The sequence below is a fragment of the Gorilla gorilla genome, chromosome 16, assembly GCF_029281585.2.
Source record: "Gorilla gorilla gorilla isolate KB3781 chromosome 16, NHGRI_mGorGor1-v2.1_pri, whole genome shotgun sequence".
In the NCBI taxonomy this organism is placed as follows: domain Eukaryota; kingdom Metazoa; phylum Chordata; class Mammalia; order Primates; family Hominidae; genus Gorilla; species Gorilla gorilla.
Window position 1 is genome coordinate 84,027,547 of NC_073240.2, and position 243,793 is coordinate 84,271,339.

The 243,793-nt window shown below is 45.2% G+C and overlaps 4 protein-coding genes, 2 long non-coding RNA genes and 1 pseudogene across 28 annotated transcripts; 2 read left to right on the plus strand and 5 right to left on the minus strand.

Moving 5' to 3' along the window:
- The first annotated feature begins 29,969 nt into the window (after window positions 1–29,969).
- LOC129526914 (trichohyalin-like) lies at window positions 29,970–40,542 on the plus strand. Its single transcript, XM_063698779.1, is given in 10 exon segments — window positions 29,970–30,138; window positions 31,803–31,922; window positions 32,545–32,615; window positions 32,783–32,861; window positions 33,526–33,613; window positions 34,000–38,594; window positions 38,861–38,921; window positions 39,959–40,013; window positions 40,015–40,059; window positions 40,270–40,542. Coding segments are annotated over 10 exon segments (5,331 nt in total). The 5' UTR covers window positions 29,970–30,054; the 3' UTR covers window positions 40,403–40,542.
- Window positions 40,543–50,235: 9,693 nt separating this feature from the next.
- On the minus strand, window positions 50,236–54,289 carry RPS17 (ribosomal protein S17). Of its 2 annotated transcripts, XM_031002217.3 has the most exons (5): window positions 53,910–54,108; window positions 53,467–53,618; window positions 52,369–52,474; window positions 51,795–51,860; window positions 50,236–50,362 (listed from the first exon to the last, which is right to left on the minus strand). In XM_031002217.3, the coding sequence occupies exons 1-5, from the start codon at window positions 53,910–53,912 to the stop codon at window positions 50,282–50,284; spliced, it is 408 nt and encodes a 135-aa protein (XP_030858077.1). In that variant the 5' UTR covers window positions 53,913–54,108; the 3' UTR covers window positions 50,236–50,281. The 2 variants fall into 2 exon arrangements, with proteins under 2 accessions (XP_030858077.1, XP_063554848.1); XM_063698778.1 differs by having other exon boundaries at window positions 50,236–53,618; window positions 53,910–54,289.
- Window positions 54,290–56,702: 2,413 nt separating this feature from the next.
- On the minus strand, window positions 56,703–160,569 carry CPEB1 (cytoplasmic polyadenylation element binding protein 1). Of its 19 annotated transcripts, none has more exons than XM_055362824.2 (14): window positions 159,635–160,187; window positions 154,117–154,174; window positions 153,147–153,355; window positions 139,652–139,826; window positions 84,868–85,059; window positions 71,261–71,487; window positions 69,371–69,623; window positions 67,379–67,492; window positions 66,973–67,062; window positions 65,986–66,122; window positions 62,967–63,165; window positions 60,651–60,745; window positions 59,949–60,029; window positions 56,703–58,206 (listed from the first exon to the last, which is right to left on the minus strand). In XM_055362824.2, exons 3-14 carry the CDS (start codon window positions 153,159–153,161, stop codon window positions 58,096–58,098), a joined length of 1,689 nt encoding a protein of 562 aa, XP_055218799.1. In that variant the 5' UTR covers window positions 153,162–153,355; window positions 154,117–154,174; window positions 159,635–160,187; the 3' UTR covers window positions 56,703–58,095. The 19 variants fall into 19 exon arrangements, with proteins under 19 accessions (XP_055218799.1, XP_055218803.1, XP_055218800.1 ...); XM_055362828.2 differs by having other exon boundaries at window positions 84,868–85,056; window positions 159,635–160,153; XM_055362825.2 differs by having other exon boundaries at window positions 84,868–85,056; window positions 159,935–160,088.
- Window positions 160,521–163,467, plus strand: LOC129526921 (uncharacterized). The gene is made up of 3 exons (XR_008671728.2): window positions 160,521–161,297; window positions 162,251–162,421; window positions 162,509–163,467. It is a non-coding gene; the product is annotated as an uncharacterized lncRNA (long non-coding RNA).
- Window positions 163,468–171,787: 8,320 nt separating this feature from the next.
- AP3B2 (adaptor related protein complex 3 subunit beta 2) lies at window positions 171,788–222,687 on the minus strand. Of its 4 annotated transcripts, XM_004056669.5 has the most exons (26): window positions 222,192–222,557; window positions 201,954–202,029; window positions 201,734–201,808; window positions 201,312–201,407; window positions 193,990–194,150; window positions 193,682–193,748; window positions 193,407–193,589; window positions 193,042–193,325; window positions 192,739–192,793; window positions 192,293–192,364; window positions 190,679–190,741; window positions 190,245–190,377; window positions 189,848–189,957; window positions 189,035–189,211; window positions 179,262–179,448; window positions 177,955–178,073; window positions 177,339–177,447; window positions 176,871–176,994; window positions 176,303–176,477; window positions 176,062–176,122; window positions 175,628–175,734; window positions 175,195–175,423; window positions 174,669–174,753; window positions 174,326–174,423; window positions 172,346–172,484; window positions 171,788–172,217 (listed from the first exon to the last, which is right to left on the minus strand). In XM_004056669.5, exons 1-26 carry the CDS (start codon window positions 222,302–222,304, stop codon window positions 172,067–172,069), a joined length of 3,249 nt encoding a protein of 1,082 aa, XP_004056717.1. In that variant the 5' UTR covers window positions 222,305–222,557; the 3' UTR covers window positions 171,788–172,066. The 4 variants fall into 4 exon arrangements, with proteins under 4 accessions (XP_004056717.1, XP_004056719.1, XP_055218775.1 ...); XM_004056671.5 differs by lacking the exon at window positions 201,312–201,407 and having other exon boundaries at window positions 222,192–222,563; XM_055362800.2 differs by lacking the exons at window positions 171,788–172,217; window positions 172,346–172,484 and adding an exon at window positions 172,491–174,147 and having other exon boundaries at window positions 222,192–222,682.
- On the minus strand, window positions 202,612–205,761 carry LOC129526915 (serine/arginine-rich splicing factor 9-like; annotated as a pseudogene).
- Window positions 222,688–223,033: 346 nt separating the features above from the next.
- Window positions 223,034–226,249, minus strand: LOC134757278 (uncharacterized). The gene is made up of 3 exons (XR_010131062.1): window positions 225,546–226,249; window positions 223,788–224,911; window positions 223,034–223,167 (listed from the first exon to the last, which is right to left on the minus strand). It is a non-coding gene; the product is annotated as an uncharacterized lncRNA (long non-coding RNA).
- Between the last annotated feature and the right edge of the window lie 17,544 nt (window positions 226,250–243,793).

Consider the following 243,793-nt stretch of genomic DNA (forward strand, 5'->3'; position numbering starts at 1 on the left):
GTAGAGCTGCTATGGTAGCCTGGGAACATGAACACTCTCCTGGCCAAAACATTCATGCAGCAGATCAAAAATTCCCCAACCAAGACCTCTGGTGGGACAATAATAACACAGCCCACTGAAGAGGATATGCAAGAACTTAGGCAAATGATAATAAAAGGGATTCGGGAGTCAGTACTCCGAACCCAAAATCTTACTCGAGCATTCGACATACAACAAAGGAAAGATGAAGGGCCTATCGAACTTTTAGACAGGTTGAAAGAACAAATGAGAACATATGCTGGCCTAGATTTAGAAGATCCTCTTAGGCAGTGAATGTTAAAGCTTCATTTTGTTACTAACAGCCAGATATCACAAGGAAATTACAAAAGATAGGAAATTGGAAGGACCATCTCATGAACGAGCTTCTTAGAGAAGCTCAGAAAGTGTGTGTAAGGAGGGATGAGGACAAGCAAAAAGAAAAAATGAAAATTATGTTATCCACCTTCCAACAGGGGGCCCCAAAGGATAAAACACACCAGTATTACTCTCTGTTACCCAGAGACCCACACACTCCCAAACGAAGCCTCACGAGAGCCAAAACCTATAAAGATCCTAGGCCCCCACTTCCTAAGCCATATAAAGAACATAAGGAGGCAAAGCCGAGAAACTCAAAAATAGAGAGAAGACACAGAATCAATGCTCCAATTGTGAGAAAGTAGGCCACTTCAAGAGGTATTGTCCTGAATTAAAATCAGAAAGAGAAGTCGTCCCACTTACGACCTTTGAGGAGGAATAGGGGGGTTAGGGGCTCTGTCTCTTTTACCTTGAATCCCACCAAGAGCCCTTGATAAATTTAGAAGTGGAACCCAAATCTGAGCTTATGACCTTTTTAGTAGTCTCAGGAGCAGCCTGCTCCTCTGTTTGTTACCTTCCCCCACAATATAACCTGGTCCTCAGAGGAGCTTGTAGTCTCAGGGGTAAAAGGAGAGGGAATCAAACTAAAAATTTTAGAAGAAACAGAAATTAGATGTAAAAACTGCTCAGCTAATGTTGAATTTTTGTTAATTTCAGAGGCAGGAACTAATCTATTAGGAAGAAACTTAATGTTAAAATTAGGTATAGGTTTACGTATTGGCTCAGAAGGATTCTACACTTCATTAAACCTGCTCACCACTGCAGAAGAAACATACATTCATCCTGATGTTTGAGCAAGGGAAGGAAATTGGGGAAAACTCAAAATTCCCCCTATACATATAAAGTTAAAAACCCCTGGAGAAATAGTAAGAAGAAAGCAATATCCTATTCCTTTAGAAGGCAGAATAGGCCTGAAACCTGTAATTGAAAGCCTCATCAAGGATGGGCTCCTTGAACCCTCTATGTCCCCTTATAACACCCCAATACTGCCTGTGAAGAAACCAGATAGGTCATGTCGACTAGCATAAGACCTCTGGGCCATCAACCAGACAGTCTAGACTACCCATCCCGTTGTCCCTAATCCTTAAACCATTCTCAGTAAAATTCCATATGAACATCAATGGTTTACAGTAATAGGTTTAAAAGATGCCTTTTGAGCATGCTCCTTGGATGAGGACAGTTGAGACATTTTTGCTTTCGAATGGGAAGATCCCCATTCTGGATGACAGCAACAGTATCGATAGACAGTTCTACCCCAAGGCTTCACAGATTCCCATAATCTCTTTGGTCAAATTCTAGAACAAGTGTTAGAACAAGTTTATACCCCAAAATGTATATGTCTGCTCCAGTACGTAGATTACTTATTAATATCCGGTTAGGCTATAGAAAAGGTATCTGCTTTCTCCATCCATATCCTTAACCATTTGTAAGGAGAGGGGCTATGGGTTTCAAAGAGAAAGCTTCAATTCATAGAGCCTGAAGTTAAATACCTAGGACACTTAATAAGTAACGGCAAACGAAGGATAGGGCCTGAGAGGGTTGAAGGGATTGTATCCATACCTTTGCCTAAGACTAAACAAGAACTCAGAAAATTCCTAGGGATAGCCGGATATTGCCGCTTATGGATTGACTCATATGCCCTTGTCATAAAGCCTCTCTACCTAAAAATCACCCAAGAAAAGCCTGACCCTCTCCTCTGGACTTCTGAAGAACTCCACCAGGTTGAGGAGCTAAAACATCTGCTTATAACTGCCTCTGTTTTAGCTTTGCCTTCCCTAGAAAAGCCATTTCACCTTTCTGTTAACATAAATAAGGGGGTAGCTTTAGGGGTCCTTACCCAAGAACACGGAGGTCACCAGCAACCCATGGATCTCCTATCAAAAGTTTTAGATCCAGTAACCTGTGGATGGCCTGAATGTTTCAATCCATTGCAGCTACCGCCTTGTTAACTAAAGAAAGCAGAAAACTAACCTTTGGGGGAAGTTAGTTGTAAGCATGCCCCATCAGGTTAGAGCCATCTTAAATTAAAAGGCAGGAAGGTGGCTTACTGACTTGAGAATTTTAAAGTATGAAGCTATCCTGTTAGAAAGAGATGATTTAACACTAACCACTGATAATTCACTTAACCCAGAGGTTTCCTGACTGGAGATCCAAATCTAAAGAGACCTGAGCATGAGTGTTTAGATTTAATGATCATACAAAAGTTAGGCCTGATTTAAGAGAGACCCCTTACAAAACGGGGCAGGACTTATTTATAGATGGCTCTTCCCAAGTAATTGAAGGAAAAAGGCGTAATAGGTACTCAGTAGTAGATGGGGAGGCACTTGAAGAAGTAGAGTCAGGAAGACTGCCGAATAATTGGTCTGCCCAAACATGTGAATGAATTGTTTGCATTAAATCAAGCCTTAAAGCACTTGCAAAACCAAGAACGGACTATTTATACTGATTCCAAGTACGCCTTTGGGGTAGCTCACACCTTTGGAAAAATTTGGACTGAACGAGATCTTATTAATAGCAAAGGCAAAGACCTGGGCCACAAAGAATTAATCACCCAAGTATTAGATAACCTGCAGCTGCCAGAATAGCTATTGTCCATGTTCCAGGACATCAGAAAGGTCTTTCTTTTCAAAGCGGAAGGAATAACCTAGCAGATCAAATAGCCAAACACACTGCCGTTTCCTCTGAAAATGCCTGTTTTTCACTTAGCCCCTTGCCTTCCTCCCTCGACTGCAGTCCCCATCTTTTCTCCCGCTGAAAAGGAAAAATTAATAAAAATAGGAGCCAAAGAAAATTCAGAAGGGAAATGGGTGTCACCAGACCAAAGAGAAATGTTATCCAAACCCCTCATGAGGGAAATTCTCTCTCATCTGCATCAAGGGACTCATTAGGGACCTCAAGCTAAGTGTGATGCAGTCCTCGGGGTCTACAGATGTATAGGAATTTATATTTTGGCAAGACAAGTTACAGATAGTTGCCTAGTATGTAAGAAGACTAATAAGCAGATCCTCAGAAAACCACCTGTTGGAGGGAGAAATCCAGGATTAAGGCTGTTCCAAAGTGTCCAAATTGATTACACCAAAATGCTCCCAATTGGTCACTTAAAATATTTATTAGTGATAGATCACCTTACTCATTGGGTAGAAGCTATTCCCTTTTCAAGTGCAACTGCTAGTAATGTACTCAAGGCATTAGTTGAAAATATTCTACCCAGGTTTGGATTAATAGAAAATGCTGATTCAGACAATAGGACTCATTTCACTGCACATGTTCTTAAGAAACTAGCCCAAGTACTAGATATAACATGGGACTACCATAACCCCTGGCACCCACCTTCATCAGGAAGAGTAGAAAGAATGAATCAGACTCTGAAAAACCACCTAACCAAATTAGTCCTAGAGACTCGGTTGCCATGGACTAAATGCCTCCCCATGGCCTTGTGAAGATTCCGAACTGCCCCTAGGAAAGATGTCGGCTTACCTCCTTATGAAATGCTCTATGAGTTGCCTTATCTACACTCCACTGCTGACATTCCTCGTTCGAAACAAAAGATCTGTTTCTCAAGAACTATATACTTGGTCTATCCTCCACTTTCTCTTTCCTTAGGACTAAAGGCCTCTTGGCACATACACCACCCCTTGAATTTCCAGTTCACCACCACCAGCCCGGACAGTGACCACATTCTCATCAAAGGTCAGAAAGAAAGGAAGCTCAAGCCCACCTGGGAGGGACATTATCTAGTGTTTCTAATGACTGAGACAGCCGTCCACACCACTGAAAAAGAATGGACTCACCATACCTGAGTCAAAAGAGCACCACCCACTCCAGAATCATGGACAGCTATTTCAGGGCCAATTCCAACCAAGTTAAAGCTAAAACGGGTTTGATCCTCTTATGCTAGATTTCTTTTCCCCTTCTATTGCTAGTCCTCTCGTTATTAATGTAACTAGGTCGAGCTCACCCCAAACTATTACCTTTGATGCTTGCCTTGTTATATATATCCTGTGGAGATCTCCAAAGTCAAAAGCAACTCTTAGCCTCAGAGAAGTATCTCCGTCCCTTTCAGACAAAAGCCTCCCCCATTACGACTCTTGTTCCTTAAGAAATGTAGGGAAACAGGCCTGCCACAGCTGGAATGATATTATGTGGACAACTGAACATCAGGGCTTTGTCAACAGGCAGTTGTAAGTCTCTAAAACCATGTTTGCTTTGTTAAAGGAAACATCCCCCGCCCCCCGACTGCCAGTATAACCAATGTAATCCAGTGCAAATTTCTATTCTTATCCCCACTTCTGCCAACCCTAAACCTACTTTAAGTCGCTTTTACGGCATAGGAGCCAAAATAGCAGGGACACATCTTATAGAATCCTTTGAAATGCATTTCATTACTTTCTCACCTCCTCCACCTCCTTCTACACTCTCTCTCAATGAAACCGCTGTTCTTCCTTCAACCAAGGATAAAATCAAGGTAAGCCATTGTAGAAGTTAAAAATTTGAAACAAACCATAGCAACTGAGACAGGGTACCAAGATGCAAATGCTTGGTTAGAATGGATTAAATATTCTGTCCGCACTCTAAACAAAAGCAACTGTTACACTTGTGCGCACAGTAGGCCAGAGGCCCAGGTTGTCCCCTTTCCACTCGGATGGTCTTCCAGCCAACTGGGCATGAGCTGTATGGTAGCTCTTCTCCAAGACCCCACAGCCTGGGGTAATGAATCTTGCCAAGCTCTCTCTCTGCTATTCCCTAAAGTCCAACACCCTGCAGGTCAGCCCCTGAGGGCCATCCAGCCTCCATCTATTGACACCAATTTTTACCTCGGGTCTCTCACAACAAGGGGAAAACTTGGCATTTCATGAAGACCTAAAGGGATGCGGTGAACTTAAACTCTCCCAAGAGCTTACCAGTCAGTCTGCCCTTGTTCATCCTCGAGCATATGTATGGTGGTATTGTGGTGGACCCTTACTGGACACTCTGCCAAGTAACTGGAGTGGTACTTGTGCTCTAGTCCAACTGGCCATCCCTTTCACCCTAGCATTCCATTAACATAATAGAAGAGAAAATCAGAAGAGAAGAAGTGACCTTCATGGGTCCTTTGACTCCCACGTTTATATAGATGCTACTGGAGTTCCACGAGGGGTACCAGATAAATTTAAGGCCCGAAATCAAACAGCTTCAGGATTTGAATCTGTGCTGTTTTGGTGGTCAACTGTAAATAAAAATGTAGATTGGATAAACTACATTTATTACAACCAACAAAGGTTTGTTAACTACACAAGACATGCCATTAAGGGAACAGCCGACCAATTAGGTCCCATTAACTAAATAGTCTGGGAAAACAGGATAGCCCTAGATACGATGCTAGCAGAAAAAGGTGGTGTCTGTGTCATGATTGGAGTCCAATGATGTACTTTTATTCCTAATAACACAGCCCCTGACGGAACAGTAACAAAAGCTTTGCAGGACCTAACCTCCTTATCCAATGAGTTAGCAAGCAATTCTGGAATAAATGATCCCTTTACAAGTTTAATGGAGAAATGGTCTGGAAAATGGAAAGGCTTAATGTCCTCAATATTTACTTCTCTTGCAATCGTTATAGGTGTGCTTATTCTTGTTGGATGCTGTATCATACCATACATTGGTGGACTACTGCAAAGACTCATAGACACAGAACTTACCAAAACCTCTCTTAGCTCTCCTCCACCCTATTCAGATAAGCTTTTCCTTCTAGAAAACCAAGCAGAACAGCAAAGCAAAGACATGCTAAAAAAGTTTGAAGAGGAAGAATTACAAAAATTAAGAGGGGGGAACTGTTAGGTACAGTAAGTTCCTCTTCAAAGGTTTAACTTGTTCAACTTCCTTGTTCTTTGTTCCTAAGAACAATTTCCCTGTACCTTCTCGACCCTACTTACCAGCTTAGTTACCTGCTTAGTAACCTGCCTTGTAAACAACTCCTCCTACCAGTCCCAATCTGTAACTCACATTCCCCCTCCCCTTCTTATTAGAGAAAATATTCACAATATCCAGCTGAGTCAGCTAAGATTGTGCAGTCCTACCCCAGCCCATGTTGGAATGACACAGAGGTAGGGAGTGCATTAGGGATAAGAACCCCTGCTCCACCCCATTTGGTGTGCTCTTGCAATCATGACTAATGCAAGCAGCATACTTGCAGAAGCAAATTGTCTTGCTGAGAAAACTTTTTTGCCTGAGTGCCGCTTCTTCCTCACAGCACCAATCATTTGTTTCTAACAATCTCGCTAAAAGCAGCCTAGAAAGCAGCCACTTATGCAGAAAGAGTAATAATTTATGCTCTACAAGTCATATAAAAAATGAAGTTTCATTTGTTTACCGGCTAATTTACTTCCTGGGAGACATTTTTCATTCTAAAACAGTGATTCCCTACCAAGAGTTCATAGATGCCAAGAAGTCCACAAAAGGAGTAATGGAATTGCCAAATTATGTTAAATACTTCAAAAGGACTCAAAGCCATATACTAGTTCCCAATAGGCCTGCATAAGTTATTAGAACAAGCTGCTTTGCATTTTGGGGTGATCAGAACCAGTAACTAGATGGCAATCAGGTCTGTTACTGAAGATGGAAAAACTACACTTAAGTTTGTATAACAATCTTTCATAACATGGCTTCACAGAAAAGAAGTATAAAAAGGATTCCTTGGTTGAAAAAGAGTGCTCTTTTCCCTTCATTATTTAAGATTAGGACAAATTTATAAAACAGGAAAAAAACAGCACAAATCCCTTGGCAAACAGAGTAAAACATCTACTCTGTTTTGCTTTTTTTCACTTCTTACACTCTCTTTCATAGGAAGTCAATTTACAGACTTCCATCAAGCCCTTAGAGACCTTTTTGTACTATCCATGACAAGCTCTTGATGTTATCTCTGCACTTTTGACAAATTCTTAGCAGTTAACTTACAAGGCAGTTAAGATTTTTGTTCAAGCACAATATAGCTAGAATAGGCTCACACATTCAATAAAACAAATATTTACCAAGCATTTATTGAGTGGAAGATAAAAAGCACAAAGCATAATTATAAAATATTTTCCCCTGCCACCATAAAAAAATTAAACAGGCTTACAGAATACAGCGTAAGAAAACATGACCAAAGCAAAAATAGTAAGGACTAAAGAAGGGAGGAAGGGGAAATATCAACATGGACTGAATATGACCCAGAAGAGCCTTGATGGATGGTCAGACATGTGAAGGCAAATCGGTTAGGGTTAAGGGGTGGAGGTCAGGGCACATTCTATAGGGAAACGGCAGCTGATACAGAAGCCTGAAAGGAAAAGCGGGCAGAGCACGTGGACAGGACTCTTCAGGAACGAGCACGCACGTGCGTGAAAAACAACTTAGTGAGGTACCGTTCACCCAAACATTAGAGAAACCGCGTATAAATGCTTCTTGGTAAGCATGAAGAAGGCAGGGCTCGGCCTGTAGAAGAACTCAATAAACATTTGAACTGTCTAAAGAGGAAAAGTTAATGAATAGGCCAAACTCACTCCTTTCTTTGTTTTAAGAGCTACAACTTTAGAGAATAACAAATCACAAACCCAGTAGACAGGTCCTGGCATTTGAAATCCAACCCCATTTTTCCCTTAATCTTTCCCCTCTGAGCAAATGGTATCGACATGAACAAGCCATGTTGATTTGATCAAGACACTCATCCATGGTTAAAAGAGTCTTTACCTTCAAGAGATACAAACAGAAATATTTACAGATGAAGTGATCTGTCTGGAATCTGCTTCAAAATAATCCAAAGTGGAGTATAAATGAAATAAGATTAGCCAAAAGTTTATCATTGTTGAGGGTGGCTACAGTACATAGTTCAACTTTTGTTGAGGCCAGGCATGGTGGCTCACACCTGTAATCCCAACACTTTGTGAAGTGGAGGCAGAAGGATCACTTAGCCCAGGAGTTCGAGACCAGCCTGGGAAACACAGGGAGACACCGTCTCTCCAAAAAAAAAAAAAAAATTAGCCACCATGATGGTGAGTGCTACTTGTGAGGCTGAGGTAGAAGGATCACTTGAGCCTGGGAGGTCAAAGCTGCACTAAGCTGTGATTGTGCCACTGCACTTCAGCCTGGACAAAAGAGTGAGACTCTGTCTCAAAACAAAAAACAACAACAACAAAAAAGACAGATGTAACATATTATAACTGTCAGACCATTTGTTGCAACCTGGGCTGCAATCTTTTTCTTTAAACCCAAAAGAACTTCTGACCAGGTAAATGTAGTCTTTTTTTCTTTTTTAATGACAAATCTACTTTATAAAGTACCTTCCCTTATCAGTGAGAAAGAAAAGGAAAATATAAAAGAGCTGAGTCAAATCTGGAGTCAATAAAGGTTTGTAGTTCTTCAAACAAGAACCCTTGCTCTGAATTCTAAAAGTAAATAACAGACATGCTGAAAAAATATTTCATTTTATGAAAGGTTCTGCACCAAAGCCTTCTACAAAAACAGTATACAAAACCTACTAAACATCCTGTTCCATCTTCCACTTTGAAATCACTGCTTGGTCTAAATTCAGTTTCATTAATAAAAATGAACACAATAAAACAGTACTCTACGCCCCCATTCCACCCCAACAATTATCTTCAAAGGATGTCCAGATTTCTGTACGCTATTTGCCAATCCTACCTACATATTAAAAAAACAAATCTCAGCTTTAGAGGAAAATCACTGGTTAATTAAAATGTCATTTAGGGTTGTATTTGTTTTCTATGAAGGGATAATAATGGGATATTTTATTTTCATTTATTACTAAAGCAACACCTTTCATTATTAGAAATGTATTTCCATTTCAAGCTACGTTTCAAAGCAAATTATATTCTTCATCGAGTCACTTTCATAGGTATTTTGAATGCAATATTTTATTATAAAGCCTTGGCTGGCCTCCAGTGTTAATTAGCACAAAAAGATGGGTTTATTTTCAAAAGACAGGACATTCTTTTCAGCCTTCAAAATGTTTTCATCAAAAATTACTATGTACCATAAAAATAACACGCTCACTGTAAACATTTAAGCGATTCAAAGATAAAGTAGAAAGTCAAAGTCTCCACCTACCTGCCCTCTAAGATGTTAATACTTATGCTTAACATATTTTATTTTTTAAAAGGAGGGGAAATCACATCATAACTACTTTAAAAGGCCTTTACAACTTCTTTGTAATTACACACACACACACACACACACACACACACAGAGTGGGGAAGGAGAGGGAGGGGGTGGGGGAAGGAGGGAGGGACAGACAGACACATACACTTCAATGTAAGGCTTATTATAAAACGTACAAAAAAGGTGAGAAAACAGAGATGGGTGGGAGACGGGCCTGCAATTTCAATATCTGAAGTCAAAACAACTTATTAGGAGATAATTTAGAATGCTTCTTGTCAACCCTATTTGGGGAAAATATTGATTTGATAAAAGGTTACGGACTAAAATCAAAAAGTAGCTGCCTTTTGAAGGTCAATTAATCCTTTGGTTTTAGGAAAAACTAAAATGTTACAAAACACACACAGTGAAACATACAGAGAACTCAAACTGACCTAACTACATTTATCCTCTCCTTCCCAATTATCCTTTATCACTAATTTCCCCAAACTACTACTCTATTAGTTTCCTATTGCTGTTAACAACAAATGATCACAAACTCAGTGGCTTAAGACAACACAAATTTATTATCATGTTATCATTTCTGGAAGTCAAAAGTCCAAAATGACTTTCACTTGTTTAAAAATCAAGGTGCCAGCAGGGCTGTGTTCCTTCTAGAGTCTCTATGTGGAGAAAGTGTTCTTTTGCTATGTCCAGCTTCTAGAGCTGCATTCTGTGGCTCATGGGCTCCTTCCTCCATGTTCTAAGCCAGCAGTGTAGCATCTTCAATCACCTGACAAAATCCAACACGTTTTCATCATAAAAATGGTCAAAGTAGGAATAGAAGGGAACGTCCTCATCTAACAAAAGGTACCTGTGAAAAACCCACACCTAACAACCTCATACTTAATGGTGAAAGCTTGGATGCTTTCTCTTTAAGATCAGTAGCAAGACAAGGATGTTTGCGCTCACCACTTCTATTCAATGTTGTACCAGAGATGCTTCTCAGGGCGATTAGGCAAGAAAAAGAAATAAAAGGCATCCAGATTGGAAAGGAAGAAAACGATCTCCAACTACTTCATCCTGTACATAGAAAATCCTAAGGCATCCACTTAAGAGCTGTTGCCAAACAAACAAGCCAGATTATAGTCTATAATTGACCTCTGAAACAAGGCTACAGTTTCAGAGACCGGTATGCAAAAATCAATAGTATTTCTACATATAATCAATGAACAATCAAAAACTGAACCATTAAGATAACAAAATTAACAATCGCATCAAAATGAATAAAATCATAAGCAACAAATTTCAAGAAAGTACCAAGTTTATACAATGAACACTACAAAACACTGTTGAAAGAAATCAAAGACAACCTAAATGAAAGGAATCAAATTCAGCATCCAGAAAAAATTCCTCACATTTATGATCAATTTCAACAACGATGCCCAAGACAATTCAATTGGGGAAAGAATAGTCTTTTCAACAAATGCTTCTGGAACATCTAGAGATCCACATGCAAAAGAAAAAAGTTGGACTCTTCCCTTACAAAACACACAAAAATGAACTCTCACATTACATACCTAAATGTAAGAGCTAAACCTATAAAATTTCTAGAAGAAAACATAGGAGTAAATCTCTGTGACTCTGGGTTAGGCAAAGAATTGTTCTTAGATATGATGCCAAAAAAAAATCAACAACAGAACATTATCAAAACTGAAAATTTTGCTTGAAAGGATAGCATCAAGGAAGTGAAATGACAACCCGCAGAATGAGAGATAACTTTTGCAAATCATGTATCTGATAAGGGACCCGTAGTCAGAATATACAAAGAACCCTTACAATTCAATAAGACAACCCAATTTAAAAACAGGCAAAGGATGTGAATAGGCATTCCTCCAAAGATAAGGAAAAACGGCCAATAAGTACACAAAAAGATGCTCAAAATCATTAGCCATTTGGGAAATGCAATCAAAACCACAATGAGGTATCACTTCACGCCCATTAGGGTGGCTATAGATCAGAAAGTCAGATAACATGTGTTGGCAAGCACATGGAAACACTGAAGTCCTTATACACTGCTGGTAGGAATGTAAAATGGTGTAGCCACTGTGGAAAACAGTTTTCCAATTTCTCAAAATGTTAAACACAGTTATCATACACCCAAGCAATTCTACTCTTAGGTATATACCCAAGAGAAATGAAAACATATGTCTTCACCAGAACTTGCTGTTCACAGCAGCATTATGCATAATAGACCAAAAGTGGAAACAACTCAACTGCCCATCAACTGGTGAATGGATAAGTAAAATGTGATGTATCCAGTCACTGGACTGTCATTCATTAATAAAAAGAACAAGGTACTGATCCATGTTCTAACATGAGTGAATCTTGAAAACACTATGCTAAATTAAAGAAGCCAGTCACAAAAGGCCGTGTAGTGCATGATTTTATATATACATGAACTTTTATATATATATATAATTATATATATAAATTTATATATAAATATATAAAATTATATCATATATGATTTTTTATTTATATCATATATCAAATATGATATATCATATATATTTGCAAAAATTATATATCATATATCATATGATATATGAGATATATATGATATATATGATATATGATATCATATGATATATATGATGATATATGATATCATATGATATATATGATGACATATGATATCATATGATATATATGATGATATATGATATATATATGATATCATATGATATCTATACCACATACATCATATATACATCATATATATCATATATATATATGAACTTTCCAGAATAGGTATATCAATAAAGACAGGAAGTATACAAGTGGTTGCCACAGGCTGAGAGGAGCAGGGAATGGTGAGTGACTGCTAATGGATATGGCACTTTTTTTGGGGGGTGATGAAAATGTTCTGGTCAGACAATGGCAATTACAAAACTGTATACACACGAAAAACCAAAGAATCACACACTTTAAAAGGGAGAATTTAGCTCGGCATGGTGGCATGCGCCTGTACTCCCAGTTACTCGGGAGGCTGAAGCAGGACTGCTTAGAGCCCAGGACTTCAAGGCTGCAGCGAGCTATGATCGCTCCACTGCACTCCAACAAGGATGACAGTGTGAGACCCGTTTTCTAAATAATAATAATAATAATAATAATAAATAACCCAAGGTACTCAGTTCACATGCAAAACCACTGGTAAACATAAATTATCTCCAAGTAATCTAGAAAGAAAATGAGCACATAAGACGTCTTCTAAAAACACACATATATTTCTTTACATGTTACATTTAACGTAAAAATCAGCTATGCAGAAGTTACATGAACATTTTATGTTGGAAAGGTAAATGACTATTATTAATACAGAACGGTTAAGTACATTTATGTTTTTATGTACAAATGCATAAAAGGAAAAGCATCCTTAAAATAAACACCATCAATGGCTCCTCGGTGGTCACAAAACAAAATCCTCACACCTTTGTCTTCCTTCACAATTGAGCTTTATCCACCTTTTCAGGCTTATCTCCCATTATTACCTGACACAAACTTGGGTGGGCCAGAGTTTCCACTGACCATCCCCCGACTATTCATCCAACACTATGTTCACTGCCTCCCATTCCTGACCATTTGCCTTTTGTCTTCAACTAATTCTGGGGACGTTTTGTCCAAATAAATGATCCATATTCTTGAAGGCTGGAATCAAGTCCTATTACAAATACATGTTCTCACCCTCTCCAGAGCATAGCAACCCAGCATCTACTGGCCTCTCACAGCTCTAACCATCCACAACCCTAAGCTGGCTTCTCATCAAACGGGTACTTTTCACCACCCAAATTCAATTAATTCACTCTTACAATAATAAAGAATAGTCGCCCACAGCCTACCTTTTCCAGCCTTGATTCAATCATTTATCAATTTTATCTTCAAAGTCCCTCACTTCAGGGAGACGATATATCAGCTTTCACCCAGAGTCCTAAATAAAGAAAACAGCACTCTTGCCAATGACATAGTGCCACCTAGTGGCAATATAAGGTAAATCACAGTGGCAGTAGGAGGATCTCCACACTACTTTTACAGGAATGCACTGCAGGTAAAAAATAAGAAGCTACAGTACTGTTTGGCAGGACAATTTGTTTCATACGTGCATACTATCGCCCTGACTAAATTAACTCTCAAGTCTTACAGGTATTATTTGTTTTCAGTTCCACGCACAGATTAGACATGTAGTACTTACCAAATCAAACTCAATTTCTGAAGTGTCTTACACCAATATATTCATGCACATATGGTTAAAATTTTCCTTGAGGATCTATCATGTGAGAGTGTGGCTTATTATAACAAGTAAACAGAACAAATAAATACAAAATGAAAAGAAATCGCATGATTTACTCGCATATAAGGGAGCTTGTTGTGGATTAAGTTTCATGACCCAGGACACTGAAACAGAAATGGAATAAATGAGAATAAAATTAAAAGTTGTCATCAAAAATATATAAGCCACCTAAAGTCCTAGGTGTCAAGCATAGCTCTATGAGTACAATCCCGTGCCTGAGATTACCATATGCCCAGCTGTATGCTATACACTAAGAGATTTAGGAAGGAAGCGGGGTCAGGGATTGACCCCAGACTCAATCTTTTCAAGTGGGGAAGAAAGATCTTCCGATTGAAAAATAAAGACAAAAAAGGCTTCACTGTCACAGAAGTTTCAACAACCAACAGGATATTTAAAACAGTTATCAAAGCAAAACCATTGTATGTTCACTTACATTTTTACATAGTCCCTCAAACTCACAAAATGCTGTTTACTCAGGGACTTCTTCCAGTCTTACTAGGGAACCTGGAAAGTGAGGGGAGGATTGCAAGGGACCACTAGAACTCTCTTCCTCAATTCCCCTTCTCTGAGAAGGGAGGCTACAGCTTGCCTCTCTAACCACTAAAAGGCATGACCCTCCTCAAAGTTAATAGCTGGATTCCCTGATAGATATTTTCACTAAATGAATTCTCATAAAACTCTCATTAAGATTTAGAGAAGGCTTCCAGGGTTGAATTCCTGAACATTAAGAACAGCATGTTTTTTAAAAGTTTAACTTGGTGATTGGACCAGGACTTCATCTAGGCTATGAATGCTCAGAATGGTAGGTCCTTTACCAAACAGCTTGAGTTTGTGTATAAAGTGATCTCATCCTCTTAAGAGTCAGAGAAACAGAACCAAGCGACTTCACTATAATTTGATCTGAGGAAGTTTCTTACTCACAATAGGTAAATGAAGGCACATACTAACCAGCAATATAAACAACAATATCAAGTGTCATTCACACATGCAAAAAACAGACAAAATCCCAAACTCTGTGTTCTAACAAATCGCAAAAACCTCACTAACAATAAATGGAAATGACCAAATGTTTGGACTGAAAAGCAATGCCTTGGTAGCCTAGCCATGCCTAACTCAAATAACAGAACCATCTCGACGTTAAAATCCTCACAGATCAAGCTGTGTATGTCTCGGGTCAAGACTTCGCCAAAAAGCAGTGAGCACACACTTAAGAGGGAAAAAATCTACCTCAGCCTCCTAAATGCAATCATCTCTACACGAGTTGCAGGCCCCAAGCTTCAACGTGTTCTGCTGGACAGCGCAGTAGAAAGCTGACAAGCAGGTGGCCTTCCCACCCTGACTGAACCACCTCCATGCCCATGTCCATTCATTTTCTTGTCCACCCCATGTGCTATAACAGACCTCCTGGCTCAGGGCACTCTTTCCTTCCTGACTGCCTTCACTTAATGACTTTGTACTTTTAGGTGCAAAAATTATCTGCAGAAATCCACACTGAAAACCAAGCTTGAGAAAGGCAGCAATAACCAACATTTTTACAAGAAGAACAAGGTCAATTTCAAGCCCATCAGATTCAAATAGCAAGCATGGATGAAAATGAAAGATTGAAAGGCTTGAGTGCCTTCTTAATGTATTAAATATCCATTTAATTTACAATTAAGCTCACTGTGCTCACTGGCCTTTTAATCAGCTTTCCAGGTCCTGCTCAGACTTGCCTAGGACATGGGAATGAAAGAACCTATAAATTTATGGACCAATCTACCTTAACTAACTTGTCAAGTGTTCCTGCATCAAGCAGAAGAAACATCAGTGAAACTGATACAGGAATTAACCCCTTGTTAATCCATAAAACTTAAAGGAGCGGGATCCAATCTTCTGGCTTCCCTGGGCCACGCTGGAAGAAGAATTGTCTTGCGCCACACATAAAATACACTAACACTAATAATAGCTGCTAAGCTTTAAAAAAATTGCAAAAAAAGAAAATCTCATAATTTTTTGTTTGTTGTGAGGTGGAGCCTCACTCTGTCACCCAGGCTGGAGTGCAGTGGCACCATCTTGGCTCACTGCAACCTCTGCCTCCTGGGTTCAAGCGATTCTCCTGCCTCAGCCTCCCGAGTAGCTGGGATGATAGGCGTGTGCCACCATGCCCAGCTAATTTTCGTATTTTTAGTAGAGACGGGGTTTCACCATGTTGGCCAGGCTGGTCTCAAACTCCTGACCTCAGGTGATCCACCCACCTCGGCCTCCCAAAGTGCTGGGATTACAGGTGTGAGCCACCGTGCCTGGCCAATGTTTTAAGAACGTTTACGAATTTGTATTGGGCCACATTCAAAGCCTTCACAGGCTGCATGCAGCCTGCAGGCCGCGGTTGGACAAGCTTGGATTAGAGAAATCTACAGAGACAAACTAGTGACTTAGTAGCCCTCTGATCTCTCATGATTTGCAAGAAACTTAGGATGACTATGTGTAAAGACCACAAACATCAATTTAACTGAATGGTTCCCGCCACACTGGAATGAGGAAGCTGAGCAAACTCAGAGGACTCTAAGAAAGGGCTGATGTCATCTGAACTGTTCGGAATTATAAACTCCTCTAAACATGTTTCAAAGCCAGAACTCGTAAGAGTTGTTCTGATACACGGATTAAAAGAGGGATGACAAAGTGTCTGTCCCCCACACTGGTCAAAGGGACAGGTCATTGTTATGCTGGCAATGCAGGCTGCTGAAAAGAATGTATCTGTCAAAAGTAATCAAAGTAATGACCCCAGAAGGCTCCAGAAACAGACTGGTAAATTCAGGTTGCTTTCAGACTTCCACAATGCTGGCACACAAGGGGAAAGACAAAACTAACATTGACAGAGCATTATATTTGATATTACATTTAATCCCCATTAAAAAGATACTATTTCCCGTTTCACTAGTGAAAAAGTTGATCTTTCAAAGGTTAAATTATTTAACACCAAGGTCAAAGGGTAAGTTGGAGAGACCAGATTCAAACCCAGTCTGACATTAAAACATGTGTTTTCCCCCCACATCGTCTCCTGCTAATAACCTCAAATCTAAAAACTGACTTGCCCTACACCTTGAGCCCCATCCTACAAACTCTCCCTGACGTTATTAATTCAGCTGTCACTGTGCACCTACAACGTGCCAGACACCATACTCAAGACTCTGTAGGCACAGAAGGAACAGATAAAAATCCCTACCTTCATAGATATTATTCTAGGGGTAACACAGGTAAATAAAACATTAAAATAGTTTTCACATAGTAGCAAATTCCATATAGCAAAATAAAACAGAAGAAGGAATAGCAAATGAGGGAGGTGCCCTCTTAAACATGGTGCTGAGGGAAGGCCTCCCTGAGAAAGATATCATTTACCCCAAAAATAAAAAAAGCAAGTAATAGAAAAAACAGGTAAAAGGTGTTCTAGACACTTAAACCTGCCACACTGAGAACTCAGGGTTCTGATGCAAAACCTCGCTGCATATAATGCATTAACTTATTCTTATACATTTAAACAAACAAACTCTACTTAAGAACTGTGTTCTAAAGGAAGGAGCATATTACAGGAAGGCAGTTTTTGGTCAGAGTAAACACACTTAAAAACTAAACCTATTGAAAGACCAAGACCAACTGAAAGTCTTTGCTTTGTCAGATTTTTGACCAAAAGGAAAATTAAAGAAACACACCATGCCCATCCAATGATTTCACCAAGGAATTTTAAGAGAGAAAATCCTACTTCTTCCTCACCCAGTAGCCAGTGAAATGACTGAGCAAATTCACAAGTTCACTGGGGCTGCTTTCATGTAACACAGGGACAACACATGACAGACACAGTGGAACCCTACAGGTTGCCTAGTATTTGAAAGACTGTGAAGAGGAGGAGATGTCAAAATTCAAAGTCTTAAATGATGTGGTTTTAAGTATGTTCAGCAATTTCACCACTCAGTAGTAAAGCCAGCTACAGTTGAAAGGAATCAGAAATTTGAGGGGTGTGAAATAAGCAGAAGCACAGAAGTTAAGGATTTGTATTCTTCCCACATTTTCCACTTTATTTTATACTGCTGAGAAAAAACAAATTTAATAGTTTTCTGCTGTATAAGAGAGACACATTCACTTTATGTCACAGTAAGAGTCACTCAATTTTAATACAACTATCTCAATGTATAAATTAACATTCTCCCCCCTTGCCCACACACAGTAAGTCTCTTATGATGTTGCTGATTAGAGAAGCAAAAGTTGCCGCTACAATTCTCTTCCTGCATTTTAATATAAACAATAATCAGTCTTTTCTTCATAGAGTGCAGTGTGGACACCATCATCAGAACGTACCAGCACTGGGTGTGCAAAGTTTACAAAGATTAGCAAGAGCAAAAGTGTTGAGATTTTTGAAATTCATGCTGCTGCAAAGAAGTATGTAAAAACTCACTCACTATAGAGGACCACACAGAAACTCAGGCATGAAGTTATATGGCTGTGTGATTGGTTTGGGAGAAGGAACGGAAAGCACTTCCACCAACCTATATGCCTGAGCAAATTAATGCAAAACCTCAGAAGCTACAAAAAAGTTTATCTACCTAAATTAAAATTGGTGTCCACAGCAGTAGCCAGCAAAATGCCTGCGAAGCGCAAAGTGCTAAATATTTTAGGGTCTGTAGGTCATATGGTCTCTGTTAAACAATATGTAAATGAATGGGTGTGGCCGTGTTCCAATAAAACTTCATTTATAAAAAGAGGCAGCATGGTACATCCAGTCAGCAAGCTATAATGTACCAACCCCCGGTCTAACACTAACCAAATACCTCTTAATAAGCCAAAGAAACTGTGTCCTCTTAGGCCGGAAGTGGTGGCTCACACCTATAATCCTAGCATTTTGGGAGGCCGAGGCGGGGAGATCACCTGAGGTCAGGAGTTTGAGACCATCCTGGCCAACATGGTGAAACCCTATTTCTACCAAAAATACAAAAATTAGCCAGGCGTGGTGGCGGGCGCCTGTAATGCCAACTACTGGGGAGGCTGAAGCACGAGAATCGCTTGAACCCAGGAGGCAGAGGTTGCAGCGAGCCTAGATCACGCCATTGCACTCCAGCCTGGGCAACAAGAGAGAAACTCCGTCTCAAAAACAAAAAGGAAATAAAAGTATACAAAGTGAAAACAAAGAAATTAAACTGCCCTTATTTGCCAGTGACATTACTGTCTATGCACAAAATTCCAAAAATCTACAAAAAAGCTTCTAGTACTAAAAATGAGTTTAGCAAGGTTGTAGAATCCAAGGTCAGCATATAACATAAAATCATCTTCCTATATACTAGCAATCACCAACTGGAAATTGAGAAGTATCATTCACAACAGTACCACAAACATGAAATAAATGTGTAAGATTACAAAATACAAGCAAGATCCAACTGCTAAAAACTACAAAACACTGACGAAAAATCTAAGAAGGTCTAAACAAATAGATATACCATGTTCATGGCTCATTATTAAAATGTCAGTTGCCTCCTAACTGATTTCCAGTTTCAATGCAATGTCAATCAAAAACCCCAGCAGGCTGGGCATGGTGGCTCTCACGCCTGTAAGCCCTACACTTTGGGAGACCATGGTGGGAGGATTGCTTCATCCCGGGAGTTTGAGACCAGGCTGGGCAACATAGAGAGACCCTGTCTCTACAAAAATAAAAAAATTAGCCAGGCATGGCGGTGCATGCATGTGATCCCAGCTACTTGGGAGGCTGAGGTGGGATAATCGCTTGGTTCAAGGCTGCAGTGAGCAGTGATCCTGCCACTGCGTTTCAGCCTGGGCAACTGAGTGGGACCCTTTTTTTTTTTTTTTTTTTGAGACAAGGTCTCGCTCTGTCGACCAGGCTGGAGTGAAGTGGTGCAATCTCGGCTCACTGCAACCTCCATCTCCTGGGTTCAAGTGATTCTCCTGCCTCAGCCTCCCAAGTAGCTGGGATTACAGGTGCCCGCCACCATGCCCAGCTAATTTTTCTGTTTTTAGTAGAAACGGGGTTTCACCATGTTGGCCAGGCTGGTCTTGAACTCCTGAACTCAAGTGATCCACCCGCCTCGGCCTCCCAAAGTGCTGGGATTACAGGCATGAGCCACCGCACCAGGCCATGAAACACTTTCTTCCACCCACAGCTTTCTCTTCTCTCCCCATTTACAGCAGTAAGACAGCCTAACCTGGGAAAGCGAGAGAGAGGGAAGCTACTTCCAAATGGATGCCTGTCCCCATCAGTAATAACCAAGTCTATTCAAGTGCTAGATGTTAACTTTAAAAGAAGGAAACATCAAAAGTCCAAGTTTTGGCCGGGTGCAGTGGCTCATGCCTGTAATCCCAGCACTTTAGGAGGCTGAGGTGGGTGGATCACGAGGTCAGGAGTTCAAGACCAGCCTGGTCAATATGGTGAAACCCCGTCTCTACTAAAAATACAAAAATTAGTCAGGCATGGTGGCGTATGCCTGTAGTCCCAGCTACTCGGGAGAGGCAGAAGATTCGCTTCAACTGGGGAAGCAGAGGTTGCAGTGAGCCAAGATCGTGCTACTGCACTCCAGCCTGGGTGACAGAGCGAGACTCCGTCTCAAAAAAAAAAAAAAAGTCCAAGTGTCTTCGCCTAGCTTTGTCAGGAATGTTTTTACCCTCAGTCTGTAAGTGTGACCAAATATATTTTTTAAAGGTTTACCCTCAATCTGTTAAGTTCAAAGGTTTACTATAATCTCTTCATAAGAAAACTATTGGAAAGATGGAATAAAATACACAGAAATGTCCTTAACAGGTAAATATTTATTTTTCTTTCTTATTATTATACTTTAAGTTCTGGGGTATATGTGCAGAACGTGCAGGTTTGTTGCATAGGTACACACGTGCCATGGTGGTTTGCTGCACCCATCAGCTCGTCATCTACACTAGGTATTTCTCCTAATGCTATCCCTCCCCTAGCCCCCCAACCCCCAACAGGCCCCAGTGTGTGATGTTCCCCCTCCCTGTGTCCGTGTGTTCTCACTGTTCAACTCCCACTACAGGTAAATATTTCTAGAATGTATCTACTCCATCAGGTAGTGTTAAGTATTCTAAACTGTGCTAGTATAGCTGCTTTAAATCACTGCTTTCTTCTGCAAATGGTGGCACCTTTAAAGTGTTATCTTGAAGGGGAAGTGAGTGATTTGCTCATGTCTCTACTGAACTAACACTGTTAACACCCAGTCCAGTTCTACCTTAAACAAGTCTGAGAAATACAGACATAATCCATACTTGTTATTTGTCAAGACTAAGGTAAAATAAGGAAAGTTGGAACTAACTCATATCCTCTTATGACTGAGGTACTGAAAACAATCCATCTCTCACCATTTCCTAAACAGCATAGTCACAAAGAGCTCTACCCTACCAAGTACTCTGCAAGTCCCACTCTCAAAGGAAGACTCACAGGTGACTGAGAAGATAAATTTGCTATTGTTTCCATTATCCTTCAGTTCATCTGACACCTCTGAAGAAATGCATTTGGATAAGACTCACAAGTCTCAGGGCCCCTTCTTTATGAAAGAAATAGCTAAGCCTCCATACTCAGAAGCATCAGACTTTTCAGAATGCTTAAGTCATGTAAAAAGGTATCAAAATTATTATCATTACAGCTACCAGGAAATAGCCACCTACTCCATGTTAGATACTGCAGTTAAGTATCTCACACAGTTTCACTGATTCCTAACAACACTGCAAAGCATGTTACTAACCCTTAAGGAGTAGGAAGCTGAAGCTCTGAGAGGCTATGCAACTACTCAATGGAAATGTGGGGATCTGAACTCTACCTAGCTCCAAAGGGCGTACTTTTTTCTAAAATTTCTAATTTTTTTCCAATTTCACAATGGAGGCAGAGTTTTCACTACAATTTTAATAATTTCACCAGCTGGGTGGGGTGGATCACGCCTGTAATTCCAATACTGTGGGAGGCTGAGGTGGGAGGACGGCTTGGGTCCCGGGGAGACAATTGGGCAACAGTGAAGATTCCGACTCTAAAAAAATAATAATTTCACCAAAAGGGGGGACAGATTTCTAAATCGGAATCTCTTGTTAAAATCCTTAGGGCACCAGTTAAGCCCCACTTCTTTTCAAAAAATAACCGACAGACTAAAAAAAAGGTTAGAAATCCTTTTAAAGTAAATTTCATCAGAGATCTGCAAGTGAACTGTCATTTTGGACAAGTCCCCAGAGTTGGCGGCCCTCTCCTGTGTACACCAGCTACCACTAGGCAGTAAAAGTACTTTACCCAATTCAAACACATACCGTGCCTGCACTATGTTAAGACCACTGGCAAAAAGGGTACAAAGTTAAATAAGGTCTATCACAGCCCTCAAGGAGTTAAAGGACTAGAGGAGGAGTCCATTTATAGTATAGTATGTGTGCAGTTACCATTTAGTCAAGGCAAAAGAAGTGTGAGAAATCCTACAACAATAGTACCTACAGTATAACATGCCATCACCGCCCACAGAAGGAAAGCAACTGGTGCCCTCGTCACGTTATGTTGTTAGTACTTGCTTACATGATGTCCCTCCCTGACAATCCCTTCCAACCTCTGTCAACCTCCTTCCCCACAATCACACACACACACAAAACCACACTGCCAGGAAGGGAAGCCATTGAGTGAGTATTGTGAATCCTACAAGTGGCTCTGTAGTTTAAAAGGGCAATGCCTGTGCCTGAAGAAAATTTGTCTTTAGCTTCATCAGGTGAAGAAAATTGGTTTTATAACACAAGGCCCACCAAACCAGAAAAGCCCAGGAACGCTTCTCCACAGGACTCACTTAGCACGAGAAATCACTCAGAGCAAACTGACGCACACAGTATTTGTCAAATTTTTCTTTTTCATTTAGCAGAAGGTAAGGTAAAGGACTACAACTGAAGTTAATAAATGACACTCTAGCCATTTTGATCATTTGTCACTATAAATGATAGACATTTAAGCTAGTTCCATCTGGGGAAGTGAAACAGAATCATGTTCATATAATAAGCCAGACGAACCAAATTCAGTGGAATACGTGCACCCAAAACTGGACCAGACTTGTACTTAATGCAGCCTGCAAATCCCCAAGAGTCCACGACAGAATACAAGAACAGTAACACTGGTTTATCTCAGCTCATCTTAGCTCCCTCACAAACTTGCCAATAATGACCTTTCAAGAACTGCACCGTTTGTCCTCATCTGGGCAATCCCGTGGCTTAGAAAAACTGAATAAAGTGCTTCTTCGAAAAATAAAACAATGCGGGGATGGGGGAGTAGTAACAAAAAAAAAAGGCACACTGGTTTTTACTGTACTGAAGCAATAAACTCTCCAACTAACTTCATTAATGAGTATCAGCAAAGAATGAACACCAAAATACCGCTCAATCCAACTTTCATCGTGAATTCTTGAATTCACAGTAGGATCATTAAATGTGACGGTATCACTCTCCTATAAAAACTATTTCCAAAACAAAACAAACCTATCTACCCCCTTTCTTGATTTAAAAAAAAAAAAAAAAAAAAAAGAAGGAAAATTTGAGGGTTTTTGCTTTTTTCAACTTCACATACCGGTTTGCCTTTGCAAAAAAAAAAAAAAAAATTGTTTAGTCTCAAAGTATAGCTGCAAGGTGGACCGGCTGCACGGGTCCCAGAGGGCCGCTCGCCTCCGACGGTCGCAGTTTCAGCCGGGCCGCGCCCGCGAGAAACAGCAGAGAGGCCCCAGCAGGCGGGCGCCGCCGGACAGGTTTACCGTCCGCGTCGGCCCCGGGGAGCCGCTCCCTCGCGCCCGCAGCACTTGTTCGCGGCGCGGACTCCACACCGCGGCCGCCCGCCCCAGGGGAGGAGTGAGTCCGCCCCAGCGGCGCCAACCCGGGGACCCGGGGCAAGGGTTCGGGGCCATCCGCGGCCGGGCGCGCCCCCCATCCGGAGAGCGGCGACGGCCCCCAAGTTGGGCTGCGGAGTGGGAGGCGCGCCGAGCCCCAAGCAGACAATGCGGGAGAAGGGTGATGCGCAGGGAGGAGGGGTCCGCAAAGCTGAGGTCCCCGCGCCGCCCGGCTACCCATCCGTTCCGCCCGCCCCTGAAGCCCCGCGCAGCCCCCGACCCTCCTCTGGGGCCCGCCCCACCGAGCGGCCGCAGGGGACGGGCCGCGCTCCGCACCCCGACCCCTCCTCAAATCACAAAACTTCCCCCAACTCCGCCAACTAAGTTGCGCTCTCACCGTGCGGCTCCCGGGGCTCCCCCGCGGGCCGAGCCGAGACAGCTCCTCACCTTCGCCGCGGAGAAAGACAATAGGCTGCCTCTCCCCCGGCGGCGGCAGCAGCGGCTGCGGCTAAAGCGGCGGCAACCGAGGCGAGCAATGGGCACGGCGGTCTCGGCCGAGCCGAGGGGATTCACCGCTGCTGCTCCGGCTCCGCGACAGCTCTGCACGTAGCCCCAGCCACCCCGCGCACCGGCTACAAGCTGCCCGGGGGTGGCCGGGGCACGCAAGAGGGCAGCAACGTCTGCGAGTCCTCCCGTGAGTACACGCGGAGCAAGGGCTGCGAGCTGGGATTGCACGGCAGAGCTGCCCATCCCGCTCCACGAGACCAATAGTAAGGCACCTGGGCGGGGCGCTCAGGTTGCTAAGGGAGGCTGAGGTTGACCGCCGGGGCTGCTCTGTGCTAAAGTGATCACAGCACGGTGGCTGGCAGAGACTGCTCTGGGAAATGCCCACTCACGGTCTCCTCTCCGCCCTGTTTCTAGAAACTGCCCTTTCTCTGTGTGCTCGTGGTTACCTGAGCTGCAGCACTTAACCACACATCGTGAAATGATTTACTCCTCTATTTCCCCCACTTCAACTCAGGAAGTGGGGTTTAGTCTTCTGTGTCCACAGCCTAGGACAGTCTAAGGTATTAGGTATTAAATATAGGTATTAAACAAGTGTTGGATGGATGCACGGCGCTATGGCGGAATCACGATTGTGACAGTGCATTCCGTGAACTTTTGGCTACTCGATCACCACAGTCATTCCGTGTTCAAGCTGCAAAGGACCTCAGAAATCATCGGATTGCTTTGAGAAACAAAATGTGGTCCGTGTACCAACGGCGGCCGAGGAGAATATATTAGTTGGTACACGGAGAAACTTCTTTTTTCGAATAGTTAAGTGTTTTAGTGCTCATTAGGAGGGAAATGCCTATCACGTCAAATCATTGTTTCATTAATGTTTCTTCTTAGGTCAAATAAAAAGTGGCAAAAAACAAGTGTATTTCAAGAAAAGTGTTAAGTAAAACTTGAAACACTTTATATGCAATTCAAGAATGTAAAATACTAGTTGACAGTGATTGAAGTAAGAACAGTTGGTTAGGTAAGAGGAGAAGATTACTGGCTGGGAAGGAGGAGGAGGGAACCCTCTGTGGTGCTGATTCTGTATTTTGACCTGGGTGATGGATAACAAAAGTATGTACATCAGTAAAAAATACATCCAGTGCACTTTAGATTAGTGCACTTTACACATTTTATACATGTATTTTTAATGTCAATTTTTTACAAATCTGGTATGGGATATACCCCCACAACCCCCCCCCCAAAAAAAAAGCAAAGATGCAAATGACTGCCATTTGGGAAACACTGATCCAGGCAGGCTCACTAGCAGTGACCAAACACCTGAGAAAGGGTATTGTGAATACCTGATGTATGTGCCAGGAATTTCCGTGGTTGAATAGCTCCAAATCTCAGAAATGCTCCTAACCTAGTGTTGAGCTCTGGTGCATAGATATATTTTCTTTTCTTTCTTTCTTTTTTTTTTTTTTTTTTTTTTTTTTGAGGCAGAGTTTCACTCTTGTTGCCCAGGCTGGAGTGCAATGGCACGATATCAGCTCACTGCAACCTCCGCCTCCCAGGTTCAAGCGATTCTCCTGCCTCAGCTGCCCGAGTAGCTGGAATTACAGGCACATGCCACCAATTCCAGCTAATTTTTTGTATTTTTAGTAGAGACGGGGTTTCACCATGTTGGCCAGGCTGGTCTCGAACTCCTGACTTCAGGTGATCCACCCACCTCGGCCTCCCAAAGTGCTGGGATTACAGGCTTACAGGTGTGAGCCTCAGCACCCAACCCAGAATGGCTTAAAAAAAAAAAAAAAAAAGGCCAAGCATGCCCAGTTCTTCATGTGAAATTATTTCTGTATCACCTCATCATGCTGCTCACCCTCTTCCACTGTTCTCTAATCTGTTCTTGTTGATATTTAAAAGCTGGCACAAGGCCGGGCGCAGTGGCTCACACCTGTAATCCCAGCACTTTGGGAGGCTGAGGAGGGTAGATCACTAGAGCCCAGGAGTTCGAGACCAGCCTGGGCTACAGGTGAAACCCCATCTGTACTAAAAGATACAAAAATTAGCCCAACGTGGTAGCCCAAATCCCAGCTACTTGGGAGACCGATGTAGAAGGATCGCTTGAGCCCGGGAGGAGAGGTTGCATGAGCCAAATCAGCAGGGCAGCTGCAGAGTGGGGTGCAAGGTCCTCAACCCAGAGGTTCCCTAGGCCCCACTTGCCCCAGCTCATGAGAGCCTGGTTCTGAGCTCTGCCAGGACTGGGGCTCAGCACTGCCCATGAAAACAGGCGTGGCAGGGAAGAAAATCATAACCAAATATTTGTAGTCACCTCTCTCCTCCCTTCTGGAAAGGGAGGTTCCCAGGTTTGTGGGCTCTTTGCCTCCTGGACATTATTGTGTAGTGAAGGGAGAAAGGTTGAGATGCAGAGTTGGAGAAACTAAGAGAGGCCGAACTGGTCCATTTGAGGAAAGATGACTGATCCCAGAAGGGGAGGAGGGGACACCCTGGGGAAGCAGGGGGCTTCCCAGGTGGTCCAAGAAGGGGAGGGCAGGATATAGAAAGTCAGAGCATGGTTTTGAGTTTTGGAGACAACAAGAGAAAAGAGGGAGGGATTTGGACAACTATGGAGAGGACTGGGCTGTGGAGAGAAATGTTTGAGATTTGGAAGATGGTGTGTCATGCAATGTATTGTGAAAACCCCTTCTTCATATCCCTAAAAGACCACCGCTGATGGTGATTCATGGTACAATTGATGATTGTATCATGATATAATTCAGTGCTTTTGCAGAGGGATTGGTGCCTTTTTAAAATAATAATGATGCTTTGGCTTGGCTCCATCTGAATTAGTAGAGACAGACATCTTGAGCAGGTTTTATCAGAGTTCCATGAGCTAAATATTGGGTTTCCTATTTTGTGGCTTGCTTTAAACCACTTTGTAGGCCCTTCCGCACTGAAAGCCACTACAGAAATCACCTCTTTGGTCTGCAGCTCCATGTCCCCAAGCTCTGGGCTTTCCTGAATGAGTGGCCTCATTCAGAAGATAATACAGCATCCCTCATCCGAAAATCCAAAATCTGAAATGCTTCAAAATCCAAAACTGTTTGAGTGCCGACATGATGTTCGAAGGCCAGATTCAAAGGAAATGCTCATTGGAGCATTTTGGATTTCAGATTTTCGAATTCCAAAATCTGAAAAAAATCCAAAATCTGAAATACTTCTGTAATTTAACCTGTAATAGACATTGGGTCCTGACCTTCCAGCTGAGGCAGCAAGCAGTCAACAGAGGCTCACCATGCATCCCTCCTGCTCCTCACCCTCCCACTGGCTTGTGCCTCACCCCCCAGCCTCCCTTGCACCTGCTGGGAAGGGGACAGGATGCTCCTGCCCTGCCTTCTTGGATCTCAGGCTACTGTGATAATTGCAGGATTCCAGCCAGGGAAAATGCTACAGGTAGAAGTACTTGGTTCTCTCCATAGAGAAGTTTCCAGCAATGGCACAGCAGCCCCGGGAAGTGTGCTGCCACACCCAGCTAATTTTAAAAACTTTCTGTAGAGGTGTGAATTCACTATGCTGCCAAGGCTGGTCTTGAATTCCTGGCTTCAAGTAATCCTCCCACCTTTGCTTGCCAAAGTGCTGGGATTACGGCACGAACTAGAGCTCCCAGCCGAGAGTTTAGTTTTGTTTGCTAGTGGTGTTCTTGGTATCTTTTCATATTTGAGGCTTTGGTGCTAGTGCTGAAGTATTACACTCACCATCCGAGGTTTGCAGGACTTTTGTTTCAGTATTGAACAGATGGAACTGTTTAGTTCTTCATCTTTGCAGGTATACCAAATGTGCCTACCAGGAGTCTGCTTTATAGCCATTGAAAAGCAAGAAGTAATATAGTAAAATTTTGCCTGGCTAGAGGCTTTGGAAGACAAGTATTTTGGCTTAATTCTATTAACTTGGAAGGATGAAGGTGAAAAAAAATTCAAAACTTTAATTTCCTGTTTATTGCCATTTGAAAATATAGCCAATGATTCCACTTCTCCAGTAAGTTTGGACATTCTGATCTACTTGGTGTTTTATTATAGAACTCCTAGTGTGCCTGAGTCTTACACTGTGAAGATCCTTCTCTAAAACTTCACATGTAAGAGAATATAAATGATATTGGATAAGATCAGGCTGGATGAGAACTGATACCTGTAAATGTGCGATTTAGACGAAATCTCTGATTGTTTTCTTATTTAACTCATAAAAATAAAACACATTGGCTGGAAGGTGGGAGCAGGAAGGAGATTTATGTCTTTTAATTGCATGTCATTGTTTCATATAGAGACAGAACATATAGTATCCCTGGTTTTGGACCTACAGAAGGAAACACATTTTTCTACCTGCTGTATGCCAGAGGTTCTTGAACACCTGGAGGGATTACTGCAGCACAGATTGCTGAGCCCTACTCCAGAGTTTCTGATTCATCAGGTCCAGGGTGGGGCCTGAGAATGTGTATTTATAAGAAGTTCCCAGGTGCTGCTGGAGCTGCTAGTCCAGAGACTACATTTTTGAGAACTGCTCTCATATACTAACTGTAAATTGCAGAGCTCTAGAAAAAAAGCTTAGTTTGGTGTGGGATAAGAAGCACACAGGTTATGGAGAAAATCGTGAAAGATTCAACCCTTGATCCCAGCCTAGTGTGGATTTCAGGTAACAAGCAATACACAGTGACATAACAAATTCTTGGTTTTCATGACTGCAAGTGATAGCCAAGTATCAAGTGAGAAATTCAGTTTCATTTGCAAGGCTTAGAGAGGCCAGGTGATTCTAGAAAAATGGGCCTTGTATTTCTCTTAAACCAGTAAAGAGCTTTAAGTGGTTATTAAATTGAAAGCTTTGTGTTCTTACTTATTTTGTATTTTATTTTATTTCTTTTGAGATGGTGTCTTGCCCTGTCGCCCAGGCTGGAGTGCAGTGGCGTGAGCTTGGCTCACTGCAACCTCCATCTCCTGGGTTCAAGTGATTCTCCTGCCTCAGCCTCCCAAACAGCTGGGATTACAGGCACCCGCAACCACGCCTGGCTAGTTTTTGTATTTTTAGTAGAGACAGGGTTTCTTCATGTTGGCCAGGCTGGCCTCGAACTCCTGACCTCAGGCAATCCACCCACCTCGGCCTCCCAAAGTGATGGCATTACAGGCGTGAGCCACCACACCCGGCCCAAAAGCTTTGTGTTTTTAAAGATATTAGACATGTTTCTTGTTTTTAAAAGAAATCTTAACAATAATGTAGGAGAATAAGACAAACATTTTTCCAAAAAAGAGAAATTGTTGTGATTATTTTGTCTTATTGGAATGCTGGATACTATAGTCGGCTTCATTAATCACCAAGCATGCTATGGATTTTCCATTTTTATAGGATCTATATCTCAGTTAAGGTAATACTGGTAATTCTTGTACTCCATTTGAAGATGAAAAATATAGGCCAAAATCACAGACTTTGCACAGAAGCTGCATAATGAAGACAGCTCTGGAGGAACACATAGATACACACACACAGACACACATATATATAAAGTATATACACATATATTTTTTAAAGTTTATTTTTTACAGTTTTAAAAGTTTTAAAGCAAAACCCAGCCCTTCCCCTCTCCCAGAGTGGGCGGCCCCTCCCCTTTCTCTGAGTGGGCGGGGACAGCGGTTGCATGGGCAGCTTTCCTTATGATGCCACAGAGGGACTCTGGACATGCTGCTGCCTGGCCACGCCTCCTTTCCCTTTCATCTTTCTCACTGACCAATGGGCTTGGAGCATTAAGGCCACGCCCCTATTCTGCGTTCCACTGGTGCCCTGGTTACGCCACCTGTGGCTCAGTTGCACAGCCGCCTGGTAGGTGACTGGAGGCACTGAGCAGTGCTCACTGGTATTTCGCTGATGTGGCCCCAACCCCGCCTCCCTCCCCACCCCGCGATGTCAGAAAAAACACAACAGGGGAAATTGGCCGCAGCCAAGAAAAAGGTAAAACACACCAGGTCATGGCCCCCAACCCAGCCACAGATCCCCTCCGATGACAAGACCGGTGCCAGAGTCCATACCACTCCTGAGGCATACCAGATGGGGCCCCCCAACCCCAGCCCCTCTGGGCTCCCCCAACCAAAGCCTAGTCAGTCAGCCCCACCCCTTCAGCAAGCAGCCCAGTCCCTGCCCTTGCCAATCACCCCAGGGTGACTTTGGGCAGGTGACTCCTGGGGCTCCCTGCTCCATAATCAGCCCTCACCTCCTGCCACCCCAAGCCCAACCTCCCTGGGCTCTTTGGGCTTGCGTCTCCCAGGACCTGGGTCCCCCAGCCCCAGGCCCTGCCCTCACCAGTCATCCCTGGGTGGCTTTGGGCTGGTGACTCCCGGGGCTCCCTACTGCAGACTCTGCCCTCCCCTCCTGCTGCCCCAAGCTCGACCTCCCTAGGCTTCTTGGGCTGGCGTCTCTGAGGACCTGGGTCGAAACCGTGTGTTTCCCTCCCCCATCGTGGAGCAGCGACTCGGGCATCGCGCTGATGTGGTCCCCTCCCCTGGGAGGAGTGGCATGCAATGATGTCACAGTGCCCCTAGGAACTGTCATTACTGCTGCAAGACCGGCCTTTGATCTTACAACCCAGTCCCCTAAGTTTTCTCACCCCATTTCTGGTTCCTCTGGTTGCAGCACAAATTTCCAGCTGGAAGGGGAGTGGAGACTATGGGACCTAGGAGCAAGAGGTTTCAGGCTGCCTTACTCCCTTAACATAGACATTGACAGTGGGAAAAGCCTACACTTCCCCTGTGAGCTCAAAATGTTCACAGTATCTCTGGGTGGCAATGGGAGAATGGGTTTGGTTTGGTTTTTTCCCAGGCTTCTACTTTCCAGAGAGACTTTAACATTTTTTTCTGAGTTCTCCATGGTTCTGGGACCAGACTGCCCTTCAGTCAGTGGCCTCTGAAGTGAGATTTGCTCATCTTCTGTGGAATAGATCTTGGGAAACTGAACTTGACAGCTTGAATCTTCCTCATATCGTCTCAACCTGGGGTACTTTGAGTGCCACAGGATAAATGTGGGACATCTTTCTGAAGCATCATTTTCCCTTGATTCTCTTGAGAAAATGCATTAATGTACTTAGGGATGACAGACACAGAGGTTTCCAAGCGTATACCAGACTTCGCTCTGAAATGAGGCTTGGGTTGTCCTCTTTCTGATAAATTCCCAGATTTAATAGAAAAGCTGCCTTCTGCCATGAGGACACATTGATATGAAAGTGTGAGAGGTACTGGTGCGCTTCTTCACACTAGCAGACCTGTGAGGATGTATGACTCTAAGCCACACGGCCTACAGTTCCTGCCTGCTTAATGTTTACTTTTCTACCTCTGCCCTTGGTTTTGGTCCCTGGCAGCTGCTGATTCATGGCAAAACCCCAGAGCTTGGAGTCAGAGGACTGAGTTTAAGTTCCAGTATTGCCTTTTCTGATCTTTCTTTTTTTTTTTCTATCCATGATATCAATCCCTCTCAGTCACTAAGTGATTGTGACAACACCTTGTACAGTTGTTGGTGGCATTACATCAGATGGTATATAAGAGTATTTTGTCAAAACTGTAAAGGAGGATGTGGCTGTAGGGGCTGATCATTCTCATGAGTGTTACTGCTCTTCTTTCCCACAGTTAAAAGCATATTGGCAGAGGAAGAGCCCTGGCATTCCAGCAGGAGCTAACAGGAAAAAGAAAATCAATGGCAGTAGCCCTGACACAGCCACTTCTGGTGGTTACCACTCACCTGGGGATGTGAGTCTCGGCGGGCCAGGGTCCTGGGGACAGGGGGCCCAAGGGGCAGTAGAGGGTAATTGTTAAGATTGTAGATGGACTGTTGGGTACTGGTTAAGAATTCTGGATTTGAATCCTGCCTCTCCATCTGCTAAGGATTGATTTGGGATTGATTAGCATATGATTTAGGGCAAATTGCTTGAGGTCTTTGGGCCTCTCTTTTCACATCTGTATAATAGAGGTGGTATTTTTTGACTTCCATTTGTGAAGTTTAAATGAGATTCGTTATTGTTGCTTTTATGTGAATCCTTAGTACATGGCCTGCTGCAAACACCCAGGACACCGAGGAAATGGTCGTTGCTGTTTGATTTTCCTCATCCCCAGTCTCAAGGGGAAGCCAGGCCAATGAGAAGAGCCACTTGCCATCAGGCTGTCCCTTTAGGAGTCACTGAAAGGGCCCCAGGGTGGGATGGTGGGGAGATAAGAACCACGAGAGAAGTTGGCACAAAGGAGTTATGGGAAAAAGGGTCCAAGATAGGCAGAAAAGAAGCTTTTGCCAGTTGATGGGGGAAGAAAGGAAGTCAGAGGGCTTAGACAGTGAGGGGGGACAGAACATCTCCATGTGCACTCTCATCTCCTGCAGTCAGCAACAGGTATCTACGGGGAGGGCCGTGCATCCTCTGCTACCCTGGAGGATCTCGGCCCAGGGCCGAGGTGCAGTGACCCTGCAGGCCAGCCCTCCAACCTCCTCCCGCAGCAGGGGCTTGTTGCCCCTCTGCCAGCTGAGGCAGCCCACACACCCCCACCAGCCCTAATGATTATTCTCTCTACCCCTCCCCACAATCTTCCTCCAACTCCTTCTCTCTGCATGCACCTCAGAGCCAGTACCAAGAACTAGCAGTGGCCCCGGATTCAAGCTCCGCAATAATCAGTCAACTCAGTGAAAACGTCAATTCACTGGTAAGAGTCCAGTGGGGTCCCCTGATTACAGCTGGTCAATCCTGGACTCCAGTTTCCTCTTGGGGCCCTGAAGAAAGGGGCTAGGGGCCCCTGATGCCAAGGGCGAATGGGGAGCTGGGCACCCAGGTCTCACCTGGAGGGACCCCAGAGCACAGAACATGCAGCATGGCTCTTCTGCACTGCCCTCTTTGCTGACTCTCTCTTCTCCAGACACCCCTGCTCTAGTCCTTGCCACACATGCCCTGGGGTTGTCACCTCTCCGGGAAGCACTAGCCTGACTGGTTGTCAGGGGTCCATATTTCTGCCCTGCCTCAGTCCCTAATTTGCTTTTTGAGTCTGGACAAGCCATCTCTCCTCTTTATGCTCGTGTTTCTGGAGGAGGTAGAGAGTATCAAAGGTCTCAGTTAGCTCTGAAAGTCAGAGATTTAAAGGCCCCTAGAATGGAAACCTCAGGGCCAAGGGCTCCTGTCTGTCCTTTGCTGTTTTATATCTCTGCTATGAAGAACTGTACCTGGCCTGTACATGCTCAGTAAATGTTTGTTGAATGAATGCACGTTTCTAAATCACAAACTGGCAGAAGGGGGGTGGGCCTTTCTCAAACTCTGTCTCTAGAGGTTCATCAGCCCCTCCCTCCAGGGCCCTTTTCCCCCTTTGCTTTGGGCAGGTTCGCACATCTAAGGAGGAGAAGAAGCATGAGATACATCGGGTACAGAAGCTTGGGAGGAGCTTGTTCAAATTCAAAAACCAGACGGGTAAGATGGGGCTGGCATGACCTGGCAGCAGGACTGGCATTAGAGGGCTGTGGGGGTGACTTAGAATGCCCCAGGGAGGTGGGTGGATGGAAGGGCTTTGAGGCAGAGGGAAAGACGTCTGTGCCAGGGGAGGACAAGTCTTGTCATCTCCATGAGCCTCAGTGTCCCCATCAGTAAAGAGGGAGGAGTGCCCATTGTCAGCCACCCACAGTGCTCTCTATCTGAAAGTGACTTGGAAGATTGGCTGCCATCCGGGTGTGAGGAGTCATTAGCAGTGAGGCCAAGTTTGGGAAGCCTGAGAGGAGGAGCTGTGCACCAAAGGGAGGAATTTTTTTTTTTTTTTTTTTGAGAATCCAGAGGCCCTTATTCTCTGCTTCCTTTCTCAGCTGAACCCCTGGCCCCAGAGCCCCCAGCAGGGCCATCTAAGGTGGAGCAGCTACAAGATGAGACCAACCACCTAAGGAAGGAGCTAGAGAGTGTGGGAAGACAGCTCCAGGCTGAGGTGGAAAACAATCAGATGTTGAGTCTCCTGAACAGGAGACAGGAGGAGAGGCTATGTGAACAGGAGGAGAGGCTACATGAACAGGAGGAGACGCTACGTGAACAGGAGGAGACGCTACGTGAACAGGAGGAGACGCTACGTGAACAGGAGGAGAGGCTACGTGAACAGGAGGAGAGGCTACGTGAACAGGAGGAGAGGCTACGTGAACAGGAGGAGACGCTACGTGAACAGGAGGAGACGCTACGTGAACAGGAGGAGACGCTACGTGAACAGGAGGAGAGGCTATTTGAACAGGAGGAGAGGCTATGTGAACAGGAGGAGAGGCTGTGTGAACAGGAGGACAGGCTATGTGAACAGGAGGAGAGGCTACGTCAACAGGAGGAGAGGCCGTGTGAACAGGAGGAGAGGCCACGTGAACAGGAGGAGAGGCTACGTGAACAGGAGGAGAGGCTACGTGAACAGGAGGAGACGCTACGTGAACAGGAGAGGCTACGTGAACAGGAGGAGACGCTACGTGAACAGGAGGAGAGGCTACGTGAACAGGAGGAGACGCTACGTGAACAGGAGGAGAGGCTACGTGAACAGGAGGAGAGGCTACGTGAACAGGAGGAGAGGCTATTTGAACAGGAGGAGAGGCTATTTGAACAGGAGGAGAGGCTACGTGAACAGGAGGAGAGGCCACGTGAACAGGAGGAGAGGCCACGTGAACAGGAGGAGAGGCCACGTGAACAGGAGGAGAGGCTACGTGAACAGGAGGAGACGCTACGTGAACAGGAGGAGAGGCCACGTGAACAGGAGGAGAGGCTACGTGAACAGGAGGAGACGCTACGTGAACAGGAGGAGAGGCTACGTGAACAGGAGGAGACGCTACGTGAACAGGAGGAGAGGCTACGTGAACAGGAGGAGAGGCTACGTCAACAGGAGGAGACGCTACGTGAACAGGAGGAGAGGCTATTTGAACAGGAGGAGAGGCTACGTGAACAGGAGGAGAGGCCACGTGAACAGGAGGAGAGGCTACGTGAACAGGAGGAGACGCTACGTGAACAGGAGGAGACGCTACGTGAACAGGAGGAGACGCTACGTGAACAGGAGGAGACGCTACGTGAACAGGAGGAGAGGCTACGTGAACAGGAGGAGACGCTACGTGAACAGGAGGAGAGGCTACGTGAACAGGAGGAGAGGCTACGTGAACAGGAGGAGAGGCTACGTGAACAGGAGGAGACGCTACGTGAACAGGAGGAGAGGCTACGTGAACAGGAGGAGACGCTACGTGAACAGGAGGAGACGCTACGTGAACAGGAGGAGAGGCTACGTGAACAGGAGGAGACGCTACGTGAACAGGAGGAGACGCTACGTGAACAGGAGGAGAGGCTACGTGAACAGGAGGAGAGGCTACGTGAACAGGAGGAGAGGCTATTTGAACAGGAGGAGAGGCTATTTGAACAGGAGGAGAGGCCACGTGAACAGGAGGAGAGGCCACGTGAACAGGAGGAGAGGCCACGTGAACAGGAGGAGAGGCTACGTGAACAGGAGGAGACGCTACGTGAACAGGAGGAGAGGCCACGTGAACAGGAGGAGAGGCTACGTGAACAGGAGGAGAGGCTACGTGAACAGGAGGAGAGGCTACGTGAACAGGAGGAGACGCTACGTGAACAGGAGGAGACGCTACGTGAACAGGAGGAGAGGCTACGTGAACAGGAGGAGAGGCTACGTCAACAGGAGGAGACGCTACGTGAACAGGAGGAGAGGCTACTTGAACAGGAGGAGAGGCTACGTGAACAGGAGGAGAGGCCACGTGAACAGGAGGAGAGGCTACGTGAACAGGAGGAGACGCTACGTGAACAGGAGGAGACGCTACGTGAACAGGAGGAGACGCTACGTGAACAGGAGGAGAGGCTATTTGAACAGGAGGAGAGGCTATGTGAACAGGAGGAGAGGCTGTGTGAACAGGAGGACAGGCTGTGTGAACAGGAGGAGAGGCTACGTCAACAGGAGGAGAGGCCGTGTGAACAGGAGGAGAGGCCACGTGAACAGGAGGAGAGGCTACGTGAACAGGAGGAGAGGCTACGTGAACAGGAGGAGACGCTACGTGAACAGGAGAGGCTACGTGAACAGGAGGAGACGCTACGTGAACAGGAGGAGAGGCTACGTGAACAGGAGGAGACGCTACGTGAACAGGAGGAGAGGCTACGTGAACAGGAGGAGAGGCTACGTGAACAGGAGGAGAGGCTATTTGAACAGGAGGAGAGGCTATTTGAACAGGAGGAGAGGCTACGTGAACAGGAGGAGAGGCCACGTGAACAGGAGGAGAGGCCACGTGAACAGGAGGAGAGGCTACGTGAACAGGAGGAGACGCTACGTGAACAGGAGGAGAGGCCACGTGAACAGGAGGAGAGGCTACGTGAACAGGAGGAGACGCTACGTGAACAGGAGGAGAGGCTACGTGAACAGGAGGAGACGCTACGTGAACAGGAGGAGAGGCTACGTGAACAGGAGGAGACGCTACGTGAACAGGAGGAGACGCTACGTGAACAGGAGGAGAGGCTACGTGAACAGGAGGAGACGCTACGTGAACAGGAGGAGACGCTACGTGAACAGGAGGAGACGCTACGTGAACAGGAGGAGAGGCTATTTGAACAGGAGGAGAGGCTATGTGAACAGGAGGAGAGGCTGTGTGAACAGGAGGACAGGCTGTGTGAACAGGAGGAGAGGCTACATCAACAGGAGGAGAGGCCGCGTGAACAGGAGGAGAGGCCACGTGAACAGGAGGAGAGGCTACGTGAACAGGAGGAGAGGCTACGTGAACAGGAGGAGACGCTACGTGAACAGGAGAGGCTACGTGAACAGGAGGAGACGCTACGTGAACAGGAGGAGAGGCTACGTGAACAGGAGGAGACGCTACGTGAACAGGAGGAGAGGCTACGTGAACAGGAGGAGAGGCTACGTGAACAGGAGGAGAGGCTATTTGAACAGGAGGAGAGGCTATTTGAACAGGAGGAGAGGCTACGTGAACAGGAGGAGAGGCCACGTGAACAGGAGGAGAGGCCACGTGAACAGGAGGAGAGGCTACGTGAACAGGAGGAGACGCTACGTGAACAGGAGGAGAGGCCACGTGAACAGGAGGAGAGGCTACGTGAACAGGAGGAGACGCTACGTGAACAGGAGGAGAGGCTACGTGAACAGGAGGAGACGCTACGTGAACAGGAGGAGAGGCTACGTGAACAGGAGGAGAGGCTACGTCAACAGGAGGAGACGCTACGTGAACAGGAGGAGAGGCTACTTGAACAGGAGGAGAGGCCACGTGAACAGGAGGAGAGGCCACGTGAACAGGAGGAGAGGCCACGTGAACAGGAGGAGACGCTACGTGAACAGGAGGAGACGCTACGTGAACAGGAGGAGACGCTACGTGAACAGGAGGAGAGGCTACGTGAACAGGAGGAGACGCTACGTGAACAGGAGGAGAGGCTACGTGAACAGGAGGAGAGGCTACGTGAACAGGAGGAGACGCTACGTGAACAGGAGGAGACGCTACGTGAACAGGAGGAGAGGCTATTTGAACAGGAGGAGAGGCTACGTGAACAGGAGGAGACGCTACGTGAACAGGAGGAGAGGCCACGTGAACAGGAGGAGAGGCTACGTGAACAGGAGGAGACGCTATGTGAACAGGAGGAGAGGCTACGTGAACAGGAGGAGAGGCTGTGTGAACAGGAGGAGAGGCCGTGTGAACAGGAGGAGAGGCCACGTGAACAGGAGGAGACGCTACGTGAACAGGAGGAGACGCTACGTGAACAGGAGGAGACGCTACGTGAACAGGAGGAGAGGCTATTTGAACAGGAGGAGAGGCTACGTGAACAGGAGGAGAGGCTACGTGAACAGGAGGAGAGGCTACGTGAACAGGAGGAGAGGCTACGTGAACAGGAGGAGAGGCTGTGTGAACAGGAGGAGAGGCCACGTGAACAGGAGGAGACGCTACGTGAACAGGAGGAGACGCTACGTGAACAGGAGGAGACGCTACGTGAACAGGAGGAGAGGCTATTTGAACAGGAGGAGAGGCTACGTGAACAGGAGGAGAGGCTATTTGAACAGGAGGAGAGGCTACGTGAACAGGAGGAGAGGCTACGTGAACAGGAGGAGAGGCCACGTGAACAGGAGGAGAGGCCACGTGAACAGGAGGAGAGGCTGTGTGAAGAGGAGAAGCTGCCAGGGCAGGAGAGGCTGCTGGAAGAGGTGGAGAAGCTGTTAGAACAGGAGAGGCGGCAGGAGGAGCAGGAGAGGCGGCAGGAGGAGCAGGAGAGGCTGCTGGACGAGGTGGAGGAGCTGCTGGAACAGGAGAGGCTTCGGCAACAGGATGAGAGGCTGTGGCAGCAGGAGACTCTGCGGGAGCTGGAGAGGCTGCGGGAGCTGGAGAGGATGCTGGAGCCGGGGTGGGAAGCCCTCTACGAGCAGCGGGCCGAGCCACGCAGCGGCTTCGAGGAGCTGGTGCGTTGCCCCACCTGGGGAGGCTGCCCTCTTCCCTAGCCCTCAAGACCTTTGTTTCCCCACCTGTAAAATGGGGCATTGTAGCCTTCACATGAAATGGTACTTCTAAAGGCATCTGTGAGCCAGAGCCCTGCTCTGATGGCTGTGGGAGAGAGGGGATATTTTTCTAACCTGCCTCCACCCTTCCCGGTGCCATGGGAGGCAGACACTAAGTTCTGGGGTCTCCAGTTTTAGTGGGTGGCCACTGATTGCTTCTCTCTGTCCAGAACAACGAGAACAAGAGCACACTGCAGGTGGAGCAGAAAGCAAAGGAGCTGAAGAAATCAGGTGAGCTGAAAGAGACTGTAACCTCCGACCCATCCAAGAAGATCTGGGAGGCGGGCACCAGCCTCTGGGGAGGGGAGGTGCCAGGCCACGGGCAGCTGCAGCCTGGGGACAGGTGACCCCAGCACCCTCCAGGGCAGTCCTATGACTGTTTCTTGCTTCCTGCCCTCTGACTTTTAGAGGTGTGTAGCCCTGGGGTCCTCCCAGGTCTGGACATCATCATCCCAGCTAGAGGCATGGAGCCCCCCAATCACAGAGGAACAGACAGTGGTATAAGAGGCTCCTTATGTCAGGTGTGGTGGCTCGTGCCTGCAATCCCAGCACTTTGGGAGTCTGAGGCAGGACAATCACTTGAGGTCAGGAGTTTGAGACCAACATGGCCAACATGGTGAAAGCTCATCTCTACTAAAATTAAAAATAATAATAATAATTAGCTGGGCCTGGTGGTGCATGCCTGTAATCCCAGCTACTCAGGAGGCTGAGACATGAGAATCACTTGAGCCCGGGAGGTGAAGGTTGCAGTGAGCTGAGATTGCACCACTGCACTGCAGCCTGGGACACAGAGTGACACTCTCTCAAAACAAAACAAAACAGAAAAACAAAAAAGACTCCTTAGATTCAAACTGGATTCCGGCCTTGGTTCCACTGGTCATAATTCAACTACTTTGCATCTCTAAGTCTCTGTTTCTTTAACTTCAAAAGGAAGTTAGCCTTTTCCTTGCAGAGGTGCTGAGGATTAAATGAGATAATACGTGGAAACATTAGGCATGTAGCACACTTAGCAGATGGTGGTTGGCTCCGCCTGCTTTTCCACCAGTCTGTGGCCTGCAGTTTAAATGCTGGGAAAAAGGACGTGAGATTTGATGCTAGGGAAGGAGGCATGGGGTTCTAGGCAAGGGAGGCAGTCTCTTAGGCCTGGAGCAAGGGGCCAGGGGCCTGGGCAGGCCACAGAGCCCCACAGTGCCCTCGCTACCCTATTAATGGGCCAGGAATCTGGAAGCCAGCCACCACATGTCCTCATGCCCAGGGTCTTCCGGCAGGTGGAGCTGAAGAGCCAAGAGGCTCCGAGTCTGCAGCAGCAGCCAGACCAGTACCTGAGCCCCAGTCCCACAGGAGCTTGGGTGTGCGGACAAGCAGGGTGGTGAGTAGAGCCCTCAGGCGGGGTGGGCAGGCAGGACCAGGGGAGGCTCGCACTGTGCTCAGATTCCCACCCCCCTCTCTCTCTCTGAAGATCTTAGTGAGCTGAGCCTCACTGATAGCATGGGGGCTGCACCGGGAGAGGACAGGGAGGGTTCTCCCCCATGACAACCCCACTGCACAGCAGATCCAGCAGCTGCTTCCTCTAATGCAGGACTCCCCAGGAGCACCCAGGCTTGGGTGGAGAAGCTGTTGGTACAGGAGAGGCAGCAGGAGGAGCAGGAGAGGCTGCATGCCATTCTTTTCAGGCTGCCGAGAACAGGGAGATAAACATCACCATCATCTAAGAGCTGCTCAAGAAATTTAAAAAAACAAACAAAACGTTTAAGGGGTTAATATCCTACACAATTCATTTACTTCATTTGAATGTTAGAGCCACTTATGTTTGTGTTTCTAATTTATAGTTTAAATTTATTTGTGTTTCTAATTTATAGTTTAAATTTATTTGTGTTTCTAATTTATAGTTTAAATGTATTTGTAAAAAGTTAAATGAGAGTGGGTCTTTCTCTCATGTTCACTCTGGCATCTTTTAGCATTTTTTTAATTTGATAATTATAGGACGTTAGCATGCATATCGAGTTTGCCCTTATGTGGTGGGAGTTCAAACACACAAAAACCCACTATACGCACACAACTGTTCTTGCTGGTTTGGGATAGGCTGCCATGCTTTTTTAATGTTAGTACAGCATGTATATTCATTATGGAATTCAGATAAAATTTCCTTATGTTCTGCTGTTATGTTTGATTGAATCCTAATCACAGTGAGCTCTTCATTAGCTCAATGTGTGGTTTGCCCTCAAGTGCGCGGTCTATTACTTTGTAATATGCCACTGTGAGTACTGACATTTACAGTTGTTTAAAGGTGGAGCACTAGAAACAGCCTTTCCCCCTTTTTCTGTGTATTGGGGATGGGAGTAATAACATTTTGGGGAGCTTTTTAAATCTCCCAGAAGAGGAAAGTGGCCTGCTCTGGCAGGTGTGTGCAGGATAGAATATGTTTCATTTGTTCCGGTGCCAAGAATGAGCACTGTACTATGGTAGTTCCCTTAGGATTTGCATGTGCTCTGGGCTCATGAAGATATTGCATCATGAGCTGTGGCAGTTGTCCTCTTTTTTGATGACCTAAAAGGGGATTATTTCTGAGGAATGAAAGGCTCCCATCATGACTGTGGATGTGGAAAACCTTTTCTAGCTGAGAGCATTTATATCTACAATACATTTTAAAGTCAGAGTTCGTGTTCCCTGTTTTAATCACATGACTACATGTCCCAGTACACAAAAGGGCACTGGTTGGCATTCTCCTTAATGTATTTAGTAAAGATCAGAAGAAATCCTTTAAGAGTTTAAATGTCCCTGGAACAGGCATATACAGGCTCTAGTCAAGAATGAATTCGAGTGAAGGAAAGCTGTGTGACACCTGGCATTCCTCTATGTTCATGGAGCTTATTTGAGGCTAGAAGATGGATTTTACCGTCTAGACCTCTCTGGCTAATACCTAGTCTTCAACCATCTGACAGAGGAATTCTTTTTCTTGAATGGAAAAGACTTTAAAAATAATAACAAACATTATTATAAACAAATATATGTGAGAGTACTTAGTTGAAACAAAAAGGAATTTTAGTAGACAGTATTATACTACATTTGAAAATCAAGGAGCAGTTTATGCAACTTAAAATGTTTACAAACTGCAGCGCAATCTACTGTTTGTGACTGTCAAAGTGTCATGAGGAAAGTGTCTATACAATCACAGAGTTATATTTCCTCACAAAGTTCTTTACGTAGAGTGAAATATGTTTTTATACCTCTCAGTTTCAGTTAGAGGCATATTTTGTGTAATATTTATGGCTTAAAATGGACTAAAGGTCCTGTTCTTGCCTTTTCTGAACTTGCCGCTTTTGCATTCTTTGAGTTCAGTTTAAAGACAGTTACTTTAAGTCCATTTTAAACCCTCAGGCTAGAAATCAAACCACTGTTAATTAGCCACATTATTTGGTCTAACAGTTTTTCTTTATCATTCTGAAACTGAGTTTATCTAATACATTGATAAATTATTTCCAAGGTATTTTTAGAGTTCAAATCACTTCACTTTTACCCTGACACATATAAATGACTAGGAATGACCTTCAGATAGCGTTTAGCAACTGTAACCAATCTGACAATAATGTGTTCATCAGGCACCTGTGGATTAAATCACATACTGGCATATTTAAGCTGAATGTCAGTCTGAAAAATAAATGTACTATATTAACTCAAATACCACTCTCTGTGTAGGTATTTTGTCATATGTTTAAGAAAAAGCTAAAGAGAATGGAAATCCTGTGACAATAACTCAAGTCTTTCTTCAAAGTGCGTGCAGTCTCTTGCAGTACCTCATTCAGCCAAGTATTTGTTCTCTTCCTCATTCAGTATAAGGCAGCTTTCAATTTGCTTAGAAGGCAACATTAGAAGGTTAGAGTTCATCAGAAACAGAATTTTAAAATATGAGTTCAACTGAATAAATTTGAATTTCTGTAGGAAGTAAAGAATCAAAATACCTATCTAAAGACTGCAATATATAATAATTATTTTTAAAGTATTTGATTAAACCGGATAGGTTTTCTCGAAATGAAAAAAATCAGTTCTAAAACCAAAGATGATTTTTTGAAAATGTGAAAATGTAAATCAGCTCTATCCATAATATAATTTCTCTAAAACTTTATCTGTCATTTTAAAATAATATAACTATTTAAAAATGTAACTGCTATCTTAATGTTTTGAAATAAGTTAAAACATTTTAAATATGAAAACTGCAGTTTAAAAGAAAGAAACCAGGGGAAGGAAAAGTAGAGAAAGAAATGCCAATTCCAGTCCAAAGCTTTATTTGCCAAGTTTTCTTAGAATGACTTTTACCTATTTATGAATGCTTACAAACAGAATGTATAATGGAAATACTGACTTTTGCCTAAAGTGGCATTGTTGACTGCTGTGATGTTACTGTAATGTAATAAATTATTAAATTGTTGCAAAGTGCTGTTTTTGCCTTAAAATTTCGTGTGTCTTGAAAACTATAGTATTAAATACTATAGCATACAAATAATGGGCACGCTTGGCATGAGATCATCTGTTTTTATTGTTACAAAATTGTAACTGTAAGCGTGTTTATTAAAAGAACAAACAAAGTTATGGGATGAAAGAGTTATGGGATAAAAAATGTGGAAAAGTGTGTCAAAAAAAGTAGAAGAAATTGTATGAAAAGTTATTTAAAAAGTTATGGAAAAGAAGTTATGGGATTAAAAAAAGTCACAGGATATAAATAAAAATAAATAAAAGCAGGCCCCTTTCAGCATAAGCCTGGAGAAGGGGGTCTGGAGTCTCCGCCCCCACCATGTCCCTACCACCCCTTCCCAGTCACCTCTTTACCATTAGGGTAGCAAGACAAGACCCCTGTCTAATGGGGGGAGACAGACCCTTTGCCACCTTGACCAGGGCTAAGTCCTTAAATTTCTGGATGTTGATGCTTGCTATTTAAGAGCCAGAGGCTGGTGGAGTTGGTTTGTTTGGAGTAGGCCTGATGGCCTCTCTACTCTTGCCAAAGCAACTTTTCCCTCAGGGGGGCTCCCATCTTCTTATTCAGAGAGGCAGCTGAGGCAGGACAGTGGGGCTAACAGTAGACCAGGCAAGGGCATGGGCTGCTGGGGTGACCCCCCCTTCCCCAGTGTATATATTGTATCTGCGTAACATTTTGTATATTCTGGGGGGTGGGGCTGCCCTGTATCGTACCTAGTGGAGGTTGGAGCTGGCATATGGGGAGGAGGATCTAATAATTATTTGCATCTGGGAAACGTATTTATTGCTAGCATAGGACAGAGGAAGGAGGCGGGGATGGGGTCGTGGCTCCCTTGGTGATGCGACTCGTGTTTATTTTGCTTTTCATTTTGGAATAAATGGATTTAGCCATACTGCTCAGCCTGGTGTGTTCCCGTTTCCTTCACTGGGTCCTGGAGTTTGTCCCACTGAATGAGGAGCCCCAGAGTGTCTGAGCATGTCTAGCTGGGCTGTTGGGGACCTTCCAGGCCTGTTACCTGTATGCTGCCTGGTGACACCTGGTGGATTTCATGGGGACTGCCATGGCACCTATGGAGCACAGTACGGCCCTGACAGCCAACAGGCTCAGAAGCCTGATCTAGCAGTGGCCGGGAAGACAGATACCAGCACCCAAGGGCACTGACTTCCATCCACCCCAGGCGTCTTCCCTTCTGTCCCCTTGCCTCCCTCTCCTGTCTGCACTGGGTGGCCTGTTCTGTCTGTCCCTCCAGAATGCCGGCTGCCCCTCAGTCTCCCTCCAGGCTGAGATCATGACCCTGACCCCTAGTGGCCGGAGCTGGCTTCACAGGATAAAAGTCAGCTAAGCTCCAGGGACTTTCCAGGAAAAGTGTCCCTTGGAAAGGATGTGGTCTTTTCACTTGCTCCCAACAGCACCCTAAACATGGCTTGGCCTTTCCCCTCCCCTGAGCTCCACAGAGAACACAGCCAGCAGAAGACACATTCTCCGTCAGCCGGAAATGGGTTTGGTTCTCAGCCGAGGGACAGCAGGACTGGTAGAGACTGTCAGGCCACATGGCTGCCTGCACAGCACCCCCATGCTTGGTGGAGGGTGGGAGGGATGGCGGGGGCTGGCTGTCCACAGGCCGGGCATGACAGGGAGTCTCACTGGACGTGGCACACTTTGGAGGGGTGATGTCAGGGGACAGCTTTCTCTTGTTGGACCACAAGACTCCAAAAGGACAACACAGGGACTTATTCCTAGTGCTAGAGGCGAGGCGGTCGGCCATGTGTAACTGCATATATATATATATATATAGCTATTTATAGAACAGGGCAGGGGCATACCACAGAGGGGGCACAAGTTTTCAGCAACGGTCACACCTGGATGTGTCAGCTCACCACTACAACAGACTAAGTCACAGATAAGGCGTCTGGCTTTGGGGCTGGAGAGCCACTGTCAAGTCACAGTACACCCGCTCAGGCAGGCTTGGAAAAGGAGGTCTCCAAGAAGAGGAGGGATCTGTTTAGAGGTCAAAGTGGAGCCTGGGGCTCTCAGGACGGGATGGACTTGCCTGACCCGATCAGCTGGCAAGTGGAGAGAAAGCCAAGAGAAAACAGGAGAGAGAAAAGCGAGCGGATTGCTGGTGAAACAAGCAGAGCATGGGAGTGACACAGCAGCTGTGGGAGGGCTGGGGAGGGGAGGGCACAGGTGCGGGTGTGTAGTAAGGTTCCTGGAAAAGGGGCTGGAAGGGAAAGGGGAGGAGGATGGAGGGAGAAGCTGGAGCTTCACAGGTAGTGCCTGGGGGCTGCAGCGGCCCTCCACACCCCACACACGCCTATCCCATGGCATCCAGGCAGTGTACCCACAGTTCAGACCAATGCTCAGCCCCCTCAGGCTTCCCTTTTCTCTGGTCACCCTGTCTTCCAACCCACTGGCCCAGGGCTACCCCTCGCCTTGGGGAGCCCCAAGCAACAGCCACCAGGCCTGATAGGGAAGGAACACTGCTTGAACCAGGATGATGAAGCTAAAAGGGATGGATGGTTGGAGTGAGCACTGGAGGCCCCTTTGGGCCATCAGAAAGCCCAGAACCCTCTGAGAGGACCCTGGGGGAGGCAGGGAGGGCAGGCAGCCAGATGCCACTGGCCATAGACTTATAAGTCTAAGAGGGGAGCCTCAGCTTGCTGGGGGACTGCAGGTCACATAGGTGAGGCTGGGCCCTTCCTGCAGGGAAAAGCAGAAGAGGGAGAGTCTGTGGCAGGAGAGGCGGGCAGGCTCACTGGACAGAGCTCAGCCGGGCCAGCAGGCACTGTGGTCCCCTTGGTTGAATAGCATAGGTGACCTCTAGGAGCAACAGGCCAAGGTGCATGAGCTCACTGGCTGGCAGTAGTGCTTCAGCGGGGGCCAGGGACCCTGCCTTCGGTCACACACTAGCAGCTGTGATGGTACCTGGGAGGGAGGGAAGGGGTCTGTGTGTCCCTGCCTGGCCTATGAAGTGTGTTGTGGGATGACCGCGTGTATAGGACTCTTAGGCTTTTATCCTAGATCACCACTGGATTGCTGACAGATAGAGGAGGTGGGACCCTGACTATCACCCCTAATCTGCAGTGGATTTGGCTCTCGGCACTCCCAGGCTGGGAGCTGGATACCTGCCCTGGCAGCATGACTCAGACTGCACGACAGGTACGGCGTGCCCAGGATGATGTTCCCAGGCCTCTGGCTGCCTCAGAATCCAGCCCAACACACAACCCCCTCCAAGCTCCCAGCCCCCACACCATAAACCACAAGCTCTCTGCCCTCTCTGATGGCTCCAGAGAGCACCCACATCTGCCAGCTTGGGCATGGAGCCCGTTCCAAGACTCCCCAGGCTCAGTCATGGAGGCTGGGGGACTTTGGGACCGTGGGGGCCGGCCCTGGTACCTGCGTCCAGCCAGGATGCTCTGCACCTGCAGCCAGGAGTCATCCACGGGCCTCCATGGGCATGCTGATGGTGATCATGTTGATGTCGCTGATGCTGCTGAGCACCTCTGTCAGCATGTGGTGCATGCACAGCATCTCATCGCCCCGCTGTACCTGCTCTGCAGACTCCTCCATCAGCGTGTTCTGGTCCCCATGCGAGTACAGGTTGGATAGCAGCTCCGAGAAGATGAATTCCTTGGTCTGAGAGTGGGCAAAGAGGGAAGGAGGGTGTAACCTGATGCCTGTGCTGCCCTGGCTGCCCTGCCGGGCCCTGCTAGGACTGTGCGCTGGGCTTGGAGCCCCGAGTATGGCTTTTCAGGCGCAGCTTCTACACCACTTAAGACTCGAAGATCTGCCTCCCCACCGCCTTTTCTCACTCAGATGGGGACACTGAGGTCCAGAGGAAAAGTCACCTGTCCAAGGTTACAGATCTGGAAGGGGACCCAGGACCTATCATGCCACCAGGACACCTGTCTACTCGGTTTTTAAAAATTTTTTGGAGATAGGATCTCACTCTGTCGCCAGGCTGGAGTACAGTGGGTGAGATCACTGCTTATTGCAGCCTCAACCTCCTGAGCTCAAAGTGATCCTCCAACACCAGCCTGTTGAGTAGCTAGGACTACAGGCATGTGCCACCACCAAGCCCAGCATTTTTAAAATTTTTATGTACAGACCAGGTCTCACTATGTTGCCCAGGCTGGTCTCAAGCGATCCTCCTGCCTTGGCCTCCCAAAGTGCTGGGATTACAGGGATGGGCCACTGTGCCCAGTCCCATGTTATATTTCTATGGGACAGCTCTGGTCTTGACCATGCCTCCCTCCCTGGACCTGGTCCCATAGGGCTGGTCTGCATCTCTCCCAGGCCAGCATGGCCACCTCCATCCCCAGTGCCACAGTCGCCCCCTGCCCTCATGGGGCAGTGCATGAACATTGTTGATCATGAGGTGCATGATGGTCCTGGGCAGGAGACCAACCAGGAGGTCCCACACTGTCTTGTTGACAATGGCCATATAGGAGTCTACCAGGTTCTGGGTGGTCTCCTTTAAGATCTATTTGCTTAGAATAGTGTTTACTAGAGGTGAGGAAGGGGGAGGAGGTAGCCAAAGGTTGGCTAACAGATTAACAAATATAAGAGTACATGGCTGAATGTGGTGGCTCACACACTAGTGTAACCCTAGCTCTCTGGGGGCTGAGGGGGGAGGATCACTTGAGGCCAGGAGTACATGGCCAGCCTGGGTAACACAGGAGGTATTATGTCTACAAAAAATTTAAAAATTAGCTAGGCACAGTGGTCCATACCTGTGGTCCTGGCTACTAAAGCCCAAATTGAAAGACAAAATAAATCAACCATGACTTTTCACATTTTGTGAATGTGACCAAAATGTGACCAAGGACTGACTGAATTACATAGTATTACATCAGTTACATTTCCTGATTTTGATCATTGTATTGTGGTTATATAAAATAATGTTCTTGTTCTGGAAGTAACACTGAAATATTTGGGAGTAAATGGGCACATCTCCAACTTAACTTCAAGTGGAGCAGAAAAAAAGTTGTGTGTGTCCATGGAATACTATGCAGCCATAAAAAAGGATGAGTTCATGTCCTTTGTAGGGACATGGATGAAGCTAGAAACCATCATTCTGAGCAAACTATCACAAGGACAGAAAAACAAACACCGCATGTTCTCACTCATAGGTGGGAACTGAACAATGAGAACACTTGGGACACAGGATGGGGAACATCGCACACCGGGGCCTGTCATGGGGTTGGGGGAGGGATAGCATTAGGAGATAGACCTAATATAAATGATAAGTTAATGGGTGGAGCACACCAACATGGCACATGTATACATATGTAACAAACCTGCACGTTGTGCACATGTACCCTAGAACTTAAAGTATAACAATAATTAAAAAAATAAATCGTTAAAATAAAGAAAAAAAGAATGTAATAGACTTTCTTGAATATAAAAAGTTGTGTGTGTGTGTGTGTGTATATACATATGGATGGCCTGGTGCAGTGGCTCACACCTATAATCCCAGCACTTTGGGAGGCTGATGCAGGTGGATCACCTGAGGTCGGGAGTTCAAGACCAGCCTGACCAACATGGAGAAACCCTGTCTCTACTAATACTACTAAATTAGCCAGGCGTGGTGGTGCATGCCTGTAATCCCAGCTACTTGGGAGGCTGAGACAGGAGAATCACCTGAACCTGGAAGGTGGAGGTTGCAGTGAGCCAAGATCGTGCCATTGCACTCCAGCCTGGGCCACAAGAGCGAAACTCTGTCTCAAAAAAGAAAAAAAAAAATTAGCTTTGTGTGGCGGTGAGCGTCTGTAATCCCAGCTACTCGGGAGGCTGAGGCAGGACAATCACTTGAACTTGGGAGATGGAGGTTGCAGTGAGCCAAGATTGTGCCACTGCACTCCAGCCTGGGTGACAGAGTGAGACTTCATCTCCCCCCCAAAAAAAGATAAAGCCATTGAGGAAAAATGTGAACTGGTAAACCTGGGTGTTCTTTGTACTATTCTTGCAACTTCTCTTTAAGTTTGAAATTATACAAAAATTGTTACAAAACACATTAAAAATGTCTGCTGTATTTATCTGCTTGACAGAAATAGATATGCAAGAATCACTTTAAGGCTAGAGCTTTCCCACTTGCTGGCTGCTTTTTTTTTGGAGACAGGGTCTCACTTCGTCGCCTAGATTGCAGTGCAGTGGCATGATCTCAGCTCATCGCAACCTCCACCTCCAAGGCTTAGGCAGCCCTCCGACCGCCTAAGCATGTAGCTGCACTACACATGCACATCACCATGCCCAGCTTATTTTCTACCTTTTTAGTAGAGAGGAGGTCTTGGTATTGCCCAGGCTGGTCTCCAACTCTCAGGCTCAAGCAATCCCTCCCACCTCAGTCTCCTGAAGTACTGAGATTACAGGTGTGAGCCGCCATGCCTGCCTGTTCTCTTGGACATGCATCCGGCTAAGCTTGGCTCTGCAACAGCTCCTTGTCCCACTGGAGAAACAGAGCCCACAGCTTTCCTCATACGCAAGGGCATGAACCAACCAAGTGCAGCCCAGCTCCTGTGAGACACACACACACGTGGTTAACTAACAGCGACAGAGAGCCTAAAGCTCAGAGTCCAGGGTAGTCTACCCAGGTTGCAGCTGGTGAGCTCTGCCTCCGGTTAGGCTGAAGCATCCCAGTATCAATCCTCCCATACACATTTATTCACATTTGTTGAGATCTCCTATATTTTAGGCACTGGGTCAACATTGGACACAAAGACACCATTCATCCTAACTCCCACTGAAAGAAAAGTCAACCTCTGATACACAATAATCCTGTTGCTACCTTCTGAACGTGGGCAAGTTGGCCCAAATTGTATGTACCCAGCAGAGGCTGAAGACCCAGGGAAGCAGGGTGGAGCTGCCAAAGCAGCTTTCCAGGCTCATACTGCAGACCACTCTCAACACGTTCAGGCTTGCCCTTGCTTCTTCACTAAACTCTGGTGAACCCACTCCCCATAAACCAGATGCAGCAGCACCTGAATCCCAGACAAGTGCCAGCTGATCTGTTGCCTCGAGAGCTCCTGCCTTTCCTCTACCCACACACAACTGCAAAGATGACACAGGCAAGGCTGTTGTCCCAGATTTATTGAAAATAATACAGCACTACAGAAAAAATTCAAACAGGTCCCCGAGGCGTTTTGAAATTCATCCCAACTGTAGGCTGAGTGACCTGAAGGTTGGACAGACTGCCGAAGTCCTGGAACGAGAAAATGGATTCAGTGAGCAGTTACTGGTGAGATATGTGGGTGGACCCCAGAAGAAAACACAGGCCCCTAGAGCCACAGCACTCTCAAGGGGGTCCAGAGGCGACCTGAAGGACCCTTTAAGAGCCAACAGGGTTCTCAATGCCTCCCACTTTTCCAGAGTGATCTTCCTTCAACACACACCTGACCATGCGGTATCCCCATTTACAACTCTATGACTTTTACCCAATGTACCAAGCCATTTGTATCTGTTTTCACAACCCCTTCCTATCAATCACTCTAAAACACCATTTCTCAATCTTGGCAATGTAGACATCCTGGGCTGGACATTCTTTGTTATAGGTAGCTGTACTGTGTATTGCAGAAAGTTTAGCAACATCCTTGGCCTCTACCCATTAGAAGTTAGCAGGTATCCCCTGGCTATGAGAACGAAAAATGTGTCTGGACATTGCCAAATGTCTTCTAAAGCAAAACTCTGTCCCTTTGAGAATACACAGTGCCACTTGCTTTCCAGGACCAGCCCTGGGTAAGAGCTATTACTAATCTAATCAACATTTGCGAAGGGCCCAAGTACACAAGGCATCAAGCAGAAGGGAGGGAGGCAAGAGCAGACCCTGCCCTCAAACAAGTTCAGGCTGGTAGGCAGGGCAAGAAGCCAAGGGCCCAACTTATACCTGGAACTTCATGTCCTATTTGGTCCTCAGAAACCCATTTTAGTTTCAACAAAAAAGCTGCATTCAGCGCAGTGGTTATTTCAGGAAGAAAAGACCCACAGCGGGGCTGTAGCTGTACTGGTGATGTTTTTCTGAAGCTGGGAAAGTACATGTGAGTTCATTTTGCTACTACCTTTTTGAGTGTCTTAAACATTTAATGACCATAAAAATAGGAAAAATGAAGTTGTGCAAAATCACCAACCGCCCAATGGATTTTGAAGCCCATGCTTTCACCCAACTATGCAAAAGGACTAAGATAAGCCACAGAAAAAACATCAAAGTGCAATGAAGATACTCGTGAACTACCTAAGTAGTGCCTTGTATGTACCTGGAAATGGACCAAAGCTCATTTCTGAGTGGTTAGCATGGAGACACCAAAGGAATGCCTTCACAGAAGAAAAGCAGGCAGATTCAGCCAGGGCTGACACAAAGGGGGCAACGTAAGCCAGCTATAAAACCAAGAACAGAAGCAGCCAAGAGAGAAAAGGTGTCCTGGAAGCCACTAGATTTCGGAATCATGATCTTGTGGCGAACAAACTCAGTGCACACAACTTCCGCTACACCCCTTATGAAAGCAGTCCAGTTTAGTGGCTAGAAGTTTAGATGGGATTCCCAACTCTGCCACTTACTAGCTGGGTGACCTTGGATAATAAGACCTACTGATGGTTTTTGACCAGGAAGATACCACTTTAGGAATCCAGCAAACACTTACCAAAAGCTTCAGCATTTCCTTAGTGTCAGGATCTACTTCAATTATCTCCTGATCCAAGGCTGAGACCTACAAGGAAACGAGGTAGGGTCAAAATACCAATCAATGAGATTATCACTCACCTCTCCTCCTCCTCTCCCCAGGTTCTTAAATATGGGGAAGAGGAGCTGCACAAGGATAGCATTCCTCTCACAAGGCAAGCAGTCTCTTACAGTATTACAGACCCCGATGACCTGTTCTTCTGGTCTTACCTTCCCATGCCCTCATTCAGTATTCAGAACACTTGAAGTCTGTGTTTACACCAAAGAATACTATATTAGGGGCAAACAATCAAGCCACGACAGCAGTCATCAAATCAACATTAAGGGCTCTCATGAAATATGGAATAGACTTAACTGGTTCCAGAAGAGCAGAATGGAGGCTAAGAAACTGGTAGGGGGCCTATGGGCACCCACAGCTGGTTATGGAATGTATGGATAAAAGGTCTCAGATTCAGCTGAGGTCCCTTTGGAAGCCAAGAACCCATAGCCTTATCATTTGAGGATTAGCCAGAAGCCCAAATATCCAGAAAGTTTACCTCAGGAACATAATTGTCTCTCCTTTCTCTCTCCTCCTCCTGCAGCTTGATGGAGATACCTCTTACTGGGCCTCTCTGAATTCGCTTCATCAGATGCGTGACATAGCTACAAAGCACACACAGCCAAAGAGAACAGTGAGAAGACGAATCAACTCCCATCTGGTACTGAGCACATGTGGATATATAAATACCCGCTTTAGTTCTTTTCCACAGTGAGAAGGAAGAGGACTCACTATCCTGGGACCTCCTACACATAGAACCTCCACTGGCCTGAGCATTCCTTCCCTTTGGTTTCTCACTCTCTATTCAAACTCTCCTTCATGATGATCAAGCGCCCCACCCCCCACTCGCCCCGCCCCGCCCCGCAGTTTCACGACCCTTCACAGCCTTCATTTTCTTCCAATTTCAAATTCACATAATTTGGCAATTAATACGTTGACTTTGGCACTATTCTTCCAGGCCATACGCCTATAAATCTCTCGAACAGTAACTGCAACTGTGAAGTAAGCATTAGAAGTTGACATCCAGCCGGGCGAGGTGGCTCACGCCTGTAATCCCAGTAATTTGGGAGGCCGAGGCGGGCGGATCGCTTGAGGTCAGGTGTTCGAGACCAGCGTGGCCAACATTGTGAAACCCTGTGTCTACTAAAAATACAAAAATTAGCCGGGTGTGGTAGCACGTGCCTCTAATCCCAGCTACTGGGAAGGCTGAGGCATGACAATCGCTTGAACCCGGGAGACGGAGGTTGCGGTGAGCCGAGATGGCGCCACTGCACTCTAGCCTGGGCGCCAGGGCAAGATTCCGTCTCAAAAAAAAGAAAAAAAAGAAAGAAAAAAGTTGACAACTAAAAGCAACGTAGCTTCAAAGCAAGAGGTCTGACGGTGGCTACCTTCGACCCAGGGTCACCGCGGCCAGTCATGACACAGGCCTAAGTTCACAACAGAAATCCTGCACGCGCAGAGCTCTAGCCCTTCTCCGGGACACCAGGGAGTCTCAGGCTAACGAAACCACCAAGGCACCGTCTCTTCCCGAGTCGGAGGGCGGCAGAGCACACAAACAGACCGCGGAGCCCCGGAGGCCGAGGAAGGCCCGACTCACCCTGCTATCTTGTTGCGGAGCTTTTTGCTGGGGATAATGGCGATCTCCTCGCACACGCGCTTGTTCGTGTGGAAGTCGTTGCCCAGGCGCGTGTAGTACTTTTCTATGATGACCCGGGCCGCCTTCTTCACGGTTTTGGTGCGAACGCGGCCCTGCGGGTGGAGAGGACAGGATCACTCACGAGCCAGCGCAACCTTCTGGGAAGAGTGCGGCGCCGAGCCCCGGCCGGTGTGGTTGGGGACCGCCGGCTGCGCTGAGCCGGAGGGCCCGGCTAAACAGTGCCGGGCGCCGGGCTTAATGCGGAAGCCGCCGGCCTGTTGCGCTCCAGCCTGACAGGGCTCTGCGCCTTCCCGGCCCAGGGCCTCTCTGTGGGCTGAGGACCGCGGGAAGCTGCAGATGGGGGACGATTGTGGAGGATGGCGGCCTGGAGCCAAAACACCTACCATGTTGGCGGGTCCTTGGTAAAAGAGGAAACAGGAAGCACAGGCGAAGCCTGTTAAAGCTTAGGCCAGAAAGCCGCTTCCGCCCGGCCACGGTCGCTCTGAGCCTACTCGGGAGCCACACAGCGCCCCCTGGCGGAGTGGAGCGGGGGCGGCGGCGGCGCGCCCCTCCGGTGGGCAGGGTGTCTGTCCCGCCCCCGACGGCTCCTCCCTTTCCGCTCCCCGCTCCCCTTGGTTGACTTGGGCTCGCTTCTCTCCCCCATCTGATTTTTAATGGGACCGCCCGTGCGATGGGCTCTAGCGTAGCGTCCATCTCTTCCACACACGCCAGGGAGAGGAGAAGCATCCGGTCCTCGGGAGGACCGAGAAAGGAAGGCGATCCAGGGCCGTGGAACAATGAGGAAGTGGGGGATGGCGGCCGCCCAGGTCCCCCACTCAGTCCGCGGGCCGGAGACTTGTCAGGTAGAGACAGGGTGCGACTGGGCGAGACGTATCTCATTTCTTCCGGGCCTTTGCTCAAATGTCGCCTTATCAGAGGGCTTTCCCTTCAAACTTAGGTAAAATAACTCCCTCACTATCCCTGCTTATATTTCCTAGCACTTGCCGTGTGATTCGGCTTATTTTTCTCAACTAGGGGTGAGCTCCATGACAGTAATGGTCATTTTGTTTAGCTAATTCCCAGTGCTTGAACAGCGCCTAGCACGTAACAACCTCTAACATTGACGTGAAGGGCCCAGCTCACCAGCAGAGCTCCCAACACCTCAGGCACCTTCTCCCATCCACTATCTTCAGGCTGTTCCTACCACACCCATCCTCAAACCAGGGCCTTCCGAAGCCACCAGCGCAGACTGCCCCGATGGGCCGCAGCCTAGGTAGGGCCCTGCCCCCTTCTTCCAACTCTGCTCCCTGGGCTGACAGCAGTCCTAGGCTCCCACCTGACAGGGGAAGGCTGAGCTGGCCAGGCTGGATGAGTTAAGCCCAGGGCTGTGCCTCATTCCTCAAACGCACCTTGGGTACTCCAGTCGGACTCTCAACTGATTGGGGATGGAAACCTGAAGGACAGGAAACCCTGGCAGCAAAAGTAGCAATGGGACAAAAGAAAAGGCCAGAATCTCAGAACTGCAGGAGCAAACTTCCAGTCAAGCTGCTGTCAGGCCCGAAGTGAAAGATCAGGTTTTGTTTTTGTTTTTGAGACGGAGTCTTGCTGTCGCCCAGGCTGGAGTGCAGTGGCGCGATCTCGGCTCACTGCAACCTCTGCCTCCCAAGTTCAAGCGATTCTCCTGCCTCAGCCTCCCAAGTAGCTGGGATTACAGGCGTGCGCCACCACGCCCGGCTAATTTTTGTATTTTTTTTTTTTAGTAGAGATGGGGTTTTGCCATTTTGGCCAGGCTGGTCTCCAACTTCTGACCTCAGGTGATCCACCCGCCTTGTCCTCCCAAAGTGCTGGGATTACAGGAGTGAGCCATTGCACCCAGCCAGCCTTTTTTTTTTTTTTGAGATAGAGTCTTGCTCAGTTGCCCAGGCTTCAGTGAAGTGACAATGGTAACAGCTCACTGCAGCCTCAATTTCCTGGGCTCACATGATCCTGCTGCCTCAGTCTCCCTAGTAGCTGGAACCACAGGCACACACCACCATGCCTAATTTTTTTTTTTTTTTTTTGTAGAAATGGGGTCTCCTATGTTGCTCAGGCTGGTCTCAAACCCCTGGGGCTCAAGCAATCCTCTTGCCTCAGCCTCCCACAGTGCTGACTGTAAGCGTGAGCCACTGTGCCCAGTCTGGCCTCTCCTTTTTTTATTTTATTTATTTATTTATTTATTTATTTAGAGACAGTCTCACTCTGTTGCCCAGGCTGGAGTGCAGTGGCATGGTCTTGGCTCACCGCAACCTCCACCTCCCGGGTTCAAGAGATTCTCCTGCCTGAGCCTCTTGGGTAGCTGGGATTAGAGGTGCCTGCAACCACCACCTGGCTAATTTTTTGTATTTTCAGTAGAGAAGGGGTTTCACTATGTTGGCCAGGCTGGTCTCAAAATCCTGACCTCGTGATCCACCCACCTTGGCCTCCCAATGTGCTGGGATTACAGGTGTGAGCCACCGCGCCCGGCCAGGCCTCTCCTTTCGTGAGGAGACTCCCCCACCTTGCCCAATAGTTCTTGCACCTCTCTCAGAAGAGACAGCTTCAGTATGCAGGGTTCCCTCCACCTCAGACTAAATTGGAGGTTCCCAAAGAATCGGTCCAACAGCTGGGCCTAGGCCAACTCGACTGAAAAAAAAAAAAAAATCAGCAGACCTTGCCACAAATCCTGTGAGCTCTGAGAAAGTTCTGTTGATAGGGCTCTCTGAACAGCAAAAACCCAATCACTCCCTCTCAGAAAGGAACTGCATCATCATAGGTGGGTCCAAGAGGATGAGCAGCCTCCGAAGAAGTAATAGGCCAAGACTTCCAGGAGAAGCTGAGAACAAGTGGCTTCTGCTGGCACGTGAGCAGCTGTGCCTCCAGCATTCTCTAAGCTGGGCCTGGAGGCTGTGAGGACCCCCGAGAAGCTAAGATATGAGGACTTTTTATATTTGGGCTAGAAGCACCCATCCACTGGAGAAGCATCTCCAAAGTATATTTGACGATGGAAGGGACCAAGAAGTACTCACAGGGCAGGTCTCCCACATGGTCCCACCATTATCCTGGGCCAGGATCCCATCACAGAAATCCAAGGAAACAAGCTGTGGCTGTGCCATTACCCCCTTACTCCCTCCCATTAGCCCCTTGCTCCCAGACCTCAAACACAGAGACAAAACCAGAACTCTGCTGCAACGTGTTTATTATGTGCCAAAAAAACTACACCACAGCTTACTCCACACATCTGTAGGAGAGTGCAGTCTTGCCTGCATATACTACAATGAGGTAGAGACTTCACACACAGCTTCACAAAACCCACAGAGTAGCTGGGATATGCAACAATGCAACGTCAGCTCAGCAGGAGGGAGGGGTTATGACACTGGTTCTTTGGCACACAGCTTCCCTAGGAGGGGCAAGTAGTTTTTGTGGGTTTTTTGTTTCTTTTTTAAAAAAAAAAAAAAAAAAAAAGGAAAGAAAAAAAAAGTCAAGTTTTCAAATTCCAGTGGCATTTCAGTCAACTGCAACTGTTATCTCATACATTCCTCAAATTAAAGATATAAGGGAAGGGTACTTGCCCCCTCTAAGAGAAAGGGCTCCTGTGAGCCTTCATCTGCCCCCACCGAAAAGCAGCCCTTTTTAGCTCAGTTACAAAAGAAAAAAGTCCTGTGACTTTGTGATTAAAAACTTCTATCAACCCCACCCCCCCCACATAAGTGCAACTTAAGGAGGTGCAATAAACCATTTAAAACTATATACAGCAGCCGCTCAAACACCGTTTATCCGGTCCAGTTTCAAATAAAACAAAAATATTTTTTTTTCTTGGTTGCAAATGCCTTGATTTGCAACTGTGAGAAACAGTGACCAGCAGTCCCCCAGACACAAATTTGCTATAATGTTAAAAGCTGCCAGGAAAGAAAAAATATCTTGTTCCAAACGACTTAAAAACTGTTTTAAGGAGTGTAAAAAGGAACCGGTAAAAATCCTCGAGCGTAAAATATGAAATATGATTTTGGTTTAAATGAAGAGCAAAGTCTCCTTATTGTTTACAGTAAAAAACACCAGCTGAACACTCAGTTTATGCCGTTCAGGTGGGGGTTAAATAAATGGAAAGGCACTGTATGGCAACTGCAAGAATGAAACCAATGAGACCTGCGCATCATCACCATCAGTATTGCAAGGAATGTAAAAAAGCGCTTTTAATAAATAAACCTAGGTGTAGGCATCCGTGTCAATACCTCAATACCTTCTGGACACGTAGTTCTTTTTTTTTTTTTTTTTTTTTCCCGCTTTTCATCTGCAAAATGAGGAACTAAAATCTGGGAAAACTACAGAGTCGCTTGGAGGGTAAGCCAAAGGGTCCTTGCCCTTGGTATACCCCCTGAAAACAAAACCTGACAAAACTCAATGTGCATTAATTAGTGCAGAAACAAAGACAGATTCAGCAAGTGCAAAGGTGACTACAATTTTCCCTTGTCCTCGGGAAGCCAGCTCCCTGGTCGCCAGTGGCAGGGTGGTGCAGGCTGCTTGCCTGACCTGCCAGCTTCGGGCGCCACAGGCCACTGGGCAAGGCCAGCTCCTCTAGCTGGAATCTCGGTTCTTCTGGTTCCGCATCAGGGGGCTGTGGTGGCGCAGGCCCTCCATGCTGTGCCGCCAGTGCCAGCAGCTCCGGCAGAAATATTTGAAGCAGACCTGGGTTGGGGGAACAAAAAGGAGGATGCCATGCCTGTGTCAGCACCAGACACAGGAGCTGTTGCACGAGCTGCTTGTTCTGTTTGGAGAAGGGGTGGGAGACTCCCGATGGCCTCTGTGGGTTAGAAGAGATGGTCCCCTAGGAATGCTCTCACCCCAACACAGAAGCCTGATTAACTATGGCAAACCCACCATCCTTGTTACAGGTCCCCTTACTTAAACATGTTGGGCTCGTAGTGTGTGCAGAGACCATGCTAGTTTCTCTTATCCCCTCTAACCATGACAGCTGCTCTCCTATTCCCCTGCCCTTCTCACCTCCTACAGAGTAGTTGTATCACATGGCTGCTAACGTGGAGAATGTATAAAGATACTGACTAAAAATTCTAATGCTAGGCAACATCCTGCTTTCTTCCCATTAAGTGAAGAGAGGTGACTGGGTTTCTCAGTCTAGTCCCATCTCTTGGTTGCTGTGTAACGTCAAGCAAACCACTAATCTCTGAGCAATTATCTGACTATGGAGATTATCTGTGAAAGATCCAGATCCATAAAAGCCTGGTAGATGAGGCTGATCAGAGAGATACTTGGTCTCAGGTTTTAGCTAACAATTCAAACTTAACTTCAAACTCTCACTTGAGAGCCTCAGTTTAACCATATTCAGAGACTCCAAATCTGATCAATGGCATCACTGCAACAAATTTTTAAATAAAATTTAAAAAGCACCCACTAAGCATGGATGGACTGCTGCTGGTGTCCTAAGAGGTCCCAAACTTCCCCTAACACCTGTCAAAGGATGATACTGACTAGCAGCACTGACACCACTTGGATACTTGTTGGACACATGGAATCTCAGGGTCCGCCCCAAACCCACTGAATCAGAATCTAAGATCCTCAGGTGATGTGTCTGTAATTAAGGTTTGAGAAGCACTGCCAAACACATCGAGATCCACATTCCATCACCCAGGAACATTCAATAGAAAGCCACCTCGTTGCTTTCTGCCTGTCGCTGACACCTGTGGGTACAGCCCAGGTGCAAATATCAAAGTCGTCCAGAAGTTCAGATGTAAAGGAGGATGAGGCCCTTGAGTACAGAAAAATCAGCTTAAAAGGCCTCAGGGTTAGGCAGCTGAGCCTGGCTCCCACGTGCTGCTGACCACACCCAGCCAGGCATCTATCATCTACAAAACCACCTCTCAGCAATAGTGGCATACTGCATAGCAATATCCCAGGCAAGAAAAAGACCAAAGTATAAAGACTCAATTCAACATATTTTCTTAAGAGTTCTGGATCAAGCTATCTAAAGTATGTCTGTCCCTGGTCTGACCTTCAGCAAACATTACTGCTGCCTCCTCTATGCTCTCAGACACCACAGGGTACCTCAGAACTCCAACATTCAATGTCATGAACTTGGCATAACAATTTTTTTTTTTTTTTGACACGGAGTCTCGCTCTGTCCCAGGCTGAAGTGCAGTGGCGTGATCTCGACTCACTGCAACCTCCGCTTCCTGGGTTCAAGCTATTCGCCTGCCTCAGCCTCCCAAGTAGCTGGGATTACAGGCGCCTGCCACCACGCCAGGCTAATTGTTGTATTTTTAATAGAGACGGGGTTTCACCATGTTGGCCAGGCTGGTCCTCCTGATCCGCCCACCTTGGCATCCCAAAGTGCTGGGATTACAGGTGTGAACCACCGCGCCCAGCGAACAATTTCTAATAGAGGGCAGGGACTTCATGGACATCGGACCCACCTGATCTCGACAGAAGAAAGGACCAGGCTGAGAACTGCAGATATGACACAGAGAATCTTCTAGGTAGGGGTCAATCTGAACCTGCACAAAGGCAAAATAAGAAGATGAAGTGGCTCTTCCTACCAGGAGGCTCGATAGGCTATAGAAGAAGGGCACATTATTGGCCACACACAGGAATGCGGGATATTGGAATGCAGGATATTTGCCTGTTTTAAAGGAGGCTTGGAGAGAATTATGGGCCTGAAGTACAGAAAGGAGTTCTAGAGGACAGACTCATACACCATGCACAGTCAGGCTGGATGCCTCTGGGATTCAGGCAACCACACACCTTAATGCCTGGTCTTCTCGGCAAACCGTACCTCAGCCCTCTATCAATTAGCAACATAGGCAAGTGTTCGGAGGATTCCCAAAAGGTTGGAAAATAGGAAGTCAGGCTACTTAGCAATGCCAAAGAAATACCACAGTGAGGGAAGGCACCCTACACACTGAAGAGGCTCAACAGTCCCAGTTCCCTTCCTCCTGGGCGTACAAAGACCAAGCCCACTCCCAAACCCTAACCTCAATGTTAATTCTCAGGAATTTGGCTCACTTCCCTAAACACACCCAGCACAAACAGCTTCAGGTCTCAGGCCTGCCCTGGGTAGTAACTGCCCAAACCCCTCTCATATACCCCAGAGTAAGGGCATAAACCAGCCAACTCACCTTCTTTGTGAACTTGGTGGTTTTGATCTCCACAAAAGCAGCGCTGACTGCTTTCAGGTAACTCCGTTGGTTATTGAAAGTCACACGACCAGAACCTAGGACAACAGACACAAGCTTCCCTTCTAACCAAATTCTCCCAAATGCTACCTTTTTTTTTTTTTTTTTTTTTTTTTGTGAGACGGAGTCTCGCTCTTTCGCCCAGGCTGGTGTGCAGTGGTGCAATCTCTGCTCACTGCAAGCTCTGCCTCCCGGTTTCACGCCATTCTCCTGCCTCAGCCTCCCGAGTAGCTGGGACTACAGGCATCTGCCACCACACTCAGCTAACTTTTTGTATTTTTAGTAGAGATCGGGTTTCACCATTAGCCAGCATGGTCTTGATCTCCTGACCTCGTGACCCGCCCGCCTCAGCCTCCCAAAGTGCTGGGATTACAGGCGTGAGCCACCGAGCCTGCCCTAATGCTACTCTTTTAAAATGCAGGAAACCCTTTACGATACTAGTGCTGTCCGACAGAAATATAATGTGAGCTACTATGTAACTTTATTTTTTGAGACAGGGTCTCCCTCTGTCACTCAGGCTGGAGTGTAACGGCGTGATCTCAGCTCACTGCAACCTCTGCATCCCAGGCTCAAACAATCTCCTGCCTCAGCCTCCCAAGTAGCTGGGACTACAAGCATGAGCCACCATGCCTGGCTAATTTTTGTATTTTTTTGTAGAGACGGGGTTTCACCATATTGTCCAGGCTGGTCTTGAACTCCTGGACTCAAACGATCTGCCCCACCTCGGCCTCCCAAAGTGCCAGGATTATAGGTATAAGCCATCACGGTCAGCCCTTATGTAACTTTAAATTTTCTAGTAGTCACACTGAAATTTTAAAACAGTGGTGACATTAATTTTAATAATATATTTTATTGGCCGGGCACGGTGGCTCACACCTGTAAACCCAGCGCTTTGGGAGGCCAAGGTGGGCGGATCATGAGGTCAAGAGATGGAGACCATCCTGGCTAACATGGTGAAACCCCGTCTCTACTAAAAATACAAAAATTAGCTGAGCGTGGTGGCGCACACCTGTAGTCCCAGCTACTCAGGAGGCTGAGGCAGGAGAATCACTTGAACCCAGGAGGCAGAGGTTGCAGTGAGCTGAGATAGCACCACTGCACTCCAGCACAGCAACAGAGTGAGACTCCATCTCAAAAAAAAATTTTATTTAACCCTATATGTTAATAATATTATTTCCAAATGTGACAACAGCTGTGTTTCCAAAACTCAGTGGGGCCACATTTAGCTGGTGGCTACCATATTCGTACCATATTTGACAGTGGAGATCATGTTAGCGTGAACCATTCAGGAATGGGGGAAGAATTTGCAGATCAAGATGGGAAGGGAAGAGAAGGGACTCCTTCAGTGCAGGTAGAGCATAGGTTAAGGTTAAAGGATTCAGAGTGGAAGCCAAGATGCAGATAGAACACTTGTCTGAAGGGTAAGCCCAGCAGTTGAACTGAACCTCTCCTAGCCCTTAGGCACTCTGGAGACCTATTAAGAGAGCTGGAAGAAGCCCCATCCTGCCAAGTTCCTTCTCCGCTCCTGCGGCTTCTGAAGTCCCTGTTCTCAATCTGCTGCACAGTATTGGTGAGTACATGGTGCTCCTTCCTGACCAGATTCAGTGTGGGTGTGAAGACTAAGCATTTGGGGAGGTGGGTTAGCCACATCTTAATCACAGAGGTCAGGCTCTGCTCCACCTCCATACCTCATCATTGACATTTTGCCAGGACTGGCAAATTGACCTCCTTTCTCAGAAGAGCTGATCAAAACCTAGTGGTTAGGCCCACAGACTTCTGAGTTAGGAAAGCACAGGCCACACACTCTGTTGCCTGACTCACTCAGAAAGTCCTCCTCCAGCCTGACCTGGTCTCTGACCTTAGACAATGCCAGAGCTTTTCAAGAACTTTTAATAAAAAACTCCAGGCAAGTTCAGAGAATTGCAGCCTTTTCATGAAATAGTACCTGTTGTCTGTTCCAACTGGTTTCGCTGTGAACTCTGAGCTTCCAACAAAGTTCCTACCTCACTCTCACTTCTTATCACCTCCTGTAGTCTCCAATTGCTTTTTCTCCCACTGCGTGGGAGATGGTGGGTAGAGGGCTAGATACAGAAGGGCCAGTACTCGTGACTTGTCTAGAAAAAGATATTATGGTGCTGGTATATGCTGATCTGCAGACCTGGGTCAGGCCTCTCTCCTCACTCCCATGGGGAAGTATCACAATCTTGGTCTACTCCCAGGGGCCAACCAAGCTTTCGCACACAGAAGTGGGACACTTACCAATGGGATACTTGTGCTTATCTGTGTCAATCCCGGCATACACCACTCCACCAAATAGGTCGTTCAAGATGGCTGCCAGGGCCTCAGCATTTAGCATTCCATGCAGAGCACCGACAAACACCGTCCTGCTGGGGTCAAGCCTCTGAGATGGGCTCCGGACAAAGTTACTGTCGGCTAATACCCAGGGGATCACCTGCACCTGAAAACCACCCAAAGGTGTATCAGCCCTGGCAGAGAGCCACAGAGAGAGAGGTGCTTGCATGGCAAGGTACGTGCTCTGGAGATACTGAAGCTGAGCTAAGGCCCTTACAGGGGTGAAAAGGTGCTGTTGCCCAATCTCAGGCACGCAGGCGTCCAATAAACCACCCTGACTCCACCCCAATTGGAGCTGAATTTTACTGAGTCCATGTGTCCAGAATGGTAGAAGTGGACACAGTACTCACTCATGCTGGAGAGTAAGCAAAAAAGTACCACATGGCCAAACCCAGGAGCCCAGCATTCTATTTCAACCTCCAACTGTGTAGTTCCAACAAAGGGCTGTGGACACTGATGAAAAGAGCATAATCTGAAGTCCTCAAGAAAGGAAGGACTCACAGAGAAATTAAATGCTAGGATCCTGAAGGACAGAGGGGTGGGAGTGCTTACGATATTTGTATGAGATGGTTACTGGCCCAACCTAGCCTTCAGAGGGTTTGTGCCAGAGCAGTGGAAATGACTGGCGAGAGGTTGGGTAGAAAGTCACATACAAGATCCCTGGAGTCTTAAAGGGCTGGGGCTGACCATGCCCTTTGCCTCTGAATCTCCTGAACCTGGAACAAAACCTTGTAGAGCAGGTGGAGGAGTCCAGAATGAAGTGAAGATCTAAAAATATGTCTTGAAGCAGGAAGAGATCTGAGGCAGAAACTAGCAAGGAGGCAAAAACAGTAGTTTCAAAGGACAGGTGATTAAGACTTGGATAAGGCTGGTGGCAACGAGCAGAGAACAGGCCAAGACCAAAGAGATTCTTCAACAGAAGAGTCTGCAGTACTCAGACAGCATAAGCAGGATGGGCAAGCAAGGAAGAATCAGGCCTGGTAGGTGCTGGGCCTACACGGTCTTGGGATGAGAGGACCTGGCAGAAGTTACAAGAGGGGAGCCAATTTCACTGGAAGATGAAAAAGCCAATTTTGCCCACAAAAGAGTTTGGGATTACAGGACATCCCAAAGAAGGATCCCACAGGAAGGTGAGGCTCAGGTAGGACATGAGGCTAGAAAGGTGAATCTGGGTCTAAAGGTGAGAGAAGCCACAAAGTGAGTCATTTATCTGAACTAGAAAAGAAGAAGGGAGTCAAAGATTGGCTATATTGGCTATATTGGTGCTGGCGGGGAGAGGAACACAAAGGAAAAAGAAAAGTAGAGAGGAAGGAGAACTGCATCAGCCTATAGCCAGTGAATCAAAGAAAGATTAAATCCCTGTAAGGTGATGAGGAGGGAATGGGAGACAGGATGGTGTCTACAGGGGCACTGAGGAAGGGGAAGGGCTCTGTGATATGCATATGGCCATCTCTGGTTGTGAAAGCAGGAGGGGAGGAAAAAGGAGCATGTTAATTAAGTCCTAGAACATACTAAGGTGGGAAGACTACACAAGCTCCAGAGAGTAAAGAAGCAGAGAAGGTAGGGAAGCTGTGGGTCACTGTGGGCAGCCAGAGGATGAGCCTGCCCTCTCACTAACGCAGAACAAGAACCAGCTTTGTTACATGGATTTATTTTAAATCTAACGTGACCATCCCAATAAAATAGGCATTTCTCCTCTTACCCTATAGATTTTTTTAGAGAAGCTTTAAGGTTCACAGTAAATCTGAGCAGAAAGTACAGGGATTCTCCAAATACTCTCTGCCCCCACACTTGTGTGACTTCCCCACTATCAGGATCCCGCATGAGAGTGGAACATTTTTTTATACTGACCCATCATCACCACCCAAAGTCCATGGTTTGCATCAGAGTTCACTCCTGGTGTTTGTTTTACCTTCTATGGGTTTGGACCAAAGTATAATGACATGTATCCATCATATACAGAATAGTTTCACTGCCCTAAAAATCCTCTGTGCTATGTCTCTTCATCCCTTCCTGCTAAACCCCTGGCAACCACTGATCTTTTTTTACTAAAATAGGCATTTTAGTTTCCCATCTTATAGAAGAGAAGAGGAAACAAAGTTTCAGAGATATTAAATATCTAGTCCAATGTCACAAAAGTTGTGTGCTCTCAAATCCGATTTTACCACCGCACTGATTCCTGAGCTCAAAACTTGCTTTGACAAGTGGTTCTCAAACACTACCCACTAGAACCACCTGGGGATCTTTATTCAGTTGGAGATTCCTAAATTCCACCCAGAGTGATTCAGTAAGTCTGGGATAAGGCCCAAGAATGTGCAATGAGATCCCCAGGTGAGATAAACTCGTTAGAGACCCATGCTGCCAAGGATACATAAGGCTGATATTAGAAAAAGCATAGGAAGAGAGAATCTTATGGGGAAAACCCACAAAACTAAATAAAGCCCTGAATAAGAATGAAGAAGTGACCCACAGGTGGGTGTGGGTTAAAGAGGAATTCACCCCCACAGACTGGGAGGTCACAAGGCACAGGAAGGGCAGGACCAGGGAAAAACAGCTGTAGGTTTATCAGTTAAGTCCAAGTAGAGAAGTTTGCTGTTCTCAATTTCATTTCTAAGACAAGAGGTTTGAAACCAAAGTGTTGGCTACAAGAAAGAAGAGCAGAATAAAGACGGGCAGACAGTTTGATTACCATGGGCAGGCATGCGCATGTGTGCATGCACACACCCCATTAAGTCCCAAAGGTTGCTTTTTTTTTTTTTTAATGTAATTGAGAGGATACTGCTATTTTATTGTGGGACAAGATAAGCCTTCTTGCCTCAGCAGGAATACTCCTTGCCTGCAGCCTGCCTATCCACCTACCACAAGAAAATCCAGTGCCTCAATATTCCAAGAACCTCGATCCAGAAAGGACATCACGCTAACTCACCTCCTTGCAGCGCATCCTTCGGCTGGACATCTTGAAATAATATTCACTCAGGCCATCTGGGCTCAGCGGGTCATGAGAGCAAGCCTGAAGCAAGGATCGGACAGACTTCTCTAGTTCGAAGACCAGATACACATACCCTATTCCCAATGAGAGGAAAAATCGCATTAATATCCCTTAGGTGGCCACTCCTCAGCCTTGGCTTTGCAGCAGGGCGTTTCTTCCAAGAAAGAAGGTCTTGTGTATAAGATACATTTTTGTTTTACTCCTGAAAAGTCTTGTTGAGTGGAAGCATTTGCTATGCAGATGCCCTGGGTTGTGGGCCTCCCTCCCACCCTGGTGAAGGAAAGGACTGGCAAGCTGAGACAGAGGATCCCACCATTACCACAGCTCTCTATGCAAGAACACAGAGCATGTTCAGGTCAGCAGAGCCAGGCTTTCCTGGGGGCAGGAAGGATGGCAGGTATTGCTTTAAACGCCTACTTAAACCATTAGTTCAGTTCAATGAAGATGGGGCAGGGTGAAAATAGCACCTGCTCCTTTCTACAGGGAAGGGATCTCATTTCAGACCAGTGAGGAATCAGATGCTTGGTCCTCATTCCTGCCAACTCCAAAGGGACTTCAGAATTAGGTCAGGCAACAACGTAACTGGGCAGGACAGGCAGGCAAGGGAAAGCTTTTCAAACACCTTATTTTGAGAGGAAAGGTGCTGCTTGGGTTCAGGTTTAGAGAGAAGTGTACAAGGAAGGGGTTTCAGAGGCAACTCCCACTGCTGTGTAAGTCTGGACAGATGGAACATTAGCTCAGAAGAAACAGAGGGACATGTTAGGTTGAAGAGAAAGTGCTGACAGATGGCAGGTCTGTGCTCTGGAGTGCCCACCATGTTACCAACATGCAGCTGTGACATCCCAGCACCCCTAGGTGCAGTTATGTACTAGGGAAGGGAAAAAAAAGCTCCTACCATGTCTTTATTACCTTTAGGCATATTACCTTTGGGAGGACACCGGGGATGCTTGCCATCCTTACCAGGCCACTCCACACTCAAAGAGCCAAAAACACGGAAGGTGTTAACTAATCCAGCTGCAAAGAGACAGAAAAGAATGGCAGAAGCTGAGGAACCATCTTTCCCAGTAAAGACACAAACACAGAATCACCAGCATTCTCCTCCCTGGCTCATCCCCACTGACAACTCAGAAATGAATGCTAATCTCCGGTGTAAGCTCCTGACATAGGAGCACTATGGGGGTCTATGAAATGCACCTCTCCCCTCAGACACTCATGTAATACCCTGAGCTCAGGCAGGGCATTCAGCCCCTGGCCTCAATTCCAAGTTTCATGCTCCTGAAAGACATGCCCCACCCTTCAACTCTTAAAGCAGGTCTTAGAGACAGCTCACCTTCTGTAATATCCCAAGGAACACCTCCTAGAAACACCTTGCAAGAGTAGATGGGGTTCTTATAGTTCCGGGGAGGAAGCTGGCCACTCCAGGTACAGGTGGCTTCATTCACAGCTTTGGTAGATGGCAAAGAGATAAACAGGGGAGGTTAGAGAATCAACAAAGCCACACTCTTCCCTGGGGTGAACTTGTCCAGTAAGAACCTGACTGGCCACAATCCTTGCCCAGATGCCTGAGAGAATATCCATGATTATTCTGAAAAGCAAGAAATCTATGTCTCACCAATCCACTCAGTCAAGTATGATAATCCTACTTTGCTAATTCTGTCCCCACTAAAATTGAAAGGAATACCAAACCAGATGTGTAGGGTAAAAATTTATACCCCATGTTATTTTCAAACATTCAACTAATATGCTAACCACAAAGCAGTTTTATCCTGTTATTGCCTACAGTACTAATTCATAATTACTTGAAAATAAACAGAGCAATACAACATCTTGCAGGCTTACTGGTACAAATGGGCCTTCTCCCCAATGTTCAAATGAGAAACATTCTATTCTGTTTCCTTGTCTTGGCTCTGAACTCATGAATCACAGAAGTTAGGACACTGCCAATAAAAACCAGCACTGGCAACCCAGTAAGACAAGAATGTCACAACTGTTCCAAGCCAGACTCATCTTTATAGCACCCAAATAGACAATGGGCCTTCCTTGATGCCAACATGGTAACGTAATGAATCAGTCTTCAATCCTGTCCCCACTGTTTGTACCTTTCCAAATCAGAGACTGACCTTAGTGAGGACTAGCTAGTTCTTGCCCATTTATTTTACCCTCCTCTTTCAGCAAAGAGGCAGACAGCCAATGAAAGGAACTATCATTTTCATTCAGGACAAAGATGTGGAAGGATATTTCCTAAAAGGAATAGGCCCAACGTGTTGCTACAGCAAGAAACTGGGCAATGTCAGCAATCTTTTACGACAAAAACAGAATATAATGGTCTCATCCAAAAGCATGGTAATGTCATTTCACAGGAAAACAATGGCACCAGAAAAAGTACAAAGATGGGTTGCCAAAATCATTAGGTGAACAGGGCACAGCACTATCAGAGGAGAATGAGATCCAGCCCAACTCTGTGAGCAAACGGACACACTGAAGCCTATGGAAACAAATGGAATGCAGAAACTAACACTAACTTAGTCATCAAATTCAGGACCTCTGAAGAGCCAGTGGTTAATGAATATCTCCCTGAAGCAGTACTAGACAAAGATGAAAAACATATTTAATACATATTTAGGATAATTTATTTTTTAAACCTTTTAAAATATATAGAGATGGGGTCTTGCTATGTTTCCCAGGCTGGGCAACTCCTCGTCTCAAGCCATCCTGCTGTCTCTGCTTAAGTGCTGAGCCACCCAGGCCAGCCTAAGATTAAATTTAAATGTCAGAACCTTAAGGATTCCTAAGATACCAGGACATCTGGTGACATTCCTTACCTTAGAGGTTGACAAATGGACCCCTCCTTCCCAAGTGCATCCCTGAGTATACCGATCAGAAAGCCTCAGGGAAGAAAGCTCCAGCATGAGTTGTGTCTGATGGTCTTTGAATTAGAATGTGGGGAGGGTAGACAAAATTCTGGACATCCCTTCCAGAGTTTCTCTTGAGGACATCCACCCGTGGAAAAAGTAAAAGCAAGAGCAGCACACAGCCAGTCTCCACGGAACGGCACAAGTGAGAGACGGAGCCAGCTCCTTGTGCTGTGGCACATGCATGTGCCAGATAACCTGCCTCTTTCCTCTCCACTCAGCCTCAAGAAGTTCCTGAGTTTGTTCCCATTAGTATTTACTCCATAGAAAGATAATTCTTTGCAGATCTGGAGACTTCACCATGCAACCAAGTCTCCTCTAGACAGTTCACAAGTGTGTGAACTAAGGTCACTTCCTCTCTGCTCCCAAAATGAGGCCTCAGGCCTCACACATGCTCAAGGCACACTCACCTGCAGCTTGTCGGTGCAGCCTGGCCTCTCTCTCTATGCTGAAGGGGTCTTTGGGAGCTTCGAGGAGGTCCCAGGATGGCCATACGGAAGCTCCTGGCCATCTCTTTGAAGCACTGGTTGGGGAGGGAGTGACTGCAGCAAGAGCAGCTTGCTCTTGGTCCATCCGAGACCCTACCCCCATCTTTAAAGGGTCTCTGGGACCACCCGCTGTCAGAGACAGGAAGGGCAGAGGTGGAGAAATGCGAAGGCTTGACTAGGGGAGGAAAAAGGAAGACAGGGTTTTAAAGGATAGTTTTGTTATAAAGTAATAATCACATTATAGAAATTATTAAAAACATCCAATAGACATTTAGCATTTGATATATATTCTTTTAGACTTTCTTCCTGAGCAATTTTGATTAGTTCTAGTTATACTATAATTTAAACAAATGCTCCTTCTCTCCTCATTCAACTTTTCCATATTGCCAGTCTTTATAACCATTTAAAATGCATTTATCATATTCTATTTAGGGAACAAGGTACATCCCACTGACCCATACTCTTCCTGTTATATATATACTTTCCGAGTTTTCAGAACCATAAATAAAAATTAAGATGTAGCTTCTTCATATTTTGTGTTTTCTTTGGTCAGATTCCTAGAAAGCCGAATGCCAAAAATGCTATCTATGAGAGCTCTGCATTGTATCATAAATGTATCAGAACACCATAAGCTGTGTCAAACCTTTAAATTCTAATTTACGTGTGTGAAATGATACATTATCAAAATAACTCGCTGACAGAATATTTTAAAATCCCCAAATATTAATCAGTCATGAGATAAATTTCCAAGACTGAGTCCAATCTAAGTAATATAGACAGAACTACCAGCACTGTATCTGACCCCATTTTACAGAAGAGGTAACTGCAGCCCAGAGAAGCAAAGAGACCCGCATGTGACTGCCCTTTTAGAAATGCAGCCTTAACAGATAAAACCAATGGTCAGTGAGAACACCATCGCCAACTTCCATATTCTAGGACAGGCTGACAGGCGATCACAACCAAAGTTGCCAGTCCTGGGTATGGGGAAGAGAAGAAGGTGGTAAAATAAGTAATTCTATTCACTGCACATTCAGCTCGGGAGATTTGGCAACAAAAATGCTTATAAGGCATCTGAAACTGTATTCCTATTTTGGGGTAATTTCTCACTGCCAATCCCACCTGTATTTACTTCTACTATCCCCTATCTATATTATCTGTACTACTCTATCTATAATATCCCCTACCTATTCTAATTCATTTGCCAACTCCACTTAGCATGAAGACCACAAGCATAATACATGGCTGTACATAAGGAACGTGAAATGCAAAAATTAACTGAGGCAATGTTTCATAGATTCATCATGGCATGAATTGAAAGCTGACATGGGTCAGTGGAAAAAATACAGGAGCTACAGTCAGATCTGAATTAAAATCCTATCTCTGCTAATTACTACTTAAAAATTTTTTACGTTATTACTTAATTGTGAGATATCATACATCAAAGTACATAAATGACACCATTTAAGGGCTAAAGAAAGCACCCCATGTAGGTAAAGAAACAGAACACTGCCAGGGCCCTCACATTTACTTTTGAAATTAAGTGTTTTCCAGTACTCTTGGAGTAGCTAGTAAAATGAGAGTCCTGAGCTCAGGTCCTGCAATGTATTGCTCAATGGGTCTTCAAAGCATCCTCTATCCTGTTAAGGATGAGAACTCTACAAATGTCCACAATGATCTCCGCTCCTCCCCTCATCCCATCTCCCAGCCTGCATTCCAGGGGACAGGCATCCCACAGATATTGTACCCTCCTTCCCCTTGGACACACACAGGCAACTCCACCCACAACTCCCCTTTCCCAAATGAGTTACATACAATCAAATCTGAGAGATGATCTGATCCAGAGCTGAAGCCACTGGTGTCTGAGTCAGAGGGGCTGCTAGATCGAGAGTCCAGGATGGGCCGGGTGTCCAGGCGTGATCCTCTAACTGAGGGTGCTGGAAACTTGTCCACCAAGTCAGACCCAAGGGGATCCAGAGGCAGGAAGCTCAAGGGGGGTTTTCCTAGGACATTTCCCAGTGGGTTATGGAGCATGCTCAGTACTAGGAGGACAAAAAAGGAAACCTCATGACCTCTTAGTTTTCTTTGCAGCCAACAGCCTCTTTCTTCTCCTACAGCCACCCAACAAGTGATACCAAAGGCAAGACAACTAAAAGCATGCCAGCAAAACACAATATAATGAACAGATATATATCCAGCTCTGAGACCTGGCCACAAGGGCCCTGTTAGAGGAAGTTACAAGCTGACTGAAGACCAGAGTTCCTGCTGTTACAATAGCAGCAAAACTGCTGGGTTCTGCTAACCAGGCTTAAAAGGTCAATGCCAGCACTTGGGAAACTGTCACTGGGGACCCTGGTCACAGCTGCTATTAATGTCTGGATACACCTACAGCACAGTTAGAAATCCCAAACCATACTTCATCTTTACTGCCTGACGATTTGTTTATTAGAAGAATTCCCACCTTTCTAATGCTATAATATAGAATTTCAGGCCACACCCCAGAAATCTGGTATAGCATAAGCATACCACCTCATGTGAGAGGTTCACTTATGCAAACTTCTAGCATATACAGATTCTCTTCAATGTACCCCTGAACTTGAAATGTTTAGGATGGAAGCAGAATGACATGGTTAAGCCCATTCTTTGACTTAAACTTGGGATGAAACCCTGTGTCTGACACCTCTTGTATATGTCTGTGAGCTCTGGGAAGCTCACTTAGCTTCTCTGACCCTCTGTTTTCTCACTGGCATTTAGGGTGGAGTATCAACTATTTCATAACATTGTTAGGACAGCTCAATAATTAGATACCAGATGGAAAGAGCTCAGCACAGTAGCACCCAGCACACAATAAATATTTAAATATGAAACAAAAAAAGAGCAACGTTTTCCACACTTGGCCTTGGGGAACCTAAGCAAAGCACACCCTCTATCTATGAGAATAAGGAATAAGAGGGCTTTGCCATGGAGCTATGGGTGTGCTAAATCTAGGAAAGAAGCCTTAATTTGAAGTTTTTTTTTTTTTCATCTGAAGAATGAGAACATTCACCTCAAAATGGCTGAGGTAAAACCAAAATAATGTGTAAGTGCTGAATAACTGGCTGTGATTGGCCCCACTTCAGCCCTGACTAGCAATGAAATGAAACACAGGTCACCCAGAGCTGGTTTCCTCCCAGGCCTCTAAGTCAGTTTGAATGCTTGTCTGGAGCTGGAGTCCCAAGAAGCAGGAATAAACCTCTCAAGACTGAAATCAAAATCAATGCATGCTTTCAGGGTACCAGACACACATGCCATTGATGGAACATACACACAAGATCCCAAACATCTGTTAATATGGGACCAGACCAGCCCACGCTCCTTTAGGTATATGACCTCCCCTTTTGGATAAGACATGGTAGGTGTATCCTTAACATTTAACACAGGGGAAACTGTAGATATATCTATTTATCTAGTTATTATTTTGTAGTAAAAATAGCTTTAATTTTTAAAGAGACTGTCATAATACTGTTTTCCAAGTAGATGGAACTATATACCATTTTACATTCCCACCGGCAGTGATGAGAGTTTCAGTCCCTCTACAACCTGGCCAACACCTGGTTTGGTCAATCTTTTTATATCTAGCCAGTCTAATATGTATGTATGTTGTGGGATGTGGGTGGGGTGGAGCCACAGCACATCCAGCAAGGAGTTAGTTTAGCATTTTGTTTTTCAAGGAAACATTCCTAACTTTGAAATTGCCTTTTGAAGCAGTTTTCAAAGCTCTAACATTTAACTGTATGCTAAAACTAAGTGTCTCAAAATGCTTGGATTGATAACCATCAGAAATAATCCCTGACAAACTTCTCAAATAATCCTTTGGTCGGGTGTGGTGGCTCATGCCTGTAATCCCATCACTTTGGGAGGTTGAGACAGGTAGATCACCTGAGGTCAGGAGTTTGAAACCAGCCTGCCTAACATGGCGAAACCCCGTCTCTACTGAAAATACAAAAATTTGCCAGGCGTGAAAGTGCACGCCTGTAATCCCAGCTACTCGAGAAGCTGAGACACAAGAATTGCTTGAACCCAGGAGGCAGAGGTTGCAGTGAGCCGAGATTGCACCACTACACTCCAGCCTGGGCGATAGAGCAAGACTCTGAAAAAAAAAAAAGTTCCTTGAGAAACTCCTACCTGATAGAAATCCAAAATCAAAGCCTGTAGAGTCCATGCCCTGAGAAGGCAGAATATGTGAAGATTTTATTCAAGGTTCCACCCTAATGCTACAAAGCCTGGCAAAGAGGCACTGTGAAACATCAACAGATCACATGCATTGGTCTTAAAAGTGGTACCAATGCCCTGGAGGGCCTCATCCTTTTCCACATTTCACAAAAACAAGTTAGGGTGATGAACAGTGAGGTAACAATTCAAATCACAAAGAACCCTGACAACTAGGTTAAATAGTTTTTATCTTATTGTCATTTGTTTTTTTTTTTTTGAGACAGGGCCTAGTTCTGTTGCCCAGGCTGGAGTGCAGTGGCTCACTTCAACCTCAATCTTCCTGGGCTCAAGCGATCTTCCCACCTCAGCCTCTAGAACAGCTGGGACTACAGGCATGTGATATCTACCACATCTGGCTGATTTAAAAAAAATTTTTAGTAGAGGTAGCATCTATGTTGCCCAGGCTGGTCTCGAACTCCTGAGCTCAAGCAATCCTCTTACCTCAGCCTCACAAAGTCCTAGGATTACAGGCATGAGCCACTGCACCCAGCTTGATTTTATCTTAAGGGTAACTGACAGACACGGAAAAGGGGATCTGCAGAGCTGTTGTGTGGATAGCAAAGAAGGCTGACCAGGGAAACTAAGGAAAAGTACCAGTAGGAACCAGTGTCCAGCAAAGAGGAAAACTAAGTTGGACTTAAAGGATTTTCTCCAGCAGAGCTCAGATACCTGGATGGACACTGGAGCCATACTGAGCTATGATTTTGTTCCCCCAAGGGGGTATGAAGGAATAAATGTGACAACAGAATTGATGATAACAGCAACAAAGGAAACGAAGAATGGGTCGTGGGTTATAGGCTAAAGACAGAACAAAGTCAACAGATTAGGAGCAAATAAATGGAAAACCAGTGATTTCAATAGGCTGATAGCTATAAGAGGAATGAGGGTGGCAGACAATATAAACACGAAGAGGTGGGACACTGAAGATTAAGAGCTCTGAGGATGGCAAGGTCCAGATTATGGTAGAGGTGGCTGACTTAGAATGTGAGTTTGAAATATTAGATAAGTCATTCATGTGGACACTAAAAAGACCGATGGTGATAACTGGGCCTGGAGTTAAACAATGAGATTTTCAGAGACCTGGGACAATGAGTAGGCTCTACCTGGCATAGCAGCATCTTAAAGGAAAAGTCTTCAGCTAAAGCAGAAGATGGGGGGAGCATTCACCAGTAAAAAGAAGAAAGCCAGTTTGTTAACCCTGGAAAAGGGGAGTTTCAAGTGGCACAGCAGAGAGCTCTGAGAGTTGTAAAGGGAGAAACAGCATAAAGCATAACGCCAGAAAAAATACTCAAGACGGGACGCTGCCCCAAAGGCTTGTGTCTGAAAACACCAAAGATGGCAAGTATGGGCTCTGGTAACTGTCCTCACCCAAGGTTTTTTTTAAAAGGTATTTTGGAAAGAGTCAAAAAAGTAACATGGTAAGCACTACAGACCCCTTTCCTCATTCACATCATTTGTATTCACTATTGTGTTGGTACACCTGTTTCACCAGCCACAAACCCATCTACCTCCGCTAACTTGAAAGTTCTCTACTGTGCCTACAAAGGTATCTTGAGGCTTTGTCAAATTCCTGTACAAAGCTAGGAATTATCTCTGTAGTGATCCTCTAATCTGGCAATAAACCTGTCTAAGTAGAAAATGGCATGAAAACCCACGTTGGTCACGAACGAACTCTACTTCGTTAAATGCTCACAGTTCATGGTCATTCATCTGTTCCGCAATCTGGACCAGGTTCAGTTAAGCTTCTAACAACTTAATGAACGTCTAGCACATGCCAAACACTGTGTTAGAAGCACTTTAGGTAAACAGTCTTCACCAAATCCTAAGAAGTGGCTGTTACTACTGCATCTTAACAAATGGAAACCAAGACTTGGGGCAGTCAGTTTGTAAAAGTAACAGCTAATGAGTGACAGAGACTGGATTCTTTCCCACTCCAAGTACCATTCACTAGCTACTTTTTTTTTTTTTTTTAATCTTTAGGACTTCACATCTGTCTGTCTTCACATTCCTCAGCACTTTTCCTTTGTCTGAATCCTGTAAGACCATCAACTACAGACTACTGATCTTCCCTACCAGAAGTCCCTGCTTTAGGACCTAGAGTATTTGGGTCTTAAATCTATCTAGGGCCTTGCCACTACAGGAACTCATTAAAAATGCATTTTGGGTCCCACCCCAGACCTGAATCAGAATCTGCATTTTTAAAAGATACCCAGGAGATGTGTATACACATTAAGTTTTAGAAGCACTGATCCATACAAATCCGAGGCTTGCTACTTCAAATTCCTAATCAATTGCCTTATCATACCCAAACATCTTTCATATATAATTATTTCCTCTGACTTAAAGACTGGAGGTTATGGCCAAGTGCAGTGGTTCACGCCTGTAATACCAGCACCTTGGGGGACTGAGGCAGGAGGACTGCTTGAGACCAGGAGTTGAAGACCACCCTGGACAACATAGCAAGTCCTGTCTCTAAAAAAAATAAATCAGCCAGGCATTATGGCATGCACTGATAGTCCCAGTTACTCAGGAGGCTGAGGCAGGAGGATCACTTGAGCCTAGGAGGTTGAGGCTGCAGTGGGCCATGATCGTGCCACTGCACTCCAGACTGCGCAACAGGGCAAAATCCTGTCTCAAAAAAAAGAAGACTGGAGGTTATAATTTAAATACAGTTCTCACACTAAAATGGTAAATACTTAAGAGAAAAAAAAGGCATCAGATAAAGAAATCAACATGGCTATATAGGACATTTACTTAACAGTTCCTTCTCTCTGAAAACACTGGGTGGGAGTGGAGGACAACACAGAGAGGCAAGACAGACACAGTAACCATGAACAAATAAGAATATAAAAAAAGAATGGTAAGGATTATCATAGTTTCAGGAAAAGTGATGCCTAGAACAAGCTGATCACTGTGAAAAACATTCAAGACAACCCAAGGGACTTTGTAAGCTCATACTGAGCAAAACCAAAAGGAGCAAGGGCCTACTTAGAGCAGAAAGAGAAAAATGTTATTAAGGATTTAAGGACATTACTGGGTCACTTGACAAAACTGGAATATGAATGACAGTTTAATCAAAGTAGTGTTATCAACTTTAAATTGACTAAAGTTAACTGTTTTGTTACATATGAATGTATGTAAGATCATCTCTATTCTTTTTTTTTTTTTTTTTTTTTTTTTTTTTTTTTTTTGAGCAAGGGTCTCCCTCTGTAACCCAGGCTAGAGCGCAGGTGCACAATTACAGCTCACTGCAGTCTCAACCTCCCACCTCAGCCTCCAAAGTAGCTAGCGGCATGCCACCATGTCTGACTAATTTTTTTTTTTTTTTTTTTTTTGTAGAGGCAGGATCTCACTATGTTGCCCAGGCTGGTCTCGAACTCCTGGAGTCAAGCAATCCTCCTGCCTCAGCCTCCCAAAGTACTCAGATCACAGGTGTGAGCCTCCGTGCCTGGGCCAATTATCTCTCCTCTCAATGATTCAGAAAACAATTATGTATTGATACATGGAGAGAGAATGTGCAAATGATAAAGCAAATGGGGTAAAATGAACACGAACAATAGGAGGTTCTGGATAAAAAGGATTACAAATATTCTTTGTATAATTTTATTTGTATAACTTCTATAAATTTGAAATTATTTCCTTTTTTTTTTTAATGACAGGAAGGCAAACAAGTCAATTCCCATTTGGCTTTCTTTGCCTCTTTCAAGGTAACTTATCTAATCAGCAGAGGGAAATCAAGCACAAGTAATAGGAACTAGGATCCCAGAGGATAAGATAGTAATTGAGTGCTTTTGGAGTCTCTATTAGAAGAAATAATCTTCTTTTAAACATGCTTTTTAAAGTCTCAAAAAAATCTGCATAGGTATTTGCAGGCCCACATGTGTAAAAAGTTGCGCCTTCTCAACTAAGCATACCAAGACCCATCTTTACCACCCTACTCCAATAGCAATTAGCTCAACATCTGGCAAAAAGCAGGTGAACAATGACTGCTGAATTCTACTGAAAGACAGAGAGTACGTATTCCATAGAGCCAGTACGCTGAGGCCCTACCCTTTTCTATCAAGGATATTCAATTTAAGGACACAATGGTTTTTTTTGTTTTTTTGTTTTGTTTTTTTTTGAGATGGAGTCTCGCTCTGTTGCCCAGGCTGGAGTGCGGTGGCATGATCTCAGCTCACTGCAAGCTCTGCCTCCCGAGTTCATGCCATTCTCCTGCCTCAGCCTCCCGAGTAGCTGGGACTACAGGCACCTGCCACCACACCCGGCTAATTTTGTGTGTGTGTGTGTTTTTAGCAGAGACGGGGTTTCACCGTGTTAGCCAGGATGGTCTCAATCTCCTGACCTTGTGATCCGCCCACCTCAGCCTCCCAAAGGGCTGGAATTACAGGCGTGAGCCACTGCGCCCGGCCTAAGGACACAGTGTTGACTTAGAGTGTAATACAGATTTAGGGGAATAAACCTTAACTCAACCCTACCCAGCCCATCACCAAAACAGAGGTTTAAAAACCAGTGACTCACCGCATCACATCTGCGACAATACTTCTTCCCTGAGTCTCAATTTCTTCAAAGAGAAAAAGGTTGAAGAAAGCTCCTCTGCTTGAGGAGGGGCAGAGTGGAAATCACTCTGTCCTAATCAACCCTCTCCAGACTCTACTGGGATCTTCAGGGCCACTGCAATACACTCCTACATTCAAGTACAGGAGCAAGAAAGAGTGTCTCACTGAATTATATACCAACCACATAGAAAAACGGGAAAGGACTTGGATTGATGGCTCAGAAAGGGGCAATGCCATCCTAGAGAATAGGATCAGGGTGCCCCAGAATTAACACGTAGGATGTCAGCATCTCCATGCATCAGTTTCCTGCAAATATTAAATCAGAAGGGATATACTGTAAATTTGACTAGAAGATACCAAGAAGACAAGAGGCCTAGAACTTGCCAGCTGGTTTGATATTTCCTTCAACCCACAGAACAAGTGAATTTTGTGGAAACTGCCACCCATGGTCAGATGCCCTAGAGTGACCTAATTGTACCTCTATAGGGTCTGGCCAGGCAGTTCTCTGAGTGTCTACAGATCAAAGGAAGGAAAGCAGCAAAGACAATGGAAAGAAAGCAGCAAAGCAGCAAAGACAAAGGGAAGTGGGGGGACCTCATTTCAAGAAAGAAAACCTGTCTTGCTCCCAGCTCATGAGACCATACCTGCCCTATGTAAGGTTGCTGAGTACGCAGCACCGATTTCCACCAGCTGGGAATTAGAAGGAAAGGAGCAAAATAGCTAGCGTTAGACTGTTCCCATTTATATTCAAAGCCACGAGCATACCTAACTGGAAAGGCATTCTCTTTAAGCCACACAAACTAAAATCCAGTGGAAATGACAGGTCCCTTATAATGCAGGCCAGTGTCTCATCTCAAAGTCCACTCCCCATCATGGGGCACACAACTTCATAATTCCAAATGTCAAGTATTAACCTAGATGGATTAGAGGAGGGGGAGGGGTGGTGAGAAGTCCTAGAGTCAATCTCCAATAATGGCCAAGGCCTTGACCTCTTTGCTCTGTTCTTTCCTGGCCTCCAGAACACAAGGGATCATGGAAAGTCTGAGGTTTACCAAGTGCCTCCAGCTCTGGTGTCCAAGTGTCCAGCAAATTCCTATCTTCTAAAAATGGGTAAGACATTGTGCTCTTCCTAGAACAGACGTATCCATCCCCATTCACATGCTGGCAGGAAATCAGCTACAGACATCTCTCAGGGAAGTCATGGGGAGAAGAGGACCTGGCAGAGGGTTCCAGTTCATTAATGCTACCTCAGAGGGTATAAGAGACCAAATCAGCAGTAATATTTTTAGACTGATTGTTAATTTTCTCTACTTTCACCCTTCTATGCCAGCTCCTGTTGGTTTTACAGCTGAGTCACTGTTCAAATTTTCGGAAGCCTTCCCCAAGAGTACAAAGGCACCTGGAGTGTGATGGCAGCATTAGCAATGGCAACAAGAGCCTGGCACTGAATGCCTGCATTATAAGACCATCTAAGCTTGAGCTTAGCTGAAGGACAGACTAGCCCCAAGACATGATGGTCAGATATTTGTTATCTAATGGGAATAGTCTAATGGGGAAAAAAATCTAATGGGGAAAATCCAGACCAGGAGCCATTACTTCTAGCCTGTGATATAAGGCCGTATACCTGGAACCCTTCTTCCCTATCACCATCCTTGGTTCTAGGTTGCTTACTCAGGATCTCTCTGAAGGAATAGGAAGGGGGGAGAGTAGCATTCATTCCATGTATGAAAACAGACCACTCTGCCTGTGACCCCAAATCTGCAACTCTATACCATATCTCTACTGTGGCAGTAATCAGAGTGTGGACTTCCCCCCGACTGTGGATCCCACAAGTTCAAGTTAGTGACACACACAGCCCTTCTCTCCAGTATAACTCCCAGTCTTGATCATCAGGCAAGTTCCATTACCTGTAGAAAAGACATATTCATGTCCCTTGTAAGGTCAGCACACATCCTGCCCGTGTCACTAACCACCTCAACTTCTTTCTCACCTAGGAGGCCTCCCTGGCCACACTGCTTCCCAGGTTCTCCCTCCTCTCTGCACTGAAAGCTTTCCCAAATAGACTACTTGACTCCACAATACAGCTCATGCTCCACTGTATGATGAAAACTTTGTATAAGTACATCACCGTCCCCTAGAAGCTACAGGGCCCAAGATACTGATCTTTGAAGAATCTGTCCATCCAGCTAAATCAACACAAGCAGGAGGCAGAAGAATGGGAGAGACCTTGTCTGAACTCTGCAGTTAAAAAACACCCAGGATAAACACAGTGGCTCAGCACTCATCATTCATTCAAAAAATATGTATTAGACAGCCATTAGCCAAGCACTGTTGTACTGCTGGGAATACAGTAGTGGAGAACTGGGAGTTGAGGAAGATTTACAAGAGACCTTGGTTGGGCCGAGGAAGTCCATGTTCCACATAAGAGAGACCTAATCCCGTTCTGAATGTCGCCTCAGAATGATTGTTTGGAAGAAGCTTCAGATGAAAATTGCTTAAGACTCCCCACTCATCTTAGGCTGATCTAGCCTGCAGATCAATGGGGAGCCTGCAAGTGACACAGCACAGGGAACATTCCATTCACTGATTAGCAGTTAGGGTAGAAAACCAGAGTGTGGGCCAGGCACGGTGGCTCACATCTGTAATCCCAGCATTTTGGGAGTCCGAGGCGGGTGGATCACAAGGTCAGGAGTTCAAGACCCGCCTGGCCAAGATGGTGAAACCCCATCTCTACTTAAAAAAAAAAAAAAATTAGCTCGGCGTGGTGGTGGGCACCTCTAATCCCAGCTACTCAGGAGGCTGAGGCAGAGGATTGTTTGAACCCGGCAGGCAGAGGTTGCAGTGAGCCAAGATCGCACCACTGTACTCCAGCTTGGTCGACAGAGTGAGACTCCATCTCAAAAAAAAAAAAGAAAAAAAAGAAAAGAAAACCAGAGTGTGAACAGGTTAGTCCTCAAGAGACTTCTAAAGGGGAGTGGGAAAAAACAGACATGCCCTCTGGCATCCTTAGACTGCACATCTGGTCTGCCCACTGGGCTTCTGTACAAGGCATCATTAAGAGAGTCCTTGTTTCCAGGTCCCCCACAGTAGTCTCAGTCACCTCACTCTTCTGCTGCATAATGCTGCACACAAAAGAGTCGCAAGGGGGAAGGCAGGAAGACAAATCCAGCGGGTGGTACAGCTGATAAGCTGAGACTCAGGGATCAAGATGGGGCTGGAACTGTCTACCATATGCCCTCACCTTCAGAGATCTCATCAAGGGAGCACATCACCTCTAGCTGAATAGCCCCTAGAGTAGTATATGGTTACTTTTTCTCACCCAATATGTTAGAGTTCTGCTAACAGGACCACAGGTGTAACAGGAAGCATATGAGTTTTGTAACCAGAGACCTGGGTTAGAATTCTGAGTCTTCCAGTAGTTGTGTCACTTTGGGCACTTTGTAACCTCCATGAGCCTATTTCCTCATCTGCACAAGCATTAAAATCATGTGATGTACTTAGCACAAAAAGCAGTCGATAAATGGTGGTTATTAGTCACTCCATGCCCCATTCCAGGATACTGAGGACAGTTTCCACAGCCCTTCTGTTCCATTACGGATCTTAAGACATTGCAAGCAGGACAAGGGTAGCCCTGGAAATGAGAAAGGGTAGCACTGGGGTATGAGAAAAACGCACTTATAACACTCATCTTGCCCCAAAAGTCTTCCTCCCCATCAAGGGGTGGTGCCTCAGGGTAGGCACCGTCTAGAAGAGAAGTACCCCACAAAGTGTTACATCCAAGCCCATGCAGGCCTTGCAGGTACAATTCTCAAAAACAGACTCTATCCCAGGGTCTTCTTGCAGGACTCTGAGGCCAAGGAAATCTAGATAGCAGAAATACTCTGGCCCCTGGAGAATGGTATCCATGTACCAGCCTCAGGCTAAGAATCCAATGAAAGGTTGTTACAATGAAGAAAATCCTTAGGGGAAAAAATGAAAGCCCCTATCACAGCAGATGCAGCACTCGGTATACCTCCTCATTTGTTTTCCTTTGATAGCCACGGAGATTCTTAAAGGTAACAATTTTATCTTAATCAATGTTCTACTTCCAGTGCTGCACACAACGAATGCTCGATGTTTGCCAGATGAATTTAGCCAACAGCCCTACTATCTCCAACCTTGCTCATTACTTAAGAGTGGTAGAAGATGGTCAGATGTGATGCCATAGCTGCCTTGGGCAATATATCACCAAGCAGAGCTCAAGGAATAAGCTTGCATCTTGGTCTCTACACAGAGACAACAGTGTAACAGGGTATCTGCAAGGATAACTCCGAAAATGCCCAGAGCTGTTGAAAGCCTCCTCCCTCACTGAAGCAACTGAGCTAGCTGGTTTTCAGACAGAAAGGCAGTGTAGGCACTGGAATGTGGGCTGCATGTTCCCGCATTGCTGGTGAGGGTGCACGATCTGGCACTGCAGCTGGCTGGTGGGAGGGCTGCATCCTACTCCAGGAGGTAGTACCCTCATGTGGGCTTTCCAAGAAGGCCCAGAGCCCAGGGAAAGAAGAGCAATGGCTGTCACCACAGCTCCAAAACCAAAGGCAACATGACGATTAGGGATGGGTGTGTCCTCAACCCTCAGAAAGGAAAACATACCCACACTAACCTGCCTACACAGCCAGATCATACTGCTGGGGCAACTCTGGTTCTGGTCCTTATGAATTCTGAGGCTCAGGCTGCAGTCCCTCCCTGGTCCACAAAATCATGTAATATTTATCACTAAAGTGCTTGGGATGGAAAGTGGAAAAGAAAAACCATTTCTATTTCAGAGACAAACAGCTACAAGCACAGGCCTTTCAGGTGGTGGAGAAGCTGTGGATATTATGACTAGATCCAAGCTACTTTTAATAGCTGAATTTCATAGTAACTTTCAGACCAAGCTCTCCAAGCCCCCAGTGGGGCACACCTGCATTTCTATGGGCCCAATGTTATAATGTATTTCAGAAAGAGCATTGTAGCTTAGAGAATGAGAGCCAAAGAAGGGCTATACTTCAACCTGATGCCAGTGAAAGACAGTGCCTTGGTCAAACACTGATCGCCCACAGACAGGTGCCCATCTCCTGTGTGAGTTCTTCTATCTTTTGCTCAGATACGGTGGAAGTGAGGACAGGGGAGGCTGGCTTCATAGGCCCCCAAGGTTGGCTTCAAGAACACATAAAACAAAGTACCGTGGTCTCCAGGCATAGAATACCAAACAGTGACACCATACTTCCTTGCCCAGGGGAACAGGGTAGTTGCTGACCTTTCTGGAAAAACCTGAGTCAGCAGAAGGCCAGTACTTCAAGAAACCCTATCTTAACCCAGAGATAGTTACTTAAGGTAAAGCTCTCCCCATCCACATCCACATAAAACAATTTCAATACCCCTCTCCTAAATGGGGTTTTACCAAAACAACTGGGCATTAAAATGCCTAACAGACACAACGGGCCCAGGCTCTGCAAAGCATTCTAAAAAAAGACCTGCGCCAAACAGGGTGGAGGCCACAGAAATCAACAAGACAGTACCTAGCTGCCATGGCTGCCAGTTCCTGGACCAGGGAGGGAAGGGAAGGACAGCAGGCTTGGTGTTTCCCACTGTCAGTACCAACAGCGAATGGCTGTACCACCCCCTCCCCCCCGGCCCACTGCCCCTTACCACCTTTTCATTTTCCTAGAGTATCTGCTGCCAATACCTCTTTATTATAATTTACATAAAGCAAAATATGTAGCTTGTAAGTATACCCATAGTGTTTAAGTTCACATTTCTTCCTGAATACTCCAAGACTTGTATTTGGGCAACCCTCCTCCTTGTACCACAAGAGGGAAATAAACAGGTAACAGAAAGTATAAGCAGAAGCAATTTAAGGGGGGGCTGCCAAGAAGTCCCTTTAGTTTGTCCCCACTGAACCCTACCAAGAAGACAAGGGATCCTAAAGAGGAGTGGCTCTTCTTTTATCCAGCTGGTCACTCTCAACACAAAGGGAAAAAAAAAAAAAAGATTCTATAGCTGGGAGTTACCCCACCCCACTCACCCTGCCTACCCCTTTCCAGGATCAATGCTCTGAACCCTATGTTAAGTCAATTCCAAATATCTCAGTGCATTATCCAGCCTCATCTGAGGTTAAAATCCTTCCCTTGCCATGATTCAGAGACCACTAACTCTTCATATAACTCCCTGGTTTTTAAAACCACTGAGTAATTCTGGTCATCCAGTAATCAACCCCTTAACTCCCCTCCCCCACCTAAAAGTGTTTTGCTTCATCATCTCCAAGACAGGCCTGGGCACCAGGGGGTTAGCTGGATCTTTTCTGCACAAGGCCACCACCTTGGGGACCCTCCTCAGGGCCACTCCAGGTGCAGACTAACAACTCCAGGGAATTTATCAGGGTAAGTGGAAGAGCCATGCCTGCCTTTACACGGAGCCATCTGTCCTGCCACACTCACAGCTTGCATTTCCATCTCTTGCAAAACAGCTCCATGTTGTATGTGTGTATGGTGGGCAGTGATGCAAAGGGGAACAGAACAACTGTTGCTGTGGATATCTTCGTTCACCACCCCCATGCATCCCCTTACCCCAGCCAACTCATTCTCTGGCACTCACCCGAGTGTGTGCTGCTCTGGGCTGAGGAATCTGAGTCCTGGGTGCTCCAGGGTCGGTCCCAGCCTGTCAGACTGAGGGACTGCAGGCCAAGGCACAAGTCATTTGCATCTGGGAGGCCACGGGAAGATTCCTGCGCAGAGGTTGGGAAAAGCATCCTGCTTGTAACTGTTTCTTCAGAGTCCTGGAAGTCTGCTTTGGACAGGAGCACAGCAGAAACCTCAGAGTTAAGGGCTGTTTTCCCCAATATTATCAACAGTAAATATTATTAATAATAGTTTCCCCAGGCTCACAGGCCAGACATCCAAGCTGGCTGGATGCTGCAGCCACTGCCTCTGCACTTTTGGGGGCGCTGGGGCAAGAGCAATTGCCATACAGGCCCCCTCCCCTCACACACACACCCCTATCCCGTCTGCATTACAGACTGGGCCAGCATGTGATCAGGCTGCTGATGCTTCCCGCTGCCAGTGACATCAGCCGGCTGAGCCGTGCAATAGAGAGCGGCATCATCCCTCACAGAACGGGGGAGGAGCAGGAGGGGACGACAGGGAGGAGACTTGCCTCCCAGGGAAAGACAGCACAACAGCTACTTGGAATAGTCCCGGTGCAGTGCCGGTAAGTCTGGGTTGCAAGGCAGCGCCCTCCGGTCTCCAGCAATGGTGGCCAAGCAGCCCTCACGCACGACTGAAGTCCTCTCCGCCGACAGCAGAGCCAAAGCAGCCGAATGCCTGCTCATGTGGCTCTGCCCTCCTGCCCCTCCCTTTCCCTCCCCCTGCTCTCCACCCCCAAACCCAAAAACACTCTAGTCCTGGACTCTCTCCAGCTGCTGGCTCAAGCCCTGGCTTTGCAGCCCAATGCAAAGCTTCACAGTCCTGCTAGCAAAAATCTGTGCTCCAAGTGGCCCCTGAGCAGCACCCTGACACAGCAGTGTTTACCACTGAGGAACAAGATAACCTTCAGAAAACTACTGTACACTTGGACCCTGGGGAACAACACCTGGTGTTCCAGGCTTGTCTACAGCAGCTTATCACAGAGAAAGGGGGTAAGCTTTGGCAGAGTGGGGGAGAGTCACTGGGCTGTTCCAGGTACACCTCAAAGGACATGGCCCACAACCCACATGCCAGTGTGAGACCTGCCCTGACTAGGATAATCCCTGTGCCCAGGTTCCCTCATCCCAACAAGATGGGTATTAGTCATGAACAGATATAGCGGCTCAGCTCCTCCCCTCCCTCCTGCAACTGTAGGCACAGGCTGAGGAAACACTCTCAAAGCAGCATCTGACAAACCAAGAGAAACAGTCTCTGAAGTATCATTATGCCCTATTAGAAACACCAAACTCTGAAACTTAATCACCTAGCTCTGTCAATATTGCTTCTCTTGCCCTTCCAGGAGCCCTGAGCATGATACAGGGCAGCCGTGAGGGCCACTGATGCCTCTAACACCCAGGCCCTCTCTCAGAGGTGCTGCACGAGACCAATGCTTTATTTCTGTGGCCACTCACAGCTCCAGCAACAAAGACTAAGAAAATTCAGCTTCCGGAGCTTCCGCCATTTCCTCTTTGCCATCTCCTCCCACAGCGGTCTTTTTCCAACATGAGCCCAGGGTCACTGGGCTTCTTCCTCATAAAGGAGAGTAGGGCAACAGGCCCAGACTCACCAGGCAGGCTGCTCAAACCTGGACTCAGCTGGTAGCACTCCACCTGCTTGTTCTCCCCTGTTGCAAGGAGAAGCAAGCAGATACGGGAAGCATGCCCACCTGGGACCTCCCATGGCAGGGTCGAGAGAATAATGCTGCCACAGAAATAGCTGTTCAGAACTTCCTGCAGTACGCCCTGTGTCCACAGGCACTCAGGCATAGCCTAGAAGGGAAAATTATCAGTCTCCTTCCTTTGGAGATTTTTTTTTTAAAGCTTTGCTGCTGTGTCATCCATCCACGTTATTCATGCTGGCTGTAGATATTCTGCTTGCTCCCTATCTGTGTTTGTCAAAGCCTTGTTCATCATGGCAAAGGCCTAGCAAAAATCACCCATACTGGTGCTGCCCCTACCCCTGACTACTCCCCTCCTGCTTCTCTATGTTCACCCTTCCCTCAAGCTAAGGATATACTTTAGACTTCACCCATACATATTAGTTACCAAAACACAATGCTTCCTTCAAAAACATCCATATTTAAGTATCTATTCCCCCCTAAGTCAAATATCTATATAATCCCCTCATACCCCAATCTGAGGGCATCTATGTCTAGAAGCAGCCATTCTCTACCCATTAAAATCAGGGTGACTGTGCATATGATTACCCCCATCCCTCACGAGGAGAGAATCAACTATGCTCTTGCTACTCAAAATACAGTGTGGCAGACCAGCAATATGAGCATCACCAGGAGCTTGTTATAAATACTGAGTCTCAGGCCCCACCCAAGACCGACAGAATTGAGATCTGCATATTAACAAGATCCCCAGTTAATATATATGTATGCAAAAAAAGTTTGAGCAGTCGGGTGTGGTGGCTCATGCCTATAATCCCAGAACTTTGGGAAGATTGCTTGAGCCCAGGAGTTCAAGGCAGCAGTGAGAGCCATGACTGCACCACTGTACTCCAGCCTGGGCGACAAAGTAGTTCCCATCTCAAAAGTTTGAACAGTACTGATGTGTACAACTAACACAATCTTCCCACCCCAAGCTGAAAGACCGCAGGCCTGAGCAACAGGTCTGTTAAACCCATTTAAGACCAAATGGCTACATGCATCCAGGAGCTTGGAGTTCTACACACAGTATAACTCTACCCTCACCGATACAACCCCCACCACAGACCTCACCTTCCTCCTTTATCCAGACATTCCTCAATCTGTTGTTTCTTCCAGATAAAGATTTTCACTACCATTGTAGGATTTCTTCACTAGCTCCAACTCAATGCAGGCCATACCTGTTAAAACCATTAGTGTGGCAGGCTGGAAAAATCAACAGCTTTAGATGACTGACAGACCTTGCTCTGCTCACCAGGTCTGCCACTGTGTCTTTCTGAGCATCTTTTCTTCTTTAAAGATGCAACAGTAGCCATCTTTTAGGTGTTTTTTGAGGATTAAAGAAAATATTTGAGGCCAGGTGCAGTGTCTCAAGTCTGTAATCCCAGCACTTTGGGAGGCCGAGGCAGGCAGATCACTTGAGATCAGGAGTTCAAGACCAGTCTGGCCAACGTGGTGAAAACCTGTCTCTACTAAAAATACAAAAAACATTAGCCAGGCACAGTGGCACACGCCTGCAGTCCCAGCTACTTAGGAGGCTGACGCAGGAGAATTGCTTGAGCCCGGGAAGGGGAGAGGTTGCAGTGAGCCGAGATCGTGCCACTGCACTCCAGCCTGGGCAACAGAGCTAGACTCGGTCTCAAAAAAAAAAAAAAAAAAATCATAAACCATGTTCACGTACTGGAAGACTCAAAAACTCAACAGTGCTAAAAAGTGATACCCACAAAATTAATATACAGATGTTCCTCAACTACAGTGGGGTTATGGTCTGATAAACCCATTGTAAGTTGAAAATATTATAAATGGAAAATGCATTTAAATACATCTAATTTGCTGCACATTATAGCTTAGCCTAGCATACCTTAACTGTGCTCAGAAAACTGACACTAGCCTACAGTAGGGCAAAATAATTTAACACAAAACTTGTTTTATAATAAAGTGATGAACACCTCATGTAATTTATTGAATACTGTAATGAAAATAAAAACAGAAAGGTCGTATGGATACTCAAAGTACAATTTCAACTGAATGCATATCATTTTCACACCATCATCATGTCAAAAACCTAAGTTGAACCATCCTAAGTCTGGGGCCATCTGCACATCTGTGTAATCCCAATATACCAGACTTAAAGCAATTCATTGGGGAAAAACTTTTTAACAAATGGCGCTGGAACACCATATGGGGAGGAGGGAATAAACTCTGACCTATATACAAACATTAATTTAGTAGATATCAGAGACGTAAAAGTGAAAGCTAAGTATAAACTACAAAGCCTCTCTAAGAACCTATCTTTGTAACTTGGTAGGGAAGAGGGAGTGCATAGAAGCAAGGGTTTCTTTATGTAGAGTACAGAAAGCAATGATCATGGAGAAAGTTGATAAGCTGACCTTATCACAACGAAAAACTTCTGCTCATCAAGATACCACTAAGAAAATAATTACGCAAGCCACAATATGTGAGAAAATACCCACAACCATACCTGACAAATCAGTAAAAGAAATCTTAACTGAAAAGTAACAAAATCTCAATTGTTAAAAGGCACAAAATCTGAAAAGCACTTCACAAGGATTATATAAATGGCCAATAAGAACTTCAAAAAGTGCTCAACATCATTAGTCAAAGAAATCCAAGTTAAAACCACAGTGAGACACTACTGCACACCTACTACATGGCTAAAATTTAAAACACTGTACCACATCTTGCCAACATTTGATGTTGTCAATCAAAGCTTCATTACCGTAAATGGTACATCCACCTTGTACTTATGAAAATGCTTATATATTTTCTTCCTTTTCAATGGGAGAAAAGGTACATCCACTTTGAAAAATGGTCTGCCCATTTCTTACACAACTAACACATATTATCTTATGACCCAGAAATTCTACTCCTAGGAATTCAACTAAGAGGAGTAAAAGTGTATGTCTAATACAACACCTGTGCAAGAATAGTCATAGCAGCTTTATTCATAATCACCCAAACATGGATTCAGTCCATGTGAGAATCAACAGAACAAAATGTAGTACATGCATATACCATACTATTATTCAGCAATAAAAAGGAATAATACAGGCAACAATAAGATAATTATGGTGAGTGGAAAAAGCCGTACATAAGTTACATATGTATATAATTCCACTTATTTGAATTTTTAGAGCAGACAAAACTAATAAATGGTGAAAAAAATCAGGTGGTTGCCTCTGGCAGGAAGTAGGCGGGTAGATTAGGAAGGGGTACAAGGAAAGTAGCTGAGGTGATACTAACAGTGTGTATATTTTGATGAGAGTAAGGATACATCAGTCACAATGGATCTAATGACACATTTAGAATTTGTGCTCTTCACTGCATATAAATTTTACCTCAAAAAAGTTATAAACAAATATAGTATTGAATACTAGTTAATGATATGCATGGTGAAGGATTTTGGGGTAAACTGTAGCAATGTCTACAATTTAAAGATATGTGATAAGGCAAATATGACAAGATGTTCACTGTTCAATCTAGGTGGTATTACAGGTGTTCACTTTGTAATTCTTTTAGCTTTTATGTATGCTTGAAAATGTTACTAAAATGTTGAGAAAAAAATAAAGTCAGACTTTTTCTGAAAAAATGAAAGTCTGACTGAACTAATTGATTTGACAATAAGAACTGACTCCAGGCTGGGTGTGGTGGCTCATACGTGTAGTCCCAGCACTTTGTGAGGCCAATGCAGGTGGATAGTTTGAGCCAATGAGTTTGAGACCAGCCTGGGCAACATGGCAAAACCCCATCTGTAATAAAAATACAAATAATCAGCCGGGCATGGTGGGTGCACACCTGTAGTCACAACTACTTGGGTGGCTGAGGTGGAAGGATCGCTTGAGCCTAGGAGGCGGAGGATGCAGTGAGCTGAGATCATGCCACTGCACTCCAGCCTGGGTGACAGAGTGAGACCCTGTCTCCAAAAACAGAACTGACTCCATTAAATGAGGTATTATAGTAGAAATTTTTTTCTGTAAATAAAGTTAAATCTATAGGCCCACGGCTTTGACAAAACATACTTAAAGCAAATGGTAAGATTAAATCATTTTTAAATAGCATGTTGGCAAAGGTGTGTTTTGTTTTGTTTTTGCAGCTGAGGCTATAGGCACACCACTATGTCCAACTATTTTTATTGTTTTGTAGAGACAGAGTCTCACTATGTTGGCCAGTCTGGTCTCGAACTCCTGGGCTCAAGGGATCCTCCCACCTCAGGCTCTCAAAGTGCTGGGATTACATGTGTGAGCCGCTGTGCCTGACTGCAAAGGTGTATTTTTAAACTAACTTAAAAAAAATTTTTTTAATTTCCTACAAATGTTGCACAAAAACTATTTTAAGTTTTCTCAATTTTTTAAGTATACTGAGTTAAGGTGTGTCTAAGTGAAGGACAGACATAGTAGTAATCTCAAATCTGTTTTTATTTTTTAAGATGGATTTTTAGAAACAGAATCTTGCTCCGTCAGGCGGGAATGCAGTGGCATAAACACAATTCACTGCAGACTAGACTTCCAGGTTTAAGAGATTTTCCTACCTCAGCCTCCCAAGTAGCTGGGACTACAGGTGCATGCCACCATACCTAGCTAATTTTTTGGGGGGGTATATTTTTGTAAAGACAGGGTCTTGCTATGTTGCTCAGGCTGTTCTCAGACTCTTGAGCTCAAGTGATCTGCCTGCCCCAGCCTCACAAAGTGCTGGGATTACAGGTGTGAGCCACTGCATTCAGCCTCATCTGAAAAATATAGCATTGATAAAGCTACATTGGGCCAGGCACGGTGGCTCACGCCTGTAATCCCAGCACTTTGGGAGGCCGAGGCAGGTGGATCACGAGGTCAGGAGATCGAGACCATCCTGGCTAACACGGTGAAACCCCGTCTCTACTAAAAATACAAAAAATTAGCCGGGCATGGTGGCAGGCGCCTGTAGTCCCAGCTAATCGGGAGGCTGAGGCAGAAGAATGGCGTGAACCCAGGAGGCGGAGCTTGCAGTGAGCCGAGATCGCGCCACTGCACTCCAGCCTGGGCAACAGAGCGAGACCCCGTCTCAAAAAAAAATAAAAAATAAAAAAGCTACATTGATAAAGCATTATTGGTATAGTCAGGAAACTGAGTAATTCCATGTCTGGTACGACTAGGTAAAACGTCTTTTCACAACTTAGCTGGTTTTCAGTTCTTTCTTTTCAACAAATATGAAGGAGGAATGAACGCAACTATCAGCCAGTAGATGACTAAAAATAATAATACATGACTAATTTTTTGCACAGAACTAAATCAAAGAATTGTATGAACTAGTTCATTCCCCATCTACTTATTTTATGTGAACAAGTTTACTCAGGGCACAAACCTATGGAAACAAAAGGTATATATACAGTGTTGAAAATCCCAAGTTGGTGGGCACAGTGGTTCATACCTGTAATCCCAGCACTTTGGGAAGCCGAGGCAGGTGGATCACTGGAGTTCAGGAGCTCGAGACCAGACATGGTGAAACCCCATCTCAACTAAAAAATACAAAAATTAGCCGGGTGTGGTGGCGTGCACCTGTAGTCCCAGCTACTCGGGAGGCTGAGGCAGGAGAATCACTTGAACCCAAGAGGCGGAGGTTGCAGTGAGCAAAGATCATGCCACTGCACTCCAGCCTGGGCAACAGAGCAAGACTCTGTCTCAAAAAAACAAACAAACAAAAAAAACCCCAAGTCATTCCAGCAATCAGTCAGTCATACAAAATTACATTTTTTGTTTTGTTTTGTTTTTTGAGACAGAGTCTCACTCTGTCGTCCTGAGTGCAATGGCAAAATCTTGGCTTACTACAACCTCCACGTCCTAGGCTCAGAAAATTCTCCTGCTTCAGCCTCCCGAGTAGCTGGGATTATACACATGCACCACCACGCCCAGCTAATTTTTGAACTTTAGTAGAGACAGGGTTTCACCATGTTGGCCAGGCTGGTCTTGAACTCCTGACCTCATGTGATCTACCCACCTCGGCCTCCCTAAGTGCTAGGATCACAGGCATGAACCACCGTGCCCAGCCTTAAAATTACATGAGATTTTAAAAGACCTCAATTTATGTCATTAAAAACTATTTCCAGGCTAGGTGTGGTGGCTCACATCTGTAATCCCAACACTTTAGGGGGCTAAAGCAGGAAGATCACTTGAGCCCAGGAGTTCAAGACTGCCTGGGCAACACAGGGAGACCCCGTTTCTACAAAAAGTAAGACAAATAGCTGGACATGGTGGCATGCGTCTGTGGTCCCAGCTACTGAGGAGGTTGAGGCTACGATGAACCATGATTGCGCCACTGCACTCTGGCTTAGGCGACAGGTACCTTGTCTCAAACAAAAAACAAAACAAGCATTTCCAATAAACAATTATTAAGAATAAAACTTTATGAAGATTTATAACATTTAGATTGTCTTAATTGCCTTACCAATCGTCATTATCACCTTTGAGACACAGGAAATAATTTAAAATTTCAGTTTATGTACTTTTGTTGTTACAGAGAAGGATGACATGTGATCAACAAAAGACTCTCAAGCACAAAATATTACATTAAGATAAAACTCAGCAGGAGAAGTGGATTACAAATACTAGGAGAAAAGAAATAATGGGCCAGGCGCGGTGGCTCACGCCTGTAATCCCAGCACATTGGGAGGCCAAGGCGGGCGGATAATGAGGTCAAGAGATCGAGACCATCCTGGCCAACACGGTGAAACCCCTTCTCTACTAAAAATACTAAAAATTAGCTGGGCATGGTGGCACGTGCCTGTAGTCCCAGTTGCTCGAGAGGCTGAGGCAGAAGAATCGCTTGAAACTGGGAGGCGGAGGTTGCAGTGAGCTGAGATCACGCCACTGCACTCTAGCCTGGAGACAGAGCAAGACTCTGTCTTAAAAAAAAAAAAAAAAAGAAGAAGAAGAAAAAAGAAATAATGAAAAGTTTCCCCCTGTTAAAGAACTGGTTTAAATATTTTAAAATAGGTAATAGGTCTCAAATCTCTCTACTATTGTAAATCTACAGTTTCACTTATAATAAAAATGTAGATACCAAGTTAAATATGCAAGGGGTACCCTGTACTAAAAATTTTATTGTGGTAAAATATACATGAAATTTACCACTCTAACCATTTTTGAGCATACAATTCAGAGGCATTAGTACATTCATATTTTTGTGCAAGCATCACTACTCTTCACCTCTAGAGCTTTTTTTACCCTAAGCTAAAATTTTGTACCATTAGACACTAATTCCCCACTACCCTCTCCTCCTAGCCCCTGGTTACCATTATTTTACTTTGTCTCTATGAATTTGACTATTGTAGGGACCTCGTAAGTGGAATTATACAATATTTTTCCTTTGTATCAGGCTTATTTTACTTAGCATAACGTCTTCAAGGTTCCTCCATGTTGCAGTACATCCCCAATTTCTTTTTTTTTTTTTTTGAGACAGGGTCTCCTTCTGTCACCCAGGTTGGGATGCAATGACGCAATAATGGCTCACTACAGCCTCAGCCTCCCAGAATCAAGCAATCCTCCCACCTCAGCCTCTAAAGTAGATGGGACCACAGGTGCATGTCACCAGCCTGGCTAAATTTTTAGAGATGGAAGTCTCCCCATGTTGCCCAGGCTGTTGCTGAACTTCTGGACTCAAGCGATCCACCCACCTAGGCCTCCCAAAGTGCTGGAATTACAGGCACGAGCCAATGCCTGGCATGCATGCATTCATTCATTCATTCACTGATAGGATTTTGCTATGTTGCCCAGGCTGGCCCCAAACTCCTGGGCTCAAATGATCCTTCCTTGCCTCACCCTCTCGAGTAGCTGGGACTACAGGTGTGCACTACTGTGCCAGGTTTCCTTTTTAAAGCTCCTAATTTTGCATCGTACACAACATTTTGTTCATCCATCCAATTCATCCACTGATGGACACCTGGGTTGTTTCCTGTTTCTACCTTTTGACTATTGTAAATAGTACTGTTATGAACACTAGCATACAAATATGTGTTCAAGTCCTCGCTTTCAATTCTTTTGTGTGTATACCTAGAAGGAGAATTGCTGGATCATATGGTAATTCTATGTTTAATTTTTTTTGGAAGCACCACACTTTTCCCCAGCAGCAGTACCATTTTACATTCCCACCAGCAATGCACAAATGTTCTAATTTCTCCATATCCTTGCCAACAATTTACATTTTGTTTTAATAATGGCCATCCTAACAAGTGTAAACTGGTATCTCACTGTGGTGTACATTTTTTTTAAAAATTAGGTTGTACCCAAATGTTTGAAGATTGCTGTTGCCTAATTCATGAATCCCCAATGTTTTTAAAAATCTCCCCGACACCAGGTTTTTGTTGAATTGCTTTTGTTGAATTGCCATCCAAGTGGTCCTAAAGACAATGGCATCTTCTTGCAGCATTCTACCTCACTGGTTACAGTGATGGTCCCATAGGTAAGTATCTGACTCAAGCTGGGCAAGAATTACCCATCCCCATGACTACAGAGACCAGTCCAGGTATGGGCATGACTTAAGCCAAACTAGCTGGGTATCTTTCCTTGAGATTTTTCTAACTGTATATAATGGAAAAAGAACTATTTCCTGATTGTCCATGATGCCAAAGGATGTGAGCATATACCCTTTCTCCTAACTGGCAAATCTGCAAAAGGAGATAATGAAACTCACACTGGGAAATGAGAAGAGGAAAGACAGAAATAGGCAAAATTGGAGGCCACAGATTCAGTATCCCTAGCTTTCCAGTGATTCCTTCCTATTCTATGAGCTTTGTATCAACAGCGTTCCAACATACCCCACATTTTACTAAAGTAAGTTCTAATTTGGTGTTTGATTTTTTACAAATGAGAGTGTTCTGCGTAATTCAGGCCCTTTAGCAAGGATAGACCAAACAAGTAACTACTGCATGCAAGATAAAAATCTCTGGGACAAAAGCCCTTAATATCCTGGCACCAGCTAAGAAAGTCAGCCACAAAAGAAAGCAGGAAAGAAGCTTAAAGACCACCTTGTCAAATTCCTCGCCACCCCGTCTTTTTTTACTAGAAAGCACACAAGGCTCAGAGACGGCCATAAGCGACAAAGCTACTAAAAGGCAGAAGTAAGATCCAAATCTCGATTTGTTGGTCTCAAATACAGGGACTAACTGATCCCCTGACCTCTCTCCCACAATGGGACACTTTCTAGACCCAGGTCTACAATCATACATAATAACCCTACTCAGACCTGTTTTATCATTAAGTTAGCAAAGGATCCCTTTTCTGCACTCAGGTCCCCATACTGTGTACTAAACCTATCCCATCATACTAGGAGTTCTTTTTTTTTTTTTTTTTTTTTGAGACACAGTCTCACTCTGTTGCCCCGGCTGGAGTGAGTGGCGCGATCTGGATTCACCGCAAGCTCTGCCTCCCGGGTTCACGCCATTCTCCTGCCTCAGCCTCCCTGAGTAGCTCGGACAACAGACACTGGCCACCAAGACAGCTAATTTTTTGTATTTTTAGTAGAGATGGGGTTTCATCGTGTTAGCCAGGATGGTCTCGATCTCCTGACCTTGTGATCTGCCCGCCTCGGCCTCCCAAAGTTCTGTAGGAGTTTAATTCTTAACACTAACTCCCTCACCCTCCCCACTACTCTCTCCACAATCTGCTACTTATTCAGCAGAAAGTCAATTTCACATTCGGGTGTTTCTAAGATTTCGCTGCCATGTGCATATATTATTTTCAAAGGCGATAATTTTACTTCTTACCCATGGAGAGCAAAAAAGACGACTGCTGACTCAAGGCTAGCAACATCCAATCTATTGCTTATGGTATGGGGGAGTTCTGAAGCACACCATCCTGAAGACTCTGGTTCAGAGTCCTTGAATACAACATGCCATCTAGGTTGTAGGTAACAACTAGTTTTAGTAAAACTAGTATAACCAAAACACAATGAAACATTACTTTACCTGACACTACACTGTTCAAATTGGGGTCTGCAGAAGTTCCTTAAACAGTACATCAAATTGGAGACCCTTTACAGTGCCAACCACGATTGCATCTACAGAATATAAAAGCCAGTTATTTAAAACAGGAAGGCAGGGTATTTCCATATAGAGGGTAAATTGGTACAACATTCTGGAGAGCAACCTGACAAAAACATTGAAAGCTTCAAAAGATATTTATTCTTTGATAAGGAAATACTACTTTTAGAAATTTATCCTATGTCCAAATAATCACAGATGCAGGCAAAAGCTTTAACTTCAGGTACTTCTTATAAGTGTATAAAATAGGCACCTATTTAAACAAACTCCAAAATATGAAAACTGAATGCCAGAGGTTAACCTTTTTTGTATCATGAACCATTTGGCAGTCTGCTAAAACCAATAAACCTTCTAAGAAAAATGTTTCAAAACATATAAAATAGTAATAATACTGAAATAGTAAATAAATGTCAAGATATGTACAATGCCTGTAAAGGAATCAATATGAATTGTCTGATCATCCTATTGATACCAAATTATTAGGTCCTGCTAATATTGTGACTTGTTGCCTAAACTTACAGTTAAAAAAAATGCGGCTGGGCTTGGTGGCTCACACCTGTAATCCCAGCACTTTGGGAGGTCGAGGCAGGCGGATCACAAGGTCAGGAGATAGAGACCATCCTGGCTAACAATGTGAAACCCAGTCTCTATTAAAAATACAAAAAATTAGCCAGGCATGGTGGTGGGCGCCTGCAGTCCCAGCTACTCAGGAAGCTGAGGCAGGAGAATGGCGTGAACCCGGCAGGCAGAGCTTGCAAGTGAGTGGAGATCGCACCACTGCACTCCAGCCTGGGTGACACAGCGAGACTCCGTCTCAAAAAAAAAAAAAAAGCTACGTTTCAGTTAAACATCACTGAACATGAAGATACAAGTGTTTACCTGTCTAAATTATTGGACCCCCTGAATTCTATCCATGTACCCAGGTTAAGAATCCCATAATACAGGCTGGGTGCGGTGGCTCACACCTGTAATCCCAGCACTTTGGGAGGCAAAGGTAGGTGGATCACTTGAGGTCAGGAGTTCAAGACCAGCCTGGCCAACATGGTGAAACCCCATCTCTACTAAAAATACAAAAATTAGCCAGGCGTGGTGGTGGGCGCCTGTAATCTCAGCTACTCTAGAGGCTGAGGCAGGAGAATCGCTTGAACCTGGGAGAAGGAGGTTACAGTGAGCCAAGATCACGCCACTGCACTCCAGCCTGGGCAAGAAAGAGCGAGACTCCATCAAAAAAAAAAAAAAAAAATCCCATAATGCATCTATCTACACAGTAAAATGCTATGTAGCCTTGAAAGGAGATATAAAAAATTAACATAGAAAGATAAAAGAGGCAAATAGTGTGTTCAAAATATTTAATATACACGTTTGAAAAAAAAACTGGAGAGATACACCAAAATGTTAACAATAGTTATTTCTCAGTAGTAAGATGACATAATTTTTTTTCCTAATTTGTTTTCTTTTTTTTTTTTTTTTTTTTACAGTGAACACATTGTAACAAGAAAAAAAAATGCAAGCTATTAAACTGGGTAAGGTGACAACATCCCCTAAATAAACTTGAGTAGTTTTTGCAGATAAAAGCCCATATTAGATTTCAAATTTGACATCAGGAGTTCAATGACAAAATGATATTAGGGTCATAAATTTAAATAAGCCACAAAACATTAAAAATAAGAGGGACTTTGGAGGGCATTTAGTGGAAGCCCTTTATTTCACAGTAGAAAGACCCTCCCCCCAGTACTAATTCCAGAAGCCTTAAGTGCTGATCTCTGCATAGTTCCCTCTACCCCCATAAATGTACTCATTTATTCTCCAGACAAAATGATGCAACATATCTACGTTTGGAAACTAGACCACATTCTCCAAAGTGGAAGTAATCCAGACTGTGATCCAGACACAACCAACAGTTAAGCTTTCAGCGGCAAAGTCTGGACATTCCAGCAGATGGGGGTGGTACCATGCAGAATAAGACTTTCAAAATTTAAATGAAACATCACATTCTCTACTTTTCAAGGGAGAAAAAGAGCAGAAAACTTATTTTTGAAGTCCAGGAAGAACTAGGCAACTTACAACTATCACCACATTCCTCAAAACAACCCCATGGAGAAGACAGGCATTACATCCCTTTTACAAGCATTAAAGCCATGGCACAAAACAGGTGAAGCAATTTGACCAAGCTAAGCACTCATCTCATTCAAAACCCAAGCCCTTCCCCCACCATGCCCTTTATACAATTATATTGTAAAATTCCATTGTTTTTTAAAATAGCATGCAAGTAATAAGTAAAAGATGATCACTTTCACATCTCTGCAGCGTTCCTTGTCCTCAATCCTACTCTTCTCTGAATGAACAGTTTGAGATATTCCTTTTGTACCATTTCCTATGCATTTGTGAACACTGTTACCAACACTGGTACTATTCAACTTTAAGTTCTGCCAATATGACAGGTTAAAAAATACACTACTTAATAAATGAGAATCTTGAGTGTCAGGCACTAGCTAGGCAACCAGGATATAAGTGAAGAAAAAAAAAAAAGTTACAGCTCTTGTCTTTTTGGGTTTACTATTGTAGTGGTAGAGAAAAACCTGATAATGGTATAAGTGATAAAGTATAATTGTGAGCGAGGTGCTAGGAAGGAAACAGACATCAGGATACAAAAGTATGTAAGGTGGTTTCTGGCCTAATGGGGGAACAGTAGTTAGAATTTCTTTGGGTAAGTATGCCTTTCAGATATTTGTTAACCTCATTTGGAATGTTAATCTAATTTGATTGGAAAGTTGAAGCATTTTTTTCAGATACAAAAAAAAAAGCCACTAGCTATCAATTTTCAGTTTATATCCTTTGCCCTCTTTAAGAATGAGTTCTTATACTGTGGTTCTTCCTTTACATCCATAAGCCAGTACTTATTGTCCTCTAGAAAGAGAAATACCCTAAAAGAAAGAATACTCTAAAAATAATTTTGTTATACTTTTCTAAGCACTATGTTTAAAGTGCTTTAAACTCTAGACTATTTACAGAGGCCTCTAGTTTTAAATGTTATTTTCCTTTAAAAAAATTACATAAAATAAATTTGATCTCTCCTTCTCTGCGTTTTTGGTCAGAACCAAAAGTTACCTAAGCTACATTTCTGTCCAGGTCAGCCAGACTGCTGGTAAAAACTAACTTCAATCAATCTGCATGAAAATGAGTAGACCACCTACAGTTAGTTTGTATTTCTGTGTTCATCAGGAAAGAATCTAAAGAAGTTGTAGGTTCAGGCTGGTTTCACAGCTATTCTAAATTTAGATTCACACATACGGTGCACATACACTCCCCTCTATACTCAGCGACATGGAATTGCACAGGTGTGAATTCAAGACGATTACTATTCCTAGCCTTTGTTAACATTTTAAAGAGTTAAAAGTTGCTAGTAAGGATGTCTGCTGCCCTAAGCCTGACTTATAGCATCTTCCCCAAGGGATTTTATTCATTAGGAACTAGATGACAATGAATTAACACACTACATATCTTTAACTTTGCAACAGGGAAAGAATTGCAATTGTCTTTAAGGCAGTTTCAATAGTTGCCACCCCCTAGTTGTAAAAAAGATTATCAGGAAATTCAACATAGGAAAAGATTTAAAAGACTAACAGAAAAAATAACTGTTCTACTTATAAAGAAAATGGGAATTAAAGTGAGAATTCTGCTTACCAAAACTGAAAAATTACAGTTACAATATTCAATGGTGATGAGCCATTTAGGTAATTTTTTCTTCTCTATGTATATGGTGAGACAGGACTCTCCAACTGCTGAGAGAATCACAGAAGGACAGTATCTCCATCGAGAATTTAACCATCAAGAATTTTTAAAATATCAAAACTCTTTAACTTGGTAACTGTATTATAACAATCTCTCTAAATACTCATAAATGCTAAGAAAGATTTACCTACAAAGATGCCTGTCACAATGCAATCAATTGCGAAAACTGAAAATAACCATTCTGTCAAAATGGACTACGAACTTAGCCATTAAAATACATACCTCAGCATATGACAAAGGAGAACACTTAAGTGGTTGGGGAAAGAGAATAAGTTGTATACAAGACTACAGCTGCATGAAGATATTCAGAAATACGGAGAGAACTCAAAGTCATCAAAAACAACTTAAGTAGACTACAGGTAGTAGCACGTATAAATCTTTACTGAAATTTTCAAATTGTTTATAGCAAATGTAAACTACTCAGAAAAAAATTCAGATAATTTTAAGAAATTAAAATCTGGGTATGGCTCTCTGACAGAGAAATTCACAATATATATTTAAAATAGTATATTTAAAGAAAGATGAGCTGTCTTAAGAAAATAATTCAGTAAAAAACCTTTCTGGGATGCTATCTGGTCATATGTTTTAAGAGTATGTTTATACCTAAGTACAAACATTGAGAAGTAGTTCAGTACTTCTAAGATTCTACTATGAGGATAACGGCCAAATTTTGTTTTGTTTTGTTTTTGTTTTGAGACAGGCTCTGGCTCTGTCACACAGGCTGGAATGCAGTGGTGTGATCTCATCTCACTGCAACCTCTGCCTCCCAGGCTCAAGCGATCCTCCCACCTCAGCCCCTGGAGCAGCCAGGACTACAGGCACATGCCACCACATCCAACTAGTTTGTTTTTTGTATTTTTTTTTTGTATTTTTTTTTTTTGTAGAAACAGGGTTTCGTCATATTGCCCAGGCTGGTCTCGAACTCCTGGGCTCAAGAGATCCACCCTTGGCCTCCCAAAGTGTGGGATTACAGGTGTGAGTCACCGCATCCAGCCCAAAGGTTTTCTTAATGTGGAAGTTCATCCCCACATTAAGAGTTAATAAAATAATAGCATGTACAACTTCAAATAAGGAGGATATGAAGAATTATCTCCACCTAATTCCCTACCCCAGAGATAGCTTTCAAAGATTCTTTTATGTATACAAGCATGTATACACATAACTTTTAAAAAATATATGCACAAATGGTCAAATATACCATTTCACATCTTTTTTTCAAGTATTTTAAGAGTTCTTTCCATATCTGTATAAAGAAATCAACTTCATTATTTTATGGCAGCATGGCAGTCCATTCCATGAACATGATGTATCTAACCATTTCTCTACTGATGAGCATTCAGGCTGCTTCTAGTAGTTTTTATTTCTTCTACAAATAAGGCAATGAACATCCCTCAACATTGATCTTGACTTACTTGGGCAAGCATACTTGTTAAATGCATACACCTTACAATCCAGTACATTTAAAATTGATAGCTGTTGGTCAAAATTGCCCCAAGAACCACACCCATTTAAATTCCCAACGATATGAGAACTATTTCTTTGTACCCTTACCAAATTTTACTTTTTATGAACCTGACAGGTAAACAATAGAACCCATTGTTTAAATCAATGATGGGATTCTGAGCTGAAGGACAAGGAGTCTACCATATGTTCTTAAGATTGAGTATCTTTCATGTTAATTGTCCCCTTTTCCCCATCATGTTCCCCATCTTAGAAAATAGATCCACATTAGTGTGCAAGACAAAATTTGACTCCTCTCTCTCCCATTCCCCGCAATCAAGTCTTGTTGAACCTAACCTTGAAATTTACACAAAATCTGTCCACTTATTTTGTCTCTATTATTACCATACTAGTCCAAGCCAACACACTTCTCACCTGAACTACTGCAATAGCCTCCTATGTTATCTGTGCTTTACCATTCAACACTTCCCACCCCCTGGAAAGCCTGTACCTCTTAAACATCCCAAGTTCAGGCCCACACCAAGGCCCTGCTGTTTGTTCTGCTTAATACTCCTGCTCTGGCCTTAAACCAGTTTCTCTACATGGCTGACTACTTGTTATTCAGTCTTCAGCTTAAATGCTACTTTCTGAGAGAGAGACCTCAATTGTATGTGGGGCGGCAATTTAATCACTAACCCCTGCCCCCATCCTAATCATTCCTTATCACATCCCATTGCTTAGTCTTCATATTGCTGAGTATAATCTGAAATTGTGGCCAGGCATGGTAGCTCCCGCCTGTAATCCCAGCACTTTGGGAGGCAGAGGCGGGTGGATCACTTGAAGTCAGGAGTTTAGGACCAGCCCGGCCAACATGGTGAAACCCTGCCTCTACCAAAAATACAAAAATTAACCAGACATAGTGGCACATGCCCATAGTCCCAGCTACTCGGGAGGCTGAGGCAGGAGAGGTTGCAGTGAGCCGAGATTGCACCACTGTACTCCAGCCTGGGCAATAGAGCAAGACTCCAACTCCAAAAAAAAAAAAAAATTGTATTACAGTCGGCACTCCCTACCTGTGGGTTCCACATCTTTGGATTCAACCAACCGCAGATCAAAAGTATTTTTTAAAATGTGTCCATATTAAACATGTACAGATTTGTCAGTATTCCTGAAACAATACAGTATAACTATTTACACTGCATTAGGTATAAGTAATCTAGAGATAGTTTAAAGTATATATAAAGGAAGACATGCATGGGTTAGATGCAAATACTGTACAATTTTACATCAGGGACTTCGGCATTTGTGGATTTGGGTTATGCACAGGAGATCCTGGATTCCCTAAAGATAACTAGGGACAACTTTTGTTTCTACTCCACCATATTTCTTCATAGCTTTTCTACAGGAGAGCAGACACAGTATCTGCACTTTTCACATCTGTATTCACAACATCTAGAAGAGTTTATTAGTGTTGACTAAAAGAAGTGCAGAATAGTCTTTTCCTATGTGTCCCCTCATCACTCTGACAAAAAAAAAAAAAGTTGTTAGTCTCATTAATTCCTAAGAAAACTCTGTAATTCAAGAAAGTTAACTTTCTGTTACCCATTACACATATTTTTTCCTCCTTGGTCACATATTTAAATTATATAATTCAATGGTTTTTAATACATCCAGAATTCTGCAGTTGTTACAATTTTAGAGCATTCCATCATCCCCAAAAGAAACCTGTACCCTTTCAGACAAGATCAGGCACACTCAGGGTGGTATGGCCATAGACAGAAACCTGTATCCTTTTAGCAGTCACTCTCTGGGGATTTTTTTTAAGTTCAGCGATACATGTGCAGGTTTGTTATATGAGTAAACTCGTGAATTTGTTGTACAGATTATTTTATCACCCAGGTGTCAAGTCCAGTACCCAATGCTTGTTTTTTCTGATCCTCCCTTCTCCCACCCAACATCCTCAAATGGGCACCCAACACCCTCAAATGGGCACCAGTGTCTATTGTTCCCTTCTTTGTGTCCATATGTCCTTATCATTTAGCTCCCAGTTGTGAGAACATGTGGTATTTGATTTTGTGATCCTGTGTTAGTTTGCTAAGGATTATGGCCTCCAGCTCCACCCATGTTCCTGCAAAGGACATGATCTCCTTCTTCACGGCTGTGTGTAGTACTCTATGGTGTATACATACCACATTTTCTTTATCCAGCCTATCAATGACAGGCATTTAGGTTGATTCCATGTTTTTGCTATTGTGAATAGCACTGCAATGAACATATGTGTGCATGTGTTTTTATGGTAAAACGATTTATATTCCTTTTGGTACATACTCAGTAATGGGATTGCTGGGTTGAATGGAAGTTGTGTTTTTAGCTCTTTGAAGAATCACTACACTATTTTCCACGACGGCTGAACTAATTTACATTCCCACCAACAGTGTGTAAGCGTTCCCTTTTCCCTCCCGCCACAACCTTACCAGCATCTATTATTTAACTTTTTAATTGTAGCCGTCCTGACTGGTGTGAGGTAGTATCTTACTGTGGTTTTGATTTTCATTTGCTTTTTGTTTTGTTGTGTTGTGACACGAAGTCTTGCTCTGTCACCCAGGCTGGAGTGCAGTGGCACAATCTCGGCTCACCGCAACCTCTGCCTCCCAGGTTCAAATGATTCTCATGCCTCAGCCTCCCAAGTAGCTGAAATTACTACAGGCGCCTGCCACCATGCCCAGCTAATTTTTGTAATTTTTAGTAGAGACAGGGCTTCACTATGTTTGGCCAGGCTGGTCTCAAACTCCTGACCTCAGGTGATCCGCCCACCTCGGCCTCCCAAAGTGCTGGGATTATAGGCATGAGTCACTGTGCCCAGCTTGATTTTCTCTCTCCAGTGATCAGTTATAAAGCTTTTTTCATATGCTTGTTGTCCACATGTATGTCTTCTTTTGAAAAGTGTCTATTCATGTCCTTTTCAGGACACTATCATTTCCCTCTAACCTCTCCCACCCCTAAGCAACCATGAATCTATTTTCTGTCTCTACAGATTTACCTATTCTGGATATTGCACATAAATTAGATCATACAATATTTAAAATTTTTTTCACTTAGCATGTTTTTAAGATTCATCATTGTTTTAGCTTGTATCAGAACTTTTTTCTTTTTTTTTTTTAAAGACAGGGTCTTAATCTGTCACCCAGGCTGGAGTGCAAGTGGCACTATCTTGGCTCACTGCAACCTCCACTTCCCAGGTTCAAGCCATCCTCCCACCTCACCCTTCTAATTAGCTGAAGCTACAGGCGTGTGCCACCACATCCGGCTAATTTGTGTATTTTTTGTAGAGATAGGGTTTTGCCATATTTCCCAGGCTGGTCTCAAACTCTGGCTCAATTGATCCGCCCGCCTCAGCCTCCCAAAGTGCTTGGATTACAGGCAGGAGCCACCACGCCCAGCCAGAACTTCAGTTATTTTTATTGCCAAATAACATTTTATTGAATGGATATATATATGGGTATACCCTGGAGACACTGCAGGTTCAGTTCCAGACCACCTCAAAGTGAATACTGCAATACAGTCACAACCTTTTTGGTTTCCCAGTGCATATGGAAGTTGTTTTTAGGCTCACGCCTGTATTCCTAGCACTTTGGGAGGCCGAGATGGGCGGATCACTTGAGCTCATGAGTTTGAGACCACCCTAGGCTACATGGTGAAACCCCATCTCTACCAAAAATACAGGGAATGGTACGGCATGCCTGTAATCCCAGCTACCTAGGAGCCTGAGGTGGAAGGATGGCTTGAGCCTGGGAGGCAGAGGTTGCAGTGAGCCAAGATTACACTACTGCACTCCAGCCTGGATGACAGAGTCAGATACTGTCTCAAAAAAAAAAAGTTAATTTTTGTATTATAGTCTATTAAATGTGTAATAGCATTGATGTCTTTCTAAGAAGTACATATCATAATTTTAAAACACTTCATTGCTAAAGAATCCTAACAATTGGGCCGGGCGCGGTGGTTCACGCCCACCGAGCACTTTCGAAGGCCGAGGTGGGCAGATTACAAGGTCAGGAGATCGAGACCATCCTGGCTAACACGGTGAAACCCTGTCTCTACTAAAAATACAAAAAAATTAGCCGGGCATGGTGGCACATGCCTGTGGTCCCAACTACTCGGGAGGCTGAGGCAGGAGAATCACCTGAACCTGGGAGGCGGAGGTTGCAGTGAGCCAAGATTGCGCTGCTACACTCCAACCTGGACAACAGAGCGATACTCCATCTCAAAAAAAGAAAAAAGAATCTTAACAATTATCAGACACTTCAGTGAGTCATAATCTTACTGCTGGTGGAGGGGTCTTGCCTCAATGTGCATGGCTGCTGACATAAGGGTGGTGGTTGCTGAAGGCTGGGTTAACTGTGGCAATTTCTTAAAATAAGACAACCATGATGTTTGCCGCATAGTTCGATTCTTCCTTTCATGAAAGATTTCTCTGTATCATGTGATGCTGTTTGACAGCATTTTACCTACCATAGGAGAACTTTCAAAATTGGAGTCAATCCTCTCAAACTCTGCCTCTGCTTTATCAACTAACTTTATGTGGACATTCTAAATCCTTTGTTGTCTTCAACAAAAATGTTCACAGCATCTGCACCAGGAGTAGATTCTATCAATAAACCATTCATCTGTAAGAAGCAATTCATCCCAAGTTTTATCATGAGATTGCAGCAAATTCAGTCACATCTTCAGGCTCCACTTTTAATTCTACTTCTCTTGCTATTTCCACCACCTATGTAGTTACTTCCTCCACTGAAGCAGTGAACCCCTCAAAGTCATCTATGAAGTTTGGAATCAACTTCTTCCAAATTCCTATTCATGTTAATATTTTTACCTCCTCCCATGAATCACAAATGTTCTTAACAGTATCTAGAATAATGAATCCTTTCCAGAAGGTTTTCCCAGATCCATCAAAGGAATAACTATCAATGGCAGCTCTAGCCTTATGAAATGTATTTCTTAAATAATAAGACTTGAAAGTAAAAATTACTCCTTGATCCATAGGCTGCAAAACTGATCTTGTATCAGCAGGCATGAAATCATTAATCTCCTTGTACATCTCCATCAAAGCTCGAGTGACCAAGTGCATTGTTAATGAGCAGTAATATTATGAAAGGAGTCCCTTTTTGTCTGTGCAGTAAAAGTCTCAACAGTGGCCTTTAAACATTCAGTTAGCCATAGTGCAAACAGATGTGCTGTCATGACTTTATTGTTCCATTTATAGAGCACAGGCAGAGTAGATTTAGCATGTTTCTTAAGGGCCCTAGAATCTTCAGAATGGTCAGTAAGCACTGGCCTCAACTTTAAAGTCACCAGTTTCATTAGCCTGTAACAAGAGAATCAGCCTGTTCTTCAAAGCTTTGAAGCCAGAAACTGACTTTTCCTCTCTAGCTAGGAAAGTCCTAGATGGCATCTTCTTCCAAGAGAAGGCTGTTTTCATCTACATTGAGAATCCGTTGTTGAGTGTAGCCATCTTACCAATGATCTTAGCTAGATCTTCTGGGTAACTTGCTGCAGCTTCTCCATCAGCACTTGCTGCTTCATCTTGCACATTTATGTTACGGAGACAGCTTCTTCCCTTAAACCTCACGAACCAAAAAAAAAAAAAAAAAAAAAAGAAAAGAAAAGAAAAACCTCATGAACCAACCTCTGCTAGCTTCCAAATTTTCTTGTGCAGCTTCCTCACCTCTCTCAGCCTTCTCAGAAGAGTGTTAGGGCCTTCCTCTGGATTAAGTTTTGGCTTAAGGGAATGTTGTGGCTGATCTGATCTTCTATCTAGACTACTCAAACTTTCCCATATCAGCAAAAAGCCTGTCTTGCTTTCTTATCATTCATGTGCTTACCTGAGTAGCCCTTCTAGTTTACTGCTGGAACTTGTGCTTTGCATTCACAACTTGACTATTTGGAACAAGAGGCCTAACTTTCGGCCTACCACAGCTTTCGACATGCCTTCCTCATAAGCTTCATCATTTCTAGTTTTTGATGTAAACTGAGAGACATGTGACTCTTCCCTTCACTTGAACACTTAGAGGCCACTGTAGGGTTATTAATTTTCCTAATTTCAATTTTGTTGTGTGTCAGGAAATAGGGAGGCCCAAGAAAAGTGGGAGAGAGACAGGAGAACGGCCGACTGGTGGAGCAGTCACAGCATACGCAAAGTTTATCAATTAAGTTCACCATCTTACATGGGAATGGTTTGTGGCATGCCAAAACAATTACAATAGCAGCAAAGCAATAGTAAAAAAAGTTGGAAATATTGGAAGAATTACCAGAATGTGGCACAGAAACATGAAGTAAGCACATACTTTTTGAAAAATGGCACCAACAGACTTGTTCAACACAGGATTACCACAAACCTTCAATTTGTATAAAACGCTGTATCTGTGAGGGGTGATAAAATAAAGCACAATAATATGAGGTATGCCTGTGCTACATTCTGTTCATCCATTCATCACCAGTTAATAGACATTTGGACTGTTTCCACATTTGGGATATTATGAACGACACTGTTACAAATGCCCACCTGTAAGTTTTTGTATGAACATACGTTTTCATTTCTCTTAAGGAGTGATTTTCTGGGTCACATGGTGATTAACCTTGAGTAACCGCCAAATTGTTTTCCAAAACAGCTGCAACATTTCACATTAGCAATGTATAAGAGTTTCACTTTTTCTACATCCTGATCAACAATTGTTACTGCCTTTTTGCTACAGGCATCCTACCAGGCATGAAGAGGCTCCACTGTTCAAAGATTGGACGATCTAAACAAAAAAGGGTAACTGCAATGGATCAAGACACATCAAACACATTAAATCTATGAGTTCACAATGATACTAAAAAACAACTTACTGGTCAACTTTGGAGAATGCTAGACAATCAGCTCAATATTATGAAAGAAAGTAAAGAAAAATAAGCATTTAATTGTGCTTGATTATTTGAAGAAACGTTCTCTTCTGGTTTACCAAATAGTTGATGAAATTAAGTTTATTTTTTAAAAAGCATATCAACTAATAAACGAAAAACAGAGAATTAGAAAACTGCTATTTGGCAACCCTTAATGTATCTAGGTAGTGACCATCAATGCCTGATGATATCACTAGAAAAGAAGTACTCAGTATCACCTACTAAGTATTCTTGCTAAGAAAGTCAAACCTAAGTCTGCTCAAGTCTCTAGCTATAATCACCAATTAACAGAAACTACAGGGGGCCGAGGGACATGTGAAGTACTGCCATGGGAATGCAGTCAGTAAAATCTGTACTGCAGATAATTCCATAGAACACATGACCTACTTTTCTCAAAAAATTTATAGCAGAGGGCAGATGAAGAAAGCAATCCTAGCCTAAAAGCAACTTGAGACATAATCACAATCCTAACAATCACAGAATCACAATGCTATTCCTAAAGGATTCAAAAAACAATTAGGTCTAATTTTTACTAAAGCTCACGAAAAATAAAGCAGTTAAGACAAGCATGTGGTGAAACTTGGACTGATTTATTCTCTTGATGGCATAATATTCTGACCGAATTCACTTGCAAATAAACTTCTGACATGAGAAGATTTAACTTGCAAATTCAAGTATTAATAAGCTTTCCATCTGAGAAAAAAAAGCCCAATTTGGAAAACATATGTACTAAAAAGTTCATTAAAATGTTCATTACAGGACAGGCACTGCAGCTCATACATGTAATCCCAGCACTTTGGGAGACTGAGGCAGGCAGATCACTTGAGGCCAGGAGTTGAAACTCCAACATGGCAAAACCCCGTCTCTATTAAAATACAAAAAATTAGCTGGGCATGGTGGCGCACACCTGTAATCCCAGCTACTCGGGAGGCTGAGGCATGAGAATCACTTGAACCCAGGAGGCAGAGGTTACAGTGAGCAGAGATTATGCCACTGCACTCCAACCTGGGCAACAGAGGGAGACTCTGTCTCAAAAAAAAAAAAAAAAAAGTTCATTACAGTATTATTTATAGCAAGAAGATACCCAAGAAGCATGTAGTTTTGTTTACATGGCAAGAAGAGGATATGAACTGTTAAGTAGTTTTGATACATCCTCTTGACATATTTAAGTCATTAATATGGAAGACAATCTAGCAACAAGCAAAAATACTCATGACAGGCTTAAGATACCAGGATGAATACATGCTATAGCTTCCCCTTCATCCTCCAATGCTAAAATGCCAATTTTAAAGAATCTGTAACCATATTAGAAAACAAAAAAGGATATCCTTGGTGTGCCAAAATCACAAAGAATCCTAAAAACAAGAAATATAGGCTGGGCACGTTGGCTCACGCCTATAATCCCAGTGCTTTTGGAGGCTGAGGCAGGTGGATCGCTTGAGCCCAGGAGTTCAAGCTCAGACTGGGCAACACAGGGAGACCCTATCTCTACAAAAAAATGAAAAAGTTAAGAGGGTGTAGTGGCACATGCTTGTAGTCCCAGCTACTTGGGACACTAAAGTGGGAGAATCAATTGGGCCTGGAAGGTCGAGGCTGCAACGAGCAGTGATCAAAATGTAGCAGGGTTTCTTAAGGAATCAGAGAGACTGACGGGGTTTAGGAGTGTATTTATGAATTAGGTGCACCGGCCCAGTTGGATTTACATCCAAAGGACTGAGCCCTGAACAAAGAGTTAAGTTACCTTTTAAGCATTTCGTGGGGCAGGGGAGATCTGTGCAGGGGGAAGCATATTACAGAAGTGAGAAACAAAGACAGTTATTTAATTAATTGAGACGTGCATTCAATCATTTCTTACTTTCCAAGGAAAAACATGTTTTACAGCTTGAGTTTATCTGTCTAGTGAACTTTCAGCTGCACAGATAGAGAAACAGGGTCTTCAGAATGCTTGGGAAAGGAGGAGAGACAAGGCTCACTAGCCACAGAAAAACAGGCAGTTAATTTTTAAAGAACTCCAGCTCTTTCTCTTTTTCAGGGGGAATTGGGTTTTCTTACATACAACTGAGTTTCTGCTTAACATTTTTTAATTTCTTTTAATTCCTGTTCCAACACCACTCAACTCCAGCCTGCATGACAAGAATGAGACCCTGTCTCAAAAAACAAAAACCAGCAAGACAGATGGATTCAAAGTGGAAGGAGGAGATGTTGAAAGAAGACTTAACAAAATAGGAGAGCTGCTCCAGATATTACAAAGCTTGAGAGGTGTATGAAAGGAGTTACCTATAGGACTATTGACAATGACTGAGTTGGAGGAGCCCAGTAGAAGCAGACAGGCTGGTTCTACTACTTCACCTGTGAACCAGGAACCTGATGACATCCAGGTGACATGAGACTACATATCCAGAAGTTTAGCTACTATTACATCTCTCCCTTGCAACTTCCCATCCTGAGAGCAGGCTAGCATAAACCTACACAACATTTGCACACAAGGTTTCTCAGGCATTTCAAAAACAAATGTCATTTAGGCTAGATGCGGTGGCTCACGCCTGTAATCCTAGTACTTTGGGAGGCTGAGGTGGGTGGATCACCTGAGGTCAGGAATTCAAAACTAGCCTGGCCAACATGGTGAAACCTCATCTCTACTAAAAATACAAAAATTACCCGGGCATGGTGGCGCACACCTGTAATCCCAGCTACTAGGGAGGCTAAAGCAGGAGAATTGCTTGAACGTGGGAGGCGGAGGTTGCAGTGAGCTGAGATCGCACCACTCCAGCCTGAGTGACAGAGCAAAACTCTGTCTCAAAAAAACAAAACAGGCTGGGCGCGGTGGTTCACGCCTATAATCCCAGTATTTTGGGAGGCGGAGGTGGGTGGATCGCCTGAGGTCAGGAGTTTGAGACCAGCCTGACCAATATGGTGAAACCCTATCTCTACTAAAAATACAAAAATTAGCTGGGCGTGGGGTGGGCGCCTGTAATCCCAACTACTTGGGAGGCTGAGGCAGGAGAATCTTTTGAACCCAGGAGGTGGAGGTTGCAGTGACCCAAGATCATGCCACTGCACTCCAGTCTGGGTGACAGAGCGAGACTCCATCTGAAAAACAAAAACAAACAAAAAAACCAAAGGCCATTTAAAAATACAAATTACAACCAATATTGACCAAATATTTTCAGAAAACCAAGAGATTCAATGTGGCAGCAACCTTAACATAAAACCTATACCTTTCCCATAAATATATACACCTACTGTGTACCCATAAAAATTAAAAGTAAAAAAATTTTAACTCTTCTATCTGAGGAAATGAAGGATAATAAAGCCAAGAGAACAAAGTTTTAAAATAAATAATAATTCCCCCAAAGATACCAGACGATCCATTGGAGACCTTGGAAGTTAAAATTTGATTAAATAAAGCTGACAAATGGTCTGATTGGTAGAATGTTCACAAATGAAAAACTTAATGAGGTGGAAAGAAAAAGCAGTTCTCTTAAAATATTATGCAGGAGAATAAAAACGTTGAAAAATACAAGAAGATTGGAAACACTCCTCACTACTACTCAACTGGACACGTTCCTAGGCTCTTCACTCATACCATCACACTAACCTTTACAGTAACCCTTCACGATAGGTACTAGTACTAGAGGATAATTAAAATATTGAAATATTGAAATACAACAGAATTTTAAACTATTTGAGTTCCACCTCCAATAAAGGCTGGCAAAGTTATTCAAACTAACCTTCTTCCTGAAAAAAAATGCTAACAATAAAGAGGGACATCATCTTAAAACCATCTGAAATCTTACAGGATACAACTACTAGTCCAAATTCTGTAAAACAAAAACAAACAACAACAAGCAGAAACCAGGAAACCCTCTCCCCACCTCAAAAAAGCACAATACCAGAACACAAAAGTCATTTTTAGTCTGTGATGGAATCTCTTTGCCCATCTCAGCAAAGACGGTTCTATGGCCCCAAGAAGCAAAGGAAAAGAAGTCAAGGTTCAAAACATACCCAAGAAGGGAAATGAATAGGACAGTCTATCCACATTAAGCTTGGACCCCCCAGAGTACCTACAACCAGAATAAAACCAGGGCCCAAAATCTCCTGCTGTGATCTCTAAAATTTAAAACCTCAAAGATGGAGTTTAACAGCCAAATGAGGTGCAATAGGGGAAAAGCAGTGAACTAGAATATAGAACCAAAATGTATACAATACGTACGGGAGACACAAAAAAGTAGAAAATACCAAAGACTCAAAAGATAGAATGAGAAAGTAGAATTAATATTTAATTACAGAGTCCCAAAAGAAGAGAAAGAAAAATCAGGCAAGGAAAGATATGAGGAGATAATGGTTGTAAATTGAGTAATGAAAGATACCAGTCTATACATACAAGAAACCAAAAACTCCCAAGGAAGAAAAAAGATAACCATATTTAAACTAAGAGTGAAACATCAGAAAGCAAAGGGATAATTAAAACAAACAAGGAACAAAAGAGAGAAAAAGGTTTCAAAAGAGAGTGACTGACTTTTGAAAACCATTGAAGCCTGAACATGTTCAGTATATGGAGAGTGAAATGATAAATGCCAATCAAGAATTGTGTAACCACCAAACACATCCTAAGAAATGAACGTGAGAAAGACATTTTCAAGGAAGATAAAGATCATTCACTGCCAGCAGACTCACAATAAAAATATTCATCTTTAACATTAAATATGCTCCTTGAGCAGAAGGAAAGTGAACCCACATGGAAGAACAGAAATTCAGAGAAAAAAAAAAAACAAAAGAGGACACATCTAAGTCTAAGTAAATAATGACTATATAAGATACTTTCTTCTGGGGTTCAAATATACACACAATTGAAATGTATAGTAGCAACAGCACAAAAGAAGTGGGGACAGGATAACAAGTTCTGTAAGGTCCTTGCATTTTTAGGACATGATGAAAGCACTAATTTCTTAGATGCTAGTAAGTCAATGATAACGTGTTGTAATCCCTAGGTGTAGCCACAAAAAGATCAGTAAATATATGTTTGCCCAAGAGGCCATGGAAGAAAGAAAAAGGAATAGAACATGAAGAACAAAGAAGACTCAGTAAAGATGATAGGTTTAAGCATAACAAAATGACATGGGTTTGGACGGGGGGAGGTTGGGTGGGTTCTTCATCCTCTCTCATCATAAACTACTTTTTTAAAGAACCCAGAACTTGTCTTTTTTTTTGGAGACAAAGTTTTGCTCTATTGCCCAGGCTAGAGTGCAGTGGCGCAACCTCCGCTCACTGCAACCTCCACCTCCCGAGTTCAAGCAATTCTCCACCCTCAGCCTCCCGAGTAGCTGGGATTACAGGTGCGTGCCACCACACGGAGCTAATTTTTGTATTTTTTAGTAGAGACAGGTTTTCGTCATGTTGGTCAGGCTGGTCTCAAACTCCTGGCCTCAGGTGATCCGCCCCCGCCTCGACCTCCCAAAGTGCTGGGATTACAGGCATGAGTCACCATGCCTGGGGGTACAACTTGTCACTTCTAATGTGGTTTTCTTTAAAAAAAAAAAAAAAAAAAAGATTTTTACGCTGGGCACAGTGGCTCACGCCTGTAATCCCAGCACTTTGGGAGGCCAAGGCGGGTGGATCACCTGAGGTCAGGAGTCCAAGACCAGCCAGGCCAACATGACTAAACCCCGTTTCTACTAAAAATACAAAAATTAGCCAGGCGTGGTGGCAGGCGCCTGTAATCCCAGCTACTCAGGAGTCTGAGACAGGACAATCGCTTGAAACCAGGAGGTGGAGGTTGCAGTGACCTGAGATCACGCCATTGCACTCCAGCCTGGGCAACAGAGTGACACCCTGTTCCCCCTCCAAAAAAAAAAATTTTTTTTTCTATTTCAGAACTATAAACAAAGATTTGCAGAATGGATTAAAAACCAATATCCCAACTATATGCTGCTTTCCAGGGTCATGTCTTACAATATAAGGTCACTGATTGACAGGTTGAAAAACATGAGAAAAGATATGCCATTCAAGCACCAAAAATGCTATTGTAACCAAATAGGTATCAAAGTAAACTTTAAGGCAAAAACATGAGAAAGAAATGCATTTCATAAGTATCGAGAGATCAATCTACAAAGAAGATATAATTCTAAAACTTAATAAAAGCATACAAAAATCAATAAAGCCGAACAACAACCCTAAAAGGAGAGATAATTGAGATCACAACAAAAGCTAGAGATTTTAACACATTTCTCTTAGTAATTGATAGAATAAGCATATATTCCCCCTGCAAAAAAGAATACAGAAAATCTGAAACATCAAATTAGTAAATTTGACCCAACGGACACAAACAGAATACTGCATCCAACATCTGCTCAGTACACTGTCTTTATAAGTATATCTAGAACATTTAACAAAGTAGAGCATATGTTAGACTATAAAGCAAGCCTCAACAAATTTGAAGACTAAAATTATGTTAGAGGATGTTCTATGACCATAGTGGAATTAAGATAAAAATTCATAACAAAAAGACAACTAGAAAGTCCCAAATACCTGAAAGCTGTACTACAGACTTCCTCAGGGACCAACAAGACATCCAAAGGAAATTAGAAAATAGTCAACTAAATGATAATTAAAAAGACTTCACAACTCATAAAATGCACTTAAATCCATGCTGAGCAGGAAATTTATAGTCTTTGGTAATGTATTAAAAAGATTAAAAACCATGGGCCAAGAATGGTGACTCATGCCTGTTATACAAGTGCTTTGCGAGGCTCAGATGGGAGGATCGCTTGAGCCCAGGAGTTTGAGGTTACAGTGAGGTATGATTGTGCCACTACCTTAGTGACAGGGCAAGATCCTGCATCCAGAAATATATGTATATAAAATCGGCCGGGCGCGGTGGCTCACACCTGTAATCCCAGCACTTTGGGAGGCCGAGGCGAATGGATCACTTGAGGTCAGGAGTTTGCGACCAGCCTGGCCAACATGGTGAAAAACCCGTCTCTACTAAAAATACAAAAATTAGCTGGGCATGGTGGCAGGTGCCTGTAATCCCAGCTACTCAGGAGGCTGAGACAGAAGAATCGCTTGAACCTGGGAGGCGGAGGTTACAGTGAGCCAGGATCACGCATTGCACTCCAGCCTGGGCGACAGAGCAACCCTTCATCTCAAAAACTAAATAAATAAAAACAAATAAAATAAAATCAATGATCAGGGTAATATTAGTGAAATGGCAGAATAAGGACCTCTGAAATTCTTCCTACATAAAAACCAATGAGAACACTAGCAAAAAATTGTCACAATAAACTTTGTCAGAACTCTGGAAATTAAACCAAAAGCTTGCAGAAATCTGGGGAGTATTTGTTTAAAAAATAAAAACAAGATAGCTGCATCTTGGTAAGAACAACATTCTTTGTGGCCTTTTAATTTGTATTATTTTCATACCTTCCTCCCTAGCTCTACTACAACCCTGAAAACCAGCAACCTGCATCACAGCAAAAATTAGCAGCCTGGAAGCCACTGAAAGGACAAAACAGTTGGAGCTCAAGCCCCATCCTCAACGAATTGTCATTACTTGACCTTTTACATGGTTACACACAAGGCCCCACTTATGTGGTTGTATTTGACCTACCTCCGAGCTCACCAAGTACAGCCAGCCATTTCCCATTTCCCAGGGAAAGTTTGTTTAAAAAAAAAAAATCAGGGGCAATTATTAAATATCCCAGGTGCCTGAGGCATTAGGCAACAGTTTAGGAACTCAACAGGCTAACCAAAAAAGCTTAAAAGGCTGGGGAATGAAATATGAGGCTTTATAAAAAACTCAATATATTCCTGGGAATCTAGGCTAACCTGCGTGCTTGAAAGAAAGCATTAGATTAGAAGGCCCTAAGCTCTCTCTCCTGGCTAACCTTGAGGCTCTGTACAAACAGGAAGTGAAGAATACAAGAATACTGCAGAGTTGTAAACTGTCTGGCTCAGTGTGGAGGGCATACTGGGCCCCTTGTCAAAGACTGGGAAACTTACTGGTTCTAGGCATGTAAGGCAGTTTCTGTCCATCATTAGCCGACTACTAAGATAAGCAAGCAGAGACTTCAGTGGCCACATATTAAAAAAATGCGAAGTTTACAGAACTAGCTGAGAAAAGCCACTAAATGAACAACAACAAACAAGAACCCTTCAGCCTGTGGAGGACGGATAACCCGATTTCCAGACTTGCTACATTATTTCCAATGTCCAATTTTCAAGACAAAATTTATAAGACATTCAAAGAAACAAGTATGGCCCATTCATGGGGAAAAAAATCACTAAAAATGGTCCCTGACAAAGGGCAGACATTACATGTATTAGACAAAGACTAGCTATTTTCAATATGTTTGAAGAGCTAAAGGATACCATATCTGGCTGTGGACAATGGCTCTGTAATCCCAGCACTTTGAGAGGCCAAGAACGAAGGATCACTTGAGGCCAGGAGTTCAAGCCAAGCCTGGGCAACATAGCAAGGCTCCACTGCTACAAAAAACAAAACAACGGGCCGGGTGCGGTGGCTCACACCTGTAATCCCAGCACTTTGGGAGGCCGAGGCAGGCGGATCACAAGGTCAGGAGATTGAGAGCATCCTGGCTAACAGGGTGAAACCCTGTCTCTACTAAAATACAAAAAATTAGCTGGGCATGGTAGTGGGCACCTGTAGTCCCAGCTACTCAGGAGGCTGATGCAGGAGAATGGTGAGAACCCAGGAGGCAGAGCTTGCAGTGAGCCGAGATTGATCGCGCCACTACACTCCAGCCTGGGTGACAGAGCAATACTCCACCTCAAAAAAAAAAAAAAAAAAAAAAGACAGAAACAAGAAACCGTATCTAAGGAACTAAAGTATGAGAATAATGTCTCACCAAATAGAGAATATTACTAAAGAGACAGAAATTACATATAAAAAAGAACCAATTAGAAATTCTAGAGCTGAAAGGTATAATAACTGCAATGAAAAATTCACTACAGGGGCTCAACAGCAGATTTAAAAAGAAAAACAATCAGCAAGGCTGAAGATACAGACATGGAGATTATCCAGTCTGAGGACAAGAAACTACAGAGCCACAGAGACATCTGGGATACAGTCAAGTATACCAAGATACACATATTAGAAGTCCCAAAGCAGATGAGGGAAAGAGACAGAATATGTGAAGAAATAATGGCAGAAAACGCTGATGAAAAACATTAATCTACATATTCAAAAAATCCAATGAACTGCAAGTAGGATAAGCTCAAAGAGACCTACACCAAGACACATTAAACTGTCAAAAGCCAGAGACATAGAATGGCAAAACTGCAAGAGAGAAGCAATCATCATATATGACATACAAGGGATTTTCAATAACATTAATAGCTGATTTCTTACCAGAAATTGTGGAGCCAGAAGGCAGTAGGATGACATACTGAGGGAGTTAAAAGAAGAAACTCAACCAAGAATTTTTTATCAGCAACACGATCCTTCAAAAATGGAGAAATTAAGACATTCCTAGACAAAAAGGGAGTTTGTCACTAGCAGACCTCCCCTACAACAAATACTAAAGAGCATCTTTCCCAGTGAAGTGAAAGTATGCTAGACAGTTACTTTAATCCACATGAAGTAATAAAGAAGACCAAAAAAGATAACTACATAGGTAAATATAATAGAGAGTATATTTTTGTCTTTTTTTTCTATCAGATTTAAAAGGTAACCAAATGGGGGCGGGATAAGAAGGTATTGGTCAAAGGGTACAAAGTTTTGACCAGGATGAAAAAGTTCTGAAAAGCCATTGTATAGAATGACGGTAACTACAGTTGTATAGTTGTATACAACTATACAATGTATTCTATAGTTGTACTTGCTGAGATTTTAGATGTTCTCACCACAAAAATATAAGTATGTGAGGTAATGAATATATTAGCTTTAATCATTTCACAATGTATACATATATCAGAACATTACACTGTACACCATAAAGCTCTCATTTGTCAATTATATCTTAAAGCTAGGAAGAAGATAAAAGATAGCTAAAGTTAATTATAAATCTGTATTGATAGACACACCATGTATAAACACCTATTTGTGGCCGGGCACAGTGGCTCATGCCTGTAATCCTAGCACTTTGGGAGGCTGAGGTGGGCGGATCACCTGAGGTCGGGAGTTCGAGACCAGCCTGACCAACATGAAGAATCCCTGTCTCTACTAAAAATACAAAATTAGCCAGGTGTGATGCCGCATGTCTGTAATCCCAGCTACCCGGGAGGCTGAGAGAGGAGAATCGCTTGAACCCGGGAGGCAGAGGTTGTGGTGAGCCGAGATCGCGCCATTGCACTCCAGCCTGGGCAACAAGAGCAAAACTCCACCTCAAAAAAAAAGACATATTTGTATTACATTAACAGCACAAGAGGAGGAGAAAATAAAGCGATACTGGTGCAAACTTTCTGTATACTACTGAAAATAAAATTGGTTATTATTTGACCTCGATTGTTAATATAAATTAAGGTACTAGTTCTGGCTGGGCATGGTGGCTCATGCCTGTAATCCCAGCACTTTGGGAGGTCGAGGCAGGCGGATCACTTGAGTTCAGGGGTTTGAGACCAGCCTGGCCAACATGGCGAAACCTTGTCTCTAACTAAAAATACCAAAAAAATTAGCCGGGCATGGTGATGGGTACCTGGTATCCCAGCTACTCAGGAGGCTGAGGGAGAAGAACTGCTTGAACCCAGGAGCTGAGGGGTTACAGTGACCCAAGATGGCGCCACTGCACTCCAACCTGGGTGACACAGCGAGACTCCATCTCAAAAAAAAAAAAAAAAAAAAAAAAGCTAGTTCTCAGCACATACGCTAAGAAAATAACTTAAAAATACATAGTAAAAGAGGCCAGGCATAGTAGCTCATGCCTGCAATCCCAGCACTTTGGGGAGCCAAGGTGGGAAGATCACTTAAGGCCAGGAGTTTGACACCAGCCTGGGTGACAGAGCAAGACTTTGTCTCTTTAAAAAAACAAGAAACATATATATAAGAATGACAAGGAAATTAAAGAAACAAGGAAATTAAAATGTCATAGGATTTTATACTAGAAAATATCTTAACACAAAAGAAAGCAGTAATGGAAGAATGGGGGAAAAGACACAAGACATATGGAAAACAAACAGAAAAATGGCAGGTGTATATCTTATCAGTAATTATATTAAATGTAGATGGATCAAACCCTTGAATAAATGACAGACTGACAGAATGGACTTTTTAAAAGCATGATCCAAATATATACTGTACAATAGGAGATACACTTTAAGACTCAAAGACACAAATAGGGCTGGGCACGGTGGCTCACGCCTGTAATCCCAGCATTTTGGGAGGCTGAGGCAGGTGGATCACCTGAGGTCAGGAGTTCGAGACCAGCCTGGCCAACATGGTGAAACCCCGTCTCTACTAAAAGTACAAAAATTACCCAGGTGTGGTGGTATGTGCCTGTAGTCTCAGCTACTCAGGAGGCTGAGACAGGAGAATTGCTTGAACTGGGAGGCAGAGGTTGCAGTGAGCCAAGATCACGCCACTGCACTCCAGCCTGGATGACAGAGTGAGACTCAAGTCTCAAGGAAAAAAACAAAGACACAAAAGACACAAATAGGTTGAAAGGATGGAAAAAAGTATACCCTGCAAATAATAACCAAATGAGAGGTAGAATAACTGTACCTGTTACCAGACAAAACAGACATTAAGACAAAAATTGTTACTAGAGATAAAGGAGGACATTTTATAATAAAAGGGTTAATCTATCAAAAAAATTTAACAATTATAAACACCAATGAACCTAACACAGACCACCAAAATATATGCAACAAAAACTGACAGAAATGATAGGAGAAACAGATACTTCAACAGTAACACTATTGCTGGAAACATCAATAGCGCACTTTCAGTAATGATGGACAGAAACTGCCTTACATGCCTAGAACCAGTAAGTTTCCCAGTCTTTGACAAGGGGCCCAGTATGCCCTCCACACTGAGCCAGACAGTTTACAACTCTGCAGTATTCTTCACTTCCTGTTTGTACAGAGCCTCAAGGTTAGCCAGGAGAGAGAGCTTAGGGCCTTCTAATCTAATGCTTTCTTTTAAGCATGCAGGTTAGCCTAGATTCCCAGGAATATATTGAGTTTTTTTATAAAGCCTCATATTTCATTCCCCAGCCTTTTAAGCTTTTTTGGTTAGCCTGTTGAGTTCCTAAACTGTTGCCTAATGCCTCAGGCACCTGGGATATTTAATAATTGCCCCTGATTTTTTTTTTTAAACAAACTTTCCCTGGGAAATGGGAAATGGCTGGCTGTACTTGGTGAGCTCGGAGGTAGGTCAAATACAACCACATAAGTGGGGCCTTGTGTGTAACCATGTAAAAGGTCAAGTAATGACAATTCGTTGAGGATGGGGCTTGAGCTCCAACTGTTTTGTCCTTTCAGTGGCTTCCAGGCTGCTAATTTTTGCTGTGATGCAGGTTGCTGGTTTTCAGGGTTGTAGTAGAGCTAGGGAGGAAGGTATGAAAATAATACAAATTAAAAGGCCACAAAGAATGTTGTTCTTACCAAGATGCAGCTATCTTGTTTTTATTTTTTAAACAAATACTCCCCAGATTTCTGCAAGCTTTTGGTTTAATTTCCAGAGTTCTGACAAAGTTTATTGTGACAATTTTTTGCTAGTGTTCTCATTGGTTTTTATGTAGGAAGAATTTCAGAGGTCCTTATTCTGCCATTTCACTAATATTACCCTGATCATTGATTTTATTTTATTTTCATTTATTTATTTAATGTATAGAACAAGATGACAGTATCAGGAAGGAAACTGTATACTTGAACACTATAAACCAACTAGAACAGACACAAGATATTTCAATCAACAAAAGAAGAATACATAATCTTAAGTGTATATGAAATATTCTCCAGGACAGACCATATGTTAGGCCATGAAGTCTCAATAAATGTGAAATGGCTGAAATCATACAAAGTACATTCTGCAACCACAAAAGAACAGAATTAGAAGTCAGTAACAGAAGGAAAACTGGAAAATTCTCAAAACATGTGGAAATTAAACAACATACTCTTCATCAATGGATCGAAGAAGAAATCACAGGGCAATGAGAAAATACTTTGAGATAAAGAAACACACCATACTAAAACTTATGTAATGCAATGAAAATAATATTTGGAAAGTTGTGAAATCCTATGTTAAAGATTATGCCGAATGTCGTAGCTCACACCTGTAATCCCAGAACTTTAGGAGGCTGAGGTAGGAGGATCACTTGAGCCCAGGAGTTTGAGACAGCCCAGGCAACATAGTGAGAGACCCCGCCTCTACAAAAAAAATATAAATTAGCTAGGCATGGTGGTGCACAACTGTAGTCCCAGCTGCTCAAGAGGCTGAGGTGGGAGGATTGCTTGAGCCTGGGAGGTCGTGGCTGCAGTGAGCTGTGATCACGCCACTGCACTCCAGCCTGGGCAACAGAGCGAGAGCCTGTCTCAGAAAAAAAAATAATAATAACAATAGTAATTAAATATCAATAACCTAACATTCTACCTAAAGAAACTAGAAAAAATAAACACAAAGCAAGTAGAGGAAGCAACAAAGATTAAAGTCAAAATAATGTCTAGAAAAACTATAAAAAAAAAACCAGAAGTTGGTTCTTTGAAAAACATCTGCAAAACTGATAAACCTTGAGCTAGATTAACCAAGAAGAAATGAAAGTGGGTACAATACTACCAACCTTACAGAAAGAAAAAAAGAATATAAATTACTATGGGCTGGCTGCAATGGCTCATGCCTGTAATCCCAGCACTTTGGGAGGCTGAGGTGGGTGGATCACCTGAGGTTGGGAGTTCGATATCAGCCCAACCAACATGGAAAAACTCCGTCTCTACTAAAAATACAAAATTAGCCAGGCATGGTGGCGCATGCCTGGAATATCAGCTACTTGGGAGGCTGAGGTGGGAGAATCGTTTGAACCTGGGAGGCAGAGGTTGCGGTGAGCCGAGTTCGCCCCACTGCACTCCAGCCTAGGCAACAACAGCAAAACTCCGTGGCAAAAAAAAAAAAAAATTACTATGAATAATTATATGCCTGCAAATTAGAAAACATAGGTGAAATAAATCCTACAGCCAGAAATTACCAAAACTAACTCAAAGAAACAGACAATCTGCATACGCTTTTAATGAACAAAAAGCCTGTATTAGTCATCAACAAACTTCCCAGAGAATAGTCCAAGACAAGAAAGCTTCGCTGGTGAATTCTACCAAAAACCTAAAAAAGAATAAATACCAATTATTCACATGTACTTTTCCAAAAAGCAGACGAGGAGGGAACACTTTACAACTCAGTCAAGAAGCAAGTATTTCCCTGATACCAAAATCAGGCGGAGACCACAAGAAAACAAAATCATAGACCTATCTGTTTATTAATCTAAATGCAGTGGCATCTAAGATGGATTACACACTATGACCAAATGGGGTTTATCCTAAGAAGACAAGGTTGGTTCATTATAAGAAAAAAAATCAATAAAATATAATATTAATAGAACAAAAGTAAAAAAAAAATCACATGATCATCTCAATGGACACAGACAAGTATTTGATGAAAATCCAATACCCTTTCATAATAAAAATATTCAATAAACTAGGAATAGAAAAAAACATCCTCAGGCCAGGCCCGGTCGCTCATACCTGTAATCCCAGCACTTTGGGAGGCCAAGGCCAGTGGATCACCTGAGGTCAGGAGTTTGAGTCCAGCCTGACCAACATCATGAAATCCCATCTCTACTAAAAATACAAAAATTAGCCTGGCATGGTGGCGCACACCTGTAATCCCAGCTACTCTGGAGGCTGAGGCAGGAGAATTGCTTGAACCTGGGAGGCAGAGGTTGTAGTGAGCCAAGATCATGCCACTGCACTTCAGCCTTGGGGACAGAGTGAGACTCCAGTCTCAAAAAAAAAAAGAAAAAAAAAAATCCTCAACTTGATAAAGGGCTCCTACAAAAACACCCACATCTAACATCATATTTAATGGTGAATGAAGTCTGCTCTCTTCACTTCTATTCAAAACTGTACTGAAGATTTTAGCCAGCACAATTAGGAAGGAAAATGAAACAAAAGGCATCTAGATGGAAAAAAAAGTAAAACTATCTTTATAGATGATACACCCAGAAGGCATGATCTTAGATGTAAAAAATCCTAAGAAATCACACACACACAAATCCATGTACAAAAACCAGCTCTATTTCTATACACTAGCAATGAACAATCTGAAAATAAAATTAACAGTTTGACTTACAATAGCACGAAAAATAAATATACTTATGAATAAATTGCAAGAGTTGGACACTGAAAACTGTAAGAAATCACTGAAATAAATTAAAACAATCCCCAATTCATGCATTAGAAGACATAATATTGTTAAGATGGCAATAGTAGGCCAGGCACAGTGGCTCATGCTTATAATCTCAACGCTTTGGGAGGCTGAGGCAGGAGGACCCTTCGAGGCCAGGGGTTCAAGACCAGCCTGGCCAACATAGCAAGACCCCATCTCTACAAAAAAATAAAAATAAAAATTAGCCAGCAGCCACGGTGGCACACACCTGCAGTCCCTGATACTCAAGAGGCTGAGGCAGGAAGATCACTTGAGCCCAAGAGATCGCGTCTCAAAAAAAAAAAAAAAAAAAGAAAAGAAAACCCCAAAAAAAAAAACAAAAACACAATGATCTAATAATTTTCATCTCAATAAGTTAAAAAAAAACACACAGTAAATCAAACCCAACGAAAACAATAGGAAAAAAAATAAATGACACATAAAAGAAATGTGTAACAGAATCGGGGGGGGAATCAAAGCCAAAAGTTTATTTTAAAAAAAAGATTAGTAACACAGACAAAAAAAAGCAAACGTAATGTTAAGAAATACTGGAAATTTTGTAATCCCAGCACTTTGGGAAGCCGAGGTGGGCAGATCATTCATGTCAGGAGATCGAGACCATCCTGGCTAACACGGTGAAACACCGTCTCCACTAAAAAAAAATACAAAAAAAAAAGATAAAATAAAATAAAAACTGGAAATTCTGAAACATCAGAAGAAGCTTTTACATAAACATTTATGCCAATGAATTTGAAAATTTAAATGAAATGGAGAAATTCCTAGAAAAACACAACTTAGCAAAACTTAGAAGACGGAATAGAAATTTGAGACACGTGCGGTGGCTCATGCCTATAATCCCAGCACTTTGGAAAGCTGAGGCGGGCGGACTGCCTGAGGTCAGGAGTTCGAGACCAGCCTGGCTAACATGGTGAAACCCCATCTCTACTAAAAATACAAAAATTAGCCAGCCATGGTGGAGCACCCCTGTAGTCCCAGCTACTTGGGAGGCTGAGGCAGGAGAATCACTTGAGCCCGGGAGGCAGAGGTTGTAGTGAGCTGAGATCATACTATTGCATTCCAGCCTGGGTAACAGAGCGAGAGTCCAAAAAAAAAAAAAAAAACACAGAAATTTGAATAATTGTATTTTAAAAACTGGGTCAGGCAAGGTGGCTCACACCTGTAATCCCAGCACTTTGGGAGTCCAAGGCGGGTGGGTCATGAGGTCAGGAGTTCAAGATCAGCCTGGCCAAGATGGTGAAACCCCATCTCTACTAAAAACACAAAAATTAGCTGAGCAGGTGGCAGGCGCCTGTAATCCCAGCTACTCAGGAGGCTGAGGCAGGAGAATCGCTTGAACCTGGGGGGCGGAGGTTGCAGTAAGCCAAGACTGCACCACTGCACTCCAGCCTGGGCAACACAGTGAGACTCTGTCTCAAAAAAAAGAAAAAACAAACAAACAAAAAAACCAAAAAAAAAAAAAAACTGAATCCACATTTTAAAAACTGTTCCTCAAAAAAACAAAAACAAACAAAAACACACTCCAGGCCTAAGTGGCTTCAGCAATGAATTATATCAAAATTTAAGGAAGACTATTATAAATTTCACACAAGCTCTTCTCAAGAACAGCGAGGAAAAAAAAAAAAACTTTTCAAGAAGCTAATGATTTGCTTCAAGAAGCTAACGACTCTGACACCAGGGATATTTTAAGGGAAGAAAATTACAAGCTTATCTCTTATGTGCACGAATACAAAAATCCTGAAGACAACATTTACAAATGAAATCCAAACAATATACTAAATAAAATATATTACGAACAACTTGAGTTAATTCCAGGAATGCGAAGTTGGCTTTACTCTGGTATTCTTTCCTGAATGTTATTCCTACATCTATAGAATAAAAGAGAAAAGTTAAATGAATAGATGCAGAAAAGCTGATATAATTTAATAACATTCATGATTTTATGTTTGTTTTCTTGGGGTTTTTTTTGTTTTGTTTTTTGGAGACAGTGTCTGGCTGTGTCACCCAGGCTGGAGTGCAGTGGCACGATCTTGGCTCACTGCAATCTCCACCTCCTGAGCTCAAGCGATCCTCCCACCTCAGCCCCAAGTAACTGGGACTACAGGTACGTGCCACCACACCCAGCTTTTCATACTTTTGTATAGATGAGGTTTCACTACATTGCCCAGGCTGGTCTCTAAGTCCTGGGTTTAAGTGATCTGACCACCTCAACCTCCCCAAGTGCTGGGATTATAGACATGAGCCACTGCATCCTGCAGATTTTCTTTTTTTAAAAGCCTCCTGGCAAAGTCTGAAAAGAACTTTCTTAATCAGATAAAAAACATTCACAACTTCAGCATATTTAAAGGAGAAATGCTAAGAAGTTCACTCACAGCCCCTCCCCTAAGACTGGAAACAAGGTCCCCCGGGGAGAGAGACACTCACCCTGGATAGGAGCCTGGAACTCTACCACTGCGCCCCGCTCCCCCCTCAACGCCCCCCTGGGACAGCCCGGGAGGCTGCCAGGAAGGGACTGGCCTCCTTGGGAGGCTCCCAGGATCCTCTTCGGCCTAGCTGCTTCTGAGTCCCTGCCGGCATGCCTCCGCCAAGCGGTGGCCTTGCTGATGCCTGGGGAAGCCCACCAGGAGAGACACACACACCCTGGGTGGGACCCTGGGGCTCTAAGACCCCCTACCCTGGGACGGCCCCAAGGGCTGCTGGAAAGGGACTGGCCTCCTCGGGAGGCTTCCAGAGTCCTCTTCGTCACTCTTAACCACATAAAAATATGGGTCTTGCTCCCAGGCTGGAGTGCAGCAGCATTATCATAGCTCACTGAAGCCTCGAACTCCTGGGCTCAAGTGACCCTCCCACCTTAACCTCCCAAAGTGCTGGGATTACAGGCACGAGCCACTGCACCCAGCTGTAATATTCTATTTCTTGACCTGGGTAGTGGTTATGTGGGTGTCTGCTGTATAACTGATTAAAATATACAGGTGTTTTATGCAAGTTTCCATATATTCCATGTTTAACAATTTGGAAAAGTCCATCAAACTAGTCCAAGAATTAAACAAAACACAATGATAATCTAAGTAATCACTAAAAATTACTGAAGTCTAAATAAATACTGATTGTGAACACATACACACACACAAAACTGCAAGTAAATTCCTAGATATTATCAGTACCAAATGTGGGGGGGGAGTACAATTTGAACACAAAATGAGGGCCTTTTTCAGCTTAGGCACCCAGTTTGAGAGAATGTATTCATTAAGCAATTGTATAATGTTACCTAACATGCACCAGGCCCAATACTGAGGATTAGAAATCCAAGGATTTCAAAAGATCTTAAAAAAAAAAAAAAGAAAGAAAGAAAAGAAACGAAACCCAAGGGTATTTAAGACCTAGTCCTTACACATTCTTCAAGAGACTTACAGTATAAACAGAAAACCTAGTTCAACTCTTTAAAATATAAATGTGTGTGTGTATATATATATATGACCTCAGCCAGTGCTCTCACAACTCCATCTTTATATACCCACACTATCACAATCACTATCACCATTTAGTAAGTGCAGTTATGTGCATCATTGTAGATAGTATTCAATACAAATCTTATTTAAGCTTCACAAAACCCCTACAAATGGGTACTATTTCTACCTATGTGTCTAAAGAGGAAATTTAAACTCAGAGTGTAAGCCAAGGTCACAGCAAGTAAGTAGCACCACCAGAATTTGTTCTCAGGTCATCTGCATTCAGAGCCTGTACCCTATCTTTGTTTGGGTTTATTATGAAACGGACAAACAATGTTTTTTCAAAACTGTACCCTATCCTCCCATTTTAAGAATGTGTATGTTTACAACACCACATGATGGATCCACAAATAAACACGAAGAGCCAAGAAGGACCTTGCTTCATCTCACGGATTGACAGACTACAGAACATTGGAGGCAGGACAGTGTTATAAAGTTTCTGAAGTGACAACCAAGCCAACTTTGAATAAAATAATTTTTTCTAGGAAGACAGTCAATTTAGTTGTCAACAATGTAGCAGAAGAGCATTCACTGCACAACTTCATCTAAGTCCGTGATTTTAATTATATAATATGCATGGAATGTCAAGAAACAGCAGACAGAATGGCATAAAGGGAAAGAACCCTGGGACACAATTCTAGAAACTTACTCTGGGTTGATGCCAGATCATATATGCTACACGTATTATTTTAACTTCAGAAAATATTTTATAATATAAAGAAAACAAAATCAAGTTGGATTTACAGCTATATCAACTGGAATTTTGAAGTATGACAATATCTAGAGTCTACATGGAATGTGACTGAAAACTCATGAAATCCTAGCAGGATTATAAACTGGTAAATTCACTTTGAAAAAGTACCCAGCAACTTGAAGTGTGAAGACAATATACCAAACTCTGCAATTAACTTCTAGGTACATACTCAAGGAAGCTCTTGTGATGTGGGCACAGGAGACATAAACAAGGATGTTCACCAAAATACTGTTTATAATTGCAAAAAATATATATTTACCTAAATACAGCAAAAAATATATACCTAAACATTTACCAAGAGGAATATTGTATATATTTATGTAAAATATTACTACAAAGCAATTAAAATGTATTGACTTTACTTACAAATAACTATCAATACGTACACATTATAAATATGATACATGGAAAAAAAGCAAATGCCAGGAAGATAATGTCATATTCTTTGCATAAAGATTTAAAACATATGACAATTAGGAGGCGGCATGAGGGGTCTTCTTAGTTGCTTATATCATTCTATTTCTTGATTTGAGCTTGAGAGCATGAGTGTATTTGTTTTGTGACAATTTACCCAGTTATATACTTTAAACTGTGGATTTTCCTCAGTGTTTTTTTTATTTACATAAAAACGTAAAACGATGTTTATGGACATACACAGAGAAGTATAAAAACACGGATGGGAAGGAAATACACCAACTTCAGGAGAGTTATCTCTAGGAAAATGAGGAAAAGGGTACACTTAAGTGTAAAACTTTTATTTGATGTTTATATTGTCTGAATCGAACATATCAAAATCTTAACATTTGTTAAAGATCGGTGGGAAATACATTATTTTACATTCCTCTTTTTAAATTTTTTTTTTTTTTTGAGACGGAGTTTCGCTTTTGTCATCGCCCAGGATGGAGTGCAGTGGCACGATCTCAGCTCACTGCAGCCTCCACCTCCCGGGTTCAAGTGATTATCCTGCCTCAGCCTCCCAAGTAGCTGGGACTACAGGTGCATGGCACCACGCCCGGCTAATTTTTGTATTTTTAGTAGAGACAGGGTTTCACCATGTTGGCCAGGCTGGTTAAAATTTTTAAAAGCAGAAAACCCTATAAAAGCAAATATATGCATTTAAATCCTACCATTCAGAGATAATTATGTTTACAAAGGTTAACAGCTTTGAGACATAACTGACATATAAACTGCATGTATTCAAAGTGCAGAATTTGATATGTTTCAACCTATGTATACATACCCAAGAAACCATCACCAAAAGTCAAGGTAATAAACATATCCATCTTCCCCAAAAGTTTATTTCATTATTTGACCACTTATCCTCAAGTTCTGCCCCAAAAGTTTAACGCCCTTTTGAAATCCTTTCCTACCTACCTCTGAGTCCTCTTGCCCAGGCAACCACCGACCTCCCTGCTGTCACTGGAGGTTAGTTGGCATTTGATAGAATTCTGTGCAAACAGAATTATGTGGTATATACTCTTTTGTCTGGCTTCTTTCGCTGAACATAATTATCCTGAAATTCATCCATGTTGTAGTAGCATCAATAGTTTATTCCTCTTTACTGCTGAGCAGTACTCCTTTGCGTTTGTTTATCCATTCATCTATTGATGGACATCTGGGTTGTTTCCAGGTTTTGGCTATTATATATAAAGAGGCTATGAACATTTGTGTTAAGTTTGTATATGGATAAATGGTTTCATTTCTCTTGAGTGTGACCAATACTACTCAAAACTGTCAAAATAATCGAAAATAAGGGAAGTCTGAGAAACTGCCACAGTCTGGAGGAGCCCACATGATGACTAATGTGATATCCTGGGTGGGATCCTGGTACAGAAAAAGCACATTAGGTAAAAACTAAGAAAATCCAAATAAAATACAGACTACAGTATCAATATTGCTTCATTAGGTGTGACAAATGCACAATAATAATGTAAGATGTTAGCAAAATAGGGGAAATTAGGTACAGGATATACAGGAATTCTCTATGCTAGCTTTGTAACTTTTCTATTAATTGTTATTAATTCTATTAAAGTTTTTAATTTTATTAACTTTTGTAACTTCTTTGTAACTTTTCTATTAATTGAAAGCTATTCTAAAATGTTAGCTTATTAAAAAAAAAAGAGTGGAACCACTGCGTCTTATGGTAGGTAAACATTTAACCTTTTAGGAACCTGCCAAACTGTTTTCCAAATAGTTGTACCATTTTGCATTCCTGCCAGCAGTTTGACAGTTTCAGTTATTCAACATCCCTGCCAATTCTTGGTAAGGTCAGTCTTCTCAATTTTAGACATTCTAAGAGGCAAAAACACTTTTTGTGTATATTTTGTCTATATATATTGTATACACACATATATACACATATGTATATTCTCTCTCATATACACTTTGACAAATGCACAATACGTATCTATGTATATATGAGACAGAATATGTATATTCTTCAAACAAGATCAGCAAAATCAGACTTCCTGGTTCCTATAGCAAACTGGCAGTTGCTTAGATCCAAATCTCTCCATATATCCTCTAAAACTCACAGATGAACAAAAGCAATAAAACTCACATCTCAAAACTATAGACTATTTGGGAGACAGGTTACCACAAACAATTTGCACATAAGAAGGACTCAAATGTCCAAAACCTGAAATATCTACTTCTGGAGCCAACACTAGATAGGGCTGTCACAGCAGCAAACAAACAGAAAATGGCACTAAAAAACAAACAAACAAAAAACTCCTTTACAATAGCATTAAATACCATCAAAACCTAGAGATAAACTTAAAGAATCTGCAAGACATCTACAAACACTAATAAAATTTTTAAAGACCAGATAAGCAAAGGGATATATCAACTTCTTGAATTGGAAGACTTGTCAACATATCCATTATCCAGAACTTGATTCATAGGTTCAATGCAATCCCAATCAAAATCCCAGTAGAACTCTGTGTATGTGAGGCGGGGGGTGGAGCTTGGACTGATGAGCTGAATCTATAATTTATATAGAAATGTGAAGATCCAAGAAAAGCCAAGAATCCAAAAAGACAAAGTTGAAGGACTTCACTACCAACTATCAAAGCCTATTAGAAAGCTACAATAACTAAGACACAAGGACAGATAAATAGATCAATGGAAGAGAAGAGAGTATCCAGAAACGGATCTGTACGTATACTATGGATGCCTGATTTATGAGAAAGGCAACATGGCAATACAATTTAAAAGAATTTTCTTTCACCAAAATGATGCTGAGTCAACTGGCTATCCACACAGAACAAAATTAATCTTCCCCTTCTATCTTATACCATGTACAAAACAAAATTCCAGATGGGTGGCAAATCTAAGTGTGAAAGGTAAAACAACTTTAGAAAAGAAACATATACTACCTTCATGACCTTGGAATAGGCAAATATTTCTTAAACAGGCCACAAGCATTAAACACAATGGAATAAAGTCAGTAAATTATACTTCATTACAATTTTTCTGTTATTCAAAAGACGCCAATTAAGAGTACAAAGACAAATCACAGACTCAAAGAAAATAATTTTAATACATATTTCAGACAAAGAACTCATATGTGGCCTATATAAAGAACTGCTACAAGTAAACAAGAAAAAGGTAGATAACCCTAAGAAAAATGAGTATAAGGCCTGAAGAGACACTTCAAGAAAAAGGATATCCAAAGGCCAGTAAACATGAAAATGTGCTCAACTTCATCAGTCACCAAGGACATGAACATTAAAACCACAACAGATACTGCTACATACACCCCAAAATGGCTAAAATGAAAGACAATACAATTATTGATGAGGATATGAAACAACCCAAACCATCGTACACCACTGGAAGTGTAAACTGGTATAACCACTGAGAAAAACTGGCAGCATCTCAAAGATAAACATACATATACCCTATGACCCAACAATCCCTCTCCTAGGAAGATAACCAAGGGAAATTAATTCACCAAAAGATAATAGCAGCACTATTCACAATGGCCCCAAACTGGAAACAACTCAAATGCCTATTAACAGTATAATGAATAAGCACTGGTACATTCATACAATGGAATACTGTAAAGCAACAGGAATGAATGACCCACAACCAGTTGCAACATGGATGAAACTCACAGCTAAAGAGTACATATCTGGGCCGGGTGCGGTTGCTCACCCCTATAATCTCAGCACTTTGGGAGGCCAAGGCAGGTGGATCACGAGGTCAGGAGTTTGAGACCAGCCTTGCCAATATGGTGAATATGGCCAGTATGTCTCTACTATGTCCCTACTAAAAATACAAAAATTAGCCGGGTGTGGTGGCGTGTGCCTGTAGTCCCAGCTACTTGGGAGGCTGAGGGAGAAGAATCCCTTGAACCCAGGAGGCGGAGGATGCAGGAAGCCAAGATCACACCACTGCACTGTAGTCTGGGTGACAGAGCAAGACTCTGTCTCAAAAAGAAAAAAAAAAAGTGTACATATCTGTGATTCCATTTATGTAAATTCAAAATCAGGCACAATTTATCTATGCAATTAAAAGTCAGCATGAACTGCATGTGGTGGCTCATGCCTATAATCCCAACACTTTCGGAAGCCAAGGCAAGGAATTTGCTTAAGCCCAAGAGTCCAAGACCAGCCTGGTCAACGCAGCAAGATTCTGTCTCTACAAAAACTTAAAAAAAAAATTAGTTGGGCATGGTGACGCATGATTGCAGTCCCATCTACTCAGAAGGCTGAGGCAAGAGAATCACTTGAGCCCAGGAGTTCAAGGCTGCAGTGAGCTATGATCATACAACTGTGCTGCAGCCTGGGTGACAGTGATACCCCATCTCAGAAAAATAAAAAGTTAGCATAACAACTGCCCTTTGTAAATTAGAGACTGAAAGGACTGCAAGGGGAATTTTGGTGTATTCTTAATTTTTGCCTCTACATGTGACTACTTATACAAGATGTGTTCAGTATATAAAAATTCAGTGAATAGTACACTCATACTTTTCTGTAAGTTAACTTCAACAACACAAGTTAAATCGTTGCCACTTAACTGTTACAGCCACACAGTAAGGTTCCATAAAAGTTTATTTTGTGGGAAACAAGACTTCATGACAGTAATTTCAATCATTTCCTGCAAGATGGGACTGAATGTATTAAACTTTGTTTTGGAATAGCTTTTCAGACAATTTAGTGACGATACGGTTTATGATCCAGTACAATAAGAAGTGAAACCATCTCAGTCAAAAATTCAGCATTAGTCATGCCAGTAATCCCAGCAACTTGGGAGGCTGAGGCAGGAGGATGGCTTGAGGCCAGGAGTCTGAGACCAGCCTGGGCAACACAGTGACACCATGTCTCTTAAAAAAAAAAAAATCCAGGCCAGGTGCAGTGGCTCACGCCTGTAATCCCAGCACTTTGGGAGGCCAAGGCGGGCGGATCACCTGAGGCCAGGAGTTCAAGACCAGCCTGACCAATATGGAGAAACCCCGTCTCTACTAAAAATACAAAATTAGCCGGGGGTGGTGGCACATGCCTGTTAATACCAGCTACTCAGGAGGCTGAGGTAGGAGACTCACTTGAACCCGGGCAGAGGTTGCGGTGAGCCAAGATCCTGCCATTGCACTCCAGCCTGGGAAACAAGAGTGAAACTCCATCTCAGGAAAAAAAAAAAAAAAAAAATCCAACATCAGGCTACAACTATACAATTCTTTGGTCCTACATTAAAAGTCAGCAGTCTATTTAGGTCTGGGAGCTGGTTACATGGTTGTGTTCAGTTTGGGAAAGTTGGAGCTCTTCGCCTATGATACAGCATGTACTTTCCTGTATGTGTATTATATTTCAGTTTTTAAAAACTGTTAAATAAACATATCAGTGCTAAACCTTACTTAGGACTGCTTTGGCTAGTCAATTCCTTTCTAAACCTCCAAGCTATTTTAACTGATTATTGAGAAATGGCATCTCAGTGAGTTAATATGAAACTGCTCCTCCAATCATTGCCTCCATCCTAAATATTAAGTCTCCCTATCCATATAGCAGTTAAGACATCCCTTAATGATGTTTCACCACTTTTCACATCTTTACAGACACCGTTACTAACAACTCAACGCATTAATGCTTAAATCACACGTCCATCTGCAGCCCATTTTCTCCATTCCTCACAGGTTCCAAAAGGTCTATGGCTTAAAGGACTAGGGAATGTGGAGAGGGCCCTCTAGGTGGCAGACATCCCTGTCATCTCCACTAGACAGTTGTTGGGGTAGGAAATCCAGCTCTGGCCTGACCTTCCAGCCCCACCCTAGCTCCTACCACCCATCATGCAACAAGGGCCTTCTTCGTGGGGTACTAGCCCAAAAGCTCAGGCCTTTGCAAAACCCTCTTAAACCACAGCAAGTCACAACTTTCTTGTATATAAACGGGGAATTCAGATGCTCCAGCTACTCTCTTTCCCCACCCCGCCACATCTCTCTCCAGAGTCGCACTCTATCACCCAGGCTGGAATACAGAGTGCGACCTCGGCTCACTGCAACCTCCGACTCCAGGGTTCAAGCAATTCTCCTGCCTCAGCCTCCCGGACTACAGGCACGCACCATCATGCCCGGTTAATTTTTCTATTTTTAATAGAGACAAAGTTTCGCCATGTTGGTCAGGCTGGTCTCGAACTCCTGACCTCAAGTGATCTGCCCACCTCGGCCTCCCAAAGTGCTGAGATTACTACAGGCATGAGTCACTGCACCCAGCCCACATCTCTTCTTCACTAATTTCTATTCAGTCAGGGACAGACAGCAAGTCAGCTGTCTAACCAGGGGTTCAACCTTGTCTTCTTTCTTGGAAGCATTCTCCATCTATACAAATACTTCTCTTGGAAGACCCTCTTGCTTGGCTTAAATGACAAAGCCACATCCTACCCCACCCTCCTCCACGGACGGGGACGGAATCACTTCAAATGCTACCCCCTCCTTATGTGATCCTCTTTATAAGCCAGGGAAGGGTTGAGCTAATGTTTGTGGTAGGAGGGACAGCTCTATGACCTTTTGGTAAGCCCTGGCGGGAGGTATCTGGTCCCACCTCTTAGGGATTCTCATTACACCACAGGTCACTTAACAGCTCTTTATTCTCAGCTTTGGGCCCTAATGGCCAATTCTGGAGCAACAGAAAAAAAATAATCTACTCAACATCCAGTTAAGACTAAAGTAATTTTAATTCTCTTCAAAGCCTATTTCAAATGCTGCTTTAACCAGAAGTGTTTCCTAGTTCTCAAACCAAACCAACCTCTCCCTGACCCTATCACAGCACTTTTCCAATGATGCTTTATCAACTGGGTTACGCATGCAACTAGCAATGTGAAACACTGTGTTAGGAAACACACCATTTGAAAATTTATTACAAAATGTTTGTTTTAGAAGAACTAGTGGGGAAAAGCATACAGAAAAAAATTACCCAGCCAGGTGCGGTGGCTCACGCCTGTAATCCCAGCAGTTTGGGAGGCCAAGGCAGGTGGATCACTTGAGGTCAGGAGTTCAAGACCAGCCTGGCCAATGTGGTGAAACCCCATCTCTACTAATACAAAAATTAGCCAGGCGTGGTGGGGCATACCCGTAATCCCAGTTACTCAGGAGACTGAGGCAGGAGACTCACTTGGACCCGGGAGTTGGAGGCTGCAGTGAGCCGAGATCACGCCACTGCACTCCAGCCTGGACAACAGAGTGGGACTCCGTCTCAGGAAAAAAAAATTACCCATAATTTTTTTCTGCTATTACCTACCTTCACTGTCACATTTATATCATTCCAGTGTTTTTCTATGCATATATATTTAAGGCCATTCTTTTTACACTTTGCTTTTTTACACCTGTCTTACACTTCACTTTTTTTCATTTCAGACACTAGTTATCTTTCTTTGCCATTAAGTAGTCTTCTATAAACATTATATTTTATGGTACATGATATTCCATGGTATAGCTCTCCTATCATTTACTTAACATTCTGTTGCCAAATTGTCCCTAGTTATAATGCTGTCCATAAACAATCTTAGGTTTTCATAATTGTGATTATTTCCTTTAAGGAACAAAATTACTTTTGATCAGAAGCTACAAGTTTGGGTTATTTCTTAAGGTTCTTCATAGAAAAATATATATCCTAGTTTACTTTCTCATTAATCACAAGGTTGGTATTTTTGCTGGTGAACACAGAAAAAATGCTCTCTGCTGTAGGCCAGGCATCCTTGTTTCACCATTCGAGAATACAGGCCCACAGCCCTGAGCTGAATCACAAGTGGAAAGTAGAGAGAGTTCACCACACAAGGGAGGGGCTGGGTATACGTGAAGGGCTCAAGAACATCAGCTACCTTTGACAGAAACCTTTCCTATAATTCCTTGAGTTCCCTTCAATCTGCAGTATTGTCTTAACATCTGAGCCCCATAAGAAACCTGTGAGGCAGGTTGAGCAGGTACCATTCTGTCCTGCAGCTGAGAAAACTGACCTCTTTATCTCACTGCCCAGGGTCAATCTTAGAACCCAGGTTTCCCAATTTCCTCAAGATCTTCCTCCTGCTTCTCTTAGAAGGTTCTAAGAGGCTGAGAAGGAGCTGAAGAGCCCGAGAAGTCTTTAACTTGTACTTCGGCTACTGACCCTGGGCAGAGTATAATGGTAACAACATCGTCACCAGACCCTGGCATCTTACCAGTGAAGTCACTGGGCTCCCTGGACAGCTGCAAACATACACTCTGGAAAGCTCCTCTCTCATCAATCATGGGTCCTTTCCCTGAAGTCCAACACCTAGTATTAGCTGAAAAATATTTTCCTGTAAACTAGAAAAGTTTCCAGCATCTCTGAAACAACCCAGTGAGGTTTAAGTCATTGTTGAATTGTTGAGTGTCATACTTTTTTTTTTGGCGGAGGTGGGAAGGGGTCCTGCTCTGTCACCCAGGCTGTAGTACAGTGCCATGACCACAGTTCACTGCAGCCTCGACCTCCCAGGCTCAAGTGATCCTCCCACTTCACCCTCCAAGTAGCTGCAACTAGGTGCACACCCCACATCTGGCTAATTTTTCTATTTTTTTGTAAACGGGGTTTCACCATGTTGCCCAGGCTGGTCTCAAACTCCTGGCTTCAAGTGATCCACCTGCTCCAGCCTTAATTACAGGCTTAAGTCACCATGCCTGGCCTGTCATTCTTACTGGGACAGAATACATGCAATTTTCTCAAAGGAGAAAAACAGAACATGTATTAGAACTAAGAAAGATGACTCCCTGAACTTTTAACTCAGTGTAAACTAAAAGAGAATTGGGCTAGCTCATGACTTACATTTTTCTTTTGTACAAGTCAGAAGAGACAAAAACCACCCCCACCCCCAAGTATGCCCTTCTCTCATTTGCCTTCCTGTACGACAGAAGCAAATGCCACAAGTTAGTCACTCCCTTAATATGCCTCTCCCTCAAACATTATGCTATTTAATGCTCACATACTCCTGCATTTTTGTGGGAATTATTTCTAATGCCAAGTTAAAAAATAAATAAAAGAATTTACAACTAAAAACAGTAGCTGTCCTTTGGTATATGTAGGGAATTGGTTCCAGGACCCCCAGAGTATACCAAAATCCGCACATACTCAAGTCTTGCAGTTGGTCCTGAGGCACCCACCTATACCAGAAAAGTCAGCCCTCCATACGTGTGGGTTTTACATCCCTTGAATACCACATTTTCCAGCTTTGGTTGAAAAACATCTGCATATAAGTGGACCTTCACAGTCCAATGTAGTGTTGTTCAAGGGTTGACTGTAATTATCAGTCCTTGTTTTGAGAATCCCCATTGTTGCTAATTGTTTTCAAGGTCCATTTTTAAAAATTAAACATATATTCTTTCATCTAAAACAACTGAAACAGGCCAGGCACAGTGGCTCGCGCCTATAATCCCAGCACTTTGGGAGGCCGAGGCGGGTGGATCACCTGACGTCAGGAGTTTGAGACCAGCCTGGCCAACATGGCGAAACCCCATCTCTACTAAAAATACAAAAAATTAGCCAGGTGTGGTGGCGGGTGCCTGTAATCCCAGATACTTGGGAGACTGAGGCAGGAGAATTGCTTGAACCCAGGAGGCAGAGGTTACAGTGAGCTGAGATCGCACCACTGCACTCCAACCTGGGCAAAAGAGCTAGACTCTGTCTCAAAAAAAAAAAAAAAAAAAAAGAAAGAAAGAAAAACAAAATATAAAATAAAGGCCGGGTGCAGTGGCTCACACCTGTAATCCCAGCACTTTGGGAGGCCAAGGCAGGCAGATCACAAGGTCAGGACATCGAGACCATCCTGGCCAACATGGTGAAACCCTATCTCTACTAAAAATACAAAAATTAGCTGGATATGGTGGCGCGTGCCCGTAATCCCAGCTACTGGGGAGGCTGAGGCAGGATAACCGCTTGAACCAGGGAGTCGGAGGTTGCAGTGAGCCTAGATCACACCACCGCACTCCAGCCTGGCAACAGAGTGAGACTCCGTCCCAAAAAAAAAAAAAGAATAAAAGAAAGAAAGAAAAAGAAAATATAAAATAAAATAAATAACTCAAACCCAAAGCACTTCAACATTCTTATAATGGGTTGCAACTCCCACAAAATGAAACACCATTAGGACATCCACACCTCTTGGAAAGAGTCAACTTCAGGAGATGCTGCCCTCTATCTCCACTATTCCTTGGAGTATCCAATAGATACAGAAACTAAATGCGTGCTGACTCATGTTTAAAAGCTGTTAAAACATTCGAGAGCTACACTGTCCAGTGCAGTAGCCACTCAACACCTGAAATGTCCATGTTGAGATATGCTTGTAAAATCCACACTGGATTTTGAAGTCATAGTACTAACAAAAATAATCTCATTAATAGGTTTCATATTAATTAAATGTCATATTATATTGGGTTAAATAAAATATTAATTTCATCTGTATCTTAATTTTAACATGGCTACCAGAAAATCTGTAACATATGTGATCCACATTATATCTCTTTATATAAATACTTGTGTAATCTGTGACCTTTTCTTTTTTCCCCAACCTTTCTGTGTATCATAAAGTAGGTTTACACATCCTAATCAAAGGCAGTCTTCACCCAGAGAGGGATTCAATCCATAAACTAAACCACAAAAAGGCAAGTATTGCCAGCAACTCAACATTGTTCTTCACAAACTTTCCAAGGAAGACCCCTTACATGCACCACGTTCAAGTTTTCAAACCTAAATCACCTGGCAAATGATCATGAATTCCTCGGTTTACAGGTGTAGTGCAGACTCTACTGAAATCCAGAGAATTATCCAATATGGCATTTATCCTTCGAAAGATATTGGCATTACTACACGTGGAGAGAGCAGGTGCTTCCTGGTTGTCCCAGCAATCTTTTATCCTTCCTGCTTCTTCTTCCTAGACACAGAAGAAAAAAAGATATTTAGGTTTTCTACACTCCTTTGTGATCCCCTTTCTCTCCACATTACGAATTAGATAAAGTAGGAAGGACTTAAGTATCTTCTTTGTACATTACAACACTTAATGAGCATTTACTATGAGCTAAGTACTCGGAACTGTAAGAAAAAAATACCAAAATATTCTTGGCCAATTCGTGGAAAAATTTCCACAAAGGATACTATTAAGGAAGAGAATCAAGCACCAGGATTTAAGGCAAAAAGGGGTAGGCTAACTCTACTAGTTTTCTACAAATATAGTCAGGTTTATGATTAGGATTGCCTTTATCTATAAAGCTGCTAACCTCTGGGCCTTAAGGGAAAAGGTAAACACCAGCTGCCAGTCTTTCGGTTGTACAACAAGAAGGTCTGGACAAGAACCCTTTTCCTGAATTGGTTCAATTGATATTTTGTTCCTGGAGTCAGAAAGTACCTTGCCAGTAAAGGACTTTTTTTTATATAATAAAACACTTAATGAGTGTTTATGATGAACAAGGTACTCAGAAGTTCTTTTAATACTGGACAATGCCCCTGGCCACCCAGAATGCCATGAATTCAACAACAAAGAGGTATACATGCCCCCAAATACAACATCTCTAAGTCAGCCTCCAGATCAAGAGGTCATAAAGACCTTTAAGGCTCATTACACATGCTACTCTACAGAAAGGATTGTTAATGCTGTGGAAGAGAACCCCAGTAGAGAGAAGGTCATGAAAGTCTAGAAGAATTACACCAGTGACAATGCCATCATTGTTACAGAAAAATCCATGAAAGCCATCATGCCCAAAATAATAAATTCCTGCTTAAAAAAACTGTTTCCAGATGTTGTACATGACTTCACAGATTTACCACAGAGCCAATACAGGAAATCATGAAAGAAACTGTAGATATGACAAAAAAGGTTGGGAGTGAAGATTTCCAAGACATGGACCTTGGAGAAATCCAAGAGTTAACATACCAGAGGAATTAGCAGAAGACAATTTGATAGAGATGAGTGCTCCAAACCAGTGCCAGACATGGAAGACGATGTTGAAGTAGCAATGCCAGAAAACATATTGACATTAGATGATCTGGCAAAAGGGTTCCGATTATTCAAGGCTGCTTTTGACTTCTTTTACAATACAGACCCTTCTATTACACAGGCACTGAAACTAACGCAAATGGTGGAATTAGGATTGGTACCACAGAGAAACATTTTTACAGAAATGAAAAAGCAAAAAGTCAGACAGAAACTATTTCTGTAAAGTTACACTGACTGTGCCTGCTTCTCCTTCCATCCGCTCCACATCCTTCCCCCTCTGCCACCCCTGAGAGAGCAAGACCAATCAATCCTTCCTCTTCCTCGGCCTGCTGAATGTGAAGACAGTAAATATGAAGATCTTTATGATTCACTTCCACTTAATGAACAGTAAATATATTTTCTCTTATGATTTTCTAGTAACATTTTTTCTCTAGCTTACTTTATCGTAAGAATACAGTATAAAATACATGTAACATACAAAATATGCAATCAACTGTTTATGTTATTGGTAAGGCTTCCGGTCAACAGCAGGCTATTAGTCAAGTTTTGGGGGAGTCAAAGTTATACATAGATATTTGACTGTGGGGGTTGGTCCTCCTAACTCCCACACTGTCCAACAGTCAACTGGACTAAAAACCAATGAACTGTACATTAAAGGTGAACTTTAGGGTATGTAGATTTTATGTCAATACAGCTGTTTAAAAATTTTCATTCTGCCATTTATTGGCTGTGTGATATCACAGTTACTTAACCTCTATGCCTCAGTTTCCCCATTTGTGAAATGGAAAAAGGATACCAACTTTTTGATGACATATGTAAAGCATTTTGCATGGCATACAGTAGCTGCTAATTTGTATCTGCAAACACTAATTATTGAATACAAGAGAGGTAAGTACCAACAGTGGTAAAACCACCCAAACTGATTAAGTTATACAACTCTATGTGGTCATTATTAGTACATACAACTTTATTAACTGGCATGAGAAGATGGGTAAGACATTACCGAATGAAAAAAGAACTCCTATATATATATATAAAAAACATGAACCCTTACACAAAAACTATTCTTTTGGTATTCCCTAACTCGGTAAATAACACTACCATCCACCAGATGCCCAAAGCAGAAATGTAGGTACCATTCTTCACTCCGGTCTCCCTCACTCTCCACAGCCAATGCCCAACATAAGAAGCCATGAAATATTGGTTGACAGACTGAGTTTTTTAAGGGGAGCCTGCCTCATCAGTTCTATTATCCTCAATTATCTTGGGGAAAACAAAAACAGACCAAGTAAGGAAACTGGCACTTAATACCTCATAAGCTGGTCACATCAAAACAAAACAAGAAGAGGCCCAATGTCATTTTGTTTGGCCTACTAAAATCCAAGTGAGCATGAGAATGACCAAGAGCATTTACAGTTTTATCAACTCTGCAGGATGACCTTAAAGGGACAAACTTGAGCCTCACGTTCTTGAAGACTGGTACCCTCTGCAAACTGTGAAGACGACCAAAATACACAATCCTACAAGGTTGTTTTTCCAATTCTCTAGAGTGGTGCCATTGAGAACTGTTAAATCCAGTGACACACAAGGCCCTTTTCACAACTGTAGATTTCTAAGCTGATTCTCAATTTCAGGAAGTCAACTTCATGAAGGCTAAGATGCAAAGATTTATAACCTGCAGAGAGGAGGTCTCGCTGTGTTGCCCAGGCTGAACTTGAAACTCCTGGGCTCAAGTGCTCCTCCCACCTTGGCCTACTGAGTAGCTGAGACTACAGGCACGTGCCATTGCCTAGCACAATCTGCATTATCTTAAGGCTACATGCTTCATTCTTCACTGCCTAATAAACATTAGCCGACTGCCTGCTCTCTATAGTGAGCACCCCAAGGGGCAGCAGATTAGACACAGACTAAACCAAAATAAAGTTTTGAAGTCTGGAAAAGAACTTTTGGGAGGCAGGAGCTCAAAACCAGCCTGGGCAACACGGCGAAACCCTGTTTCTACAAAAAATACAAAACATTAGACAGGTATGGTGGTACATGCCTGCAGTCCCAGCTACTCAGGAAGCTGAGGTAGGAGGAATGCTTGAACCCAGGAGGCAGAGGTTGCAGTGAGCAGAGATTGTGCCACCACACTCCAGCATGGGTGACAGAGCAAGACCCTGTCTCAAAAAAAAAAAAAAAAGAAAGAAAAAGAAAAAGAACTAAGACCCGATCCTGTAAACACCCATAACACAGACTACAACGTGCTGTAAACATACATTGTCCTCCAAGCCAAGGTGGCTTGGAGGGACAGAATGTGCCTGGAAATGGGGGTAAAGAGGAAGTTCTAAAGAACACAAGAGAGTAGAGAGGCATTATCAAAAGTGGTCCAGTGTGGTACAGCATTAGGTATAGGAGAGAAAATTGGAAAAGCCTCATATGCCAAATTAAGAAGTCAGCGTTGTCTTTCAATACACAAAATTGTGTCTTTTCAATACACAAAAATTAACCTAGCTTTTAATTACTGTAATAAAAGTACTATATATATATGGACTATATGGATTCCAGATCCTGGCCACATCTAAAGGCAAGTAAATAACAAAGTGAGTCTTAGAAGGAGACCACCAGCAACTACATGACAGATAAGTGGCAGAAGGATTAGTGAGAAAGTACCACAGTAGTCTAGGGAACAGATGCAGACTTGGGAGTCTGGGAGAAAGGTATTCCTTAGGAGAGGAAGGAAATCTTACTATTTCAAGGAGTCTGAAAAAAAAAATCTAATTTAGGAATGTGTCTGGTCACCCTGCCCCACTCCTAATCCTGTTAGGAACATACACAACTTCCCAAATCAAGGCAAATGATATCCGACATGCCTCCCTCCCCTTCTCTCACATACATCAAGCCAGAGCTCTAGCTTAAGATGACATTATAATTATAATAAAAGTGAATGAGGTGTTCAATGTATATTCCAAACTGTTTCATCTTATAATTACCAATGTTTGCCTTAACCAATTTGGAAGGAAAAAAAAAAAAATCAAAGCCAGGACTGTCAGATGGCGAACAGATCTACTACTCTCCTTTGTGTACAACAGGGATAAAAGTAATACTATCTCATAAGGCTTTTTGTGAATTAACGCACATAATAAAGTACTTAGCATAGGGCCTGACATGTAATTATGTGCTGAACCAATGAATACTATCAGTCGTATCATTATTATTACTCAGAGGCCACCACAGGGATCCTTGAGGAAGGATCCATTGGCTCATTAAGTGAACCAAAGACCTATGGCAACTATTTCTCTGAAGACTCCAGGCCCTTCTATTCCTGGTACCCCCTAACTCTTCCTCTTAATCATCTGACTTAAAATGCTTAATTAAAAGGCAAGAGATATGATTCAAATAGACCTAAGGGCTGAATCCACTACAGGTTCAGCATCCCTCATCAGAAATGCTGAGATGACCAAGAAGTGTTTCAGATTTGGATTTTTTTTTTTGGAAGCTGGAACATTTGCATATACATAATGAATGACCTATCTTAGGGATAGGGCCCAAGTCTAAACACAGAATTCTTTTATTTTTCTTTTTCTCTTTTTTTTTTTTTTTTTTGAGACGGAGTCTCGTTCTGTCGCCCAGGCTGGAGTGCAATGGTGCGATCTCGGCTCACTGCAAGCTCCGCCTCCCGGGTTCACAGGATTCTCTCGCCTCAGCCTCTGGAGTAGCTGGGACTACATGCGCCCGCCACCACGCCCGGCTAATTTTTTTGTATTTTTAGTAGAGATGGGGTTTCACCATGTTAGCCAGGATGGTCTTGATCTCCTGACCTCATGATCCGCCCACCTTGGCCTCCCAAAGTGCTGGGATTACAGGCGTGAGCCACTGCGCCCGGCCAAATTCATTTATTTTTTATATATACTTCATACACATAGCCTGAAGTTAATTTTATACAATATTTTTAGTAATTCTGTACATGAAATTAAATTTTGACTGTGTTTTAACTGTCACCCATCATGATTCAGGTGTCTAATTTCTACTTGTGACATACTGGTGTTCCAAAAGTTTCAGATTTTGGAGCATTTCAGATTAGGGCTGCTCGACATGTGTACTGTGTATATTCACACACGCACCACACACACACACATTTTTTAAGAGATGGGGTCTTGTTCTGTCCCCTAGGTTGGAGCACAGTGCTGCAATCACAGCTCACTGCAGCCTTGATCTCCTGGGCTCAAGCAATCTTCCTGCCTCAGCCTCCCAAGTAGTTGGACTACAGACATGCACCACCATGCCCAGCTAATTTTTTTTTTAACTTTTTTTTTTTCCCCTCAGAGAAAAGGTCTCGCTATGTTGCCCAGGCTGGTCTTGAATTCCCGGGCTCAAGCGCTGCTCCTGCCTCAGCCTCTCAAAGTGCTGGGATTACAGGCATGAGCTACCACATCTAGCCAATACTGATCCTTTTAAACCGTCCAGTTATATGAATTTATAGTTCCTCATTTTCAAAACAGAAACCTACTATCCACCCCATACTCACAGACCCATTTACTTTGTGTAGTCCATCTGAACTTTCATCAATGTATAGAACTGCATTCAGACCAATGTTTTACCATGAGAAAAAATGTTTTTCTCTTGGTTATTCTACTATTGCCTGACAGTTCCTGCCCTTATTTTTAGCATATTTTGCCATAAAGTGAGGTCATTTGTAGCTTTTTTTTTGACCTTTAGTTGGTCTTCTACTGTCAACGGCAAAGAAGGCTTTAAGATAAATCAGAGACTTAATAGAGTGCAAACCTTAATACTACCGAAAATCAGGAGTCAACAGGAAGAATTACTTGGCAATGCTGTAAAACAAAAACAATTCTTTAATTAAAAAATTAATTTAAAAACAATTCTTTGTTTAATGCTAATGATATAGAGACAAATACCCTCAAGATAAAACTAGTTCTACCTATCTACCTATTGTTAGAAAGAATGGCTTTTGAGGAAACTCACCTAATACAAGTTATTTTATTTGAGACAGAGTTTTGCTCTTGTCGCCCACACTGGAGCGCAATGGCTCAATCTCCGCTCTCTGCAACCTCTGCCTCCTGGGTTCAAGTGATTCTCCTGCCTCAGCCTCCCGAGTAGCTGGGATTACAGGCATGTGCCTGGCTAATTTTTGTACTTTTGGTAGAGACAGGGTTTCACCATGTTGGCCAGGCTGGTCTCAAACTCCTGACCTCAGGTGATCTGCCTGCCTCAGCCTCCCAAAGCGCTGGGATTATAGGCATGAGCCACAGCGCCTGGCCCTAATCCAAGTTATTTTAGATCAGGCCTCAATTTTCTCCTCTCCAATAGATAAGAGCTGACACTCCTATCATGAAACTGTTTTCCTATAGCCATGATCATCAACTAGGACAACAAAGGTGAGGGAAATAGTCTGAAGAAAAGCATTTCCCTCTTCCACAAAGGAAAATCCTCCTCCTCCTCCTTAAAAGTGGGAATCATTGTTTCGAAAAGCAGAAAGAACACAGGCTTTGCAATACAAACACCAGGTCTACCACTTAGGTATCACTCTGAGCCTTGGTTACCTAAAGGTATTAAAAAAAAAAAAAAGAGGGTAGCACCTACTTTGCAGACTTTGTAGTAGTCAGAAATACATAAAGTACATGGATATGCTCAATAAATACTTTTAGTGGCAGATGTCCAATTACACACCAGTTATTAAATTACATCACTGTTACTCAGAGGTATGGTTTCAACTTATTCATCCTAGCCAAGTTCATCAAGAAGCTTATTTACTTGTTTTAGCATATAACTGGGCTTTTTTTTTCCATCTGTGGTTCAGAAGTATCACTCATAACTTTTTCTTTAAAAATCTGAACCCACACTTTGTAGATATGTTTGCTAAAGATCCCCAAATTTTATATTTATTTGTATAGAAGAAATGAACAATTGTCTAATTTAGAAACCTTGGCCCTGCCTTTAAATATCATACTCCCCAGACCCAGCATTGTGATAGGATGGCCATTCTGGCAGCTCAAAATCTTTATTTGGGGATACTCACCTGTCGTAAATGAATGCCAACTACCATCTCTGGGTTGATTTTTATTCAGTTTGCCTTTAATCGACAACATAATACCAATGCTGAAGACCCTTCAAGACTATTACTATTAATCATGTACAATGGATTAACAGCCAGTTGAGAAATTTATAGAAGACTGTTTGAAGGGCCCAAGGTTTATTCAGTCCTCCAGAGAGAGTTCTAAAACTGGGGTCCCATGGATTGGAATGTAGTAATCCTCCTGACAAAAATGTGTTCACACTAAAAATTTTTCTGAAGTATTTTTTCTCCATTTAATCAGATGGTTTTTAAATGCATTGGTCTTGAACATTTAGACTTTGTTTTTTAATTAAGCCAGAGTAGCAGAAAGTAATATACTTAGATGTCCCAAATAACTGGTTCTGCTTAGACGTACTCTGGCAATTTGCCTTTATTTTTTTTTCTATTTTTATTTTTGACACAGAGTCTCGCTCTGTCGCCCAGGAGTGCAGTGGTACAATTTCGGCTCACCACAACCTCCACCTCCTGGGTTCAAGCAATTCTGGTGCCTATGCCTCCTGAGTAGCTGGGACTACAGGCACGTGTCACCACACCCAGCTAATTTTTTATATTTTTAGTAGAGATGGGGTTTCGCCATGTTGGCCAGGCTGGTCTCAAACTCCTGACCTCAGGTGATCCGCCCGCCTCACCCTCCCAAAGTGCTGGGATTACAGGCATGAGCCACATGTCTGGCCTGCCTTTAGTTTTATACCAATAATAAAGCTAAACAAAATTTCTATAGCATGGATACTCAGGATTTTAGGCATATTTTATTATGATTTTGAAGAGCCCTTATATGAACACTCATTTAGAGAAATGTCATTCAGACCACAGATCAGGAAATGCTACAGATTCCCATGAAGAATACATTTTCCTTATGGAAGAATGTAAGTCTTCTAGCCAAATTTCTCTATTTGCTTTAGTCACCAGCTCACTCAAAGCCAGATTTTGGCTCTACTTTAATGACTCTATAGTTTGCTGAGAGATGCTTCTCTGTGTTTAAATTTCTCCTTGGTCCTACCTCAAGTCTTCTATGCAACAATGTCAGGAATAAAAATTTATCAGGTTGGTCCATATGAAATTGTCAGTATTTTACCTTTTTCAACCAATAAAATGTCAATTTCACATAGTTCAACCTAATATTATTTCGTAAATGCTGACAACCCACTAGGTTAGATGTTGAGATTACAGATATATATATAAAAAACATACTCCTTGCCCTCAGGAGAATTATTCAGGTAGGAAAAAGAAACAAATCTAGTTAGCTAAGTGGAGATCAAGCACAAAATGCTATAGAAGAAAGGAATAAAGCAGGGTTTCTAAAATGGTTTCACAACTCAGATGTTTTGGCTAGAGAATAATGAAAACGCAGAATTTCAATAAGCAGGCATGAGAAAAAGCATTAACACACAGAGAACAAGCACACAGAGGATATAGAACACAGTAAATTCATGAAAACAAAGTAGTCCAACAGGGCTGGACAGGAAGGCTCACCAGGAATAAACGAGATAAAGCTACAGGTCCTACCCTCCTTCCTGTATCGGAAAGATAAATCCATCAACAGATACAAGATCTCCTCTCCCTGCATCACCTGACTTTCCTCTCTTCTCCACTGGCTCCCCTTCAGTTTGTCAGTATGTTCAAGACTCTTTCACCTTAAAAAACCACCACACCTTCCTTGATTTAAAATATCCTCCCAATTCACTGCCAATTTCTTCTGCTATACTATCAACCTTCTTGAAAATATATGATCTTTATTTAACTTCCTGTTCATCCTCTCAATCCACAATGTCCTGCCAGCACTGATCTCTCCCCTTCCCCAAAAAGACACTAAACAACTGCTCCCAAATTAATGCCTTCATAGCTGCCAAATCCAACTGATACTTCAAGTCTATCTTACTCTGCATCTTTGTAGGATCTGACCCTTCAGCTATTCTCCACTCAAGTCAGGAATCACTTTCTCCTGGCTCTCCCTTTCCATCTCTGGTTATTCTTCATTTTTCATAGGGTACATCTATTGTCCAATGTTCTTTTTGCTCTCTTAACTCAGTGTGGAAGAGGAAATACTACAATTTCCAGGACAGGTTTATGAGAACATTAGAGAATATTTCATACCAAAACACCTCAAGAATATTGAAAGCACATGGTCACTATAATTGTAACTCTCATCATTTACCTGTCACACTGCTAACTGTATGGACTGTAAGCTCACCAATTTGATAAACTATAAAGGTCCCTCACAACCTGTATCTCAGCACTACCCCAGAATAGTATCTGCTGCATTTGCAGGCACTCAATACAGATACCACATGAAAGGCAGACCCGTATCACACTCCTGTCATAGGTATTTTTACCACCGCACTTATAACCTTCATAAATGGTAGTGACTCCTTTCTTAAGATTTTAGATACATCAAGAGAAATATTCATCAATTCTACCTCTTCTCCCTGTCAAAATTCTCAGCCACTAAAGTCATTTTGGGATTTGGGGTTTTAGGTTTGGACCACAGACCATTCTTCATCAATAAAAAAACAAAGGCTCCAGAGTTGTCTCAGAGCTGTTCTTGGACCTGGTCTCCATCACCTCTCCATATAATGCTTCTCTGGCTGCCTTGATGCAGAAGAGGGAACTTGGAGTCTGGGATTCTGATTTAAGCCCCAGTGCTCCATTAACTAGGGAACTTTGACCAAGATTTTCAATTTCTCTAAGCAGGTCTTTTTATTTGTAATGTGAGAATGACAGAGTCTCATAAATTCTCCTGAGGAATAAAAGAAACTAAAGGCTCTGGACAGTTGGTCTACATGACCCTACTCTTGCCCTCACCAATTTGACACAGCTTCCATTACTATCCTTTTTCTGCACTTACTGACAAGGTATCCTTCTTCCTATTTAAAAAGCAGTTTTGGAGTCCATTTTTTCTCATATCCGCAGGGCCTCTTGGTTATACCTGCCACAGCTCTCACACCTTTGTAAACATCATCAGGTCTCTCCCATGTTTAGAACTTTTCTTAACCCTGCTCTTCCCTCTAGTAGCCAGCCTGTCTTTCCCTAGCATCCCCATCAGCCCTCTGTACAGAGTACCCCATCTCTACGGCCTTTACTCATCTCTTTAACCCTCGAAGGCAAGCATCAGATGCTTCTCTCCCTTTCCACACATGCTATTCTGAAACACTTTTTTTCAAACCAAGTTCACTGTGCCTTATCAAATCCTATGGACATTTCCTGAGCCTTTTAAGAGGTCTTCATTCCTGCCTGGATATTCTTACAGGATCTCTGGAAAGTACAAATCTAATCACCTACTCCAGAGGGCAGTGGTCCACAAACTTTTTGGTCTGAGGACTCCTTTATACTCTTAAAAATTACTGAGGTAATTTTAAGTACTTTTAATTTTAATTACTCAAGAGCTTTTTGTGTAAGTAGGTCATATCAATATTCACCCATTAGAAATTAAAAAGGGGTAGATTTATTAACCACTAAAAAAACCTATTACATATTAACACAATGATTTTCCAAGACAAAAAGAAATTTATGGAGTGGCATTGACATTTTTGCAAATCTCTTTAGTATCTGGTTTAATATAAGATAGCGGGATTTTCTGGTCTGTTTCTGTATTTAATGTGTTGTCATGTGTTATTCTGGTTGAAGTATATGAAGAAAATCCAGCCTCACACAGATACGTAGTTGGAAAAAGGAGTATTTTAATATCATTTTCAGACAACTGTGGCTATTAATACTACACCAAAATTCTCAACAAATGGTAACTTCTTAAAGATTAGTTACAATATGGAATCTGAAACCATATGTACTCTTCATATGCTGTTACATTAAAATACATGGGTCAATCTTGCATTTTGGATGGATGTTTCACTCCTATCTGTTAGTCATTTGACAAATATTGGCTTGAATTATGCAAATATAACAAACGTTGACACACTAGTTAATAGTAAATAGTACCACCAATCTCACCAGGGGACTTTAAGTATTGGGGCAAGTGTCAAGCTCATGTGGTGGCAGATAAAGGTCTTCCAAAATTCTTATTTTTTTCTTCAGTGCTCAAATTGTATCACTGGCAACAAATATAGTGAGCTATTTCTTATGAAGTGACTGGCTTACTTGGTTGATTTTCAAGAAAATGTCTGCCAAATACCCAAAGTTGAATAACCATAGTTTGTTAGTTGTTCTTCTGGTAAAGAAAAAAAAGGTGTTCAAAGGAAAAAAAGAGGCTTATTCTTGAAACTCAGTCACATAAACACATTTCCTTGAGACAACCATCATACTTGGATATAAAGCAAAAGTACTTTATACCGACTTCTCATTTGTCACACAGAATATTAAAGGCATATATTCAAGGGCTGAGATGTAATGAAATTAATTTTACTGCTTCCTCAAGGACATTTGTAAGTGACACTGGCTTTTCTGGGAATGTGTACCATGAAGAATACAATGACTGCTACTACAGTTTAATGGCATTGCCCTGATTCCTGCTAAGTAAGTGCCAGCCGTTTTACCCACCCCCATTGCTTTTGCACTATCGGTACAAATGTCAACACAGTGGGGTGGGGGAGCAGAAATCAACCATGTCTTAGAATTATAAAAATACTTCTGACTTTATAGCCTCTTAAAGGGTTTTGGTGACCACTAGGCAGGCATGGACCTAGCTTGGAGAACTGCTGCCACAGAGTAAAGGCCAAGTTCCTTATCAATAGCATATAAAACCCTTCATGGTCCGCCTTCAGCTTAGTGGCCAAATTAAGTCCCTCCTGGTCTATTCCTACTTTATTCTGTTGTGTGTTCCCTCTCAATAAAAGGACAATAGTTATAAGTGTGTATCTTGATCAAGATTCACTTATCTGTATATACCGGAGCAACCACCACACACAGCAAGACACAGAACATTTCCAACACTCTATAAGGTTCCCCTATGCCCTTTCCCACACTATCCCCCAAAGAGTTTACTATTCAGGCTTCTGTTGTTACCAGTTAGTTTTGCCCATTTTTGAACCTCTTATAAATGCAATCATGTGGGTATTGTTTTGGGTCTGGCTTTTTTTTTTCCCCACTTAGTATCTGACATGTCTACACATTAAAGTATAGAACAGTGTTTTTTATCACTGTGCTACATATTAATAGATGTGGATATATGTATTTATCCATATTCCTGCTCAAGGGTGTGCAGAAAAGATTTAAAGTAACAGGTCTGACTGGTGTCTTTTAGCTACCATCTGGGAACTTAAATTTTGAGTTCCCACCATTCCCAGAACTGAGTGACTTACTATACCCAAATGAACAAACAATATGGTTTATGCTGAACAGCGGCTTTCCTCCTGGAGTCTGAAATTTTGGTACATTTCAGGCAGAGGCTACCTATTCAACCAGTCCTCAGACACACACGCGCAAACACTCCTCTGTCTCTCTCTCTCTGGGTGCCCAGATTCTAACAAGCTATTCTGGCTGGCAACATTTTACATATGTTGTCAGTTGTAGGGGAATTAAACTATGTCCTGTTTAACTCTCCCGGGAAAAGAACATTGGAAGCTTGTACCAGATTTCACCCCACGTGCCTTTTCCCTTTGATGGTTTTTCTCCATATCCTTTAGCTGTAAGCTTAGCTATGAGTACCACTATATGCTGAGTCCTGTGAATCTTCCTAGTCAATCATCTAATTTAGGCACTGTCTTGGGGGACCAGACATAACAGGCGTTTGTTGTTTTGTCCTATTTTTAGGGACAGGGTCTGGATATGTGGTCCAGACCAGAATTGAACTCCTAGGCTCAAGGGATTCTCCTGCCTCAGCCTCCCCGGTAGCTGGTACTACAGGTGCCACAACTGGCTTGCTTTTTCTTCAGATTTTGAATATTATGAATAAAACTGCTGTGAATATTCTTGTGCATGCCTTTTTATACTCACATGTGCTCATTTCTCTTGCACATAGGAACACAAGTGGACTACCAGGTCATAAGCTAGTACCCCTTGCGCTTAAAATTCTAGCAATACTGTACTTCTAGTTGCCTAAAAACAGCCCTGTTTCATATCTCCTTGTCCTTATACATGTTGTTCCTTTTGCCTAGAATGTCCTTCCCACTCCCTACACTATGCCTGTTTTGGCAATAACCTTTAAATCTTTTACCTGCCTACTTCTGATGTTATTTCTGATGAGGAAAAGGAAGAAATTGGTTCTGTTTTTATATCTGCTGGGTTTAACATACCTCAGATAGATACATGCATTCGGTAGTCCAATCAGAAGTATAAGTCTTCAGAACAACCAAGGCTAAAGAGCTCAATCTAAAACTTGGGCACACAACAGTCAACTGGTGCTTCTATAGGAACACATGGGCCTCCTGTATATATAAGGAGACAGGAATGATCCAACAGGGTTGAACTGTGAAGAATGTGGCATCTGGGGAGAAAAGGAAGCCTGCAAGTACCAAGACAAGACAAGATTGATCAGATAAGAGGAAAAAAAAAAAAAAAGGAAGCCATAGTCTTACAAACCAAATGGACATTTCAAGTACAATAAGAGACCAACACAGCAGAGTTAAGAGTGTATGAATTATACAAATAGTACTAGTCTAGAAATGAGAAAACCTGGGTTCAAGTTCTGTCTCTATTCCCTGCTCACAGTATAAAATTAGGGTAATCACTTTCCATTCTAAACTTAATTCTCCTAGTCCATGAAAAGAGGATGTCAGAGATTGTATCTGGCTTTGGTGTAAACTCCAAGTTATATGTAGGAGACAGGTCTCTAACACCTTTTGAGCTTCAAAACAATTCCAAGATTACAGCTTTAAAAAAAACAAAAACAAAAACAAAAAGCCTCAGGAGAAAGGGCAGACACGTGGGAGACAGACAGATGGTGTCAGGGCCAGAACCCAGGAGCACAAAGCCAGAATGCAGAGAGCACAGGTGTTAAGTAGTAAGAGATTAAGTGTTCTGTAAAAAGACACAAAAAAACCAACCTGCCCTTCACAGTAACCGTTCTCTTCCAACAGAGGAGAGCTACTCCCACACTTTTATCAAAGGGGATTGTAGGAAGTGGGGCTAAATCTGTCAGGATGGTACATAAAGCAGCATATTATGCTGGCCAAGAATAAAGAAACAAGTAACACTATTAGTCAAGTTACTCCTAAAATCAATAGCTACTTGCAACCAAGACCCGTTTTTAGCATACAAACCAACCTTTAGACCTGCCCTCTGGGGATTCTCCTGTTACCTCAAGGGAACTCATCACGAATGCCTTAAATAAATCAAAACAAAGAGTGTTAACTCACTATAATTTAAAAGGACTGTTCCACCATTCAAGAATACAAAAAAAAAAAAAAAAAGAATTCAAAGGTTATCCATGTCTAAGTGTTCTCCTGAACTACTGAAAGTAAAGCTCAACCCCATTCAGTCAGGAATCCTCCCAGGTCCAAGTTAATCAAAACCACATTATATATTAGGGTGGCAAAATAATCCCTAACATTGGGCTTTAAAATGACATCTAACAAAATTCATTGGAAATTACATCTACAATGTGAATTTAGCACTCTGAAATTTGGATACTAACTTTTTACAGCAAGTCAGATAATTTTCCTATGAAAATATGAAATATTACATACATCATGCATGTTTTAGTTCAATCTTTTTCAGCTAGTTTACTATAATTCAGAAATGCACTGTTGGGGCGGGTCCTATCTTCAACATAAAAACTTTCTACGGAATCTGTGCTCACAGAAGATGAGACGCTCTAAAGCAGGCTGCAACAACGGCAGGAAAAAACTAAGGGCATTTCCAAAACTGCAATGTTGGGTGCAAAGGAAGCAAAGTTCATAGTGACCAAAAGGCTTTAAGAGCCTGCATGGTGGCTCATACCTGTAATCCCAATACTCTGGGAGGCTGAGGCAGGAGGATGGCTTGAGCCGAGGATAAGCCTGGCCAACATAGTGAAACCCCATCTCAAAGAAAAAATTTTTTAAAAAGTAGCCAAGCATGTTGAATGGCTGTAGTCCCAGCTACTTCGGAGGCTGAGGCTGAAGGATCCCTTAAGCCAGGGAGCTTTGAGGCTGCAGTAAGCTGTGATTGCACCACTGCCCGCCAGCCTGGGTGACACAGTGAGACCTTGTCTCAAAAAAAACCTTAATAATAAAATCTTAAAAGGCTTAAGAAACGGTAAAGGGTGCAATCAGTGCTTCTGGGTCTTAATTCAAAAAAGAGAAGCAAAATTCTTACATAACCTCCTCTACCATAACTTCTAGGTGCAAACCACGTCCTACCCTTTAGCCTCAGGGGCTTTCTGGCAAATTCTCCCCAGAGTCAGTACAGTTTATATACCACCTAGGAAAAGTAGATTTGCAGAACAGGATGAGATTAGCACAACTTCTCCATAGCAGAGAAAATAATTTGTTATTTGATCCCATGATTCTTTTACTGCCTCCAATACTAGCTACTAAAAACAGTGTAAACATTAATATTTAGGTTTGGTGTGCATTTCTCTCAAACTGTAAGCCAAAAGTACTAATACTCTAATTTTCCCTTAAAATAAACATAACTTTAGAAAATAATCATTTAGCTAAGGGACCTGAAACCAATGAATGAGAAAGCTTGCACAGACAACACCTAACATTATAAATGCAAAAATAACACCAGCAGAGAGCTACTTTAGTCACCTCACCCTTCCCCTCCCCAGCACACTCCACACCCCCAAATCCACAAACACTGAACTCATAGCTGAGTGCCTTGCTGGTAAAGGTTGCTAAGAAGCTGCTAGAGGCAGGCAACATTTTAAAGTTTTCATCTTTCCAAAAACTTTCCAGGATACAGGTAAGAAAGCTATCTAGCTTGTGTCTGAGTTTACATTCTCACAGAAAAAAATTCTTTGGCAAAAGCTCTGAATATGCTTTTTACTCCTTTAAATCCTTGGGAATGAGGCTGGGCACGGTGGCTCACACCTGTAATCCCAGCACTTTGGGAGGCTGAGGCGGACAGATCACGAGGTTAGGAGTTCGAGACCAGCCTGGCCAATATGGTGAAACCCCATCTCTAGTAAAAATACAAAAATTAGCCGGGCGTGGTGGCGCGTGCCTATAGTCCCCACTACTTGGGAGGCTGAGGCAGAAGAATTGCTTGAACCCCAGAGGCAGAGGTTGCAGTGAGCCGAGATTGTGCCACTGCACTCCAGCTTGGGCAACAGAGTGAGTCTCCATCTCAAAAAAAAAAAAAAAAATCCCTGAAAATGAAATATAGGAAAAAAAAAATGTATATACCCCTTTACATCCGTAAGTGTGGCTGTGTACAATGCTGGGATTCTAAGTTTTATCCAGAATTGAAACCCCCAGCCCCTCATTTCTGGGGCAGGGCTATTTTATGCCCCGGGAGCTTATCTCAGATTTTACCACAGACTGCTTTAAAAAAAATTTTTTTTAACCTTTATTAATTCTTTCTGGAAATCTAAGAGACAGCATTATGGGAATCTTAGCTAAGACAAACAAGGTGAGATTTAGTAAGCTCCATGTTACTTTTACAGGTCTTAAAACAATTATATAATTTCAAATTTGCCTTGCCTCAGACAGAAGAAGTTAGTACTGAAATTTTAACTGTCCTGAAAAAAAGGAGCCTTTTGTGCAGAGGGTTGGGAGGGTCACCCCCACAGTGGGAGGAGCCTGCCTTCCCCAGACCTCCGGCTCTCAGGATCAGCTAACTGCTCTGACATACATTGTGGAATGATAGACACAGCACATTCCTCCTAACATCAGCACTGCTGTACTAACACTCAGAAGACCCACACTGACTTCTACAGCAACTGGGATTCCTGCCAATGCAGTTAAGGTTCACTTTGCCTATAAATGTGACCAGCTCCCAGACCACCACCTTTTTTCTAGAATGTACGCCACCAATAACCCCTTGATCCTCTGACATAACAGAACACACATAATAGGCTGGGCTACGGCACCAGAAGGACCTAGGTTCACACAATTCCATCACTTAACAGCCTTGTGACTTGATTTCTAAAGCCTGTTTCCTTTTCTGCAAAACAGCGGGGAAATCCAAAACGCATGTTTTAAGACAGATTCCAAACTAGCCTTCAGGTTGAATCCAACATTATAGACATGTTACATTTGGTCTATAGTGTTTAAAATTTTTTCAATGCTACATTTAAAAGTCAGGGGATCCATCAAAATAGAGATAGCCAGTTTAGAAGCAAGTCAAAGATCCACCGACTCTGGGCCCACATTTTTGCTGAGCAACAATCAGCTAGTGGCTGCTCCTTTCAAAGAGGCATATACTCTGTAGTTCAGAAGCCATTACCTTTCTTTCCTCCTCCTTTGCTCATTTATGTTACCTCTGGCCCCTATAGGGTTTGAGTTTGCAACCCATTTTAAAGACTAAGAATAAAACTAATGGTTGTGCTCAGTGAAAATGCTTATTAAGGCAGCTATTATCATTAGGTCACTAGTTAAGTTTGGTGCTGAGCCTGGAGTCTTGCTACTTTATCTTCCTCCTCCACTTTTTACTTCACGGGCACTGGTTTGTGCACTACAGTGAAAGAAAAGCCCATAGAACCATTCCTGTATCAAACGCCTATGGCCTAACCCAAACTGCAAACGTTTCCATGATTATTCACCACAGGCATCAGCTCTCCAACCTCTGATGTGCTGCACAGGCTGGCACAACCTCCCTCCCACACATGGGAACCTAGACCAGGGAGTTGTTTACAAGACAAACGGTTCGGAGGGGGGAAACCAAGTTTTGTTTTGTTTTTTGAGACGGAGTCTCGCTCTGTCGCTCAGGCTGGAGTGTAGTGGCGGATCTCGGCTCACTGCAACTTCCACTTCCTGGGTTTAAGCGATTCTCCTGCCTCAGCCTCCCAAATAGCTTCGATTATAGGCGCCCACCACCACGCCCGGCTAATTTTTGTATTTTTAGGAGAGACGGGATTTCACCTTGTTGGCCAGGCTGGTCTTGAACTTCTGACCTCAGGTGATCTGCCCGCCTGGGCCTCCCAAAGTGCTGGGATTAAAGGCGTGAGTCATGGCGCCGGGCCGTACTTTTTTATTACAAAGGTTGACTTACACAGAGTAGCCAACTTCCAAATCCTACTTCTATAAACTGAGCAGGCACTACCAGGCCACCCAAAGTTTAAATCGCCGTGACAAAAAATTTAAAAAGCGAAACTCAGCCAGGCGAGGGGGCTCACGCCTGTAATTCCAGCCCTTTGGGAGGCCGAGGTGGGCGGATCACGAGGTCAGGAGTTCGAGACCATCCTGGCTAACATGCTGAAACCCCATCTCTACTGAAAATACAAAAATCAGCCGCGCATGGTGGCGCGAGCTTGTAATCCTAGCTACACAGGAGGCTGAGGCAGGAGAATCGCTTGAACCCGAGAGGCGGAGGCTGCAGTGAGCCGAGATCGCGACACTGCATTCCAGCCTGGGTGACAGGGCAAGACTCCCTCTCAAAATAAATAAATAAATAAATATTAAAAAATAAAAAGCCAAACTCCTACAGCAACGTGCTCTGGGAATACAGCTCCAAGCCAGCTCAATGGGGACAAATAAAAGACCAGTGATGAGTCCCCAAAACACCGTCCCCAGGGTTTTCCGACAGCCAGCAGCCCCACTGAGCTCCACAAGCTTTTCTAACTATGCAAAAAACCAACCAGGAAAACAATCACCAACTTGAGGTTTCCAAGGTTGGGTCCTGTTTGAATTTATTTTTATTTTTTAACCCAGCATGTGTCCCTAGACTCAAAGGGAACATGAGCCTCAGGGTGCAAACTGTCCTTAGCAGACACTCTTCCCGCTAGCAAGGGACCACACCGTCACCTGAGGGGCAGCCAAGAGGCGGGCGGTGCACCTGTGCCTTCCAGAATGGGAACCCCACCCACTTGCCCCTCTTCCCCACCAACGACACAGCCCAGTAGTTGACTCAGGTGCCAGGACAGAGCGCGGGGAGGCTGGGCGGTAGCCAGGGAGACCAAGGGAAGCGGTTGCCAGAGAAATGCGGCGCCAGTCAGGGCCGGGGTTGCAGGCGCGGGGCGGGGGAGGAGAGACGCGGCCTCCCCCCAGGCGGGCCTGGCGGGAGGCACCCCGGCTTCTAAGAGCGAATTCGGCTCCCGACTCTCTTCCCCCAGCTGAGAGCACGGTGCAAGGGGCCAGGGCTGCAGGAAGCAAAGTGCCCCCGAAAAATAAGCGCGCGCCCACGAAAGCGCCCAAGAGCCCAGGCGTCTGCCTGGCTTTTCTCGGTCACGGGGTCAGCGCGGGGCCGCTCACAGAGCCTTCTGGTCTCCCTGGGTCCTCTAGGAATGAGGCAGCAAAGCCTCGGTCGACTCGACCGCTGAGGAACCCATAACATGAAAAAGCCTCGGGGAATGACGCCGGGTGGGACACCCCACGGTGAGGACCCCTTTGTGGGTGAGTCCCCCCACACTCAGGTGACTCCAGGCGGGCACACAGGCCCGCCCAACCAGCTCGTCATCGGGGGGCGACCCGTCCAGGGCCCCAGCCGCTGCTCCGCCAAACCTGAGGCCGCCCCTGAGTCTGGGCACCTGGCCTCGTCCGGCACTGAGGAGAATGACCAGAACGCGAGGCCACATGCACCCGCTCGCAAGGCTGAGGGTCCGAACAGCACAGCCCAGAGTGGGCTCGGGTCGCTCCCCGCCTACGCCACCTCCGCGGCCTGCAAGCCTACCCCTCTCCCGCCCATGACCAGGACCCACCTCAATGCCGCCAGCCCCGCGGGTCTCCCGGGCACGAAGCCCCGCCAGTCTTCCGCCCTCGCGCCACACTACCTGGCCAGCCCCGCCCCCGAGACTCCCTCTTCGGCGCCAAGCGAAGGTGTGAAGCCACGTGACCTGCCCAGGATTGGGAAGCCGCACGAGGGGCTTGAGCCCTCCACCTTAAAGGGGCCGAGACCGCCGCCGTCGTGGGGCTCTCCACAGAGCACGGGGTCTACGCCGTCAGCAGCCCCGCCCCGTCCCGCCCGGGCCCCCCCACCGCGCGCCGGGTGCTAAAGAGACCCGCAGGGGGCGTGAGCTTCCAGCGCCAGCGGCTTCGGGTCTCCCGTGCGACGGCAGTGTGAGAAAGAAACGTTCCGGGCGCCGGTGCTCCTTTATGTCCGGTCAGCTCCCGTCTGGACAGACACTCGAGGCCGCCCGGAGGCCGCAGTGCGGCTCGGAGGCCCCACCGGCCGCCCCCGCAAGGCTGCGGCGCCTTTAAGCCCAAAGGCCCTGAGTCACGAGGAGGCTCCCTGCCCCCCTCGCCCTCCACCCCTCCACGAGGCCCCACGCCCGCGGGCACGTGACCGCGCCCCGCCCGGGACTCGCCCGCACGGGGCGGGGGATGGGGGTACCGCGGCGCCGGACCCGGCTGCGCGCGGACCGTTAGCTACTGCGGCCCGGACGCGGCCCCGCCCAGGCGAGCGGCGGGCGGCTCTTACCAGCGGGAACGCCATGGGGCCGGTGTGGCCCTGCGGGGCTGACCGGCCAGCCGGCGGGCGAGAGACGCGTACGCACGTGGGCACTATTTTTGCAGCGGGCCGCGCGCAGCCCAGCACCCCGGCAGCTTATGAAGCTCCTACGAGCAGCTCCTCGGAGCCGCCCCCCGGCCGGATGCGGAGCACCTGTGTCGGCCCCGCCCGGGCCCTCGCCTCCGCCCCCTCGCGCCCCGCCCCTCCTAGCAGGCCGAGCCGAGGAGGGCTCCGCCGCCCACCCGGAACCCGGCGGGGACTGCCGCCGCTGCTAGCCACAGCTGCCCCCTGGGGGGCCAGAGACCTAAGCCTGAGCGCGCCATCACCTAAGTGACCCTTGCCGAGTCACTGTCTGCCCTGGGCCTCAGTTTCCCTCTTAACGAAAGAAGGCACGATTTACAAGCCCCTGCAAGCGGCGGCGATCGCTTCGTCAGTACAGCCTCGTGTCCGCGCTCCTTCTCTTCCAGTGATCTCTCCAGGGCGAGAGCCTGCCCTGCATCCTTGGTCGGAACCGTAGCCCCCGGGCTCCAGGAGGCGCACTCACTTTAGACCCACTGCTCCGTGCGCTGCAGAGGGGGCCGCGAGAGTCAGGACATTCCAGAAAGTTCCAAAGACATCACTGGTCCTCTTTGGACCGGAATTCTCCGGAGAAACCGCTTCCGGCGCTCCTGACACACCGAGATAGAAAGTTTCACAGAAATAGGGCAAGGGATAGGGCGAGGGCTCCAGAGCAGGCGTCCTAGGGCACCTGGCGCAGGGGCGGACCGGAAACCCCAGGCAAACGCAGAGGCGGAGATGGCATTCCAGGCGGGAGATCAAGCAAAGGCAGAGAGGGAGGACGGCACCGGGCGGCTCCCTCTGACCAGGACTGAGGATGATGCGACCTGATACCGCCGGAGGGAAGCCTGGGCCCGGTTTGTAAGGGGCCTTTATTCTGCAGACAGCAGGAAGACTATTAGAGAATTGTAAAAGGGGTTGGCAGTTGTCGGGTCTGTTTTAAGGTGTTGCTGGAGACATAGAAGAGGTTGGACAGAAAAGGGGGAAAACAAGGGACTGGAGTGGGGAGGAAAGGGACCAGAGTTTATTGAACATTGCTAAGTGTTTTACATGTGTCATGTTATCATGATACTATTTAATAAGCACTAACTGTGCTCCGGTCCTCTCCTGGCACTTAGGAAGGATGGTGCTGCCGTCTTCCTGGGCTTGATCTAATGGCTAAGGGGAGAGGGACAGGTAACTGTCAGTTTCTGCCTGAGAAAGAGGAAGCTGATAGTATAGTCTAGTGTTTCAGAAGGATTAAGGGGGGAAGGGTGGTGAGCGTAAGAGTAGAAGTCCACGAGGGGGTGAGTGACAGTGGGAGTTGGCCAGTCTCCATCCACTTGATCTACTTACAGGAGCTTCTTTGGGTTGCTCAGGTCATGGGCAGAAAGGGTGATGACTACAGGGACAAGGCAGGAGCAACTTCGCTGGGACCCCTACGTCTTGAGCCATGCTTTCTCCAGGAGTAGCCTACTTGAGTCTTGTCCTGGCCCACAAGCAGCGTAGGACGGCTGCTTCTGAGAGGGTGGCACACCCAGATGCCTACAGCACAGGAGCCAAGTGAGGGTGGGCGACAGCACTGAAGGCCCAAGGCACACCCAAAAGGGCTGTTAGCTGGTGGGCACCATGTAGAAACGAGGTCCCAGCCCAGTCATCTTTCAAGAAAAGCTGGAAGTACTTTTTTAAGTGAAATCTTGAATGTGAATTTTAATGTTGGTTATTAATTCATATGAAAAGAGCCAAGCCCAGCATGTCCAGGGGCCCCATGCAGCTCACTGGCTGCCAGTTTGTGATCCCTGACATCCTTTCCTCCTCTCTGACCCAAAAGCTGAGCAAGATAAGAACCTGAAACCCAGAATAGTGCCCAAGGGAGTGGGTGTCTGGAGGCCCTTTCATATTTCAAAACTGTCAACCATAAGAAAATGAAGGCATCTTTCAAGAGACTTGGAACAGAAACTTCTGCTGCCTAAAATCTCTCTCCCTAAACTTTCTGTTGCAGGTAATAATAATAGCTCGTCTTCACTGACCACTTACTGTGCGCGTGGGAAAGTTCTGAGTGCTTTACCTATGTTATCTCATTTTGCAGATGAGACTGAAGCTCAAAGAAGTTAAGTAACTTGCCAAAAGACTCCCAGCTAAAAGTGTGAGAGCAAAGACTCAAACCAAGGCAGTCTTCTGGTTTCAGAACCTGAAGTCTTAACCAGGTGAGAATAAAACTTCCAGCATGCTTATGTGTGTGCTTATCTGTGAATGACCCCAGAGCTGACTGCAGATATTGAGAGAAGAGGTAACTTTGACCAAATGCAGTCATGACCTCAGGTGTGGGCAAGTCCTTGCTCCCTACCTGGACTTGGCTAGGCCTGCAGGTCATACAGGAAGAACAGTCCCTCTGAAGGTGACCATAATCCACAGGGCAGGGTGTGGAAAGTGACAGAGGTGAATTTATTAAATGACTTGGTCAAGTCCCCACAGCTGGTCACTGGCAGAAGCAGCAGAAACAAATAGGCAGCATTATCTATTCTCCCAGTCAACAAACAGCCTTTGAGCCCAGCTATGCCTGGCACTGTCTCTGCAGTCAAGCCCCAGACTTACAATACTGATTTTAAGTCCAACTATATAATTAGCTGGACTACATTTTAAATATATGTACTAGGGAGACAGGAGGGACCCTATAGTCTTTTATATGCTCAAGTGTTCAGTGCTTCTGCAGGAGGCAGAGAGCTAAAAGAAGAGAGAAGTTTGATGGGAGAAAATAATTTCCTGGTTGCAAAAGATAAGAAAAGGAATTCACTCAGGAACTCAAGACCACAAGGTAGACACACACAGTCTCTGCTCAAGTTTTGCCAAGCTCTGTACAGAAGAAACCATGTTCTTTGTTTTTTCAAGTTCCTTTTAAGTGGGATAAAAAAGTGGATTGGGCCAGGCACGGTGGCTCATGCCTGTAATCCCAGCACTTTGGAAGGCCTAGGCAGGCAGATCATGAGGTCAGGAGATCGAGACCATCCTGGCTAACATGGTGAAACCCCGTCTCTACTAAAAATACACACAAAAAATTAGCTGGGCATGGTGGTGGGCGTCTGTGGTCCCAGCTACTTGGGAGGCTGAGGCAGGAGAATGGCATGAACCCAGGAGGCGGAGCTTGCAGTGAGCCGAGATCTCACCACTGCACTGCATCCTGGGTGACAGAGCGAGACTCCATCTCAAAAAAAAAAAAAAAGAAAAAAGAGTGGATTGGCCCCACCTTTCATCGTACACAAAAGTAAGTTAAAAATACAATTCTGAAAAGCTTTACTTAGAATTTTTTCAGAAGAAAATATAGGAGAATTTTTTTTTACCTCAGCCCGTGGATGAATTTTGTAAACTTGGAAAAATAAGATTGGAACAATAAGCACAGGATATAAAGGAAGACAATACATTTGACCACACTGGAATTAAAAACTTTGGTTTACTAAAAGAGTTTGTTTGTTTGTTTTGAGATGGAGTCTTGCTCTGTCGCCCAGGCTGGAGTGCAGTGGCACGATCTCGGCTCACTGCAATCTCAGCCTCCCGGGTTCAAGCAATTCTTCTGCCTCAGCCTCCAGAGTAGCTGGGATTACAGACACCTGCCACCGCACCCGGCTAATTTTTGTATTTTTAGTGGAGATGGGGTTTCACCATGTTGCCCAGGCTGGTCTCGAACTCCTGACCTCGTGATCCGCCCGCCTCAGCCTCCCAAAGTGTTGGGATTAGGCATGAGCCACCGCCCGGCTGAAGATATTGTTTAAAGCTTGAAAAGACAAGCCATAGACTGGAAGAAGGTATCTCCAATCCATGTATTTACAAAGAACTAGTTTCCAGACTATATAAGAACTTCTATAATCAATGAGGAAAAAACACAACTCCACAGAAAAATGGGCGAAAGATGAGAATGGGCAGTTGACACAAGTGAAAATCCAAATGGCCAATAAACATCAGTAGATGCCCACCCTCATCAGTAACCAGGGAAATGCAAATGAAACCACAATCAGATGCCATGCCACACTTTTCAAATGGAAAAAAATGATCAAGTTTCACTGTCCCAGTAGCAGGATCACTGCCAGTGAGGGCGTAAACTGGTTCAGCTACTTTGGTGTGTGCTTTTATGTTTCACATCTTTTAATGGAGAGAAGGCAATGCATAGAGTGCACAAATCTTTTTTATTTATTTATTTATTTATTTATTTATTTTGAGATGGAGTCTCGCTCTGTCGCCCAGGCTGGAGTGCAGTGGCGAGATCTCGGCTCATTGAAAGCTTTGCCTCCTGGGTTCATGCCATTCTCCTGCCTCAGCCTCCTGAGTAGCTGGGACTACAGGCGCCCGCCACCACGCCCGGCTAATTTTTTGTATTTTTAGTAGAGACGGGGTTTCACCCTGTTAGCCAGGATGGTCTCGATCTCTTGACCTTGTGATCCACCTGTCTCGGCCTCCCAAAGTGCTGGGATTACAGGCGTGAGCCACCACGCCCGGCCAGAGTGCACAAATCTGAAGTGTATACCGAGGTAACCACCACCCGCATGGAGACATAGAATCTCTCCAGAACCCCCACTGGGTTCCTTCCTGCCCCTTCCCACTTTATACCTCCCTCTTCAAGGTACCGTTACCTTACTGCTTTTCATTACAGATTCGTTTAACCTGTTCTAGACTTCATATAATTTTTGGTTTCTTTCATTCAACATACATACCTGTTAGATCCATCCATGTTGTTGGCATGTAGGAGTAGTTTGTTCCTTTGTATTGCTAAGTAGTATTCCATTGTGTAGATACACCATAATTTATTTCTGCATTCTCCTATTGATTGGAATTTGAATTCTTTCCACTTCGGGGACTATTATGAATAAAGCTGCTAGAAATATTATTGATGTGAAGTATAGCAACTCTGGTGAGCAATTTGGATTCTCTAGTTAACTTGAAAAAGTGTATACTCTATGACCCAGCAATTCCATTCCTAGGAAAATATGTTAGAGAAACTTTCATACGTGTTAAGAAACGTGAGTAAAAATGTCTGTAGCTGTTTTGTTAATAGTTACAAAAACAAAACAAAATAAAATAATCTTAAATGCCCACCAACAGGAGAGTGGATCAATAAATTATGGTATAGTCATACAATGGAATTCTATATATAAGTAAAAGTAAATGAAATACAGCAGATCACATCAACATGACTTACAGACAATATTGAGTGAAAAAGCAGGACGTAGGAGAAAACATACTCTCAGATGCCATTTATATAAAATTTGAAAACGTGTAGTACGCACCACCATCACAAAGTATGGTACTATATATTGTTTAGGAACACGCCTATCTATAGTAAAAGTACAAAAAAAAGGATGTTATTGATAAACAGAAAATTCAGAATGATGATTTGCTTCAGGTGGGAAAGGAAGCAGTCATGAAATGAGGGGTGTGGGGGACATTGGATTGATGAGCACTGAACTGATGAGTGCTTCAGTTCTCAAGTTGGATGATTAGTATACAGGTGGTTATGATAGTCTCTAAACTTGAAATACATAATAATATTTTAAAGAGACAGAGATGGGGATAATTAAGGGCCGTGATGTGCTGGTAAATGTTTGACAGTTGGCTGGAGGAGGGAAGTGATTTGTAGCATTTGTCTCTTTCCATGGCATAAAAATTCCCACCACGGCTGATTTCAAATTGTCAGTGTGACATCATCTGGCTCACAAAATTCCTGAATGTGTAATAACAGTCAGCCCTCATGAGCCAGGAGAAGCCAACTCAGGCACACCACTCAGACACTGAATGTGGGAGCAGAGTGCTCTGAAGGCCAGACTCAGGGATCCAGGCTCCCTGAGGGCTTTCCCAACAACCTAGGAGATGGGTGGAAGGCTGGATTGTATTATTTATTTATTGCTATTAAGTTACCCCTAAAGCTAAGCAGCTTAAAACAACAAATATTTATCATCTTGCACAATTTCTGGGAGTCAGGAATCAGAGAATGGCTTAGCTGGCTGGTTCTGGCTCAGAATCTCTCATGAGTTTGTAGTCATGATGTCAGCCAGAACTGCAGTCACTTGAAGCTCTGCCTTGGGCTGGAAGATCAGCTTCCAAGCTCACTCAAGTGGGTGCCGGCAAAAGCCTCAGTTCCTTGTCACATGGACCTCTCCATAGTGCTGCTCAAGACATGGTAGCTGGCTTGAGAGGGAGGAAGAGAACAACCAAGATGGAGGTTCAAAGAATTTTATAACCTAATCTGAGAAATGACATACCATCATTTGTATCCTATTATTCACATAACACCAACATTGATAATATGTGGGAGGGAATGACACAAGGATACAGATATCAGGTAGCAAAGATCATTGGGGAGTATCTTGGAGGTTGAAGGTGAGTGCTGGTTGTCCTGAGATGCTTGTAATGGGTTAGTGGATGCCCAGAGACATGGGAATCGGAGAGGCCATCCCCTTTGTTTTGCAGCTGGGGAAATTGAGACATTCAGAGATTTACTTGAGAGTATGCAGCTTTTCTTGGTGAGGGTCAGGAGTCCAGGGTCTTGGTCTTGCCTTGGTACCCATGAGAAACACCAACCCCACCTCTCCCTCCCTGACTTCCCTCTGAAGGTACAGATGCTGGGGTCTTAGCACATCCAAGGTCAAGGTCACCTTGCCCAAGCTCTCAAGAATTCCTCTTCCTCCATAGCTGTTTCCTTACATTCTTCACAGGCAAAACAAGACAACCCTCCTATTTCCACATACCCTGCCCCTCCCACAGAGACTGTTGTTAACACATCCCTAATAGCCCCAAAGAGAAGCATCTGCCACTGTGTTGGCATTGCTGGACACAAATCCATGTTGGCCTTCTGAAATCCCACTGCCACTTGGAGCCTGGTGTCAAACTGTTTCAGGACTCTGTAATCTCTCAGCAAAATGAAACACTGCCCCAAACTGGAAGCAGGCATGAGGAAGTTGTGCTGCCACGCTTTTTCTTGCTGGATGCTGTTTACATGGGTTATTCAGTCTATGAAAACGCATCAAGTTGAGCACTTGTGATCTGTACAATTTCATGTAGGAATACTATACTTAAATATTCATAAATTTATAAATTATATAAGTTTACAGATTCATAAATTTAAATACTGAAACTTTAGATTTTTTAAAAAATATATTTCCAAAGCCAGGGGCGTAATGTATTTGGGGCCTGGACAGAGAGAAGCATTCTTTCTGTTCTCCAGATGCCATAGGGAAGCGAAGCCTCAGTGACACCACAGCATCTTCTGCAGCAAGGGGGCAGTTGGTAATGGGAAAATAATGGGGGTTCCCAAAGGTCAGGATCAAAAAGTTCAGCCCTAAGTGCTTTCTTCTACTAGACAGGTCAGTGGGATTGGGGATGCAGGGAGAGAGACTGGGGTCAAACCAGAGCCATCAAGTCAAAGACCCAAAAAGGTACATACTGCTTCTTTTCCTTGAGGATACGCCACTTTTAATCCTTATTCTCCATATCCCAACCTGGGCTCCACCCTCCCAGGGACCAATTCACCATCCTTCTCTTGACTCTGGGAGCCAAAAGACCAGGTGGTGACAGAAGGAAGACTCAGGCTGAGGTCCTCGGGTGGGTCAGAATTTTCCAGTTTTCCCTTTCCTTTCCAAGCCAGGACAGGGAAAGTCCTGCCACTCTGAGTTCCACCCTCAACACCCATCCTTTTGATGTGGAAGATACACTATTGGGAGGTGACTCTCAAGATGCCAAGCAGAATAGGCTGAACTAGTGCAGGGGTTTGCCTTAGTCACCAGACAGATGGGAGTTCAAGCATGGGCACAGCTAATGTCACAACTCCAGGGTCCTTGTAGTGGCTTCCTTGGTATCTCTAAATGGATCTGTCCCCCCGGGTCACCAGCCACTGCAGCTAGCCAGGTGATGCAGCCTGGCTGGAAACTGGAGCTGTCTCTCTTGCCCATTTGCCTGGGCATTGTTTTGAAGCCATCCTGGACTAGATTCCAGTTCCCAGCCCCTCTCTGAGCTCATTGTCCTCTGACCCATCAAGGCCTGTGGTCAGGCTCAGACCTAGATCCCCACTGATGCACTACCCCATCCTTGTCACTGCCTCTGTGCCAGTCCCTGTGCTTCTATCCGCTTCCAGGCCACTTTCGGCAGCCCTTCCTTTGCACCAGCAGAGTCCTAAGAGTGCTTCCCAGTCCGTCCTGTGGTCCTGGGCCCCACCTGAATCCCACAGCCCTGGGCTAGTTCCCTGGTTGTCCCATCAAAACTGTTCATGACTGGCCAGCCATGGTGGTTCATGCCTATAATCCTAGCACTTGGGAGGCCGAGGCAGGTGGTTTGCCTGAGCTCAGGAGTTTCAGACAAGCCTGGCCAACATGGCAAAACCCCATCTCTACTAAAAATACAAAAAATTAGGCTGAGTGCAGTGTCTCACGCCTATAATCCCAGCACTTTGGGAGGCCGAGGCAGGCAGATCACGAGTCAGGAGTTCGAGACCAGCCTGACCAACATGGCGAAACCCCATCTCTACTAAAAATATAAAAATTAGCCAAACGTGGTGGCACACGCCTGTAATCCCTAATCCCAGCTACTCAGGAGGCTGAGGCACGAGAATTGCTTGAACCCAGGAGACGGAGGTTGCAGTGAGCCGAGATTGTGCCACCGCACTCCAACCTGGGCAACAGAGCAAGACTCTTGTCTCCCAAAAAAAAAAAGAAAAAAAAAAAAAGGCTGTTCATGGGAAGCATTTTCCCTGCCAACTGAGATCCAGACACTCTGTGACCAGGCCCCTAATAACCTGGGGACAAAGTGTCACCACAGTGGCAAAGACTTGGGCCAGTGATAAAATACAGAATACGATATGGGTTGGGGAAAATGCCCCCGGGGGATGTGGGGGCCCCCAGCCCCTGCAGATCTGACCTGCTTCCACCTGTGTGCTGGGCAGGCCCCCATCTTATCCCTGCACACTTGCTCAGGGATGCTTATGTGGTAGGGTTGTGGGAGGTATGGCCTTGGAAGAGATGGGCTGGGCTGGAATGAGAGCTGGGGCAACCACTCCCCCTTCCTCTGTGACTGAGATTCTCTCACTCCAGACCGTTCACTCAGCACAGAACAGGCCCCATGCTCCTCCTGGGTGGGAAATTGCTGCCCCACCAATCTCCCAGCCCAGCCTTCACCAGCAGCACACCACTCCCCGCTGGGCTCCTTCCGCAGTCATACTCTCCCCTGCCCACACCTTGCTCTCCTGCTTCCTGCCTCTCTCTTTGGTCAAACACCAGAACCATTTCCTTATGAAGAGTTGCTACTGCTAATGCCAAAGCCTGGGACATGTTCCAGAGACACCAACACAGAGCCGTGAAGGTTCCAACTCTCTGGACTCTCAGGGTTGGAAATCCCAGTGCCCTTTCCAAGAGGTTCTGGGAACCTGGACTGTACTTGAGGAATGTTAAGGGACTTGCCTTTTGCACTTCTGGTTCCTGCAGAATCCCATTTTTTTAAAAGGGGATTTTTTTTTTAGAGGTAGGGTCTTGCTAGGTTGTCCAAGATAGAGTGCTATTCACAGGTGTAATAATAGTGCAATACAGCCCTGAACTCCTGGCCTCAAGCAGTTCTCCAGTCTCAGCCTTCTGAGTAGCTGGGACTACAGACACATGCCCCGCTCTACTCTGGGGCTTTTGATATAGAATAAAGGTGGGTAAGGGATTCTCTGATGGTCCTTGTTCAAATTTCTTAGAAAATCACCCTCACCCTCTCTCAGTGCTGTGGGTAGTGCTGATTCAGAGGCAGAAGTAAGACTGAATCTTACTTTTGACTGGAGGACCATCTCAGAATCTGCAGTGACAAAAACAGTGATCCCAGGGAGACTTTGGGGCCCCAGGCTCTCAGGGAAGCAGCAGCTCCAGCAGCTCTCTGGTGTCACAGTGCCCAGCAAGTCCCTGGAGCCAGAGGCAGGGCTGTCCCCTGGCACTGCCTTTGTTCTCCTTCTGTGAGAGGACAGCCACACCTGCTTCACCCCATCTTACCCATGAACAGACATGCTCAGGGATGCCTAAGTGGCAGGGCTGAGGGACAGTATGGCCAAGGGCCTAAAGTCTTGGTCACAGAGGATCAGAGGCTGAGGTTCAACATCTCAAACTAACTGGAGTGTGTTCCTTGTAACCCAGTCAATCAAGATGTTGTGAGGAAAGTGTTCCAAAATCAAAACCAAGTTTGAGTAACACTGCAGGCTGAGAGGTGGTCACAGTGTACATTAGCATAGTAAAAGTTCTGAGAAGACCTGTGGGAAATGAACTTATTTCACTTAAATCCAAGATTCCTAAACTTATTTGATCATAGACTTTGCAGGGGGCGGGAGGGTACAGAACACATCCTAATGGAACACCTTTTATACGTTTTAGAACCACTGCTCACTCAGCCTCTTTCTCCACCAGAAAAGGTGTCAGGGAGAGCCCTGACCCCCACTGCACCCACCAGGTTTGTTCCAGGTGTGAGCAGATGCTGGTGTCTTGTTACAAATACAGAATCTGCTGCTCTGCCTATGGAGTCGCCATTCCGTTGTTTCTTTACTTAATAAACTTGCTTTCACATTATTATTATTATTGTTATTATTATCTTGAGACAGAGTCTCACCCTGTCGTCCAGGCTAGAGTGTAATGGCACAATCTCAGCTCACTGCAACCTCTGCCTCCTGGGTTCAAGCGATTCTCCTGCCTCAGCCTCCCAAGTAGCTGGGATTACAGGTGCGCACCACCATGCCCAGCTAATTTTTTGTATCTTTAGTAGAGATGGGATTTCACCATGTTGGCCAGGTTGGTCTTGACCTCATGATTGGCCCACCTCAGCCTCCCAAAGTGCTGGGATTACAGGTGTGAGCCACCACGCCCGGCTGCTTTCACTTAAAAAAAAAAAATGCAGAATTTCAGACCCCACCCTAGACCTACTAATAGAATCTGCATGTGATGGGATCCCCAGGTGACTTGCCACAAAGTGGTTTGAGAAATACAGTTATACATCTTCTATTCTTCCACTAAGATGACCAGTGGGTCAGTACCCCAGTCAGGTGGGGCCTCCAGGCCCCCTAACTGGAGTAGTTGACATATGTTGAACTGAGCACCTGTGTTTGGGGAAGTCCCCATGTTATGAGTCCTTCCTTCCCAAGGGACCATAAGAAGAACTAAGGGGGTCTGCCAGCCATTGAAGAGGACTTGTTTTTGCAGAGGCTATAAAAAGGACCAAGGTGCTCTTCCAGCTCTGCCTTGCCGTCTCAGCCCAGATGTCTCTTCCACAGAGATGCCTGCAGACTCCTAGGCATCCTGACCCAGAGATGGTTACCTTGGGGATTCAACGAGAGTTGTTCCTGACAAACCCCTAGAAGGAAAGGTGAGCCAGCAGCTAGAGAGAAGACATTTTATTGAGCCTGCTACATAAATAGCTACAGAAATCTGGGAGGACTGAAGGGAGTGGCTGCCATCTCCCTCTGCACAGATCACTAAGGAATCCATGGGGAGGGCATTAGGGGAGGGCTTGGTCCTCCAGAGGGAGAGAGGACACCCTGAATGCTATCTGGCATGAGGAGGATGATGAGAGAGAGAGAGAAAGATGAGAGAGACTGACAGCCCAGGTGTCATGGGGAGGTATAGATGGGAGCCAAAGAGGTCACAGCATTTGGAAGTCACTGGGTCAGAGCCTGTATCACATCCTTTACCAGCATGGTGCCAATCACCATTTTCTCGCTGTTGACAGTCAGCTGGGCAGCTCCAGCTGGCCGGGCATCCAGGGTCAGCAGAACGAGGCTTCCACCGGTCAGTGTCCTCCCTGCAAACCTGAGGTGGGAATAGAAGGGGTGAGGAAGAGCTGCTAAGGGTGACTGGAAGGGGATCAGCGGCTGGGGCTCCTCCTTCAAACCAGGGCCCCCATGCTCATCATTTCCCCTCTACTGGTGGCCTAGTACCTGTACTCATCAGATGTCCCACAAGGAACACGACCCAGGTTGGCAGTGGCAGTCACTTTCTGCACCACAATGTGGTCACTCCGACAGGTGTCTGGCAGCATGAGTTTCTCTGTGATCTCATTCATGCCCATCAGCTTTCCTGGGGGTAGAGGTCATGATGAGGGCAGAGGCCGTGGTGGGTACAGAGGCCAGCACCTGGGTCTGCTTACTGAGCAACAAGTTCTCCCAGGCTGGGAAGGTATCATGCAAAGGGCAGGTCAGAATTTAAATCATCAGTCTTGGGGAGAAGGTACTTCCCTCTCAGACTGGGCCCTCCCTTAGGAAGCCTTTGTCAGCCTCTCTACCCCTCCCACCCAGGCCTTTATCCATGTTGTTACCAAAGACTGATTTGGCGCTTCCTCCATCAGACATCTGGGCTACCAGCCCCTTGAGAGTGGCCAGTCAGTCCTTAAGAGGTTTGCCCATCCTGAACCTCACACCCTTTGATCTTTCCTAGGGGGCCCTCCAACCCACATTCAACTCCCACTCAGCTCCTGGAGGCTAAGCCCTCACAGAAAGATCACAGGTGGCTGCTGTGATCTCTCAGCCAGAATCCAGTAGTCACATGCAGCATTCACAGGTACATTTTTAATTGTACCTCTGCAGTAGCAGCTCCAGACCTAGCCAGGGCTCCTGAAGCCTCCAAACCTTCACAGCACCCCCAGAATTCCTCATTCTGCAAGGCTGACTTCTCTCCACTCACATGATCTAGGCCCCCTATGGGAGCTCCTCCATCTGCCCTCCTGCAAACCAGCAGTCTTCTCTTCAGCCTCTTTCCTCCCTCCACTGCTTCCCCTATTCTTCACCTCCTTTTAGAAACTGACATCCCTCTCCTGTTTCTTCCATCCTCTTCATTCATGACTAATAACATTTTCTTGTCTTTGTTCCTTCAATCTGTTCATGTTCAAGTGTCCCCGTCTCCAAAAAATCCTTTCCAGAAGTGAGATCCTTCATCGTGCCAATGCCCTGTCTCCCTCCTCATTCATGGCTAAAGTCCTCCAAAGAGGACTGCATGTACTTGAGCCGTGGTCTCCCTCAACCCACTGCAGTTGGCCTCTGTCCCTCCTTTAGCAATGACCCTCTCTCCCTCAGGTTGGCAGTAGCCTTTTATATGCTGACTCTGAAGGTCTTAGGTAACTGTGGTTTGCAGACACCTTCTGCCTTGTTGTCTCTCCTGGTTCTCCTCCCACCTCTCCCTGTGCTCCTTCTCTTATCCCTCCCCTCCTCTTTCTTCTGCAGAATTCAGGTTTTCCCCCAAGGTTCTGTCCTTGGCCTTCCTAGTTTCTCCCACCTCCCAGAGTGATCTCATTCATATTCACAGCTTCCATTACCACCTCTATGTTCATGACTCCAGCTTCAAAGTGTTTCCTGGGCATAGACCCATATTTTTATTTGCATACTAAATAGCTCCTCCTGAATTTCCCAAATGCATTTCAAAATCAGCTTATCCAAAACTAACCATGATCTTCCCTCCTCCCTTGCCCAAGCCACTCTTCTTTCTTCTAGGCCAGAGGTTTTGCAAATTACAGCCTCCAGACCAAATCCAGCCCACCACCTATATGGCCCACAATGTTTTTAATATTTTTTAAGTGTTGGGGGAGCAATCAAAAGATTAATACTTCATGACACATGAAAATTACATGAAATTTAAACTTCAGTATCTATAAATATAAATGGAAATTTCTTGGAACAGAGCCATACTCGTTCATTTACATACTGTCTGTGGATGTTTCTATGTTTCAACAGCCGCAGTCGTGTTGTAACTGCAACAGAGACCACATGATTCTCAAAGCCTAAAACATTTATCTTTGGCCCGTTACAGAAAGTTTGCTGACCCCTGGTCTAGATGAAGGACACCACCATTCTCCCTACCATCCAAGCTGGACATTCTGGAGTCAGCTTCTATACTTCCCTCTCTGCCCACTCCCAGGGAGCACTCACCCTGTTCCTTCTTAAACTCATTTTCACTCATGAACACAGGGGCCATCAGCTCCCCAACAGGTGGCTGAATGGAGACGTAGAACTGTCGGGTCTGGGTGCTGGGAGGGGTGGGAGGAAACGGAGAAGAATTAAGGCCGTCATCTCTCCCCTCACCTCCCACCCTGTGTAGAGGCACAGCTTGGAGGCAGTGAAAGAGTGAGGTCAGGAATGAGGGCCTGAGATGGCTTCCAGACCCACCCAATGATGATGTATCCCCACTAAGCACCACCTCCATTTCCAGTTCATTGTTACCCTGTCCCTTTCCAGCCCATCCTCTCACCCCCACCTCGAGTTGGGCACATACCACAGCTGGAAGTTGGCTGCCTGGGTTGAGTCACAGAAATTAATGCCCATTACAGCAGTGGCAGATTCTCCAGGTGCCAGGGACTCTGAAGTGGTATAAGGCAGTGAAGGGGAGAGGGAGGGCCACCATCATCTGATAGGTCTAGAACCCAGCCTAGCCCTACTCTCCCCTCCACTGTCACAGCTGACCAGCCCTCTACAGAATCTTGGCTTTCTTGGCTGCTGGAGACTGTTCCTGGTTTCCTCCTGAACTCTAAGCACCCTTTACCCCACTCACCCTCACCACATTTAAGTTAGTCCTGAAACAACCAAGGCCCAAATCTGCTGCTGCAAGCACCTCCCGCCCTGATGTGAACTTGCTTATTTCATAATCTGTCTTGTCCACCAGAGTGTTGATCATGTTAGATGCTATCTCTGTGCCCCTATAGCTTGGCCCCTGGCCTGGCACAAGGAGGGTATCAGTAACCACAGAAAGACTGACTCTGCCCAGGAGCCTCCTCCTCCACCCCATCCAAAGCCCTTCGCACCAATTTCGGGAAATTCTTGGATGCTGATGCCAGCAGGCAGTTTGGGAGTGCCCACATGCAGGCCCTTGATGGGGGTATCAGAGCTGTTGGAGAAGTGGATGTGCACAGACACCATGTGGGGATCCCCGGAGAAAGGTTGGCGGCTGAAGGTGTAGTCCACAGCCAGCCCCTCGCCAGCTACCCGGTGCAGCAGCTCCTGCCGCCCAACACCCGATACTGGACTCAGAAGCTAGAGTGGAGGGGTAAGGAAGGACAGAACTGAGCAAGATGGAGAGAGCCTGTCCCAGCATTGTCCCCTAGGGCCATCCAGCAGCTGGGACTCAAAGCTATCACATCCTCCATCACACCCACCCCCCACACACATCCACACCATAGGATACAGCACAGAGATGTGTCCCTGCCCCAGCCCGGTCCCCTCCTCCATCCCACTCACCGACGGTACCAGGGTGGAGTCTGTGAGTGTCAGGCCCTCCAGGTCAGCAGCCAGACTGGTAGACACAATTGCTGGGGGAGACACAGGCTGGACACTGGGAGGGGTGACTGTGGGAGTAGATAAGACTATGAGGAGGCAAAGTGGAGGTGGCTTGGGTTGAGCAGGGAGCCTAGGGATCAAGGAGCACGCATTTCAGCACCATGGACAGCGGGGGCACATGGCTGCCTGGAGGCTCTCACAAAATACCCATCCCTAGACCTCAACCCCAGACCTGGGGAGGTCAGCCCTGCTGCCCTCTCAGGCCTGAAGATATGTTCTGTCTGCTCCCCTGCTCCCACAAGACCTGAGGAACCCGATCCAGAGTCCCTATGGGCTGTTCTAATTCATGCTCCCCAGGCCTCCTTTCCCCTGTGACTTTTACCACCCAAACTCACAATCCTCTAGATCAAGCAGGGAGATCTCCTTGGTTGCAGGAGCACTTTTGCTGCTGGGAGGCTGAAAGAGAAAAATGGGATGTGGGTGTGGGGAAGGGGAGCACCTTGGCATGTTATGGGTTGGGTAGAAGATGTCATGTTCTGTTCTGGATGGTAGGGAGATAGATGTCTGGGCCTGGCCCAGAGGCTGGGGAGGGCCCTGACCCATGAGCACACCCTAACTCTGCCCCAAGGCTCTCACTGTTTTCCTGCTCCAGGAGGCAGGTTCCAACTGCTCCTCCTCGGACTCCGATGTCATCTCGGACTCTGATGAGCTACTGCTGGAATCGCTGCCCTCATCAGAGGATGACGCTTCTCCTTTTCTCTCTGGCACCTTCTTCTTTGTCTTCCTCTTACCATCCTCCTCACTCTGTTCACTGAAGGAGTGGGAAAGGTGGGCTCAGGCCTGGCCTGGACACTCCCTCCTTGCTTCACAGAAGCAGGAGAAATGCTGAAAAGCTGGAGTGGTGTGGGGAGCCTGAGCCAGGAGGGTTCACACCTGAGGTCCTATAGCAGGGACCCCGTGAGAGCTTGAAGCCAGCTTGTGCCAGCTCAGGCTCTAGGACCCTGGTTGCTTTTCCACACCAGCCCATGAGGCCTTCAGAGATCTCCTGCAGCCAGCGAAAGTAGTCGTCACGTGAGCTGACAGCCCCACCCAGCTCACGAGGGGCTCAGGGGCTCTTAGGAGACTGGCTAAAGCTCAATGCTAGCCCTTCTTTCCAGGAAAGCCCCCTGAACCCCACAAGCCATCTGGCTAGCTCCCTTCTCACCTCTCACTGCCTCTCCCTTTCTCCTCATCCTCATCCTGGTCTTCATTGTCGGACTCACTGCTGGACTCCCCAGAGCCGCTCTCACTGCTGCTCTTACTGTCCGATTCACTCTCAGACTCAGGGTCTGTGGAGGAACAATATGAGGCCTCCTCCTTCATATGCAGGCCTCCCTGGGTCTGGAGCAGACACCTGGGTTCCACCTTCACATTCAGTACTGAACCCTCAAACCTCTCTGACCTGCCCCCAGCCCTACATGCCAGCTGGAACTGACAGAAACACAGATGGACTCCATGGATAGAAACCTGCACAAGCACACACACCTGGAACATGAATCCCTCAGGTGCACAAACAATTCACAAGCAGGTGCACACCCCTAGACACACAACCATATACACATACCCCTCATATAGTCAGTCACACAGATGCATGGGCGGAGCACAGAGGACCCCAGCTCTGCCATCTGCTCACCACTGTCTGCGGACTCCGTGGGGCCTGACTCCCCCTCAGAGTCCGAGTAGAAGGGTTTTTCCTTCTCCTTTCTCTTCTCCCGATTTGAGCACTTGGTCCATTCAGGTACCTGGAGATGGGGGTAGGGTACAGGGTCATTTCATCATGGTTGGGGAGAAGGCAGGCAGGCACAAGCCCTTACCCTTTATTCCACCTCTTCGTGAGGCCCTACCTGGTCTGTCCCACAAAGGGAATAACAGGAGGAAGAAAGGGGCACTGTCCATGGAGGGGAGGGAATGCTGCTCACAGAGGAGCACTGCCAAACCAAGGTGGAAACAGAGTATGGGAAGGCCCAGGAGCACAGCACACAGGGGAAGCAGAGGGTCACAGACAGGGCAGGGGGGAGAGCACACGGCACACGAAGGCGAGACCTCAGTGTATTTGCCCAACAGGCCCACGTGAGTCTCAATAAGGGAGAGATCTTCTTCCTGTGTGTGTGGGGGAGGGTGTTAGGAGGGCTGGGCCGGCACTGCCAGGGCTCCCTACTGTCTGCCCCCACCAACACACACACACACACACACACACACACACACACACACACACACACACACACACTTCAACCCTCCACCCCGCTGACCTCCACGTTGCGCACAGATGGGTCTGGGGCTTCCTCTGGCCAGTCTGGGAGCTCCTGGTAGCCTGTGGCCTTGGCATTGAGCAGGTGGGACAGTGAGCCCAGCTGGAAGTGGTCCCGGTCTAGGGATAGGTTTAGAGGTCAGGCAGGTAGCAGCAGTGAGGGAAAGCTCTGGGAGCTGTTTCCCAGGTGGGGCTGGGTCGTGATTCTGGTCGGGACTTCCCAGGTGAGTAGGGGAAGGAGATGGATGTGTGCCCTAATGGCTCTTCCACCCTGACTGCACCTTTAGGCCCACATGCTGGAAGAAAAGGCTGTCTGGCCAGGCTAGAGCAGGGACTGAGGGCCAGGGAAAGGCAGCCTACAGAGGTGGGCAGGAGGAGACTCTGGGCCCACAGATGCTGCCGGCCTGTCTGCTTAGGAAGCACGTCTAGTCAGGCTCTGGACTCAGCGGGGAGGGATGAACAGTCAGAGCATGAGTGTGTAGAAGTCTGGATCAGAGGTGAGGCACTGCTGGAGGTGAGGCACTGCTGGAGGAGGGCAGCACAGGCCTGTGAGTGAGGATGGTGTCAGGGAGAAAGGGACTGTTGCCTTCTTCCTGGGAGAATTTCAAAGCTGTGCCCACCCTCAGAATCTCCCCATTCGTGAGGTCCAGGGAAGAGAAAAAGAACGAAAAGATACCAAGAAGAACTGAGCTTTGTGAAGGAGGCTCTCTTCTATGTAGGTTCCTGACTTCCACTCCTGGGGCCCGGAGAAGCAGCGGGAGGACCCTTCCCTCCCAGGCCCATCTCAAGGCCGTTGTCTTGGGAAAAGAGGCCTTAAGGGCCAAGCCCAGGAACAGAGGCAAGGCTGAAGCCCTGGGGCCTGGGATTTGGACTGACTGTAGTGACTAAGCTCACAGAATGCAGGCAACTGCTTTCTCAGGACCTTTATAAAAATATACACCTCTCCTTTGTGTGTTGTTTTGCTTTCTGCCTTCCTGGGTCCTTGGTATTTAAGATATTGGGATGTATTCCAAAGCCTAGTGTCTGCTCAGGGAGGGAGATGGAAAAGGGAGCCTGAGAGGAGAGGAGGCACGAGTCCATCCTGGCCAGGAAGGCAGACCCTCAGGTGAGATGATGCTGGCAGTGGTTGTGGGCAGGTGAAAGAGTAATTCCTGGTGCCACAGGAGGGACAAAAGGAGTGAGCCAGGGAGCAGGACTGCCCACAGAAGCCTGGTGCCTGGCTAGGGGCCTCAGGAAGGTCTGGGGCAGAGACTCTGGCCAGTTCCTTTCCATTCCCCTAGGAAGGTTACCCTTGATTTCAGCTCCCACCTTTGAAGGATGACTCCAAGACTGGAGCTGGTTTGGGTGCCAGGAAGAGCTTCTTGGCATGGCGGCTGAGGGCCCCACCCTGCTCGGAAGGGACGATGAGCTGCCGGGTGAAGCGCGCCCGGTCGCGAATATCATAGTTCTGGTCATATTTGGCCAGACTCAGCACATACTGGGTCAGCAGCTTGGTCTGGAGGAACAGGAAGAGGTGGGTCAGCTGACAGGAGGGGTGGGGACACAGGAGGCTCAGAAACAGATTCTTTAAGCCGACACTTGCAGGCAGAACGTCTCCTCTCCCTGCTTAGGACCGGCTGCTTCCACCCAGCTGTCCCTCCCCACCTGCCCTTGTTCTGGGCTCAGAATTTTCTCTCATCTCTCTGGCCATGCCTCCTGATGATCCCAACTTTGACAACTGCCTTGGGCCAACAAAAGAGGTTTTCCTTTTGGACTTTCCCCACTCCTGGCTCTGGACTCCATTCTTCCCTAGGTTTGTGGTCCCTACCACTCCACGCCTGTCCAGCCTCTTTACTCTAGGGCAGCAGGGTATGTGGAAGTATGGAATGCTCTGCTGGACCTCACGGTTTCCAGGCTCCACCACCCAGGGGGAATTAGACAACAAAAAGACAGGGCAGATAAACAGGGGTCCGTTTGGCAGGGGCCACCCTCATGCCCTATCCACCCACTTAGTAGATTCTGAGCAGCCCAGGGGTCTCAGAGGTCTTTATCCTTCCCTGGAAGCTTCTAATGACATCAGGGCAAACTGCAGCTGCCCATGCATTTACCAAGGTCATGTAGGGTTCACAGTCTGCAGTCAGGGAAGCTACAACTGCAGACCTAAAATATCTCCATTTCTGCCATGATCTTGGCCTAATCTAACCTGCCTTAACATGGCAACAGCGGTAGCAGCCATCACTTATCAAATGCCTTCTGGCACCAACTCTGTGCTAGGTGCTCCACACTAGCTCATCTAATCTCCCCAAGCCTTCTGAGAAGTAGGCATTATTGCCCCCATTTTACAGAAAAGAAGCAGGATCATTAAGGGGCTTTTCCCAGGCCAAGGAGCCCATCAGTACTGCACCTAGGCCTGCATCTGCTGGAGCTGCACCCCATCTGCTTCCCTTCACTGCCTACCTGCTGACATAAGGAGCCTGCCCTGGCCCAGGTCTCCATGTTTCCATCGCTTGTGACCAAGATCAAAACCACCAAGTGGTCAACCAGAATGCCCAAGGGCATCAGGGGCCGGCAGGAGGGAGCCTGGAACTGACTCTGTTCTTCCTGAGGTTTATGGTGACATACTGTTACATGTAGCCTTGGACATGGTTAACCCAGCTAATCTGGCAGGGACATCAAGCAGATGTCCATAAGGGGCAAAGCCCCTCAGATGCTGACCCAGAGTCGGAGCAGCTGCTTTGGCAGAATTGCCCCACACCACTCTAGAGAGCCACTATGATTCCACATTCCTACCTCCAATCTGGCCCACAGGCCCTCTTCAGCTCAGTCCCTTGCAGCAAAGCAGCACCTCCAATACTGTTATAGTCACAGATAAGCAATCCCAATCCCATGCACCGCTAATAGAATAGACTTAAAAATATGAAAATAAGATGCCATCACAACAGATTTCATCACCAACCTGCCCCTCTCTTGGCCAGACACCATCTAAATGGCCAGGGCTAGTGGATGCCCTTACCAACATAGTCAATTATCAAGAGGCTGCTGATCCCTCTTTTGGTTTGGACAATGTCTTCCTCCACAGATTTCCCAGCTGGCTGATCACAGACTCCCTCCTTCAAGTCCTTGCCTAGTTCTAGAAAGAACTGTTTGGTATTTGGATCCATCTGTCCACAGCCTTAACTGCATGTTAACAACCAACACAAGAAGGGGCTGGCCCACCACCTCAACACTGCAGGATTTGCCTATAATAATTCATTACCCTTCTCCACCCCAAGGGGCCATTCCCTGTGGATTGTGGCATCCTGTGTGCACCACCAAGACCCCCACCTCATCTAGCCAGGATGTGCAGGAATTACAGGCTGTTCAAGAAGGCCTCTGAGATACACTCCAGTATGCCAAGAACAGAACAAGGCTCCCCCTCACCAACAGGCTCCAGTTGTCAGAGAGGAATTTTAAGCGGGGAAACACTGACTCCTTTCCATAAGCTACACCAACATACATGCTACCTTGCAGCTGCCTGCTAATCATGCTTAGAAAACTGGCTGTTAAAAAAAATTGAAATATATCCTCAATTCACACATTACACATGAGTAAGTTTAAGCTCTAGATGGATGTGGCAGACAGATTCTAAGGTCTTCCCCACCAGTAGCTGCCTCCTGGTGTTCATGCCTTTGTGCAATCCCTCACCTTGGGTATGGGCAAAACCTGAGACTTGCTTCTAACCAACAGGATATGGCAAAGGTGGTATATGACTATATATGATCCTATGATTATGTTTTATTAAGAAGACTCTGTATTGGAAGTTCTAGCTAGAGCAATCAGACAGGAGAAAGAAATAAAGGGTATCCAAATTGGAAAAGAATTCAAATTATCCTTGTTTGCAGATGATATGATCTTATATTTAAAAAATCGAAGGATTCCACCAAAAAACTATTAGAACTAATAAACAAATTCAGTAAAGTCGCAGGATACAAAATCCACATAAAAATCAGTAGCATTGGCCGGGTGCGGTGGCTGATGCCTGTAATCCCAGCACTTTGGGAGGCCGAGGCAGGCGGATCATGAGATCAAGAGATTGAGACCATCATGGCCAACATGGTGAAATCCTGTCTCTACTAAAAATACAAAAATTAGCTGGATGTGGTGATGCACACCTGTAGTCCCAGCTACTCAGGAGGCTGAGGCAGGAGAACCGCTTGAACCCGGGAGGTGAAGGTTGCAGTGAGCCAAGATGGCGCCACTGCACTCCAGCCTGGTGACAGAGCAAGACTCCGTTTCAAAAAAAAAAAAAAAAATCAGTAGCATTGGCCAGGCACGGTGGCTCACACCTGTAATCCTAGCAAGCACTTTGGGAGGCCAAGGCAGGCAGAATACCTGAGGTCAGGAGTTCGAGACCAGTCTGACTAACATGGAGAAACCCTGTCTCTACTAAAAATACAAAATTAGCTGGGCATGGTGGTGCATGCCTGTAATCCCAGCTACTCGGGAGGCTGAGGCAGGAGAACTGCTTGAACCCGGGAGGCAGAGGTTGTGGTGAGTGGAGATCGCGTCACTGCAGTCCAGAGCCTGGGCAACAGAGCGAGAATTCCATCTCAAAAAAAAAAAAAAAATACCCATTGCACTCCAGCCTGGGCAACAAGAGCAAAACTCCGTCTCCAAAAAAAAAAAAAAAAAAAAAAAAAAAATCAGTAGCAATTTTTTTTTGGGGGGGGACGAAGGTGAAGTCTCACTCTTGTCCCCCAGGTTGGAGTGCAATGGCGTGATCTTGGCTCACTGCAACCTCCGCCTCCCGGGTTCAAGCAATTCTCCTGCCTCAGCCTCCCAAGTAGCTGGGATTACAGGCACCCACCACCACGCCCAGCTAATTTTTGTATTTTTAGTAGAGACAGGGTTTCGCCATGTTGGCCAGGCTGGTCTTGAACTCCTGACTTCAGGTGATCCACCAGCCTCAGCCTCCCAAGATGCTGGGATTACAGGCATGAGCCACCACACCTGGCCGTGAATTCATTTTTGACAAAGGTATCAAGAACATACATTAGGGAAAGGAGAGTCTCTTCAATAAACGGCGCTGGGAAAATGGGATATCCACATGCAGAACAATAAAACCAGACCCCTATCTCTCACCATATGCAAAAATCAAATCATAGTGGATTAAAAACTTAAATCTAACACTTCAAACTATGAAACTACTAAAAGAAAACATTAGAGAAATTCTCCAGGACATTGTACTGGGCAAAGATTTCTTGAGTGATACCCCACAAGCACAGCAACCAAAGCAAAAGTAGACAAATGGGATCACATCAAGTTACAAAGGTTCTGCACAGCAAAGGAATCAACAAAGAGACAAGCCACAGAATAGGAGAAAAAAATTTGCAAACTACCCATCTGACAAGAGATTAATAACCAGAATATGTAAGGAGATCAAACAACTCAATAGGAAAAAAAATTCAATAATCCAATTTAAAAATGGGCAAAAGAGCTGAATAGACATTTCTCAAAAGAAGACATACAGATAGCAAACATGTATATGAAAAGGTGATCAACATCATTGAGCATCAGAGAAATGCAAATCAAAACTACAATGAAAGGCCAGGCACGGGTGGCTCATGCCTGTAATCCCAGTACTTTGGGAGGCTGAGGCAGGCGGATCACCTGAGATCAGGAGTTGAGACCAGCCTGACCAACATGGCGAAACCCCATCTTTACTAAAAGTACAGAAATTAACGGGGCGTGGTGACACACGCCTGTAGTCCCAGCTACTCAGGAGGCTGAGGCAGGAGAATCACTTGAACCACAGAGGCAGAGGTTGCAGTGAGCCAAGATCGCACCACTGCACACTCCAGCCTGGGTGACAGAGCAAGACTCCGTCTCAAAAAACAAAACAAAACAAAACAAAAAAAGATATATCATCTCACCCCAAGTAGGCTTATATCCAAAAGATAGGCAATAACAAATGCTGACAAGAACATGGAGAAAAGGCAACCCTTGTACACTGTTAGTGGAAATGTCTGGAGAACAGTTTGGAGGTTCCTTAAAAAACTAAACATAGGCCGGGCGCGGTGGCTCACACCTGTAATCCCAGCACTTTGGGAGGCCGAGGTGGGTGGATCACGAGGTCAAGAGATCAAGACCATCCTGGCCAACATGGTGAAACCCTGTCTCTACTAAAAATACAAAAAATTAGCTAGGTGTGGTGGCAAGCACCTGTAATCCCAGCTACTTGGGAGGCTGAGGCAGAAGAAGAATCACTTGCACCCAGGAGGTGGAGGTTGCAGTGAGGCGAGATCACGCCATTGCACTCCAGCCTGGGAAAAAAGAGTGAAACACCATCTCAAAAAAAAAAAAAAAACACTACAAATAGGCCAGGTGCAGTGGCTCACGCCTGTAATCCCAGCACTTTGGGAGGCCGAGTCGGGTGGATCACTTGCGGCCAGGAGTTCAAGACCAGCCTGCCAACATGGTGAAACCCCATCTCTACTAAAAATATGAAAATTAGCCGGACGTGGTGGCGGGCGCCTGTAATCCCAGCTACTCAGGAGGCTGAGGCAGGAGAATCATTTGAACCTGGGAGGCGGAGGTTGCAGTGAGCTGAGATCATGCCATTGCACGCCAGCCTGGGCGACAGTGCAAGACTCCATCTCAAACAAACAAACAAAAACTAAAAATAGTGCTACCATATGATCCAGCAATCCCAATGCTATGTATATACCCAAAAGTAAGGAAATCAACATATTGAAGTTATATCTGCACTCCTACGTTTATTGCAGCACTGTTCACCATAGCCAAGATTTGAAAGCAACTTAAGTGTCTATCAACAGACAAATAGATAAAGAAAATACGGTACATATGCATAATGCAGTACTATAAAAAAAGAATAAAAAAGAATGAGATCCTGTCATTTGCAACAACATGGATAGAACTAGAGGTCATTATTTTAAGTGAAATAAGCCAACCACAGAAAAATAAACTTCACATGTTCTCACTTATTTGTGAGGGCTAAAAATTAAAAGAATTGAGCTCATGGAGTTGGAGAGTAGAATAATGGTTACCAGAGGCTGAGAAGGGTAGTGGGTGGGGAAAGTGGGGATAGTTAATGGGTACAAAATTATAGTTAGATAGAATGTGTAAGATCTAGTATTTGACAGCACAACAGGGTGACTACAGTCAACAATAATTTATTATACATTTATAAATAACTAAGAGAGTGTAATTTGATTGTTTGTAACACAAAAGATAAATGCTTGAGAGGATGGATACCCCATTCCCTGATGTGATTGTTATGCATTATATGCCTGTATCAAAATATCTCACGTACCCCATAAATATATACACCTACTATGTACCCATAAAAATTAAAAAATAAAAAGAAGACGGTCTTGCTAGCAGACTGGCTCTAGAGACTTTCTCCCTTGTGGCTTTGGAGAAATTAAGCATCCGTGTTGGGAGGCCCATATGGCAATGAGCTAAGGACAGCCTCTAGAAGGCAAGGGCAGTCCCCAGCTGACAGCCAGCAAGAAGCCAGGGCCACAATCCTACAACTGCAAGGAAGTGGATCGTGGCACCATGTGACTTGGAAGTGGACCTTTCCCCAGTACAGCCTCCAGATAAAAACTCAGCCTTGGCTGACACCTCAGTTGTAGGCTTGCATAAGATCCAACTAAGCCATACCTGAATTCTCGACCCATAGACACTGAGAAAATAAACGTGTGTTGTTTGAAGCCACCAAATTTATAGTAATTTATTATGTAGCAGAAAACTCATACAATTGTTTTAAAAATGTGAAAGTAGAAAAAAATTTTTTTTAATTCTTTTTAAAAAAAGAATTAAATTAAAAATTAAAATTTTTTTTAAAATTCTTTTTAATTTTTATTTATTTTTGAGATGGATCTTGCTCTGTGGCCCAGGCTGGAGTGCGGTGGTGCCATCTCAGCTCACTGTAACCTCCACCTCCTGGGTTCAAGCAATTCTCCTGCCACAGCCTCCCAAGTAGCTGAGATTCCAGCGCACCACCACACCCAGCTCATTTTTTTGTACTTTTAGTAGAGACAGGGTTTTGCCATGTTGGTCAGGCTGGTCTTGAATTCATGACCTCAAATGACCCACCCACTTTGGGCTCCCAAAGTGCTGGGATTACAGGTGTGAGCCACTGAACCCAGCCTGGAGAAAATTCTAAGTGAAAATTTTAATTGAAATGTGAATGGGAAAAAGAAAGTATTAAATATGAAAGCATTGAAAAGAAGCAGAAAAGTTTAAAATATTGGACAATAGACAAATGTACAACTTCTGAATGGCTATATATAGGAATAAAAAATAAGGAAATATAGAATTAATGGTGGTCTTCTAAGTGGTGGACTTATTAATAGTTTAAACTTATAATTTTCTGAGTTTTCCAAATGTTCTATGATAAGCATGTATTACCTTTAGCATATCAAAAAAAGTTTACGTTTTTAAAAGCAATTCTGCAAAATTTGTCAGAATCTTCCATTCACTGTAAAGGTGGTCACATGGGAGGGTTGTAGATCCCACTGTGCCCCTGGCAGACCCTCCTGCCACACATCTCACCTGACATATAAAAGCAAACTAACCTGCTAGGCAGTTTCCCCAAGGTCTATATCCAGGTGGATGTAATAGCCACTTTGACTACCAACCTCCCCATCCCCCGCCGACTGCTTAAGCCTGCATGTTATGCCTTTGTGGCCTCTGGTCTAGTATCTGATTATCTGCTGATCAATAGCAGGGCAGAGGCCTCATCTTGGTCGTTTCCTTGGCCTCGTCCTGGGCCAGGATCTGGCATGCCGTGGGCCCATGTCCAAATTGGAGAGAATGACTGAGATTACTGTGGCCTGTTAGCTGGGCAGATTGCCATTCATGGTCCCAGGATGGGAAGCATCACTACTGTTTTGCAAGCATGGTCACATGCGCATCCAAACCACCTCCCTCCTAGTACCCCAAGGACTCCCCCTTCTTTACCACTCCCAGAAGAGGCTGGGAAGAAAGGAGAAAGAAAGGGAGGACAAAAATCTTTATTGAATCAAATAACCATTCTAAGGGGCCTGCAAAAAACTCACTTTCAGGTGAAGGGCGCCCTGGAGGTGAGTGTCCATTTGCCTGAACAGCCTACTCTGGGTTCCCTGACAGGGGTCCTTCCTAGGGGAGGGTTCAGCTGTATATACCCACAGCTTGCTGTGCCAACCCTGATGACAGCTGTTACTGCTGTGTTTAAAATGTTTATTTTTGTCCTGTTTCTCCTACTTGGCTGCGAGTATCTGGAGACCTGTAAATGTGTCTCACTCATTGTCATATCCTCAGGACGCAGCACAGTACCAGGCAAATAGTAGGCCTATATGTTAAATAAATGAACAAATGCACATGTAGCTCACAGTAACAACTTGGGGAAATGCCATGCGGACAGGCCCAGGCTTATGAAAACATGCCAACTTCACCATCCTGGGGTTTAGGACTCTGGCTCAGTGCTGAGCATGTCAGACTTCTACCTACATATATGTTAAATGAACAAATGCACATATAGCTCACAGTGACAACTTGGGGAAATGACATGTGGACAGGCCCAGGCTTATGAAAACATGCCAACCTCACCATCCTGGGGTTTAGGACTCTGGCTCATTGCTGAGCATGTCAGACTCCCACCTACCTGGGTGGCTCCCCACCCAGCCTGCTTCATCTTTTCAAACATTCCTCCCACTTGCTCCTTCCTCCCACCTGAACAAAGGAAGTATACAAATATTTGTTCAACAATTGAACGCTTCCCCATGGTGCTCTCTCTCCCTCTAACTTCTCTCTCTCCAATCTGCTTTGCCCACAACACTGATAACAAGCTCAGGGTCACATGGTCCAGTGTCTCTCCTCCTTCCACCTGAAGACCTAAGGTTTGGAAGTTACTTTTGATAAGGCTAGCATATTTAATTATACAGACTCAGTTGCCTCCACATGTTGCTGCTGTCCTTTAACTCCTGATTACAGTCACAGCACTTGGTGGCCCTGCCTACCTCACCTTGAGCCTCTGGGGCTCACTCTGGCCACAATGGATCAAAGAAGCCACTGAAAAAGACAAGTGCCACCATCCAAAGACTCCCACGCACAGTGGACATGGCAGGGATGCTACAGTCTCCAGGGGATATCCCTGCTATAAATCTGTAGACCCCAGCCACCTAGCCAGAGGTTTTGCTTCAAGGATTGGCAGAGTCTTTTTATAAAAGGGCCAGAGAATAACTATTCTAGGCTTTGTGGGCAATACAGTCTGTTGCAACTAGTTAACCCTGCTGTTGTAGCACAAAAGCAGCCATAGGTAATTTGTAAATGAATGAGCAGGGCTGTGTTCCAACAAAACTTTATTACAAAAACAGGAATAGGCCAAATTCAGCCTATGGGCAGTAGTTTGCCAATCCCTGTCCTGCTTAACTGAGTGGGAGAGTGTGGAAATCGTCATGGTGTTTGATGTCCCTGACACCTTAAAAAGCTCAGCACGTTATGCTTCATTTTAGGAGAATCTCCTGAAACCATCTCAGGAGATGCCAGACAGCTAGGAGGCTCTGAACACCCTGATACTACAACTTAGTTGAGCCTCATCCTTGGCTATGTATCTCTTATAACCTTTCACCTTGGGAATGACAGTGGCCACCAGCACCACCCAAGCCCAAGCAGAGACTCACCCCCTTATCTTTGGCACAGACTGGCCAAGCATTGTCAAGCTTTGGGAAGAAGCACAGACCACATCTGGGATGCATGTTCTCCCATCAGTACCTGCCACTGTTGGGCCCTTCCCTTATCCCAATCAACTGTGGTTCTTCACAGCCCCAGAGTTCCAAGGTAGCAGACAGGACTCTTGTACTAGCAGACTGGAGGTCACGGCTTCATAGGAGAGTCTCTTCAACAGTGACCACCAGCACTACAAGGTCTTTGAGTCCCCAGAATAGCTGTGGGCACTGGGGTAGCATTGGTTATGTGGGCAGACCAGCCACCTTCCCTGATTCTTCTTTTCCAAAATAGGAGCTAGAGTTCTGCCCTGCCTAGGAGGGCCAAAAGAATACTGTCTAGGGAGTTTCTGGGGACCAGAGTATCTGGGGGGGTCATCTCTTAATCTTTACCTGTTTAGAGTTGGTCAGGTAGAGCTTGGCTGCCAGGTTGATGACCTGCAGCTTGACAATATCCTCCTCTGCTGTGAATGACTTGGCCATTTTTCTTAAGACATCAGGTGCAATCCTGGGGACATGCTCACAGTACTCTCCGATGAGCCACAGGATGCTGGCTCGGGCCATGGGCACCTGTGGTTGTGGGAGAGGAGTGAAGATGGGTAAATACGGGAAAGTGGGTGGGTAGGATTGTGGACTTCCAAGGAAACAGCACTCCTCATCTGTGCTGGCCTATTGTATTATGGGTTCTCTGGAAATGGGAGTTGAGGGTGATGAGAGAGAGAGAGGTTAAAAGGTAGACATTTCCTAGACAGCATTTCCCCTCTTCCCTAGGGCTTCATTAGCATAGAGCTTTCAAGACCCTAAGTCAGTCATGATGTAAAAGATTGATTTTCTGGATTCATTGTACCCTCAGTGCTTTATTTCCATGTTACTCTCCGGAGTCTTTGGGAATGCCTTGTTTAGATGTTTCAGCTTAGCAGTGCAATAGAAAAACACAAGATTTGTCACTCAACCATGGTTGGCTAGAGCTTTAGAGAGAAAGCAAGAGTAGTAGTAAAGTCCATCGTGCTCATTGAGGGTCTCCAAAGGAAAAGCAAATCAGGGGTAACAAGGTCAGGGTCACATGGTCCAGTGTCTCTGCTCCTTCCACCTGAAGACCTAAGGTTTGGAAGTTACTTTTGATAAGGCTAGCATATGTAATTATACAGTCTTGAAATCATGGGGAGGACCTTGAAGTGGGGAGTGAAAATATGGCTTCTCCCTCACCTGGATGTTGTCTGTAAGCTTTGCCAAGTGTTTGATGATCTCTCCATGTTGTGCTGGCTGCATCTGTAGCAATTTCTTAATGACGACCACTGACTCTGCAACCACAAGCTCTACAGAACAAAAATGAGTGTGTGGACCCCAAGACAGTCAGATGGCCACACTCAGGTGGACAGACACACCTGCAGTGCCCCAGGCCCTTGGCTCTTTCTCTCAACCCCCTTCAGTTCTCTAGCAGCCCTCAGAGGTGTAGGAACACTTGGGCCCTGATCAAGACAGACAGACCAATGGATACACATTGTGTCTAGGCAGACTGGTGGATATCCACTGGCCAGCAGAGTCAGACCTGCAGGCAGACACCCTCTGATCATCACGGTTAGACACTCAGGGAAACACTGACCGTCACGGTTGGACAGCAGCTGCACCAGGCCATTGAGGCAGGTGTCACGGACTCGGCCGATGTTAGTTGCACAGCGTCCAATAGCCTGGATTGTGGCTGCCACAAAGTCCTTGTCCATGCTGCGAATATAGGTCTGTGGGATATGACAAAGAAATCCCTCAGTGACTCTGCAGGCTTCAGGGTGACCTTCAAGAAGGCTGTGGCCCTTCATTTTATGGCTTATCATGCCGGTGACTAAGACTTGGGAAAGGGGGTGACAACTCCACCCCCAATCCAGTGATTCCTTGGCCCAAAGCCAGCCAAACACATTGGAACGGGAATGTAAGATAATAGTTTCTCCAGCCTTGGGCTCATAAGAGGAGGTTTACCCACCAGGGCACAAGGATCTGATGGGCCCCTCTCCCAGGCCCTTCTGGCTGGGAGCTGGCCTGTACCTGGAATTCCCGTAGGACAGTAGGAATGTTGGTCTCATTGGCCAGGTTGGTCAGCACTTCCAGCTGCAGGGAGGGTTGGAGAGGCAGAAAATGGGTGGGGTGGCCAGTGGACTTTCTGTGCTTTCATTCCAAATACACTTCACAGACCAGAAAACAATCCCTGCATCATCCTCAGACTGATGAGGGAATTGACAGGTTATGAAACTTGTCTAAAAAGCAAGAGGACCAGTTTGCCTCTTAAGTGGATTCCCTACACAGTATGCTTACAGTATGACCATGTCACCTCCCTACTGCATTGAAAACTTAAAGCTTCCTATTGCTTTCAGGATGGAGACCATCGTATTCACCATGGTCTGTAAGTCCCTGAATGATCTGCTTGCTGTCTACCTCCCATCTCCCATCACCGTCCCCCTTGTCTTCCAGGCCCCAATCCCATTCCACTTCTTAACCCAGGGTCTTTGCAGATGCTGTTTCCTCTGCATGGAGCAGTTCTTCCCATTTCTGTCCCCGCATAATTCATGTTCATCTCTCAGGCTTCAGCTCAAGTCTCATATCCTCCGGGAAAACTTCCCTGGCACCAGACTAGATGAGGTCTCCCTATTTTATGCCCTTGTAGCTCTCCACACTTTCTTCCATATTTTGTAAGTGGACTTTTACATTTGCCTTGTGATTAACTGCTTAATGTCTCCTCCTCCCCACATCTGTAAGCTCCACAAAGGCAGGGTCCCTGATTAGTTAGCTCCATCATGTACCCCTAGAACATAGTGGATGTTCACAAGGGTTAGGAAGATTAACTGTTGCTGAAGGAAATCACTCAATAATGAGGCAGCAGAGCAGGAATCAAATGGAGGTATGGGCTCCCGCCACTTTCCTTGTCCGTGAATGTTTGCAGGAGAGCCTGAGGGGGCAGGTGTGTGGGGGCCATAACACTGTGGGTGGGAGAGAAAAGTGTGAACCTTGGAGTCAGCAGAATTATGTGACCTGGGGCAGTTACCTCCCAGAGTCTTTTTTTCTTTTTCTTAGATTGAGATGGAGTTTGGCTCTTGTCACCCAGGCTGGAGTGCAATGGCACAATCTCAGCTCACTGCAACCTCTGTCTCCCAGGTTCAGGCGATTCTCCAGCCTCAGCCTCTTGAGTAGCTGGGATTACAGGCACCTGCCACCACGCCTGGCTAATTTTTGTATTTTTAGTTGAGACAAGGTTTTGCTATGTTGGCCAGGCTGGTCTTGAACTCCTGACCTCAGGCGATCTGCCTGTCTCGGCCTCCCAAAGTGCTGGGATTAGGCGTGAGCCACTGTGCCTGGCCAGAGTCTATATTTTTATAAAAGGAATATAATGTACACATCCTGGGATTATTATGAGGTGATATCAGGTTACTTCATTTATGAAGAGTAGCAGGTGTATACCAGGTACTAGGCAAAGAGCAGTTCCCTTCTCCCCCTGACCCTCCTTAGCCCAGCTCCCTGAACAAACAGCTCCAGCTGGGGCAGTCATGGGCTCCTGGGCTCAGCCCCAGGAATAGGCAGGCACCAGGGGGGCCACTGTGAGTTATCTGAGTGGGTACATGGGGTGGGGAGGGCTGGGAGGCACATGCACTTCTGTCCCTCACTCACCTTCAGGATCTTAATCTGGGTGGGGTCGGTGGACCTGATGTAGAAGCTCTTCAGGTAGGGCTCAAACATACCCTGGCACAAGAGAGGCAGCTAGGGAGCTCCACCGAAGCCCCAGGCCTGCCTCGCTGCCCAGAGACACCCCTCCTATCCTGACCCAGCGCCCAGGATCCTTGCCTCCTCACCACTGCCCTCCACTCCTCAAGTCTTCCCTCGTCCATCTCAGATCTGACTAGCTCTTTTTCCACTGGACATCCCCTCAGCGGCCCCTCAGGATCCAGGCCCTGCTCCCTATCTGTATTTGGAGCCTCCCCTGCCCCATCCTCTGCACAGCCAGGGTATTCCTCCATCTTCCCTTTCCCCGGCCCCGGTCCCAGCCCCGACAACGCCTCCAGTGCCCGCAGAAGCGGCCCTCGGACAGCGAGGACAGGCCGCCGTCGCAGGCTCACCCGGCGCTTGATGGACATGGTGGCCACGTTCTGGAGCACAACGTACTGCACCTCACTGCGGAGAGGACGGGTCAGAGCACCCCGGGCCCCTCGGTTGGGGCAAGGGTCAGCGGATGAGGGGAAAAGGTGGGGCAAGTCGTTGCGGGGAGAGGACCAGTGCGGAGGGCAGGACTACGGTCAGTGTGGAGCGGGTGGGCAGAGGTGGAAGCGGCTGGTGGGCGTGAGGGGGCGGAGCCGGGCAGCCCGTGGGGCGGGGCGTGAGGCGAGGGAGGGGGCGGGGCCGGGGCCGGGGGAGGAGCGCACCTGTGGCTGCGCAGCAGGCGCACCAGCGCCTTGGCGATGACGCCCACCTCCGCCTTGGGCGCCAGGTGGAAGTAGAGCTGCGCCACCGCCATGACCACCGCGGCGCTGCGGCTCTGCAGCAGGGGTTTGGTGTTGCGCAGCAGCAGCCGGTGGTCGGGGTCCATGACATAGGGCTTTCGGGCGGGGGCGGCCGCGGCGGCCGTCTCCTCAGACCCCGCGCCCTTGGCCTCGTCCTCCTCTGAGCCGTAGAAGGCTTTTTCCGCGTTCTCCTCTAGCAGGGATTCCTGGACGGGGAGACCGACGGGTCTGTGGGCGCCTTCCCGGGACACACTTCCGCCCGCTCTGCCTGGGCTGGGCCCACTCACGTTCTGGGTGGGGCTCAGGAACTGCGTGCGGGCGTAGCGTGTGAGCATGCTGATGATGACCACCTGGCCCCACTCCTCCACGTCGATCAGCAGGTTACAGAGTTTCCGGTAGTTTTTGTGAATCAGGTCGATGCGCTCCGGGCAGACCTCCTCAAAGGCCATCACCACACTGCCCGCCACCAGCTGGGGAAAGAACAAAGACGAGAGGGTGAACGCGAAGGGTGGAAGGCCGGCTGCCGGTCACCACCCTTCCCGAAGCGCCCCTATACACGCACCGTGGTCTTGTCAGCCAGAAGCTTCTCAATGACTTCTATCAGCTGATCCTTCTGGTCAGAGTCCAAACTGAGGGAGAAATCGGTGAGGGGAATTTGCCACTCTCAGCCCCAGCCTTCCCAATATCTGTCCAAGCCATGCTCACCTCCTGCACCCCAACCTTATTGTTCTCCTCCATCTCTGTCAGTCCCCCAAACTACCCTCCTCAAACCCTCTGAGAAGCAGCAGGCAAGACTTAGGAAAGGCCAGGGGTGGGTTGAGAACTTAGGAACCAGCCTCCTGGGGAGCGTGGGACAGGGCTGGGGCATACCTGTAGAGTTTAGGGATGGCGTGGGCAGCTGTTTTCCGCACATAGGGTGACATGTCTGAGGCGGCTTCCTTGATAGCTAGCATCATGATGGGCACTATGATGGGCACACGGATGCTAGAGAGGACACGGAGGGCACTGGCACGAATCAGCTGGTTGGGATCCTAAAGGCAGAGGTGGAGGCAGAGCTATGAAAGGGCACCAGGTGCCCTGATGGGGGGAGGCCACACCTTTGGAAGTCACTGTCCCCAGCGACCACTAGCTCTTGCTTCCCTGCCGCTTGACTGGAGCCTGGATGGTGTGCCAGTGATGGGTATCTGGGGGACACTTAATTTTGGCTTTGGTTGCAGAAATCTGACACCTGAACAGGTGTTGCAATGGGTAGCTTCACTTCCAGAAATACTGAAAAACTTTCAGAACACCTAAAATTGCTGAAACACCTGAAACATTTCCTATTCCTTGTAAGGGTTTTTTTGGAGGTGTCTGTTTTAATGCCTGAGGTGACCGCCCAGCAGATGCAAGCTGGTCTCCCTTCCGGAGTTCAACCTTACACTCCTTTCTCCCAGAAATCATTGCAAAAGCTGCTGTTCTTCCACAGTGTTTAAAACAAAATAGGGGTGTAGGCCCTTCCTTTTTTTTTTTTTGAGATGGAGTCTCGCTCTGTCGCCAGGCTGGAGTGCGGTGGTGCAATCTCGGCTCACTGCAACCTCCACCTCCTGGGTTCAAGCGATTCTCCTGCCTCAGCCTCCCGAGTAGCTGGGACTACCGGCGCGCACCACCACACCCAGCTAATTTTTTTGTATTTTTAGTACAGATTAGGTTTTGCCTGTTGGCCAGGCTGGTCTCGAACTCCTGGCCCAAGTGATCCGCCCACCTCGGCCTCCCAAAGTACTGGGATTACAGACGTGAGCCACCACGCCCGGCCCCAAGCCCTTCCTCTTTATTCCTATTGGATCCTATACAGAACGTATAAAAGCATTCATTACACTGTATTGTGATCATGGGGCTTAGGACTGTCTTCCCACTATCAGCAGCAGCAGCTATATATTACAGGCATACCTCGGAGATATTGTGGGTTTGATTCTAGACCTCAACAATAAAGCAAATATCGCACTAAAACGAGTCACATAAATTTTTTGTTTCCTGGTGCGTACAAGTTATGCTTATAGTTACAGCTGCTTGGGAAGCTGAGGTGGGAGAATCACTTGAGCCCAGGGAGTTGGAGGCTGAAGTGAGCTATATATGTTCATGCCACTGCACTCCAGACTGAGCAACAGAGTGAGATCCTATCTCCAAAAAAAAAAAAAAAAAGTTATGTTTACAATATACTGTAGTCTACTAAGCATGCAATAGCATTATGTCTTAAAAAAACAATGTAGGCTGGGCGTGATGGCTTGTGCCTGTAATCCCAACACTTTGGGAGGCTGAGGTAGGAGGATTGCTTGAGCCTAGGAGTTCAAGACCAGCCTGGGCAACATAGGGAGACCCCAGTCCCTACAAAAAAAAAAAATTGAAGTCAGTCCTCTTAAACTCTGCCTCTGCTTTATCAACTAAGTTTATGTAATATTCTAAATCCTTTGTTGTCATTTCAACAATGTTCACAGCATCTGCACCAGGAGTAGATTCCTTTTTTCTTTTTTTTTTCTTTTTTTTTTTTTTTTTTTGTGACGGAGTCTCGCTCTGTCGCCCAGGCTGGAGTGCAGTGGCAAGATCTCGGGTCACTGCAAGCTCCACCTCCCAGGTTCACGCCATTCTCCTGCCTCAGCCTCCTGAGTAGCTGGGACTACAGGTGCCCGCCACCACGCCTGGCTAATTTTTTCTGTTTTTAGTAGAGACGGGGTTTCACTGTTAGCCAGGATGGTCTCCATCTCCTGACCTCGTGATCCACCCGCCTCAGCCACCCAAAGTGCTGGGATTACAGGCGTGAGCCACTGCACCCGGCAGCTTCCATTTTAAAAAAGGACTTTCTTTGTTCATTCATAAGAAGCAAGTCCTCATCCATTCAAGTTTTATCATGAGATTGCAGCAATTCAGTCACATCTTCAGGCTCCACTTTTAATTCTACTTCTAGGTAGAATTCCACCACATATGTAGTTACTTCCTCCACTGAAGTAGTGAACCCCTCAAAGTCATCCATGGAGTTTAGAATCAACTTCTTCCAAACTCCTGTTCATGTTAATATTTTGACCTCCTCCCATGAATCATGAATGTTCCTAATGGCATCTATAATGGTAAACCTTTCCAGAAGGTTTCTATAAGCCTTTCTATAAACCTTTCCAGAAGGTTTTCAATTTACTTTGTCCAGATCCATGAGAGGAATCACTATCTATGGCAGCTCTAGCCTTACGAGATGTATTTCTTAAATAATAAGACTTGAAAGTCAAAATTACTCATTGATCCATAGGCTGCAGAACTGATCTTGTGTTAGCAGGCATGAAATCATTAATCTCCTTGTACCTCTCCATCAGAGCTCTTGAGTGAACAAATGCATTGTCAATGAGCAGTAATATTATGAAAGGAATCTTTCAGCGGTAGGTATCAACAATGGGCTTAAAAAATTCAGTAAACCATAACTGCAAACAGATGTGCTGTCATGGCACTGTTGTTCCATTTATAGAGCACAGGCAGAGGAGATCTGCCATAATTCTTAAGGACCCCAGGATTTTCAGAATGGTCAATGAGCACTGGCCTCAACTTAAAGTCACTAGCTGCATTGGCCCCTAACAAGAGCCAGCCTGTTTTTTAAAGCCAGGCATTGACTTCTTTCTAGGTAGGAAAGTGCTAGATGGCGTCTTCTTCCAGTAAGAGGCTGTTTCATTTACATTGAGCATCTCTTGTTGAACATAGTCACTTCCATCAATGATCTTAGCTAGATCTTCTGGACAACTTGCTGCAGCTTCTCCATCAGCACTTTTGCTTCACCTTGCATTTTTTTGTTATGGAGACGGCTTCTGTACTTAAACTTTAAGAACAAACCTCCACTAGCTTCCCTCTTTTCTTCTGTAGCTTCCTCACCTCTCTCAGCCATCATAGAATTGGAGAGATTTAAGACCTGCCTATGAATTAGGCTTTGGCTTAAGGGAATGTGGTAGCTGGTTTGATCGTCTATCCAGACCATTTAAATTTTCCTATATCAGCAATAATCCTGTTTTGCTTTCTTTATCATTCATGTGTTTACTGGAGAAGCACCTCAAACTTCTGGGTTCAAGTGATCCTCCCACCTCAGCCTCCCAAGTAGCTAAGGCTACAGGTGTGTACCACCACATCAGGCTAATTTAAAAAAATTTTTTGTAGAGATGGTCTTGAACCCCTGGTCTCAAGTGATCCTCCTGCCTCGGCCTCCCAAAGTGCTGGGATTACAGGTGTGAGCCACCACGCCCAGCCTGGAGTAGCACTTTTAATTTCCTTCAAGAACTTTTACTTTGCATTCACAACTTGGCTAAATGTTTGGAGCAAGTGGCCTAGCTTTCAGCCTATCACAGCTTTTAACATGCCTTCCTCACTAAGCCTAACCATTTCTAGCTTTTGATTTAAAGAGAGATGTGTGGTTCTTCCTTTCACTTGAACACTTAGAGGCCATTGTAGGGTTATTAATTGATCTAATTTCAATATTGTTGTGTCTCAGGGAATGAAGAGGCCCAAGGTGAAGGAGATGGGGGAACACTCAGAACACACACAACATTTATTGATTAATTTCACTTTCATGTCTGAGCATGGTTTGTGGCACCCCAAAACAATTACAATAGTAACATCAAAGATCACTGATCACCATAACATATAATAATCATTAAAAAGTTTGGAATATTGTGAGAATTACCAGAATGTGACAGAGGCACAATGTGAGCACATACTGTTGGAAAAATGGCACTGATAGACTTGATTGATGTAGGGTTGCCACAAACCCTCAATTTGTAAAAAGTGCAATATCTGGCAATATCTGCAAAGTGCAATACGATGAGGTATGCCTGTACTATTACTCTTAGAGAATGACGGGAATAGAACACTAAAGAAGGGTAGATATTACCCTGACTTTCTGAAATGGAAAAAGACAAGACAAGATCCTCACAATTGCAGATAAAATTGATGCTAATTCCTGACAAAATTCTGGAATTGACTTTTAAACAGATGGGTTAGAAACATTTATTGAAAAGGAAGGAGTCTCTGTTTTCTTAGAGACAAATAGTCACATCAACTGCTGAAACCTGTTTTCCTTTTTTGTGTGTGAGCATTTTATTTGGGAAATGATTATAGATTCACAGAAAGTTATCAAAAAAAATGTGTTTTCCTTTTTGATGGGGTAACTAGGCCGGTGGATGTTAGTATCTTGATTTCAGTGATATGTTTGTGGAAGTCTCATAGCATTTCCTGCATTGCTATTTTTTAGGTAGGCCTTTTGTTTCACCTAATAGCCAAGCATTTTTAAGAGCAGAATTCACATCTGTTTTATCTCTGTGTCACCCACAACCCTTTGCACATGAAAGGTGTTATTTATTTATTTATTTACTGCTATTGAATAAGATCCTTCCTAACAAGCTAGAAAAATACCAGCTGTCTGTACACTCAGGTGGGTCTACAATGTGGTGAAATATACTTGGAGAAGGTTTATTAACAGATCAGTGTCAACCTGGAAACATGCTATGCCTCAGTCTTTTGCCCTGGTCCAAATAGCTTATCAGTATCTTGAAAGAAGACACAAAATCAGGAGGGACATAATTAAGATTCAGAATCACCCTGGTTTGGACCCTGTGCTAAACTGATAAAATGAAATAGAGTAGGGTTTCATAGGGGGTTCAAGGGACCAACTGTACAAAGACAGGATGTAGGGAGACCTGGATTATCTGCTTGCCAGTCAGAGGTTTGATTCCATGAGGGATCTCCTAAGAAAGTGAACACGGCCCTAGCCTGGGCTAGGATTGAAAGAAGGGAGAAGGCTGGATTGAAATGATTGGTTCCAACATGCAGGAGAGACCAAAAGCCAGTGACAACAAAAAAGAAAACAAGTTTTAAAGGAATACATATATAGTATGATGACACCATTTACAAAACATTTTATATTGCTTAACAATATGCAAATTACTAGCACAGGAATAAATGCATACCTATGAATGATAAACAAGAGAAGATATATAGGAGGCTTTGGCTATTTGAGAAATGTGTCATTTCTTATGGATATTCATTACATTATTCTTTATGCCTTTTGTGAACCTGTAGTAACTTTTATTTTATTTTTTAGATACAGGGTCTCCCTATGTTGCCCAGGCTGGAGTACAGTGGCTATTCACAGGTGCAGTCATAATGCAGTACACTGAAATCAATTTTTTTTTTTTTTTTTGAGATGGATCTCACACTGTCGCCTGGGCTGGACTGCAGTGGCACGTTCTCGGCTCATTGCAACCTCTGCCTCCCGGGTTCAAGCCATTCTGCTGCCTCAGACTCCTGAGTAGCTGGGATTATGGGCACCCGCCACCATGCCCAGCTAATTTTTTGTATTTTTAGTAGAGATGGGGTTTCACCATGTTGGCCAGGCTGGTCTTGAACTCCTGACCTTGTGATTTGCCTGCTTCGGCCTCCCAAAGTGCTGGGATTACAGGCATGAGCCACCACACCCAGCCTGAAATCAATTTTTAAAAATTATAGTTGTGGAGGTTTCAACAAAATAGAATGGTTTAAAAAACACCGCAAATAGTGGTAGTTGTCTTGAGATGGAGCAAGTTGCCTTACGAAGGAGTGAGGTCCCTATCAGAAAAGATGACCTGTTAGACATGTTCTAGAGCAAAGGCTGGCATGCTACAGCCCTTGGATAAAATCTATCTATTGCCTGTTTTTTATATAGATTTACTGGAACACGGCCACACCCACCTGTCAATGGCTGCATTTGCACCATAAGGGCAAAATTGAGTAGTTGCATAGTTGAGACTATAAGGCCTACAAAACCTAAAATACTATTTGGAACTTTGCAGAAAGAAATTATCACATTGAGTTGGACTAAATGAGCTCTGGTTTTCTAAAAGGGGGACAGGGTCAGTTGGTAGAGACTATAGGTGAAAATCTGTACAACAATTTCAGATTAGTTTTTATACTTAACCCTTACTCAAACCGAAAGATTACTTGCCAATCTAAGATGGATTCCATGGTTTTGACTTATAAAAAGAAATCTAGCGCAATGTGTGGCATAGAGACACCCAAGTATTTGCTAAATGAATGAACTGTATATTCAAGTGACCATGCTTTCTACTCTAACCCCAAAGAAGCCGACTGTCAACCCCTCTTGCTGGCCATAGCAGATTGGACAAGGGGTGGGCCCTGGATTTGAGCAGCAATCCTGTCTACCCAGCAACCTACAGAACTTCTGGATATGAAAAGATGAGCTGGACCTTTCACAATCTCTCTCACAGAAATTTGAACTAAAAGTATCCAGGCCAGGAGTATTAGCTCATGCCTGTAATCCCAGCACTTTGGGAAGCTGAGGCCACTTGAGCCCAGGAGTCCAAGACCAGCATGGGCAACATGGTGAAACCCCATCTCTACAAAAACTACAAAAAAATTAGCCAAGCATGGTGATGCACGCTGAGTAGTCGCAGCTACTCAGGAGACAGAGGTGGGAGAATCACCTGAGCTCAGGGAGGTCAAGGCTCCAGTGAGCCATGATTGCACCACTGCACTCCAGCCTGAGCAACACAGTGAGAACCTGTCTCATAAATAAACAAATAAATAAAGGTATGCAAAAATAGGGGAGTTAATGGTTGTAATCAGAGCTGAAAAATCCAATATGGAGAGAATGGCCTTGAAATGGCTGTCTTTACCCTCAAGATGTCTTAGACTAACCAGAAAAGCCCTTAGGGGAGACTTATACATGCACCTAACATATGTAAATCCAACTAGAGGCCTTGGGCAAAATGAAACAAAAGGTGAGAATGGTGTGGGGGATTCAGGCCACTGCTAAAGGTTGAAATCTACCTGGCTGTGGACCACAATTCACACCTTTACACAAAGAGGGGTGAGGGTTGTGGGGTTCTCCATTGCTAGAGACTCTCCACTCTCCAGGGGCTCAAGTGGTTCATACTAGAAGCAGCCATTACCACAGGCTCCTGGGAAGAGAGAAAGGGGCCCTGGGTACCCACTTCATCTCTTACGCCCCTTCTGAGCCCAGCTTCCACTCTCTGAGGGTCTGGCTGGCCTCTTCTGACTGTGACTCTCCCAAATTTAGGCAGGTAGGAAGGGGTCTGCAGAGCCCACTCCCATGCTCATGGCCTCTCCCCAGGCCTACTCCTCTGATACAGCACCAACAAGGCCCAGGCCCTGGGAGGCAAACTGAGACCCCTGACCTTTAGGCCACGTTGGAAGGTGGAGATGGACAGCAGGGCCAGGTCTTGCTGCTCCTCAGCGTAGCGTACCAGGTACACGTAGACAAGCTTCTTCACCTTGGGGAGAGCACGCTTCTCAGCAGAACGCTTCTCAGCAGGCACCTGTGCCCACCCCCCTACCCCTGGGATGTCATCTCCCCAGCCAGCTGTGGTCCATGGGGACAAATTCTCCCAGTGGGGGAGAGCACCCCTGAGTGTATCCAGGTCCTTTACCTTGATCCACATCCAGTTCAGGGACATGGAGACAGTGTCTTCTCCTGGCTCAGAGACAGTTCTCAGCAGGTCGGGCCCCCAGGGGCTAAATCATTTCCTTCCTCACCCCAAGCTTGAGTTTGGTCCTGGGGGAGGTGGGGACAAGCAATCCCTCACCAGGTAGTGCTCACCTCTATGTTCTTACAGGCCACGTTCTTCACCACCGCGGGAAACAGGTCTGAAGCATTCTTTCCTCGGGCAATCATCTGGGTGGTGGGGTCAAGGTAGGGGAAGAGGGACAAAGCGAGAGGCACAGCACTAACTAGAGGGAAGGTCTACAAGGAGCTAAGGAGAGCTGCTCTTGGCCACCCAGGCCCCACCCAGAGGGAGGCTTCCTCCTTCCCCTCTTACCGCCACAATCCTCTTCATGGCCTCCAGCTTGAGAGAATCCTTGTTGGTGTCCAGCATCTCCTTCAGGTCATCATGCCTGGTGGGAGGTACAAGAGGTCAGCTGAGGGCTCAAGGGTGGGGATGGGGTATTAATCAGGAGGGTCCAAGCACAAAGAAGGGACATGGCCAGGGGAGGCTCAGGCAGGACCTGACCCGAGGAGGGACCAGAGCCAGGGGAAGCAAGTAAAGTACAGATCAGGGGAAACATGTGGCCAGCTAATATTGTGGGTTGAACTGTGTCCTTCCTAAAAAGGATATATTTAAGTCTTAACCCCTAGTACCTCAGAATGTAACCTTATTTGGAAACAGAGTTGTTGCAGATGTAATTAGTTAAATGCAATCCTACTCTAATAGAGTGGGTCTCTAATCCCATATGTCTGGTTTCCCATAAGAAGACAGCCATGTGGGCTGGGTGTGGCGGCTCACGCCTGTAATCCCAGCACTTTGGGAAGCTGAGACGGGAGGATCACTTGAGCCCTGGAGTTCGAGACCAGCCTGGCAACATGGTGAAACAATGTGTCTACAAAAAAATAGATTAAATTGAAATAAAAAAAAACAAAAAACAAAAGACAGCCACTTAAAGAGACAGACACAGGGAGACTACCATATGAAGGCAGACGATTGGAAAGATGCGTCTACAAGCCAGGGAATGCCAGAGACTGCCAGCAAACAACCAGAAGCTAGAAGGGGCAAAGAAGGATTCCCTATGGGTTTCAGAGGGAGCATGGTCCTGCCGACACCTTGAGTTCGGACTTTTGGCCTCCAGAGCTGTGAGACAATTCATTTCTGCTGTTCCAACCAACCCAATTGTTGTACTTTTTTTTTTTTCAATTACTAAACTTTTTTTTTTTTTAATTATACTTTTAAGTTCTAGGGTACATGTGCACAACGTGCAGGTTTGTTACATATGTATACATGTGCCATATTGGTGTGCTGCACCCATTAATTCGTCATTTACATTAGGTATTCCTCCTAATGCTATCCCTCCCTCCTCCCCCAACCCCACGACAGGCCCCAGTGTGTGATGTTCCCCACCCTGTGTCCAAGTGTTCTCGTTCAATTCCCACCTATGAGTGAGAACCTGCAGTGTTTGGTTTTCTGTCCTTGCAGTAGTTTGCTCAGAATGATGGTTTCCAGCTTCATCCATGTCCCTACAAAGGACACGAACTCATCCTTTTTTATGGCTGCATAGTATTCCATGGTGTATATGTGCCACATTTTCTTTTCTCTTTTTTTTTTTTTTTTTTTGTGGGATGGAGTCTCGCTCTGTCGCCCAGGCTGGAGTGCAGTGGCGCAATCTCGGCTCACTGCAAGCTCCACCTCCTGGGTTCATGCCATTCTCCTGCCTCAGCCTACCGAGTAGCTGGGACTACAGGTATCCGCCACCACCACGCCCAGCTAATTGTTTGTATTTTTAGTAGAGACGGGGTTTCATCGTGTTAGCCAGGATGGTCTCGATCTCCTGACCTCGTGATCTACCCGTCTTGGCCTGCCAAAGTGCTGGGATTACAGGCATGAGCCACCGCGCCCAGCCATGCCACATGTTCTTAATCCAGTCTATCACTGATGGACATTTGGGTTGGTTCCAAGTCTTTGCTATTGTGAACAGTGCCGCAATAAACATACGTGTGCATGTGTCTTTATAGTAGAATGATGTACAATCCTTTGGGTATATACCCAATAATGGGATCACTGGGTCAAATGGTATTTCTAGTTCTAGATCCTTGAGGAATCGCCACACTGTCTTCCACAATGGGTGAACTAGTTTACACTCCCACCAACAGTGTAAAAGTGTTTCTATTTCTCCACATCCTCTCCAGCACCTGTTGTTTCCTGACTTTTTAATGATTGCCATTCTAACTGGTGTGAGATGGTATCTCATTGTGGTTTTGACTTGCATTTCTCTGATGGCCAGTGATGATGAGCATTTTTCTTAAACGTTTAAAATATATTTCTAAGCAGAATGGGCCAACTCAGTCACAGTAACTGTTGATCTCCATAGCAGAGCAACCCACAAAGACGGAACTGATTTTTTACCCATAATCAGGAGTGAAAAATACACAACTTGTTTCTGAACCAAAACCATAATTTCTGCAGTTTAAAATGTTTCACTGCTAATATGGCCCTGGTAGAAAGTATGTAGTTTTTTTTTCTTCTTTAAAAAAAAAAATTAAAACAATTTCCTAAGACGCTAAATCCTCAATCTGGAATGCAGATTCTGAGCACAAAGCAGCTCAGTTAACCTAAAAAATAAAGAAAAAATTCCCATCACCTCTCTCAGTAGGGCCTGAAAGGAGAGAAGTGGTGTGGGGAACCCGGGCTTTAGTATGGAGAGTCACGGCCCCTTGACCCAAACCGAGACCGTGAGTAGCCATAGCTGGTGCTTCTCTCAGGATAAACTCAGATGTAGGAAGTTTCACTATCATGAGAGTGGAATTTGGTGTCATCCAATTTATGCAGGGCATATTCCATGTCTTCTTTTCTGAGATATTCAACCATCCCCACACCGTCCTTCTGCACATCGGCATAACAGACATCCCCAACTTCTCCCATGTGATCCTTCAGGTCCTGCCAGCTGCCTGAGGAAGTCCTGAAACAAGAACTCGGAAATCAGATCTTCTTGCAGAAGGCCCATTCCTCCCACCACGGGGCCACCCACCCCGATTTCGTAAGTCCTGGAGAACTCCACACGAAGCGGACACTGGCCATAATCATAACTATTTCTTCCATAAATAGCATCCTCTGCATCTCGGGGGTCCTCAAAGCGCACCAAGGCGAAGGGCACAAGGCAGTGCCCATTCTTAAGCTCGATCTTGCAGATCCGGCCATACTTGTAGAAAAGGTCTTCCACGTCCTTCTCGCGCATGTTGGTCGGAAGGTTCGCCACGTAGATGCGCTCGTCCGCCCAGCCCAACATCGGCACCTCCCAACGCCCCCTCCCCGCAATCCCCCCGCAGCGTCCCCGCGGGCTCTGAGGCGCTCAGCTGCACTGCACTGTGGGAATGAGGAGCAATTGTGGTACTTTTGATACAGGAGTGTAGGAAATGCATGTAGCCAGGAACAGAGAGCCAGGAAACAAGAGGAAGGGTTTGGGGTGGGAAAGTATGGACCTGGCTCAGGGAAAAGGACTAGTTGGATGGATAAGGACCAGTGGAAAAGAGGTAGATGCCAAAACAAGAGCAGGGTGCCCTTGCCCTGCCTCCAGTATGTTTCCAAGTCCTGACCTCTCAGACCAAACTGATTCCAGGGACTGGAAGGGTCCCAGAGACTCCATAGATGGCCTCACAACAAAAGCCAGACCTGCCACTGAACATTGAACAGCCATTCAAGGAAGTTATTAAACTCTAGTGGGATGAATAAAGATTTGAGTAAGTGATCCCTTGCACTTGGCTGAGAGGAATAAGGGTAATGCTGAGCCAATACACAGGTTTCTTTCTTTTTTTAGATCTCATACTTCATTTCAAAAAATTGGAATTTCAAAGGGAACATTTTGTCAAACTTAAGTGACAGCAAAATTCATCTGGAAAAAAAAAATCAGTAGGTAAGAACTCCAAAGAATATTTTTGGGAAAAGAAGGAAACAATCATAGACAACTCACCCTACTGGACTTCAAAACATAAAACCACGAGACAATGATAAAAGCTGTTTGGTACCAGGTTAAAAACAGAAGGTCAAAGGTCATGGGGGGAATTTCATAAAAGGTCTAACTTGATAAATTACAAACCAGTAAGAATCTCCCCCCGCCCCCGCCCCCCCCACCCCCACCCCACTTAAATAAATGCTATTGGGACAACTGCTTTGCAGCACTTTTTTTTTTTTTTTTTTAATGGAATTTTGCTCTCGTTGCCCAGGCTGGAGTGCAATGGCACGATCTCGGGTCACTGGAACCTCTGCCTCCCGGGTTCAAGTGATTCTCCTGCCTCAGCCTCCCAAGTAGCTGGGATTACAGGCATGCACCACCACGCTCGGGTAATTTTTGTATTTTTAGTAGAGACGGGGTTTCACCATGTTGGTCAGGCTGGTCTCAAACTCCTGACCTCAAGTGATCTTCCCGCCTCATCCTCCCAAAGCACTGAGATTACAGGTGTGAGCCACCGCACCTGGCCAGCAGCAAATAATTTAACTTGTATACATATTTCACCCCAAAATAAATCCCACATTTGCTTAACAGTTAATTATTTTTAAATACAAAAGAAGGAAGGGAAGATTTTATTAAGGTCATAAAATTATTAGCAGCAACAATATGGCTAGGTTTAATTTGTACGTTTTTGTTTTTTTGAGACAGAGTTTCGTTCTTGTTGCCCAGGCTGGAGTGCAATGGCGCCATCTCAGCTCACCGCAACCTCCACCTCCTGGGTTCAAGCAATTCTCCTGCCTCAGCCTCCCAAATAGCTGGGATTACAGGCATGCGCCACCATGCCCAGCTAATTTGTGTATTTTTAGTAGAGACGAGGTTTCTCCATGTTGGTCAGGCTGGTCTCAAACTCCCGACCTCAGTTGATCCGCCCACCTCAGCCTCCCAAAGTGCTGGGATTACAAGTGTGAGCCACTGCGCCCAGGCCTTTTTTTTGTTTTTCTGTTTGAGACGAAGTCTCGCTCTGTTGCCCAGGCTGGAGTGCAGTGGCGCAATCTCGGCTCACTGCAGCCTCAACCTCCTGGGTTCAAGTGATTCTCATGCCTCAGCCTCCTAAATAGCTGAGATTACAGGTGTGCACCACCATGCCTGGCAAATTTTTTGTATTTTTAGTAGAGTTGGGGTTTCCCCATGTTGACCAGGCTGGTCTCAAACTCCTGGACTCAAGTGATTTGCCTCCTTCGGCCTCCCAAAGTGCTGGGATTGCAAGTGTGAGCCACTGTGCCAGGCCTAGGTTTAATTTTTAAACTTTGGTATCTAAAAACTAAATTTATGAGAAAAATAAGGCAACTATACTAGCTTCCTAGAACCACCATAACAAAGAACCACAGGCCAGGCATGGTGGCTCACACTTGTAATCTCAGCACTTTGGGAGACTGAGGCAGAAGGATTGCTTGAGCTCAGGAGTTGGGACCAGCCTGGACAACATAGCCAGATCCTGCTTCTACAAAAATAAAAAAAATTAGCCAGGCATGGTGGCACATGCCTGTAGTCATAGCTACTCAGGAGGCTGAAGTGGGAGGATCGCTTGCACCAAGATGTTGGAGGCTGCAGTGAGCTATGATTGTGCTACTGCACTCCAGCCTAGGCAACAGAGCAAGAACCTGTCTCTAAAAAAAAAAAAAAACCAAGAAGTACTACAGATGGTGGCTTAAACAACATAAATTTATTTGCTCACAGTTCTGGAGGCTGGAAGGCTGAGATTAAAGTGTCAGCAGGGTTGGTTTCTTCTATAGCCTCTTTCTTTGGCTTGTAGATGATTCTTGTGATATTGTAAAGAAATATATATTTGGTCTCTATACCCCATTTCTGAGACAGAGCTCCTAAAACTCTTGACGATAGGGATGCTAGGAGAACTTCTGTTCTAATATTTGGTCTTCCACCCAGTTCCTCACGCAGAGATCCTAAGACCTTTATAACTTCCTGAGTGAAAGGAACATCTGACATGGAAATCCCTTGGAATTTCCTGGGTGATAGAAGCATCTTTTGTTATCAGATGGTTGGAACTTTTTTTTTTCTTTGTTTCTTTTTTTTTTTTTTTTTTTGGACACTGAGTCTTGCTCTGTCACCCAGGCTGGAGTGGTGCAGCGAGGCAATCTCGGCTCACTGCAGCCTCCGCCTTCTGAGTTGAAGCAATTCTCCTGCCTCAGCCTTCCAAATAGCTGGGACTACAGGTGCCCACCACCACACCTGGCAAATTTTTGTATTTTTAATAGAGATGGGTTTCATCATGTTGGTCAGGCTGGTCTCGAACTCCTGACCTCAAGTGATCCACCCGCCTTGGCCTCCAAAAGTGCTGGGATTATAGGCGTGAGCTGCTGTGCCCAGCTGAGGGTTGAAACTTTCAATTATTTGACCTCTGGGGAATGGGGAGTGGGGCTGATGGTTGAGTTGATCACATGGCCAAAGATGCAATCAATCATGAAGCCTTCATAAAAACCCAAGAGGATAGGGTTTGGAGAGCTTCCAGACTGTGGAACATGTGAAGGTGCCTGGAGGGTACGGTGCCTGGAGAGGGCATGAGAGCTCTGCACCCCTCCTTCCATACCTCTCCCTATGCATCTCTTCATCTGGTGTTTGTCTCTATCCTTTATAATAAATGGGTAAATATAACTAAAGTTTCCCTGAGTTCTGTGAGCCACTCACAGAGTTGAACCCAAGGAGGGTAGCATGGGAACCCCTGATTTATAGCCAGTTGGTCAGAAGTATAGGTGACAACTTACCACTTGGAATTGGCATCTGAAGCAGAGAGCAGTCTTGTGGCACTGAGCCCATAACCTAAAAAATCTAACACTAGATTGACTTGAATTAGAGAACACCCAGTTAGTGTCTGCTGGAGAACAGGTTGTTGGTGGGGAGAAATCTCCACCCATTTTTGTGGCCAGAGGTGAAGCACTCTCTGGTGAGTGGTGTGTATGAGAGTAGGAGAAACACACTTTGGGTTTTTCTGTCTCTTACAACCATCTTCTCTGTCTTCACATGGTCTTCCTTCTGCATGCCTATATCCAAATTTCCTCTTCTTATAAAGAAATCAGTCATATTGGATTAGGGCCCCCCTTAATAACCTCATTTTAACTTAATCACCTCAAAGGTAACATTCTGAGGTACTGGGGGCTAGAACTTCAACATATGCATTTTGGAGGGACACAATTCAGCCCATAATAGCAACAAAAGGAAAAATATTTGGGATATGGTAAATTAAAGTTTAATATTCGAAATAGAGGCCAGGCATGGTGGCTCACGCTTGTAATTCCAGCACTTTTGGAGGCCAAGGTGGGCAGATCACTTAAGGTCAGGAGTTCGAGATTAGCCTGGCCAACATGGTGAAACCCCATCTCTACTAAAATTACAAAAATTAGCCGGGCATGGTGGCACACACCTGTAATCCCAGCTACTCAGGAGGCTGAGGAACGAGAATCACTTGAACCCAGGAGGTGGAGGTTGCAGTGAGCCGAGATCACGCCACTGCACTCCAGCCTGGGTGACAGAGTGAGACTCCATCTCAAAAAAATTTTAAAAAGGAACTGATATACATGTATAAGGTCTCTCTCCAGCATTCACTGTCAGGGCTGCTAGAAGCCCATTTGCCATCTGCATGCCCCTACAGGTAGAGGCTGAGCTGTTGCTCCCCATTCTGTGTGTGGAGCATGGGCTGGTATTCCTTGGCCAGATGCCCTTGTGCAGTGAACAATGTGGCTAACCATACTCGGAGGATGCAGAACTGGTGATCAAGAAGTGATCAGAGAATTGTTAATAAACCCATGAAAAAAATGTGTTTATATATAGCTGATAGAGTTGTGTGAAACTGATGCACTCATATGTTGCCAAGACATTCCAAAATGTGGTGAGCAGCTGTGTGTGGGGACTCACACTCACTAATTTCCCAGATGACACTCTGATAACCCACAGCTTTGACCCAGGCACAAGAACCCAGCTTGAGAAATATCACAGTGATAAAAATTAAAAATCAGGCCGGGCATGGTGGCTCACGCCCGTAATCCCAGCACTTTGGGAGGCCAAGGCGGGCGGATCACAAGGCCAGGAGATCAAGACCATCCTGGCTAACATGGTGAAACCCCATCTCTACTAAAAAAATTTAAAAAAATTAGCCGGGTATGGTGGCGGGCGCCTGTAGTCCTAGCTACTCGGTAGGCTGAGGCAGGAGAATGGCGTGAACCCAGGAGGTGGAGCTTGCAGTGAGCCAAGATCGCGCCACTGCACTCCAGCCTGGGCAACAGAACGAGACTCCATCTCAAAAATAAAAAATAAAAAAAAAATCAATGTGTGCAAAGTTAGTCACAGACATGCAACATTTAGAAATGACAGAAAATCAGAAATTGGGGATAGCACTGTTAGGAGAGGAAAGAGCATGATAACAGTCATAAAGAGGCAAATGACTGCTGCTAATGCTGAGAAACAAGTGACGAATGCTGAGAGGAAGAGAAGAACCCGACAGAACACGCGCCTTAGTCACAGGGCTGCAGAAATGCGTGAGTACCTGACGTCAAACGAGAAGAGGGGCACTAAGAAGTCACTATCCCAAGAATGTTAGAAACTGTCTTTCCTAAAGAGATTTTTGATGGAAAGCAAAATAGAAAGATGATGCCTTCCAGCATTATCTGAGGCCCTCGCTATCTGTCATGTGAGGACAGAAGAAAATATCCAGCCCCATCATGTTATCTGAAACTCCCCCACCTGGGGGGATGCCCCCCAAATCAGAGGATACCTTCTACTTTTCCAGGGTCAGGCCAGGGCCAGAAGACAATCACCCTCTTACCCTCCCAAACACAGACCAGACTGTGAGTTTCTTAGTGGGTAGGAGACTGAGCTCAGGACACCTGGGGCATGGGCATAGGTACAGACCATTGAGCTGGGTAGGCCTGGGCAGCACCGAGGGCCTAGGAAAAATGACAGAGCTGGGCACCAGCTTCCCTGAGATATGAATGCACAACACTCCACGTCAGGATCCTCCATACGCACACCCCACAGACAACTACACATTGATACCACCCACATATACCTCAGACACTCCCATGTCCCCCGACATACCTACACCTCACGGACAGCTCATACAAACATACCTACAGGCCCCGCAGACACTAGTAGAATCCCTACATAAACCCACGCACACTCACAAAATCCTGCCTACACAACGCCCAGAGAAACACACTCCCCCACATACAGACACCTCCCACAGAAAAACTCTACACACATAAATCACCCACACAACTCGCCTACACACCTACAAACCCCCCAGACATATACCACCAGGAGACCTCTCCCCACTCTCCCACACCCTCTTATAGACACACATATCCCATACATGTCCCCCACAGACATATATCACAAGACCTCTCCCCGCTCCCCCACACCCTCATAGAGACGCACACACCCCACACATGTCCCCCTACACACACGCACACATGCCACATCACAGCTAATACACAGATAACTTGGACCAAACTTGGCCTCACCAGTCTCATTCACCAAAATGGTCAGTGGACTCCTGGTTGAGATTTTTGATGATAAATGTAGGCTTCTAAGATCAAATATATCCAGCCCCAAGGGTCCTCTGATCTTCTTCTGAGGAGTCACCCTGGGATGGCTTTTCCCTGGGCTTCCGTGGAAGGAGGGCCAAGTTTGCCCAATCTCCTTTAACTCTGGGTATTCCCTTCCTCACCACACCCACAAATGCCACATGTGCCTGTCAAATGCACACACCCCAGGGCATCCTCCCCACCCAGCCTAGTGAGTACATTCCAGGCCCCTGAAGGAGAAGGGGAATGAAAGGGGGCAGGACCACTGGGCCTAAAGCAGCCAGCACAGGCAAGATTGACTGTCGAATATGCACTGACACAGACCGCAGCCACCACCTGAGGTGAGACCGCCCTGGGCCTCTCTTCCTCACTCCCACCAACTTCTGTTCCCAAGAGGCAGAGGCAGGGACTAAGGCACAACACCCTAAGGCCATGAAACATTATCTCCCATAGTCAGATCCCCTTACGCTGCTGCGCTCACTCTGACCTGACCCCTAGTCTGACCTAGCCTGAGGGACTCTTCTGGGGGTGGCTGGAGCCAGCCAGGGGGTCTGGCATGGCACTGGGGGTCAGTCATGCTCACCTCCCTTGATATACACCTTGCTGTCACCTCTTACCACCTAAGTTCCAGTCCACTGGCAGGCAGTGGCTGGCCAAACCCTGTCTGTGCTGTATCCTGTCCCCAGACCTCATCCAGAGCCCACTCCAGTGGGGGCCTGTGGGGAGAAAAAGGTCAAGGTGGGACCTCAACCCTCAAATATTTTACTATCCTCCTCTCCTCAGAGCCTCCAGGGAGTTAAGCCCCTCATCTCTCCTCACTCATACCCTCAGCCCCCATACTGTGCCCCTGACCACCTTCTCCGCCCAGCCTGGACCCTAAATGCCAGCCTAAGCCTCCATCAGAGGAGGTGGGACCTGAAGACGTCTGGGCTGAGAGTGCGACTGCCCATCCCTGGCCTTCCTGGCTGTGTGGGTAAGGGGTTCCTGTGGGTTCCTCTATACCGTAGTGGCTGGCTCTGGCTCTGGCTGGCCTCTGGGCAAGGTCCTTCCAGAGATGCTTCTGGGGTCGTGTCTTCCTCCTGGGCCTGCAGCCACTGAAGCTCCTCAGGCTCCAAGGCCTGGTACCGGGGGCGGGGCCCACCTTCGGGAGCCAGCACAGGGCTAGCAGCCTCTTGATCAGCTCCGCAGGCCCCTCTGACCCCGGGCCTCACCACGGCCCCTGGGAGCTGCAGGAATCGCTGCATCAGGTCCTTCTCCAGGAAGGGACTGAGCTGGCCAGGCCGCTGGGGCTCCTGTCACAGTCACCAGACGGCCCGCCCCCAAAACTTGGTAACCGGACACTGGCAGGGAGGGAGGCTCCGGTTTCCTCTTCACTGCTCAGAGACAAGGCCTCCAGAGGGAAAGAAGGGCAGGGACAGGAGACCAAGCCTACCCCTAGTCTCTGGGCAAGGGACTAGATGGTCAGTGGAGTTGATAGAGAGGTGAGAGATGCCCTCTTCAGCTCCAATCCCACTGCCACAATTAGACTGCAGCCTCCTGAGAAATCTCATTTACCCTCTTCTCACTGACCCTAGGCATCTTAATCCTCACCTGCCTTTCCAGAGCCAATATTTGATTTATTCATTCCCATCAACCTTCTCTTATCTCTACTTCCTCCTAGCACCCTCCCCTGCAACCCCTGTGTCTATCCCTCCAACTGCTCTCACATCCTTGGCCCTCTTGTCCCACTGGTCTCCAATGCCACTGGCCTGCCAGTGGTGGGTGGCTTTTTTTTTTTTTTTTTTTTCAGATGGAGTTTCACTCTTATTGCCCAGGCTGGAGTGTAATGGCGTGATCTCGGCTCACTGCAACCTCCGTCTCCTGGGTTCAAGCAATTCTCCTGCCTCAGCCTCCCAAGTAGCTGGGATTACAGGCATGCACCACCACACCCGGCTAATTTTTGTATTTTTAGTGGAGACGGGGTTTCTCCATGTTGGTCAGGCTGGTCTCAAACTCCCAACCTTAGGTGATATGCCTGCCTCAGCCTCCCAAAGTGCTAGGATTACAGGCGTGAGCCACCACACCCGGCCTGGTTGGCTGTATTCATTGTATTTGAAACCCCTTTGACCCTCAAGTCCCCATTCCCAGCCTTGCCCTTATGGCTTCACCACCTGGTTCCCAAAAAAGGGAAAGTCTTTAGATGAAATCTCCTGCAGCCCCCTGCCCCAGACTCCCATCCATCTGCATGTATTTACTTATTTATTTATTTAGAGATGGAGTCTCACTCCGTTGCCCAGGCTGGAGTGCAGTGGTGCCATCTCGGCTCACTGTAATCTCCACCTCCCGGGTTCAAGTGATTCTCCTGCCTCAGCCTCCTGAGTAGCTGGGATTATAGACATGCCTTACCAGAACTGGCTAATTTTTGTATTTTTAGTAGAGACGGGGTTTTGACATGTTGGCCAGGTTAGTCTCGAACTCTTGATTTCAAGTGACCTGCCCGCCTCAGCCTCCCAAAGTGCTGGGATTACAGGCATGAGCCACTGTACCCAGTCTCCATCTACATTTATACTCTCCTCTCCTCCTGCCCTCTTCCCTCTGGGCAGAGTTGGTCCTCCCTGCTCCCAGGCTAGTCCTCCCACCCAGCTCAGTAAGCCTCCCCTCCCATCACTCAGTGTTCTGTACTTCCTTTCTTCCCTTCAGCCTTTCTCCCACCAATCACTCCTTCCCATCAGCATTAAACTTGCTCTAGGCTCTCCCGCCTAATATTAATAATAAACAAAAATACGGAGTCATACATTTCAGGAAACAACAAAAAAAACACAAAATAACAAAATAGACAAACTTCCTTGAACTGAGGTTCTCCTCCAGCAACTTTCTCTTTTACAGTCAAATTTCTTGAAAGCAAAATTCCCATTCACTGTTTTATCTACTTACCTCCTGTGTGCTCCTTTATTCATTTTAATCTGGCTTTAGATACCGATTTAGAATGTGGGGTTGAAGGGTCATGATCTCTGCAACTTAACATGGTTCAACCAAAAAAAGTATACAAATAGATGGTTAGATAAAGCAAATAAGGTACGATGTCAATGACAGTTGAATCTAGATGGATGATATACATGTGTTCATTGTATTATTCATTTCATTTTTCTATATGTTTTAAATCATCCACAACAGAATGCTGGGAAAGAAATAATCTAGCTCCTGTTCTCCTTACTTTGCCAGAATTTGTCTCCCAGGGCAGGAGGTGGGGAATAGAGTAGAAAGGAATTGAGCTCTTCTTTGTCAACCAATGGTCATGATTTTTTTTCCTTGTTTGATTTGACCTTAATGGGCATTGAAACTACTGACCACTCCCTCCTTCTTGAAATTACATTGTTTTCTTTCAGCCTTTAGTTCACCTCTTGGGTACCTTGAAACACTTTCCACTGTTCTCTGGTCACCTCTAATGTTGGTGTCTTCAGGGTTCAGACTTGTGCAGTGTCTGAACTCATTTTATACCTCCTCCCTGAGTTATCTTCACTTCTGTGGCTTTAATTAACATACATATGTTAATAATTCCCTAATCTCTCTCCTGGAACCCAAATCGTAATATCCAGCTACCTAATAGGGTAATATGTCCCTCAGAGTTTACAATCTCAATATGTCCAAAGCTGGGCTCAACATTAATTTTCCACAAATTTGCTTGTAACATCTTTATTTCCAATTACACTGAATAACACCATCATCCATCCAGTTGCAGGAACTAGTAACCTGAGTAACATCCTTGTCAGGCCTCTGAGCCCAAGCTAAACCATCATATCCCCTGTGACCTGCACGTATATATCCAGATGGCCTGAAGTAACTGAAGAATCACAAAAGAAGTGAAAATGGCCTGTTCCTGCCTTAACTGATGACATTACCTTGTGAAATTCCTTCTCCTGGCTCATCCTGGCTCAAAAGCTCCCCCACTGAGCACCTTGTGTCCCCTGCCCCTGCCCACCAAAGAACACCCCCCTTTGACTGTAATTGTCCACTACCTACCCAAATCCTATAAATTGGCCCCACCCCTATCTCCTTTCGTTGACTCTTTTTTCAGACTCAGCCGGCCTGCAACCAGGTGATTAAAAAGCTTTATTGCTCACACAAAGCCTGTTTGGTGGTCTCTTCACATGGACCTGTGTGAAATTTAGTGCCATGACTCGGATCAGGGGACCACCCTTGGGAGATCAATCCCCTGTCCTCCTGCCCTTTGCTCCATGATAAAGATCCACCTAATGACCTCGGGTCCTCAGACCAACCAGCCTGAGGAACATCTCACCAATTTTAAATCAGGTAAGCGGCCTCTTTTTACTCTCTTCTCCAACCTCTCTCACTATCCCTCAACCTCTTTCTCCTTTCAATCTTGGTGCCATCTTTCAATCTCTCCCTTCTCTTAATTTCGGTTCCTTTCCTTTTCTGGTAGAGACAGGAAATGCGTTTTATCTGTGAACCCAAAACTCCGGCGCTGATCACGGACTCAGGAAGACAGTCTTCCCTTGGTGTTTAATCACTGCGGGGATGCCTGCTTGATTATTCACCCACGTTTCAGAGTTGTCTGATCACCACGAGGATGCCTGCCTTGATCTTTCACCCTTAGTGGCAAACACCACTTTTTGGGGGGCAAGTACCCCCCACCCCTTCTCTCCATGTTTCTACCCTCTCTTTTCTCTCCACTTTCCTGGGGGGCAAGCACCCCCCACCCCTTCTCTCTGTGTCTCTACCCTCTCTTTTCTCTCCACTTTCCTGGGCGGCAAAGCACCCCCACCCCTTCTCTCTGCGTCTCTACCCTCTCTTTTCTCTTCACTTTCCGGGGAGGCAAGCACCCCCCACCCCTTCTCTCCGTGCCTCTACCCTCTCTTTTCTCTGGGCTTGCCTCCTTCACTGTGGGCAACATTCCACCCTCCATTCCTCCTCCTTCTCTCTTAGCCTGTGTTCTCAAGAACTTAAAACCTCTTCAACTCACACCTGACCTAAAACCTAAATGCCTTATTTTCTTTGCAATGCTGCTTAACCCCAATACAAACTCGACAATGGTTCCAAATAGCCAGAAAACGGCACTTTCGATTTTTCCATCCTACAAGATCTAGATAATTCTTGTCGTAAAATGGGCAAACAGTCTGAGGTGCCTGATGTCCAGGCATTCTTTTACACATCGGTCCCTCCCTAGTCTCTGTTCCCAATTCGACTCATCCCAAATCCTCCTTCTTTCCCTCCCGCCTGTCCCCTCAGTCCCAACCCCAAGCGTTGCTGAGTCTTTTCAATCTTCCAATCTTCCTTTTCTACCGACCCATCTGACCTCTCACCTAATCCCCAGAATGCTCCTCAGGTCGCTCCCCACCAGGCTGAATCAGACTCCAATTCTTCCTCAGCTTCTGCTCCTCCACCCTATAATCCTTCTATCACCTCCTCTCCCCACACCCAGTCCGGCTTACAGTTTTGTTCTGCGACTAGCCCTCCCCAACCTGCCCAACAATTACCTCTTAAAGAGGTGGCTGGAGCTAAAGGCATAGTCAAGGTTAACGCTCCTTTTCCTTTATCCGACCTCTCCAAATCAGTTAGCATTTAGGCTCTTTTTCATCAAATATAAAAACCCAGCCCAGTTCATGGCTCGTTTGGCAGCAACCCTGAGACGCTTTACAGCCCTAGACCCTAAAAGGTCAAAAGGCAGTCTTATTCTCAATATACATTTTATTACCCAATCCACTCCCAACATTAAATAAAACTCCAAAAATTAAATTCCGGCCCTCAAACCCCATAACAGGACTTACTTCACCTCGCCTTCAAGGTGTACAGTAATAGAGTAGAGGCAGCCAAGTAGCAATGTATTTCTGAGTTGTAATTCCTTGCCTCCACTGTGAGAGAAACCCCAGCCACATCTCCAGTACACAAGAACTTCAAAATGCCTAAGCCGCAGCAGTCAAGCATTCCTACAGGACCTTCTCCCTCAGGACCTTGCTTCAAGTGCCAGAAATCTGGCCACTGGGCCAAGGAATGCCCACAGCCCAGGATTCCTCCTAAGCCTTGTCCCATCTGTGCGGAACCCCACTGGAAATCGGACTGTCCAACTCACCTGGCAGCCACTCCCAGAGCCCCTGGAACTCTGGCCCAAGGCTGCCTGACTGACTCCTTCCCAAATCTTCTCGGCTTAGCAGCTGAAGACTGACACTGCCCAATCGCCTTGGAAGCTTCCTGGACCATCACAGATGCTTTGGGTAACTCTTACAGTGGAGGGTAAGTCCGTCCCCTTCTTAATCAATACGGAGGCTACCAACTCCACATTATCTTCTTTTCAAAGGCCTGTTTCCTTTGCCTCCATAACTGTTGTGGGTATTGATGGCCAGGCTTCTAAACCTCTTAAAACTCCCCAACTGTGGGGCCAACTTGGACAATACTCTTTTATGCACTCCTTTTCAGTTATCCCCACCTGCGCAGTTCCCTTATTAGGCCGAGACACTTTAACTAAATTATCTGCTTCCCTACTATTCCTAGGCTACAGCCACACCTCATTGCCACCTTTTCCCCCAGTTCAAAGCCTCCTTCACATCCTCCCCTTGTATCTCCCCACCTTAATCCTCAAGTATAGGACACCTCTATTCCCTCCTTGGCGATTGATCATGCACCCCTTACCATCCCATTAAAACCTAATCACCCTTACCGTGCTCAATGTCAATATCCCATCCCACAGCAGGCTTTAAAAGGATTAAAGCCTGTTATCACTCGCCTGTTACAGCATGGCCTTTTAAAGCCTATAAACTCTCCTTACAATTCCCCCATTTTACCTGTTCAAAAACCAGACAAGTCTTACAATTAGTTCAGGATCTGCGCCTTATCAGCCAAATTGTTTTGCCTATCCACCCCGTGGTGCCAAACTCATATACTCTCCTCCTCAATACCTCCCTCCACAACCCCTCCACAACCCATTATTCTCTTCTGGATTTCAAACACGCTTTCTTTACTATTCATTTTTACCCTTCATCTCAGCCTCTCTTCGCTTTCACTTGGACTGACCCTGACACCCCTCAGGCTCAGCAAACTACCTAGACTGTACTGCCGCAAGGCTTCACGGACAGCCCCCATTACTTCAGTCAAGCCCAAATTTCTTCCTCATCCATTACCTATCTTGGCATAGTTCTCATGAAAACACACGTGCTCTCCCTGCTGATCATGTCCGGCTAATCTCCCAAACCCCAATCCCTTCTACAAAGCAACAACTCCTTTCCTTCCTAGGCATGGTTAGGTACTTCCACCTTTGGATACCTAGTTTTACCATCCTGACTAAACCATTACATAAACTCACAAAAGCAAACCTAGCTGACTCCACAGATCCTAAATCCTTTTGCCACTCCTTTCCATTCCTTAAAAACAGCCGTAGAACCTGCTCTCACCCTAGGTCTCCCTAACTCATCCCAACCCTTTTTCATCACACACAGCCAAAGTGCAGGGCTGTGCGGTCGGAATTCTTACACAAGAGCCGGGACCACGCCCTGTAGCCTTTCTGTCCGAACAACTTGACCTTACTGTTTTGGCCTAGCCCTCATGTCTGCGTGTGGCGGCTGCCGCTGCTTTAATACTTTCAGAGGCCCTCAAAATCACAAACTATGCTCAACTCACTCTCTACAGTTCTCATAACTTCCAAAATCTATTTTCTTCCTCACACCTGACGCATATACTTTCTGCCCCCCCCCACTACCTCTCAGAAAGCCGAACTCATTGCCTTAACTCGAGCCCTCAGTCTTGCAAAAGGACTATGTGTCAATATTTATACTGACTCTAAATATGCCTTCCATATCCTGTACCACCATGCTGTTATATGGGCAAAAAGGTTTCCTCATTACACAAGGGTCCTCCATCATTAATTCCTCTTTAATAAAAACTCTTTTCAAGGCCGCTTTACTTCCAAAGGAAGCTGGTATTATTCACTGCAAGGGCCATCAAAAGGCGTCACATCCCATCGCTCAGGGCAACACTTATGCTGATAAGGTAGCTAAAAAAGCAGCTAGCATTCCAACTTCTGTCCCTCATGGCCAGTTTTTCTCCTTCTCATCAGTCACTCCCACCTACTCCCCCAATGAAACTTACACCTATGAATCTCTTCCCACACAAGGCAAATGGTTCTTAGACCAAGGAAAATATCTCCTTCTAGCCTCACAGGCCCATTCTATTCTTTCGTCATTTCATAACCTCTTCCATGTAGGTTACAAGCCGCTAGCCTGCCTCTTAGAACCTCTCATTTCCTTTCCATCGTGGAAATCTATCCTCAAGGAAATCACTTCTCAGTGTTCCATCTGCTATTCTACTACTCCTCAGGGATTGTTCAGGCCCCCTCCCTTCCGTACACATAAAGCCTGGGGATTTGCCACTGCCCAGGACTGGCAAATTGACTTTACTCACATGCCCCGAGTCAGGAAACTAAAATACCTCTTGGTCTGGGTAGATACTTTCACTGGATGGGTAGAGGCCTTTCCCACAGGGTCTGAGAAGGCCACTGCGGTCATTTCTTCCCTTCTGTCAGACATAATTCCTCAGTTTGGCCTTCCCACCTCTATATAGTCCAATAACAGACCAGCCTTTACTGGTCAAATCACCCAAGCAGTTTCTCAGGCTCTTGGTATTCAGTGAAACCTTCATACCCCTTACTATCCTCAATCTTCAGAAAAGGTAGAATGGACTAATGGTCTTTTAAAAACACACCTCACCAAGCTCAGCCACCAACTTAAAAAGGACTGGACAATACTTTTACCACTTGCCCTTCTCAGAATTCGGGCCTGTCCTCGGAATGCTACAGGGTACAGCCCATTCAAGCTCCTGTATAGATGCTCCTTTTTATTAGGCCCCAGTCTCATTCCAGACACCAGACCAACTTGGACTGTGCCCCAAAAAACTTGTCATCCCTACTATCTTCTGACTAGTCATACTCCTATTCACCATACTCAACTACTCATACATGCCCTGCTCTTGTTTACACTGCCGGTTTACACTATTTCTCCAAACCATTACAGTTGATATCTCCTGGTGCTATCCCCAAACTGCCAGTCTTAACTCCCTCTTAAAGTAAATAAATAATCTTTGCTGGCAGGGCTATGCTGAACCTCCTTGGGCACTCTCTAATTGGATGTCCTGGGTCCTCCCAATTCTTAGTCCTTTAATACCTGTTTTTCTCCTTCTCTTATTCCATTTAGTTTTTCAATTCATACAAAACCGTATCCAGGCCATCACCAATAATCCTATACAACAAATGTTTCTTCTAACAACCCCACAATATCACCCCTTACCACAGAATCTTCCTTCAGCTTAATCTCTCCCACTCTAGGTTCCCACGCCACCCCAATCCCACTCGAAGCAGCCCTTCAAGGCTATGGAGAAGCTGTATCTCTCCATACCACCCCCCCGCCAAAATGTTTGCTGCCCCAACACTTCAACACTATTTTATGTTATTTTTCTTATTAATAAAAGAAGACAGGAATGTCAGGCCTCTGAGCCCAAGCTAAGCCATCATATCCCCTGTGACCTGCACGTATACATCCAGATGGCCTGAAGTAACTGAAGAGTGAAAATGGCCTGTGCCTGCCTTAACTGATGACATTACCTTGTGAAATTCCTTCTCCTGGCTCATCCTGGCTCAAAAGCTCCCCCACTGAGCACCTTGTGTCCCCCGCCCGCCAGAGAACAACCCCCTTTGACTGTAATTTTCCACTACCTACCCAAATCCTATAAAACAGCCCCACCCCATCTCCCTTCGCTGACTCTTTTTTCGGACTCAGCCGGCCTGCATCCAAGTGATTAAAAAGCTTTATTGTTCAAAGCCTGTTTGGTGGTCTCTTCACATGGACGTGCGTGAAAATCCTCATCTTCTCCCCCTGTCGCTCTAAACCCCCACCCAATATCCAATTAATCATCAGGTCTGAGGCTTCCACCTCTTCCACAGCCTCAAATCTTCTGCCTCTCCCCTGGTCTAGGCCACAGTCATGCCAGGCCTGTGAACTTCAAGATCCACCTCGCTTGTCTCTTGCTCAATCTGGCCCACCTCCAATCTCTTCTCCACAATGCAACAGCCTGACGTCCTTCTAAAATATAAATCTGATTATGTCGCCTGCTTAGAATCCTTCAGGAGTCCTCCCCACTCTCTTTTCTGGTCAGTCCAGTGGCTCACACAGATTGTGGCCTGGCTCTCGACCTTCCTGAAAGCCCTTTCCTCTGCCTGGAACATACCTCACGCTCCTGTCTTCCTTCTCTCCGGCGCCAGAGACTAGGTCCTCTCCCTGCTCCCACTGCCCCCATTACACTCGACTGTCCCTGACTGCTTCTTCATCTGTGCTCCCCTCTAGAGCAACCTGAGGACAAGAAGGGTCTCATGTTCACAGTTGTATTCCGTGACTAGTTCAGGACTCGACACAGTTGGCTTTTCATAAATGCTTGTTGCAGAATTTACGAATAAACAAATAAAGAAACAAACGAACGAATCAAAGGTGGGGGAGGGTGTGAAGGTGGAGCTGAACTACAGGGGCAATGCCAGGAGCAGGGATGTGACGGTCAGATGGAGATGGGGACCAGAGAGAGGGGAAATGAATTTGCAGCAGGGCCAAGCTGGGAGGCTGTGCAAGTACATCCAGGGCCCGCCTTCCTGAAGAGGCCCCAGGCTCAAGCTCAAGTTCGCTGACTCAGACCCCTCCCCCACATTTTTGGGAAGCCAACCCGCCTAGCACGAAAAAGGAAGGGAACCCCTAACGCAACGCCGCAAACCGGAGAAACACCTGGAACGGGAGGGTTTCTCCTCTCGAAACTGAGCTGGCCCATCCCCCGCCAGCCCCCATCTGCCCCCCTCCGCGTCCTAGGCCGGCCCCTGGGGCCGAGGTGCCAGCGCTGCCCGCGCTGGGCCGGGGCTCCAGGCCGCAGGAGGGGGCCGGGCGGGCTTCCGGTCGGCGCGGCCGGGGCGGGGCCGGCGCTGGGGCCGGGCGCTGTCCATGGTGCCCGCGCGCCTCGCCCCGTCCCCGGCCCCAGCCCTCCCGCGAGCTTCCTGGCGGGCTCCCTCACCGCTTGTAGTCGGAGGAGAAGATGCCGCCGCTCGCGGGGTCGTGGCCGTACTCGGGCTCCCCGGGGCCAGCGGAGCCGCCCTTGTCTTCGCTGTAGGCGGGGGCGGCCGACATGGGGCGGCCAGGGAGACTTCGCCGAGGAGGAGGTTGCGGGGCCGGAGGCCGGCTGGAGCGGAGGAAGGCAACGCGGGCCGGTCCGGGCTGGCGAAGGCGGCGGCGCGGCAGGGGTTCAGCAGAAGCCGCAGTGTGCAGCGGCGGAGGCTGCGCGCGGATTTCTCAATCAGGGCCGCGCGCTGAGGTCTTAAAGGCACCGGCGCCAGCCGAGCGGAGGGCGTGTCCGCGAGGAGGCGACAGGGGCGGTGCGGAGGGCCTGGCCCCGCCCATCCCTAGGAAATGCGCTCTTCAGGGCGTCTTCTGCCCTTTAAAGCGACTTGGCTCGTCTCCAGATCTAAAGGTGGGCGAGGCTGCTGGACGGACGCTGGGACCGTCTTGCAGGGGATGTGAAACACCTGCCCCCACCCCCGACCACCTGGCCTCGGCGGGACGGGCCTCTGGGGCTCCGCTCTCCCCAGACGCACGCGCGGATGCTCACCCACGCCGTGGAGGGAAAGCGGGATCTGGAAAGAAGGCTGTGCCCGCAGGCTGGGGGTTCTAGAGCGGGAAGGGGTCACCGCACCCGAGGACGGGCCTCAGATACCTAAGGACGCTCCCTTTCCCGCCCCACCTTTCCTACAAAATCTGACTTGGCAGCAGGAAGCCGAGGAGCTTCCTGGAGGTGGCGGAATTTAAGGAATTAAGGTCAGGGAGCTCCGAGGAGCCCTTGGGGGCTTAGAGAGACGGGGAACAGGATACAGAGGACGGTGAACATCTAATTAAGCTTTGGAAAGTAGTTTAATGAATCTTTCTGAAGCCTCCACGTCCATCCAGGAGGGCCGAGGTCATGCTTAATCCGGGGACACATCCACGTCCACTGACACCTGAAAAGGAAGAGAAAGGGTCTGGTGTGACCACCAGGGCTCCTGAGTCATGTGAGCCCTCCAGTTCAGCTCCCTAGCCCGAGTGACCCCTAGGCCCAAGGAAGGAAGGCTTGGATCCGATGGAAAGTAGTGAACTGGGCTTGGGGAAGAGGTAGGATCCAGCTGGGCCCGAGTGTGGGGCATCAGTTTAGGTGGCTGGAGTCTCTTAGCTGGGCATGGGGCCTGGAGGATTCCTAAGGCCTGAGTCTTGGTCTGTAACTAGCATCCCGAAGTCTCCATGGCCAGAATTGGCAGGCCTACCTGGGAAGGAGTGGGGCCCAGAAAGGTGGAGCTTGGCTCAGTAGAAAAGTTCTATTGGGGGTAATTCTACTGGGGTAAGGTTCTATTGGGGTAATGAGAAGGTTCTGTTGGGATAACCTAGACAAGTGGGTGGGTCTGCTTGGTTCCAGTGGCTTTGTGCCTGCCAGAGAAAAGTGGATCTTGAGTTTGGAGAAAACTGGCCTAGGTGGGGAGTGGGAAGAGAAGGGCCTGGATTTTGCAGTTGCGCGTTTATAAGGCGCTTTGGCTAGTCTGCTCAGGAGGTGGGATGGGTCCTGTGCAGGTAGCTGGGCCACGCTCACCGAGCTGCTGGAGCTCCCGTCCATTTGCCGGGGGTCCAGGCTGGGACCTGGGACGAGCAGACACAGTGCAAAGTGCACACAGTTTCTGCGCATGGAGTGATAGGATGGTGGGTCCGCGTCCATCGCTTCGCTCACTCTGCGCAGCACGCGCCAGCAGGAGCGCAGCGGCGGGCGCTGCCCCTGTTTGGATACGATGCCTTTCCAGGAGCCCAGAAACTTCCCAGGAGCCCACAGCCTCCTGAGTTCTTGCCTGCGGGGATCGCCAGAGGGGTGCGGATCAGAGCCAGGCTTAGGTCCTATGCCCTGTGATCCCGCACCCCCATTTCCCGAGACCTCAGGGACCCTGAGTGCCCAAACCCTATTTTCAGAGAAACGTACCCCCAGCCTGGGACTTCAGTCTTTATCCCCGAGTAGCCAGCTCACTGGTGGGGCGTGGCTTGGCTGGGCAGCCTCTCCGCAGACTTGGGCCTGTGTTTCTGCTGGAGGCACTCACCCTCAAAGTGGATGATCTCTCCATGGCCACAGTATATGCCCACGTGGGCCCCGCACCAGCGTTAGGTGGGGGCATCAGCCTGAACAGGAAGACGTCTCCTGGCTCAGGCTCCCTGCCCTCCAACTACACAGCCTCGAAGTGTTGACCCAGTAAAGCCTCAGAGAGGAAGAACTTAATGGTGCTGACTGCCCCAGTCAGGGCCTGCATGGAGAAAGGGACCTGACTTCCTGGCGTTTACACAGGCCCGGGATAGGGAGGAGGTGGGTCCTTCCAATGACCATAGGTCGGATGGTCTGCCCAGGGCTCAGGGAGACCTGTCTTGGGCTTGGGCCCAAGGCAGAATGTCTTCACTGCCACACACTTGCTTCCTTGTGCTTAAGGGACTCCAGAGGTCCGGATATCACAGATACATCCTGCCTCAAGCCCCTACTGAGAACCCTTCAGTTCCAGCAAATGGTGCCTCCTCCCCATCCAACTGTCTTCTCATCTCAAAGTCCAGCCATTCCATTCTCTCCTCCTCCCCCCTGCTCTAGGATCCCCTTCCCCAACCAGCTTCCATCTTGCCACTGCTCCTGAAGGCAACACCAGGGACTGGGTGGGTGTCAGCTGGTACCTGAGTTGAGCAGAAGACCTGAAAAAATCGGGAAACCTGGATGAGATTTGGACCTAGGACAAGCATCTCCTCCCAAGTCTGTGTGGAGAAGGACCTCTCCAGCAACCTCTGTTGAGCAGCTGCTCATTTGATCCTTCATACAATCACAAGATAGGAACAATGTCCCCATTTTCAGGATAAGGAAACAGGTTTACAGAGGCTATGTATCACTGGAGTGCACGCAGCTAATGTATTCCTGCATGTTTCTGTGCCCTGTGCCCTTGCTACTAAAATCAGTCACCTCTCTTAGCTCTTCTTCCTCCATAAGGAAGTGAGAAACCTGCTTGGTTCAGGCTTCTCCCATCTCTACTGGAAACAGAAGGCTTTTGGGACTTGGGAGGATGGCCCCATTGCCTGCACTGTGCCTGATGTTTGATCTAAGAGCCTGGGAAAGTGGGTGAAGGTAAGACCTGTGGGCATGGAGCTCTCCAGGGGTGTTAGAGGAGCTGGGAGCAGGAAGTAACACACTACCGCCAGGTGTCTGGGCATCTTTGTTGGAAGGGAGCAGAATTGGCTCCAGCAGATTTGACTGGGGTGGGAAAGACCCATATGCAGATGAAGAGCCAGGCTGCCCAGGCCCACCATGCAGAATGCCAGCTACTGTGTGGCTCACCGTGTCTCTCCCATCCCTGATCCTTCCTTTTTCTCCTGGCCCATTCCATAGTATCTTCTGCATTTTTTTTTTTTAAGATGGAGTCTTGTTCTGTCTTCAGGCTGGAGTGCAGTGGCACGATCTCGGCTCACTGCAACCTCCGCTTCCCGGGTTCAAGTGATTTTCCTGCCTCAGCCTCCCAAGTAGCTGGGACTACAGGCACCCACCACCACGCCCAGCTAATTTTTATATCTTTAGTAGAGATGGGGTTTCACCATCTTGGCCAGGCTGGTCTCAAACTCCTGACCTTGTGATCTGCCTGTCTCAGCCTCCCAAAGTGCTGGGATTACAGGCATGAGCCACCTCACCCAGCCAAATCTTCTGCTTATTACTGGGTGAGTCTCATTTTCTCAGACTGGGAGCTGTGGAAGACCCAGGTGACCAACTCATCCCAGTCTGCCTACAACTTCCCATGTGTTAAAATTGGAAATCTTGCATCTCAGGAACCCAGGAAAACCTGAATATTGGGTTCCCCTAGGATCCGGTCTCCCCCTTTCCATCTCCTGCAATCTCAGAAGGCCACAGGGAGAACCCAGTCATGTAAACAGCTCTTTGGCTTTTGGTCATGCTCTCCTACCATCTACTAGGTAGCGAGGGCACCTTGAGCCCTACTCCCCTCTACCCTCACTCCTGCTGGGCCAAGCAGAAGTTTACAGCTATGGAAGAGGGCAGACTGTTCTGGCCCCTGTTGAAGCAGTGGGCACCCCACCTGTGGAGAGGACAAGACAAGCTGAAGACTTCTCCAGTTACCTGAGATGTGAAGCTCATCTAGGGAGAAAAAAATAAAAAACCCAGCCGTCACCACATGGCCACTGAGGAGGTGAGGACAGAGGCTGTCCAGCCTCTCTCCTCTCCCCCTCTGGTTGTGCACTCCTCCTGTGGAGCTGTTTGTCTGTCATTGCATGGTTGTGCATTTGATGTGCATGTGAGTCTGCACTAAAATGCTGGACACGACACAGGACTGGGATACCCAGCCCTGGCTGTGCCACCTCTCTATATGGGACATCAAACCAGCCCCTTCCTCTCTCTGGGCCTCAACTTCCTGTGAACTAGGGACAATAAGCTCGAAGGGCTGGACATCACAGGGCCATTGTGAGGCAGTAAGAGCTCTCTGTGAGCTGGGTAAGGCTAGCCGGCAAGGTTTGTTTATCTGAAGTCTGCCCCTAAGCATGCAGATGTGGGTGTGGAGAGGAAGGGTGGGGAGAATACATCTTTCCCAGCTCAGAGAAGAAGAACAATGGGCCCTCAGAGGCTGGCGGCCTCCCTGTGACCCCTGCCCCAGAGCTCTCAGGGAATCACCTAGATGGAAAGGCCCTGGGGAGCAGGGCCCCACCCCGACTCTCCCTCTGAAAGTACCCCAGTGCTGGTGGGGGTGGGGAGGCACTTCAGCCACCATCAGCTAGGCGCTAGACTTTGAGTCAAGGTCTGATGAGGACATGCTCCTTCAGCTGGGGATGTAGGTCCACACATGGTGCTCCATCCATAATGATTGATTGCCAAAAGCTGTGCTAAAGCATCATTTAGCCCTAACAATAATGACTTGAAGTAGATGATGTTATACTTCCCATTTTACAGATGGGGAAACTGAGGCTTGGAGAGGTTACAAGCTGGTAAGTGGCACAACCAGTATTCAGGCCAAGTGGTCTGGCTCCAGTGCCTGTGTCCTTCACCACTGTACAGTATCATCTTTCTCATGCTGCTGGCATGTGAGGTCCCCCTTCCCCAGACTCAACTGCCAGGAAGTGCTGACCCCTGTATCCTTCCTGACCTAGAGAAACAGCTACCCTTCTTAGTTTTTGCTGAGTCAAGCCACCGTTTTCTTTGTAAGAAAGAAAAGGGGGCAAGGCCCTGGAGCTGTAAGAGCCCAGGGAACAGAGACTCCCACTCCTGGGGCACCTGGCCTGATCATGCCACCCACCCCATGGGGACTTCTTGCTGGGGGCCTGAGCTCTTCCTCCCCTCACCCTGACTGAGGCTTTCAACAGAGCAAAGTAATGAGGGTGGTCCTGCAGCTGGGTGTGAGGGTGACAGGCAGTCTTTCTGAAGCCCAGGGCCTTTCCCCAGAACCGGGCCCCTGCAGGACCCCAACCAGTGGGGTCAACCCGATTTAGTGGCAAACCTAAATTATCAGCTCCTCTCCTCACCCTTCAGTTTAACCTTGGACAAAGTGTGCCTCTGTGGAAGGCAGGGCTTTGGGATCACTGCTCCTAGCCGCCTACCTTCAGCGGGAACAAGCATCAGGGAGTAGGCAGTTCCCTAGCACAGCTTGCTTCAGCCCGTCTTCCTTCCCATACAGAGCCTTTGGTTATCCCTTCCCTCTTGGCACAGAGTAATCCCACTTGAATCTGAGCCCCCAGCCCAATTAGCTCACCTTGCAGTGGCCACGCTCACACCTTGCTAGATGTTCTTCTTCTGTGGCTAGAGAAGGAAGGACAAGCTGTCCATCCTTCAGGCAGATAAAGGGACCAAGAGGGAAACCCTGGGGCCCTGTTCGTCATCACTGCCCAGGCCAGTCTGACAGCAGCACTCCTTCCTCCTAGCAGCTCTGAGGCTGGGATCCAGGTGGGTAATTGGTGCCCCCACCACCCCCTCCTCAATCCTCCTGGTGTTCAGTCCTACCCAGACCTGCTTGTGCCTCCTCTCTGACCTGGCTCTTCTCCTTCCACTGACTTCCAGTGTGCTCAGATGCCTGCCACATCCCCAGACTGTGGTCAGAGAACAGTGAATGATTTAAATCCCTTTAAATTTACTGAGGCTTGCTTTATGGAGTAACATATGGTCTACTCTCGTGAACATACCATATGTAATTGAAAATGTTTATTTTGCAGATTAGGATATAGTATTCTATAAATATCAATTAGGTCACGGCAGTTGATAATGTTCAGATCATCTATGACTTCACTGATCTTTTGCACAGTTTATCTGTCAGTTGTTAAAAGAGGGATGGTGGCCGGGTGTCATGGCTCACACCTGTAATCTCAGCACTTTGGGAGGCCGAGGCAGGTGGATCACAAGGTCAGGAGTTCAAGACCAGCCTGGCCAAGATGGTGAAACCCTGTCTCTACTAAAAATACGAAAAATAGCTGGGCATGGTGGTGGGTGCCTGTAATCCCAGCTACTCAGGAAGCTGAGGCAGAGAATTGCTTGAACCTGGGAGGCAGAGGTTGCAGTGAGCTGAGATTGCACCACTGCACTCCAGCCTGGGCAACAGAGCGAGACTCCTTTGTTGTGGGAAGTCAGGGACCCGAACTGAGGGACAGGCTGAAGCCATGGCAGAAGAACATGGATTGTGAAGATTTCATGGACATTTATTAGTTCCCCAAATTAATACTTTTATAATTTCTTATGCCTGTCTTTACTGCAATCTCTAAACATAAATTGTGAAGATTTCATGGACACTTATCACTTCCCCAATCAATACCCTTGTGATTTCCTATGCCTGTCTTTAATCTCTTAATCCTGTCATCTCTTAAACTGAGGAGGATGTATGTCACCTCAGGACCCTGTGATGATTGCATTAACTGCACAAATTGTAGAGCATGTGTGTTTGAACAATATGAAATCTGGGCACCTTGAAAAAAGAACAGGATAAGAGCAATTGTTCAGGGAACAAGAGAGATAACCTTAAACTCTGACTGCCGGTGAGCCGGGCAGAACAGAACCATATTTCTCTTCTTTCAAAAGCAAATGGGAGAAATATCACTGAATTCTTTTTCTCAGCAGGGAACATCCCTGAGAAAGAAAATGCGTCCCTGAGGGTAGGCCTCTGAAATGGCCACTTTGGGGGGTGGCCATCTTTTATGGTTGAGCTGTAGGGATGAAATAAGCCCCAGTCTCCCATAGCACTCCCAGGCCTATTAGGACGAGGAAATTCCCACCTAATAAATTTTTGGTCAGACTGGTTGTCTGCTCTCAAACCCTGTTTCCTGATAAGATGTTATCAATGACCATGTGTGCCCGAAACTTCATTAGCAATTTTAATTTCACCCCGGTCCTGTAGTCCTGTGATCTCACCCTGCCTCCATTTGCCTTGTGATATTCTATTACCTTGTGAAGCATGTGATCTCTGTGACCCACACCCTATTCGTACACTCCCTCCCCTTTTGAAAATCACTAATAAAAACTTGCTCAGGGGGGCATCACGGAACCTGCCAACATGTGATGTCTCTCCCAGACATCCAGCTTTAAAATTTCTCTCTTTTGTACTCTGTCCCTTTATTTCTCAGACTGGCCGACACTTAGGGAACACAGAAAAGAACCTACGTGAAATGTCAGGGGTGAATTTCACCCGATATCTGGTTGAATATCCCCCGATACTCCTTCTCAAAAATAAAATAAAATAAAAAACACAAAAATACAAAAATTAGCCGGGCATGGTGGTGGGCGACTGTAATCACAGCCACTCAGGAGGCTGAAGCAGAGAACTGCTTGAACTTGGGAGATGGAGGTTGCAGTGAGCCGAGATCATGCCACTGCACCCCAGCCTAGGCAACAGAGCAAGACTCCATCTTAAAAAAAAAAAAAAAGAGAGGCATGTTAAGACTTTCAAATATGATCGTGGCATCATCTATTTCTTCCATTAATTCTGTCAAATTTTGCTCTGTGGATTTTGAGATTAAATTATGTTAATTTTTTTTTTTTTTTTTGAGACGGAGTCTCGCTCTGTCACCCAGGCTGGAGTGCAGTGGCCCAATCTCGGCTCACTGCAAGCTCCACCTCCCAGGTTCATGCCATTCTCCTGCCTCAGCCTCCTGAGTAGCTACTACAGGGACTACAGGAGCTCACCACCATGCCCAGCTAATTTTTCTGTATTTTCAGTAGAGATGGAGTTTCACCGTGTTAGGATGGTCTCGATCTCCTGACCTTGTGATCCGCCTGCCTCGGTCTCCCAAAGTGCTAGGATTGCAGGTGTGAGCCACCGTGCCCGGCCTTAAATATTTTATGATTGTTGTCTTTTATCATTATGAATGTTCCTCTGTATCTCTGCTAACACTTTTCGCTTTGAAGTCTATTTTATCTGATATTATGCTCACTATTTGCATCTATATCTTTTACCATCCATTTACTGTCAACCTATTTATGCCTTTATGTTTAAAATGTATCTCTTGCTTTTTTCATTTTGTTAATCTCTGTTTTTTGTTTGTTTGTTTTTGTTTTTTTAACAGAGAGTTTTTTGCTCTGTCACCCAGACTAGTGTGTGCAGTGGCATGATCATAACGCACTGCAGCCTCAAATTCCTGGGCTCAACTGATCCTGCCACCTCAGCCTCCCAAGCAGCTGGGACTACAGGCAAATGCCACCATGCCAGCTAATTTTTTCATTTTTTTATTTTTAGTAGAGATGGGGTCTTGCTATGCTACCCAGGCTAGACTTGAACTCCTGGGTTAAAGCAATCCTCCTGCCTCAGCCTCCCAAAGTGCTGGGATTATATGCATGAGCCACTGCACCCTGCCAATCTCTGCCTTTTAATTGGGCTGTGTAGTCCATAGATATTTAATGTAATAATTGATATGGTTGAATTTAGGTCTATCATTGTTTATTTGTTTTCAGCTTTTGCCTTCTGATATTTGTTTCTTGGTTCTTCCTTTCTTGTCTTCTTTTGGCATATTTGAATTTTTTTTTAAATAATTCTGGCTGGGTATGGTGGTTCATGCTTATAATCCCAGGACTTTGGGAGGTGGGGCAGGGAGGATCACTTGAGCTCAGGAGTTGGAGACCAGCCTGGGCAACATGGTGAGACCCCACCTTGACAAAAAATTTCAAAAATTAGCCAAGTGTAGTGGCACACACCTATCATCTCAGCTACTTGGGAGGCTGAGGTGAGAGGATCACTTGAGCCCAGGATGTTGAGGCTGCAGTGAGCCATGTCAGGTTCCTGCCACTACACTCCAGCCTAAGCAACTGAGAGAGATCCTGTCTCAAAAAAAAAAAAGAAAAAAAGAATTCCATTTTAATAATCTATTGACATTTAGCTCTACCTCTTTGTCTTATATTAGTGGTTTCTCTAGAGATTGTGATATAGCTACCTAACTTTTCACAGTCTACTTAGAGATATTATTGTATGACTTCACATAAAACATAAAAGCCTTGCAACTGTATAGGTCCACTTACTACCATCTCCTGCCCCATCTTTTATGCTGTATTTGTCATATGTATTATAACTACATACATTATAAACCCCAGAAATGTTACACTTTTTGCTTTAAGCTGTCCTGTGCATTTTAAAGACAGTGAGAATAAAAAAGTATTTTGCTTTTCCTCACGTATTTACCATTTCTGATCCCCTTCACTCATTCTCGAATCTAAGATTTCATTCATTCTTGAAGGTCTAAGATTTTCTCTGATAGCATTTCTCCTTAGCCTGAAAAATTTCCTTCAGCAGTTCTTGTGGTGTAGATCTGCTGGCAATGAATTTTCTTAGTTTTACCCGAAAACACCTTTATTTTATATTTATCATCCTATTGGACATAGAACTCTGTATTAACTGTCCTTTTTCTTTCAGCACTTTTAAAGATTTTTCTCCAGTATATCTGTACTTCATAGTTTCAGGTGAGAAGTCAATGATCCTTCAAGTTGTTGTTCTCCAGATTGTCATGTGTTATCTTTGGCTGCTTTCAAAATTTTCTCTTTATCTTTGTTTTCAGTAGTTTCATTATGATGTGAATAGGAGTGGTTTCCTTCATATTTATCTGTGGTTCCCTGAGATTTTTGAATCCGTAAATTTATCTCTTACCAAATTTGAGTATTTGGGGCCATTATTTCATTAAAGTTTTTTTCTGCCACATTTTCTTTCCCATCTTCTTCTAGAACTCCAATAAATACCACTACTTTAGTATTGTTCGATAGGTCAATTTTTTTCAGAGAAAGATGCGTCTCAATATTTCTTTGATTTCACTGACCCATTCTTCCAACACCCCCAATTGCTTGTTAAGCTCACACATTGAATATATTATTTTATTTATTTTTAGGTCTAGAATTTCTATTTTTTCAAATTTTCTTTTCTCTGCTAAAACTCTCTATCCATGTATTCATTATCACTATCTTCTTTAAAGTCTTTTGTAAATATCCATATCTGCCTCAAAGTTTTTTTCCCCAACATTTGGGTGATCTTGGTAACTATTTCCACTGACATTTTTATTGTTGAATTACATTTTCTTTCTTTTTTCTTTTTCTTTTATTTTGAGACAGAGTCTCCCTCTGTCAACCAGGCTAGAGTGCAATGGCGTGATCTCGGCTCACTGCAACCTTGGCCTCCCGGCCTCAAGTGATTCTTTCGCCTCAGCCTCCCAAGTAGCTGGGATTACAGGTATGAGCCACCACGCCCAGCTAATTTTTTTATTTTTAGTAGCGACGGGGTTTTGCCATGTTGGCCTGGCTGGTCTAGAACTCATGGCCTCAAGTGATCCGCCCACCTTGGCCTCCCAACGTACTGGGATTACAGTTGTGAGCCACTGCACCCAGCCTACATTTTCTTTCTTTCTGTTTTTATCTTTTCTTCCTCTTCCTCTTCCTCCCACTCCTCCCCCTCCTCCCCCTCCTCCCCCTCCTCCTCCTCCTCCCCCCCTCCTCCTCCCCCCCCCTCCTCCTCCTCCTCCTCTTCTTCTTCTTCTTCTTCTTCTTCTTTCTTCTTTCTTCTTGCCTACGATTTAAAAAAATTGTGGCCGGGCGTGGTGGCTCTCGTCTGTAATCCCAGCACTTTGGGAGGCCGAGGCAGGTGGATCTCAAGGTCAGCAGTTTGATATCAGCATGGCCAGCATGGTGAAACCCTGTCCATACTAAAAATATGAAAGTTTGCTAGGCATGGTGGCGCACGCATGTAATCCTAGCTACTCGGGAGGCAGAGGTAGGAGAATTGTTTGACCCCGGGAGGTGGAGGCTGCAGTGAGCCAAGAGCACGCCACTGCACTCCAGCCCCCCATCCCCCACCAAAAAATGGTATAATGAACATTGAGTATGATACAGTGTAGAGATTCTGGATTCTTTTAGCTTCCCCTGAAGAATGTTTATTTTTGTACTAGCAAGCCTCAAACTTGTGGAATCCTAATTTAACTCTTTTTTATGATGATTCTATTAAAAGTTTTACCCCCATTATTATGATGAATTCCTTCATCCTGGGATATAGTCTTTTAAGGTGTGACTTCTATGGGATTTCAGTAGACAGTCCAAGGCATTTGCCAAGCCCCTTAAAATTTCTGAAAATTGAACCACAAATTCTGCCTCCCTTGGAGTATGCAGCAACTGAAATATCTGCCCTTTTCCTTCTGCCTTTCAACTACTGCTTTCTACTGAGCTCCTTGGAGTTTCACTTCATGGACGTGTAGTAAGGGGTTATCCAAGAATTTGAAGACATTTCATGCATTGATCTTGGGAATCTTGTCTCTGAAGATTCCTCCTTTCAGGGATATCCTCCATCAATTTGCAGTTGCTCTAGAAACCCTGAACTTTCTCCACCAATATCTTTTTTTTTTTTTTTTTTTTTGAGATGGAGTCTCACTCTGTCACCCAGGCTGGAGTGCAGTGGCGCGGTCTCGGTTCACTGCAAGCTCCGCCTCCCAGGTTCACGCCATTCTCCTGCCTCAGCCTCCCGAGCAGCTGGGACTACAGGCGCCTGCCTCCACGCCTGGCTAATTTTTTGTATTTTTAGTAGAGAGGGGGTTTCACCATGTTAGCCAGGATGGTCTCCATCTTCTGACCTCGTGATCCACCCGCCTGGAACTCCCAAAGTGCTGGGATTACAGGTGTGAGCCACCGCGCCCAGCCACATATATATATATATATATATATTTTTTTTTTTTTTTTTTGACGGAGTCTCGCTCTGTAGCCAGGCTGGAGTGCAGTGGCATGATCTTGGCTCACTGCAACCTCCGCCTCCCGGGTTCAAGCAATTCTCTTGCCTCAGCCTCCCGAGTAGCTGGGACTACAGGCATGTGCCACCACGCCCGGCTAATTTTTGTATTTTTAGTAGAGACGAGATTTCACCATGTTGGCCAGGATAGTCTCAATCTCTTGACCTCGTGATCCACCCACCTCAGCCTTCCAAAGTGCTGAGATTACAAGCATGAGCCACCGTGCCTGGCCTCTCCACCAATATCTTAAGCTGATAAGTCTATAGCTTTGTGCATGAGTTCTAGCATCTCACAGTGTGTAAACTGGGGTGTCCCTAAGAAGAAAACTTTGGCCGGGCATGGTGGCTCATACCTGTAATCCCAGCACTTTGGGAGGCGGAGGTGGGTGGATCATGAGGTCAGGAGATCCAGACCATCCTGGCTAACATGGTGAAACCCCGTCTGTACTAAAAATACAAAAAATTAGCTGGGTGTGGTGGCGGGCGCCTGTAGTCCCAGCTACTCGGGAGGCTGAGGCAGGAGAATCGCTTGAACCCAGGAGGCAGAGCTTGCAGTGAGCCGAGGTTGGGCCACTGCACTCCAGCCTGGGAGACAGAGCGAGACTCCATCTCAATAAATAAAAAAAAAAGAAGAAGAAGAAGAAAACTTTGGAAACATGGATCTCATTCAGTGCACTTCTCTTTTTTCTGGGGTCAAATCTCCAGGTTCTACGGGCTCTTGAATTCTGTCTAGTTCCTCCATGTCATTTTTTAAATTTTATTTTTTTAATTGACATTCAGTAAATGTCAATTGTACATTTCTATGAATTTTAACATATGTATAGATGCATCACAAGATACAGAATAGTTCTACCATCCCCCAAAACTAACTCTTTTCAACATCTTATACTAGTATGGTCCACATGTCTCAATTGGTGAACCAATGTTAATACATTATTATTAACTAAGGTCCATACATTATTCAGCTTCCCTTAAGTTTTTGGCTATAGTCCTTTTCTTGTTCCAGGATTCCATCCCAGCACCATATTACATTTAGTCATCATGTCTCTTTGGATTCCTCTTGTCACCATGGTTTTAATTTGCATTTCCCTAATTAATGTTAAACATATTTTATGTGCTTATCTGCCATCTATATAATCTCTTTGGTGAAGTATCTCTTCAAATCTTTTGCTATTTGTATTGAAATATAGTTTACATGCCATAAAATTCATCATTTTATTTATATATTTATTTAATTTTTTTTTTTTTGAGACAGAGTCTCTCTCTGTAGCCCAGGCTGGAGTGCAGTGGCGCAATCTTGGCTCACTGCAACATCCGCCTCCCAGATTCAAGTGATTCTCTTGCCTCAGCCTCCCGAGTAGCTGGGACTACAGGCATGCACCACCACCGGCTAATTTTTTGTATTTTTAGTAGACAGGGTTTCACCATGTTGGCCAGGCTGGTCTCAAACTCCTGACTTCAGGTGATCCACCCACCTTGGCCTCCCAAAGTGCTGGGATTATAGGTGTGAGCCACCGTGCCTGGCCAAATTCACCATTTAAAAATGTACAATTCATTTGGGGTTTTAAAAAGTATGTTTACAAGGTTGTATAACCATCACTACTATCTTTGGTTTTTTTTTTTTTTTTTTTTGAGACAGAGTCTCACTTTGTTGCCCAGGCTGAAGTGCAGTGGCGCAATCTCGGCTCACTTCAACCTCTACCTCCTGGGTTCAAGTGATTCTCTTGCCTCAGTCTCCCAAGTAGCTGGGGTTACAGGTGTGCACCACTGCGCCCAGCTAATTTTTGTATTTTTAATAGAGACTGAGTTTCACCATGTTGGCCAGGCTGCTCTTGAACTCCTGACCTCAGGTTGTCCACCTACCTTGGCCTCCTAAAGTGCTGGGATTACAGGCATAAGCCACCTCACCTGGCCCCATCACTACTATCTAATTCCAGAACATTTTCATCACCCTCCAAAAATATCTCATATTCATTAGGCAGTCACTCCCCTATTCTCTCCTCTCCTAATAACCACAAATCTGCTTTTTGTCTCTATGAATTTATCTATTATGGACACTTTGTATAAATGGAATTATATAATGTATGGCCTTTTGTGACTGGTTTCTTTCATTGAGCATGTTTTCAAGATTCATCCATGTTGTACCATGTACCAGTACTTCATTCCTTTTTTTTCTTTTTTGAGACAGGGTCTTGCTGTTGCCCAGGCTGGAGTGCAGTGGCATGATCACATCTCACTGCAGCCTTGACATCCCAGGCTTACACAATCCTCCCACCTCAGCCTCCCAAGTAGCTAGGATCACAGGCACATGCCACGATACCCAGCTATTTTTTTTTTTTAATAGAGACAGGGTCTCACTGTGTTAGCCAGGCTGGTCTCAAACTCCTGGCTCAAACAGTCCTCTCACCTCACCCTCCCAAAATACTGGGATTACAGGCATGAACCACTGCGCCTTGCCTTCATTCCTTTTAATGAACATATAATATTCCATTTTACATATATACATTTTGTTTATCCATTCATCAGTTGATAGGCGTTTGGATTGTTTCCACTGTTTGAATATTATAAATAATGGTACTATGACAATTCATGTACAAGTTTTTGTTTGAACATACGTTTTCACTTCTCTTGAGTATATGCCTAGGAGTGCAGTTGCTGGGTCATATGAAAATTCTGCTTAACTTTTTAAAGAAACTTGCCAAAGCAACTGCACCATTTTACATTTCCATGAGCAATGTTTCAGTTTCTCTACATCCTTACCAATTCTTGTTTTTATCTGTATTTTTTATTATGGCCATTCTAGCAACTGTGAAGTAATATTTCACTGTGGTTTAGGTTTGCATTTCCCTGATGAGTAATGATGTCGAGTATCTTTTCATGTGCCTATTGGCCATTTGTAGATCTTTCTTTTTTTTTTTTAGACGAAATCTCGCTCTGTCACCCAGGCTGGGGTGCAGTGGCGCAATCTCGGCTCACTGCAACCTCCACTTCCCAGTTCAAGCGATTCTTGTGTCTCAGCCTCCTGAGTAGCTGAGACTATGACCACCACGCCCAACTAATTTTTGTATTTTTAATAGAGACAGGGTTTCACCATGTTGGCCAGGCTGGTCTCAAACTCCTGACTTCAAGTGATTCACCTGCTTTGGCCTCCCAAAATGCTGGGATTACAGGGGTGAGCCACCACGCCCTGCCAATGCTTTGCTTTTGATGTTATATTTGAGAAACTTGCCTACTTTAAAGTCACAAAGATGTATACCTACATTTTCTCCTAAGAGCTTCTAGTTTTAGTTCTTACTTTTAGGCCTTTGATCTACTTTGAGTTAATTTTTTATGTGGTGTGAGGTAGGCATCCAACTTCATTCTTTTGCATGTAGATATCCAGTTGTCCCAGCATCATTTATAGAAATGGTCTTTTCCCCCACTGAATTATCTTGGGATTGTTGTTAAAAATAGATTAGCCACAGAAAAAAAAGAAAACCAAAATTTGTTGTCATCTCTTAAAGAATTAAGAATTGTACATAAAAACCTTACATCAATTAAAACAATGAATACATTTACAGTGTAAATGCAAACTTCTTCCAGCTCAAGGCAAGTAACAGCCTACCGGTGTCCTGGCAGGAAAACATCAGGAAAGAAAGGAAACTGGGTCCTAAGGTTTGGACTTCTCCAACCCTGACAGACGGGCAAGACAGAAATGACAACTGGCGGAGGAGCTCCTGCCAGTCTCTAGACGAATTCTGGAACACTGAGCTCCGACACATTAGTACCCTGCACAGATGGAGAGACTGCAGGTCAGGCAGAATCACCAAGCCACGGACTTCTCTTCCACAAGCATGTTCTCACCTCTGCCATGAAGTGACTGAGCCACATGTACTAAGGGTTTAAATCAAAGATAAGTACAAGGTATTAAATACCAAGGGAACATTTAACTTCAATACAAGGTCAAAATCAGCAACAAATCCTACAATCCAGTGCTGACATCAGATACAAGCTTCAAGGACAAATTTCTTTTCTTTTCTTTTCTTTTTTTTTTTTTTGAGACGGAGTTTCACTCTTGTTGCCCAGGCTGGAGTGCAATGACGCGATCTCAGCTCACCTCTGCCTCCCAGGTTTAAGCGATTCTCCTGCCTCAGCCTCCCGAGTAGCTGGGATTACAGGCATGTGCCACCATGCTCGGCTAATTTTGTATTTTTAGTAGAGACGGGGTTTCTCCATGTTGGTCAGGCTGGTCTCAAACTCCTGACCTCAGATGATCCGCCCGCCTGGGCCTCCAAAAGTGCTGGGATTACAGGCATGAGCCACTGCACCCAGCCTGACAAATTTCTTTTCAAAGGCTTATTCCAGTTTCCTAAGGCTAGCATGAGATGTATACATTTTCCAGGGACAAATTTGTACTTCTGAATTGACTCAGGCAGCACAGGCTACATATCTCATCACAGTCCATTTAGAAGCATTTGCGGTGAACAGTGGAGGGGCCTGACTGGTGGCACTCCCGCTTGCTGATCCACATTGGCTGGAAGGTGGACAGTGAGGCCAGGATGGAGCTGCTGATCCACATGGAATACTTGTGCTCAGAGACAGCCATGATCTTGATCTTCATGGTCCTGGGTGCTGGGGCAGTGATCTTCTGCATCCTGTGTGTGATACTTGGCTGCATGGCAATGCTGCCAGACAGCACCACATTGGTGTACAGGTCCTTGCAGATATCCACATCACACTTCATGATGGAGCTCAAGATGGTCTCCTGGATGCAGCAAGATTCCATGCCCAGGAAGGAGGGCTGGGACAGCGCCTCTGGACACCAGAACCACTCATTGCTGATGGTGACCACCAGGCTGTGGGACAGCTTGTAGCTCTTCTCCAGGAAGGAAGAGGACACGGCAGTGGCCATCTCCTGCTGCAAGTCCAAGGCAACACAGCCTAGCTTTTCCTGGATGTCACGCACAATCCCCCACTTCACTGTGGTGATGAAGCTGTAGCAGGCCCCTCGAGGATCTTCACCACGTAGTCGGCCAGGTCCCGGCCAGCCAGGGCCAAACACAGGATGACTGGGGGAGGGTGGCTGCATCCTTGGAGATGGGCAAGTGTGGGTGACCCCATCGCCTGAGTCCCCCATGGTGCCAATGGCACTGACAGAGGCATGCAGGGACAGGGTGACCTGAATGGCTCTGTACTTGACTGGGGTGTTGAAGGCCCCAAACATGATCTGAATCATCTTCTCTCTGTTGGCCTTGGGGCTCGGGGGCCTCGGTCAGCAGCACCAGTTGCTCCTTAGGGGCCACGTGCAGCCCGTTGCGGAAGGTATGGTGCTAGATCTTCCCCATGTGGTGCCAGTTGGTGATGAGGCCTGCTCCATGGGGTGCTTCAGGATCAGGATGCTGCTTGCTCTGGGCCTCATCGCCCATATAGGAGTCCTAGCCCCTGCCCACCATCATGCCCTGGTGCCAGGGGTGCCTGACAATGGAGAGGAACATGACTTGAGGGCATTGTCCCCAGCAAAGGCAGACTTGCACATGGCAAAGCTATTGTCAACAATGAGCAAGGTGATTTCTGCTTCCATTGTGATCTGTCGGGGAAATGATGAGACAATGTCGAGTGTGGTCTGGCACCAGCCAGGGAGAAATTTAAATAATTTTTACCTAAAATTGTAATACATTATTCTATTTTGGTATAAATAAAATGGTTAAATAACATTGTGAGTTTTAATACACTTTTCAGTTTTTCTATATTTTTCAACCACTTCAGCGTTCTGAAAAAAGCAACAATTTAAGAATATATTACAAAGTGTATGGGGCACACATTTTTTTATTTGCCTCAGGAGCCAATATGTTGAGACATGGCATTGTTGATTCAGCTGTGTGGGGCTTAACTATTGGAAAAGAGATTTTTATTTTTACTCTATGAGTTTGAGTGTAGTGTGGAAAATCATCTGCTAAAAGTATCCCCATTTTACAGATGAAGACCCTATTAAGAAAGGCTAAGCAACCGCCCAAGGTCCCCAGCTCTGCTAGGTAGTTACCCTAGAGCTTGTGTTATTGGCCTCCATTCATGATATTTATAGACTTGATTAGCTAATAATCAGGTATTGTTTCTTGTATGTGGCTTTGTCTCTATTGATTGCATCCATTATATGTTAATATTTGCTTCTTACAGAATATTTAATAAGGTTGAAATCTGAGTGGAAGGGACTTCATATACCACGGAGATAACTTAATCCATCCTGCAGTTCCCTAAGGAGCCAATAAAGGTGTCTAAGCCATAGAAATTGTGTAATTATATATATATATATATATATATATATATATATATATATATATATATATAGTGTTTTTTTTTTTTGAGATGGAGTCTCAACTCTTGTCACCCAGGCTGGAGTGCAATGACACGATCTCGGCTCACTGCAACCTCCGGCTCCCAGGTTCAAGCGATCCTCCTGCCTCAGCCTCCCAAGTAGCTGGGAATACAGGCACCCACCATCATGGCCAGCTAATTTTTTTGTATTTCTGTAGAGACCATGTTGGCCAGGCTGGTCTCGAACTCCTAACCTCAGGTGATCCTCCCACCTTGGCCTCCCAAAGTGCTGGGATTACAGGCGTGAGCCACTGCGCCTGGCCTAGATATGTTTGAAAGAATAACGAGGGGCCAGTATAAAAGATAAACTGGAAACAGAGAAAGCAAGTTTTTTTAGGGTTGCTGGATGAGGGCAAATGCATAATTAAATGACGAATGTGTTCATTAAGGCAGTGGTGGGAAGAACAAAAAGAAGAGGACATAAAAGAGTGATTGAGGTGATTGACAAAAGAAGGGACATAAAAGAGTGATTGACACTTGAGTATCCTTTGAGTTGGGTTGTTCCTAGCCATCCTTTCCGATCTCCCTTCCTAACTTAAGTAGGTTAAGGATTAAGGTTTCTTCCACTCTAGTTCTTGATTCACGTTCACTGGTAAATAACACCACCTTATACTCTTTCAAAGTGCTATAATATTGATTTATTTGATCCTCTCAAAAGAAGAGTACAGACAACCATTTTAGAATGACTGTTAAGGGTCTTAACTTTAAGGTTCAAAGGGCACACAACTCAGCTGTTCTGCAGTTGAACCCTATGGGTAACAACACAGAGGAACTTCAGTCTGTTTGGCTGATGGGGCTGTGGAGAGAGCAGGACACACGTCTTCATGAAGTTTCAGTCCTGACAGGTTCTCATAAGGTCTCATTTCTTACTTCTCTTTAGGACCATTCTGAGAGAATACATGTAGAGATCTTCAAATCAGGAAGGTCATCACCACTATCTTTCTTGCCATTATCATATCAATCTTCCCCAATAGTAACACAGGACTTCTCTTATAGCATCCAACTCAACTGGTTTTTCACTTACTGATGCTTCCTAGAGCCTAGGAAAAACATAGAGGACCTACCTGTCTATCCCTCTGTTCTGGACTGTTGATTCCATAGTTGATTCCTCCCTCCAGGGGAATGCTACAGATGCCTCCCTTCCCAACCAAGCAACAGGGACTAAGCAATTAAGAACAAATTTTCCTCTAAAGTTGTGTCATATCACAGATTATTACCATTATCTGGCCTCTTCAAAAGAGAATGCATTTTCGTCTATATGTAACCATGAATGTATATATGTCCAAATGGATTTGTTCATCTGTGTTGAACTTGGGAGAACCTTTAGTGATCTTCTATGGAATTCCCACATGTGCTTTTATTTGTGGGTTTGAGGTCCCAACGGGAAAAATAGAGAACTGATCACTATCCTGGATCTTCTCACACAAGTATGGGAACATCTGAACACTCACATTTAGAATGTTTGGGGATTTGAGTGGAAAAGGTATTGTTACTGGACAGAGTTGTTGAGGTTCTTGGTGTGCTGAACAAAGAATTGAACAAGGCCAGGCATAGTGACTCACACTTGTAATCCCAGCACTTTGGGAGGCCGAGGTGGGTGGATCATCTGAGGTCAGGAGTTTGAGACCAGCCTGGCCAACACGACGAAACCCCATCTCTACTAAAAATACAAAAATTAGCCAGGGGTGGTGGCGTGCGCCTGTCATCCCAGCTACCCATGAGGCTGAGGCAGGAGAATCGCTGGAACCTGGGGGGGCAGAGGCTGCAGTGAGCCAAGATCATGTCACTGCACTCCAGCTCGGGTGACACAGCAAGACTCCGTCTCAAAAAAAAAAAAAATTTAAAAAAAAGAATTGAACAAAGTAACAAAAGAACGGAGCAAGGAAAGAGCGAAAGCACAGGTTTATTAAAGACAATTCGCAGAGTGGGAGTGGGCTCCTGCAAGCAGCTCAAGAGCCTTCTCAATTATGGTTTTTATTAAGCTAAAGGAACCTAGCAACACCCCTTGATGCCCTGTAGAGGCCTCCAATTGGCTACACCGTGAAGGATTGGCTGAAACCGAGACCCGACCAGCAGTCAATCAGGGGCTGATGTGGCTTGTTATCACGGGAGTGAGGATGTGGCCTATATGCTGCACCTGCTGCTCTCCTGCCAAATGATAACAACCCTATGTTTAAAAACAGCTGGCCGGGTGCGGTGGCTCACACCTGTAATCCCAACACTTTGGGAGGCCAAGGCAGGTGGATCATGAGGTCAGGAGTTCAAGATCAATCTGGCCAACATAGTGAAAGCCTGTCACTACTAAAAATACAAAAATTAGCCGGGTGTGGTGACGGGCACCTGTAAAGCTACTCAGGAGGCTAAGGCAGGAGAACTGCTTGAACCCGGGAGGCATCAGCCACCGTGCCTGGCCAGGAGCTTGATAGATTCTAACATGCAAATAAAAGAGCAAAGGGCCAAGAGTGGCCAAGACACTCTTGAAGAGTAAGGTGGGAGGATTTATTCTATCAACTATCTAGTCTTATTGAAACAGCCTCGTTGTGTGGAGTAACACTCAAGGTTCGTTGTCCCATGGCCACGGAGAATAAGAACAAGGACACACAAAGAATGAGGTTAAGAGTGGAAGTTTAATAGGCAAAAGAAAGAGAAGAGCTCTCTGCTGCAGAGAGGGGTCCTGGTAAAATAGGTTCCAGTTCTGCGGTGAAATGCAGGGGGTTTTATAGATGAGCTGGTGAATAGGCGGTGTCTGATTTACCTAGGGTGCAAAAAACTGGTTATACCAGGTGTGCCATTTGCATAGGGCACGAATTTCTGGTAGCCCCCACCCTAATCTTCTATTATGCTGGCTGGTTCTCTGCCTGAGCTGTGCCATGTTGCCCATTTATATATTACTGTACACATGGTAACAAGAAAAGGGAAGATGAAACCTCCAGGGTGGACATGCCTGGTCCCCAGGTAGCCCTTTTCTATTGGCACAGCTGTCGGCATTCCCCCAGCAAACCTCTAGCTTCCT

Excerpts from the sequence above, each read along its gene's own strand:
- RPS17 (XM_063698778.1), bottom strand. The coding sequence starts at position 54,252 with ATGCTTCTCCTCTCCCTGGCGTGTGTGGAAGAGATGGACGCTACGCTA. Across the intron at positions 53,619-53,909 it reads ACCAAGGACCCGCCAACATG|GGCCGCGTTCGCACCAAAAC; the intron begins GTAGGTGTTTTG and ends CTCCACCCGCAG.
- CPEB1 (XM_055362813.2), bottom strand. The coding sequence starts at position 140,918 with ATGTTTTCTGGCATTGCTACTTCAACATCGTCTTCCATGTCTGGCACT. Across the intron at positions 85,060-139,651 it reads AATTCATGATCATTTGCCAG|CAGACTTCCAGGACTCTGAA; the intron begins GTGATTTAGGTT and ends TCCTGTCCAAAG. Across the intron at positions 60,746-62,966 it reads TAAGCACAAGTATCCCATTG|GTTCTGGTCGTGTGACTTTC; the intron begins GTAAGTGTCCCA and ends CTGTTGTCCTAG.
- AP3B2 (XM_004056669.5), bottom strand. The coding sequence starts at position 222,304 with ATGTCGGCCGCCCCCGCCTACAGCGAAGACAAGGGCGGCTCCGCTGGC. Across the intron at positions 176,478-176,870 it reads AAAGGGAGAGGCAGTGAGAG|TGAACAGAGTGAGGAGGATG; the intron begins GTGAGAAGGGAG and ends CCACTCCTTCAG. Across the intron at positions 172,218-172,345 it reads GGGACATCTGATGAGTACAG|GTTTGCAGGGAGGACACTGA; the intron begins GTACTAGGCCAC and ends TTCCCACCTCAG.